The sequence below is a fragment of the Leptonotus elevatus genome, chromosome 2, assembly GCF_054856555.1.
Source record: "Leptonotus elevatus isolate MCC_2025b chromosome 2, RoL_Lele_1.0, whole genome shotgun sequence".
NCBI classification, from domain to species: Eukaryota; Metazoa; Chordata; class Actinopteri; order Syngnathiformes; family Syngnathidae; genus Leptonotus; species Leptonotus elevatus.
The window spans coordinates 11,956,175-12,199,967 of NC_141240.1; the positions used below are offsets into that span (position 1 = coordinate 11,956,175).

Consider the following 243,793-nt stretch of genomic DNA (forward strand, 5'->3'; position numbering starts at 1 on the left):
GTCTTGTGTACCCCGAACCTTTTTGTCATACCATGAGTACCCCCAACTCATGTGTGTTGATAAAGAGTAGAATGCAATACAACTGACTACTAAATAAAAGTCATTTTATTTTGTCTCCTTAGTTTGAATTAAGTTTGAATCTTCTTTTTAAGTCAAATTAATCATTGTTTTATCACAAATATAACATTTACCCCCCAAAAAGGAGGTCCTTTGAACAAGTGCCCTTTTAAACAGGCATTCAAACTTTAAATATCAGAAACAAAACACTTAAGACTAATATTAAGACCCATTATAGCAGTTTTACTCTTCTCTTGCTCTCTTTTTTTTTTAAGCAGTCATTTGAGCTTTAATGAGACACTTGAGCTGGCACGCGGCTGTGCCACAGGTTACTGTCTCCCCGGGGAAACAACTTGTAGCACACATATACCATTTTGTCGTTGTGCTTAATTGCTCAGGGTTGATTCAATGGGGAAGCAATCTCTAGAAAAGGAAAGGGGGTGACGTGGTAAGGCAAGCAGAGGATTTTAGCATGCATAATTACAACATAAGTTAATTACATCCGAATCATACAAAATTATGACTGCCATGAGAACGCTTTTCAAAATAACAGTTAATTTTGCATTAGGTATGGGTATCAGTGAATTATACCAGCAACATTGGTAGCCAGTCTAGCCACAGACTATCAAGACAACATACTGTACCTCTCTGTATGTTTTCAAAACTCCAGGTATCTCATAGTACACAGTAGCTGCCCCATTGTCTCTGGCTACAGCTGCACCAGTTTTGGAGTCTACCTGGAGCACAGCATTGGCTGAGGAGCTCCAAATACCATGGCCTCCTGCAGAGAGGAGTGGCTTCAAAAACTTGCACAAGATGACCAACTAAAACGGCTTTCATTATTTTTACATATTCCAAGTCTCTCACCATCTTGACTGGCCAGCTGAGCAGAAAAGCAAACGACGTCTCCCACCACCAGCGCCTGGGCCTCTCCTGGCTGGATGGCATGATCCACAGGAAGTGGAATGTAGTCTGCCATAACAGTGTTATCGCTGTCGTGCACAGACAGCAATGTGAGGCCTGCGTTGACCGTCCTCACTGTCAAAGTATGGTTACCAGGCCCAGAAATGACCTGCACCAGATCATCCCTGACACAAAGAAACAATACAATTATAAAATGTACTGGGACAACAAAAAACAAAGAACCCTGAAAGGTATATTTGTGAATGTGATGGCTTGTCCAGATTTGTCCTTTTTGCAATAACCTAACCACTAATTGAAATTGTTGGTCTGATTTGATATGAAGTAAAAAAACAAACAAGAAATAGTTAACTTATGAAACATAACAAAGCTAAAATATATATATATAGAAAGCTGTAGTCAGACTGTATTATAGGCATATACATGTTCCAGTGGAAATCTTAAACAGAACAGTTGACCAAATGCTGTCTCCTGTAAAATAAGAACATTACACAAGCAGTGTAATGTTTCAATTTTAGAGATATCCTTCGACTAAAAGTGTCTTGCTGTCTGCCTCCAACTAACGAGCATCTGCTATGGACAAACTACTCCCAGCTGAAATACCTGTCAAACCCAATTGCCTCTTTGGAAATTTTAAAAGAATTTAATCACAGCCTATTCTTTTTGTCTCAAGAGTATCAGCCTTGTATGACTCTGATTTTGATTGCTTTCCCCTAAAAGCGAATGTCAACACCTTGAGTGCACAGTAATAGAATCAATTTATCGTGAAGACTGATGAGGAAGCCCTCACAGACTTCACTTTGCTGCCAAACACTCCCATTCATTTAACTCACTCACTCCATAGCCGAGGTGGAAACAACTCCTTGTGAAACCATGTAGAAGGAACAGCCTAGTCAATTAACGTAGTGAATTACAAGGAGTGTCTGCCTCATGATCCCAAACCATACTTGCAGTGTTGAGATATTAATGTGCTGTCTTCACAAAGCACAGAGCAATGCTATGCAATGTAAGAATTTTATAACAGTTCTGGCATTGAATTGTAAAAAATAAAAATAAAAAGTGGTTTCGTGGTGTTCTGGGAATACTACATGTATACAATATGTAGATTAGCAGTGTAATGATTAATCAACAACTAATCCATTATCACGGAGTTAAAATTTGGAACAAGCATTTGAAACCATGCTTAATTTAAAATTGTCCAAATCCTCAGAATTTGAGCCACTCAACAGTCTGTAGTCTTCCATAAATGAAAAGTGATCATCTTTATGTTGAAGCAGAATAAAATGTTTGCAAATACATGCTTTAAATTGGGAGAAAAATTGTCATCATTTTTGACTATTTTCTAACATTTCACAGAAACCAGCAAACTGAATTAATCATTTATTTGTTGGTGCATTTTATTGATTATAAAAATAATTGTTTGTTGCAGCTCTAATGTAGATTAAAACAAGCAAGTTGTTTTCGACAATAAAAAGTTCATAGCTGCCATACCTAAAATCTGGACACCAAATAGTGTTTTGATTAAGGGGCTTTCAACAGGCTGTTAGATGCTACAGTTACATCCATCTAAAATCATTGATGATCAGTAGCAGCATACCGTTATTACTCAGGACTTGCGCCTTTGGGACTGGCGGCTCAAGATTTAATAACTGAATAAATAAATGAAACGAGGTGTTTGAGAGACTATTGTCGAGGTGCTTGGTCTTGGTGATGTGGTAAATGGCATTCAAGTTAAAGAGTGACAATTCAACTGAATTTACAAAATTAATTAAGAATTTAACATCAACTAAATTTTGACCTATGCATCAATCACATTAAGTCATTATTAAGCAAAATTACACTTGTAAAGTCATCATGAAACAATTATGTTAATTATCTAAGGTTGTTGGCAGTTGGCCTGTCAAACACGTTTCAGTGGCTTGTCGCTTTGGCACCACACTCGTCAGTGAATACCACAATGATATTTACGAGTGGAGACTGACCTGTTAGTGGAGAAGGTGAGATGACTGTTGGAGCTGTGCAGGAGCTCTCCAGTGCTGGTGTGAAAATGAACAGCGAAGGTGAGGACTATGCCCAAAGGGAGGACTTTCAGGCTCTCCCTGGTGGACGTATGTAACGCTGGACTGGTGCTGAAGCGCACATAGGACACAGGCACCACCTGAGGGATGAGGAGGGGAGTGTTGCCTTCAGGGACAATATCACCTCAAGACTTTGTACAACTGTTAATCACACAGCAGACAGTATAGAGGATGTAACAACGTAGAGGTTGTGCCATTGTGAGTGGATGTTGAAGGTGGGGGAAGAACATACATACATATGATGTTATGTATTTCTTTGTATGCGTTAAGGGATGTACAGAATTTTTTTTATACCGAAAATGGTCCAAAAGTGTTTTTTTGTTTTGGACCTAAGGACTTTTCTCACAGAAACACCACGGCTGAAACAGGATATCATGATGACTGGAAAAAAAATGTCCCCCAATCATAGGAGATCTCCGTTTGGCCATTGACCCACAGTGAGAAGGCCGAGGACTGCCTCTTTGGTAATGGAGATGTCATGCGTTCTGCTATTACAGATAAGTAGAAAATAAATGTTCCAGAGATGATGAGATGAAATGTCCAAGAGATTAACTTCTGAGTTTGAAAATTATTCTGTTAAGTACCATTGCATGTGTTAGGCTGACTGCGGGCATTAAGTTTGTAGTCTACCAACCAATTGCCATAATGTTTGTTGATGTCAGTACATCTCACAAATGTAGCTTTGCAGCTCCGCGGCTGCAACTGGCAAGCGTGGTGGCTAAGCAGCAGTCACACCTCTGAAAGTCACTAATCAGGGCCTCCACATCGGCAAATAAGCTACAATTCTGACAAGTAATGTTACTATAAGAAGAGAACAAGTAGAAGACGTTCAAAGGCAAAGCTATTGTTAAATGAAGTCATGAAACACCGAAATGTTCTAAATGATTGGTGCTAATTTTCATCCAGGTCTTGCCCAAATCCTGCATATAACATTCAGAATATTTGTTTATGTCAAAATATTGGGGCCATTTCTTTTTTTCATTTTAAATTGTGCAAGTAATTAACTGATTAGAAACAGGGGAGGATGAGAGTGTGCAGTGAATCAATGTTTGACGTTGTCATAACATTAAATGTAGAAAGAATAAACACATAACAGGTGTTCTTCAAATTTGGCGGGCAAAGGAGGTTGATAAAATGCCTTTTTAATTACAGGTAGTCCTACATTTACGAACACAATGGGTTCTGAGAGGTTGTTTGTAAGTCACATTTTTTTGTAAGTCGAATGACATTACATTTTGTTTAAAAAGAAAATGTTATGAAACTGTTCTTAAAAAATAAAATAAAAAAATGAAAAAAAAATTTTAATTAAACAAATTGAATTATATACTTTCTATACAGTACATAAATGATTTTTTTTTTTAAATACATTAAATTACATCATCCATCCATCCATTATCTGAACCACTTTTCCTCACAGTAAATTTAATTGAATTTTTACACAGTACATCCATCCAGCCATCCATCCATCCATTTACTTAACCGCTTGTCCTCACAAGGGTTGCGGGGGGCGCTGGAGCCTATCCCAGCTGGTTTCAGGCAGTAGGCGGGGTACACCCTGAACTGGTTGCCAGCCAATCGTAAGGCACACAGAGACGAACGACCATCCACACTCACAATCACACCTATGGAGAATTTGGAGTGTACAATTAACCTGACATGCATGTCTTTGGAATGTGGGAGGAAACCAGATTACCCGGAGAAAACCCACGCAAGCACGGGGAGAACATGCAAATGCCACCCAGGAAGACCGAAGCCTGGACTCGATCTCACGTCCTCTGCACTGGGAGGCGGACGTGCTAACCAGTCAGTCACCGTGGCGCCCTACACAGTACAATGCAATAAAAACTAAATAAAATGCTTACTGTACATAGATGGTGGAGGAGTTATTGAGTTGAGTTCATGTGATGCTGTTGAAGTGGAAGGCATTGTGCTAAACATTCTCAGGAAAGTATGTTTTCCGACTGGCCATGAAGTGCACGTGAATGTGATTGGCACTTATGACGAGTCAAGATGGCGACTGCCGTGTCAGATTCAAGTGATTTTGAAGCTGAAGAGATATTGTATGTTTTGCTAATATGCCGATAAAGATGACGACTGAGGGCTGCTTTTCATGAATATCCTCCAGGAGAGCCTCTGAAATGTACTCACACTCTTCACAGTGTGGCGCCAATATTGGGTGAATGAAGAATGCGTGCGCCGTGGCCACTGGCTCCTGTGTCGTGCATCGCCGGACAGAGAGATAGTTTAAATGCGCAAATGGCGCGTTTCTGCTCGGCGGGGTTATGGCAGAGAGGGGAATTATAGTACAATACTGTACCGTAATGTATGATGTGATGCGCACTTAAAAATATTAACTTGCGAGCGAAATATGGCATTTGTAGACATCAGTAGGTATGTCCATAACTAGAGGACTACCTGTAAATGATTAATCAAAATTCTAAGGTGTGATTAATTGATGTAATCGTTTGACAGCTCTATAATTAATATGTTATTGCATACGTCAGCCAAGAGAAGGGGCCTCTGAGATAGGGAAGACGTCGCTCGGAAGGAACCAGAATGCTTGCACTTATATTTAGTAAAGTGGAGAAAAAGATCCAGTTGAGGTTTTATTTTTTTTATAAACGTTATTATAATTTCTTTCTGTGTTTCGGTTTTCGGTTCTTCATTTTTTGGTTTTGAGTTTCGGCCAAAATAAAAGCCAATTTAGCTGTTAAAAATGACAGGATAAAAATACATCAATGTGTCTCATCTGAAGCAAAAAGGCACATAATAAGCAAACGTTCTTTAATAGATAGATTTTAAAATCTCTACTACTCTTTGCTAAGGAACTTTTTTATCATCTTAATGCAATGTTCCATATCTACCAGTCATATACTGCTGCAATGTAATCAATGTCATAATTTAGATATTTTGAAACAAAAGCAGATTGACAGGATATTTGATGACGACATGCAAATGAATCAAACTGACCTTCACTGCAATGATGAGAGTTTGATTGACACCAAAGGACTCTTGCGAAGTAACTAGCAGTGATGAAATGCCAGTGAATGAGCCAGAGAAGAGGAAGCCACTATCATCAACTTGCGCGACAGTAACCTGGTCAGTGTAATTCAGCATCTGGTATAATAGTGCACCCACACCATCCCTAGTACACATCAACAAAAATAAAGTTACAGATGAGTTCCTCAGTATTTAATTGAGGAACAAGACAAACACGCAAGATGAACTCACCAGTTCGTTTGGAGTTTGAGGACTGAGTTTGGACTCATGACTATTTCGCCAGCCTCGACTTTGGGATTAAGCATGTGTAGTTTGTCATAGACCTTGATTAAAGCAAATGTCATGACACCACTATTAGGGCACATGTGACAAATCACAATCTGATGCACTGTGCAGATGGATGCTTTTAGCCTTAATGTGTAGTCTTATCAATCCACAAAGATAACAACTCTAGATATTCCAAAGATCAATAACTTCACTGCTCTGTAGCTTCTGACATTTGAATGCGGTTGGTTCACTGTGATAATTTGCTCACATTGTAGCCAAATCTAGACAAGTCCACTTTTAGAGTTGTACCTGGATTTGGATCTCCTCGATGATCTCTGAAAGATTACCAGCAAGTTGACCAAAAGCAGGGTCGACAGCTGTGAGGACAACCTTGAGCCCAGTCCGCCCTCTTGTCCGACCGGTCACAGTCATGCCGAAATTGTGCTCAGAGTTGAGCTCCACATTAGCCTGAAAGTTTAGAAAGGCAAATCAAGTCAAAAGGGAACAGCAAATAACAGTGAAGCAGGGACAACAGGTAGCTATTACAGTACATGAAGCGACAGCATTGTGCAAGTCAGCCTGATGAAAGGAACCATCAATATATGGATATTAAGAATTAGAGAGAAGCATACCATAGAGTGTCTTGACTGGACATCCAGGATGTCCCTTTTGGTAGTGGACCAATGGAACGTAAGACTTGGCAAAGAATTGCCAAATGTGAAGGGTGTTTGACTATTGGTCAAACCCATCACATACACAGGCATCTGCAGAAGGAAAGGAGTTACAACAAGCAGCAATGCCAACCATTTTCTAAAACGTTTGTTCGACTGGAAACGGTATTATTTTTGGGATAATATGGCCGAAAGGAAAAATGAATGAAAAAAAGAAGAAAAAAAAGAAAAAGGTACATTCACAAGACTGTACCTGCGTTCCCGTCTTTATTCGTGTAATGGGTGCTCTAATTCGAATGGCAGTCAAATGCACGACCTCAACTTCTACTTGGTCCTAAAGACACAGAAAAATAGCCATGTGCAATTTCATCTGTTTAAACCAAACTCACCTGCATCACATTCATCCCATCGCGTTATCTACCTTCGACACGACAACCAGCTTTCCAGTTTCAGCATCGACAGCTTGGACAAGTCCTGTCACAGTAACGTTGCCAATGGTCATACCCTTGACATGACCGATGCTGTTTACAGAAGCGATGTCTTCATTGGAAATAGAAAACAGAATGTTGGATTGAGGCTGAGGGCCACCTTCAGATGTGATCTAGAAACAAGGGTATTTTTGACAGAAAAATTAGTTCCTCACAAAAGCAATTTAGCAATGTAACACTAGCGCCCAAGTATTTCCAAAAAGTTATGGCCCTTGATTTTACTATGACATAATTAGAGGCAAAACTCATTAGATGAACCTTCTACATTATCTTTCTCAAGTGCTAGATCACTTGGGAATATTACCCTATGTCATGTTGGGCAATTAGATGGCGTTCTGATTAGATAACCGTGCTTTTTAATGAGCACAACAGTGCACTCAAACAGCAACTGAAAAGGACAGTGCTGCTTTCCAGAGAAAGCCTGGCAAAGGTCCCTTTTGGAAGACTGACTGTGGACAAAATGAACTCTTCTGGCAAGTTAAACTGAGGCTGCCTGCTGTCAGCATAAGCATCAGCACTGCACACACAAACATACCTGCATCATTGCTCCAATCAGCAGAGTCATTTTCCGGGGGATGAGTTTGAATGGTGGAAAGACCTATTAAGAAACAGTTACCATAGAGTTTGTATGTGATAGCAGTGAGTTGTGATAAAGACTTGAGTAACGTCAATGAACAAAGTACCTCAATTTGTTGAGGAGCAGATGAAATTTTCTTTTTTTTATCCACTACGACAGCAGACAAAGTTGTCTGGCCAATAGAAACACCTTTTACTAGGTAAACTGCAGTGTCATGTTCTGTGGACTCTGCTACTAATCTGTAAAAGGAACATTAAGATATGTCCATTAAGGTTAAGATAGTTTTAACAACAACACATCAAAAGTTTCACAAAACTTACATTAATGAGACTACTGAAGAGGCAGCCTTGACTTTCAGTTTCATGAATTGGAAATAGCTGGCTGGGAAAGGCTTCTTATTATCATCCAACACTCTGACATAACATCTTACTGATTTACCAATTTCCACCTATAAATGAGACAAATGAGGCCAGTCATTAGGGAAATCACCAGTTCGGTTCACAGGAAGGGCAATCCAAAGGACGTTAAGACCAAGTGAGCTCCGCAAATATTAGAAGAATGATCATTCATACAGAACAAACATTTTTGAGTGCCACTGAGGTATGTATGGAATGTGCGCTACTGTTACCGTAATAAAGATCATCATGTCAAGCAGTTCCAGTATTAATCACATTGAGGAATTAGCAGACTGGAAACTGACCTTGTCGACCACTCTCAAATTCACCTCCAGGATGTCCGAAACATACACTGTGGCTTTGGCTGCAGATGGGAATGCCAAACAAAGGTCATGAACCATCACTTGCACCTTACCTGGCTGGATGGGGACAACCTGGGGCGACATAAAATGCAGGAATGCAGAAGAGAAATTAAAATTGGCAAGAGAATCGTTTTTTTTATCCCTTGTGCAAATTAAACTGCAAATCTCTATTTCCATTCCCCCATCCACTCCAATAGAATTCCAGATGCCACCACATACCTGAGCTGTTTCTTTGGTGTCATGCAATACCACTTCTGCAATGTCTTTAACACTGGTATTGACAAAAAAGTGGCCTGACCCTTCTCGGAGTACAAGGCTACCCTATAAGGAAAACCACATGCACAGCTTTTCAGTTAACTCAAACCTGGTATGGGATCATAAGACTACAAATATCATCACACAATTCAAGCTCACTTGCACACTTGAGCTAGTCACATCAAAAGGAACCTGGCCACAATTGTACACTAAAACCATTTTATATAGTTCATTAGCATATATCTATTCCCTACACATTGACATGTCTTCGGCAAGTAGGGCCCCATTGAGAAGTGAGCAGGTTCAAACATGCTTGGATGAAGTCATTTGCAAAAATAAATCATGCTTGATACCACTGTATGAACTAAGCAGTAAATGAGAGGTTAAAAAAAAAGATATCTTACCCTCACATCTGGGTGGTTGTATATGGTCAATGTGTCAGGAAAAACATTCATATCTTCAACTAATTTGAGTTCCAATGTCGCTGAGACAGGGGCAAACGTGTCGACCTAACCAGAAGAACAGTTGAAACTGAATAAACATAAATAAAGAAATAAATGCTAAGTAAGTGGACAGAGTCCACACATTTGACAATTTATCTAAAGAAAAATGTCGTGTATTACTTTCCTCTTAATTAGTTGTATAAAAAGAACACATTAATGGACCAGTAGATGATCACAATGTATCCGGAATGAACCTGCAGGATGATCGTATGCATTGCAGCCACAAAGACTGCAATTGCTCCACAACCACAAAGATGGGAAGCTGCTAAATCCAAGTTGCCAAAAAAAAAAAACGGCAAAAGAAATTCTGATATAATTTTTTCGTCAGACATTGAACACGACACAATGTATGTAAAACAGAAATGTAAGCAAAGCTGCTGACAACCCACAATACAGTTCCTGCCCAAGGTAATCACTGCGTATTTACAACCAACATTAACATGCGCCTTTCCTTGTACAGATTACCTTGCGGTAGAAAACATTAAATGGAGCCTTGAGGAAAAAAAGGCTGCTCTAAAAGTGAAAATGCACTGCAGCTTTGACAATTTGTTAGTTATAAAAGAGATATGTACTGAAGAGGGCTCCAATATCTTTCATCCCCCCGCATGGGCCAGTAGGTCACAGTCACAGAAAGGCGAGAAAACAGACTGCTCAATGATCAGATGAACTCTAAAATTCAACACTTACTCGACTCTGGACTTTAGCTGCTTTGATATGTGAATGCTGGTAATCCAGCGCTGTCACTGTAATGGCAGCAATCCCTGATTGACGATGAACAACAACGGTCTGCCGGCCTGTTACAGATGACAAAGAAAAGGAATAGGTAGACCAAAAGCAATTCATAATCTTAGACATCAAAGAACTACAGCAATGAAAGTAGAGGACTTCAATTCAGCTAAATGTCCTCTCCAGAAAGCTCACCAAGAGATATCCAAGCTTAGTTCTAATATATAACAAATCACCAACTTTTAAGAGCAGACAGCTTTACCATGTAGTTTCATCTGTTTGTTTTCATCTTCAAAAAGTTGAAGCATCGTGGGTAGGGTAGGCTCGATACTGGCCAGGGACACTTGGGTTGTTTCCCATCCTATGTTCAGTGAGCTGAAATTGTCAAACTTCCGCCCTTCTTGATCAAAAGCTGCAAGGTCCAAAACTGAATTGTGATAATTTGAAACTGGCACCTTAAAAACAACACACATATAATCAGTTATTAAAACATTTGTATAGTTTAGAAAAATACAATCAACACAATAAAGAGGGTTTTATTTTTTTTTAATGAAGGAGAGGAGGAATAACATTCGTACCACGTATTTGTTCTGCTGCAACAGAGGGCACGATTGTTCCAGCTGTGGAATGGCGTACACTGGGACCAAGGTGAAGCGTGATGGAGGAGTGCAAACCAACTTTACAGATGCCCGCTCTTCAGCAGGATAAGGGTTGGTCACACTGGCCTTGTTACTCACACTCACTTCCAGCATCTGCACAAATGATGACAGATCACTACAAAGTTCTGACAGTGGGTCACCATGGATAATAATACCGGTACATTTCTTCTCTGGGATCAGAATAGTATTGGATAATCTAACTTTCTGCTGGATGAGAGTGTGTCAAATCAATGCTGTGGCCAAAGTCATATACAAATAATAAGATTTTAAAGCTAGAACATTAAGCACTTAATTTGTGTTGTTAAAAAAGAAAATGACATGCCTATTTAGTGTCAACATAACATTATACAGTACAATTTTATTTAATGTGCATGGAGAAGTTACCTGTTCTCCCAACGCCCTGCAGGTTGCTCTGACCAAGTGCTGGTCATAATTATGGGACAGTGGGCTAGTCAGAGTAAGGACCACACTTTTTTCATCATCTGCTTTTAGGTCACAGAAGAATTTAGAGGGCTCCAGAACCCAAGGCCGAGGCCCACCATCGAACAGCATGTCTTTAGAGGAACCCAGTGTCACGACTGCCACAGACGCAGGGTCAATAGCCTGTCAAATGACACAATTAAGACAATTACTGGAACTAAAACACATGATGATTTTTCTTTGATTTGTTTTTTAAGATGATTTATTTAGACTATTAATTAACAATTGAAATACTAATTCCAAGTTAAACAAAACTGAAATGATACAGTATCGGAGAGGGGGGAAAAAAGTAAAGTGGGTCAATCTCTGCAGAACTAAGCAGAGAAACATCACCGAACGTCTGCAATACTTAAAAGAACAATGCCTCAAAACAAGTGTAGAATCAAAATGTATGTTGTAAACGGGATATAACATTCAGCAAGAGCAAATCTGAGAGTACTTCAGGAGTATTGAATTGTTCCACATTGGGGTATTTGTCACATCATCAAAACATGTCATAGTGTTGAATTTTGTATTCTACTACAACTGTTTGAGCCAAACTCATTCCTATGCAGCAGAGAAGCGTACTTGTATAAATCAGACTAGCAAGCGTATAATGCATAATTAAAATGCATAGAGCCTGGAAGAAACCCAAGAGGGGAGCATTTGAAGAGTCACTGATCATCCCATTTCTGCCTTGATTGTAAGGGCAGGCTGTGTATCAATGTGCAGGTGGGTGAGGACAAAAAGGTTAATTGGCCTTGGAGGCAAGAGTAAGAGAGAATCACAACAATGGCTTGAGGGAACGTTTGTGATCCATATAGACCCACACAGATGCCCTGGACCATTCAAGGGGAAAGAGTCAAAGTAGCTTGTTAGATGAACAAAGGAAATTTGTGGTTTTGAGAATCATCAAGATGCATTCGTATATATATTTTTTAAACTCACAGTCAGGGGAAGATAAGCTGCGATGGTGATCTTTGCACTGAGGTGAACGTTGCCGTGGGTGTAGCTGACAGAGAGTGTGGTGTAGCCCGGGGCCAAGGCTTTGGCTCTCACTCCACTGCAGTGGTCCTGGCCTGGAGCCAGTCGATCTGCAAGACAGAAATATATACGGTCGGTGTTGGGGAAGGGATGGAAACATACAAATGCCCACAATCATTTACCTCTCAAAAACAAAAAGTGCACATTTCATCCAGCTTACTTTTTCATTTACTAATTGGAGAGCCAAATGAAGAAATCTTTGTCATTAAAAAAAAAGGACAATTTGAAATGAAAAGATTAAATGCTTCAGTGTTAAGTTCGATAAACATGTGCTATCAAAAACACACAGATCAATGATGTATTCAATGTATTGTTGTTCTTACCGCTACAGCCATAGAATTAATCAAATAAGAAAAAGCACACACACACACACACAAAAGTACATTTACCTTCAAACACATAATATACTTTAAGAAAAAGCACACACACACTAAAAAAAGTACATTTACCTTCAAACACATAATATACTTAAGTGGTCTGTTTCAGCTGGAATACTTGTGACCAGTTGTAGCTCGCACTGACAGACTGTACTTAATAGGATGATCAATGAATGACACCATGAATGAGCATCTATTAGTTAGTGACCTTCACTTGGCAAGTCTCCTGTGAGTGAGGCAACTGGTAAAAACGAGGACGAATGTATCTTTTGTATGCGCGTAAGCAGCTGCGGCACATCAGAATGCATTTTCAGACTCGCCTTCAAGCTGCTCAAAGACGCCTTGGCTTTCCTCATCAACCTGCAGGTCAAAGTGGGAGCAGTCACTCAACATGACACGCTCCATCCCATTTTCTTCCAATAGGCCATATATAGTGAGGGGTAGCTCTAGAATCATGCCCACTCGGGCCTCCACTTGACAGGGAGCAAAGTCCATTGCCACAGGTTCAACGACGTAGACCTATAGGAATGCATTTATTCAAAATCATCTGTGTCAAATTTGGGTATGAGATTAGTAATTGTAGTAACAACTTTGACAGCCAAAATAATCCATTGACAAAATCTTAAACAACTTAGAAAATGTAATTTTATTTTTTTGAAGATTGACTTTGTTATCTCAGAGTAATCGGGTGCCACATTAAGTGACTTAAAATTTGCAAACTGAAGGTAGCATCAGAATCTGTCACGTCAAACTCCGTGTGATCCAGATCTGGTCCTGACTATGGATTTAAAATGCATTGTACTGTATATTTGTAATACATTTACACCTGTAAAATTGGCATCATATCAAATTTTACTGAGCGGCGAAACAATAAGCATATATCAAGAGGATAATAGGTAATGTGCTGATCGATTTAATAAAGACAACTGATGCCAGCAAAACTGGAAAATTGTCATTTTAAAGGGTGATTTTAAGCCTAAGCAGAGGCAGGCGCTCTGATTACCACCACACTGTGTTTTTAAACAATACAATCAGTTGTATATTCAAGTTGGGCAATAGCATATAATTTCTAATATGGTTCAATCATTGTAATGTATCTCAATAATGTAGCATTAAGAGTAAGCGGTTCAGATAATGAATGGATGGATGGAATGACGCTGCAGAGTCACTTTACCTCCATCTCTCCAAAGTGGAGTGGATTGCGCATATCACGTGCATTAATTATGCTGAGACCTATGTCACTGGCTGTCTTCATCACACCTTTGACAGTCACTGTGGCCACACTTGTGTTGGAGGAAGACCAGCTGAAATTTCCACTGCCGCCTGTTGCCTATGCAAAGCATTGAGCAAAAACTGTCACATATGCCTTTCAACTACATCAACATTGATTAGTAATGAAACAAAACTTTTGCTATCAACACGGTCATCATCTTGCTCATAATATTAGATTCTACCTTAATTGTGTACTGATAAGCACCGACATTGGGTTGCCATGGGAATATAAGAATACTAGGACTAAGAACTATAGGGTAATAGATTGCCACATCCTGTTCATCGTGGCTTGGGTTGGCGAGTGGGTGGACCTCACCATTCTAAAAGCAGAACAGAGGACACAGGAAATCATCAGGCTTGCCACTGAGTTTTTATGGATGAACAAAAGGTTAACAACATGCTTGTCATTTTTCAGTTACATCTTTATTTATTTTTATGATAATTTGTTTAGTTAGTTAAAATGTGAACAAGTATAAACCAAACTTACGTCATCTTCAACAGTTAATAAAGTAGCATCAATGACACTACGGCCACCTTTTACAGCTTTGATCCTGTGATAAGATCCATTCAGAGAGGAGTGCAAAATGTTGAAGTAATCCAGAGGAAAAACAGTGTCAATACGAATATTCTGCCAAAAAAAGAGGGAGAAAAGCAATATCAATAACCGTGCTTTAATAAACATTTTAAAAACATGACTACAGTAGCTGTGAACTGTATCCGATCTCGCTCGTGAATCGCAAATAAGCTTTCGGTTAAATTCCTGCTCCCTTCGCAACAGAAGGAAGACGAACGGATAGGGGGAAAAAGTCGTGCGCTTTGATGTGCGGCATGTCGACTAAAATCCATACATAACAGTACTAATCTGCTCCGCTGCGTCACCTGCGTAACAAGAAACAACCAAACAGCCTCTTCATGTTGTTCCACTACGCGGTGTGCGTAGGGCGGGGCTACGTTGGACGCTAATTTCCCTGTTAAAGCTAATCGAACTTGAAACGTAGTCTCACGTTGTATTTACTAAATTTCCGTCCGTTATTTTTTCCGCTGTTATTACTGGAGCAGGAAAGTTCACCGGCAACTAATTGGCCAATCACTGGCGAGATCGGAAGTATGCCTGTTGCACGTATCGTATACTTCATTGCCGGGATTCATTTTAATCTACATATGTTAAATACTCACATGTGTAAAGATAGAATATATTTTCATCGCTACGTAAATATTTAATATAATAACTTCGGAGAAATTCACATCTTGTGTGATGAAAATGATTCTAATAAGCTTTACTTACATCAGAAAGGTAGAGTTTGTTGCCTGATTTATCAAATACTTCAATATGGATATCATAGTCTCGACCAGTTTCCAGAACCCAACTGTCACCAGGATGAATTTTAAAACCTAAATCAAAAACACAGGTTTGAAAAGCCCTTCATCAAAAAAATAAAAATAAAAAGGTAAACGGGAGTGGCTGAATTAACCTACCTAGGTAGCCAGGTTCCACCACAAACAAAGTGCTGTTTGGAAGCCGAAATGCGCCTTGCATTTGAAGACCTAAATAATACTTGTCAGGAAAATTACACCAGGCACTGTACAGCAGGTGTGTGCAAAGAGTGTTGTAGTAGGGAGAAGCTGCTTAAAGTTAAAAGGGGGCACGTGGAAGAAGAGCTTGAAACACCTTACAGAAACATACTTTATTACTAATATACAACTCACTACACTATGTTTTTTGTATGCAGACCCTTTCAAAAAAAGATAGAATATCAAGGAAAAGTGTATTCAGTTTTCATAATTCCATAAAAATGTTTTAACTTCAATAGATTATAAATTCACAGCCCATAATCTAAAATATAAATTTGTTTATTTTTACATTATTCGGGATTCGAGCTCGTAAAACCCAGGAAAAAAGCTGAAATCAAAATGTGAAAATATTGTGAAGAAATCGCTATGTGTACTTCTGAGTTTTTGCAGGAGGAAAAAAGGATGACATCAAATGAATCAAACTAATGGTATTTTCAAAACGATATGTTAATCTTCAATACTTGGTTGGGTCGATGCGCTGTGGCATTGATGCAATCAGCCTGCCACATGTGACATTGCCTGGGAGTTATGGAAGCGCATGTTTCCTTGATGCTTGCTATCAGCTCTTCTTTGCTTTTGGGTCTGGTGGCTCATTTTCCTCTTGATACTACGCCACAGATCCTCAATGGGGTTTATGTCTCGTGAGTTGGCTGGCCAGTCAAAGCACTGTGATGGCATGGGCATTGAACCAGGTTTTGATGCATCTGGCAGGATGAAATCTGCATCTCCATACACATCTTCAGCAGAAGGAAACAAAGCCCTCTAAAACATTCTGGTAGACTGTTGCGGTGACCTTGTATTTCAGAAAGCAAAGTTGTGCACTGAACAGTGCACCCCAAATTATAACTGATTTGGGATATTTCACACTGGACCTTAAGCAATGTGGACTTTTATATTTTGTATCCTCACCTGTCTTCTGGTGAGAATACAAATGAGGAAATCTGGGCTTCCTTAAATTAGCATTTCTTCACAGTATCACTTATGACCTTGCTATTCAAGTACCATGAAAAGCATTTTCCTTTATTTACATATATAGATTAATTAACCAATCCGGTAAATCTATTTATATTGTCCAAAAGCTTTTCACGATAATCAAAATGATTTTCATAGGATACCCGTAAAAAAAAGAAAAAAAGAAGGGAAGTAGAGCTTATGAATTCCACATTCAACAAGTGAAATTACACATTAGCAGTGGAAGGAATCATGGCCCAACACAGCCTATCAATGCGGGATGAAGCCTCCAACAGAGAGCAAATGAGAATATTTCAGAAGGATACTTTTATGGTCAAGCACGACATTGATGTGCCCCAGCTGAATGGCTGTAACTTTGGAGGTTCTCTGATCCAGACGTGCTACGGCCACCTCTGGGTTCCCGTTTACATCGACCATGATGTTCTGAAGGTGCAGCTCATATTGATCACATGGCATCGAAAGCTCTTGAAAAAATGTAGGAAAACAGAGACATACCATCTCAGATTTACCCCGACACTGACACGCAAGCTCCACTCGACAGTCTTACCTGTTATCGAGCCCTGTCTTATTTCCAGGACTTGGTATCGGATCGACGTTCCGACCAGCAGGTAGACGTCATGTGCAGGGCTCAGCAAGATGTTCTCTAAAATCAGTAGTTTCACCTCAGCTGCATGGACACCCTGCAGCACAGACACCACAACAACATAGTAACAAGCTTCATCTTCAGGAGTCGCGATTTTTAAACAAACGGCAGAAGTGAGTTTGCGTAAAAAGATGACTTGTATAATTGAGTCCACACAAATTTTTGGGTCTCTGGACTGCCTGCCCACCCATCAGTGTGAAATCAAACAACCATGTTGATTTAGTTATCTGCCTATTTCTGAAAATGTGTTTGTGAGCAAGCCAGCTAGAATTAAATCCACCTGGATACCCATTTTATTGGATGGGGGGGGGGTCCAATTATGACTTGTGGCCTCTCTCTTTTGGGGTTGCTACAGTGAGTCATTAGCATTACAGTACTTGTTTGTCACGCCCTGATTGATGCAATACACCCCCCACTAAAAGTTTTTAAGACTAGATGCTCGCCCCTTTTGTGACAAGTAGCCAGTCGCTTGCAAGGTCAGAAAAGTTGATAAATAACAAAGAGGTTAAACTGCCTCCCGCACAACAAAACTAAGTGATTTCAACAAGATTGTAAAATGTAGATGTAAGTGTGCTGTAGTTTAGTATATTTTGACAAAAGAATGCCAAAGCCCTTTTATTAACACTGTACACCTGGCGTGGGGAGTGGGTGGGCTAATTGTTGTCTCTTTTATTCCACTGTTAAATTTGATTTTAGAGCAGGCAAATCAAAATAAACTGTACTTAATTTAATACTTTAAAAATGAATGCATGACTATCGAAAAAGGCATGTTTTCTCACACCATCCCTCCATTTCCACTGTTTGTCATCTTTAATTGCATCTTCTCCCATCCTTATGGAGAGGCTTTAACTCAAACGTAACTTTTATTTTATGATTGTCATATAGCGGCCATAAATTTGTGAAATTACAATTCAGGTAGGGATGAATGATTATCCAATCTTGCTATATTTAGATCCCTACACCAGTGGAGGTTTGCGGTCACACAGAGGCCACAATTTAAATTCTGCTCGTCTTCTAACTAGGAAATCCTGGATGCTGTCTGACACTCAGGCAATACATTTGAATATTTGAGCTAGAAAAGTACTTTTATCTTACGTGATACAGTGATTCTTGGATTTTGGCCTTCACTTTAGCATGTCCTGTTTTCAGGCCTGACACCAAAATCATATTGCCCTGTTTTCCAACACGTTCCATTTCAGATATGTATCCAGGAGGCGTGTACGTGGAATCGGAAAACTTCAGAAACCTTGAGAAGAGACAAGACACATCAATGTTAACTTAGCAGTCATTTGCGTTTTACCCAAAAGCATATGGCAAAACACCTGATCTAGCCTTGTGGCGCCTCCGTTCCATGACCACACTCATATCTCAAATCTTCCTTCCCCATTGAAATGGATGATAATGCAGTTAATCTAGCCTCACAAAACACCCACAATAAATTTTTTAAACATGTTTTTTCTAAAGAAAATTTGCACTCAACAGTATAGCACTACATAGAAACACACAGTAAATATACAGTAACTTTTGATCTTCATATAAACTGCAAAGGCGGAAAATGTGTGCACAAAACGTAACTCTAACTAATATACTATTCTTCTTTGAGCTTTACTGACAGTTGTCAAACCAGCTTTATGCCGCATTACTGCTACCAACTGATACTGTCCTTCCACTGCAAGGAAACCAATGTGAATTGCTGTTGGCTGGATGTTGTGAAGTGTGTTGCTGCCATCTAATGGTGGGGCTCTGAAGGGCACTCGTATCTCAAATTGTTATCGTGTATTGAAACAAAAACTGGTCAAACCGATGACTTGAATCTAAGAAAAACATATCAAGACCCTCATATCTCAAGGCTCCACTGTCTTCTGCATCGTATATAAATAATAATAAATAGATCAACTGTGTAACTCCATTGTTGTTAAATCATGCAGATAATAAAGGAAGACCTACCGTAATGAATTATAAGAATCAGAGAATCCATTTACACCCACATCTTTTACTAAACTCCAGTCAAACACCAGACCTGCAAGAGTGCTGAAGGTATTTCCTGTGAAGGAAGGGAAAGCACAAAAGTCATGCATGGCTTCTCCTTATATACTCAAACAAGATTACCAAAGATTAAACAAGTGGGTATGTAACAGTTGGAATGGAGGATATTTGCATATATTTGTTGCTCAATGGCTGCATATTAAAGATGTTGAGCACATCCATCTGACAACTTCTAATTCGTACTGAATTAACGAGCATAAAACCAAGAGGTATTTGATTACAGGATCCTCCACATTCTTCTACAGTCTACTTAAAATAACGAATCCAAAGGCCAAAGTCAATGAAACATAAAACATGATAGGCCCACCCTAGAGGAGGGGGTCACCAACTGTTTTAAAACTGAAAGCTACTTCTCAGGTATTGATTTATGCAAAGGGCTATGAGATTGCTACACACTTCTGAAACAAATTTGATCAAATTGCCTTCCATGTTCATCAATCATGTTATTATTATTAATACGTTCATCTATGTGAAGACATGTTAATAATTTCAGACAATAGCCTAATTGTCAACTTTGATTTAACAAGGTAGGAAATGGCTAAAGATCAGCATGTAACACTTGCCGTTTATACATTTCTGCATGTGTTAATTTTTTCAAATTATCCCGTCGACAATACTCCAAGGAAGTCACAATGTCCCATTAGTTGTGAACTATTTTTAGAACGGACCAGTGGGCAGCTCATGTGGTCCTTGAGGTCTACTTGGTGCAAGCAGGCACCATATTGGTAATTCCTGCCCGAGAGTCTTCAACAGAAAGCACCAAACTGTAGCCACATTTCATTTCGTTAAATGACTTAATCTTTAACAGAACCAGAGAATGAAAACAAACGCGACCATGTCATAGGCACCGCCCGAGGGGGGGTCGATCAAACATTGTTATTGATAAATCAATATTGACATTGAAATAAAAAAAATCTTTACAACAGCAAATAAGCATTAAATAAGTGATATCTAAACAGACATGACAACTGAATATGAATCAAGACCAGCCTGGATGTGCTAATTAGCTTGTTTAAGGGAGTACTTAAAGCACCAGCAGGCGATAATGTGAGGTAACTTATCTCATGGGTACCTTCAGAGTCCAATGCATTAATTTCGAGTGCAAGGGGTGAATCTTCCAGGTGTAGCTCTCTGGTGGTGGACACAATGGTGACATCATAAATCACGTCGACGATTGCATCACAGCGTAGTACCTGTCCTGTTACTGTGGATGAAAGAGGGCAACACACTTAACTCATTTGCTCCCAAAAACATAAAAATATGTTCTACTTTAAATATTGCAAGTGTCCCAAAGACGTATTTATACGTTTTTATGGAGGGGTTTTATGCTCGGGCATACAGAAGGGCTTTGATGCAGCCTCTCAACTGCAAAGAACGGTTGAAACAATAGTAGCACAAACGGCCAGCAGGTGGCAGCAGAGCAAAAGAGCTCGACTAGGGCCATGTTGAAAAAAAAAACTAATTTACTCATAGATTTGTGAATGATGAAGCTTAGCTATCTTCTAATGCTAATTGCTGCAAAATGGAAACAGATAAAAATGTACTCTTTTTTTTTTTCTCCGAATGAAAGAAGAGACTGTAATCTTTCTTTTGGCAAACAGTCGGCCGGGAGTGAAGGGGATCGCTTCAGTGAAAATGGCTGTGAGTGAATGAGTTAAAGAGCATAACTACTAAAGAAACTCAAATGGATTTGAGCTAATAAAAAACTTTGAAATGTACTTGAATCATGTACTTTATGTACTGTAGCCATGATTTTGTACCTGGCCGTCGATTGAGGAAGACTTTTGAAATGGATGTAATAGGACCACTATGAATTTGTCATTTTTATCCCAATGCACATGCCAAGCTGTCATTATAGCGGAACAACACTTCTGGGTGAACAAAAATAAATAAATGCAGAAACAATTGCACAATAACAAAGAGGGAAGGAAGGACAGGGCGTTATGCAAATGTAATATAAGAATAAATTGATTGTGTAGATTTTCTCCTTTACATACAGTACAATTGATTAGAGATTATCTATTGATATTTACCAATATCTTCAGCCAGAATGATGCTGGTCAATCTGGATGATTGCGCGGATAGAGCTTGAAGAAGTGCTCTCCTGGAGCAGCCTCGGCTAGTCTCTTCATCGATGGGCTGGACGTTAACTACTTCTGGTCGAGTTGATGTCCTGAAAGAACATGAATACACTGAATATACGGGTCAAGCACAGTTTAGTTAAGTAGCTTTGCTTACCAGCCTTGAAAGATAATTTCAAATATTCACGAAGAAAAATGACAGTGAAAGCCTCAAAGGTAATTGGACTTCCAAAAGGCACTTGGCGCTTACCTCTCAATCTCTACCGTTTCATTCACGTATTTTAAAAATTAAGAATTTTTGCTGTTTCATTGTTTTGAATGTTTTTGCTTCCAGGACAGCAGCATCTTAGATATGGCAACAACAAAAAAACATGATTCTGTATTTTGACATGCTTTCATTTCCATATTCTGTTTTCTGTTCATACTTTAAATTAGGTATGGGAACCTACAACCCATGGAAAATCATTTGATCTGATTGATGATGCTCTTTTGAAAACAAAACAAAAAAACTGAGGGGAACTGTTTAAAAAGGTTTAAATCTTAAAAAGGTTTAAAAGGGTATTTGTCTGATCATAGCATTACACTTACAGTAAGTCAGAAGATCGTATAAAAATTTAAATGGTCCCTGTGTGAAACCAAATTTCCAAGGTGGTTAAGTAAGAACAACAAATTACAACTAAAAGGTCAGTCTTTTAGAACTAGGTATGCAAAATGGGCAGATAAAGACAGACCATGGATTGAAGACTGTGACGTTTGGCCTATCCCTGACAGCGGGCGCCAAAGCAAGTCACTCATATGTATGGTACAGCTTTTACACCGGATACGCTTCCTGTCGCTACCCACACCTTTTAATCTTGACTCCGACTGGCATTGTACGGCATCTTGGCTAGTAGGGACACAAACTGATATCAGCATTGACCTGGATTTGAACTCCCGTCCCCATTTCCAAAATTATCACTGTTATCCACCGAGCCATCCAGCCGCCAAGACATGCGATCAACGAAGTATGGAAATTGAAACTGCATGTTTGCTCAAAAGGTTAGAGTTGCCAAAAATTGTACTGAAGTATAATGACAAGACAAAGTAATCCTCTGACTGGTGAAAAACGTCTGATTATTATTATTCTTTTCTTCTTCTTTTTTCTTTAGAGCATAAAATAGATCAAATACAAATGTGCAACTTCCGATGGTGCCCACTGCCCAGCAATATAAAACTACAACAATCATGAAATAACATTTATATAATAGCATAAATTAAGGCAAATTCAGCCACAAGAAACGGCCTTAAATTAGGTTTACCAGGTTATGATTACAGGAACAAGGCAGCTCAGCATATGAAATAGATGTTCGTTTTTATTTCATTTAACATTTGTTCTTTAAACTCAGTTTTAAATCATTTTTAGAACGGGTTTCTTAGTGTTCAGTTTTTACTTTTTTGGAAAATGCTTCGTTTTAGTTATTGGTTTTAGCATTAGCTTTTTTTCTTCTTCTTCTTTTTTTTTTTTATAAATATGGATTTTGGATAGTATTTGTTGAATGCAACCTTAAAAAAAGTTATACGTATTATGTAATAAAGTACCATTCACAAACAAAAAATAAACCACTCATGTATAAAATTAACTGACAAAGATGAAAACGTAGGACATTTTCACAAACCTTATAGTTGTAGTTAGTTTCTTAAATGTAAACTGCAGTTTCACTTTATTGTGCTTGCTTTTAAAAGCACGTTTGTTTTATTTTATTCCGTTATCGATTTTGTTTTGTTTTTAGGGTTAGTTTAAAAATGTGTTGATTTCTGTTAACTATAACCTTGCAGAGCTCAAGCCTCTCTGACAAACCAAAACAGCTTGGGCCAGCAATAATAGGTATACACTGTAGTTTATTCTTAACAAAAATATTCATGTAAAAATGAAAAGTTAAAAATAAAACTACTCTAACCAGTACAATTACTTGAGCCATTGTAAATAAATAAAGCTCTTTTACTACCCACCTGTGCATGACAACAACCCTAACTGTCTACTCAAGGTAAATGCTTGTTTGCTCCTGCTTCTTCTTTTTTTGTTGTTGCATTTTTTGCATCTTAAGCCTCCTTAAATCCCCAAGCCTTAAATTATGAATGCAAATCCGTTATTACTGTTATTTATGTATCCTAGGCTCTGAAGGACTAAACAAAGGTTCTTTCAATGAGGAAGAGAGTGCTCACCATTTATGTACAAGGTTATTTCCTGTGAGGAGGCAGTAGCTGCCCACATAAAGTCTAATGTACACGAACAAAAGCGACAGACTGGCTGTTCAGATGCACTTTGGAGGGAGATGTTTTTTCGGCTATTTCGGTCACAGGAGCTCTCACACGCACGCACTAATGACAACCCGCAGATGCTGCGTGCACGTGCACGGGGTGTAATATGACACTCCAGTGAGCATGGCCACCTTTTTCTCTAGACTCACCATCTGTAGCAACCCTCAGTGGTTTCCAGTGTGAAGTTAATTCGTGTACCTCTGGCAAGCGGCAGCAACACTTTGGGCATATTAAGCTTGGAGCAGCCAATGTTTTGAAAAACGCCAATTAATGACAGGAAAACGAACGCGAAACGCATTTCGTTCAATGTGACTTATTGGTAGCGAAACTAGAATACTGTAAATAAAAACCGCAACAAACTTCGCTCGCCTCATTCAAATACTGTTATCGGTACAATCGTTGCGGGGTTGTGGAATTCCGTAAGAGAACAAACCTACTGTATTTCTCAACTCAAAAACAAGTCACATTCACCGAAGCTAATACAAGACGAGAGCCCGCCATTAGCAACTATTGGATTTGAGCTCATGCGGGGAGTGCGGAAACGTCACTCCACCAAGAATGACGCGTTTTCTTAAAGGTACACGCACGTTGCTTTCGCTCTCGATAACGCAGTGGGCCTGGAGACATGCATCTACTGTACTAACTCAGGTTACAAATTTTCTACTTCATTTTTACAGTACTTTGAAATATGTAAGACCCTAGTCAATTAATCTTATTAAGTTTTTATCTTTTACAAACAAACTCGTGTCAAAGTCAAAGGGCGTAAGGTCCAGGTCTACAGGTCCATTTACACTCCCCCTCCTCAAGCAACTGTCAGTACTGAGCTTATTCTAAAGGGAATTAGTTAACTTCAGCACATCACCAGCACATTTGGACAATGCTAGCATGAAGATTCAATGTCGACTGCTCAAGTGATGGTCTAACTCTAAACCCAGCTCAGGTCCTTGATTAGTGGGCAAACATTCAAAAACATTTTTTTTAAGACTGGTATAGGACTTTTAAATGTATTTTCTCCCACAAGGGAGGCACACGACCAGTAAGCCTAACTGGTAATGGAGATGGTAAACTTCCTCACATTCATTTTCACCAGCCTTTTACCGCTTACTATTGAGCAATAAGTACCTTCATATGTAATTCAAGCTATATATTTAAAAAAAAAAATTAGAGCTCAATGTTGACCATGCATCATATCCTTAAGAGTAGGCCTTAGATGAAATTCCATTGTGTTGCCAAATTCTAAATATCCATCCTGAGTTCAGTGTTGTGTACTATTTGCTCATCTACTTTAAATTCACTACAGTTGTGCACCTCTCATGTTGCGGTTTTTGCTTCTTAAGAGAGATGCATGCCTTAATTAGCAGATGCACCGTCAATGTGAAGTGTTTCACATAACTTCTTTGCCAATTGTGACATAAGCTTTTGTATGAGTCTTATTACAATTAGCAAAAAGCAGCCCATTACCGTCAGACGTAGAGTTCCAATAAATTGCACAATTATTGTTAATAATTAAGCAATCTACACATACAAGACATGTTGACTCTATGGGATGAATGTGCTTAGATTTAAACGTCTGAAATCCTTCACCAGCAAAAGGATGACAACAAGAGTTTAGTTCAGAAAGAGTTTCATATATTTTGACAAGACAACTGTATTTGAGTTTCACATTTCATTACTGCACAGCCCAAGAAGTGATGTAAGGATAGAATGACATAACGTCTGAGGTTAAAAAAAATAAAAAATAAAAACTACCTGAATGTGGCATTGTATCATCACTTTACACGGACACTCCAATGGATTGTAAGGAAGAACTGCCTGTTGAGCAGCCTGCACCTTAGATTGATCTTCATGTCAGTTTCTGCATTTGAACCACTCACAGTGGTGCATGGGAACCATTGATGAGAGATATTTGTCAGTTGCCACAGTTAATAAACTAACAAAACGGTATCTTACTTTGAAGTTTAAACCATCACTATTTTGACATGCATGAACAGCACCGTTCTTCCAGAAAATGTATTTACTAGACTGCCTTACTTGACTCACTGCACACAAATGGGCGCACTAGGCCATTGCACTAAATACTCACTCAATAGGGTATAGGCCACGGAGGAGGCGGGACTTCAAACTACCTGGTTTCCACACATCAGCTTTGTTTCCGTTTCCTGTTTGTGACGTGTGGGCCGCGTCCCAGTTCTTGCGCTGCCGCGGTTGGAGGGCGCGGGGGTGGGGGTGCGAGTGTTGGAACGCGGCCATCAGTGGCCGGAAACGACGCTGATGTGTGAAACCCGGAAGTCGAAAGTCCGTGGCATCTACCCCATATGTAACTGCAGGATCAATTTCTGCCTGAAATGTAATAGCCTTTAGTTTGGCAAGCGCGTAACTCAAGGGTCAGCCAGGTCAGAGGCGAGGTAAAACCAGAAATATTAAAGCCTGTTACAATCCAGTGAAACCCGCCTTGACGTCTGGGACAGATTGTGTGTGTTCTGACTGTAATAAAAATGAAAGGAAGTGAAGCTGTCTGAAATGATCACCATGGTACAACCTGATGTTAATTTAATGTTGACAGTGAAGAGTTTAATCCTATTTCATAATACGCTGGTTTCCTGAAATAAAACGTTGAGAAGCAAATGTTCTGAGCTGTGTCATTAGCATTAAAATAATGACAAATCACCTGCAGCTTTTGTTAGCATTCAGTCAGTATAGTCACTTCCAAACAAAAAACAAAACAATTAACATCAATACGATAATTTCTAATAGTCACTTAACACAAGCCTTTGGTATTTATTGAGCTTGCATCTGATAGCACTTTGGCAGGCTTGCCATTTAATTGCAACTTGAAGAACACTTTACAAGACACAGCTGGGGTGTCTTTTTATTATTTATTTATTTATTTATTTACCTCTTACATATGGGTCTTAATTTCCTGCGGTGATGAATAAGCACGCGGAGGACTTTTTTTGCTAACGTGTGGGTGCCTATGCCACTCTAGTTGATTGACAGGTCGCTCCGTCTCCTGCGTGCTGATTGTAAATATGAGTGAGACAGGAATAAATAAACGTCTTTCCAGTGAGTGACGGCATGCAGGCTATCCAAACATACTGTACATACAATTAAAACTTCATTCACAGGTAAGTTTTAAAGTTATTTCCAAATAAATCATTGTTAACTTTTAGAGAGGAGGTTTTTGTTGCGACTACATTATAGTTAAACTGTGCGTTTCGGCGAGGCTAATACTGTAAAATATAACGCTATCCTTAAATTAGCAATTTAGCCCTAAACTAGCTAGATTAGGATCATGTAGGGCAGTGTTTCTCAACCTTTTTTCAGTGACGTATACCCTGCAAAAAAAAATAAAAATCTTAGTACCCCCAACCAGCGCAAAGCATTTTGGATGAACAAAACAAAACAGTGCTGTGCCATCTTGTGTTTGGTTTTAATTTAGGAACTGGTTTTAACTTTGGCCACAGTCCCACTATGTATCGGTCAAAAAGAAAGAAAGAAAGAAAGAAAGAAAGAAAGAAAGAAAGAAAGAAAGAAAGAAAGAAAGAAAGAAAGAAAGAAAGAAAGAAAAGTAGTAATGGTCTTAATGGGAAATAAATAATTGTGCAATAATTAGCAACATAACAAGTCTCCCTTTGGGATCATGGTTAAGTTGTTTTTCAAAACAAATAATTCAGTTAACTTTAAGTAAAAGCAGAAACTGAAAAAAATAAAATAAAAACCAAGATGATGTCAGTAATTCTATAATTAACCCCACCTTGCAAAGACTGCTATGCCAGACTGCAATGTAAAATGAATGAAACTGTAATAAATGTCTTGACCAGAGATTATCTCAGTGTCTATGAAGCCCCCCCCCCCCTTTACCTTATTTTTAGGTCTAAGACAAGTAACGTTAACCAAGTTATTGTATACTGTATTGTATACAATAACTTAAAGTAATATAGCCCTAACTAACTTGTATGATGTAGTTTGAATTTATAGTATATAACATATTATTCATGTTTACCTCACAATAAATACATTTTACATTACAAACTGCTCCTAATCCTTTCATGATCATTTTATTATTGTGCGTAATTAAAAATGATGGGTTTTCCCTCACATGTCACCGTTTCTAGAACACGGCGTTTTTCTAGAAGCAAAAAAAAAAAAAAGTAAGTAAAATTTAGGGTATAGAGTACCTACTTCTCCAGAGACCACTACACCACTGCTCGACAGGGTCCTGGAGGGTGCATGGGAGTTTGCTCAACCAGTCTACGTGTGCTTTGCGGATTTGGAGAAGGCGTTCCTCGTCCGTGTCCCTCTGGGAGTCCTGTGGGGGGTGCTGCAGGAGTACGGGGTGCTGAGCCCCCTGATACGGGCTGTTTGGTCCCTGTACGATCGGTGTCAGAGATTGGTCCGCATTGCCGGCACTAAGCCTGATTTGTTCCCAGTGAGGGTTGCACTCCGCCAAGGCTGCCCTTTGTCACCGATTCTATTCATAACTTTTATGGACAGAATTTCTAGGCACAGCCGAAGCGTTGAGGGGGATCTGGTTGGGTGGCCTTTTCAGCATTGCATTTCTGCTTTTTGCAGATGATGTGGTGCTGTTGGCTTCTCCAAGCAGTGACCCTGCAACTCTCACTGGAAGCGATTCGCAGCCGAGTGTGAAGCGGTTGGGATGAAGATCAGCACATCCAAATCCGAGACCATGGTCCTCAGTTGGAAAAGGGTGGCGTGTCCTCTCTGGGTCGGGGATAAGATCCTGCCCCAAGTGGAGGAGTTCAAGTATCTTGGGGTCTTGTTCACGAGTGAGGGCAGAAGGGAGCGAGAGATCGACAGGCGGCATTGAGGTGGACTCTGCATCGGTCCGTTGTGGTGAAGAAGGAGTTCGAAAGGCAAAGCTCTCGATTTACCGGTCGATCTACGTTCCTACCCTCACCTATGGTCACGAGCTGTGGGTCATGACCGAAAGAACAAGATCCAAGATACAAGAGGCCAAAATGAGTTTCCCCCGCAGGGTGTCCGGGCTCACCCTTAGAGATAGGGTGAGAAGCTCGGTCTTCCGGGAGGGACTCAGGGTCAAGCCGCTACTCCTCCGCGTGGAGAGGAGTCAGTTGAGGAGGCTTGGGCATCTGGTTCAGATGCCTCCTGGACGCCTCCCTGGAGAGGTGTTCCGGGCATGTGCCACCGGTGGGAGGCCCCGGGGACGACCCAGGACATGCTGGAGAGACTATGTCTCTCGTCTGGGATCCCGCCGGAGTAGCTGGTAGAAGTGGCTTGGAAAAGGAAATCTGGACTTCCCTCCTAAAGCTGCTGCCCCCGCGACCCGACCCCATATAAGCGGTAGTAAGTGGAAAAATGGCATTAATTTTGTCCACCAACTGCCAATTCATATTAGCCATTTCTAAAATTCTAAACATTTATTTAAGTGGGAAGTATAATATTATTGAAAATGATGTATAATGACATAGTGATGGCTTATGATACATCCAATACATATATGAAACTGTAGATTTGCGTACAGTATTATCAGGCTAAATATTCTTGGCCTGTTAGCAATTTCCTCCCCCGTCTCCTTCACTGAGTCCAGGGCACACCCCAAGTCAAAGCTGTATATTACATAATTTGCAAATACAGACATTTTTTGGGGATGAGCGTGGAATGATCAGGTAACAAATTAGAATGGAGCGTATCACTTTAGATGACCTCACACAAACCAACGTGGCCATTTCAACAAGAAGCGATGCACCTGTTTAAACAAAGACCAAAGCTCAGGACAGTGTACCTAACAATGGACAGATAACATCCACCACGACTGCAACATTATGGGGGAGGACTGGTGGAGGATGGGTAGTGGGAGGTCTATGATGTCACTACAACTGACATCAGCTTTAACAAAAAACGTACAGACTTTTAAGGCTTTGCTATTGTCAGAAGAACAGGTCAGCTTGTTGACTTTTTGAACGAGAACAAAAAAAATATGTCAAATTTGAATTCAATATACAATGCAGAAACAGAGCCCATTAGTGGGATTATTACGAGGAGGAGTTACTCAATTAGAAGTGGCGTAAGTCACCATTCAAGCATGCATGAATGAGAAATTACAACAGTGTGGGGTGAAATTACGCCTCCCAAATCAGAGTGTGTCAGATGAGGTTATCTCATGGGCTGAGAGCCACCACAACACTGGGGGTTTCTTTCCCCGGCTTAGAAAGGGGAGGTCAACTACTGTGGGAAAGACAATTAGTTTGGTTACCACCTACAGCACAATGACATCCCTCCTATCAGAAAGCTGCAAATGTTGTTAACCTTCACTTCAAATGTTCACAGTCACTGAATTTGAACCATATGGAATTGAATTCTTGATATGCAATTTGGCTGCTTGCATGGTTGCTCGAATTTCACACGATATAATTAATTTGACTGTGAACCCCCAAGTGTGTTGCAACATCGGTGTTATTGCGGGTGGCCTTAGTTCATAGGTGTTATGTCATTTTTGTCAATTGTGATATATTTGTGCAACATCCCCGCCTATGTTTATGTTTATGTTTTTCTTTCCTTTCTTTTCTTTTTGAGGCGGTGGGTGTCGGCTGGTTACATTTCGCAACGAAAACAACTTCCCGAGAGATTAAATGCCTGTGCTAGAGCTTTTTTAGGTCTTATTACTGATAATTGTATGAATCTGTAAACTTGTGCTCAGTAGACCTACGTCATACACCTGCGCCCAATTGTGAAACAACCAGTGGTATTTTATATGGAAAATATTATATAAATAATGGAACTTTTTTTCTTTTTAGGTAAGCTACATAATGTATCAGGAAAACTACTCCCTTGCTGGCTAATGTGTGTTTGTTTTTTGTTTTTGCTAAAACACAACATAGGCTACACCTGAAAGTAACAATAAGAGTTTCTTTATTTCTGCTGTAGACATGACATGTGACAACATTTGGGTTTGACAAAATGACGAGTAAGATGCAAGATGCATTTCAGATTTTATGTTCTGGTAGATGATCTGATAGTCATCCTGTTTGAATCAATTGATTTGCTTCTAACGGCACAGTGTATGAGTGGTTAGCACATCTGGGGTTTTTAAATCCATTGCGTGTGGTGTTTGCATGTTCTCTTCTTGCTTTTGGGAGTTTTCTCTGGGTACTTAAAGGGGAAGTCAACCCTTTTTTTCATTTTTTTTTTTTTAAACAATATGTTCTATGCAGTCCCACTAGTCTAAATACTGTATTCTGGTTAATATTGCGTTATTGGAATATGAGTTAAGCAGCAAAATCCAGCCATTTGTATCCATCTCAGATGTCATCTTCAGTCGACAGGAAGTGGCAAAATGGCCGCTCCCTGAGATGTATAAAAATGGCTGGATTTTGGCTTCATAACTCTTATTCCACAAATGTAATATTCATCAGAATGTCATATTTAGACTAGTGAGGTTACATATAACATATTATTGTCAAGAAATGTTTACGGTTGACTTCCACTTTAAGCTTCTTGCCACATTCCAAAAGCATGTTCCTAGGTTAACTGAAGATTCTAAATTGGGTATAAATATGAGTGTGAATGGTTGTTTGTCTATACTGTATGTGCCCTGCGATTGGTTGGCGTCCAGTCCAGGGTGTAGCTAGCTATACCGCCTCTTGTCCAAAGTCAGCTGGGATAGGAAAGCGGTACAGAACAGAAAATAGTTGGATGATTTAGTTGCAAATTCTTGCAATAACTGCATCAAGCCTGTGACCCATCATCATCAAATCTGTCTTTCTTTGTAATGCTTTTCCAGGCTTTTACTACAGCCTCTTTGGGTTATTTTCTCTTTTAGTAACTTAGTCCCTCTGGTATCCTCTTAAGCAGGTGAAATGCATGCTTTAAAGCACTAACTTGGCCAGTCAAAACCCTAAAACCTCTTTTCCCCTGATGAACTCACATAATGAATGTTGTTGTTTTGACAATGTGTTTTGGATCATAATCTTGTTGCATAATGAAAGACCTCCCAGTCAGTTTGGTTGCATATTTCTTTCTTTGTAGAATCCTGAGTTGCTATGCAAGACCAAACCATGACATGACCTTCCACTGTGCTTTACATATGAGCTTGGTAGTATGAATACCTATTAACCAATTGAATAATGAATTCGACATTAAATAATGAGCGACCTACACTAAAGCTTGTATGTTTGGGATCGATAAACAGCTCCTTTCTTTTCGCTACTTTGGGAAAGGTTTATCTTTCTGTCAACATTCATAAAATATCCGTGAATTTGGGAACAATTCTAACCAGGCCATCCGAATTTTCTTGCTAATGAGTAGTTGGTTTGTACATCCACCAAGTATACCATCTGTACTTTTGGTCATGCTCATGAACTTCTCTCACAGTTGTTTTAGGGTCTTTCTTCAAAGGCGTCTGTTTCAACAGCTGTTGTTTCCTTGATGTCTCTTACTTAGTACATAAGGAGTTTATTGCTTCTTTAGGCCGTTCCAAATGGTTGCAATGGCTATGGCCAATGTTAGTGCAACAGCGCTGATTGATTTCCCATTTTCTCTCAGTTTAGCAGTGGATTGTTTCTCCGCCCATGCACAACTCTCTGCTTTTCATGTTGGTTACACCTACAACCAGTATAAATTTAGTCTTCGGGAGAAAAAGCTCAAATTTGAGTTTCAAATTTGGCTCTAACAATTTTTTGAATAACCAATGTAATTTTGGGAAACACACCTATCATTCATATGTTCCATTGCATTTGCTCCCATAAAAAAATGGTGCAAAAGATGCTATTTTCTATGATTCAGATTCAAACACCTGGGGATGAAAGCTGAAATGTCAATGAAATATTTGGAAGGGAGTGTATCGGCTATTGTATGTGTATAGTCTTGGCATACATCACAGCACACGATAATTTCTGGTATATAAAACATTAATTTTTCAGTTCAGTCTGTCAACTATGAACACAGTGCCATCTGCTGGAGTTTGCCACTTTTCCACAGTGACAATAAAATTAATATACGGTACTAACAATAGCTACCATATATATTTATAGAAGAGATTGCGCAGGTGATAGGCTACCAGAAACCCCGGCGAGGATTACAGGTTCAATCTCCCCTCATTATGCATTTGAAGATAAATACTCATACTATACAAAAATAAAGTTAAGTAGTTAAATCAAAAAGCATGAAAAAGGTGCATGTGTGAGTGAGGTTTATTACATTTGGTATGTCAAACATGTTCTGAGATTAAATTGAAAACTATGACGTGAAATTGACTGAGTTGTCATTTAAATATATGTGTTCCATATGAGTTCTTATAGAGAAATGGAAAACTTGTAGTTGAAGTTAAGAACAGATTTGAACTCTTGAAGAAGACCCTACAGGGGAGAGAAACCTTAGATGCTAGTTGTGGAGTGTACATCTGATTACAGATATCTAATTAATTCTGGATATGCTTTTAAATGAAGCCGTGTGTGTATTTATTCGCAATGAACAATGAACACTGTGTAAAGGGGCCACTATGATTAGTATGGGGCCTCTGGGTTGCTTCTACCTCAGATCTGACCGTCGATCCACTGAGGAGGCTTTTGTCTTAAGTCACTTCAATTACCCTGAAGATCAAAGCAAAAGACAACACAAGGCCTATTCCAATCCAATTTTAAAATGCATGAAGAATAACCAATTTGGAACATTTTTCATCTCAATTTTGTCTGTAAATATAAATAGATTTAGAGTGAAAGTAGGCCTACTGCATGGTTATGCATATAGCTGTGTATAGCCTATATATATTTTTAATTTCGACATCTTCATTAGGATGGTTCAGTAGCACAAATGTTGTGTTGCAGAGACAGTATTGGCATAAACTATTGCACAGCGTTGCCAGTAGTAAAATTGTTGGTCGGGCTGTGTCCCTCCCTCCCTCCCTCCCTCTCCTGTCCTCTCCTCTCTTCTCCTCCCTTAATAAAAAAAAGGCGAGGGCGCTCCCAGTCTACTCGGAAGTTGAGTTCGCTCACATTTTTACGCACAAGTTTCTTTCAGAAGCACGCAGCACTGCAGGATCGGGATCAAGGTAGGACGAAGCAGACAGTGTATCGTGCAGTATATGTAGCGTTTTGCGACGGGACTCCAGCAACAACGCGGGGAATTAGCTTACTGTATTGATATTTGCCGCTCTGTTAGTTCCATGCAGATACTGCTTGCATGCATTTATGAACTCGTAAATAGCGCTCAATTGTTATCTTCTCTACCCAGTACGCTAATGTTTGCTTTAATAATTGTGTTTAAAACCCTCCTGCCCCCACGTTGCGTGCAGCGTTTTATAATTAACAGTACAGTATCTGTGCAATTGAAAAATCAAAACAAGTTTTGCACGTGTGGTTGTGCGCGTGCATGCGCGGCATCTATTGGGGTTAAAGTTGCTTTTGGCCCTGGGACGGCCGAAAAACACGCGCAACCCACAATTTAACGCTCATTCCACCTGATTATTCAATGAAATTCAGAGCTTTGAATACTCTTGCATTTGTTTTTAGATCTTCCTTCACCACAGTAAGGCGCCACAGCAAAGAGCCACGTGCCTTTTAAAGGCAGGAGATCTGGTAAAATAATTTCGTACCCTCTGCACACAAAGACATCATTGATTCCCTAAATGGTACTACAGCAGGGCGCTTTTGTGTTCCACAGTGATTTAACGCAGTGAAACAGATGTTACATATATTTTAATGACATGAAAATCACTTTGATGACCTCCAGAAATGAATACTTTTGAAATGGATGCAATACTGTAATTGGGGGAAAGAACTTTTAGTCTTCGTTAAATTAACCACATTACCACCTGTAGTTAAAAAATAAATAAATAAATACAATGTATGCATGTGTCTGGGCATTTAAAAACTTGCACCATACCAAGATCAATAGACAAAGTTGTTTCTGACATTTGTTACAACTATCTGCTACCCTTTACAGGCCTGGTTTCCATGAGAATCAAAAACGTGTGAAATAAGAGTGCCTAAAACATTTGAGGCAGGAATATCAGCGATTTAGTCACTCTATAATGTATGTTTTATGATCCACATCTATTCCGTTGAAATGCCACAGTTGTCTTTTGTAGCCCAAGACATATAAAGGAAAATCCAAATAGAAAACACCTGGTCTTCAGAAAGCACTCTGATTTGTAGTCACATCACATGCTCTCACATTCTAAACTTTGTGCTGCCGGCCTACCTGTCGACAGTTCCCCATATGAGGAAAACATCTTTGATAGCCATCAAATGCATATATGGCTAAATGAGAGTTCATGTCTTACAACATGACATACCGTGTGCGTGCTGGCCATATAAACTCTTATTGAAACAGTTTAACACGTGAGCTGTTCAGGGTAGAAAGAAGTTTAGTGATTTGTTGCGTCGTAACTTTTGATGTTTTTGTACTGTTTTATAAGCAACTGATGAATGTTGCTGTTTTATTGTTGTACATATTCCACTGTGAGCCTTATACCTTTATTGTCAATTTCACATGTGTTTAATTATAAACCGTGGCTTTTAACTCCTTTGGTACAAAAAGATAGGCTTAGAGAAAACAATATCTGGCAGGCTATCAAAGTTAATGATTATGTCAAAATCAAGGTTTTTGGGACTACTTATATGTCACATTTTTTTCATTTCCACAGGCTAATAGTAACACTTTGTTTTTGTCTGGAATCCATCTGGAAAAGCAATCTTGTCTCCTACCTCTACACACAACATGAATGCACAGAGAGTTGTTTTGTGTTTGTGTTGGGTGCTGCTGTGCATGCACACATGCCTTAGCCAGAAGGACTGCACAGGTGTGGACTGCCCAGTTCTGGACAACTGCATTGAGACCGTCCTCGACACTGGCGCCTGCTGTCCCACCTGTACACAAAAAGGCTGCTCCTGTGAAGGTTACCAGTACTACGACTGTGTCCAAGTAGGCTTCCGCAACGGGAAGGTCCCAGAGGGCGAATCGTACTTTGTAGATTTTGGAAGCACTGAATGTGCTTGCCCTCAGGGAGGAGGGACGATAAATTGCCATTTTATGGAGTGTCCTGAAATTTCCCCGAACTGCATTGAAATTTTGCAGCCTGCAGATGGATGCCCGCAATGTGGGCAAATTGGTTGTGCCCACGGCAACAAAAAGTTTGAAGCAGGACACACCTTTCAACTAGACCCGTGTCAGTTTTGCCACTGTCCAGATGAGGGGGGTAAGATAATGTGCTCGCTTATTCCCGGCTGTGACCTCCAAAGTGTTATTCAGCCCACACAGGTTGCAACCACTGAGAACACCAAAGATACTTACAGCCATGCCTCTGAAACCAAGTTAGTGCTGGGAAACACTCTCCCACTATATAAGCCAGATCCACCCAGTTTTGGCACAGAGGATTATGACTACTCACAGCCTGAGCCGACATCATCCCCTATCCAAAATCTGGCTCAACCAACTACTGTTCCACTCGCTGACCCTGAATCAAGCTCCACCTCAAATGATGACAGAAGAAGCACGCTGAGGGATCCACAAAAAGGATTTGAACCAGAAATGAGCACGGAAGATGATGACATACGTAACCAGGATCCAACAAGCACGACGGCTCAAAAAGAAACATCAACACTTCAAACAACAACACAGAAAGTGACTTTGCAGAACCACCGACCACAGCAGGAAAGTGAAGAAAACAGCAATACAAGAACCGTAGTGCAGGAGATGGCGCACAACACTAATCGGAGGCGATTTAGTCACCACAAACAAAGTCAAGTTAGTCATGTTAGCAACCATGACCTTAATGGACAAGGACAAGCCTCAGTGGAGCACTTGCAAACTCCTGATGAGGAGGATCGGGGCTCGCAGCCCACCAGGATGACTCCTGTCAGGATGAAGGAGGATGGACAACCTCAAAACCACTCCAACTACCAACCTCATCATGTAGACCGAGATGTAGAAGGTAAGTGTTTTTTCCTTTCTCCTTGTCTGTTAAAGGCGTCGATAAATTACCACTTGTATGCAAAATACAATGTGCACATTGTGAGCCCCAGCAAGGACAATGTGGGGTTGCAACTATTGTGACATATTCATGTGACGCATGCATTATCTCACATCCTGGCTCTTGAGGAGGAATTCATAATCACGCTACTCCAACTGGCAGTGGTCCAAGAAAAGCAATACAATTGTGCATGAAAGGTGTGTTTTCCTCAGATAGCATTGATCTACTGCTGGCGAAAGTGGAAAAAAGTTAGGTGTGGAGAAGATGATTTACATCCATGAGTAGGGGCAAGAATCGAAAACTGGTTCTTTTGGGGACCAGTTCTAGTACAGTGGACCCCTCTGCATAAAATTGATGCTCAGTGAAATGCAATCGGGCGTTAAATCCCAAATACACAGTAAACTCTGTAGAGTAAATTTGACTATATAGATTAAATTTGACTCTATTTAGAGTGGGACCAAATAGACTCAGTTTTAGAGTAGGCTAATATTTACACTTGGAAAAGAGTAAAATAAAGAAGAGAAAAAAATAGTAGTCACTCAAGGGTTGAGGAACGAACACACGACCTTCAGCTTGGGAGACTGCCACGCTACCACCCGAGCTATGCCCCTCCTACTTTTTGCTTATGTCCAAGAGAGAACTCTTTTTGGTCTCTTGGAGTTAGGAAAATTCCAGCTGACACAAGCCATATACTAACATACAGCAGGAGCTGCGTAGCTTAGGGAGTAGATCGGCTGTCTCCCAAGTTGAATTTTGTGAGTTTGTTCCTAAACCCTTGAGTGACTTTTTCTTTCTTTCTATTCTTTATTTTACTCTCTTCCAAGTGTAAATATTACTCTAAAACTGAGTCTATTCGGCCCTACTCCAAAGAGAGACAAATATACTCTACAGAATTTACTGTGTACTTTTTAAAAAACATATGCATTGTCCAAGAAAAACAGCGGGAATGGGGAACTGCCCCCCCCCCCCCCATAAATAAATTAATAATAATAATAATAATAATAATAATAATCTGCAAACATGCTGGTGACAAACCGAGAGTATGCACATTTCCATTGAAATTTGATTATAGAAATGTTCGTCTGATGGTTCCGGTTATCAATTCTTCTTGTTAGTGATGCACAATGATAAACGATAATTTCTCCCTTCTCCAAACAAATACTGATAACTGATAACAGTATCTTAATTTTCTTCTCGATATGCATACAAACTCAGCAAAATAAGTCGTTGAACACCTTGTTCTTCAATTTTAAATAATACGTCTTTTATAAATAGTAAATGCCATATACAGTACCAGAATAAAGCTTGGACATTTGCTGAGCTAAATGGGGGAAGTAACAAAGACGCATGCCTTGCATTTGTCGAGTTGAAGGCTAACAAACAAGGGAGGGGTTAAAATCCAAATTCGCAAAGTTACATTGAGACATTGTCAATATAAAAATGCTAATGAACTGAAACAACTGTACTAACAAACAGTAGTGATAACAAAAATAACAGCTGACTGAGACTAATTAGTTACCAGACAGTATTTGGTTCGCGGGCCACTTGAAAGTGGAGTTCAAGTATGTGCAGTGTTGCTTGTAAAACAGATGCCAGTTCACGCTATACAAATGACCTGTCAAGCCTCACACCGTGAGAGGCTTTAGAGTAGCACTAGCCGGCCGGTTGGCAGACTGGGCTCTTAAACTGTTAAATAGCACATTCAACTCTCAACCCAGGGGACGATGGTAATATGGGTTAGACCCTCGGGCGGGCAGGGTCTCACCACTGGCCGCTGTCACGCGTTCGCGGCGAGATAGAATGATTTTTTGAGTGACTGTAGACATCTTCGCCTGATAGACTAACTGCAGCAACTTACTACATCATCAGAGAAAATTGTCATTACTTTCATGTAGTTAAGGAAAAATACTATATCAGGATATAAAGTTAACTATAGTGTGATATAAATCCATCGTCCATCCATCCGTCCGTCCACCCACTTTCGACCTCTTATCTGGGGTCGGGCAGCAGCTGTAGCAGGGAAACCCAGACTTCCCTCTGCCCAGCCAAATCTTCCGAGGGGATCACAAGGCGTTCCCAGGCCAGCCATGAGACATACTGGTAGTCTCTCCAGAGTGTCCTGGGTCGTCATATGTATAATGATATGAATTATATCACATATCAATGGTATTATTTCATTCCCTCACCAAATGTGAATCGATAAGAGAATAGATGAGAGAATCAAGAAGGAATCGGCTTGATAAGCAGTAACGATAATGTATTCGGAATCATTCAAATTTGTCATCGTCAATTCATCAATTCACATTCCTATTCATGAATATGGGGGAGGCGTAGAGGGGGACATTGGGTGGTGGCAGCCGTCGTGCACCAAAATTTATTCGACAATGTTGGGGGAGGTGACCGGTCCTGATCGCAGCAATTTCAGCTGGGAATTGACCAGGAATTCCCAATGGCCTCCATGCCCCTGGCAGTATTTGCTATACTATTCCTGGGTATTTAATCCCTACCATGTGATCACATCCTGTCTAATGGTGCATAACAGACAACTATATCATTCTTTATTTTAATTGTGTAAAACTGAATTGCTCGATATTTATAGGAAGTTTTTTCTATTTTCTACTTAACCTACTTTAAAAGGGTGTGATTTTTGCCTGGGCCTGTCAGACCCACTTCTTTCATCACCTAGCCTCCGTACAAGGTATGTATATGTTGAATGCATCGCAGATGTGTTTGTGTGGCGGTGAACTTGCAGAGCTGTGTCGAGTTGGTTCTGAAGTGTTGATGAATGAAAAGTCAGAAATGTTCATTTTTATTTGCGCTCTCTCTTCGGGAATGCTACAGGCCATATCACGCCCGACTCAAGTGCGAGCTTTCCATATTACACGACTAGTGCATGAGGATGGAATTCAGGTTTTACAAGGATATGGATTTTAAAAAAAAAAATCATTCTGGCATTTCAAGGGGGTTTTCATTCACATCTGCTGTTAGAGTTTCAAGATGTCCGTGTTCCTTATCTTTACATTATGTACAGTGTATCTTGGTATCATGGCAATACGTGATACATTTTTTAAAGTCTTGAGCTAAAGTTGACCATGCTCTGAATTTGATGACCTTTTCAATCAGCCTACCTATGCTGTGGCCCATGTTCCAAAAATAAATGTGTTGCACTCTCAGCCGGTGACTTAATGCAGCTCATTTGTTCTCTCTGTCCAAAGAGATGCAGAATGTGCTCAGGAGCAAAGGGGGTTGGGATTGTTCATGCCTTCTGATGCTGGGCTGGACTTAGTATAGGATTTCTTGGGGGCTGTACCTGCAAGTGGCATAAGACTGGTGTGATGAATGAGGCCACTGTAGTGACTTGATTGCCAGACGCAACTCACTGTTCTCTCCAGAGCTTGTGTGATTACTTGTCTCCCGTGAGGCTGCTACTTTCCCAATCTTGCCAGCAATCAGCTCATCTGAAGTTTACCTCCACATATGCTCACTTCCTTATTACCTTTTCACTTGGATACCCACCATCACCTTAAACGTGACCAGATCATTCTTTGACACCTGGCTGAGGCTCAAATCTCAGGAGTGAGATTAAATAAAAAAGCAAATAGGTTATTAGCATTGTCACAACATGCAGCATGTGAGCGTGAGATCAACGGGCATATTTTCCGAAACGCAAGCTAAATTCCAGAGTTGACCTTTGCCAGTGTGTCACAGACGGGAACATGAATGAGGTCGATCTCGGGTTGAGCTAGCGTGTCTTCCAGATCAATTACAAGAATTTCCGTCAATCTGCCATCCACAGAATTTCTTCATTCACTTGTCATGTGCTGCATGATACTGCTAACATGGCCGAAACAGAAAAGCTTTCATTAACTCGACACACAATGGAAAAGCAGCTGTATGCAGATATTCGCAGACTCAAAATACTCAAATATTATTTGTTGCATGAATAAAATAATCAATAACGTACTTCCATTGGGCTCCACGCATACCTACATCAAGGCATCTGGTGCTTTGAATGCTGCTTTCTGGTTTGGAAACAGACCTTGGAATAGATCAAGCGCAGAGAGGAAATGACAAGCAAGGTAAGAATATTTTATTTTAAGTTGTACACACTAAACCGTTTGAATAGTTATATTCTAAGCAGATGTTGAGCTGCCTAAAATGAATCCATCCCGTGTTTTTGTTTGAGAAATAACCAAGTGCACGCTACAAGAATTCAGCGCACCATTAGCCTTGACAGCATGTAACAGGTTTTCATCCAGCCTTAACAGGCGCTTGTGTCAGAGTGTTGGCTCCTGTGGAAACGTGCAAGCATCTGTTTGCAGTTTGCTCACCTTTTTATCTGGACAGCAACTACTGAAGTGTAGCAATTCAATTAACATTGTGCTGTTGTTATGGCATAAAAAGAATTGTTGGAATTGTACTAGTGTGAGCGTTTTAGCATTTTTGACGTTGGGACTGTAAACGAGCGTTACTTGATATGCAATGATTTTATGCCCAAATGGCAAAGTATATATATTGTTAAAGTTAAAGCATTAACTAATTAATTAATCACAAAAAAATATTAATAAATGTTTTAATACATTAATCATGTATTAACGCGGATTAACCGCACTATTAATTTTGACCACAGATGATTCTTTATCTTGACAGATGGCCACGTTAAAGGTAGCACAGGTTGTGTTTGAGCAATAAACATAACTACATGCATTAAAGTAAAGCGATTCATAAGTGTGTATGTGTATGACATTCAGAATATTTGTTCATATTGAGGTCTTTTTTTTTTTCATTTTAAATTATGCAAGTAACTAACTGATTAGAAAAAGAGTAGGATGTGAGTGTGCAGCGGATCAAAAATGTTGAAGGCGTCCTCATTAAATGTCGAAAAAATTAACATATAACAGGTGCTCTTCAAATTTGGCGGGCAACATTTTTTGATAAAAAGCCTTTTTAAAGGCACTGTCTGAGTTTTGACCATTTCTGTTTGTAATCAAACCATTTCTGTTTGTAAACGAACAATTCAAAACCACCCCATATTAACATAAGCCCAAGAGGTGTCGATTGAGATGGAGTTCATGTTTAAACATCCTGTATTTAAAAACGAGTCAAAACGTTGGACAGTGCCGTTAAGTACGTGATTAATCGTGATTAATCGTGATTACTCAAAATTCTAAAATGTGATTAAAAAAATAAATCATTTGACAGCTCTAATATATATATATCTAGGTCCAGAAAGTAGCAAACCCTGCCACAGATTGACTTTAGCAACAGGTGCTTCTACTTAACTGGCAGGTAAACAAGCTCATAGAAGCACCTGTTGAGTAGACGCACCTGTGGCTAAAGTCAAACGGTTTCAGGGTTTGTTCTCTCTGGACCTGGATTCCCAACCCTGTGTATATATACACACACTTATATATAAGTTTGTCCACACAACCTACTGGAAATACACAGTCAGAAGTAAACACAAATGGCGAAATATGGCAACTCAGCACAGAACCAAAGAACACATATTAGGAAACGACAGTATTTAAAGTATTTTATTAGTGTGATGAGTGACATGAATGTACGAGCCGGTTCTCAATATATATAAAGTCTTAGTGATACACACGACACAAAAATAGTTATAGTGAACAAATAAAATAATGCAAATGTTTATTTTTAGAGACATGCGCCTCAAATGGGGGTGTGGAACCATTTTGGTGGCCCGCCCGTGCAACGGGTGTGTAATTATTAGTATGTATAGAATTTTCTATCACACTGCTTTTTTTCTTCTTCCATTTTTTAAGCTTGATCCCAGCATATCCCATTCCAAAATCTCATCAACACTCCTCTCCACTCATCAACATATTTGAACACTATCGCTAAAAAAAAAAGATGAATGACATGACTGTTGGCTAAGAGTCTCAAGGAAATTAAGACAAAATCTGTCAATCAAAATAGAAACTGGCTTTAGTGGAAATGAAGTCATCTTAGCTGCAGAGGAGTCCTCCCTGTTATGTCAGAGCCAGCTGTTGTCGGACAGTGATCATGTCACAGCGCTACCCAAGTAGAGATGTTGAAGGTGAGAAGAACTTTTTGTCACCCTCAATTGTTCAACTATAATGAGTTAACAAAAATATCTAGATACACAAATGCAAAGCAAACACCCACCTGGAAACATAAGATGTCATAGGCCCTCTTGTTAAAATGTTTGGTTTGTTTGACATACTCACAACTGCATGCTAACTCATCCCTAATTCTGCAAAACACAAGCCTTGATTATTGGCAGCATGCGGCTGGCTTTATGACATTTCAGACATGTTGAGAGCTGTACCTGTTGTTTGTTTTTCTACCTACATATTTTCCTAGACCAATGTGACTGGTTTGGATTTGGACAAGAGGCAAGTATGTGGTGTACTTTCCACTAATAGACAAATATGATGACAGGCTTGGAGAGGAAAGATGCTCCCCATTCTCCCCTCAAAGACAAAGTCGTTGTACCCTTTTGTTAAAGAATAAAGCACCACAATCATCACTGAAATAACTTGAAACTGATGAGAGTTGAAATGAATAACGACAAGCCACATTGCCTTTGAGAAAATGTCCTTGTGGGTTTTTCATTCTTCGCCAAGGAGTAGCAAACAAATTCTGCCTGTGCCGTGTGAACAAGCTCAGTTCAGGGGCTGTTTTGTTGAAGCCGGCACAGGGCGTCTTGAATCTGTACTGGGTGCAATGAAATCTCAAAACTGTCAGGACATTCTGGAGCCAAATGTGCTTCCCAATGTTAGTAACCTTGGTCACAGTTGCAGCCTTGCAGATCATAGGTCTTTCCAGGATAAAGACAAATACTAATACATAACTACAAAGGACTAAAAACAAAATATCGCACTAGTCTTGAGTCCTATAAATATACTTTTGGACTTCTGTGGAATAAGTATAAAATGGTCAGGAGAAGGCACTCTTTAAACCTGAGAAGGTTGGAGCAATTCTCTCATGAATAGTGGGCCAAAACAGTTGTCGAGACATACAAAATACTGGACTCTTGTTTTCATGGCCAGTGTAATTCTGGCATGAAGTTTGGTCTAAATATGCGCAGGGACGGGCTAGACTAAGTTTTGGTATTTTCACAGAACCCGGCAAGCAGGCACAGCGTGGTGCATTTAAAAAGAGCGTTATGCACTTTTGTCGGCGTGAATAGAGATGACTTGAGTTGCAGCTCCTCTCCCATTAAATGCGGCACATGAGGGCGCGCTGATAGCTCTTCGCATGGCGGAAGAATAAACTGATTTGCTCATGTCCTATGGCGGGTTGAGGCATACAAAGTTTGTTCATAAGGAACTGCAAGCAGACGTGCACGGACGGCTGTTGTAAAGTTGGCCAGGTGCGATCACAGATCATGAAGTGGGCACTTGGAGACCGCCTTTCACCCCGGTAGTGCGTGTCTGTGAAAAAGTACAACCCAAATTTGTTTCCCTCGAGCTTGCGTTGCCTTGACATGGAAGACGTTCTTCTTCTGCCGCTATCTCCTTGGCCACTGTTGCTACAGTAGAGAAGAAGCAACAGCAGAAGAATAACCTCTTCCTGTCAAGGCAACACAAGCTGAAACAAATTACGGTCGTATTTTTTTCAACAACTTGTGATAAATAAACACATGATAGAAGATCAGAGAAGATCAGTTTTTTTTCAATTTCCAATTTTTTAAACAAAAAACAGGAGATGACTCGTTCCCATTCACTGGAGACAGCAAAACTGTCTCCTAGCGGATGGAGGAGGGACGCCTTTGTCAATGTTTAGAACGTGTGTCTGTAAATATGGTAAACATTGCGTGACATTTGTCTAAAAATTAAGTGTGCGTATATTAGGGCTGGGAATCTTTGACTGTCTCACGATTCGATTAAATTCCGATTTTTGGGTCTGCGATTCGATTCAGAACAATTTTGAATTCAAAATGACTTGATTGACAATGATTTCTGCTTCAATTTATAGATATGCAAAGAATTGTCATGATCTACTCTAGTCTGACTCGCTAATGCTAATTAGCGCGCTACTCATGGCACTTTTATCACTCAAAAGAGCGACTATTCATACAAAACGCTTCAGGAATGTATACAGAGAAGCATCTTAACATCAGTGATTGACATATGCTCTTCCTACACTGCGAAAAAAAAAAACTTTTATTGGAATAACTTGATCATGACTTTTTGCTTCTATGTGGCTACAACTTAACAGTGTATCAGAACACGTGGAATCACACTGCCCCTAAGTGGCCAAATCATGTACAACAGGAACAGTGCTCCCAATAAAGGCAAGGCACACACAAACAAGTGCAAGACAGTTTAAAATAATTGAAATAAAATCACTTTTGGGACATTTAAAATCGATTCTGAATCATAAGAAATGAGAATCGCGATTCTTATGATTGATTTTTTGGCACACCCCTAGCGTATATATATAGTACCAATTCACAAACAGAATTATTATTTTTTTTTTAGAAATGACAAGTCACAACAAATGTGCAAAAGAAAATACAGTACACAATAATAATAATAATAATAAAAATAATAATTTAATCACCCCTACTACTACTACTACTACTACTAATAATAATAACAATAGTAATATTAGTAGTAGTAGTAGTAGTAGTAGCAGTATTTCAAGATGTTAAAATTTTGGATTCCCTTTGGATTGTGATTCAGCACCCCTAAAAATGGGTCTAGACACACCTAGGAGACCCCAGACGGTTGAGAAACTGAAGTTGTATATCGACAAAGAATTCCATCTTCAAAGCTTTAACCATTAGTATCCTCATACTTCAGCTGTCACTTCAGTCGCTTCATTTGTGAGTGATTGCCTGGCTTTTATTTTGTAAACAAACTAGTCAAAGAAATGCATTCTTACAAAAAGTGGGTGTAGACGTTTAAACCTCTAGAATAGCCCCAGGCAGTCTGAGATGATGGAGTTCTTTTTCTTAAGTGATTTCAATGAGTTTTTTTCCCCCAACAGATATTGGAGTGCAATTCCGCCCCCCACCACACCACCCCCTCTAGTCTCTCTTTGATGTTTCCTCTAAAGAGTCTCTTAATCATAAGCACATTAATTTGAGAATAAAAATGTTTTTTATTGTTACACGGGCCTTTGATAGTCCTGTATTGTGGTTCATTTTGCAGACTTTGGTGCAGTTGATGTGGGCTCAATTTCCACATTCATAATCGCCCAGTGAATGACTGGCAATCAGTCAGAGGAGGCGTACACTGTGCAAGTTCAGATGGTTTCAACTTTTCAACCAATTCCTAGTTGGTCAAATCAGTTGGCTGATTCAAATCTGGTCGGGTATCATCATCGTGGGTATGGGTAAGCAGAGCATAGCCACAAATGTAGTCGTACAACCTGTCGTCAAAAGTAGACGTTATACTGTATTTTAGCCTTGGAGGATGAAGTGTATGTACAAATCATGTTATAGGAAGGGTGTTGTTGCACGTACAGGATACTAAAAGTGCCTGTGTCTTCTGGATGTATGTTACATACCAAGTCACAAGTGTTTATTTTATCAGCCATTTTTAAATTTAGTCAGAGTTTTAGTCCAGTTTCAACCTGATCCCGTTTTTATTTAGTCCATTTTTAGTCAACTATGAATCTAGCATTTTAGTTTGTATTTTAGTCCAAGAAAACATAATTTTTTCGTCTAGTTTTAGCCAACAAAAACGGTCAACGTTTTAGTCTAGTTTTAGTCAGGTTGTTGTATATTTTTTGTCAGCACATAAAGTTGAACTATTTCACACAAAATGTGTATACAGTATATCAACAAGTGGCTACTATGGCTCCATGCTACGAGCTCGTAAATTATCTAGCATTAGTTAGTGGTCGGATTACCATTATTGTTGGAACGTTACAGCCGTTGGATTAGTGTGACATTACAACTATAATTTACTTTTTTTTTTTTTTACTGTTCATCGTGAATTCACCTCCTGTTCGTCCCATGTGTTTGTGCATGTTGCACTCGCTAGCTGCAGATTTGAAAGAGGGTGTGTCACATGACAGTGCCACATTGACAGATTAGAAGACAACATTTTATAAAATCATATAATTTTCGTCTCGTTTTTGTCCATGAACTAAAATGTCCCATCGATTTTAGTCCAGTTTTTATTAAGTGAAGTACATTTTTGTCTCGTCTTCTTTAGTCGACGAAAATACATACTGATTTAGTCCCAGTTATTGTTTATTGAGGGTTTTAGTCCGGTGAAAAATGTGTGTTGACGAAATTATTTCTATTTAGTTATCGTTGACGAAATCAACATTACAAGTCACACGTAAAAGGGTCAGCATGTTTTATTGTCAGTGTTGTTTTAACCATTGGCAGTCCACACCCACAGTGAAAAGGCCTTCCTCGTCCTGATTTGTTTTGACAGTTGACAACAGTTTGTCGAACAGCACCAACCCAAACATATAGTGTGAGAAGTCAGTTTGTTGCTCTCCATCGCTCTGTTATGTGTGAACACCTCAATAGTTATCTTTGGCTTTCCACTGCACAAAACAGCACACTGCTCGGCATAAAACGCAGGCTCCAGGCCCCTCCATGGCCCTGAAACGGGATGTGTGCGTGATCATCAGTTTCGCTCAAGCAGTTTACTGGACTGCAAACACACCATCAGCCATGTCTGTTCCTACAAATGTTCATGTTTTCTTATTGTAATTGCCTCAACACCTATTCAAATGCCTCTCAGGACGATGACTGGCTATTAGTTCATGGTTGCAGTTCACACTTGGATGTCAGAAATTCTTGCTTTTATGAGGTGACTGTGTAGAGTAGTATGACTTCAAAGAAAAAAAATTGTTGATAGAACGCATACCTCCACCAAAGCCTTACAACCAATGGTTCTAAACATAACATTTGTTGGTGAATAGTTACTATAGGAGGCATCCATCTATTTTATTTACAGTTTGTCATGAGTGGCATCAGGGTATGCCCTCAATTGGTTGGCATTCAATTTCCTGGCACCAGTCAGCAGTGGCCCATATGTAGTGACTTGGGCTTAGGACCAAGGTTCAAGTCATGCTGTGGACAAAAATGTGGAAATGGCAAGTATGCAGAGAACATGCAAACTCCACAAAGGAGGGTCCTGGCTGAGGTTTAAACCAACAAACTCTTGACTTTTACACAGACGTGCTAACCACTACTTCACAGAGCTGCCCTAAGAGAGGCAAAAAAGTTGAAAACTAGCATTTGGAACTATCAATATGATTTATTTTAGTGTTATCAATTAATATATGAATGCATGTCTTTACATGTTCATCAATCTCAGTTTAGCCTAAACATGTTGTGTTTTTCCAAACTGAAAATATTCACTGGTAGCTGACTGCAGTTAGTCAACCTTAAACATTTCTTGACAATATGTTGTATGTGACCTCACTACTCTAAACATGACATACTGCTCAATAATATGAACCAGAAGGTCAGCTGTTCAATCCCCACTCTCCCCAAGTCATGTGTCGTTGTGTCCTTGGGCAAGACACTTCACACACATTGCCTCCAGTGCTACTCACACTGGTGTATGAAAGGTGCGAATGTTTGGTGGCGGTCGGAGGGGCCGCAGGCGTTCACTGGCAGCCACACTTCCACCACCAGAGTGTGAATGTGTGAGTGAGTGCATGAATAATGTTACCATTATGAAGGATCTTTCTTTGAGTGTCCAACAAAAGCGTTATATAAATCTGGTGCATTATTATTATTATTATATTACATTTGTGGAATATGAGTTATGAAGCAAAATCCAGTCATTTTTATCCATCTCAGGGGGCGGCCATTTTGCAACTTGCTGTCGACTGAAGATGACATCACAGTTGCTCGGGGCTCAGGCAGCGACCAATCACAGCGCACCTATTTCCTGAAGCTGGGCTGTGATTGGTTCTTACCTGAGACCTGAGCAACATTGATGTCATCTTCAGTCGACAGCAAGTGGCAAAATGGCCGCCCTCTGATATTGATCAAAACTGCAGAATTTTGCTGCTTAACTTGTATTCCACCAACACAATATTAACCAGAATGCCATATTTAGACTAGTGGGGCTGCATAGAACATATTATTGTCACAAAAAAACTTGACTTCCTCTTTAAGAAACCAAAAACCATTTTAAAGACCATCCATAGTGTAGTTTTAATCTTTGTCATTTTTAATATATTGTATCTGCATGGGCAAAAATGTGAGAAAAGTATGAATGAAGGACTTTTACTTTAGTAACCATTTTAAAACTCTGGACATCCTACTCTGACATCGCCCAATCTTATCTGATCACTGAAGCTTAGCAGGGTCAGCCATGGTTATTGCTTGGATGGAAGAACAGGTGGCGTAACGTTACCTAGCCTCTTGGGGGCAAGCCAGTCCAACTCAGTGCCGGTCCAAAGCCCAGATAAATAAGGAGGGTTGGAGTCAGGAAGGGCATTCGTCCATGAAAAGAACGGCACTGAAACTTTATCCAAAATATGACCCTGAATAGGGAAAAATAATAAGTAATCATTTTTAATCAATGCATTTTAGGTTACTGACTCATAAGGTTTAAATACGGATAATTACTGTGTCATTGTATATGAAAATATTTTATACTATGTTGCCTGAGAAAGGCACCAGGGCAGCTCAGCTCATTTCTGGAATGCACTTACTTCCATGTTCAAGCATATTTTCCCGGTAAACTGGATAATGTGTTTTTGCTCCGTCTGCTCCTTGACCCAGTTTGAAAGGAAGTGCTAATGTGTCACGGCAGTTACGCTTTCCTCTGCTCCTGCGCTGATTAGCCCAGATGTTGCAAATAAGTACAATTTTGCTCTGAAAGTAATTTCAACAGGTTTCATGCTTCTTCCTGCCAAGCGAATGTGAGGTTAGGAAATCTGAGAACAAAATGTGCCTGCTAGTCTCAGTGTACCATCGCCAAATACGTATCTGTCTGCAAGCATGACATTTACTGCCGTATCAAAAGTATCGGATGAATTTGACTGAAGCCATTCAAATGTACTGGGCACCACCTAAACTCCAATTTGTAGCCAATGAGTCCAAAAAACGTGAAACTGTGTTTTTGTGTTTCACAGTGTCAGCCATGGAGCTGGTGGAAGCCTGCTGTGAGACGGGGGCAAAATGGGCTTCGGTTAATGGTCACTGCGACAACATGGACCCGCCCACCAAAGACAGACAGTCCATCTGCTGGTGAGACCGTAATTGGAATACTCGTACATGTTATCACTTACTCTGTATTACTTTCGATACTTAAAAATCTTAATGGGGTTACATCCAGGGTTACTTTTAAAATGTAATCCATTACAGTTACAAGTTACCTGCTAAAAAAGTACCATCATATTAAAGTAATGTAACTGGATTACTTTTGGATTACTCCAATATTGAGTATGCTCATGAAGATAAAATAAAAATAAATATAACAATATATATTCTATACAATGTGCCCCTGCTATTTGCGGGTGAGAGGGACCCGGGCAGCCTACAAATAGCAAAAATCCTAGTGAAATTAAAAAGCATGTAGGCTATTGATTGATTGATTGATTGATTGAAGGCCATATGCTGTTTTCAAACTGTCACTGAAAGCAACCACACCTCATAGATAGATAGATAGATAGATAGATAGATAGATAGATAGATAGATAGATAGATAGATAGATAGATAGATAGATAGATAGATAGATAGATAGATAGATAGATAGATAGATAGATAGATAGATAGATAGATAGTCATCCAATGAGGAAGTCGATGTGTGGCATCAACTGCAAAATCAACTTTTATCCCAGTCACAAGTTTAGCCGTGTATATGTTGTGTTTGATATTTAAATAGTGAATTGGTGGGAGGAAGATTTGTTTGGAAGGTGTAACTCGCATTATGGTTGTAGGCTAGCGTGCTAGCTAGCAAGAAGCTACAGCGCGTAGCATGGCGCTGGACTCTCAGCTCAAACTTTCGCTCCGTGTAAGTTCCAGTGAATACCGATTGCCATTTCCTACTCCCATCCGTGAAGCTTTTTCAAACTGCCGCGTGTGGAGGACACGACCAGTCAGTTCGTTCCTTCGTTCCCACCTCCCCAACATGTAGCAACGGTCCCACACTCTCTCTCTCTCTCTCTCTCTCTCTCTCTCTCTCTCTCTCTCTCTCTCTCTCTCTCTCTCTCTCTCTCTCTCTCTCTCTCTCTCTCTCTCTCTCTCTCTCTCTCTCTCTCTCTCTCTCTCTCATCGGAGAAATTGTAATCCCTCGAAGTAATCCCAATTTTTAATAAATGTACCTGCAATCTGATTACATGTTTTTTCCCGTAACTGTAATGGTATACAGTAAAAAAAAAAGTGCAATCTGATTACGTAACGGTGGTACAAGTATTCCGTTACTCCCCAAGCCTGGTTACATCACATTATGTGCCAACAGGAATAGAAATGGGCAAGTTTTTGCAAGGTCGTTGCCAACTGACAAATGTATAACTTCATTTTCATTTGTATTTTTCTGCTACGAGCAAAGCAAAATTTGAATAAAATCCAGTTCAATCATGGTAATTATTTGGATTATTGTTGTTTTTTTTGGTAACAAACTAAATTCCCCATAACTCAAAGTTGGTGTAAATTTGGTATGACTCAAAGTGAAATCAATAGATCATTTTGCAACATAATGTTTTTATGAAATTTGGTGTATGATCCAAGATTGAAGTGATTACAGGTAACTTTTGATCAGGATCTTGATCTACATTCCGCCTAGTCATTCATTCAATTCACTGCAGGTACACTTTCCTTAAAAAGCTCTTAAGCTCCACAGTCGACTGTATTTGAGCAGTGCCTGTGGAAAGAATGGGCAGCCCACCCATTGCTGCAGGGCCTTCAGTCTCACTTTTTATTTCCCACCAGTCCTTTTCTCTGATGCGTTTTTTTTTCTCCCTGCCAGGACGTCTCAGCAGCAGTGCTGCCTCGGCTCCCTGAGAGAAAGCCGATGTCTGGCTGGAATCAGCGCAGCCAGAGACGCAGATATGTGTGTGGAGGATGCCAGCGATACGTGTGGGCTCACTTCCTACAAGGCAAGTGTTTGTGGCCTGATGCAGCAGCAGAGGGCAAACGCAGTTCACTGGGTTCAAAGTCAAAATGTAAATTTACAAGTTAGGGTCAATTCTGTCCAAATTAGCAGCTGACAATTGCATTAGTCACATGCTATAGAGTCCGCTGTCTAAAGCCAGCCTCTCCTCTGATGATTATGGCAGTAGTTCAAGTACTTGGCCAATTGCCTTATTTAATTTAGACAAATGACTGAGAGTCCATTTCTGCTGAAGATTCCCGCTGCCCCACAAGCTTTACTATCTTCAAAGCAGACCTCGGGAACAATTGTTTGACCTCTTTGTAATTGCAGAAACATGTTCAGCAAATGGATGGAATCATTTAGTAGGAGAATTTATACATTTAGGCTTGATGTGACTTTATTATTCCCTCATTTAACAGTGTACCAGCAGAGCCATGACTACTCTCTCATGTATTGCTTTCAAATCACCATTGGCCACCTTTGTCAGAATCCTGTCAATGTGGTCCTTTTAATGTTTCAATGCAGTCAAGGATTTCTTTTATTTAGCTTACAAGGCAGGAAGTGAGTGTGATTCTATACTGGCGTACACAGTAAATTCTGTACAGTAAAAAAAGAAAAAGAAAAAAATTAATAAATAAAGAAGTAAATTCTGTACAGTAAATTTGACTCTATTTAGAGTGAGACCAAATAGACTCAGTTTTAGAGTAATATTTACACTTGGAAGAGACTGAGTAAAATAAAGAATTGAAAAAATAAAAGTTACTCAAGAGTTGAGGAACAAACTCATGACTTTCAGCTTGGGAGAGAGCCGATCTACTCCCTGAGCCACGCAGCTCCTGCTATGCGTTAGTATATCGCTCGTGTCAGCTGGGATCTTCGTAACCCCAAGAGACCAAAAATGATGTTTTTGGTCTCTTGAATATAAGCAATCGGTACGAGTTAGTGTGGCAGTCACCCAAGGTGAAGGTTGTGAGTTTGTTCATCAACCCTTGAGTGACTTTTTTTCTTCAATTTTTTATTTGACTCTCTTTCAAGTGTAAATATTACTCTAAAACTAAATCCAGCCACAAAACATTTTCAATATGTATCCAACATGACTGATTATGACCTCCAGGAATGCTGTGACTGCTGCTCTCTGGGGCTGAAGTTCCGCAGTGAGGGTCATGAATGCAAAGCCCACCGACACATGGGCCTCCCCTGCAGACGCGTTTTCTTCTTATGCTGCGAGGGGGCAGAGACGTGGGACGAGAGTCATGACAGCTGGCATGCCGTTAAGGCGAAGCCCACTCTCGGTGCCACTTCACCACCAAAAAAAGGTATGGACAGGAAATGCAGACATTCAAACCACAAACAGAATAACGAAGGCATTGTTTGCCTCATGCCAAGAGGTGAAATCGTTCAATCGATGCACTGCTGGGAAAAAATACTGCTTGGGAGCAAAGGTAATCCGTTTTCTTGGCATTTAAAAGAAGCGGGTCCCCCAGCATGGCTGAAAAATGGTGTAATGGCCTCCAAGAACAAAGTGCAATCGTCCCGTCCAGCCTGCGTGTTTAATTCTAAGAGATCGAGTAGTGAACTGACTTTATTTCTCTGCTTTCTTGTTCCAAGTTTTGCTTTTGTTTATTGCTTCAAGTTTGAAAACTCACTTAGTTGGAAATCCAAATAGTTGCTAAGGATTGTTCTGCCTGTTAAAGGATGATGGCCTAGAGCATACGTCTCAAACTCAACTTATGTGGGGGCCGCTGGAGATCAAATCCGGGTGTGTCTGGGCTGCATCAAGTTCATCCATCCATTTTCTTAACCGCTTGTCCTCACAAGGGTCGCGGGGTTGCTGGAGCCTATCCCAGCTGGCTTCAGGCAGTAGGCGGGGTACACCCTGAACTGGCTGTCAGCCAATCGCAGGAACGAACAACCATCCACGCTCACAATCACACCTACGGACAATTTGGAGTGTTCAATTAACCTGCCATGCATGTCTTTGATTGCAGTCACTAAAAAAGGGATTCAAATATTCGAAAAAGTGCAGCTCGTCCAGCCTTCTCAATCTTTATTATTAAGAGTTCAGAACATGATCGTCTCTTCAGAACGTCTCTAGTTTTACACTTTGTAAATAGACACACAGAATTTACAGGAAATAACTGGCAAAAAAAAGTTGCCGGCTAATTCTTGTAAATCTCAGTACAGTACTTAATGTATACAAATTACAGTTACTTACTGTGTTTACTTTTACAGCATTCTACGTATTTTACATAATACAAATACATACAAATACATAATATAGTATGTCAATGTAAAATCCATCCATCTATTTTCTTAACTGCTTATTTCTCAAAAGAGTTGCTGGAGCCTATCCCAACTATTGTGTGTAAATGGATGTCAATATAGCATTTTTTTTTCATGAAAGGGACTGCGCACATTGATGAATAGCTGAATAGAAAACACAAATGTGTGTGTTAGCAGGACTTTTACACCGTGTTCTTCAGAAATACAGTAAATGTGTGTGTAAGTTATTATGCCGCAATTTGAGTGTCAAAACCGTGTGCTACAGTGTCCGACAGCATTTATCCCAACGAGGCCTTTTCTATCGGAGAAGAGAGACACGGGGAGAATGCGGTGGAGGAGCCTATTGAGGTGGAGGACATGGACGAGTGCCTGATCTATGAGGGCAACATCTGCCATCACAGATGCGTAAACACGCCGGGCTCTTTCCGCTGCGAGTGCTTCCCGGGCTACGTGCTGCAAGAGGATGCTTCCACTTGCGCACAAGGTAACACTTTATGTGGTGCTAGCAGACATTTCGTAGTGAAGCACATGAGCAGGAAAAGTGTCTGTCCTATCAACTATGATTTACATTTTAAGTAATTAGTCTGCATGTTGGCAGTGTATTATTTTCTCGGTCTCTTTCGAGTTCCTTCCTGTCTTGCAAGCCCCGATACCGCCTAATAATAGCCATTCCAATCACATGCAAACATCCCTTTCCTGGACTGACAGCACTTTTTCACAAATCATTGGCTGATGAAAATCTTTGCTGAAAAATATTTTCACTGGTTGGAAAAAATGTGCACAAACTGAAAACAGGAGGCCCGCTCACATGTCCAGCATGAGAGTTATTTGCAGATAACGTCGTATGGCTTCGCTTGAGCGTACCAGACTTGATCAACAACACTTTCGCCAACACAAACCTGTCTCAACAGGATGCAAAATTACAGACAGGGATGGAGCTCGCCAATAAATGCAAATGTTTGTCTGTAGGCAATCCTTTTTCCTGCCGCACCTTCACTATTATTACATATTTTCCGACAGCTGCCAGCATCATGTCCGCAAATAGAAAAGCCGAAATAGGTGTAAGCCTTTAACTAAAGCAGTTGCAGGCAAGGCAGACCTCTTGAGTATAGTGTAATCCCTTGCGCCTGTGATGAGATTATTCATGTTTCCGCAGAGACGGTGGATGAGGAGAACACACTGAAGGAGGATGACAGGCAGGGGGTGGAGCCCACCACTTCTTTTACGCCACCCACCCAGCCTTTGGTGCCACTCAACCCCTGTGAAGGTTAGACAGCTTCACGAGGGGAAATACTGAGCACTTTCAGTCACCCTTACGTCTATAATTGTGAATCGTGATGTCATTTAAAATGATGGGAAGAGAACTTGGAAATTAGACATGCTTATTTGATTGCAAAGATCATGGTTGGATGTTCTAGGGCAGGATTTGCACAAATCCACTACTTCCTGAAAAGGGGCAGTTTTTTTTCATTGTTTTTTTTTTCCTGAAACCCAACAAATTCTCCAGAAAACGCTAATAAATACGGAAAATGTGGATACATATAATAAAATAAAACTTCCTGAAAAAAATGGTTAGAAGCAAGATGTTAAAAACATATAGGGGGGAAAATCCAGCGAATATGGAAATTTGCAGATGCTGAACTGCAAATATGCTTTGACTGTAGTTTTATGTTGTAATATCACCATTTACCACTAGATGGCAGACATGGCTTAGTTGCTCTTATCCTGGCTTATGCATGAGTATTATGTGCGTAGGAATTTTTGGAGGATTTGGAATAATATGCAGGACAAACATAGTATCTCAATAATATTAACATTTTGAGTGAGTTGATTTTTGTGAAAAAAAATGCACAAAATGAATTCTTGCACTTAATGTTTGCTGTTCAGCAGTTTTGTGTCACCTTCAATGATAATTTTTATATGAGAGCCCTTTGCACTGGAATAAAAAAGATCACAGTATGTGGTTATTTTGTTTGTTGCTGGGTTAGAGTAATTGCTCTTTTATTAAATGAAATGAGAACATTTGCACATATTTTGTCCATATTTAAACTAGCATTTTTGTCAAGAAAGTGTGTGGTCCTATTTGGCCCCGAGTAGCACTGATAAAAAATTGTGGCCCCCTCCAGCATTTAAATTGCTCATCCCTGTTCGAGGGGCTCCTATAACTTTGCCATGCATTAACTAGTACAATGTGTTTCTCTTGAACCAAGATTATTATATTCAACAAAAACTAACAAAATAACTTCAACTAAAATATAATTATTATTTTTTTATTGTCAATGAAATAGAATAAAAAATGAAAACGCTTTTAAAAAAAACTAAAACTAGCAGAAACTATATTTTGCATATAAACCTAACTCCAACTAACTATAGTTATAGCAAAAAATTTCCTTCATTTTTGTCTTTGTCAATTCATATCACACTTGAGCTTTCAGGGTTCATTTTAAAAGTATTTATTTTGATATTGGTTAGCCTATACGTCCGTAAAGAGGAAGGAATGTCAAACAGTAGTTTACGAGAATTTTTATTATATTATATTTAGTGACCTTTTCTTTTTAAATTATCCACTTGACATATTCAAAAAAAATCTAAAACTAATACTAAAACGTAATAAAAACTCAATTAAAATGAAGCGTTTTCAACCAAATAACAGCTACCGGTAATTTAAAAAAAAAAAGACCAAACCTACTCAAAAAATGTACGAACTGAATGTAAAAAAAACAAAAGTCAAACCATAAATCCAAAACTAGCTATAATCCAAAACCATTATAACCCGGTCTTAAACATGACAATATTTAGGGCAATGCAATATGACCTATATTGGTTTAAAGAGAAAAACATGAGAATGGAAATGCAAAGACAGTTCTGCCTGCCGCAGAGGCGTACAATGTTGTTCCGTGTTCCAAGGTACATTTCATGTGATCTGGCTCTAATATTTGCAGGCAACGGACCTTGTGACCAACATTGCACCCCGGAGGACGGAAGGCCACGCTGCTCTTGTTTCCCAGGCTTCTCCCTCATGGCTGATGGACAATCCTGTCAAGGCAAGGCACAGATAACATTGGAAACATTTTCTGACAGCTAACCAGGGCCCAATATGGAGGTTGGATACAATGACAGTACAATGTGGTGTGTAATTTCACCTCTCAATTTAGGAACAGTTTGGCTCCAGTCGAGGCAAGATTCTTGGAATGCCTCTTGCTGAATTATCTCTTTATCTCATCAGCACCTGAAGATGTGCAGAGGAGATACAGTTTTGTCTCTTTTACTCCTGGCACCATACTGTGAAATAGACCAATAATACTGATTCAATGATATGTTTGTTTTTGTTATATATCCTCCCTAAAATAAGTTTCCATTACGGGGATGCTATCATTGCATACATCTGATCAACTACATTCATGGAAACTTTTTCTCTTCAATTTGCCAGACCATCACTGAGTTAATCATTTTTCTAGCCCTTTCTTCACAGTGACATATTTCTCCTCTGTTGTTTTTCTTCTGTTGCAGATATTAATGAGTGTATGTCAGCGCATGCCTGCCAGTTGAGTGAACGCTGCATGAATACTGCAGGGAGCTACGTCTGCCAAAGACTGATCGCCTGTCCCCCGGGATACCAAATCAATGGAGACATTTGTAAAGGTGTGCCGCACTTTTATTAGCGCCAAGCAGCAAAATAGTATCGAGTGAGGCACTTTTGGAATTCAGGGTGAAGAGAGAGAACACACACACACTCCCACAGATTTTGCTCCCAGTTTCTTCTCAGCATGAAACGCTGCTGCGCATATCCATGTAGGGGAAGCGGGCCAGTGTTGAGGCGCAGCAATATGTCTCATTACTTCCATGCTCCATAAATTTGTCCTGTGCCGAGGTCTCCTTCATAAAGCAGCAGCAGTGCTCTTGTAGATGATTATTAGACGTGCTGGAAGTGCTGCTTGCCACCGCAGGCTCGCTGTAGAGTCAATCAAGGAGACTCGTCTAATCTTCTGCTCCTTGTAAATGTAAAGAATGTCCAATCAAGCTATATTCAATAGCGAGGATCGACGCAGCAGCCAGTCAGGCCATTAACTCTTTTTTTTTCTCTTCCTGTTGGTGGTTCGCTAAGAAAATTTAACTGATTGCCTCTGCACGATGCTTATTACCAGTGGCGGTCCGAGATTGAATGGGGCCCTGTGTGAGAACCCCAGCCCCACCCCAAATTTTAAACACACTAGAGTAGACCTTATTTTTTTCTTTAAAATATATTGTGTTATAAACAAATAATACAATTTATTAATTTGCAACATTTACGACAAAAACTTTATAGAGTAAAATGATTTAGAAACAAAAATAACACAAAATTGTAAAAGAAAAGCTAAATTAAAAAGGTGGATCTTGAGCCTAGTTTTAAAAACAAGAACATTCTCGTCGCTGGTTAGCTTACAATTTTAGTCAAGCACTCGACAAAGCAAGAAAATACATGCAGGCATGACACTCAGGCAATTTCTACCATCAATGAGCAAAACTAAGCACTTTTTCCAAATGCAGAGATCTTCCAACATCGAAGACGTCCTACTTCCTTGACATCAATAATATTTCACTTCAATGCTTATATTCGCAAAATGCTTGAAAACACTTTTTAAAGTCTCCACAAGGGGCAGAAACTCCCCATATAAACGCTGATGATTTGCGTCATGATGCCAACAGAAAAACATTTAAAAAAATATACAAAAATAAAAGCCACCCCTGTGCGATTGCACACGTACATACCAGAAACTGCCACAGCTTGTTACTATTGAATAATATATTTATTTCTGAATAACTAAATTTGTTTCTAACCATTACCATTCAGAATGCAGGATTTATTTCATTTTCAGGTTTATGCATGATCCCTTTCTTGGTGCAGAAAAAAAAAGAAAAAAGGTTTAGTGTCTGAATTTCGAAATGGGCTCTTGCACAGGTCAACTACTTCCCGAACTTAACACCATTCCTTTGTTTCCTGTCTTTCACGATTGGATAAATTGATTAATCCAAGTGTGCCTGGCCATTGTCGTCGTGGTTACGGAGGTCAGGCACACCTGAATTAATCAGCTTGTCCACTCATGAAAGACAGGAAATGAAGAAGTGGTATTGAGTTCAGGAAGTAGTGGATTTGTGCAAAGAGCCCTTTAGATATGTTAGCCAGATGAAGTAAATTTTCTGCCTGTCACTAATACAGGAGAATGTGTAGAATGAATGCATACCATAGGGACACATAAAAAAAAAAACGGAACAATATCATCCATTTCTCCCTTGTTTTCTTTAATTAAGCCTTTATCGCCTGTGCCAGTTAATTGCTAGTTCCTCAGACATAAACTCACTCTCTCACCGCCATTGTAAGGAATGGATCTGCATTACAGTGGGCTACAATCAGTATTTGGGCTTTCCATGGCACAATTGTTGTCTACATTTTAATACGAGCAGGGTCACACGTTTTTCTACCCCAGCTCAGTCAGCATCAGATTCCCAGGTTTGTGTATATTGTGTGGAGGAGACCTTCCAACTTCATCTCACAAGCCTACCGTAACTGCTTTAGTCTCAGTGCTGCAATTAGAGTGGCGAACTCCATCTGGCGTTGCTTGAAACTACTCGACACCGATGCATTATTCACTCTTGCACATATGCACCTTGATTTGTAATTCTTTGAGATAGCGATTCCCCTCGAGCGTCGGTTGACTTACTGTGGGAACAGATGCCGTTTGATTGACACGGGGTAATCCCTTGCAAGGCAGGTGTGAAGAAGACTCTTGAGGAATAAACCACCGGTTTCTGCCAAAGTCGACAGATGTGTATTCAAAAAGTTCGCAGAAGGCCGGGGTAATTTCTATAGTTAAAATGAGAAATGCATCATTTGGTCAATTATGGATGATAAGCACAAGATTCATATATGTTATAGACTGCAATAACCTGGCAGCGATAACAATTTAACAGGCACGAAGAGCCTGCTTGACAGGAGACAACTTCACCATTAAACCATAGTGTCATCTAGTGGTAGCACGCGGCGTTACATGTATTATGTTTTAGCGCGATACACCGCATTTGATATATTCATTGGAAGCTATTTTCTCACCTTTACTGAGCCAAGGCAGAACATTTAAAAAAATCTCCTGCACACATCTAAATAAAAATGTCTCAAAAAGCATATTGGGTGTAGATAAATAATGATTGATACACAGGTTAATTTTTCCTTTTGCCAAGAATAGAATAGCATTTTCTGTCTGTCACTGCATGTCGCTGGCATAGCTATATGAACAAATCTACATTATTTGTAGCAAATAAATGATAATTTTCAGGCTATTTAAATTAAGATGGATAATTTCACGCAGCACACCTGATTATCGCTCCCGACACACGAATTACCATGCCGCCGTGGTTGGGATTCAGCAGCTACATTGGATTACTTGACTGAAACTAATTGTTTGATCTGTGCTCCTTTTTGCAGTTAATCATGGACACGCTTTAATCCGCCCTTGTGCTTTACTCTCTTTCACAGATATTAATGAGTGTATGGAAGGGAGTCATGACTGCATGCCCGCATATGAGTGTGTTAATACAGAAGGCTCGTTCAGGTGCAACCTCAAACCTCGCTGTCCTGTTGGATTTGAACGGGACGCACAAAGCAACTGTATAGGTAGGAGGAATTTTTCTTATTGACCATCCGGTTTTTGTTGACGCAGACTGATTCTAGAAAGTCAAAGATAGTTGATTGGCTGAAAATTGGAATTTACCTCCTTTCTCATGGTCATTCCTAAAGAATGACGCACAAAGACCAGGAAATACTGTGGAAGTGAAAGTCCATAAAAGTCCCTGCGGCCATTTTCACAAGGATTTTCTAGTTGGACATTTAAACTATCACAACAAGAGATCTGCCACTGAGATGATTCATTTAGCATTTTCTGATTCACTAAAAGTATTTAAACTACTAAAAATGAAAAACAAAGGCAAGGATGACGGAGGGGGCTCTGGAGATGATAACATTTGGATTTAAGGGTTGTGTTTTTGAACAAGAGAATGGCAACATACAAGGCTTGCAACTCAAACAGCGAAGCGACACGACAACTTCAACATCTAGCATCATCCGTCACTATAAAACCCACAAGACTGGAAAGCTACGTTAATGCTACAGCTGAGCTCACCGACCTGTTTGAAACTTGAAGGTTAAAACGTGAGACTTGTGACTTGCGCATGCGACTTCCTCCAAGCTCAGGAAAATAGACCTTCCTTGTGATAGGCATGGGCCGATTACCGATTTGCCATGGTTTAATTATTATTTTTTAAATCAAGGTTTCAATAAGCACTAATGCTGTCTCTTTTTTGAGGGGACGTCAAAGCAGCTCACAATATGATTTTTCTGCTTGCAGAGTTGAGTAAACGCCTCCGCCAATTAACTTTCCCCCCCCCCTTCTCTGTGCATAACGGAGGAGGAGGAGGAGGGTGGGAGCAAGATACAAGATACTGCAAACACAGATAACATTTAATGTGCCAGTTCCTTTTTTTTCCATCTTTTTTTTAAAGTGCCAACCGGTTCTAGTTAGCCCCAAGGACAACATAAGTAGCCCAGTGATGGGACACTGTGATTTACTAAGAATAATTAAACAAAGGAAAAAGTTAACATTTATTTATTTATTTATATATATATATATATATATTTATTTAACATGATATACTGTATGTTTGTTCTATACTAAATATTCTTTATTTAGATTAAAAAAAGAGTGCGTTCAAATGAATTTTTTTTTACTTTCCCAAATATATATATATATATATATATATATATATATATATATATATATATATATATATATATATATATATATATTTATAAAGATAATTTTAATACCATGACACTGCGATATTTTTGCTCAGGGTTATCATTCTGTCAGAATCTAATGTCAACCCATGCCTAATTGTGATTGATATGTGACTATGTTGCTTATTCCAAGAATAAGTCATAAAAAAAAACAACAACCTCAAACTATATTGAATGACTATTAGCGAAAGGAAAGTTGTACATTTAAAAGCCAGATGAGTCTAGTCATGCGCGGCGTTTGCCAGCAGGTGACTCCCATGCAGCCCTTGATGACGTTGTGGCGTGTCACACAGGTGAATGAGTTGCAGGCTGCAGGGACAAGAGGGGTTAAATGCCACACAGGCAGGAGATCAGAGAGGCTGCAGTTGGGTGCTGCAGGGGGGGCGGATAAAAGGCAATCCTGTGTCCTACCCGAGTACAAACTGATGCTGTGGAATTAGCCCCCAGGGGCAGGAACTGGGGCAAGTCGAGGCAGCCGACGCCACTGTAAAAGAAGTTGAAGAAATGCTCTGAAATATGGAGAAAATTTCTCCACAGCGTTTCCACCGTGTGATGTGTTTGCCTTGATATCCGATTGTGCTTCAAGTGATGTCGTCCCGCTGCCTCTGTGGCCACGTCTGCTCACCTCTATCGCTTTGCGTCTTTCTGCACTAGACACGGACGAGTGTCAAGCTGAGCCGTGTAGTTCAGGCTTCAACTGCATCAACACAGTGGGGTCCTACGTGTGCCAGAGGAAGATGATATGCAGCCGTGGCTACCACGCCAGTCCTGATGGAAACAGTTGTATTGGTAAGATTTGGTGCCGAAGCACTACTTTAGTATCACACATCCAGAAGGATTAACATCAATTAATGAAATTAAAAAAAGACTATCACGTAACTACTAACAGAATACGTCAAGGGAATGTTTTACCTTTTAATACACAACAGACAGGACACGCACTCTGAGAATGAGTTACAATTAAAAAAAAATATGTGCACGCATGAGATACAAATATACCTAACGGCTCTAAGATATGCCCGCCTATTTCTCCATAGGCGAGGTTATATGTACAGTACACACATGAACAGGCAGCTAACACATGCCTCATGTCATTGGTTACATCTTGCCTTGTTTCACAGCAAAGTGAAACGACGGTATCACAGAGAGTGAGGAAAAAGATCGACCTTCTTCTCCTCACAAAAGAAAAAAAAAATATGACGTTAGAATGAACAGAATACAGTTTATAAGTGCAAAGCCATATATTTTAATTTATTAATGCATAATAAAAAATAATGACTACAAACGTGTGAAAAATTATAATGGTTAAAATAAATAAATACATTTAAAAAAAATAAAATGTATTTATTTAAGTGCCACCCAGTTAAACCTGAAGACCATTGTAGACAACTGGGCAGTAAACAATTTTGAAAACTTTAATTAATCGCACACCAATAATTTTGTGGGATTTTGTTGTTGTTTGCAAACTGTTCTTGTTCTGACATGAAGTAATATTGTCTGAATATTTGAAGACTAGAATTTTAAGTGGGGAATTTGACATGGAACACGCAAGGCATGCTTTTAACATGAAAAGTGATATTCAATGAAAAGTTACAGCTAACACATATTGTGTGCATTACCTTTTAAGATGAAAAGTATTCTTGCTTTGAAAAAAGAAAACAAAAACTAGAGCTGCGAGCAGCTATAAAGGGCCCTCGCAACCCTGGTCACGTTGGGGTACTTGCACGTTGGGGTACTTTTACATAGGACAAGGACCGCCTAAAATGTAAATATTTTTGCCAAGCCTTGTGTTTCATTAAAAGGCCAAAAATGATGCGCAATTCCCCCCAAAAAATCTAATTGGGGGACTTCCTGTTAGGTTTAGCATATGGCATCAAAATACTTTTTTTGTGGGCTGTTTCATATGCCTTAAAATTTTCGTGCCTCTAGCTGATTCGTACAAACTGAGATGCTTCATTAAGTAGGAATTTTGAAACTCAAAATGTGATGCCCCGCCCCCGTCATAGAGTAACCTTTAGATATATATTTTTTACCTTGATGTTGTCCCAGGTGTTGAGATGGTAGAGGCCAAGTTTGAAGGCAATCGGATTAACTGTGTAGGAGAAGGGGGCAAAAGTAAAAATGGGCCAAAATTGGACATTCAAAAACTCATAGGTCACTTCCTGTTCATTTTCAGGTACAGCTATCGAAATATTTTTTGTTTTTCCGGATGTGCTACACGTGCCACCCAATTTTTGTAGCCGTAGGTCAAACGTAGTGGGACAGGGCTCCGTTAAACCCATGTAGGGAGTGATACAGACCCATTTTTTTGTATGGCGACTTTAAAGTAGCAAATTTTTCACCAGGCCCGATGTGTGTGTAAAGTTTGGTACGTTTTCGTACATGTTTAGAGTCTCAAAAACGCAATCGTTTGCGGAGAAGAAGAATAACGAATAATAATAATAATAATTCCTACAGAAACAATAGGGCCTCGCAGCGGCACCGCTGCCACCGCTTCTCGGGCCCTAAAAAAATGAAAATTGGATGCGATGGTCCACTTGGTTCACAAGGAACCTATACCAGTTGGACCTTTCAACTTAGCATTTGAGCTATGGAAACAAATGACTTGTTTGACGTTTAGTATATTATTTTATATTATTAAAAAATATATATTATGCACTTCTATATAGTTCTTTGTTTTTTCTTTTTTAAGACAAAAAAGGTTTTTCGTTTTACCTTGACTAGTTTCGGCGTCGACTGCCTGACTATAAAGAATTAAAGAAGACAAGATGAACTTTTTTTTTTTTTTTTTACTATTATGCACTTTATTTCACAATTAAAAACAGTTACCCTACCAGTTATTTTAATAACATGTCTGAGATGCTTGATCCAAAATTGATCACCTTTCACCATCTGGTGGCCCTGTTTCGTGCAAATGAACTTTCATCCATCCTGCCCTGTTGCTAGGCCAATGACGGGTAGAAATATGCCTAATGTGATGGCTGCAGTACATCAGCTAAAAAAGTGAGCGCACGTGACTACTAAAAGAAAGCACCAATTTTTGCAATTAAATATGAGCCGCATATCGGAAGCAAACGTTTTTAGCCAACACCAATCTGTGCATCCGGCAAAACTCATTGATGTAGTGTTTGAGTCAACATAGTGGCTTGAAAGTGACTCTGGATCTTCACACATCCTGATTACTAAGTCATGGGTGGATAACTTTTGTGTGGGGAGGTTATTATGTAAAATATACTCAACAAAAACATAAATGTGACACTTTGGTTTTTGCTCCCATTTTTTTTTTATGAGATGAACTCAATATCACCATTTCTGTCAAGTAATGTTCACAAACTAGTCTAAATCTATGATAGTGAGAACTTCTCCTTTGCCGAGATAATCATCCCACCTCACAGGTGTGCCATATCAAAACGCTGATTAGACACCATGATTAGTGCACAGGTGTGCCTTAGACTGCCCACAATAAAAGGCCACTCTGAACAATATTTGAGAGAAATGGTTATATTGTGTTTGTAGAAGAAGTTTTAGTTTTAGTTTTAGTGTTACATTTATATTTTTGTTAAGTATATATGCATGCTGCTTCTTAGCTTCTCTAATAGCTTTTTAACGGAGAAGTCCCTCCCTTGAACCCTTGTGTGTCTTTTAGACGTGGATGAGTGTCAGAGCGGCGCCCACCGATGCGGAGAGGGCCAGCTTTGCCACAACCTTGCTGGATCCTATCGCTGTGAATGTCAGACTGGTTATCAGTACGACTCCTTCAGACGCACGTGTGTCGGTACGTTGCATCAGGGTTCATTCACACATTCACAAAGACTGCGCTGTGCTGTTTGACCCGCCGCATCCGCCGCGTGGTTGGTCCCGAGTATCCGTTGGCAACAGTCTGGCCCTCCTTGTGTCACATAAGCATCTTCTTCTTCTCAGATGTAAATGAGTGCTGGCACTACCCGGGCCGTCTGTGTGCCCAGACCTGCGAGAACACTCCGGGGTCCTATCAGTGCTCGTGCACCACCGGCTTCCGCTTATCCAGCGATGGCAATAGCTGCGAAGGTGTGTGCATTAATGGCTGCTAAAGTAGGCGTGTGTGCATGTTGGTGCATGTCAGCGTCATTTTTTATTTTTTTTTGTGGGTTTTAACTGTGCAAGCATGTCTGTGTGTGTGTTTGGGGCTGGACCGTTCATATTCATACTTTGAGTCCAGCGAACAGTGCATTATTGCCAATAGTGTTCGAGTTGACTGCATCAGGTTATGCCTTGGAGCAGACGAAGATAATTAGCTTAATAGCAACACTACTCCTTTACGTTTGGATAAAAACACCGAAAAGGCTTTGATCAGACGGATAGTGACAGTAATGAGCTCGAACCTTTCATCTCCAGATGTGAACGAGTGTTTGTCTAGCCCGTGCAGTCAGGAGTGTGCCGACATTTACGGCTCCTACCAGTGCTACTGCAGACAGGGCTACTTCCTGCAGGAGGATGGGCACACCTGTGAAGGTGCACGCGCAAAACTCATCTTCATAAATAGCATGTTCATACCATGCCAGGGTAAGCTAATAATCATTTTGACATGATTCATCTCCACTCCGCTTGCCAGATATCGATGAGTGTTCCCAAAGCGTCGGCCATCTGTGCACTTATAAGTGCGTGAACGTCCCTGGCAGTTATGAGTGCACGTGTCCGGAATATGGATACACGATGTCGCCAAATGGACGCTCATGCAGAGGTAAATAAATCAATAAATATTATTATCTCATTTTTGTCATTTGACTTCTTCACATCCGCGTTGATGCCACGTTTGCCGTCAACGTTGTCTTATAGATATTGATGAGTGCACCACAGGGGCGCATAACTGCTCTCTAGCCGAAACCTGCTACAACATCCAGGGAGGCTTCCGCTGCCTTTCGCTCAGCTGCCCGCCAAACTACCGCAAAGTGTCCGACACGTGAGTATTCCTAAAAGGGCTAAATTCTCACAGGCCAGCTTTAACCTTACAATGGGGGAACTGTTTAAAAACGATCTGATTGAGTTCGATTTTTAGCTAAAGCTAAAATTGGCATGCTGAACTATTTTTTTTTTCACACACACATACAAACATGGTTTCCCAGGCGGGGAAGCAAACCCACGCCAACCTGCATCGTAGGCAAGTGACGGTACGCCACCTGGAGCCCAGCTACATGGTGACTTCTTGTATGTGTTAACTGAAAGTTAGCATAGGAATTAAGAGGACTTGCGCTGGCTTTTCTCTTAACCTTTTAACCATGGGCATACTATTCGATTTCATTTGAATGCTGTTTTTTTTTTTCAAACCTTGTAACTATTCCATCTCAGTGTTTTATTTATATGCATACACTTTTTTTTTTTTTTAACAATACCTAAAGCTGAAAACCCTGGCATAATAGAGGGAAAAAATGAGATCAGTTTTGGATTCCGCACCCAAAAATGAGCTAACGGCAGTTGCTTGTATACAGTACAGTGAGAGTTGTCTTGTTTTCATTATTGCGGCTGCAGTTTGCTGTGGTGTAGAATTGCAGTACATTATACTGAGTCATCAAATGTCATCAAATGTAATTGAGCAACCAATATATTCTCTTTCATTATGATGCAGTACAGTGCAGTTCCATACCACAGCAAAGTACAACCACAATTAGCACTTTGCTAAAGTAATACTTCCCTGGCCGTGTCAAAAAAATTACCTTTATTGTGTGAAGGCTATCTACTTCCACATAATTCATCCGATTCTCGTCATTCCAATTTTAACATATTTCAAATATTTAGGCCATTCTTGCTTCCATTTTTCTTATTCCAAATATTCACGCCTTACCCACAATTCTCGATTTTGTACCCTAATTTTCCCCATTCATTCTTAATGGCAGATTCAACATTACACATTTACATCATTTCAAAAATATATTCAAATCATTTAACTCATTCATTTCACTTTAGGGTTGATTATTAGTCCATTCCCTACTTGATTCTTCAAACCTTTCTTCATACCCTATTTGATTTCTAACCCCTTTCTGCTTTTTCCACTACAATTTCTACATTTATTCACCAATTCAAACCGTTCCAACTTTCAACTGTTCAGTGTTTACCTGTCGACTACTTGAACATTCCTTGATTGATTCAAACCATTTCAACTTCAACATGCTCAGCTATTTCCAGCTCATTGTATTCCATGTCACTTATTATACTTCACATCATTCCAGATCATTCTTGTTTTTCATTCATCCTCACAGCCTTCACATGCAATTTCTCTCGTTGACTTTGTAATGAATATTTGTTACAACGTTGTACTTTATATTAAAAACAAGCAAACAAACAAACGAGGGCCATATCCAACAGTTTTTGTGTCAATTATACATGAATTCTGGACTCTGGTGTCATTTATAGGCGCTGTGAGCGTATCAGCTGTCCCAACTACCTGGAGTGTCAAAAGTCGCCTCTGAGAATCACCTACTACTACCTCAGCTTCCAGTCCAATATCGTCATCCCCGCTCAGATCTTCCGCATCGGACCGTCGCCCGCCTACTCCGGAGACAACGTCATCGTCAGCATCACGGAGGGAAACGAGGAAAGCTACTTCAGCACCCGCAAGCTCAATGCCTACACGGGCGCCGTGTACTTACACAGACAGGTTGAGGGCCCCAGGGACTTCCTGATTAATGTGGAGATGAAGCTTTGGAGACAGGGGACCTTCACCACCTTCCACGCCAAGATTTACGTCTTCATCACAGCCAACTCACTGTAACAGATTCTCTGCAGGCCAACATGGACCTTAACGTACAGCAGCGTCATTCCATAAACAAGCCACTATATGTCAATAGTGTACTTTCTACCCAATTAAAAAGGTATTTTCATCACTGAACATTACTTTTAATACTCAGATTTTTTTTTTTTAATACAAAGTACTATTTCCTACTGTTACAACATGACGCCTCCTCAAGACCGCTCAACAACACTAAAATTATATTTTCAAATCCAAAGATTTGCATAATGCCACCATTATGGAAATGTTTTGAATTGGTTTAATTATCTAATCGATCTAAACTCTTTCTATTTACTCCAATGTCTTCTGTACATACTGTAGCAGTAATTCTTTTTCCTATAATTTTCCTTTGAAGTATTTTTCTAAATTCTAAATACATAGTGATTTTTTTTTTTTTATCCCTGTAGGCCTATTATGTATTCTGTTGTATGTAAAATAATGGATGTATTATAATTTTATACTAAATACATAAACTGGCAAATATTAAAGTGGACACCAATGTAGATGATTGAGTTCTAAAATGTATTTTGTAGGGTAAAGTATTAGTGGAGAATTTTCTTTGTGTGTGTGTGGGGGGGGGGGGGATTCTTGTATGGTAGGCGTGTTTTGTAATTTTAATTCAATTTATACATCCATCCAACCATTTTTTCTAGTGCTTATACTCATTAGGGTGGCAGGTGTGTTGGGGCCTTTCTTATCTGGTTTTGGGCAAGGAGTTTATAAAAATAATACATTGTATACAGTAAATCAGTTATTCACTCAATCTTCTTATAATAGGTTTCGATATAAAAAGCGTTACACTACCATCTACAGGCCAATTGTAGTGCACCCTAACTCAGTATTTTTTAAACTTGTTGGTGGTACGGAACCCCAACAGTTTCCTATGTGCACCGAACCCTTCTTTATTTAAAAAATAAACCCATGATTTATTTTTTCTATTCAAGACATGGCTGGTTTAGTAGCCTTTTCATCGAATCTGGTTTTTTTGAATTCAGAAATGGTTGTGTTCTTGTATTCCGCATCTCCAAGCAGCTTAAGGGAGTGTTCCTTTAGTTTTACTAGATTGCGAGTTGTGCTGGACTAGAATTGCTCAAATTGGCATTGCAAACCATGCAGTTAGGACGTTGACTACCATCATCACTCAACTCAACTGGATGTTTATAGAGCACTTTAAAACACCCACCGCTGTTTTCTTAAGATGAAACCCAGAGGTAGCAGATACAATGAAAACAGCAAAGGCCCCAGAATTGAACCCTGTGGAACACCATACGTTCCGTTATACATGTGAATTCATATTGCACATATTAGTCTGACCACATCCTTTTTTTTCACCGTCATAAAATTTGTGTGAGGCATTACAATAATAAAGAAATCAAACGACGTACCATCACAAGTCAAAAGTCGACTACTGAGTGCATCAAATTCCCTGCAGCAGAGATAGACGAAGCAATGTAGCGTGATAACCTGCAGCAAATGATGGCCGAGCCCCTGAGATTGACTCACCGAATCCCTGGGGTTCATTCGAACCCAGGTTAAGAACCACTGCTCTAACTTAATATCTCGTGTACTACATTATTTAAAGCTATTCTGTGTCAGTAAATACACTTTCAAAGGCTATTGGATCCAATACAAAATATGTATCAAGTATTCTACTAATAACCAAAGCTAATAATACTCATATGTCTATAAGATGCAAGTGGTGTAAGTATACTAAAACATATAATAAAAGTTTACATACTGTAGTACAGTGGTGCCCAAGTCCGGTCCTCGAGAGCCCCTATCCAGCCTGTTTTCCGTATTTCCCTCCTGCAGTGCAGCTGTGTCTAATGTTCAGCTAATCAGCAAGCTTTGCAGAAGCCTGATAACGATCCTGATCATAAATCAGGTGTGTTAGTGCAGAGAAACACGGAGAACAGGATGGATAGGGGCACCCCTGCTGTAGTATATACTTAGAAGGCACTCGCTAAGGAACCAAAATTATAGGTTAGATTTATTTACAAAGCCCTAGAGATCATGTGGCTGGATAACCTAGAGGTTAAAGTCCCTACCTTTAGTACCCATGTTTGATGGTTTAATCCCTGTCTGTTCATCGGTGGGCTTTTTGCTGTAAACTAAACTGTGGACATAAGTGTATCACAAAGTATACTTTCAATACTTAATAGTGTACTTAAATATACAAGAAAGTATACTTATTAATATACTTAAGTGTACTAAAATGTTCCAATTTAGTCCCAAGGAGTTTACTTAAAGTTTACTTTTAGTACAAGAATAAGTACACTCGAAAAATAAACTTAGTATAATACTTTTTGGTAAGGGTTGACAGTGTCAGTAAAAAAAAAAGGGGATATTTATAATTGTGACTGCATAATTTTGGACACAGTTGTGCAGATGTTCCTACTGTTTTGGCTGTGAGAGCCTTGAGAGTATTTTTTTCAACGTCTGATATGCATCATACACAAAAGTGATCAAGAAAGGGGAAGTACGTCTGGTCGGTGCTGGATTTCACTTTCCTTTCTTTTCTTTGATCCTTCCTCGGGTCTCCTGACAACCTCACGACTCTAGCTGGATTCTGAAGTATTCGATTTAGGTGAACGGTATGGGATTTTTAATGGGTTTTAGGTGAACTAATGAGTACACACTCACACACATGCACACATGCACGCACATGCACATACTCACGCACATACAAATGTTATATTTTTTATTAAAAAAAGAAGAAACAAAATCTGTAAAATTACCGAATGAACAATACTGAGCTCTCTCAAGAAAAGAAAAAAAAGAAAGGTGAAGTACATTCACAACAGTTTTCTTCCCTCACTGCTACAAGCTAGCGTGTCATCTACCACCTAAACCCCACCAACTCCCGAGTTCACTGAACTCCCCAGACCTCCTGTAATCATCGGAAAGGGTGTGTGTCTCTGTGACAGCAGCATTGATGCATGCTAGACATTCTAACAGAGCTGCTTGCCAGTTTTCTGTTACCTCGGATGAATTATAACGCCGAAGGTCATTCACACAAAAGATACTGATTTGTGTCATTTTGGCACTAATTTTAGTTTTGGGAAGTGTAACAGCTGCTAGGTTTCACAGCTAGCAGAGAAGCAATCAATGCAACGCTTGACTTTGACACGTTCCCCCGGCATAACTCACACTAATAGCTATATGTGCACTTTTGAGTGTAGCTTTGACTGAGATTCTATTGTTGGTATGTAGAACGTGTACCCAGCTTGACTTGTGATGACTGACATCTCTTTCCCCTAATTAGCTTTATCTGCTCTCCAAGATTAGGTGGAGCAATGTTCCAGGGACAGTGAATCATACATCTCTGACAGGAAGATACATGCATCCATTAAGGTTTGAGGACACCGACAGGAAATTTGGAAATGACCCACAAAGATTGAGAGGCACTGTTGTTGACCCACCGAGTGTGTCTGAATAGCTACAGTACATCAATAATTTAGGTAACGTGCACTACAACCAGTAGCGGGTATAGTGAGGATATCCTTCCAGCCATCCGTTGTCTGTGCTGCTTATCCTCACCAGGGTCACATATATACACGCATGCATACATACACACACATACAGTCTATAAATATTAGGCGTGTAACAAAAATTATTCTAATTGGCAGTTTTGATTTGATGAATAAAATGTCTTTTGTCGAGAAATGCACACCCCAAATGTATAATGTATCGTCAACGATACACACAATTCACGGTTTGGTTCAATTCCATCATGGTTCAATATAAAAACACCGGTACGTCCAGCCAGTCAGCCAGCAGTTTTTCAAACTTCTAAACAATTACTCAGCAGAAAAAACATTACCATCATTTTACACTTAATCCTGTTTAAACAAGGAGCGACAAGTGACTTTTTCACTGTAGCTAATATATGCTTGTAATATTATTGAGAAACCTATGATTGAATCCATAAATCCACCAAACATGTTCTCATTTATGGCCCAAGATTCTAGAAGTATGTTCAGTGAGTTGAATATCAAGACAAGAATGGATACGCTGTAGAAACCTGGCTGAGCTACATGGCAGCCATATTGGATGGGGCAAGTTCCTATCAACGGCAGGAGCCACTTAGTTTGGCTAGAGATGGACCAGAAATGATGTCGGCTGACGAGAATCCGCATTTACTGTAGCATGCAAATGAATGGAATATTGGAAAAGCATGATAAAGACAATTATACGCGTTGCTTTTGTCTCGGAGCAGATTGTGAGTGGAGTACAGATCAAAGGCTCAAAAAGTGAGTTTAAAAAGTCTTTAGTGGCTGGCGGACTGCGAAGCTCACGTTTGGGTGGAGGCGGGATTGAAGTGGTGTGAGCATGGAGTGTGGTGATGAGAGTAAGGAGGCGGCGGCGTCATAGGCACACTTTATTTGATAGCTCAGGTGGCCGCTACCTGAGGGAGTAAAGAGCGTTAATGGCCATTCTGAGCAGCAGACAAGCACAGGCTAGAGCTTCATCTGTCACAAGCGGTGGGAAGTATGAATCAGTACTTTGGGCCGGGTCCCATTATCAACAATCTGTGCTTCTAACGGCACCGTGTCGGCCTCCATTTCTCAAACAATAAAATTTCAATTATCTACTGTATGTACAGTACTGTACGCTACAGGGCAAAAGTCACAACCAACCGACCATTTAAACAAAAGTCATTCTGAAACAGTGAAACATGAATAATAATAATAATAATAATAATTATTATTATTATTCATATATAATGATAATTATTATTATTATTATTCATGTTTCACTGTTTCAGAATGAATGTTGTTTAAAGGGTCAGTTTATTTATTTATTTATTTATTATTAATAATAATAATAATAATAATAATAATAATTCTTATTATTATTAGTATTCATGTTTCACTGTTTCAGAATGACTTGTTTAAAGGGTCAGTTTATTTATTTATTTATTATTAATAATAATAATTATTATAATTATTATTATTATTATTCATGTTTCACTGTTTCAGAATGACTGTTGTCCAATTATAATATAATAATAATAATAATAATGATTATTATTATTATTGTTATTATTATTTTATTGTGTGTGTTGCTTTTGAGCACAAGTCTGAAGGTTTTGTGAAGGCTCTTTGTGGACGATGGCCTGTGTTGTAAAACATAAACTTTTATTGGGTTAATCAGAGTTACATTAAATTGTGGCAGGTGTGTGCAGACACTCATTTAACATGAGTTTGAATTTAGCTGGTTAATTAAAACAGTTGTGCACCCTCGTGGTATTTTTTTTTGAGTGAAAATATATTTTGTTGTTGAGAAGTGCAAGTTATAGGTCTGCTAGTGCTGGTTGAAGTGGCGTGGCTCACTGGTAGAGTGGCTGCTTTGCTATCCTGAGGTTGTGGGTTTGATCCTGGGCCACTATGACCATGTAGAAGTATCTTTGAGCAAGATACGGAGTCCCCTTTTGTGTAAGGTGAAAAAGTGCTATATACTGTTAATCAAGTACCATTTAATTGATTGATCATTTGAACAGAGGTATGTATTTTATTTATTTATATATATCCTTTGTTAATACATAACCAGTGAAATTTTAATGAGGCCTTTAAAAGTTTGGTGGTCACTACCTCACCTTTAAATGTTTTTTTTTTTTAATCATTATAGCTCTGCTCCATGAAAAATATTTGTCACTAATAAACCCTTTGGAAAACTGCAGCTTGGCTGGAATGGACTTGCCCGTGAAAAACAATTATTCCTGCCTTCTTTGAAACACAGACCCATTGACTTCAGTCACTCAGAAAATTGAGATCTGTTTGGCCAGGAAAGTTGTGTAACATATTCGCTTACTCTCATAGTCAGAGAGAAATGAGCATGATAGTCTTGAATGAAAACAAAAAAATAGAAGAAGCACAGAAAGTGAGATAGTGAGTGAGGAATTTGCCTGAGAGGAAAATGAAAAAAAGGTATGCAAGTTTTGCCTGTCACATTTATTTATCATATTTCAGCACATATTGCAACATACTACCGTTCCCTTTTTGCGAATGAAATGAATCCTGCTGTGTATACTCGGAGGTCAGGGAGAACGTGTAAAAAAACAACAACTAAAAAAAACTTTTTGCTTCTGGTGTGACCTGCAAGAAGGGCAGGTGGACGAGATCCAGGTCAAGGCATGAGATTTCTCCACAGGGGCAGACAAGGAGGAAAGGGAGTGCATTGACCTGGGGGGGGGGGGGGGGGGGGGGCTCCTCCCCAAGGCTCAATGGGTGGGAAGATTTACTGGAGTCCTAATCACAGGTCCACACCTTGCCTGCGTGTTCTCTGACCAATAGGAGCGCAGCCACAGTCCACGCGTTGTCTCGTTAACTTCCATTTTGACAGCATGTAATGTCAGACATTTTTGGCTGCGGGACTTCTTCACACCACAATCGTTGTTTGCTTCTTTCAAGATCTCAAAATTAGGATCATATTTGCAAAACTGTGGCATAAAATGTCTCAAATGTATGGAGCTTGCTGTATATTGACTCAAAGAGCAGTCATTCTGTATTGTGCACAATAATATACAGTACAGTAAATATTATAATGTCATTAGACCATTACCATGTAGAGTGCAATTACTATATTCGTTCTTCATTTTTCTGCAATAGTCGATACATTAAAAAAAATATTATAATCATAAGATAGTAAGGTAGCAATGAACAGCAAACATTTTAGGCATTCTGAAATATGAGTATAAAATGTTGTTAGTACATTTCAAATAAAAAAACAACACAAACTTTATTTGTTAATTGGGGGCAATTTGATATAAATAAATAAATAAGTAAGTAATTAAGTAAAAAAATAAAAAAATAAAAATAGCACTACTAGAAGTATTTATTTTGAGTACTGTGGACCAGTATCATGGTTCAGTTTGGCTTAAGGTAAAACGAATAACCGATAGGCAGGTGCAAATTAGCATGATGTAGATTCAGTGTGAAATTCTTCATTTCTGCTCATAATGGTTAAAAAGTTCATCTCCCTCCTCTGGTGAGAAGTCAAGAGCGGTCTCTGCCCAAAATTGACAAGGAAACACTTTGCATTATGCTTTTGAGTATGAATTCATTTTAACACATTTCTTTTGAAATAGAACTGAGGTAAAAAAAATAAATAAAAAAAAGTCAGATAAGAGTGAACTACTATTGAACGTTTTAGAGTATTTTGGTTTCTTGTTAAGAATTCCAATTGAGAGTAATCAATGTGGCGTCTGATGAACCGCATCAGTCCATGTTAGAGTCATGTCACTGTTTGGGGCCAGGCTAAAATATGGATCTCAGCAACAGGAAGATAAATTGCCATTCAGTTGGGTTTTGACATGCACGGGGCATGTCAAGAGGTTGCGTCCCAGAGGTGTTCCTACCCTCTTGACCTTTGCACTAGGCCATCTGCAGTTAAGTTAAACTCAGGACATCCAGCAATGTTTTTATTTGATCAAAGCTTAGAGAATTTGCAACAGGTTAGGATATTTCATATGTTACATATGAAAGGGACAGTGATTATTATTTAGCGCCATCTCGTGGTGATTTCAAAATTCATTGTTATTTTCAATGATATGTTAAAAAAACTTCTATCTAAAACTTCTATCAAATCAACGTATATTTTTAAAATCGTAGGTTAAGTAATCGCTAATTATATGACACAGATCGCACCGCCCCTTTCAGCAGGCCGATATGTTTCACCACCATCTTTCTACCGCGGATACCCGAAGGAGAAGAACTTTGCGAGCGTAGTGACGGTGCTTGCAGCTCGTGTTGGACCCATTGGGTCGACCGTTGCTTACCTTCCCCAGCTGGGGGCTGCAAGCGGTTGTTGCTGACTCCCGTTATTCGGACTCGTCTCTCTTTGCCTTCGCTAGCTTTTGCTAGCTTTTCCCCGCTAGCCACTCTTGCTAGCCGCTCATGCTTGCCACTCCTGCTGCTCCCGCTCACCGGGCTCCTCACTCACTCGCTCACTACACTCCAAATAATAATCGGTTGTACATAGTTGTTGCCAACTTTCCTGATTCACGTGGGAGACTCCCGAATTTCAACCCTATCTCCCGCGTGGCTCCCGATCTGTCCTTTCTCCCGCTGATCTTCCAATTTCACAGAGAAGTAGAAGTTTACATTGTGGGGAATATTTGACGCACTATCTGGCAACCCTGGCCTGCTTGCACGATAAGCGGCCAGTTACAAGACTCCCGCTAGAAGAAGGGATAGTCAAGAAGCCTTGATTCTACACATAATACATCCAAGATTCTACCGGAAAAGCATATGGCCACCATCGGGAATTTTCGTTTCCTGAATGGCTGGCATATCGCCGCTGACCAGCCACCGTGCATTCCCTTCCCGACAACTAATACTAATTACTGGATGTCAGTGGCTTGTGTCGACAAAATAATAATTTGTTACTAAATGTGTCTTTACACTATACAATGTGGCAGACAAAATGACAGTAAAAATGATTTATTAGGTCTGCACATTTATCGCTTTGCTGTTAAATCTTTTATGGTTGTGCTTTTATTGCCTTGTGTTTTCTCTGATTGAGTAGAGGGGCGTGTCCTCCTGCGCCGCACCTGTTTCTCATTCACAAATCAACGCTTTATAAGGACTGGAACCGCCGACACTCCTCGTCGGAGTATTGACATTGCTATGTCCTCGCCCAAGAGCTTTATTCTGACTTTGTGTTCCAAATTCCGATCGCTGGCTTCGTTTTCAGTTTCTCATGTGAGTCTTTTGACACGTCGTTTTATGTTGTTGTTTCCTCGGCTTATTGCCTGAGTGCTTGTTAAGCACGCATTGAGCCTTTTTTGCGCCGTAGTTTTGTGTTTCCTCAGCTTTACGCTTGAGTGATTGGTATCCACGTGTTGTTTTTCCCACGTCGCTTTTAGTTTATCCGCTTTGTATAGCTCGTTTTGGATTTAGTTTTTTCGTATTCGCGTTGTGCGATTCTACAGCCCTCTGGTGCATTTTGTTACTTTATTTTCCTTGCATACTTTGCAAGCGACTTTTGTTAACTGTTTTTCTCCTGGCGTTTGTCCATCCACACCCTTTGTGTCTCTGCGTTTGTGGGATCCACTATCCGGCTATTCCGGAAATCATTATAAAATCATTCATTGTCATGCAATATCATTTCTTACTTCGTTGTAGTGGTACATAATTAATAATTAACATAAGATGTTTTATCCATAGTGACCAGTTGGGAACAAATATTAACTGATGCATAATTTAAATAACATTCATACTGTATATAGGAGATTGGGAAAATGATCTGTATTGATTTGATGGCCCATGTGTATAGTTTGGGATAAAGTGAAGAACAGAATCATGCACAATTGATATTGGACCTCCCAGTTTCGTTACCCCAAATGCACCAAGAACTTTTGTGGATTGCACATCTCAAATCATCTTCTTGTCTTGCCAGCAATGGAATGTTTATTCAGGTGTAAACGACGCCTCTTTGATCGTGACTGATTGGAGGTAATTCTGGGGTTAGCATCATCTCAGGGTTCATTTTCAAGGTCACCCATGCCACCAACGTTTCTTGGTTTGTCAGCGCTGACTGTTATAACAAGAGCCATAAAAGTTGAGTCACCCAGGTGTGAGTCAATGGCGTGTTGAGTTGCTTTAAGTCCATTGTGAACGGCTGTTTCATCTCCTTGGAAGGGCATCAAGTGCAGTATGCTGCTCTGAATTCAAACTACTTTGGATTCATATGATTGTCCGAACACGCCTTAAAAATGCTTTTGTAATAATAGACACAATTCCACAGAGATCAAACCTTTGTTCAAACATGGGTTTGCCACTTGTAATTGATGTCACTTTAAAGATCCAGTCAAAATGATCATTTCACATCTTTTCCTTTTTTGTTGCTGCCTTTCACGCATATTTGTTGCTGATCCCTGAAGCTGTGATTAAAAAGAAAAAAAGGGTGGCTTCACAATTTAAGCTGTGAAATTTCACAATATTCAGCAAATGAATTTGCAAGATGCAACAGGTACTGCTTTGCTTTCATGACTGTCTGCATACCAATGTGACCGCAGTCTAACTATTACTCTCTTTATCTTTGCGCCCTGCGGCACCAGTTTAGAACACGCTCTGTTCTCCTTCCAAAAGAAGGGGGAAAAATCCCTACTCTGGAAAAACTTTGTTGGAATATGTATATGTTGTGTGCGTGTTTGTCTCTACGGCCAAGACCCATAATGAGTTATTTTTTCATAGACAGTAAAAAAAACAAAACCTTACGCTAATGCTCTCTGTTTGTTAGTGAGTAATACCACAAGTGCACACTCTGGTCTGTTGGTTGGCTTTTGTCATAAATTCCGATACATGTGGTAAGCGGGTTCACTCTGACTGGCATCTGCGCAATATTCTTATCCCCAAAACAAAAGCAGCAATCAGCATAAATCATGTATTCGAGAGATTATTATTTTTTAACGACAGGTTGGTTTGCTGTTATTTCTGTCTAATTGTCTAACTTGTCACTGATGCACACACGTATGACTCACAAGCAACACACCCAGATAGATAATGGTCTCTCCAACCAGCGGGAAATTTCCCCGGCTCTTCACAACACCTCACAAGTAGCCTTGGGAAGTGTTCGGGTGACCGTTTGCACTCAGGTATTTCCTTATGCATTCTCCAAAACAACTTCACCTGACATGTAGTCATTTTTCTGGCTGACAACGTGAACCGTCACGGCACCGGGGGAAATTCTCATCATGTTGAAACAATGTCATTGCAAAGCTTTCGACGGGGAATGCACGGTGAGTCCTGTCAGATTTGCGGTCAGGTGATACTGTACTCGACTAATAAATATTTTCAGGAGTATTTTCTTTCAGTTGGAACCATTTCTCAGGTCAAGTAGATCAGTTCGGTTTGACATAAATCTGATCAGCTTAATTGGGATCAGACCGATATTTTGCATTTTAATGCAAAATGAGTGATCAACTGTAATGTCTTAATTTCGATCATTAACGTCATTGATTGGCTCAGCAAAATAACACATGTTTATTAGCGTGTTTTTGAGATTTTTAATTTGTTATTATTTATTTTTGCATGCATTTCAATAGGCTACAATTTACGTTGGTTTTCGCTATTCATGGGTTGGGCCAGTCCCAATCCCCTGCAAATGGCGGCATTTGACTGTAGAGTTAAAGTTAAAAGTAAAAAAAAAATATTACAATTAAAAATATTTATTTATTTATTTATTTAAAAAAAAAAGGCTATGTTGCTCTGTCATCTGATGGAATTGGTGATTGGTTGGCGTTTCTTTCAAACTCTTTAATCGCTGGTCGGCCGTAAAATCCTGATCGTGTATATATATCTATATCTATCTATCCCTCTCTCTCTCTATATGTGAATGTCTCACGATTCAATTCCGATTTTTGGGTCTGCGATTCGATTCAGATTTTTTTCCGATTAAGAGCGATTTTTGATTCAAAATGATTTGATTGACAATGATTTTTGCTTCAATCTATAGATGTGCAAGGAATTGTAATGATCAACTCCAGTCTGACTCGCTAATGCTAATTAGCGCGCTACTCGCGGCACTTTTATGACTTAAAAGAACGACTCCACACTGATTTTTTTTTTTTTTACTTTTATTGGAATAACTTGATCGTGACTTTTTCCTTCTACTCTCTAATGTGGCTACAACTTAACAGTGTATTATACCGCGTGGAACCACACTGCCCCTCAGTGGCCAAACCGGGAACAACATGAACAGCGCTCCAAATAAAGGCACACACAGACAAAGGCAAGAGAGTATAAAATAATTTAAATAAAATCGATTTGGGGACATTTAAAATCGATTCTGAATTGTATTAAATGAAAAGCGCGATTCTTATGAAAATCTATTTTTGGGCACCCCCCCAATATATATATATATGACTGCTAAGACTAACGTTGCATCCATTGGTGTCTTCAAACAATCTGTTATGAGATCCTCCAGCAAAGAGACTTGTTGGAGTATTTAAATATGGTCAAACAATAAACCACAATTAATGTAAATAACTGCTTCTGGGCAAGAACCTTTTCTCTTTTAGTACGACTGAGATCCCTGTTCAAAATCAAGGTCTAAATAAAGGCAAGCTTGGATGAGTTTTATGTGGATGAACTTGAAACCCCTATCAAAGATTTTTGGCATAAGCTTAGACGGAGATGTTTGAATGAAGAATTGGACGTAGACACACTGCAAAATATTGTAAAGCTTTTACAGCCACAATAAGCCATCGCTCAATTTTCTTCTGAGTTCAGTTCCTGCAATGGCCACATGTCACACTACTTTTGGATACACTGCATTCTGTCGTCTCGACGGTGCGTTTAATGAGGGATGTAACTGTGGGGAGCAACTGACCTGGATACTATTAGTAAGACCCTACTTTCAAGGCCCTCTTTGAACAAGGTGCACACATTACGTTATGGAAACAGGAGGAATACTCAACAAATTCCTCAGATAAAAGTTGAAGAAAATGACATCCTATGAATGCCATCATTGTTTCCCTTCCTTTGGTGTTTCACATCATAAAGCTCCCGGAATGCAGCGTCATCGCCGCTTGAGCCTTGACTCAAATCCATTCGGACTCTTTGTTGTGCACTCATTCACATCGCACACGCACACACTTGATTATCAGTCATCTGCCGTGGCACTCTGCATCGCGATCAACACGCGACAGATGTGTGCAAAAGTTACACTCGCTTTCACTGAATCGGCTCCTTCTGGTTTCTCTTTTATATCCTACAATGCACGGAGAACACTATCAGTTACAATCAATGTCCATACACGCTATCAGATGCCTTCACGCTTGCATTTCACACCCTTGCTGGAAAATATTGTCACGACTGTGAAATACACAACAGGCGAAACAACAGCGGTATTTGTTGAGCCTTCTGAAAAAGAAAAAAGAAAAAGTCGAGCATCCGAGCTCAAAGGAGTAATTCAGCTGCGTTAGTGAAAAGAGCCCGGAGTGGGTTGGAGACTTGTTCTCCTTTGAATCCGAACAGAACTTTTAGATCAGACCTGCAGCTATGCTGTGACTGCTAGTTTGATCAAACAGCTGCCAATATGAAAAGAAGTGCTGTATCCTCTCAGCACCTGGGGGCAGTGTGAAATGAATACAGCCTGCCTGGTCCTCCTCTCACATGCACCTCTTAGGCTTGCAGACATTTTTTCATAATTGCATATAATTCCATGTTAGGTGTCCCCACTCCGCCACTTTTAAGCCAGAGAAGCCCTGCTTTCTGACTTTGTCATTGATCTGGTTTCACAGAATTTCAATTAACTCATTCACTGCCATTGACGGCTATAGACGTGAAAAATTCATTTGAACTATTTCTATTAGTTTAACATTTTTTCCGCTTTTGTTAACAAGAGTATAAAAACCTAGATTTTTTCTAAATTGTATCTTCAAAAGAGATATAAAATGGTGAGTTAACTAGTGAAGTCAGGCGATTAATTACAATGACAAATTTTAATCGCCTGACGGCCCTAATTTTTTATATTTTTTTTTCTTTTTTAAATATTTTTTTGAAGAAAAGGTTATTAAAAAATTTGGAGTGTCGGGTGATAAAATGTTCTTATTATAATTAATTGCATGACTTTACTAGTTAACTCACGATTAAAAAAATAAAAGATTATTAAAAATTAGGGGCGTCGGGTGATAGTGGAAACAAATTGAAACTAATTGAAATTGTTAAAACAAATTTTTTACATCTATAGGCGTCAATGGCAGTTAATGAGTTAATGAGAACAATGATTTTAGGAGTCGGTTGAACATATATTATTCAAAAAGAATATTGCATTTTAAAACTGCACTCTCATGTATTCTTTCTTTTTCTTCTTTTTAATGGACGTTGCACACATTCATTGAGCGCAATAATAATTTTAAATAATTTTTTTAGCTTTTAGCCATGTTAAAATGCTAATTCCTCACCAAAAACATGACCAAAGTTGTGTTTTCCTCCATTTGCCCCTGTATGAGAAATTCTAGATTACTCTGCTCTCCAAGCACCAGCCCCTCCCAACCTGAGAAAACGAGCTGTTGGCACGGTTTGACGTCATTGCGTGCGGCCCCACCCCCGCACCGCCTCTGCGGACTAAACGCACGCCCACTTTCTCTGAGACCTCCCTCCATGGGATAATGACAAAAGTAGCCTTTTATTAACATTCTGTCCAAATGAATTCCAAGCAATCAATTATTCTTCACATTTGATTTAAAATCCAGTAAAACATTTGCGCTGATGAATTTTAATGAATGGATGGTGTAGTAGATAGTGCGCTCGTCCCCTTAGCAACAAATCACGGGTTGGCGACCCGCCGTGGTGCTTTTTTCCCCCCTCCTCCTTCATTCCTCTAACCTCTCTGCTTCCCCTCATCTTCCACGATTTCTTGCGGCAAGGACCCGTTTTGTTTCAAAATAATTTAAAAAATCGGCTTAAAACCTATCTGTATGTATGCGGCAGCCACAGGGGGAGAGGCGGGGTTTTACTGAATCGAGCGTTTGACTTCCGGGTGCGAAAAATAGCCACTGAAATAACTCGTTTTTCATAAGAAATTACATCGCGATTGTGTCAAAAGTTAGATTTCATCATTATATGCCTATTGTTAACTGTGTAAGGGCTTAAAATACCATGGTGCAGTCCCTTTAAGGATGCTTGGGCAAGAGTATATCCCTGGTTTATGTTGTTCTGTCATCTTGATAGGTCCGGATTTTGGCTGGATTTTGACTGACAGGTTCATGAAAGTGTGCAGACACACTCATGTCTCCACTTGCACACATGTATTCTCATATACACAAAAAGGGGAGGACAGTAGTGTTCTCTTCAGAATTGGGTCTATTATGGGATTTTAAAAAGTCCACTCTGGCATAGGAGGATCACCATTGTGCAAAGATCAAATAAGAGTAATCATGGGCGATTCATGAAAATAACAAAGCTTTTTTCCTGAGATATTTTTAAATCTAAAATAGGTGCGCAACTATTTTATGTTCAAGGGCCTATTCATTTCAAGCCATTACTCATCATGAAAACAGAAACATACTCTTATGAAATGGGAATTATGCCATAATAGTTGTTTATGATCCAGCCCAAGCCCACTGAGTGCTGCACTGCTGCTCACCGCTCCAAAAAAAACATGTTTGGTGCAGGCTGAGGCCCTAAGGCGAGCTGAGAGTCAATGTGCATTCCTTTCTGCCTGATTTGAAAGAGTCTAATCAAAAGGTTGCATCTTTTTTCCTCGTGCATTATAGTTGATCAGAGATGAGCATGTGTCTTCATTATATTAATATAGAAGATCATTGCGCAACTAGATGAAGCAATTTCTAGATAAATTGTGTTTGAATGCTGAAATGCTGAATGCGAAAATATAGAAACGTGGAATCATATTAAATGATGTGGAATGTTGAAAGTTATGAAATTATGTTGAATGGTATTGAATGATTTGAAATGATATGATGTTGAATGACAGAGAAATGATACTGAATGGCAGTGGTAAAAATGTATGTATAAAACGATGTGGAATGATATTGAATAATATTTCATGATGTGGAATTTGGTGATATTGGTGAAAGTGTGCAATATGTGAGTGAATTTTTTATTTATTTTTGGTTTGTGCCAATTGAATGTAATTGTATAGAATTAGGTGAACTAATATTAAATTGAGTGACTTTTGAATAGGAACGATGTAAACTCTAACCCTCAATCCTAACCCTAAACCAGTCCCTGCAAAATGAGTGAGGAATTTTGTTGGTCAAAAATATGCAATATTTAGTGACAATTTGGGATTTTTTTTGCTGTGACGGAATTGAGGGAATGTTGAAAATTGATCCGAAGGTGAATTGAAAGTGCTGAAGATTGAGAATTTCAAATGGGAGTGAATTGTTGAATAGCTCGTAGAAATGGGGATTTTTGGGATGAAAAATGTTGAATTATAGGAATGAGGATAATAAAGCATACATTTTTGGAACATGTTGAAGTTGTAATGGTATGAAATAGTTGAGAAATATAGCCGTAGTTGAACAGCACAAAATGGCAAAATAAATATATAATTAAAAACGGTAGAATAACGTGTTTCAGCATTCACACAATGACAAAAATACATGTAGGCTACAGTCGATTGACAATACGTGCGCATAACAGTAACAGACTTGTGTTAGTCTGTTGTGTTAGAAATGATTTTTATTTATTTATATATATACACAGAGCAGTCACAACAGTAAGACCACTTGCCCAATATCAAATCATGCAAGAAGAAAAAAATGTGTTTGAAATAATCTTTTGATTGACACAATGTATTAATTGAACAAAATGGACACTATTGTATTTGTAGATGGTGTAATGTGATAATTGTACTTGCATCATATAGATGTGTCTAAAATAAAATAAAATAATAATAATAATAGATTTTATTCATAACACACTTTACCTGTATAACATAAATCTCAGGGAACAAAAATAAATAAACAATACAAGCACATGAGATAGATGGATAGATAGATAGATAGATAGATAGATAGATAGATAGATAGATAGATAGATAGATAGATAGATAGATAGATAGATAGATAGATAGATAGATAGATAGATAGACAGACTTACTTCCTGGAGTCCTGTACTGTACGCTGAAGTTACAACCATCTGATGTAATTAGCTGTTGGGTGCAGTTAAATAAATATAAAATCTATACTATCTATTTAGGTGGTAGTTACATGTCGAATCAGCATCAACAGGCAGGCACGAACTTTGCGATCAGTATCCTTTCATGGAGATGCGAGTCTTGTTTTGATGACTCATCATGAGGTAAGAGGAAACAGCTCCCCCTAGTGGAAAATCAGTGAGCTCGATGGCGAGAGGGCTGTTGAATTATGTTTGTATTGTCATGATTCTTTGTTTACTCAGCGCTCATCTTTGGTTGTGTGGCAAAGAAAGGAAAGTGGCTACACAGATGTGGCTACCTCCTGTGTGTCAAGCTGAATACGCTCATTATAATTCATGACTCATGTCCCAGGTGCAATGGCTTCTCTCAATTAACTGAGCATTTGCAATTTCCGCCTCTTCCATTTAATGACGGCGCATTTTCCTTTTTGCATGGCCGACTCATCCAGGACCAATTTGGATTTTTACCTGCAGGTTTTCTCTGTTTTTCTTCCCCTCTGCCTCATTGACTCTAACATGGGCTTCCTGGAAGGGTTATCTTCAGACTTGTTCCCACAAGAGCTGATGACTTCAAATCATTTCAAAGGTGATCATGATGAGAATGTTGATCTTTATGGTCTCAAACAGCTGCATTCGATTTGATTTTCCTGCAGACACAAGTGTTGCGAATATGGACAATAAAAGCCCCTCCCTCACCATCGCCCAATTCACCTCTTTTACTCAGGTTCAGGTGCCTTCTCAACTATCCATGGCATAACATTTTTTTTAATGTAATTATTAGATTAATACAATACAAACAACATAAACTGATTTCAATTACAGCTCTGTGCTAATAAACAAAATGTTCATCTCATATAGCCAAAATGTACTGAAGGGAGAGCACAGCAGCAGTACAAAATGTGACTTACATATTACAGCTTTAAAGTTATAAAGGGAAATGGTTCCCAAATTTACCCTTCGATTGGAAAAAATGTCACTTCTGAAATGATGGCTATGCCCCTGTGTATAGACATTAATGGTAACCACAGCATTCATTTCTTTCTTGCGGGCACATATCTACTTAATTTTTGTTAATTTATGGCTCAAGACCTCCACATGTAACGACACGCCCATAGCTATATGTTGTACTGGGTGTCCCGTGCCAACTGGCAAATGCTAAACTGCTGCTTTTAATTAAACAGCAAACATTCAAGTCTCCATTTTGATATATGACTTCACCAGGAATGGGTCAGGATGTTCATCGCAGCAGCTGATGTCATAATGGATCAATTTGAGCAAATAATTTGGAGTAAAGTATAAACATCACATATTATGTTACCACATTGTTATTGCTCATGGTACAGTATAGGGCACTTCACGTAATGATGTTCCAGTAGCCAATTTCAGGGAACTTGGTGACCCAGGCGACATCTCCAGCTAATATGACTCTATCGCTCATCCGAGGTCTTGTCTCGGGACCCACCAAGATGAAGTCAGAGATGTTACTTATTGAGAGATGCACAAATGTCTGAAGAAAGGATTGATTTCCAATATCCAATATCAAAATGTTTATTACTGCTGATCTGAATATGAACCACATAGGGTTAAAAGTATATTATGCTTCACAACTATAATGAAAAAAGTATTCTTCTTAGTGCTGCTTTAAACATGCTGATGCAGCATTTTGGCAATTGTGAGTCTGTTAATGTCGCGGTTTTGTGGTAGAGTCTGAGATGTGGACCCAATTACAAGGAGGCCGAGGTAAAAGTCCAAAACAAAAGGGTTTTATTAATTAAACAAAAACAAGGTGGTGCACAACGTGCCGACAGGAAACAAAAAAAACAACAAAGTTCTAAATGGAAGCAAACTCAAGTGGCATGACGAAGAACTGGCAAGACATGGGAGAAACGACAAAATGCGGAAATAACAATGGACCGACACAGACTGGGCAAACAACAACAATGGCGGTTAGCCGCGTCGTAGTCGTTTTGCGCAGCCTCCTTAGCTTGCTTATGCTTTTGTGGCAAAATATTTTGCTTCTTTATTCCCACGTTCAACAAGCGGTGTTGTACTTGAATCACTCGCCATTGTCACTTCTCCTGTGTTTGTCTTTTTCATGTTATTTTGATACAATATTGATTGCAATAAAGTTAGGAAAAAAAGTGTTCGTCTTCTTCGCTGATTCTTCTTCTACGCTTTCCGTTAACTCCCTGTGGCTGCGCTACAGCGCCACTCCAGACTTGGCATATACATTACAGCCGTTAAACAACCTCAGCGTCTTCTTTTGGACACAAGCAAGTCTTGAAATGCTTCTGTGTGTACGTGTATTTGTTTGAGGAATGAAGCCGGCTTTACATCCGTCTGGACGGGGCCTAAATACACCAACACTAATGAGACACACCAATAGGCTGAGGGCACCGATTGGTCAGACACACTGGGAAGGGAAGAAACACACAGGTGGACGTGATCAGACATAACGAGACAAGGGGAGAAATCATGAACACATGACAAACACCAACCACAGACAAAAACAACAAACACACCCATCATAAACCAAATCCAACCGTTACAAAACCGAAACACAACGGTTAAAGTGCTATTAATAGCATTTAGCTTAGGTTTTAGTAGCATCGTAGTTGTTTCATGCTGTTGAAGGCTGCACTTGTTAAGCTACTGTACTTGCGATCAGAAGTATTTGGCGTGCTTCTGCAATGACATTTCCTCAGCTGGTGCAATGCATTCCACACAAACGGCTTGCCTCAAACCAGCGATGCACTAAGTGGATATAAGAGAGGGCAATAAATGTTCTGTGGGAGGGCAATAAATGTTCTGTGGGTGAGCAATGAGTTGTAGGATGAAAAGTTGAGGCTTTCTGTGGAAGAAACAATGTCATGCAGGTAATGAGTTGGCTTCAAGTGTTTGTTATTTCAAAACACATTTTTCCCCTTCACGGTGTGATCGTGAAATGGCTTGAGACTTTGCTGTGGCATGTTTGGGATTTGTCTCGGGATTCCCACAAGGCTGCCAGTCTACGAGAAGCACAACAATCCTTAAATAGAGTAAGTGGCCATACATCTTTATTTGCACTTCATTTAATGACAGTAGAATGTCCAGCAGGCAGCACGATGTAGTGTGTAGCAGACCTGCCTCACAGTTCAGGTTAGGGGTTCGAATTTCAGCTGTGGCCTTCCTGTGTATGGTTTGCATGTTCTCTGTGCTTCATTGGGTTTTCTCAGATACTTAATTAAGCTTCCTCCCACATTCCAAAAACTTGCCTGTTAGCTGATACCAAATTTACGGGTGTGAATGTTATTTATTCATTTGTTGTTGTTTTTTTGTCTATGTTCCATTCAATTGACTGACATTCATAATAGTGTAAATACAGGTTAGAAGATGATTTGTCAAAATCAGTGATTCTCAAAGTGTGGTACTTGAAAGAATCACTGCCCAAGTAAAGTTCTGTTGTATTGAACCATTTTTTTGGGTACAATTTTCCTTTATTTAGTCACAGTGTTAATGTTTAAACTGCATAATGTTACATGCAATATTGTTATTTTTCGTGAACACTTGGACATACTACGCAATTGTATTTTTAATGCCGGTCATTATGGTAGTACTGGAACTTAAAACAAGTTATCACCTGTCCCAAATAGACACTTCACTTTTTTTCCTTAAAGAATAAAATGTAAAGTAACTGTAATGAACTCAGTGTATAGGCCCTAGTGTTCACATATTCACATTGACAACCTAACCCTATATTGCTAACCAAATCAGTAGCACCTCCAAATAGAAAGTGTACTGTTTTACTTCCAATTTTGAAGATCAAGTATGGAATTGTGAGTGAGTTTTCACATGCTGACTGATCTGTCATGACAGCGGTATGTTTGTATTTTTTGTTGTTTTATCTCTTTGTGAGATTTTGAAACGTATTTACTTGTAGAATGACTGTAAACTAGAAAGTTGGATGCTTTTGTTTTTTACATGTCATTTTAAATACCATTTCATAAGACATTATCGTGTGTTCTCAAGTTTATTTATTTCAATGTGTATTTTCTTTTAATGATTGAATTGAATATTCACTCAGTGAGTTCAAGCGTGGCTTTTCACTGGCTGCCACGAACAGATTACAGATATTGTAAACGATTTCCCTGTGGTTCCTATTGTGTCTGTATTTTCTTCAGAATAATTATTTTAATTGCCTGGTGGCTTTTCTCCGGGTACTCCGATTTACTCCCACACTCCAAAAACAAACAGGTTAATTTACTTGTACACTTGCCCATAAGCACGAGTGTGAATGGTTGTATGTCTATATTTGCCCTTGGACTGGCTGGAGACCTGTCCAGAGTCCACCAGCGGGGATAGGTCCATCTCACCTACAACTTTATGAGGACAAGCACAACGGAAAATGGATGGCATATGATTTTAACACGAAAGGTCATTTACTTGTAAAAATGACTTTAAAAAATAAATATTATTTTTGCTTATTTTGAAAATGAATTTGTACAATAAAGACATGATTCTTTTAAACGCCTTACCCTATTAGAGTCCAACAACATATATATATATATAATTTTTTTTTAAACATCACCAAATATCATGCATTCCCTCTTTCTGTCTACTCTTTAGCTGCCCTGTCCATGAAAGGCAAAATGCCCCCAAAATAATAATAACAATAACAAAACAAAAAAAACATAAGAAAGTATTATGGTCTTTCTTGTAACTGTGCATAGCCCAAATATCTCTGAAATGCTACCCCCTACTGTTGTGGAGTGTTATAAATATTGTCAAATGTAATGTAAAATTGCAACTTTTTTTTTTTCATTCGGCAGACAAGTAAAATTTGTCATAATCATCACGTGAGGTGAGGTTGAGACATGCTCATAACAACAGGTATGCCTGTGCAAACGATATGGAATAGGAAAGTAAAGACGTTTACCACAATTTTAATTAGCAGGTCTAGTCATAATTAACATTTTTAGTCTAGCCTAGCTAATATGAGGGCACTTATACTTACCCAAACAAAAATTAAAAGACAACATAAGACTATTTAAAAAAAAGTTGTCTTTAAGCACTTGATTAGACGATTCAACTCTCGACTGTTCTTGACATATTTAATCAGAATGGACTTTTGTTTACCTAAGCCAGCCAGTGAATGAACATTTGCAGTTTTGATGTTAAATTATCACCTTGCTGGTTGTTAATGTGCTGTAGGAGGTACAGTAGCATCACGGACCGTGGCAATTTACCCTCCCCATGAATCTTGTGTGTGCAAATACGGTTACGCAGGTTGGCACACAGCTGTGAAGGAATGTGCTGCTTGCCTTTTAAGTCCGGCGTACCCGAGTGAAATCTGTTAAGAAAGTGCATGCTACCAAAATCTAAGCATGTGCACTCAGTCAGTCAATCGCACTCATCCATGCTGGGAAGATACTTTTCTGTCAGTGTGGCCCTCTCAGATTGAATTACTGTCATAGCTGCCTTGATGACTCTCTTCAGGTGATAAAAGAGGTGTTGATACAGCCGCATCTGGCAGGCCCCTGGGATCTCGACAGATTGCGCTCTCACCCAAGTCTATCAAAGCCCCGACAGCATCAGCGCACGCCCCGATGAGTCGATTTGGCGCATATTGCGGGATTCAATTAGATTGTTGAATGGGCGGGACGAACTCTTGATGTTGTTGACTACATTTGGATCCATTCAGAGAGGGAAGGATCGGTCTATAGAACATCTGCTCCTAGCAGGGTTTTTCCTGAGTGTGTCGCCCAGGGCTTGTTTTTGAAAGCCTTTGATTGATCACAAGGATTTAGGGTAAAATCCCGCACAATTTAAAACTAATCATGAAAGACTTATACAATGTGCTGCGAAAATGCTCACCGCTGAGCAAAGACGCCTTGGAGGTAGCACGGCAGCTGTTCCCATTCACAATGTTGACACTTCAAAATAATTAACTGTTGATCGTGTTCCAGTATACGAAGTAATCTTGACTGTGTGTGCACAAACCCAATTTTCTTTTCGTGTGGCTAAGACCCCTGAGCGAAGCCATTTTTCACGTAACTACCGAAAACCTGCCCGACTGGCTCTGACAAAGCCTTTGAAAGGAGGGGCGAGTCTTTCCTATAATGTACAGTACAACTCACTAGAACCTGTGAGCATATATATTTCTTAGTATGTATGTTCCTAATTTTATTTTTGTTCACATGCATTCACTTTGCTGCTATTGCAACTACAAACGAAGACCCAACACTGACAACTACAGTCTGCTCAGAGAGGGACATTAGTAGAAAGGAATTACCCCGAGGACAAATCAGTACAGACTTGGTGAGCTGACACTGTCTTTGGGGTGTACAGCAAGTCTGCTGAAGCTCTGAGGTAATGTTTGTCTCTGTCTCCCTTCAAGATAAACCTGTCATTAGGCTACTGACAACCCTGTCACATTCTCACTCTGTTTTGCCGTTTTATTTCTCAATCAGCAAGGCAGTCCATCACGAACGTCATATTCAGGAGAAATAATGCATATTCTTAATGTCCAGTGTTGAAAGCTACAAGATGGACTCTTATTACTCGTACCGCTTACTAACTGTAGGTGGAGATGGTTGAGTTACCTGATGCTGTTTTGACATCATTCTGTCTTCTCGTGTTAACTACTGTTGCGTTACATTTGAGTTACTTTCACCAAAACAACCATTCACACTCACATTCCCACCGAAGGACAATTCTAGAGTTGATGAACACGCATTGTTTTTGGAATGGAGGAGGAAGTCGGTAACGTATTGGGCGTTGACGCAGTGTATCAACACATGGAAAGGTTAACATTTTTAGTTAAAAATAACTCACTATGTTTTTTTCTCTTTTGTGTCATCTTAAAATCATCTACATTGCTACTAGCTTCATGCTAGCTAGCGCTAAGCTAGTTTGTTTCTCAGGTCCGGCGGTCAAGTAGAAAAACTCCCTTTCATTTATTGCTAGCACAGTGTTAGCTGGCTAAAAGCGAGGTGTTAGCCTGCCAAATATTCCCATCACTACTTCCGGGCATCCACTCAAATGTAGCGTGTACATAGCTTTCAAGCATGTACATACAGCAGGCATACTGTAGGGAGACGGGACGTGTCATCCAAACATTCTTCTCTGTTGACAATATGCTATGACGCGTTCTGACTCGAATGGGAAAATTTTGATTCGGCGTTCATTTTCAAAGGCTAATTTGCTACTTAATTCGAGTCATTGCCCTAGAATACAGCCCTACAGCCCTGCGAGAACCTTGTACATAATGTTTGAAAAAAAAAAAAGTCAAATATTGTCATGTCATATCCTCGTAAAAGCAAATTAAAAAAAATATGTCTGCCCTACACTCCATTTAAAAAATGTAGTTAACCTTCCAATGTTAAAGAATCAAGATTCAGCCAATAATACATCAAGATGAGAAATTAGGATTGTCCCTTTCAAACATAATTCACAGATGCAGGGCATAGTCCTGTCCAGGTGGGTGTTCCCAAAGCCAATACGGCTACAAACGTAGATATGTGGTCTGAGTTTCGGGCGTTAAACTTCTCACGCTCCGACACACTAGAGAAGAGAGTGACACAGGAGTGGATTTTCTCTCTCATCTCATCCAACTCCCACAGAAAAAAATCACACCCCGTCCCATGATTCCCATCCTGCTGTGTCCCACCATCAATGTATCAAGAATCCGAATCACCATCGCTTTGTGGGTTGTGCAGTTCTTTTGCCGAACGTTAATGTTTGCGCTCACGGGAGGAAAATACAAAAGGCTGTGCATCTGTCTGTTTTTTTTTCCTTCGGATAATCCTACTTCCATCAGTCCCTGTGAATTTTTTATTCTGTACCACCCCAATCCTGTGAATTAAGGTCAACTCTTCATCTGTGGGAACCCTGGATTCCTGCAAAAATGTCAACCTATACACACACATGGCCCCCATCCCACATGGGTACCTTAGGACACCGTGCTGGTAAAAAGGCAGAAAAGAGCTTAGACGGCCAATGTGTATGATGGTACGATTTCACCCAGATGAGAGGACAGAAGCTCATTGTTGGTCCTTATATAGTCTTGACTTCAGTCTTTAGAGGGTGAAAGGTATCGATAATCCTATTACCTTTGTTGCCTCTCAGAGAGAAATGCACTTTGCTGCTTCCAAAATCAAATAACTTTCCAACTTTCTCTTAAGAATGAAGACGTTGATGAAAGAAGACGCTTGTTAATGAATGGGTGCCATAATGTCATTTGTCTGTCTTCACGGCAATATAACAAACAATAACCATAAATCAACATACTGTAGGTGTAGAGACTCTTTAAAATCATTAAAGACTTAGTGAAAGTGAGCGTCTCCTGATTGTGTTGCTTTCTTTATGCCGTTTCCCTTTTGTGCTATTCTATATCTCATTACCATCACTGAAGCTGACCTCAGAGCTGAGCATCCAGCTGTGCGTCCCTGCCCTACAGACAAACCTTTGCCCCAGTGCTGAACTGCAGGATCATCTAGCACTGTCACGGCCTCATCTGCAACTGTCACCGAATGACCTCAGTGACTCGGAGGCCTTTCAGGGCACGGTACATGAAGAATCCTCAGCGGAAATTACTTTAGGAATGACCTGAGATATCACCTGTCCAGTATCTTTGTTTACAGCCAACACTGACTGTTATTTACTGGCATTCAGAAAACTTAAGTTCAGACAACATTTCAATCATTCACGTTACAGGGCCTCAGTTTTAAGTCCCCAGGTGCTTGGTCAGAGCGCACGTTCTGTGTGTTGCCTCTTGATTCAGCGTCGGGAAATGAAAGGGTGATAACATGCTTGAAAAGGTTTGTGGCGCTCACTTCAAAACACTTTGGTCACCAGCATTGCGGGATACATATCAAAAGGAGCACTTTCAGGTATCTCTTTACGTCTTTGGGTTGAAAGTGAGGGTGTTCCCACATCTTGGCAAGGCATGAGTGGTGCAAAGGCAGAAGATTAATGATATAATAGCCCTGACCACATGGTTTAGTTATTTAAACTGGCAGCACCAGCTCAAATTGTTTCATGGGTTTTTGCAATGATACATTTGGAGCATGTCTGGACAGGTTGTAAGATGCTAGAGGAGAGAATTCATTGCAACTCCCTCTGAACTGCTCAGCCAAAAGACTGCAGCCTGGAAGCTATGACACCATCAGGAAAGTACACGTATGTCGAGTGTTTTCTCTCCCTGCAACTTGTTTGTGCACCTTTTCATTGTTGACTCTTGCCTCCTGCATCACTGCAAAAGCACCGTATTGTACTGTAAATAACTACAATGTTTTTTTTTGTTTTTTGTTAATGGTGCCAGTTTGACCCTGGAACAGAGTTTTATCTACTTCCAATTGTTCCGGAGGTCAACCAGCGTAACTTCATTCATTATAGTTCGACACCGGAGATCTGCTATATTAAAATGATTTTTGTAAGAATCCACAATTACTGAGGGTCTCCCGATAAAAGCGACCTTCGTCCTGTGGTTTTTCTTTTTTAAGACAAAAACGAATGTGGCAGTCAAGGTAAAGCACAACCTTTTTTTGTCTTAAAAAAGAAAAGCCACAGGACGATATAGATTTGTAGACAGGATGATTTATTTGTTTAGCCAAAAACGACCTTTCTTGAGCAACCAACGATGAAAGAGGATCACTAAATCCTTGGAAGGCAACAAGAACTGGCCATTGAGCATAGGAATGTGGGTGTCTGGCTGCTACGACGTCTGATGACGGTCAGCGATGTTGCCTATAAGCATCTGCAGAGGTCTGTAGTGAGTTTGGTGTTTTTATTCTAAACATCCCGTGTCATGACGCCGGAAACATTGGAGGATTACTGTAAGCTTAGCTCAGGTGACGTCCTGCGGAGGGGGGCAGGTATGAAGGCCCTCTTTACTTAACCCTGCTAAATGAATGAATTAAAGGGAACAGTATAACATATCGTGTGAAGATGCGCCACCAAATGGGGATTTGAACACAGTCCAAGTTCTCATTTCATTTCTGAAATGATGCTTGTTTTCAGAGCTTTCAAAGGCTGCACAACAGGACTGGTATGTTGCTTCAAATCATTATGAAAAGCTCCTACACAATCCCCCCACAGAGCTCTTTGTAGGTGCCTTAATGCCACTGACAATACCTTGAAGCTATTTGACCACTGTGTTTACATGCAAAAAATCAGATAGAGCATGGGAAGTCAGATAGACCTCGCAAGGCCTTGTGCATCTCTCTTGTTGGGAGTGCAGATTGTCGACTATCTCTGGCTTCCATCTCCGAGCCTCAAACACCGTGCTGTTAAGAGAGTGCATGAATGAGCTCCTGCAGCTCCTCACAGTATCTCTGGAATCACATAAAGACAACTTTGTGCTCTGCAATTTACTGTGCCGTGCTCAGGTGCTTGTGCATGTCTCAACCAGAGGAGAGACAAAAGTATGACTGACATAATCATGTGTCACGAGATTTATGGCCAGAGAGAGCGAAGTGGAGAAAGAAATGTGAGCGCACGGTTCTGGCTCCGCCTCCATCTCCTTCAAATGATTGTCTTTAATGCCTTCCACTTGTTTGATTGAAGAGTTGGCGGATGTTGACACGTGAGCGGTCAATTAAATCAGATCACAGATGCATCCTCATAATGTCAGGGCAGCTTTGTGTGTTTTAATATTTAGCATCTGGGAGATCATGGCTAAACCAAGCATAACTCTGCTCACCACTTCCAAAAGTGAGCGTGTTTTGACAAACGCAACTCCAAAGGGGAACGTAACCAAACCTCAAAGCAACATACATATTACACACCCTTGAGCATCTTGGCATGGACGCGATCCTGTTTTTGGAAAAACAGTGTTCACGGTATAATTAGCATGTCAGTGATTGCGCAGGGCCTGTAATATCAAAAGAGGTGGTATTTTGTGGGGATCAAGCCTCTGCGGCCTTTATGTGGTTTCTATTTTGTGCAGCTGGAATACACAGCAGGTGCATCGTTGGTAGTTAACCACAGGGTTTTTATTTATGGCAGATTAGTATTGATGGTTTGACAGTGGAAATCATTAGAATTATTAAGGATTAGAAGAATTTTAAAAGGTACAAAAGTGCTCTGTAACTTCAGAACACCACATTCAAGATAATGTAAGCAGTGAGATATAATTCATCAAAAAGTATATTTGTTGAAACGCTAACCCAAATGTAGTTAGTTCAATTAATTGGCTAGCGCATTTGGAAATCATTTCTAAACAGCACTGAATGCAACTCTGAAATGTACCAGTTACTCTAGACTGGTGCTTGCTTCTAACACAACTCGAGGACTACAGTACCTAGCAAGCAGTGCACCATCAGTACATTAAGTGATTCTAATTTATAACAACAACAAAGAGTTTCTTTAAACAAGCTACCTGATGTGTAGTTAGTTAGATAATGTAGGCCTGCTAGGTATCACTTTTGGCACCGTTTTCAAGAGAACTCCAGACAGTATATCGATCTCTCAAATGTGTTAGCAGTGCAAGGTATGATGCTGGGTCGCTCACGAGATGCTGTGACTATCGCGAGACCTACAGCGAGACCAGAAACCCTAACATGGCGGCGTCCTGCTGCTAAGATAGAACTAGCTCTAATATACTAAACTAATCCAAATTTAACCATCATATATCTTGCATTTTCTCTTCTCTCTTTTTCATCCGGCAGATCTGAAATACCACCCAACGTGGAGGACCTTGAACGTTTCATCGACGGATATTTTTACAGCTGCGCGATGGAGGATCCTGCCGTCGAGAAACCATCAAAGAAACCCTCTTCGAAGAAGAGGAAAAACGATTCAGCGACGGACACGGACGACCTAACCACCACCACTACGGACGTTTCGGTCAGTGTGCTGGAGTCCATAAATAAAAAACTTGACGTCCTCGGCCTCATCCTCGAGGACGTCAAAGAATTAAAAGTAAGTATGGAATTTATCAGTCAGCAGGTAAGTGTCCTTAAACAGGAAAATGCCGAGTTACATTCTACACTCACGACTGTTTCAGCCGAGCTGGAAACTATGAAAAAAGAAAATAAAACGCTAAAAGAAACAGTTTTAGATGTACAATCCCGCAGTATGCGGGAGAATTTAATATTCTCAGGTATATCTGAGAATACCTCTGATAACCCAGAGGTTGAGATAAAAAAATTTATGACGAATTCATTAAAAATTCCTCAGGAAACGGTAAATAACATCTCTTTTGACCGGGTACATCGGCTTGGAGCCCGTAGAGGCAACAAACCCCGTCCTATTATTGCAAAGTTTGAACATTTTAAACAGAAATTATTTGTTAAAAGTAAAGGACGGGAGCTTAAAGGGACCTCATTTGGAATGAATGATCAATTCCCGAGAGAGATCAATGAGCGGCGAAAGGTACTGTTTCCTATAATGAAACAAAATAGGCAGGAGGGTAAGCGGACTACGATAGCCGTTGATAAGTTATATATCGATGGCCAACTATTCCGGAACCCCAATTCCACTCCCTGGCTGTTCTAATTAGCATTGGTGGAACTAAACTTAGTTTGATTACTAGGTGTATACATATACTGTATATGTGGTTATAAAACCAAAAACATGAATACTTATTATGTTTAGGCTATATTATAAATATAATATTAATACACAACTATATCTAAAGTATATTTATAAAAAATAAAATAAAAAAAAATCTCGCTGGGGTTACTGGTGTATTGTTATGTTTAATCCCCTGTTAATTTCCCTCACTTTCACCGCCCTACTCGTTTTTGCACGGTTTTATTTACTTACACGTTACCTTACACGTTACCTTACACGTTACCTTACACGTTACCTTACACGTTACCTTACACGTTACCTTACACGTTACCTTACACATTACCTTACATGTTGCCTTATACGTTACCTCATATTTTATACAAACTATATAAATCACCTAACCACTTTGATTCTATCCTATAACATGCCAGTGGTGGCAAATGGCCTATACAGATATATACATAGGACTGTGTTTATATTATTTGTATGCATAAATTAGTTTTGGTTTCCTGGAATGTTTGTGGCGCTCGCTCACAGGCAAAAAGAATAAAAACTTTAGACCATCTCTTAAAATTAAAAGCAGATATTTGCCTCCTACAAGAAACCCACCTACAAAAATCTGAAGAAAAATTACTTATTGATAAAAATTTTAGCCAAGCGTACTCTGCCCCTTATAACAGTAGACAAAGGGGAGTCTGTATACTCATACATAATAATTTACTCTTTACTCTAAATAATACAATAACAGACCCAGAGGGCCGATACATTATTATTCAGGTGACTATATTTAATAAAATATATACATTCGGTAATTTATATGCCCCTAATAATGATGATCCGGCCTTTTTCCATGAATTTTTCTCTAAACTGTTTGAATTAGCAGCGAACTCTACTATTATTATTGGAGGAGACTTTAACACAACCTTAAATCCATTAATAGATCGTTCTAATAAAACAACATGTATAAGGCGATCACAATCCACAAAAGTAATAGGGGAATATATGGATGACTTTGGCCTCGTCGACAGCTGGAGACTTAAAAACCCAAATAAGAAGGAATTTACCTTCTTTTCCGCTGTGCACCGGTCCTTTTCAAGAATTGATTTTTTTCTTACAAATAATTCTATTGCTGATAAAACCGTTACAAAAATACATCCTATTATTATTAGCGACCATGCACCAGTCTCCCTTTCCCTACAAGTTGATTATACCTTTAAACCACCACCTACATGGCGTTTTAACATCTCACTACTAAACGACGCAGAATTTGACAAAATTATAAGAAAAGAATGGGCGGACTTTTTGGAAATAAATGACTCTCCAGACCTATCTCCAGCTCTTCTCTGGGAAACCGGGAAAGCAGTAATTAGAGGTAAAATTATATCATATTCATCTTATAAAAAGAAACAGGATCAAAAATTAGAAAAAGACTTGGAAGATAAAATTAAACAACTGACGGATGAGTACGCAATAAACCCAAATAACCAAATATGGACTGACTTACAAAATACAAAAATACAGTTAGACGATATGTTAACTAAAAAGACAGAGTTTATAATACAACAATTGAGATACAACAACTTTGAATATAATAACAAATCAGGTAAATTTCTTGCAAACCAACTTCAACGTAATCGGGAAAAATCGCTTATAACGGCTATTAAAGGTACAACTGGTGAATGTACACAATCACCAGAAGAAATTAATCAAATTTTTTATAATTATTATCACAATTTATACTCAGAAACTAATAAACCTAACCCAGAGCATATTGAGGCATTCCTCAGTAGCTTAAGTATACCTCAGGTAACTACTGAATATAAAGATATGTTAGATGCACCACTTACTATAAACGAGTTGTACAGTGCTCTAGATAGTATGCCAAATGGCAAAGCACCCGGCCCTGATGGTTATCCGGCTATATTTCTAAAGCACTTCTGGTCAATGCTTGCTCCACTATTCTTAAGAGTAGTAACAGAAATTAAAACTAATGGTCACATACGCCCACACATGAATACAGCAGCAATTAAACTTTTATTAAAGCCAGAAAAAGACCCCACCCTTCCATCAAGTTACCGTCCGATTTCACTAATTAACACTGATATTAAAATTATCACTAAGGCTTTTACATCTAGATTAGAAACAGTAATCCCGACAATCATTCATAGCGACCAAACAGGCTTTATTAAAGAGCGTCACTCTACTAATAATATTAGAAGGCTCTTTAACCTTATTAGTATGTCACAGCGGCATGATAAAAAGGCAGTTATTATATCATTGGATGCAGAAAAAGCTTTTGATAAAGTTAACTGGTCCTTCCTCTTTGCTGTTTTAAATAAATTTGGCTTTGGGAAGTCATTTATTCACTGGGTGTCAGTATTATATGATTCTCCTAAAGCTACTGTTACTACTAATGGGATTATATCTAAGAGTTTTACTCTACAGAGAGGCACAAGACAGGGATGCCCACTGTCGCCTTTATTATTTGCAATATTTATTGAACCGCTTGCATTAGCCATACGCCAGGAAAGAATGATTCAAGGAATTCACTCTGGGGTAACAGAACATAAAATTAATCTATATGCCGATGATATTTTACTTTATTTAGAAAAGCCTGCTATTTCATTAGGGGAAGTATTTAACTTAATAACTAAATTCTCACAGTTATCAGACTATTCTATTAACTGGACAAAATCAACACTTCTACCTATTACAGAAAATTCATGGAACCCTGCAAGCCAGGACCCATACTACTCATTTCCTATAGGTAATTTAAAATACTTAGGCATAAAAATCTCACCTAAATTAACTGATTTAGTTCATTTAAATTTCACTCCACTTCTGGATAGCATTTATAGTGACTTGGAGCGCTGGAATAATCTTCCTATTTCTCTAATAGGACGAATAGCCACTATTAAAATGAAAGTTTTACCCAAAATAAACTATTTTTTCTCAATGATTCCATTTAAACCTACGGCTAACTGGTTCCAGTTGTTGGACTCAGCCGTTACAAAATTTTACTGGAAAAAAAAAAAAGCAAAGATTAGTCTATCTACTCTTCAGAAAAATAAATCCAAAGGAGGTCTAGAGGCACCAAATTTTATGCACTATTATATAGCCAACCAGCTACAATATATTATTTTATGGGCACAACCCAATAGAGATACTAACTGTTGGCTGGAACTAGAACAGAAGGATTGTAATAACCTCAGACTCCTAGATTTACTCTTTATTACAACATCGATTAAGCGCCATAACTGCTTTAAAAATCCAATGATTTCCGCCACCCTGACTGCCTGGTGGAAGGCACTAGAAATGACAAAAGCCAAAGTGGAGCCCAGCGGGCTTTCTCCCCTATGGCATAACCCCGACTTTCAAATTAACAACCAATCGTTTTATTTGAATGTGTGGGAGCAGAAAGGAATTACACATCTCCACCATCTCTTCTCAGATAATATGTTTATATCATATACATCCTTGCTCCAAAAATATAAAATAAAAAACGGAAACTTTTTACATTATTTGCAAGTTAAAAGTATGATAAAGAAACAAATTCCAACACTCCAGGGTACGCTCCAACCGCCTGTTTTAGCTAAAGATATTACCAAGCTTTCTCCAACAACAACAAAAAAACTCTCAAAAATATATAAGTTACTTTCATATACTGATAAAACGTCTTTACCCATCTCAAAATGGGAAACAGACTTGTCTATAGCTCCGGAATCTGTCTTTTGGATTCAAGTTTCTGAAAATGTTTTTAAAATGACAAAACACACAAATTTACAACTTATCCAATATAAAATTATTCACAGAACATACATTACTCAATATATGATGAAGAAAATGGGACTCTCAGACTCCGACATTTGTCTCCAGTGTTTACAAAACACTACAGACACTTATTTTCATGCTTTATGGTTATGTACTCCGGTTATGTGTTTCTGGACTAAAGTCTTAGAAAAACTTTCCGCTGTCTTGGACTGTAGGATACCGTTCTCTCCAAACCTGTGTTTGCTAGGTGACTTAACAACAATTGACTTACCACATAAACAATTTCAATCTATACTTGTAGCCCTTACTATCGCAAAAAAAACAATTCTTGTTAACTGGAAAAATAAACAAACTTTGAATATCGACCAATGGTCTAACCTCCTCATAAATCATATTTTAATGGAAAAAATATCTGCCTCAAATAAAAACCAAATGTCAAAATTTAAAGAAACATGGTCTACGTATATAGAATTTTTTAACCTAAACTTGGATTTTAATTCTGCCTGTTAGCGAGAGCCACAGCAGCGTTATAACTGGCATTGATGTTTCTGTATTAGGCAATTTGTAACTAATGGTTGTGTTTCCATAGTCAGGAACCCGGCTGCTGCCAGCGGGATCGAGCGGATTCACCTCCGATGGGCACCAGGGGTTGATATTCGGATTCACGGCATGCCAGTGGGTTAATTCTGTGGGTGCTGTCCCCCCTGGCGGGGAGTGGGCGGGTCTCCCCCTCTGTTGGCTGCTGGGTGGCGGCTGCGTCTTGGCCGTTCCCTGGGTCTCTTGGGGGGTGCTGCGTTGCGGGGCTTTCCCTGGTGTCGGGGGCGGCGCCGTTCCGGCGCGGTCCGTCGCTCTGGGCCCGGCGACGCGGTTCGGGGCCTGTGGGCCGCCGGGGTGCCCGGTGGTTCCCTCTCCCCTCCCCCTTCCTCCCCCTTGCTGCCTCTCCCTCCTCGCCTCTCCCCGCCCGTCCTCCGCCTCCCTGTCCCCTCTCCCTCGTCGCCCTTCCTCCTCCTCTCCCCCTCTCCTTGCGTCCCTGCCGCTGCCCCCTGCCCTTCTTGTCGTCCCCTTCCCTCCTCCCTTCCCCTTCCCCGGTACGCCTTCCTTCCCCTCCCCTGGGCCGGGGGCTCCATCCATGGCCCGGGTCTCGGTGCTATGGGGGCCGGCGGGGGTGGCTGGGGTTTGGTGTCGTGCCCGCCCCGCTCCGGTGGGCGTCCTGACACCTCGGGCGGGACCCAGTATCCGGGGGGCGAGCCCTATCGCCCCGCCGGACGGGTCCCATATGCCCGCCGGGGTCCTGGTGGGGTGGGTGGGGGCTTGGTGGGCCGGTGCGCCTCCTGCCCCCGCCCGGTTGGGGGGGGCCCCGCTGGTCACACCTCTTAACTCACTACACTAGGTTTGCACAATACACTTTTATAGACATATAGGGCACATAACACACTTTGGGGGGTGGGGTAGGGTGGAAACACCGTCTTCACCCTACAACTCCCCTCCAATTTTAATACACCACACAACTTGTGGGTGGGGGGGGGGCTTGGGGGCTTGTGGGGGTGCCATCGGTTGGGGGCCGCAGTATAGAGCAGTGCTGCGGTCCCCTGTCCGTGTCGCCACCCCCCCCCCCCCCCCCCCCCCCGCCCTATCTATTTTTTTTAATGCACCACATACACTCAGCAACATGCTTGGGTGGCGGGTGGATCGGAGCGTGGGAATATCATTTCCATCGGCTCCGGTTCACCTGCTCCTAATTTTAATGCACCACACACACACACTTGTATATACACTGGGTGGGGTCACATTCACGGTTTAGGGGTAGAGTTCGCCAGTCCGCGAGCTGGCGGACTCAGTAACAGGGGTTAATTTTCACAAAGAACGCTGGGGTGACGACCGGGGCCTTCCCCCGCTGGGCCTGGGGTTCGGGGGTGTCGGCCGCCCTCCGGTGCCCCCATCTCCCCCTTCTGCCCCCGGTGTTCCGTCCTTCCACACGGCGGGGGGTGGGGTGGGCGCGGCTGCCCTCTCCGCTCCGCTGTCCGGCCCCTCTTCGGCGCCGGTGCCTGGGTGCGGGTGGTCCCCGGGGGCTGGGGGTCGGGGGTTGGGGGGCTGCCGGTTGGTCGGGGTGGGGTCGGGGGGGGGGCGGCTTTGTTGGGGGGGGGCGGTGGTGGGGGTTGCGGGGTGGGGGGGTGCTGGGGGTGGGGGGTGTCTGGGGGATTGGGGGCATGGGGGCGGCTGGGGCTGGGTTGGGGTGGGTGGCGGGGGGTGGATGGGGGGCGGGGGGTGGTGGGGGGGCGGGGGTTGGGGGCCGGTGGGGTGCCTGGTGGGCCTGCAGTGCCCCGTCCTGCTGCGTTGGGCCGGGGGCGCGGGCCGTGTTGGGGCGGGGGGCGCTCCTGCTCCTGGGTTTGCTCTCCGGCCGGTGGCCCTGGTGGGGCCCGGGGGTCGTCCTTTGGCGCTGCCGCGGCCTGGGGGGCCCTGAGGTGTTGCGCTTGCTCTGTTCCGGCGGGGGTCGACGGCTCCCCTCTTTGGTGGAGATTTTCATGCATGCCAGATCCACCACACCAGCATCTACCGAAACTCAGACACAATCTGTTTCCTCCTCAGGTTATTGAATCGGTGGAGGCTGGTGTCTCGGATCTCACGCGGCTTCGTCTGTCCTTCCTTCCTTTTCTCGGTCTCTCCGTTGGTCTCTTGAGGCCTCCCTGACTTTATGTTTTTTGGATTTGTTGGGGTCTGGATGTTTCTTGGGCTGGGGAGGAGTTCTGGTGGGGGGTGTCTGGTCGGTGCTGGATTTCACCTTCCTTGGTTTTCTTCGGTCCCCTCGGGTCTCCTGGTGTTCGATTTAGGTGAACGGTATAAGATTTTTTTTTCTAATAGGTTTTCTGGTGAGCTAACAAACACACGCACGCACGCACGCACGCACGCACACACACATACTCACCCACACACACAAAAAAAAAAAAAAAAAAAAGTATGTATGTATGTATGTATATATGTATATATGTATGTATATATGTGTATATATATATATATATATATTTAAAAAAAAAAAAGAGCAATGATGATGACATTTCCGAATGAACAATACTGAGCTCTTAAAGAAAAGAAAAAAAAAAAAAAAAAAAAAAAAAAAAAAAAAAAAAAAAAAAAAGATATTACTTGGTTTGCAGAGACAGATACACAATATTGCTGCGATTCGACTGCTTGATGAAAAAGTGAGGAAGGAATGCAGACATAACGTGTGAGAGGATAAAAGATAAAAGTGTGAGGGTACAAAATACTGAAAATAGAAAAGATGTATAAAAAAAAAAAAAAAAAAAAAAAAAAAAAAAAAAAAAAAAAAAGCAGTGCAAGGTATGCTGCTAGCACATGAGAGCCAGTACCAAACGTGTCCCAATTCAATCCTTTCCAAGTTAGATATAGTTATAACAGTTGCTGTTATTGTGATTGTTGAAATTACAGAAGTGTGTTGTCCTCTATTGAACTCAAGGAACACAATGGATAACAATGTAGCTTGCGCTCTAACACCAAATGAGTGTAAAATCTTTTGAAGGCTGTTATTTTGAGGGTATTATAACAACACCCTTCTGGAATAAACACTCTTAATGCTCACATTCCTACATTTTGAACACTGCAAGTAAGTGAGCGCTTACAAAAGATCCAGATATGAATGTGTATGTTCATGGGGTAATGTGATGCATGCGAGGAAATCGTTAGCTTCGGTTCAACCTGAGCTTTTTGAGCGGCTTCCTGCTCCTACATGAGCCTTTTGTGTGAACATCATGAAAGGCTTTTGTCAAAAGTGACAAGCCTTCGTTATTGTTTCCATCTTTCTTTCTCCTGGGCAGATTAGCACTGACACATGATATGGCTAAAATACTGTAAATTAACCTGAGGAAATTGCAAAGAAATGAAACAAAAGTCTGGCTGTCCTAGAAAATGTCCGGGAGCAGGGTTTCCATCAAGACCTTAAGTCCGTCTCTGTTCCACTCCCATGCCGATGAGAGTGGAATCCGTAATGACCGTGGGCTCCGGCATCGTTAACATTTCCCTGAAGCGTCGGCCGGCCTCTCTTGGAGACTGCCCCGCATTTTCTGAGCAGCGCTCAGGTTGTTGTAGCAACGAGTCGCCCAGAAGTGAATGAAGCAGATGTGCTAGTCATCTATCACTTGACAGCTCCCACTCCCCCAACTGAGCAAGCCGTCACTGTGACAGTCGGTCCAACTAGTCTCATCAATTACGCTGGTACCCTGCTATTAGAGCACAAACACTTCTTCTCCTCCAACACGTTCAACCACTTCCCAGTCTGCAAAATGGGCCCTCAATTAAGACTGAATAACTTTCCCCTCTCACAGGACAACTCTTTCTTCCGTCCCCATTGTACACAATAGACATAGCCAGATACGATGATTTATCATTTTGGTGATATCAGAGTGACCGAGGAGGATTAATAATTAACTTCTGCCTTCAAATGAAAGCTAAACTAATTATTAAAGCTCAATTGATCACTATTTAATGAGTAATTGGTCATGTTTGTAATGGAAGTTGAATTATTAGATAGAGATTATCACTAATGCTGCTCTTAATGTAGGGTGCAGGATGACTTTTTTGTTGCTCTTGATAAAGAATTTGAAGGGGAGAAAAGTGATTATATTGTGCTGCATAGTTTATACAAGTACTGTGCATAACTCAGAGTATAAGTATAGTAATGATGCTATAACACAATATGAGACTGTCCTGGCTACTCTACCAACCAACATGATACGTAGATTGCGTACCCTATGAAACCTGAAGCTAACATTTTACGGTGAGATTGTTACATTGCTTTAAAGGTGAAGTCAACCTTAAACATTTCTTGACAATAATATGTTATATGTGACCTCACTAGTCTAAACATGACATTCTGATTAATATTGCATTTGGGAAATATGAGTTATGTAGCAAAATCCAGCCGTTTTTATCCATCTCAGGGGTCGGCCATGTTGCCACTTGCTGTCTGCCACTGACCAATCACAGCTCAGCTGTTATCTGAAGCTGAGTTGTGATTGGTTGTTACCCGAGACCTGAGTAACTGTGATGTTATTTTCACTAAACAGCAAGTGGCAAAATGGCCGCCGTCTGATTTGGTAAAAACTGCTGGATTTGGCTGCTTAACTCATATTCCACTAACGCAATATTAACCAGAATTCTGTATTATCAACAAAATGAAGTCATGCATTGTTGGTGTTATTCTGTTCCTGTATTCCATCAGTAGTAGTCATGAAACGCAGTAAACAACAGACAGACAGAAACAGCTTCTATAACTCACACTACACAACCATGGCAGTGACAACAGGGGCAAACTTACATAGATCAGCTTTTTACAGACAGGTGTCCGAGCTTAATGTTGAATATTATGCAACAGATATAAATAAGACATCCATACAAAAATAGGCTCTTACAAAATATACTCTATGAACCAATATTTAGCAAAAGTGGAAAATGTGCCCGTGTTCTTGAAGCTCTGATCTAAAAAAAAGAAAAAAAAGAAGGGGGATTCTCGGGACTAGCAGCAAACAGAGGGAAGACACAAGTGGGTCACAAGTTAATATGACCAGGTGGACTCAAATCCAGTGTGTTAACAATTTCTGTTCCCTTAATAAACTAAGCCCTCCCAACATTGAGTTATTTGTGACCCATAAAATCAGTAGTTCTTATCCAATAAATTAATATTAATTATCTCCATTCTATAAAACACAGTATGTTAAATATTCCACATGGCTGAGTTATCCCATGTGTGAAAGACAGCAGTGTGCACAGCTCAGCCATCACGTGCGCCGTATTCCATTTCGGAGTCTTTGTCGCAAGTCTTTGTGCTTCACTTGCGCACAACGTGTGCACGCAATGTGCAGTTTTTCCCTTGACAGTGTCTGGCCCAACAAACCCAATGTCCCACAGCGTCAGTGGCACTTCCCGCACATTCACTACCACGCGCACGTTTAGCACCGTCCAATAAATATTCTCATTTGCACGTGTACACCTCTGTCCTCTCACTGCACGTGTTGCACTTCACGTAGCAGCACCACAAGAACTTGCAGTTGCACTGCCACACTCTGGAGTACTGGTGCGTGTTGTAGCCGCGGCCGCAGCACATCAAGTCGCAACCGCTGATGTGCTGCATCATAGTCTTGTTGCACACCCGCCCTTGTGTCCCCAGGCTGCCCGTCACCGTGTCCGCCTCGCAGTAGTTAGGTGACTTGTCAATGTACACCAAGTCTGTATCCATGGGCTTCCGGTAAGAATATGGCTTCTTGATCTTCAAGAATTTGGGGCGCTTGTTGCGGCTGGCTTTGACCGGTTCCACGTGCACTGCGTGGGCATATTTCTCTTTGAGAATGTAGCCAAGCTCGCGGAACTTGGGAAGTGTAGTCCAGCAGGTTTTGGTGGTGCAGGAGCCCGACACTCCGTGGCACTTGCATTCCAGTCGCATGTTCTTCTCCAGGATCTAGAAAGACAAAAAAATGCTTAGCAACCATGACAATACCCCCATAAAGCGCCCGCTTAGCAGCCAAAAAACCCCACCAAAATGACAGATTGTCGATAATACACAGCAACTCGTGTTCGGTGTTAAATATCCACTGTTCGATCAAAAATGCACTAACACTGTTAGGATAAAAAGTTACACTATCAGAGTAAATTTCCTTGAGTGTTGGGGTGGATGTTGGGTTTAACTTAAATTGACCACACCCTCATTTCCAGTGAAGGAGAAACTTTCCGATTTTGCAGCTCGCTGTCGACATTTCAATAACGATACGTACTGAACCCCCACTTTCTCCTGATGCTATGTCATCAGCAGTCAAGATGTGTAGTGTTGTGATGGCCTTGTTAGTAGGGATGTCCCGATCTGATGCTGACTCGATTGGAATCGGACGTTGTCTTCCGATCAGGACTCTGAATAAATATATGAGGTTATTTGTTTATAATTTTTTATCAAATCTGGAGTTGTGCGGTGGCACAGAGTGAGACTTCATTTTTCCACACAGCTTAGCGTGAGGCATGGCACCTCTTTGCTCTAGTGACACTATTTGCATAATGACATAGAGCGGTGGGACTAAACAAGTAAATGGCGCCGAGGTATTTGGAAGTAGATGGTAATAAGTTATTCCGGCTGCGGACGTGTTTTGTTTCGTCCTTGCGGATCCAGCTGAGGCGCCCAGCCTAGCTTAGCCTAGCCTAGTGCGAATCCGGAGGGTGCGACGTACTTCGCAGGGTCGCCAAATCCCAACCGGACTGATTGTGCGAGTGCAGACCAGTCAGGATATGGTAAGATTAAAAACATTTTGTTTGCTTGCTCTTCAAATGCAGCCTTTTGTTTGTTGTGAAGTTGGCTTGTTTCGCGCTTTAAAACGGCTACAGGAGGTTGTCAAACATAAGGCTCTTGTGAAAAATTTAAAAAGGGGGTTTTCAATGTTTTACTTAGTTTAACCACTGCTCCACTCACCAGTTAAAAGGTGTTGGGGTAGTTTTGGTAAAAATAAAAATACATTTTTTTTTAAGTGTTTTCTTGCTGAGGTATCGGATCGGAATTCGGAATCGGCCAATCTCAAAATGAGTTGACTCGGACTTGGGTCCAAAAAAGTGTGATCAAGAAATCCCTATTTGTTAGTAAAGTGTAGTATGAGTTGAATTTTTAACACTGACACTAGTGCAATACACTTATAAGTGTTTACCAGTGTCGATTTTTAACACTATGCAGTGTTGGAGTAACACTGGTTAAGTGTCAGATTTACACTCATTAATCTAACACTGATTTTGCTGTGTATGCAAATCCGTGACAACATGACAAGCGAGCAGCCTGCAGTTGGGGATTAAATGGAAGCCCATCACATTGCTGCGTTATAGCGTACACACAGAAGCCAAAATAAAGTATCAGATGTCAGCCCCTGTGTGTGTAGTCACCACACAACACACAAATGTCAAGAGTGAGCATTGGAGGCGTAGAGTGACTGGGATTACTGCTAAAGCCCGGCCTGATGACAATGAGGAGCGCTATTGGCTGAAAGAGGAATTTTGTTAACAAGCTGAAATGTGAGTGAGTTTCCTCGTGTAATGTCGGGAGTTTTGTATTTGATATGGCAAGTGCTCGCTAGCATTAAAACTCCAATTACTTCATAAAGTTGCTGGCTTCGGCGGCCCTAATCCATCAGTTGTTGTGTGACCAACACTTGTGACAGCCTTTGTCTGGATGATTGGACCAGGGGAGCTCCTGCTCAGCATCACTGTGTTTGATTAGCATAAATAAAGGAGGGGGGCTTGCTATCAAAACAGAGAGCCCCTTTATTAGCAAAAAGAACAAAAACCGCTGCTCAACGTTTCCTGGAAGACAAATTTGCTGTCCAGAAAAGCCAATTTGGATTCACGGCTCTGACGCGCACATAGAAAATGATCCGCTTGGCGCGATTGTGTGCCAGCTCTTTCAGGCGGCGAGGCGATGGACGTGTCGCTTGTGGGAATCAGGCTTTTCTGGCACAGGGAAAGGAAGAGGGGATATGAGTTAACTTGGCCCAAGCTGCTTTTTATTCCTCACCAGGTCCTCTTTGGCTGTTTGGCACGTCACTCCACTTGGTCTTTAACCTCTTAGACCGAATGGAGTCTCATTGTCACCCTGCGCCGGCCTGCTGAAAAGAGCAGGAGAAGGCTACGTTTGTCCTCTTTGTATCCTGTGGCACAATTGTTGTCTGTCTCGGCGCTCTTTTTGCTGCAAATTCTGTTTGCTTCTTGCAGAAAATGTAAGTGTATCATTATTTTAGTCATGTCTCCGAACGGCGCTGAATCAAATTACTGCCAATATTTGAAAGTGAATTGAAAGAGGCCATTGAATAGCACTCATCGCTGCTGTCCTGCAGTGCACAAACAAGCACAAAGCTTCTGATTTATCATCGTAGAGGGACATTAGAAATGAAGGTAATTGTATAATGCCCAACTGGTGAAGCAAACAACGGACAGGGATAATGTCTTTTTGAACAGTGCCCATGTGTCTTCTGTGCAGTCATCTGGGTTGAAATCAATCCGTCCCACTTTGACAGTTCTTCCCCCTGAAAGCCACCTTCATTCCACTGCTTGTTTGAGCCGGGCAGATCCTTGGCAGACCTCACCTCCGCCACTATTTGACCGAGGTTTCCAGGTCACTGCGATTATCAGCGCGCACAAAAAAAAGAGCGACCACTCTGGAGATGTGTGCAGCTTACCTTGCGTCCCACCTCATTATTATGGAGGTTCATGAGCGTCCTTGCGTTCTGCTTGACCTCCCGGGCATCAATAAAGACTTTGGAAAAGCCCAGGCCGTAGCTGATGTCCGCAGAGCAGCCTCCCCACTTCCATCCTTGGTCCCTGCTGTAGAAACCCTGCTTCTCTTTGTCACAGCTGCAGTCACTCAGGTTGCCCTGCGTGCAGGCGGCGGTGATGGCGTGGGCCACGCCGGCTGCGATGATGGCGTATGTGAAGGCCGCTTCTTTGCTCCCTTAAAAAGCACAGAAGAAAATGCATCAGAGTGAGGAATTGTGTTCCTTTCGTTTTGATTTTGCTCCTGGTCGCCCCCTAGTTATATATTGTTATGTATATTACATATAATGTCTCAGCATTAAAACAGCATGACCAAACTCAGAAAACAGGTGAGCCATGATTAGTTGTTACTTGACCCCGGCGGCACATAAACATTTTTATCGTAAAGAAAATGTTGTCCTTTTAATGCATTATAGTCTTGGACAATATGTTTTAAATGTCCAATCAACTTTGATCTGAAGGAAATGGAAGGGACACAAAAAGGTCAGAAATGAAAAATTCAAGCCAATGAATGTACAAGATCAACTAAATTAGGTTTTGTTTAGTTGATTTGTACTTGTTTGTGTTGTATTTTATTATTTTAACCACTGAATTCAATCCAGATGAACATAACAATACAACATAAATTTCCATCATGTGCGCATCAATATTTGTACCACTGATATACGGACCACTAAGGCTACTACACAGTAAATTCTGTAGAGTAAATTTGACTCTTAGAGTGGGGCCAAATAGATTCCGTTTTAGAGTCGAAGAATGTACTCACAACCTTCAGCTTGGGAAACAGCTGATATCGCTCACGTCAGCTAGAATCTTGGTAACTCCAAGACCAAAAATGATTGTTTTCGTCTCCTCTTGGATGTAAGCAAACAGTGGGAGGGGCATAGCTCAGGTGGCAGTGTGGCAGTCTCCCAAGCTGAAGGTCGTGAGTTTATTTCTCAACCCTTGAGTGACTTTTACTTTTTGCTTTTTCAGTTCTTTATTTTACTCTCTTCCAAGTGTAAATATTACTCTAAAACTGAGTCTTTTTGGTCCCACTCTAAAGAGAGTCAAATTTACTCCAAATAGCGTCAGATTTGCGCTACATGTCAGATTTACGCACTGTGTACTCCAATTATTCTAACATCACAATCTCTTCAATGTCAAACTACCATACGTATGTTGTTAGTTTTAAAGGAGTGATAAGAGATTATCAATTAACAGTATGTGGGTTGACATCATCGTCTCAGTGACATATTACTGAAGGGCTACAGTGTTTTGAAATCTGACCTGGAAACTGTCCTACCCGTGAACCAAAATGGCAGCTGGCAGTTTGGTCAACAAAGCAGCATGAATACGAGGGCTGTCAGGAAGGGAACAGCTATTGATCCATTCAGAAATGACACATTCTGTGCAAACTCATAAGACGCGAGCATCTCCATCCTGGCGTTATCTCCACCAAGTCTAGTGAACAAATCATTTACACACGCGGAAATATTGACAATTAACTAAAGGTTAATCTGGCAGGTTGCGACGAACAGTTTTGGGGTGAAATATGAAATGGTGCAAAGAGAAGGGACCTTATTTTTTATTCTAAATGCTTCAATGGGAAATTAAAAATATGAGCTTGAATGTCTGAAATGCTAACTGGAAGCAGAAGATTATATCCGTCAATATTTGTACAAACAAGCTCCTTTTGTCGCTGTTTGTCCTCCTTCCACCGAGCTCGCCACATACAGCTGGCATGTCTTGGCTTTGTGCCACCTTTTTATCTTTGAAAAAAAAGATAGAAAGGGGGTGAAAAAAAACTCATATCGAGTCATAAATTATGTTGACATTTTTACAGACTAAATGGGCCCCGGGCCAAAAAACAAGGTGTGTCGGTGCACTCAGTCACATCTGAGTGCAGTGCTATTCCTTTTCTCTGCAATTCTTGTGCCTTCGTCCTCTTAAAGACACAGTAGGAGCATTTATAAGATTGTACTGAGGGATGTAAGATATTTAGAAGGCTGAACTGAAATTTTGTAGTGAAAATGTCCCTTTTCTTTCTCCATAAGCTTCCCTCAATAAGGTTATTCTTCAGCCTTTAGGGGCCAATCATGGCAAAGCGATGCACCTCTCAGTATCCACACTCCTTAAGAGAACAATTGCAAGCCACACAGCCCAGCTCAGCTTTGCACCAACAATGGCATCCATTGGAAACCACTTGGCTTCTAGGCTAATCTGATCGGTGAAACAAATCTATTTGATATGCCTGTCCAAGCCGAGGACGCGGTGCCGGCTTTCATGCCAACACCGACACTCTTGATGGGCCAAAACAACTCATTCATAAAAGGACAGCTTGTCAAACGCCAGCGACAGCATGACCGGGATTAGTTTTTTCTTTCCACCAGTAGCGGGCAAGATGGCGGTAAAAATTTATTTGGCATTTTTGTGAACTGAGTATTTTTCCCCCCTGAAATATTTCTTATGTTACATTTCTATAGTGACACCAATAACTGTGGAGATCTCTAGCGATAATAAATGAGTCATCTGGTTTTGCTGTCTGTCTCAAATAAAACAAAAAAACAGTAATTATCCAATCTGTGTTGGACAATGGACAATTTCATCGGAGTGAACTACTTTTTCCCCAATATGGTACTTTCCTCACTGTAACTTATACCCGTGGTAACATCTACGTCCCTTACAGTGGGAGCTGCAGCACCCATCAGCAGACGGGATAAAGACCACTGAAACGGTGTCTCAAGAGACTCGGCCTGGGATGAAAAGAAAGGCTGCAACTATTCACAAGAGCTTTGTTACAGTGTTGGCTCCAGATACACGCTAGCTAAAAAGCCTGGAGTGCAGCTGACACTTCCAAAAAAAAACTTTACTATCTAAGCAAGCATAAATTGAATTAACATAATAAATAAATACAAATAAATCCATCCATAAATTCAATTCTAAATTTTGGTTGCACAGATGAAGTGCACTAGCTACTCATTGCATTTGGATGCTGTTTGCTTCAATTGGCTACAGCCTATACAATTCTTCACTTTCATTGAGCAATGTTATAACCAGAATTTGTTTGTTTATACAGCTCAATGCGGTGCTGCACTGCGCATGCACACACACACACACAAACACACACACACACACGTGGAAAAGAAACAACTTTACGCAAGGCGCGCACAATTGCGCACCGAGGAAACGGATTCTATTTTCTTATTGTTAACAAACATGAACAGATAGCAACATACCCACTTTCAACTCTTTTCCGAAGACGGTCCTCTCGCCCAGGGCCGAGCAGTTCCAGCGGCCGTTTTTGAACTGGAACTGACACTCGTTGATGCCCATTTGCGCGCCCTCTCCGATGACGATAATGGCATCGGGGCGACTCTGGCAGATAATCCGCTGTCTCGGGGCCAAACCGGGGATTTTGTTACAGATTATGCTCGCTCCAAGGGCCACCACTGACGAAAAGCCCCTGTGGAGGAAAAAAAGAAAAAGAAAAAGGTGTACTCAGATGTTTCACCTTGAAGGGGCAGGTGCAATTCAACTTCCAAACTTTTCCCTAATTAATTACCATAACCAGAACAAATTCACAAAACTCATGCATAAGATATTATTGAAACCAACATTACTATAGTTTGAAAAACTACGACTTTTGCTGCTAAACAATTTTAACACGTGAAAGGAATGCCATTATTGGCTACTTCTTCAATATCGTGCAAAACAAATGGTAAAAGGATCCCGATTGCAGTTAATTGCAAATCAGTTGCACAAAGTAAGATTTTCAACACGTAATAACACTCGGGTATTAACCAACAGCGTGACGCATATTTAAAAAAACAAAAACAAAACAAGCGCAGCTCACCCAATTTTCAGGTAAACAATTCCCAGACAAAGTAAAACTCTTAAAATCCAGCGTCGAGTTCTCCGACTCATTGCGGCCTCACTGTCATGCAATGAGTGCTGGAGCTGAGGTTGAACTCGATTCGCTTAGTCTCCGTTCGATCACAGCACAGGTAACTCCACAGGGAAGTCCACAAGCGGGTAAAACATTGAAGAAGAAAACACTTAAATTGCCAAGTCGAGCCAAAATCCCTTTAGGTGGCCCCCTTGTCGCCCGGGCCTGTTGTCATTGCGATGATGATGTCAACACAGGTAAGCCTCAGGTGGGGAACAAGTGCGATGGTGTAGTTCTCACAGTTCTTGTGCTACCAGCAGGTCTCTTCTTTATATCTCGCTCATCTTCGTGGGCGTGGCTGCGGGAGACTTGCATGGGGCCCCACGGAAGAATCCTCTCTCTCTCTCTCTCTCTCTCTCTCTCTCTCTCTCTCTCTCTCTCTCTCTCTCTCTCTCTCTCTCTCTCTCTCTCTCTCAAAACAGGACGCTCAGGTGTTGGATTCATGTTCAGGGGCCTGATAATAACACATTTGAAATTTGAATGTTGTTGCATGATGAGGGGAAAACACTGTGATGACTAACGTTTAATTAACAGTAGGTTAGTTGGCTCAAGTGTTCATCAAAAGAGGCAGCTGCTTCTAGAGCACAGGTGTCAAACTCAAGGCCCGGGGGGCCAGATCCAAATAATTTTATGTGGCCTGCCCAAGCAAATTATCGGTTTATGTAAAATTGCAAATTGTCTGCACTTTTAAAAACGTTGCGATATTGCAAGCATGTTTTGTTCCCAATTCCGCTTTTATAATAAATGTCATGAAATTAAAGAAACAGGCCTGGCTTCTTGGTCCTGGTCTCTTATTTAAAAAATAGTTATTCGTCAATGTACTGAACAGGATAAGTGGTATGGCATTTGTAATACGAGGCAATCATACATTGATTTGGGTTCACAGTCAGAAAGACCATCTGAAGGAAACCCTAACTACGATGTGGCTCATGACAAAAATGAGTATGACAGCCCTGCTCTAGAGGTTCTTCCTTAAAAGTATACAGTATTATTGTATTATTGTATGCCTGTAACATTATGTGTGTGCTATGTACAGTTGGAACATTAACACGGCGCTCTAATAAAAGCAAAGAAAATTATGGTTCAATTAAAATGTACAGTAATGCACATAAAAGTTAAATAGCAATTCTATTTAAATACAGTACAGTAGATTAAATGCCAATATATTGTACTTAATAGCTGAACTGTCCTTAACAAAAGTTGAACCCAGTGTAAAATTATGCACAGTTTAAATGTTTAATTCAGTGACTTTTTTCTCCCTTCTGATCCCGCAGGGGTCACCAACTTTTTTTTAAATGAGAGCTATACTTGGGGACTGATTATTGCAAAGGGCAACCGGAGTCATACACACTTCTGAAATAACAAATATGCTGCAATTACCAGACACTGACCTAGTTAATTATTTCTCACAACAATTATCAACAATAAATACGCAACACTTAATTTCTATAAATCCCTGTAAGTATTAACAGATGATCACTTTGCTGGTGATCTATTTGTATTTCCTCTTTGCGAATCGTGAGGTCTTTGTGGGCTATATGGTGCCCGCGGTCTCCATGTTGGTGACCCTTGGACCATGGAGGGAGCCTGCCTATGCCACAATTGGTACATGTACCAAACAAACTTGGCAAGTCACCAGTCTAGAGCAGTGATTCCTAACCAGGATGCCTTGGCGCACTAGTGTACCATGAGAGATCATCGGGTGTCATAGGAAATTACCCATCCATCCATCAATTCACCCACCCAATCCATCCATTATCTGAACCTGAAATGAAAAAATGACAATAACTTGTGTTTGGGATTGTGCCAACAGATATTCCCCAGAAGGTTTAGATACAACAAATAATAAACTCACTAAAAAAACTAAAACTTTTTTTTAATTCATAAAAATAAAACTTGTATTTGTATATTTAGATTTTTGTTCTGTTCAAAGCAATTCAATACTCTGGGTTAAATGTTGAGGGTTCGAATGCTGGCTTCGGCCTTCCTGTGTGGCATTTACATGTTCCCCCATTGTGTTTCTGTGGCTTTTCATCGGGTAAATCCGTTTTCCTCTCACATACCAAAAAAATGAAGGCCCAAAATGGTTTACAGGTGCGGATGTGAGTTTGGATGATTGACTGGCAACCCATTCAAGATGCTGCAGCTCACCCGTGGCCCTATTGTGGTATATAAATGCCACCAAGAATTTTGGGCTGCATTGGGAAAAAAAACCCATTGCTTTGGGCCCCACTACTTCAATGCTGCAAAGGGAAAATGGCACAGCATTTTATAGCATATATCAGTCACGAGCCTTTAGAGTCGTCATCATTTTTCTCCACCTAACACCGGCCCTCCTTCCTGGGAATTAGGCGGCCTTCCGAAAACAGAAACCAGGTTCATGAAAAAGGAAAGATGTATCCTTTATACGACACATAAAATGAATAACAAACACATTAACAACCAACAAGGCTGGTAGAAGGGGGGTCCATTAGGAAGCCGTCCGAATTTAGACATGTACTTTTAGCCAGGGGAGTAGCTAGCAATTTCTCATTTGGGGTGGCCATGGTGACACAACACCTCAGCAAAGGGTGGCCGTGCGTGCATGTGTGAGTCATTCTCTATCATAGGCAGTGAAATTAAATTCACACATATCCAGAATAATGCTCATCGCACTCATAAGCAGGAACAAGTCTAAGTAAACGGCAACATTTTACTGAGCTTAATTTAGTAGATTTTCTTTTTTTTACACTGCTAGGCTTTTGTGTAGTATCTCATAGTTTACTTCTATCTCGGCATTGATTTGCTAGCTAACAGCCAATCAGAGTGAGTGAGTGATTACTGACACATTCATTGAAATGTCAAGCAGGACCAGTTATGTATGAGCCCATGTCAGCAGTATTTCGGGGCCTCCTTACAGCATTAATTTTCCCAAACAGAATTAGCAGGGCACCATCATTTGTGCCAACAAGCCTAATCACACAGAACACATAATACTGTACACCAGTACCACCAGTGGCCCACCGTGTAGAGCAGGGAAATGAAGATAGAGAGATAACGTCAGTATCTAAGTCAGATAAGGACAGACAAACATTTGTCAAGTCGGGCTTATTCATACACAACGATTTCCCAATTGCATCACGGCTGAGAAAAAGTAACAAGCTCTTTTTTTCACCACAGCACCTCACGAGGAATGAAGATCTTCATAATGTTGTATTTATGGTCAAATGTTTGGTTACAGAACATCATAATTTGATGATGATAACAAATCTTCACAATTTTGGTCGGTATGAAGATGTTTGCAAAACACTACTACTCCAACTCGCTAAGGAGGTGTGTACAAGACTGAGCCGGTGGGTGGCAGAGCAACTATGTCATATTCGTGACGTAGTAAATCACTTCTGGTCGAATTAGAAGACAGCAAAATTGTGTTTATACCAGTGTTTAACCTGTAGATGACGCCAAACAGACGCGTTTTGCCCCAAATTCAAGCTTTCATCAATATTATTATTATTTATTTTTTTTTAATGACAGAGAAACCATTTACTCCTTTATTCCTCTATATGTATGCTTCAACAGTGTGATATTCAGGTCGCTTGCTAATCGGATATATTTCCGTTTTAGACCACACCAAAGAGTTTGTGGCTGGGCTGACCTCCGTGTTGACCACACCCATAAGGACTGTTTTGAACATGCTTAACATTCAAGCTTGTTGGCTTGGCTGCTTTCCAAACAGAATCAGGGGAAATCACTCCTAACACACCGCACACCACAGGATAATCACTCAGGATCTTCTTTGTTAAAATTGTCTCAATGGTCGATATGTACATAGTTAAATAGTCTCATACACTTCTCTTTTCAAATGTTCTTCTCAGTTTTACTTGCAAATTCTGTTGTTGTTGTTCGACACTTTGTCTTTATTGTACTTTGAGCATTCAGCAATTAAAGCACTACCTTTTATTATTTATTTATTTATTTTAAAAGACTTCCCCCTAACACACACGCTAACTACTGTACCATTGGTTATTGAGTGGGATTTTTATTTTTTGGGGCTTTGAGATGAATCCCACCTAGTTTGTTTATTCACTTTCTCAAACCCACAAAAGCAGCAGTTAAACATTGCATCTATCAAAAATAACCAGATTTTCCCCAAACCTGCTCAGACTATTTCACCATTTCTAATCTCATGAAGAAAACTCACATTTGGTATGTTTAATCTGGTTCATCTTTTATTTGCAAGTGTATTTATAATTGTGTCCACGGTATGTCTCCTTTGTATGGCCTTCCCTTTGTATCCCTTTATGATGGCGACACCTAGTGGCGGGATATCTATCATGCAGGCTGCGCGCCACCTCCCTGAACTAATTTCTTCCTGTTTTTCCTTCACATGAAAAAGTAGATCGTCAATATGGACCCTCAACACTTGATAGGCGACTGTCTCATTCATATATTTACATTTTTAAACGAGGAAGATCTGATAAGGGCCTCGATCGTGTGTACGGTAAGGAGTGTCCAATATGCGGAAGTAGCTTTGACGACCAAAACACTCAAGTCAATTGTGTTTTCCAGGACTGGCACAATGCTGCCGAGACCCCGTGGTTATGGAGGTAAGTTTCTGTGTGGGTAAATATATTTGTAGTGACCACAGAAGCGTTAAACGTTTCCTCTTACCAGGAGGATGTGCTTGCAGCGATGGGGCTTTTGTAGCCAGGCAGTGTTGGGGAGCCCCCACGTCAAACACTCATGGAAGAGATACTTCGTGCGACGATCCCATTTGGAGACGAAGATGAAGGAAGGTCGAACTGGGGGCTACACTTGCAAAAGTCTCCGTGGCCACACAGGTCTGTGAAGTCTAAAGCCGGTTTATTTTGGAGGTGGTAAAATGATACTCAGACTCTGCCGAAGTAGAAGTGCAGGAAAAAAAAGTATATCCGGTAAAAGTAGAAGTTGTCGGCATCATGGGGGAGCCACCTTGACAACCTACACAACTCCAGTTTGTCTTCCATTAGGGCAAATAGTGGGCTTGGTCTACCTGCAGGGGAGCTCTCCTGTGGGTCCTGACCTCTGGGACACCCCGACCACAATCTGCAGTGCTTCTACTGATGGTACAGTCCGGGCATGGAACATCCAGAATGTCAGTGGACAATCTCCAGAACTCATCACATAAATATCACTAATAATGACATGCGTAGTATTTATTTTCCGCTTGGCAGATTGAAATAGACATATTGCACTTATTTACTTACTCGAGGATGTCAGATTGAGGGGAATGTTCTACAGTGTTGTTTCAGGAGGCTGTCTCTTACTAAACGGCTCCTTGTGTGGCCCAGTTTCCTTTTGTAGTTTGTAATTGGTATTAAAACATGATACACTGGTCCTACACGCCTAGTCCTTATGGACAAAGTAGGCTTATGACGGAGTTCTGTTCCTCCAACAGCTTCACAATCTGAAATTGTAAGTCAGGACATGCTGCCGACTATCTATTTTAATTTAAAAAAATAAATAAAAACACTTCTAGGTGATAAATATAAAGCAGCAAATGAAAAACTATTAATTGCAGCAATAAATGAACATGTCTTCCCTTCCCCATAACCCTGTAATGTTGCATGTATGCTCTTGCTCTATAATACCAGGCCTTATTTCAAGGTATCTGTACTTGCGACGGCCACCTTCTTGTGGCTGTTTTATGATCAGGAATTAAAAATTAGAATAGAAAATTGCCATTAAATGTATGCAATTTTACGGAAAATTATTCGGATATGTAGGCTTTTCTTTTACTCTTTCACTGCCATTGACGGCTTTAGACGTCAAAAATTTATTTGAACTATTAGTTTAACGTTTTTTCCACTTTTGTTAAAAGTATGAAAACCTAGAAAAAAGTTTTTAATGTACATTTAGAACAGATAACAGTTAACTATTGAAGTCATGCGATTAATTACAATTAAAACTAAACTAATACATTGTAATTAATCGCATGACTTCAATAGTTAACTCACGATTAATCACAAATTTAGATCTGGTCTAAAAGTACTTTTTTCCCCCTATGTTTTCAGACTCTTGTTAACAAAAGTGGAAAAAAAATGTTAAACTAATAGAAATAGTTACAATGAATTTTTGACGTCTATAGCCGTCAATGGCAGTGAATGAGTTAAAATGATTTGTTATTGTTTTTTGGCAGGGAAATTTTATGTATCAAAAGTGCTAGTGGAATCTGTATCATTGGCTACTACTTGTGCTGGTATTGGTCTGAAAGAAAAACAAATGGTATGGAACATCCCTATCCTCTCAGGGTCAACTCCTGTGGTGCACTGTGAAGCAGAGCCCTTTAACGAGCATCGTAAATGACGAGCAGCGCGAGTTTGTCATCACAGCAGACTCTGCCGGCCAGATTAAAGTCTGGCAAAGTCAGACTGGCCAGGAGGTGGCGTCCCATTCTGCAGCATCCACACAATGTACATTGCTACAGTATCATAAGGACAATGATTGGTTTTTATCTGTAAGTAGCCTCCTTTTTTTTTTGGCATGTTTGAACACTCCAATTGTAATTTACACACTAATAGTTAGTGTATCTCTGCTCATGTTTTTTATAAAGGTTGGAACAAGTCAGGGGTCACTGTGCACACTAGCTGGAACAGCTTTGACTGAAAAATCCAGAATAATGGTATGTGACAGCTTTAATGTCAACATACTCCTGGTTTCACCTGACAAGAACTGGATCACAGCTGGCTCCAAGGATAACGTAGATTTAAGTCTAAAGGTATGTCTTGTTTTGTTGGAAAGTGACTTAATTGTGTTTGAGAAATTACTGTGAGGAAATACTAATAATGATTTTTTTCATTTCTGGGTCACTGGCAGGTGATTTATGCCGATAGTTTGACCTCGCCATGTGAGGACGAAGACCCACTGTGCCAGTTAGTGCCGGTCACTGGGTGCCAGGCTGCCGTCTTTATCCCCACGCATTCTGCCAGACTGGCCATGGTCCACTGCAAGCAGCGCACTAACAACAAAGCACTCACTGTCTTCGATGTCAGCATTAAAAAGTCAAAGTACAAGTCCCAGATCCAAGGTGAGAAAGGACAAATTGGGTAAAACAAGTACCTGCATTAGGGGTCACGCATTAGGGGTCACATTCGGTGTGTGTCATACATGAAGATTAGGGGCATTTCTTAACTCATTCACTGCCATTGACGGCTATAGACGACAAAAATTCGTTTGAACTAGTTCTATTAGTTTAACATGTTTTTCCACTTTTGTTAACAAGAGTATGACAACCTATAATTGTTTTATTGTACATTTAGAACATATATAAAATGTGTGATTAATTGTGAGTTCACTATTGAAGTCATGCGATTAATGACAATTAAAAATTGTAATCGCCTGACACGATTTAAAAAAAGAATTAGGGGCGTCATGCGATTAAAATTTCTAATTGTAATTAATCACATGACTTCACTAGTTAATTCACGATGAATCACAAATTTTACATGCTCTAAATGTACAATAAAAAAAATTCTAGGTTTTCATACTCTTGTTTACAAAAGTGGAAACGTTAAAACTAATGGAAATAGTTCAAATGAATTTTTGACGTCTAAAGCCGTCAATGGCAGTAAATTAGTTAATAGCAATTATTCAGTAAAATTATCTTTGATAAGAATATGTTTAAATTTAAGTATGTCTAGAAATAGAGAAAATAAAATAAAAAATAAGAAAAGCTTTTCCTTTTAGTCCAACAGGTCGAGTCCTTTCCCTTGACACTGAATCGCACGTCCTCCAACATTCTTCTTGAGGCGAAGGACAGCAACTCCATTGTGATGGCAGCTGATCACCATCTCTGGGTGTATTCTCTGAAAGGCGCCTTGCTCGCAAGCTTTAACGAGCACACGATGCCAATTACTTCTATATGTGTGGTAAAAAAAAATAATATTTTTTTTTTCAATAACTAAAGCTTTTATTTGCACTATTGCACTAAATACAGATTTTAGAATATCCATTGTCCAGTATTGAGCTAACTTCAAACTGAAGGAAATGTTGGCAATGACAATCATGATCAAAAAGTTTGAATGAAAACAATAACGGAAGGTCGCAATATAGTGAGTTTGAATTAACTCATTCACTGCCATTGACGGCTATAGACGTCAAAAAATCATTTGAACTATTTCTAGTTTAATATTTTTCCCACTTATGTTAACAAAAGTATAAAAACCTAGATTTTTTTTGTATTAGAACAGATATCAAATTTGTGATTTATCGTGAGTTAACTAGTGAAGTCATGCGATTAATTACGTTTAAAAATTGTAATCTCCAGACGCCCCTAATTTTCTGTTGTAAATGAACAAAAAAAAAAATCTAGGTTTCCATACTCTTGTTAACAAAAATGGAAAAAAAATGTTAAACAAATAAAAATAGTTTAAAATGATTTTTTGACATCTATAGCTGTCAATGGCAGTGAATGAGTTCAATACTGTATTTAAAATGGTCACTGATGATGTGTCATCGTACAGGACAGCTTTCGTGTGGTGACAGCATCTCGGGACCTTTCCTTGCGTGTGCTGACCTGGAAGCATGACAGGGAACTCGGGTTGACCTTGGAGAGCCGATACCACTTATTGGGAGGTTCTCACACTATGTCCAGGTGCGTTCCGACATTTCGATACCCATGTGCCATGAAAAATTTGCCAGATTTGTTTGCTTTGTTTCCTGTGCTTGTAGAGGGTTCAGCCTCGTCTCCTGTGACTACTCCAGCATTGTTGGTTCGGTTGAAGGGAAGGATGGCAAAGATGTTTTAAAAGCTTATACCTTCACCTCCTGACTGCACCAACAAGACTTTTGAACAGACTCCGAAAAAAGAGGAATATTTGTTCATCATTCACTGTAAATTATGCATGGTTTTATTATGACATATTTTCGTTATTTACAAAAGGATAACATTGTTACCCTAAAGGCATTGATATACTCTAATGTGCACTACAACAAACCTGTGCAGGTATATTGATACACGACTAGTTGTGGAGCTGAATGTGATCAGTCTTAAGGCATAATATTGCATAAAAAAACAAAACTGTTCTTCATTGAGTTCCCTCAGTTTGGAGCTGAAGGAATGCTAGGACAGTACATTATCACTATTTGCACTCATCTCACAACATCACATAAGAATGAAAGAATAAATATGTTCATCATAAGGCACAAAGTGTCCCGTCCATATGTAATATATTATCTACACTGAAGATAAAGGAGACTTTGACTGTTCTTCTGCTTTGGTGGCAACACATCTCATGTCCTCAAGGGCACACCGCAGGGCTCCAGTCATGGACTCGTACACTTGGCTTCCATTGTTGGAATTGCTTTCCATCTGTTAGAAGGTGAACCTCATATGACATTGTTGACAAAGAATTGAGACGATATTGTGGAAAGGACAGATATTCTTACCCAGGTAAAAGCCTTGATAGTACGATTTAAAAATGCATGTTGGACCTCTTCTGGTACTGTCAGTAACTGAGCCATACAGTCCAGTATGCACATTAATGTTTCTTTGGGTGCCTGTGTACACGTGGGGCAAATACCGTATGAGTGGCTGATAATAACCAAATGCGAGCAGATTCCCCGCCCCCCCAATTGTGGTTGAATAGCAAGATTTTTACCTGGCCAAGTGTGTTGAGGACAGTTTGAGCATCCGTGTTTTCAGGCTTCAGGGCCATGGCATCCTGGAGACAGATGACCGGCTCCTTCAGCTGCTCCAACCACGCCCACATCAGACCCGTGAGGATGAAGGGATCTCGCTCCATGCACAGCCTTTCCCATGCGCCGCCTTGATTCAGCTCAGCCTGCAAGCACACATATTGATGCGCACGTGTTGCGTAATGCTAATTTGTTTCAGTGCTCAGATGAGCAGTGGGCATTCCTGACAATGCCATTGAGGATTGAGTATGTTAGGGGTCAGCATCCTTTCCTGTAAGAAGAGCCATTTTAGGGCAAATAACACGAGAATCTGTCTGGCGCTGCAAAACCTTTGAACATTGCTATGAACGAAACAGCATGGACATATTATGGTCTTTTTTTTTTTTCCTCTTCCTTTTCATGGCTATTTTTTTCTACCTGTTTAGCTATAATTTTTCTGACATGGCAATTTTGTGGACATTTTATAGTAATTTTTGGAATTCCTTTTGTTTTTGGACATTTTAAAGTTTTTGTTTTCTGACTTTAAAAATACACTTTTTGGGCAATTGTGTGCGCATTATGATAATTTGGGGGATTTCTTCTTTTCTTTTTGCATCTTAATCTTATAGTTACTTTTTGAATGCTTTTTCTGCCTATGTTAATTTTCTGCCTTTCACCTTTTGCTTTTGGACATTTTATGGTTACTTTATGAACATTTTCTCTTATGCCTTTAAAAAATTAAAAAATGTCTGACTTTTTGGGTAGTTTTGTGTACATTACATGGTAATTTCTGCTCTTTTTGGACATTTTAGTTTTTAAAGTCTTTTTTTTCTGACTTCTTAAAAATAATTTTCCTGACTTTTCTTGTTTCTTATTTTTACAATTTTGTGTACATTATGATAATTTTCGGAATTTCTAATTTTGTTTTTTGACATTTTATAGTTAGTTTTTGAATGCCTATGGTAATTTTCTTTTTTTTTAGTGGACATTTTACAGTAACTTTTTGAAAGTTTTATTTTCTGCCTTATTTTGTGTGCAAGTTTTTGTACATTACATGGCAATTTTCTGCTCTTTTTGGACATTTTATGGTCACTTTTTAGGTGTTTTAAAAAAAACTTGTTCATCTACCTTAATCTTTTGTCTCTTTCTGACAATTTACAAATTTGGGCTATGACATAAAAATAAATATATCAATCATTATTCATTTTTAATCTAAATCCTTAAATTCAGTTGAATCATATTTTATCAAACAAATGTAAAAAAATATGTTTTAAAAAATGATACTAATTTTTTTTTAGCGATTCACAGGGAGCCACACAAGAGGGACTAAAGAGCCACATGTGGCTCCAGGGCTGCAGGTTGCAGACCCCCGGATTATAGGATGCAAAACCAGCTAATGCATGCCATTGTTGTATATAAATCTTATCAAAGTAGACTGGTTGGGTCACTCACCTGCCATGTCAACACTTTGCGCTTGTGCTCTTCCGCCCCATCCCGAAAAAGGTCCACAGCTAGAGCCTGTGCCACCAGCAGCCTCCTGGCCTCCAGTGACAACTCAGACTGCAGGGTGATGTACGGAACCTCCGACTGTTCCTCATCTCGACGCTGAGACGTCCTCCCGTTTTCTGCCAACTCTTCCCTCTGCTCAGCCTTCAATCTGGAGAGCATGCTCCCTTTTTGGAGTGGACCATCGTGTCCGACGGACTCACTGCGTTGGATGGGTGCCTGCTTTACTTTCTTCAACAAAATGGACCCATCCCTTTTGTCATTTTTGACTTGCCAGAGTGATCCTGTGGAGCTTTGGGAGATGTCAGATGTGTTACTATTCCAACTCTTCCAATGGGTTGCAGGTTGACCGGATTCAGATGGGGAAACGGGCCGGGCCACATTACCCTGCGAGAGAGAGCCCAAGGGTTGCGTAAGGAGGTTGAGCTGCGATCCCAGACGTCTTAGATCGGACTCACTGTAACTAAGACTCTTGCGATGGTAGAAGATGGGTGGTTCATGAAAATGTCTTGGTATGGTGAGGGAACCAGGCAAGCGGGGCTCCTTTGTGCAAAGTTGAGGTCCGAGTTTTTCAATGATGCTCAGGGTCATCTCAATATCATGGATGTCCGGCGCCTCCAAAATGTCCTCCTCGATCACTTGTCGATTCTCCGCAATATCCAACAGCAGCCGGGACACAAGTTGGACAATCTTTGGCAGGTATCTCAGTTCTTTACGCTCAAGGCCATGTAGGATGTGTCTCTGGCGATTGAGGTACTGGGTCAAGTTGACAGGTTGTGATCGGGGCTCAGTGCAAGAAAACACACTCCGTAGAGGGACGAGGAACTGGACAAACTCACGGACGCAGCTCAGCTGACTGCGCGTTTGGATGGAACCAGGGCGTTTTGCCCTAACATACAAGATCGCTTGATTGGCTGTCATCCTGGTGGCGTAGGCCAAAAAACATGCCATTAACACACCTAAGAAATGGAGACAAACTTTGTTGTGACCTTGCGCCATGGTGAAAGGTCAGATACTTTAGTGAACACGTCAGGTGCAGATCTTACCTGTTCTGCCAAGACCCGCATGACAGTGCACAGCTATCTTCCCCTCCTGCAGTGCAAAGGCCATAACTTTCACAATGTCCAGAACCGAAGTAAGGTTGGCCACTCCATAGTCACTCCAACCAAAGTTGTAGAAATAAACTGAAATCATATGCGGTGACATTTGAGTGGCATTATAGACTCACCAAAATTAATTAAGCACCTACTGTTATTTTCCATAAAGGCCTCTGGATGGTAGGAGAAACCGCTCTCTGGCTCTAGAGGGTTTCCACAGCTTGCATGCTCACCGGGTATCTGGAGATTGATCACCGTTTTAATGCTATTCCTTCAAATGAACACAAGACTCCGGGTCAGCAAGAAGTGTGAGCTCATACTGCCTGCTGAGAGACCTTGGAACAAATTTGTAAATACCTTCGGAATTGCTCAATAATGTTATACTTTTCAATGACTTCAGTCGAGGGTCTGGACGTCGCAAGAAGATGATCAGTCACCCTAAAAGAATATGCAGACATTAAATACCATGACAACCAAACAAAGCCATTTTGCTTACTAAGATGGAAGGTAGACGTATACCATGATGAGTAGAGGCCTTTAATCGCCTGTTGGTCATCACGCCAGAAATTCGGGCTGTCATACTTGCAGTTTTGACCTCCACAGCCGATAGAACATTGCATATGTGCTGGGATGACATAGCGAATCGCCTCTCCAATGATAGTGTAATTCGCCCTGGGAGCTCGAACTACAAAGGATTCACAACAGAGAAGAAGGCACTACAGTAGTTAATTATTAGTACTCGTTAAACTATACATCATTTCCAGAAATAGAGCAGAAGAGTTTAATCTCAAACACCTGAATGATTAAGCTCATAAGCAGCAAATGCTCACTCAGTGGTGTCTAATCTTTGGCATTACACGCCTATTAGTAAAAATAGCTATCCCTATGGCACATTATAATTAATACATTACAATTTAGCCTTTAGTGAAAATACAATTGCCCCGTAGTAAATACAACAACTTACTGAATTCCATCAGAGCCCCCCCATGGGACCTTTCATGGAGCGCCATATGAACCTCCCGTTAGGGTGATGTCCAAAGTCATAGCAGAGCCTGAACACACAAATCTACAAGTTTGAGCCAAAATGAAATTACAGGATCCATGCAACATATTTAACGGTTGTTTGTGCATAAAATCAGTTTTCAAGACAATTACATTCAACATGAATCCATAAACAATTAAATAGGAATGGGGGGGAAATATTTACCTGTAAGTGACTCTCAGGTGAGTACCATCTCAGGGCTCAAATGCCCCACAGCTGCCACAATTTGTGACATCAACCTCCCCAGCTCTGACGTTATCGCTCTCTCTTTGGATCCGTGGAAAGTCAATCCTTTGGCCTCGCTTGATTTGATTCGCCTCAGATTATCTCTGTGTGTCAAGGCGGGGCCGTCCACTCGGATATTGTGGTCTCTCACAACCTCTACCTCGTCAGGATGGCAAGTCCAGCGCAGAAATAAGGGAAATTAAAAACAGGTTGGGAAAGTAGGAAACATGCATGCTGTGGAAAGACACAGGTTGCTCAGGTTCTTCCTCTTATTCTGAGACTAGAGTGGGATAGAGTTGGGCTATTCCTGTCTCCCCTGGGATTAGCCTACTAATCTTATTACTGTACCAGTATAAAATAAAGCACCCACTACTCAACAAAAATCATACTGTCTATGATGACATCAGCTTTTTCTTCTACTGCAATGTTTGGTTCTGCAGTTGTCTTATAATAATATATTATAATATAATATAATATAATATATTATTTTGTGAAATTAATAATGGTACATCGTTTATAAAAATAGAGCCAAATTATATGTCCAGAATATGTCCATGTTATGCGTTTGTTATGGAAGGGGTTGGGAAACTTCTGCTACCAATATACAGTGATGTTCTACAAATTAGTGGCACGTTAGTGACACGCCCAGAAGATAGGATCTGATTTGTTTACCCAACGTCTTACAAAAGCTGGTTATGTTTAGTTTAGCCCAAAGAGATCGGTTTATGATGTTTACCATTTGGGTTCCCCCCCCCCCCCCCCCCAAAGCCTTTAAGCTCGATGCAAAGTAAAAGCTGCCCGCCATCTCATTTAGACCATAATCTACAAAGGTTTGCTGCACATCATAAATTACATACTCCATATTAACATCAGGCCACAAAAGGAAACTTACTCTTTAACATGATGGCATACATCACATTAGATAGGCAAATGCTAGCATTTCTCTAACCTGCATTATAGCCAAGAAAGCGTGAAATACTTAAGTTCTAATGAATGAATTAGTAAACAGACCTTTTTGAAACGGTCCGGGAGATGGAGCTCAAAGATCTATATCTATCACCATCTATACTACCTACCTAGACACAGTACGCGCTGAATCGTACGTCAACCTCACCGCCATATTGCATGTGGCAATGTGGAGCGAACGAAGATAAATGCTAAATCCCATTTCTTGATTTGCAAACTCCTCAGTCCCCTGTCCTCGGTCCTCGCTGATCGGTTTGCATGTTAGATCCTCCATTCAAAGATCCCATCAAGGGATCGACGAAAACAACAGGAGTCAGGAGCGCAAAGAGAGTAGCGTTTCGAGGAGTAATCAGACGTTCGCTCCTCGATGTTGTCATTTGATGGAGACGTCGATTAAAGATGACGTCACGCCTCTTGAAAAAAAAAAAACCACTCGTCTCCATAGCTGAACCATAACGCAGCGCAGCACAAGTCCACTCTATGGGGGTTTACATTTAAAGTCAAGTATGAGTCATCGTTACTCTTCACATCTATGCATATGTAGCGCCAATCGTGTATGGCCTATATTAGCCTTTCACCACTCCGCAGCTCATATTTGTGGGGGACTCGTAAATACTGTATGTACACATGTGCAGACACTTTTGGGGGCAAATGCTCAAGCCCAATGTGTAGACACTTTTGGGGGCAAATGCTCAAGCCCAAAAAAAGCACTTATCACAAAATTATTCATAAAATTAAGAAAGAAAAACATATATATATATATATATATATATATATATATATATATATTAAACTGTTAGTATATTTAGTTAAACACAAATCTAATCAAACACAGTTACTCAAATGATCAAATTAAATAAATAAATATATGACATTAAAAAAATCATAAAAACGTAAAGAGCTCCATCACTTGGTTAATAATAATAATAATAATAATAATAATAATAAATCTGACATCTGACCTTACTCTGTTCTGTCTTGATCAATGGCAAGCAGGAGAAGATCAGAGGGCCCTAAGAAACCAGGACCTTATTTTAAATGCGAATAATGGCAGCTAAAAAACGTTTTTTCCATTTATTAAGCCTTTTTGTATGTTGATTTGAATGAGCATTATATTTAGCCTTCTACATATGTTCGTTTGTAATGTTAATTACTCAGTTGTAAACCTAAACAGTTCAAATATGCTTGAATGAAAATATCTCCTTGACACACAGGACATAGTTTAGGACAGTCTGCTGTATAGGGTTATGGTTGATCTTACTGTAAGAGCTACCGTACTTGATATTGTACTGTAAAGTGATTTTAGTCATGATTTATTTACTTCAGGGTTTCACATCAAAATAATGAAGATTTGTATTTAAAATAAAACAAGTGACTCCTCTTGTATGTATTCATGTGTTACAATGATCCAAGGAGCTCAACTGTTGGGGGCTTTATGGCCGTGGCAGGGTGACCCAGGGCAAATAGGTCCTCTGTGAGGGACCAGACAAAACATGGCTCTGAACCCCCAATGAAGAATAAAATATTTGTAATATGTCATGTTCATCAGACCTCACCCAGAACATGGGTCAACAGCCTGACACGCCTGCACCCATGAGTCCCAGCCGGGCACAGCCTGAAACAGATGATAGGTCTCCCTCCCCATGGGCTCACCATCTGTAGGAGGCCGGTGCACTGTCAGCTGGGCGGCGGTGAGTGGGCGTAAAATGTTCTGACTAGATACAACAATCGACATAGTTTGGACTCATGATTATCCTCCACTTTGACTTAGAATCCAGCCAAAAAATAACAACCCCAACACAAGCACAAGTTTTTAAACATAAGGCTTCTATCTTGTCACCCTACACGATAGCCCAGATACTGTTCATGCTTATATGAGGTTGGGAGATTGCATGGCTTCTTGGGAGTGTTATAGTGTTGGTAGCAGTAAATAATCATGAAAACCTTACATACATTGGTTGGTGCGAACCCATATCTTAAACAGGATATATTAGGTGTAAACATGTAAATATGTATTATCCGTTTAAAAGTGGCATACGTGTTTTTTGTGTCTATTAGTTCAGCAAACATATAAGTGTGCGTCTGAGTGGGAGAATGAGGCGCATTAACTTATATACACTGCACATATACTTGCATTAGTTTATGAGCAGATTTGCCACATCCAATATGGCGTACACACTGACGTATGTTCAAGGATCCTCTTTAATCTCTCCCTTAGGAGAAACGTTTCTTGCAGCAAGGGACAGCTGCATACATCAACATCGCATATAAACACCACAAAGACCACATACAGATTTTTACATTATTGCAAAACGCCGTCCTCACCCACCCATGCAGTGACAGTCACACCTCATTGTTCATGTTGATTAACAGAGGAACAAATATATTTCGTATCTGTTGTTTACCTAATATCGTAGCAACGGACCAACCCCATCAAGGCGACGCCTTATGAACATGTGTTCAATATTTCATTAACGTCATATCGTATTTAACGGGTTCAAGTAATTTCCAACAGATGGCAGCAGGAAGCCATATGTCTGTCTAGAGCCGTTAATCCCCTGTTGCTTGACAACAACCAGCGCTGACAGATATTTCCGGGTTCCACATAAGCAAACGCGTATAGCGTAGCGGGAAATGTTGTCTTTTCATTGTGTCGCTTGCCTTCTTTTACTCACAATAGTACTACGTTTCCCAAAATGCACCGCATTTGTTGTAGGGCCTGCCCAACCGGCTGCGCAGTACTCTAAACAGTGCGCTCAGCTGTTTCATTGAATATGCTACGACTTGTATGAAAGAACCAGAAGTTGATTGACTACGCCTTCAAAATAAAACTACTCTTGTTTTTATTTTGGTGAGACGTGATACAGTTTCGCTTTATACAATTTATTTCTGTTTAGATAACTTTTATTACACCGAAATAATAAAATATGGCCACAACTACGTGGTGTTGTGTTATAGTATGTTTGTCTTAATTTTATGCAGAAAGTCGAAAATATAATTAGTCCATCCGTTCCCTCGTCGTCACAATGAGTACACTCCCACTTCTGCGGTAGAGCTGGGACAAGTCGATGGAGGGGCGAGAAAAGCCGAGGGCTACAACGATGAAGCTTTCCTTAGGGGGTTACAGCGTATAACCTTAAGGGTGCCGACCGGAATCAGCTCCATGACCAAAGACGCTACACCAGCAACGAACACCGCAATCATGCAATTCAAATACAGACGAATTTGAGCAACCACCTACCGTTCTTCAAGGTTACATCGCCTGAACACGTACCGAATCCTTCTTGTCTGAGACCAGCTGTTTGACCCGTCGTCATCCGCTACGAAAATGTCTGTGGAAGAGCAGTGCTACCCCGACCCTTTGCTGTTGCTCCAGGCCGCTCCGGAGTGGATGCGGGCCGAGATCCAGCGCCTGTCCCGGGAACTGGGCGAAACCACCAACGAGAAGATCCAGGCGGCTGAGTACGGGTTGGCGGTACTGGAGGAGAAACAGCAGCTCAAACAGCAGTACGACGAGCTGGAGATTGAGTACGAAGGTGTAAGGCAGGAGCTCGATTTGCTGAAAGAGGTAAAATGCTGAAGAAATCGTGTGTGCTAAGTATTTAATTGGCCTTGAATTCGGTTATGTCAGCTGAGCTCATGCTTCATTTCATTAATTATGTTTTTTAAATGTGGGTTTTGGACATGTTAAATAAACAGTGTGTTATTTGAAGTTATTTTTGACCATAAAATAGTTGTCTTTCATTCTGCAAGGTCAAGATGAGGATGGGCATGGGCTGCTGTACAGTGTACACCCAACCCCCTCTTTGCTCAGGGTATCCCTGTTGCACTTCAACCTTTATTAATTCATGATTCTTCTTCAAAATGTCTGTCATGACTATGCAATACATTGGTTGTGTGTTTTGTGCCTTGTTTTTGTCATGTGCTTATCTTATGAAAGTTGGTTAAGACTTGTCTTTTACCCCCTACCAAATTGTACTTAAAAAATCAGCACATTAAGTCAAATTTGTTGTATCAAAATTATCATTTTCAAATCACATTCAAAATTACCTAATTTGCATTGCTTCTCTGGTCTAAAAAAATCTGTTAACAAGAATGACCAGTGTCCGTTGCAAGGGGCGGTGTAGGTTTGAATTTTGAAACCTTCCCGCGCAGAAGAGAGGAGGATGAGCAACCGACAGCGGAAAGCAGACTTGTTGCAATCCTTGGGGAATGGAAAGAATGTGGCAGTTGAAGTTTAGTTAGAGAGTCGTATAAAGGGGGTGCCTGTTTCTCAACAGTGGCTGGCCGGAGTCACTCCTTCCCTTCTCCCATACTGTGTCCAACTGTTTACTCTAGTAGACATGCATTTTATTAAATTGTGGACAGCGAGGAATGCTACTAAGCATTACATGCTCCCACAGAGGGGGGAAAAAACAGATTCCTGTCCTGACAGGCTACTTTTGTGGTTGCTCATATCCTGTTGTCAGATACTGTAGGATCAGGTCACTGCAGCCAGCCAGGCCAGATAAGAGTCAAGTGGTTAAATGGTAAAGAACTCTTGTTTCTGACCGTTCTTCATTATTTTATTTTATTTTTTGTGTGGTGATTGAAGCATTGAATTAGCTTTTGAGTTTTCCAGTTTTTTGGTGGCCAACCTTCTTCGCATGTTCAGGCAACAAGGCCTCTGTTTTTCCATGCAATTTTCTCAATTTCTTCAATCATTGTTGAATGATGACAGTAAAAGAACAAAATACTGTAGGTTATGATTTGTTTGTGATCACCTTGATCTGCCACTCTTAATGATGTGTTAAAGCCAGTTTTGATGGGAGAAATGAGTCGTTGAGGACAACAAAATCTGACTTTTTGACCCCTGGTAGCCCGCCATTCATTTATGTCCTCAACTGGGGTGAGTTTACTCGTTTCAACACCATTATTAAATGTTTAACAAATGCTTTAAACTCCACGTTTCAGTAAAATTCAGTCAAAATATCACACAACAAAGAAAACTGCGTTCCATTGAATATCCTTCCTCCTCAATGTGATACAAACAAAGTCTGTTGGTTATCGCACACAAGTGGAGCCATTTTGCTTTATCGCTTAAACCCCCATCCAACAGCAGTCAGAATGAAGAACGAAGGTGATGTTATCTTAAATGAAATACAAAACACATTCCTCTCATGTCCAACTTGACTTCCTCCTAAGAAAATGAAATGATAGATGATTAATTTGGTTGTTTTTTGCCATGTGCACACAAAATGTGTCCCCTGCATTTGACTCATCACAGCAAACGCACACTGTTTGTGGCACCCACTAGAGCAGGGGGCTGCTAAAGCAACCGGGGGAGCATTTCCGGGTAATGACAATTCCAAATAGTGATAGACCGATATGTTTTTTTCAAGGCTAATGCCAATACCGATTATTAGTAGTCAATTAGACCGATAACCAATATTTCAAGCCAATATTTATTTGCAGTAAAAGAGAAAATCATACCATCAGAATAAAACAAAACAAAAACATTTCTCTTTTAATTTTGAACATATAAAAAATGTACAGCTTTGTTTAAAAAAAATATAACAAAAATTGCAGGAAGCTTCCAGGGTTATCAGCATGTGTTAAACTAGATTAAATATAAATACTTAACAATAGTTCTCTAAAGTTTTCTACTAGGGATGCACCAAAATGAAAATGGTTGGCCGAAAATGAAAAATGCTTGGCCAAAAACCGAAACGCCCCCAAAAAATTATACCAATTTTTAATATCATTGCATTTAATATAATTAATTACAATTATAATATTATTTAAAAAATATTTATTTAGCACTGGCATTTTAAACAAGCACAATATACATTAAAATGTGCCCACACCGCAGACATGTTGGCTAAAGGTACATTAAACAGCAAATGAGGGTTGAATGTAGTTCATTGAATGTAGTTCGCACAGGCGGTGACGGATGCGTGCGGCGGGACAAGGTGTGGCGCACTTAAAATCGGCACATTTACATAGTCAAATAAATAAATAAGTACATTTGTTCGCACCAGCTAATCGGCTTCGGGAACGGACTGCAAAGTCACACACAGCGTCCTCTACAGGTCTGCCGCCACCCGGAGATAGCGTTTAGTGTTTCTGTGTTTAAAACTGTTGATAGCAATAGTGCTAACATTAGCTAAAGTTTTTAGCACGGCCACCGGGATGCCGGTGAAAAAGTGCAAGTGTTCGGGGCTCTTATACAGGAATGGCTCACCTGTACTGCAGTACACGGCAGTTCTGTCTTTTTTTGACCCACTTAAATGTTGTACACCAAGCGACGCCCCTCTCCTCCGGTGTGCACAATGACCCCGGGAGCTGCTGCGACCGACCGGTGCAAACTCACACGGTGAAAAGCCAGCGAGAAGAAAAGGCAGACAGGCATTCGCTGTTTAATTCAAACAGACGCTTGTTTGCAGCGTTTTTTTTGCTTGCGTCACCACAACCTATTTCGGCCATATTCTTTCGGTTTTAATTTAATTTCGGCAAATCCCGTAAATGGCAAAAATTGCCATTTTCTGCCGAAAATTTTCGGTGGCCGAATATTCGGCGCGTCACTATTTTCTACTGTTAATAAAGTTTTACAAAATGTGAATATTTTTCTTTTTCTTTAATCTTTAAAAATCAAAAGTGTAGGGAGTTCACAGTGTCAGCATTATTTTTTTTATACCGTGGACAGTTAAATAAATCCATAAATGAAAAGTGTTCTTTATCTCACTGAGCGACAAATGCATGCGAATGTAGCTAATTTGGGGTTTTCGTCAGGGTTTCAAAAGATCTTTGCAGACAGAGAAAACTTGTCTGAATAGAAGAAATTAAATGAATATGTTTGAAAAGTCTTTGGACAAGTAAAAAGTGTCTGCGAACATCTCACAAATCCTGAAACCCTAAATTTGCTCAGTGAGATACCAGCTTTATTCATTTATTATTATATAATTCGAGGAGGGTTTGAAGTTGGCTTTGTCCCACTCAAAGTGTCCCAGTTCCGCCCACTTTCCCTGAATGCAGCATGCATCCTTGGCGAAAGGATGCTCTCCGCTCATTGAAAAGCATTGGACTTTGGATCGTTGTAATTTGATTTGTGAGGATTATTTTGATTCGATAAAATGTTGTTTGACTGTTATAACCATATGCCTTGTTTGTATGCTAGTCACAGGCAAAAGCAATACAATATGCCGAGCAAAATGAAGCGTCACATTGATTGTAGAAATATAAGGAATGTTCGGAATTTTCAATTAGTGCCTTTCTCAAGGACACCACAGCCGTGTGTCTGGGCATAGTGCTCAAATGGGGTCCCCACGGTGGCAAGTGACAATCTTAACTGCTTGGCAATGGCTACCTGTATACTGCTTGTTGAAGAACGACAATAATGAAACTCGATTACCCTGTAAGTTGAGAAATATGTATAGTGTCATTTTCCTAGAATTTTTTAAGTCTTTGAAGATTTTGAATCACTTCTTTCATCTTTCACGACGTATATAGGAGTGGAGACTACTATTTTGTTGGTTTGTTATGGTTGTATGATTGTATCATTGTTAATGTTTCATGTCGTGCTGTGTAAAATGCTTTGTTCCAGCTGCAGCTGTTGTGGAAGTGCTATATCAAGTTGAGTGTCTTTGTTAGGCAGCCTGAAGTAGAATGTCTTGTCTTTGAGATTTTACTGATAAACTACACTTTTCTCACTTTGCATAAATACAACTAAAATGTATTTGTATTGATTTTATATGTACATATGTAGTGCTGCACAACTAGCAAGATTTGCCTCTTGTTCAATCGTGGACAGAAACCACTGACAAATGACAATGTGTAAATTCCCATTTCCATAATGTCTGCTTTCGCATTCTTGTCTTGTGTAGGGTAGGCTACTAATATTTCCACCCACACATTCACACTACTCTCCAGGCAGTGTGATGGAGGAATTTTGTGCCGTGGCGTTGCTTAGTAACAACACACTTCTATTCCCGAATGTAAGCGGCCACGCTGCTACCACAGTAGCTGTTGATTGGTATGTGCCGAGGGATCCTCTCATAGCTGGATGGACTTGTTCCTGATATTGGATAGATGGTTACTTCCTTATTGGTTAATATGTATCAATTGGTAGGTATTATTGTATATACATATATTTGTCTTTGCATTGTCAATGAATTGCATTTCCAACCAGCTGGCTCCCATGTCAGCCAGCTGGGTTTTCCAATCTCTCATTAACTTTGGACAATGTCATTCCCTCTCCCATTATTTTCATCTCCCCTGGGACACAGTGCAATCCATTATGTTTATTTCCTCTTAGGTTGACATCTCTAACTAAACAAAACGTGTAGACTGCCATTTTCTTGTATTTCACTGAGAACGCTATGGTGCTAAAGGCCATCTGCTGCCACGTTTTGGTATTGTGAACTTGATGGATCAATTCAAAGACAGTACTTCCCGTACCAACAATGCAAAAGGCATGTGCCGTATTGACCTAAGACAAACTGTTGTGCATGGTGGAAACAAGGCCAAAGCTACTTACTATTTGCATAGTGTTGAGAAAAACTGCATGCCCCGGCCTGATAATGAAGTTGAGTGGGGTTTACTGTTGCAGTCATGTGAAGGCACTTAAAGACATACTGTATGTATAGGTAGGCACAAGGCTTATGCTCCCTCAGCTGTTGTTGTCTTACCCTAAGCCAATCACAGATGACATCATGTGGCACACCTTCAACTGTTAATGCACGTGTGAGGCAAGCTATATCTCCTGTCAATGTGTAGTCAAATATGGAGTTTCTGTGTTACTTTGGTAACACACATGCTAAAATTAGAATGATACAGAAAAGGATCACATGCGCAATTGTGTAGTGTTGCCAATAAAAAAAATTGTAGTTTTTCTGCGTACTTAAGTTATCAATTTCTCAAGTCCTGATTTTGTCTGGTCACAAACGGACTCTGGTTGACACCATGTGCCATTCATGTGGCAACAGCTGTGCACTGTGGAATTTAACCATTCACAGCCCTAAATACTGTTCGGCTCTTTAAAACCAACCGTGTTGGCTGTGTGGTCAGCCCTGTGGCCTTTGTGATGTGTGACTGTGTGTGAGTATGAGGGCCTGTTGGGGTCAACAGGTCATTGGTGTCACAGATGAAGAGTGGGTTAGAAGACAAAAGAATACTGTTGAAATCAGTTGCCTGTTGTGTATCATTTTAAAAGGATTGGTTGTTTTGGTCCTGCAAAGCCCTGCGTTCTTAAGCAAAGATATCAGGAGTTTGTCTAAGGAATCCCCGAAGTGATTCTGAATGGACGTGTAAACAAAGTTCAAACTGTGTTTTCCTGTACACATAAAGCATTCCTTTTCAACTCAAAAGTGATGCGTATGATTAGATTAATATTCTCTGACCTTGTAAAAAACATCCCCTCACTTTTTTTTTTTAAACTGTGCTTTCAATTGAATAGATCTAAGAAGTGCTAGAACTTTGAGCATTGTTGAGTTAGTTTGATCATCCCTTTTATCCATTCTGGTCTGCAGTTGAGGGGTAATCTTTTCTAAATGGCCCTAAATAAAGACCCAAATCCCCTTCCCTCGGGCCATAAGAGGATGAATACCAACTACTATGCAGGGTTTAGAGGGGACTGGGCATCTGCCAGGCCCACCCATTCTCAACAGAGTCCAGCCAGTCTGACAGGCAGATGTCTTTTTAAGGTAGTACCCAATAACCCTTGACAAGAACTCTTAAGAAACTAACCTTTTTGCTAGCCCAGACATTGTCCTACTCCATCAGAAGCCAAGCCAATATTGTTTGTGGAATATGAGTTAATTAGCTAAATCCACCCACTGTAGTCATCTCAGAGGACGACCATTTTGCCACTTCCTGTCAACTGAAAATGACATCACAGTTGCTCGGCTCAGGCAACGACCAATCACAGCTCACCTGTTTACTGAAGCTGAGCTGTGCTTGGTCGTTACCTGAGGCCTGAGCAACGGTGATGTCATTTTCGGTCGACAGCATGTGGCAAAATGTCCGCCCCCTAAAATGGCTAAAAATGGGTGGATTTTGCTGCTTAACTCATATTCCACAAAATGCAATACTGATCAGAATACAGTACCGTGTTGAGACAAGTGGGGGCACATACGACAAACATATTGTGAAGAAAATCTTTGGGTTGACTTCCCTTTTGTGTGGGTAATGCCAACCCCCTATTGATTTCTTTCACTTCATTCATTTTCAAACATACTTTCAGGCATCAAGAAATGATTAAGAATGGCAACAGAGCAGTCTTGCATGGTTCAACCAGTATGTAATCCAGTACTTCATCTCTCTTCTGTCATACATGTGACCACAGAAACAAATGTCCCCTGTCTCCAATTGGTCTTAGTTAGCTATTAAAACTTGCACAGAATATTTGGTTATTGCGTAAGAACGCGTTCCAAGAATCAATATTTTCCTGTATACTTATACGCAAGTTTGTTTTAGATCATGTTAAGTCATATACTGTATCAGTACTGACGGACACAGTGGCATTTTACACACAAATCAGCCTGGCGGGTGGTGATAACATTAGTTTGCAACACTGTGTGTTTTGTACCTCATTCAATTCACACCTTTTTTTTAAAGCGACAATAGAAGAAACTTCTGAGTTAGATGTCTTTGCCTGAAAGTATCCTCGTCTTCTTTACCACAATGTTTAAGCAACATGATCATTGTCGAAACTTTCTGATCAATGAATTCATTTAATTACATGGACTCCCCCCCCCCCCTCCTTATTATTCCTCCCCAACAATGGTTTTGACGAGTTAGTACTGCAAATATTCCTACCTAATGTTGAAGTAAGCATTGTTGTTGGCAGTTTGCTGTATTACAGTTGGTAGAGAGAATTAAATTCCGGTGCTATGCAAAATCAAATAGAAATGTGCATAGCCAAATAAATATTGTTGTCTGGCAAAGCATCCACATATATTGAAATATAGTCAGCACGTTCCTCCTTTGCTGCTTAATCTACAGTACATCCTGTTTATGTGAAAGATATCTTTTTTGTTTGTTTTTTGTGTGTGGGGGGGGGGGGGGAGCATGTGAGTTATGGCTCACAATAGGCCGGATATCTTGAAATGGATCAGAGGAAATGATCACATGTGGCCCAGCAGTGAAGTCACCTCAGCCAAAAACAGGGAGGAAGTCAACACCCATTTTGCTGCATGTCCATGTCATTACCTCTGTTTACAGCATCAGTGTAATGCCACTGTGATAAAGAAAAAAGAAGAAGCAGAAACTGAAAGGGAACTCCTTATTTTAATTGGACACTTGTAAAAACGTATGTAAATCCAATTTAAAAGGGTTGCCGCTTCACTTTGGGGCTTGGGGGTTCTTTTTTTCTTTACACTGCAATACAATCAGACCGGCAGAATCTACATTCTCTCCACACACCATGACCACTCCTCACCGATCCCCTTCCCAGAGTCCTTTTATAAATAGGCTAGTTGGTCTGATTCCGTTATCACAGTGTGTTGTTCTCAAGACAAAAAAAAAAAAAAGACGACAGCAAAAAAGACAGTGTGTCTTTGTTTTTGTTTTGTTGTGTTAAGACCCCGGCATGATGAAGAATGGTAAAAAAATGACAAGTAAAAATAACTTAACTGATACGAGCATATCTCTTGGGGGCTCTGAGAAATGGGGATTGCGGACAGAAAGGATGGCATTTGTAATAGGAGGGATATCCGCAAATGCAAGTGTCTTCTGTGGACTGGGAATCAGCGATAAGTAGAATTGAACAATGATGTCATGTCCTAGCTTCACAAGTGCTTTAAAGGGCAACTTTTAATATATCCAGCTCAAACACATCTGACTATTCTCATCTGACTATCCTTCACCGAGTTACGCAAAGGAACTGATTTTGGGTGATAGGTGGACTGATCACTAGTCAGTCATGTCACTAAAAGACAAGGAACCATTCATACTGTCATTCACACCTATGGGAAATGTTGTGCCTCCATAGAAATTCATATTTTTATTCAAATTAACATACAATTTCAAAAAAAAATATATCAAGATGAATAGTACGGCAACCAGTGCGGTGTGTACAGTCGGCTGGGATATGCTACAGCTAACCCACAATCCTAATGAGGACAAGCCATATAAAATGGATGAATGGATATGTCAGCAGTAGAAAAATATTCTCTAACCAAACCCCATTTGAAATGGTGGAAACTTTTGTTTGAAATGATGAAATATGTTTTCAGCACTGTATGTCTACCTTTTTTTGTGAAGTTTGTTGTAACATGACTCATTTCTTTTAGGTTGTGTTACTGCAGGGTTCTGGGAGATTTCCAGCACAAAAGTCTACATGAATGAAACATACCACATTTGTACAATTTTCTTGTGAAAAATGTTGATCTCTTTGAAAGATGACATGCAGAATTTGTCAGCTCTATCTTTAGGGTTTACCTTAATGGTCTGTTAATATTTTTTCACCAACACTGACCTATTTCTAGTTGTTACATTTAGAAAGATTTTGTACAAACTGCCACATATAGAATTAAATTGATGTAAAGGAGTAAGGCAGGGAGGTCATTAGTCTATTCATGCTTTGGAGCAAGGGCAGGCCAGACCCAAGAGAACGTAAATAGAGAGGAGGACTTAGTGACAGAACCTAGCTTCTTTACTTGTACTGTATTCTTCATAATAGTGTAAACTAGAGTGTAAATGATAAATGTTGATTATTTACATTCAGACCTCAATAGGCATGTATAAATGACACGGTGAAGTTTAACATAGCTATTAAGCAAATGGACAAATAAATCCGCTCTTACTTCATCATATCCTATACTTTGATCATGGGTCAATGTGCATGCATGTGTGCATGTTTGTACATGTCTGGCCCCAGCTGCTGCTCACCTCCGCTGTTAAAAAACACACAAGTCGTCCAGGAAATTTGAGGAGAATAACATGAAATAGATATTGCTATGATGGCTTGGCCAGATACAAAAGAAAGCAATAAATATTTTTTGGACAAGGCAAAGTTGCTGCCCACTACTCTGCTTTTGAGGGAGGGATTAAATGCAAAGAGCAAAATTCATATACTACATCCTTATGAAGATAAAATGGATACATGGATGTACAGTATATGTGACAAATAAAGTACCCTTTTAAGCAAATCTTAGCTTGGAGAGGCACAAGGTTTGGGTAGTGATGGTTGACAGCGCAGTATTGAGGAGGACAAGCTGTGTGAGCTGAGCCCTAAAACAACCATCTGCGCAGTCTTAACCCCGTGTCTTGCCAATATTGACCGACCAACTCTTGCTCAGTCACAGTAATTAGTGTAGCATCTGCACCATTTGCCTGGGGTGTGGGTGCGTGGACCTGGGCCTTCCAATCAAGCAGCATGAGCTAGGAGAGATGAAGGAGTTTTTGCATTGCAAATTTAGACAGCCCGAACCTGTATGGGACATTAAACACGATAAAGACTGTAAAGAGATGATAAAAAGATTCTGGTCTCGCTCAAGTTACCGTGTCTTCTGTTTGTTGAAATGCTGCTTTACGCGCAGAAAATGTGGCGGCCGTGGCTCAGGAGGTAGAGCCGGTCGTCCAGTACCTGGAAGGGTTGGCTGTTCGATCCCCGCTCTCCCCAAGTCATGTGTCATTCTGTCCTTGGGCAAGACACTTCACACGCATTGCCTCCAGTGCCACTCCCACTGGAAAAGTGTGAATGTTTGGTGGCGGTCGCCAATCGGAGGGGCCGGCACGCTGGCAACCACGCTTCCGTCAGCCTGCCCCAGGGCAGCTCTGGCTACTTAAGTAGCTTACCGTCACGAGTATTTGAATGTGTGAGCGCACGAATAATGTATTGTATCCATTGGGAAGCGTCTTTGAGTGTCCAGAAAAGTGCTATATAAATCTGATGCTTTATTTTGATTAATTGATTATTAAGGTTAAAAAGGCGGTGGCTAATTATCTCAAGTCACTAAAAATGTACACAAGCACTGTTTATCTTCCGGGTCTAACTTTTATTTCTCTCACAAGTATTTCAAAATGTAACTTCTCTCATTACATTATACTTATCACACACCTTAAAGGTCACATCATCCTTCGGCTGAGCTACATACCCCAATTCCATTGAAGTTGGGAAAACGTAAATAAAAACAGAATACAATGATTTGGTAATCCTTTTCAACCGATATTCAGATTAGAGCTGTCAAACTGTAAAACATTTTTATCAGATTAATCATATTTTAGAATTTTGATTAATCACAATTAATTTTTTCCCCGCCAAATTTGAAGAGCACTGGTTATGTGTTAATTCTTTTGACATTTAATGTTAGGACATCTTAAAAAAAAATTGACCCACTGCACACGCTCATCTTCCTCTTTTTCTTATCAGTTAATTACTTGCATAATTTAAAATGGGGAAAAATGACCCCAATATTTTGACATGAACAAATATTCTAAATGTGATACACAAACATTTATTAAATGCTTTACTTTAATCCACGTAAATTATGTTTATTGCTAAAACCAACCTGTGCTACCTTAAACGTAGTCATCCGCTGTCACGCTAAAGGATAATCTATGGTCAAAATTAATAGTGCGATTAATCTGCGTTAATTCATGATTAATGCTATATTTTTTGGTGATTAATTAATCAATTAATGCTTTAACTTTGACAGCACTTCAAGTCAGCCAATCACCAATTTTGGTGAATGCAAAATATCGGATCTATGCTCATAAAATATTGATCATAAGGGGTGTCTTCGGAGCGTGCTCTACTTATCTCCTAATCTGCGTTAATTCGTTATTAATGCGATTTTTTTTTTTGTGATTAAATAATTAGTTAACGCTATAATTTTGACAGCACTAATATATTAGTTTTTATTTTTGAAATGTTATATCCGTTTTTATTTTCACTTTTATTTATTTTGTTTTTATTTTGTTATTTTTAGTCCTCAACGGATGGAATTGTTTGAAAAATACTACTTGCGTCATTCAGTGAAATAGAAGCTGTCTAAGTCTTCGAGTGTGAGGGATCCAATGAAACCAAACTTAATCCTAACAGCAAATCTGTCCGAGCTACTATAACTAACTTTTGCTGTATGTATGTATACATATTGCACTAGCTTCTCAAGATAACAGCTTCAAATATTAGCAGCTTTTGCATTATATTTTTCATGCAAATAAGAATTTTCGATATTTATCGTGACCATTCTGCAAGATATTAAGGTTACAAAAGACGAGCTTCTTACGAAGCTCTTACGGGGCTTTTTACGAGGCAAATATAATATCAAATAGAATCAACTGTGAGGATGTTCAGTATTTTTCAGGCAGGCATGATAGCACTTGGCTTGTTTTTGTACAGCCACTCCAAACCATTCCATTGCTTCAGGCCTTTGCGCTTTCTCTGCCAAGAGATCCTCTCGTGATAGACAAACTGTTAGGATAGATGTTTTTTTTCAAGTGGCATACCTCCTGGAGAACAGCTTTTGTACTCGAGGCAAGAGTATGCATTTTTAAGGAAGTATGAATTCCCTTAACATTTCCTTGTGTGTTCTCTTGTGCTTGCCCTGCTTCACCTTGATGCGTTTTCACCATGATTTACTAGCATCTAGAATCTAGAACCCCCCCCCGAGCAGGATTTTGCCCCACTCCTCCATTACAAAGGCGAGATTCCACAAGGGCTAAGCACCAGGTGCTGCGGTATTGTTGACTGGTGGGCAGACTTTCAAAATTCATATCCCCCCGTTTCTGATGTCTATAATAATTCACAGTGGTGCAGTGCCACGGAGCAGATAATATTTCAACCTGCCTCCCTGCTATTCCCCTTCTATTCACTTGCATTCATTTTTCTCTGTGAATGTTCTAGGATTACTTTGCACAAAAGATCCAAAGTTCAAATCCAGAATTAATGATGAAACTGTGAGTCAATCGAGATGGGGGGAGAATTCAAACCATTTGGGAGTTAATTTCTGCAGATGGTCACTGAAGACTAAAATGTAAAGCAATCATTAGCTTCTCAGTTACTCATTCGAGCAGTGCCATTGATGTTGACATAATCAGTAACTGGCTGTAAATTGAGTTAACTCCCGCCGGCACACAGTGGCACGTGACATGGTGCGAATTCCCCACAGAACCATGTTGTTACAAAAAGAATATTGTTCTGTGCACAGTACTGGCTCGGCCTGCAGTGTCGGATCATGGATGTGTTTTCATACTACGGCAGTTCTCAAGAAGCCTTCAGCCACATGCCCCCAAAAGAACTGTATTGTGAAGAGTTGATAGACTTGACTTTAATAAAGAAATGCAAAACATCTGGGAGCAATGCAGCTGACTGCTCAGTGGCCCGTGAGTGAATATGGAGATACAAGAAGGAGGGAGGATGACATTCCGGTTTATCATGGCAAACTCTTACTCCCCGTGAGCTGTGATTCACGAGGCTGGAGTTTCCATTCACTGTGTTGGACTGATTTTCCTCTTCCTGTTCCACTGTTCTTCATCTGCAGCCACATTCAGTGTCGCACTTTCTGAAAAACCACTGCAGCACCCAGTGGTCTCTGCATCTGAATGTCTAAACTACTTTTAGAAAGTTACATTCTTCCACACTACTCGCATGCCTTGCAAAAGAATGAGAGAAAGCCTAAACATCATCAGCAGCACATGTCTGGTCATGTGGAGTGCAATATCGCATTTGAACATCTCAAGGGACTGCTCTTTCGTTTTGCCCTTATGACATCATCTCACCAACATTTTGCCTCAATGATGTTTCAATAGGGGTTGTCATATATGGAAATGTTCATCATCCATGTTGTTTTCTCTTAGTTATTAAGAAAGGTTTTAATAGAAATGCTCTGTGTGTGTCAGCAATTTTTGTCACACATGTAATCATTTGTTTATCTTTTGAATAGAGACTGAAAATTCATGTTTTTAGTTAGTTTTCAACCATGAGTATTGATCTAGTGTTGTGAGAGAACCAAATTCTATTTCCCATTGCTCTTTATAGGCAGTGGATAACAAAATCCCGTGCGGCTGCATTGACAGTGGAATCTATGACCCATATTTTCTCAGCCTTGTCCTCCATCTTTCACCAAGTAACAATTGTTTTTTTTATTCTATGTGAGCAGGTGGCCATGGCACTAAAATTGGAACAAAAACCAAAAAATAAAAAATAAAATAACATTTTCGTTAATGAAAAGAAAAAAAGCTTAAAAAATAACTAACTAAAAATTCATTTTATGTTTATAAAACTAACTAAAGCTAACTACAATTATTGCAAAAATGTCCTTAGTTAAATTTATTTATATCAGTATTGTATGTCTGTACAGAAGAAGGAAGGGCGGGCAAACAGTCTTGTTTGAGTTTGTGGTCTTTGGTCTTTTCACTTTTATAGCGCTTATCCACCTGCAGTATACTATACTTTATTAGTTTTAGTCATTTCTTAGTGACCTTTTTTTATTCTTGTACTCGACAAATACTTCATACTGTATATTTAAACAACAAAAAAGACTGAATTGCAGCATTTTTGTGAAAATTAAAACTACTAAAAACTATCATAACTACTCTTAAACCAATTAAAACTAACTGAATAAGTGAATAAATAAATTAATTGAAAAAAAGAAGAAAAATCCCAAACTATTATAACGCTGGGTAGGGCTGGGCAATAAATCAAATTAATTCGATACATCATCATTTTAAAAATCTAATCGCTGAAAATTTTCTATATTGTGAAATCAAATTTTGTCTTTTGGATTATTAAAAGCTGTTGTTCTTATGTTATGTTACATTCAAATGTTTTTGTGCCAGAATGCTGGATGGGTGCTTTACAAGATATTGTTTACTACTTAATTGTGGCATTTAAGAAAAAACTATGAATGTTAAGTTGATGTCAAAACTAATTTAGAATCAATATACATTATTGTTGTCTGAACATTTTGCACAGGAATTATTTTTGAACAAATAAAACCTTTGAATAAATGTTTGTTGGGTTTATTAGATTAAGATCGTAATCGTGCTGAATGTCTGTAAAAATCTAGATTTTATTTTTTGGGCCATATTGCCTAGCCCTATCGCTGGGTGTTACATGAGCAGGTGAAGTCTAAAACGCTGGATCTCAAATTACAGCCACATTCACAACCTGTTCTGACATGTTTTCAACAATAAGCATTGTTTTTAATCAACGATTTGGCCATCAAGAGAGTAGCAACTAGCAACCTTTAGAGTCGCTGAACAATCAAGTCACAATTGGCAGTGTATAATTGATCACATTCTACTAACAATGCAGAACATAGCAACCTGCGCTTTCATATGCACTCAACTACAATCAGACAACAGAGGTTGTGTCGAAGGGTATGACCGTATGTTCCGTAGTGCCATAATGAGTGATGCTTTATTCAATGAGGAAAATCTCTCTGGCAATCCAGATTCCATACTGTAATAACGACTAAAGACCATCTTTTGATTAGCTTCACAGGAGATTAATAATTCATGCTCTGATGTCCAATGTAAAACTGCAGCATATGGCAAACTAAAGATGAATATTAAATTGAGTAGGCACTGGCAGCTCACCCTGAGATTAGAGGCTTGGTGGCGTGTGTCCCAAAATTGCACTCCCTAAATCCATGCTTGGGCATTCGAGATTAGAGGCCTTCAGTCAGTAGGCTTTTGTCTTGGGGTGCGCATGCTTTAAAGGACAGACCTTCTGATTGGCGCTGTCTTATCAGAATCCAACATACGCCAAAAATAAAATAATGGTGTTCCCCTGATTTGTGATTTGATTAATCGTATTTACTTTGAAGTCCACTGCAAAAAAAAAGTTCCTTTATTCTCTTGAAACAGGATGGGAAGGTATGAGGTTGATGATTAAGGAAAATACAGAATGATTCACCATAGTTATTGGCATTTTCTTTCCATAAACAAATGTTTTTGTTTTGAAATACTGAAACATGCCAGTTGTGCTATGAATGATGCCAAAGTGCAATGATCCCAGTAGTGTCCATTGACTGCCTGACTGGTTGATAGGCACTTCACTGGCCAGGTAGACGACCCGTGTTAGTTACTTAAGGAGGAAATCTCTTCCTCTCAATAGCCTTCTCAGACTAATCCATTATTTTCATTGGTGGAAGGAGGTTGTTTTTGCCAACGTTGATTTGTCTGTCTGCGAGTAGGATTAGACAAAAACCTCATGGCCTATTTCGTTAAAATTTTGGTACAGGAGTGTCGAATGGCATGAAGAAAATATTTAAATTAATTTAATATGGTGCAGCGGTGCACTTCCTTTGGCGACACATGAGACTGGTTTTACCTTTTGGGGACTAAAATGATCCTCTTAGCACTTCACATTACCTACATACTGTATTTCACAAAATATACTGTGGTATTATTTTTCTTTGGAAATCATATTCGTCTGCAAAAGTCCCCAAAATAGGTCAATTCGACTTGATACAAATGTCACTTTTTTTCCTAGCGCTTAATCTAATGCAGTGTTAAATGTAGACAATCCGGCAGCAATCGTACACGTGCAAGTCTGCATTCCCAGATGAGAGCACTATGCCACTGCAAACAAGGTCAGATTAATCCCGCAGGTGATTCTAGATTACGTGCTGCACTTCACTGTGAAGCAAGATGAGAATCTGCATTTGTCAGTGGAACGCTGCTGATTACAGAGTGGAGAATTAAATCTGAGACGTGATTATGATGGGAGGGAATTGCCTAACCTAGATTCGACTGTGTGCGACTGTATGTATTTCCCAACTGGCTGGGCTTCCATACCTACACTTTTTTCCCTCTTAATTAAAGGCCATAAACAAGTTAAGTGTAAAATGTTACCCTGCTGACGAGAGGATGAAATCCCTGCAGAAGGTAGAATTATCTTCATATGTGCCCTCTTTATTTACTTAATCTGTATAAAATTCAAATAGCCAGTGACCTTCCTAAACTCTGTGATGATCTCCCTCTACAGCATTAAGAGTATTAGAAAACAGGCCTCTCATGATCGCCCACTCTTTCGACCCATTGCTCTACTTTTCCTGTGTGCTTTCCCATCAGTTCAGTCACTGCAGTGCACGTGCAGGGGTGAGGATTGGGGGGGATGGGATGGAATTTATGAAGCGGTCCAGATGGAGCTAAACTGATTATTTTTCCAGGGTGATGCGAGCCCCAGTCCATAGCTAAGCCTCACTGATAAACCAGTTACTGAATATTAAGTCATGCTTAGATTGAATAATAGTTTTTTTGCGTTCTATATTTTCTAACTCAGTTTGTCTTCCTGTGTTCCAGGCATTTGGACAAGCCTACTCCAACCACCGGAAAGTGGCAGCGGATGGGGAGAGCCGAGAGGAGTCTCTTATCCAGGAGTCGGCCTGTAAGGAGGCCTACTACGAGCAGAGGGTCCTTGAACTGCAGAATGAGCTCCGCCAAACTCGCAACATTCTTACCAACACCCAGTCTGAGAATGAACGCCTGAGCACAATCGGCCAAGAGATAAGAGAGGTAAGAAATTACCTAAAATGATTTTGTCTAATAATCATGGTTATGTATTGTGATGTTTTCCTACAGCTATTTAGAAATGTTAGCTTTTTATTTATTGATTTTTATTGCTCGCATCCGCTGTGCTAATCATAGCAAATACTAAGCGCTTATCTAACTCAAACGATGTGCAGTGGAGCATGTTCATCTGTATCAACTTTGTATTCATTTCATAATGTGCAAGGATCAGTTTCTCATTGAAATGCACGCGAGTGCACGAGTGTGGTGTTTGGTCATCTCGGATTCTTTCAGTGTTGTCCAAGCCCAGAGGAGTTGGTGTTAGATTGCAGCTTCCATAACTTGGTCTGTTTTTACCTGCCTGCTAGTTATTCTTGGAGATTGATCTGAATTGAAGGCATATTTGCCTTTGGGCTCTTAGTGACGTTCTCTACCTCTAGTCTATTTGAGCATCTTGGATGTTAGTTAACATTACATATTCAGGGGAAACACGAAGCCATGGGAAATACATTTGAATGCCCATGAAGCCATAATATTTGGAATACAGTCTCATTTTAACAACTGTGTTTTGCTTTTTCTTTGACTTTCTTTTTACAATTACACTACAGGAACCTACCCGTTATGGCTTAAAGGAAAAGAGTGATTTTTACTACAGGCCCAAAAATGGGAAAAGTAGAATATGTCTAAAGCCAAAACATCCTAATGAAACTGCTTTTTACACATTCTATCCAACACATTCTATTCCTGTCGGCTTCCCAAACGTTACTAATGCACACCCGTATTGTCTATGCCCCACTTTGGACAATGTCTGACCCCGTCCTCGCATCCATCACTTGCACTCACAACTGACCTCATTAGGAGAGACAAGAGAGCTGTGCAGAGGCAGAGTGTGCCTTGCGTGTCTTGGGTCATGTGATGTGTGATGGAGCTAGTGATGAGGAGAGTAGCAGTCAAGCTTGAAGATCTTTGAAGAGGCCCTGTTTGACTGACAGGGGAGACACCCAAAGGGATGAACAAATTGATCGGAGAGCACAATTTGCGGTTCATCTGCAGAGCCTTTATTTGATGTGTTCATATAGACCAAATGTTAGGATGCTGGGTTAGAAGCCTTTTTGGGCTTTAAAACTATGCCCTCATCCAGCTTTCACTTTGACACTTAAATCTATCAATAGCTATGATCAAAGCAGAACCTTAAGGTCAAACGTAGAACTACAGCACAGGCTAGTGATAAAATAGTTATTAAAAAAACATAGTATAGCTGAAAGGGATCACCGCTGTTTTCTATGACCCATTGCATGAGACAGATGCCAGCAATGTTTCTTTACTGAGATTAGTGAAATACTTAAAAATGGCATGTCAGTCACGACGACTTAAGTTTGGAAAGTCTCTGAGTCCGTCGTTTTAATTGGGTCAACTGCTGCTGAGCACTGCATCCAAGTTGGTGTATGTCGGGTGTCACGGAAAACAGATGTGCCTCACCAGATTTGTTTCAATAGAGCATTGGTATTTTCAAATATGTTATAAAATTATGTATCTAGTTCATGTTTAATAGTAATAATAACTTAACGCACCATCCATTATCCACTTTTCAAAACAAGTTACAACACATGTGTCAAGATCCGGTCCTCGAAGGCCTGAGTCCTGCATGTTTTCGAGGTTTCTCTACTCCAACACACCTGATTCAATGATCAAGATAATTATCAGGCTCCTGCAGAGGTGGCTGATGAGCTTAAATATGAATCAGCTGTGTTGAACGTGGCAAACCTCTAGAACATGCAGGAGTCAGGCCCTCGAGGACCGGACTTTGACACCACTGAGTTACAAAGTGCTTAACAACAAAGCAGATACCGGTGAGTTTTTTGGGACCTTAGGAAGTGGGAGTATCTCAGGCAACATCTCAGGCTCATAGAAAATAAGCAGGCCACCGTATAAGCAGGAGCCCGACCATTTGATTCTTTACATATATATATTTTTTTAGTATTTGTAAGTATGACATGAAATGCAAGCCATTCAAACACAGCATGTTTAAGTTCCGTCCTTAGCCTTGACATGAAGGGATTTCCTTGTCTCCACTGTACACTTGCCAATGAATTACAGTTACAGAGCACAAGCAGGCCACCAAGTGTTTTTCTGGTGGCCCGCATTACTGTATTGTCCACACCTATCCATCACTATGGGCCTCAGCCAATTCCAATTGGTTTCATGTAACTGTCTGAATCCCCATCTATTGCAGATAATGACCCCTCTAATGGTGCTTCTGCGGGTGCTTGGCAGAATTTGTGTGGCAGGCAAATGGAGGCCGCATGGGCGCCGACGTTGGCATTGTGGCCAGATCTGAAAGAGCCTTTTGTCTCTTGAATTTAAATTAGCCCGGAAGCTTAAACTGGGAAAGAAAGGGGGGTTGCAGAAGGAGATCAAAATGATGGAATAAGAAGGAAAGGAGCCTCAAGTTTTTAAGCAAAGGAGACAAGCTTATTGAGAGTAAATTTGGTTTAATGGGGGACAGTAGTCCGTTCCTGAACCTGACAGAATTTGTCTGAATAATTCAAATTGTAGAATAAAAGCAGTAATTGGGCTTTTTGTGTTTCCTCAAAGGGGAAGAGCTTTCATGGCATCAGCAGAGCTTGAACAGATCCACTAGGCACATCACAGTTAAATCTCACAGGCTGTATCTCACGCCAACATGTCTAAATATGACACATTTCACACAAGACACATTTTATCGCTGCGGTTCAGTCAACAGGATTAAGCCTACACAAAGAGTGGGAAAGATTGTAGGGAGGTGCGCGCTAATAGGCATAACATCATTAAATCCATTTGCATGTCATAAGAGGAATATGCCTCCAGTGATGGCTTTCATTATGTGCACAAAATGGGGATTCACATAGCTAACATTTTATTGCGAGTGCTACACTGAAGATAGAAACGCTTAGTTTATTATCAGCATAATCTCCATTTGCTGTTAGCAGTCAGATCATTTTGGTATCGTCCTTCAATGCTTCCTTTCCACTGGGGCCTCACTCCATCTGGTGCACTCTTCACATGTTCACTCCTTCCAATCAGCATAATGATAACTTGAGGGCAGCCATTTATATGTCAAACACGATTGATTAGACACGGAGTATGCATTAGGCTCTTTCCATGTGGATTTGTTGGGATGGATGGATGGATTCATCCATCCATCCATCCATCCATCGAACCGAGTGATGTGACGTAAATGGATTTTCACACCGCATGCAAGCTTGAGGTTGATTGTGGAAAGGTCAGAGTCGAGTTGCAAAATGAGCTATCTTTTGTTCCGTCTTATTCTCTGGCATAAGGAAAATGTAACAGGACTCCTCGAGGGCTTCAGGCTTTAATTCTTGTAACCATGAAGTCAGTCAAGACCGGTCACCCCTTGTCTTTTGGGAACATGAGTGCCTTCAGCAGAATAAGTCAACACAGCAATACATTGAAAATTATTTTTAGGTGTGATTTGGAAGATTGGATAGGCGCTAGGTGTCTTGTACCATACTGTTTAGCCAAATCCAATTTTAATATCAGGTGGTCCTATTTACCATTCTACTTCAAATCCCTGAATTTGTCATTTGTCAAAACATTTTCCTCAAACTGCTTCCACATTTTGTTATTTCTTAGCCAATGCCAAGAACATGCATTTGGAATATTGTTGACTATACACAATGCTGGCGACTAGAAATGACGATGAAAACTGAGTTGTTGAAATTGGGTTCATAGTGGCTGACAGTTTTACATTTTGAGCAGTACAACAAAAGCAACAAATGGAAACTCTTTTGCAGAAAACTCTTCATTGACAGATGAATTGGCAAAATATTGGACCACCTCAATTACCAGGCTCACTATTTATTCAGTGAGAAACTGTTAAGCTAAGCAAAAAACATTCTGAATTGTTATTGAACTACTGTGTTTCTGACCGCTGTGAGCCTTGACAGCTCTACTGCTGTACTCTAAATCCTCCAGATGTTATGTAGGTTAGCTGGTCACAGCAACTAGCACCATTTAATCCAACTCTGCTAAATCTGTCAATGTGTCTATTTGTAGCCTTTAAAGTCACTAGACCATATCAGACAGAATTGCCTTTCCATTAACACTAGAAGATGTCTCATCTTTTGTCTGCTTTCAGGAAGCAAACAAAGTGCCAGTCTTGATTTAACCCCAAGGCTCTAATGACAAGAGGATGTTTCTGTGCTGGATCAATTGACTTGACTAAATCAACAGCACATTGACTATAGTCTGACACATTCACTTCACTAATGGGGACATGTTTCTCCACCTTTGTGCAAATGGCCTCAAAAAACTTTATGCACACTTTTACCCTGGCCAATCAGCAGAAATGTACAATCAAGTGCACACTTGCAAATCTTCCAGTTCAACTCAAAAGCTTTTATTTTGAAAGTATATCTTCCTGACTGGAGTCGAATAACAATACCTGATGGTGGAGAGACATAAATACAGATCTCCTTTCACTTCCCAAAATTGTGTGTCATCCTAGAGCCAGGGCAATGCTCATTTTCTCTTTTTCATAATCCAATTTTTCATAATGATAAATGATCTATATGAACAAGCAAGATGCTGAGCACTTGTGGGGTTCATTTTAAGTATACTTATTACTAGATAATATAAATACAGTCGGCAAATGCTATACTAAATGCAGTTACAACCTGTAAGTGTCTGCCTGAATCTGGACAGCACCCGCTTCCATTCATCCAGCCATCCGCTTAAATACTGACTGTAGAATGGCAAGTGAGATTCTCTAGTGTTAAGAAAATAGCCTTTAACAAAGCACGAAAATCCTAATCTACAGTTGGCGTAATCCCGATACTTTGCCACTATGACTGAGCTATTTCCCATTGAAGTTTTGACTGTAGCAGCTTAAACAAATTGGGAAATAACTCCACGCTTTGGGGTGACTTAAGCAGGCTCAGCATCAGCATGCTGTTAAGCTTTTATTGCTGCACTTGACAGCCCTGTAGGTCCATCAGATGTTTTGAGCTGGGACTTTTAAAAGCCTTCCCTAGTAATGGGCTTTTGTGACATTCTGCAGCACTCTGTGGCCTAGAAATAGTCTGAAAAACGACCCATCTGCTTTATCATGCATACATATTCACTGTACTCTGGATTCATACTTCAAACATGACTGCCTTAGAGCATTTATTGAAAAAAGTGCTCACCCACTTTCAATGGATGTGGCACATTTGTTGGTCCATGGGTGGTACGTGAGCAGCTGTCAAGGCATCGCCTGCTATGGTTGGGGGAAGGAGCGAGCTCTTTTTTTTTGTGACCCTTCAGATGGCTGTAAATCACACCTCACTATCTAATCAGCCACACACATTTTGCCACCTACCCAGGAGATGTTAATGTCATTTGCCTGTTTAGTTCACAAGGTCGGACAGCCGGGCCATTTGAGCCAACCTCCAGTGTGGAAAGAGAGACTGTGTAGCGCAAGATGTGGAGGTGAAAGGTCACAGCTCTGGCATGCCATGTAATCGGATGCAGGGGGGCTTTTAATCAAGTTTTCTTGTGGCCTGTATTCATTTTAAATCAACAACACAGACCCTCCAGCTGGGATAAATGACATTTGACCGAGAAAATACTTAAGCAACCAGCTGGCACAAATCTTCAGAATTTCTGATTTTGTGAAGGTGTTAGAAGAACTCAGAACTCACGTTCTACTTAGTGCTGTATTTGGTTTAAGTATCAACATTGACTACATGTCTGATTAAGTTGAAAACAAACCACCCATTAATTGTTCTGTTTTAAATATTATTTTAATGGGATGGGAGAATCTGTTGCTGAGTATTTTTTAACTCCTTTACCGCACCAGTGTCATGCATTATGTTAACATGCCGTCAATGTTCGGGTCAAGGTCAAAATTCTAGTTTCTGAGAATTTGAGAACACAAACCAATTTTCCGTTCAAAAGAGGTAGCCCCATGCGTTCATATGACCAAATATCCAAGTTAGAAAAGAGGTAACAAGGAGCACAAAGCGGAATAAGGAATCTTTGGGCTCATTTGTGTGTTTGAACATTTACATGGCGTTTCAAAAACCTGAATGAATAAAGAATTAATTTGTGTCATGAATGTGTTAAAGCTGAACTTCCAATGGCAGATGTCATGTTTTTATTTTAACTAGCAAACAACAACTCCAAATATTGAATAATATATATTGAAAAGAAAGAATGTGTTGATTTTATCACATTTATGAAATTTGTACTGCTGGCCCGGTTGGGTACAAATCAGTGAACTCCAGGATGCCCCCGACACAGTCACGTGGTGGCCTCGGTCCATCGCACCACCGTTAAAGTCGGACCCTGCTGTGTAATATGCTGTACTGTATATATCTCGCTCTCGCCATATACAGTCATTTCTGGACTACAAGCCGCTACTTTTTTTCACTTGAATTCAACCCTGCGGCTAATACAAAGGTGCGGCTTATCCATCAGATCAAAAGGGGGCGCACTGTAGAGGAAGCGCAAAAGCGTCAGGCAGAGCAAAACAAAACAAGTGAGCCAAATACAGTAGGAGAGACAGAACGAGAGCGAGACAATTTGCACCCTCATTATGGAAAACAAAGTAGCGGGAACCCGGTGCGGTAACATCAAAATCACCTGCGGCTTACAGTCGGGTGCGGCTTATATGTGTAGTATTCCCCAAATTTAGCTGGCGCGTCTTACATTCAAGTGCAGATATTACTGTACATCTATATGTATATGAATCGATATATAATGTTTTAATATAAAGTATGGATCGCTTTCAGTGTTTACACAATTATAGCCATCCCTAATTTAGACTGAACAGTTTGTGAAAATCAGCAACACTGCTGCTCAGCAAACACCCCCCACTCATTGGACATGCGCAACCCCTCCCGAAAATGAATTCGACTTCAAACATCTGCCGAAGCTCAGCTCTGCATGTGGTGATTATTAATCATTTCATGCGGCAAACATAAAAGGCGTTGTCGTCACTAGCAAAAAAACACTTCCAATTAGACAGAGGTTGTGTTGTATAATGTATAGATTAAATGTCTCTTGAGGCACAGATGTGATGTTGTTGGTGCTGTGAAAAAAAAGCAATTTGAATGGAAATCAACTTCAGAAATCACTGATGCTGTGGTCATTGAAAGAAACCTCCTACTATCAGGTCACCCATTCAGTACAAATTATCACCTAGTACCGTTACTGATGCAATCATGCAGTCAGTCAGCCTGTCAGGTCTGATTTCATAGAATAATCTTGCTTGCACCGGCTAATGTGGTTGGTGCTGTCGGCATGAGTGGTAGTGGCCACCTGGCAACGGCATTGGTAAGCTAATTATGCCTCTATTAGGTTACCTTTGCCAACTATGCTGAGAATGACACACACAGTCCCACGTGCTCCCCACTCGGGTCAGGCTATGACACGATCCTCGGTGTGTGAGTGCATGTTCTTTACTTCCTTTTTCTCACGTCATCTGATCACACGATTGTTTTTGCCGCCCAGTGTTGCATCTTGGCTACTGAGGTGTCCTGTGTTGTGTGTGCTATTTATCAAATGGATGCAGCCATCTAAAAGTGGAGGATGGTTTGTTATCAAGAGTAGTAGATGAATTTGTAAAAAAAACAGGTGGCTTAGTAGAACTGATGGCATCCTTACAGATTCAGGTTTGTGGGTAAAATTGGGGGAGGGCGATTTCTCTTGGCTTTCTTACCTTTTTATAATTAATGAAGGGTTTTCTGCACCGCACGACAGTGTGCACAGCACACTTGCCACTGTTGCCAGCATGTATTCTCTGAAATGTACATTCATTCAGTTAGATGTCTTCAATTGTGCCATCGAATACTTGTCATCAAGAAGGCTTAAGTGTACTTTTGTGGCATCACAGCCGGAAGACACCTGGCATCTCATGTCTTTATAGAGCACACGCAGCAAGCACATGTTGCTAATGACCAGATGGAGATTTAGATTTAGTTAATGAGACAATCTGACACAAACAGTTATGCTAAAGCAACATTCTGTCATTCGCCATTTCCTCTTTTGCTGTGTTAAAAAAAAAAGTTTGGAAAGGTGTTCGCTGACAACTGTTTTCTCTTTCCCTATGTCTTGGCTGGGCCGTCCATCACTTTGATACTACAGAACAGCCAGATGGTGGAGCTCCAGAGGAATCAGTTGCGCGATGACATCAAGGAGTACAAGTTCCGGGAGGCTCGTCTGCTGCAGGACTACACCGAGCTGGAGGAGGAAAACATCTCGTTGCAGAAGCAGGTCTCAGGGCTCAAGCAGAGCCAGGTGAGGTCGTGCTTGTTCATGTATGGAAAATTTCAGATGCAGTTTTTTCAGGCTTTATTGTGCAAATAACGTCCTATAGGATTGCATAATACACCAAACCTTTGTTATCTCTGCTTCTTATTTTTTTTGCCTACCTAGGTTGAGTTTGAGGGTTTGAAGCATGAAATCCGTCGTCTGGAGGAGGATATGCAATTCCTGAACAGCCAACTGGAGGATGCCATCCGCCTAAAAGAGATTGCTGAGCGTCAGCTGGGTGAAGCCCTTGAAACCATCAAGACTGAGCGTGAGCTGAAAGCTTCTCTGAGGAAAGAGCTGTCCCACTACATGAACATTGGCGACACACTTTACAACAGGTAAGTGATGAACAGTGCCAGAATGTCTGGATCATCTTTAAATACCATTAGATGTTCTCAGACCACCCTCACTTTCCCCCTTGCAGTCCTCTCAGTATCTCTCTGGACGGCCTGAAATTCTCTGACGATGCTACCACTGAGCCCAACAATGACGATGCTCTTCATGGTTACGAGAATGGCTTCAGCAAGCTGCTCACCGATGACAACCGCATGTCCAAAGAGGAAGAGCTCTTCCACCCAGCACCCAGTCTTGTGGATGATCTACTGAGTGAGCTGAACATCTCCGAGATCCAGAAGCTTAAGCAGCAACTGATTCAGGTTTGCATTTTGGACAAGACCGTATTGAAGGCATCTCCATTTTATTTTGTGTAACTTATAACACAGCCTAAGAGACAGGACTTACTGTGGGTTGTAAGCTAAGATAGGTGGTGGGATGTTGTTGGGTTACACATTGAAGCACACACTCTTCAGATCCTGCAGTTGCACAGTGAGTGTTGGCACCAGTTGACCTGCCATCTGCTTCATTGCCACTCCATCAATTCAACTCTTATCTCTCTGACTGGCTACCATGGTTACGAGAAAGAATCTGGATATTTTTTACAAATATTAGTTTTTCTACTCTGCCTCTTGTTAAACATAAACATCAACAACTCATTGCAATCTTGGTGTGGTCATCTCTCCTCAGATGGAGCGTGAGAAGGTCAACCTGCTGTCCACTCTGCAGGACTCGCAGAAACAACTTGAGCAGGCCAATGGTGCTCTGTCAGAGCACCAGGAGAAGGTAAACCGTCTGACAGAGAACCTCAATGCCATCCGCAAGCTGCAGGCCAGCAAGGAGCGCCAGTCTGCCCTGGACAACGAGAAAGAACGCGACAGCAACGAAGACGGAGACTACTACGAGGTGGACATCAATGGGCCAGAGATCCTGGAGTGCAAGTACAAGGTGAGGAGGTTTCTTGGACTTCAGTAGAGTAGAAATAACAACTTGTGCGGTATTTGTACAAAAATTTGACATTTTATGATTAATAATAATATCATAGATAAAACTTCTTTCTTTTTTTTTAAATCACTGAGGGGACTGAAATTTCACTCATATTGCCCAAACATGTTGAAATTCAAAATGGCTCCAACCATCATTTATTTTTAATTATTATTATTGTCATGACTCATTAATATATGTGGGAGCCAAATATTTATAGTGTGAAAGGAGTATTTGTACAACATTTTGACCCATTGACTCCCATTGAAAATCATTATTTTGCATGTTTTTTGATGCACTATACACCTGATGTGTTTTAGTGCATTTCCCATGATTACCCAATTTATCCCTTCAGTGTGACCTCAACTAAAGGTGGAAAATAAAAAATGTGAGTTGAGTCTTGAAAATCATAATGTACCAGGTGGCGCTAGAGAGCTATTTATAATTTTTGCTTGAGATGATTGTATGTCTTTGCCACGTGGCCATAGTTGCACTAAAACAAGCCAGTATGGTCAGGATTGATAGAACGTGCGTGCGTGCGTGGATTTAGTAACTCTCAAGTGCACACACGTGCAAGGTCAAAGTGACAATTCTGGACAAAATGTGTTTATATACATTATAGTTAGTTTTGCTGTTTGCACACTATTGCTTTTATTGTCCATAGATAACATAAAAAATAAATAAATACATAAAAACTATTTGTATGGAATAGATATGATGCCACTGAATATTTTAAGTGGTCGAAAGTAAAAAAAAATATTCATAAATTAATTAGTTATCACAATTACAAGGAGTGTCTACATTTTGGACCATATGGGGTAAAAGTGTTTTTTTCGCCCCATGTTAAGGAAAGGTTCAGTTACTGTCATCTTTGCTCTTCTAGGTTGCAGTTTCAGAAGCTGGCGAGCTGAAGGAGGAACTCAAGACTTTAAAGGCAGAATATCAGGCGTGTCAGTCCCGTTATGAAGATGAGCGCACCCGGCTGGAGAACGATGTCAGTACACTCGGAGAGAAGCTGTCCACTCTGGAGAAGACAAGAGGTTTAGAGAAAGACGAGAAGGCCAAGATGGAGAAGGAGTTGCGCAAGGTAAATTTAATCTGACATCCTACTTGAAAGTCATCATAATGTCCGTTTACGCTAATTTACGCATTTCTGTCCCTTTGCTATCAGCTGAGTGATGTGGCGGGCGAATCTCAGGGCAGTCTGAGTGTGGCTCAAGACGAGCTGGTCACGTTCAGCGAAGAACTGGCGACCCTCTACAACCACGTGTGCATGTGCAACAATGAGACCCCCAACCGCGTTATGCTCGACTTCTACAAGGAGGGCAAGGGTGGGCGTAGCAGCCCCGAAGGCCGTGGCCGCCGCTCTCCCATCCTGCTCACCAAGGGCCTCTTCCCCGAGCCCGCTAAGACCGAGCTCAATGATGGCTCCTCCCTGCCTTCTCCTGTGTCCGACCACCGCCGCGAGCCCATGAACATCTACAATCTGGTGGCCATCATCAGGGACCAGATCAAGCACTTGCAGCTGGCCGTTGACCGCACCACAGAGCTGTCGCGCCAGAGGGTGGCCTCTCTGGAGCTCGGCACCGTGGCCGACAAGGACAAAGAGGCCTGCATGGAGGAGATCCTCAAGCTGAAATCCCTTCTCAGCACAAAGAGGGAACAGATTGCGACTCTGAGGACTGTTCTGAAGGCTAACAAGCAGGTCAGTTTGTCTTGCAGATAATCGAGTATCCCAAATGTGTCCGTTTGCCTTGCTTGAAGGAGAGAAAAAGAAGAGGTGTGGGGTAGAAGCTATTTCAAGGCGTTTCAGCTGTTGAGCAAATGTGAATGTGGTCTATAGCTAACATGGGTGGGGACAGCTGTCCTTTGGTGTCAGCTGCACAAAGAAGTGGAGCCGATTCGTATACTGTATGCAGTTGTCTCTTTGAAGTTTGTGTGGTTAAATCACAACAGAGACCTGAAAGCCCTTCATTTATGAACAACAATGGAAGCAAAAGAGCTTGCCACCAAGCTATCTGTATGATTTACTGTACTTATGGCAGAATTAAGTAGATCTATCATAAAAGTGAATTGTTGTCTTTGGCTTCCAACTTGACTTACGTTATTCTATTTTGTTGCTGCCTACAGACTGCTGAAGTTGCTCTTGCCAACCTGAAGAGCAAGTACGAAAACGAGAAGGCTATGGTGACTGAGACCATGATGAAATTGAGGAATGAGCTCAAAACCCTGAAGGAGGACGCGGCCACCTTTTCCTCCCTCCGAGCTATGTTTGCCACACGGTAAGACACTTGGCAGACTTCTTCCCAGTTCATGTCATAGGTTGTACAAACATTTAAGATAGTCAGCTACTCTTTGGTATCATTGTGATGTTGCGTGATTGAGAATGTAGTTTCCTATGTTAATACACAGTTGTTTAACGACATTTCTTTAAGGTACTAACAGCAACACATGGTAGATAATCTGTTGATCACGTATCAGTTTATGTACACTCGAGTACCCCGTGGGTGTGTTTGTTGTGTGAAAGACCTTGTTTTTGATCTGTGTGTGTGTCTCAGTAAGATGTTTTGATCTGCGTATGTCAAAAGGAGGGGCACCATGGTCCAATGCACTCACTAATCTTTTGGTATTGCAAAGAGAAGCCGGTCAAAGGTTCTGTGTGTAATCCCACTTTAGTTTGGTCCGGATTACACATCGACCCCTTGACTCAAATGCATCCCTGACGACGTGTTTACTTTTGAGTTTGCTGAAACTTTCACCATCTCAGGTGTGTGTTAGATCGATGACTGGCTGCAAGAGGTGTGTTTTCCCTGCCAAGCCGTGCTTAGTTGTCATCGCACTTACGGTCCTGTGAACATCATCTCTGACCCAAATGGCTGCATTAAGACAGCTCTCTGTTCCACATTTATGACCACACTTTAATCCACAGCCCGACTCAGGTAGTGGTCCAAGGAGAGATGGGGGTATTAGAGTGTTGGTTTTCTTTCAGTGCATAGGGATTGAACATGAACAACTCCCTAGACTGCACATTTAAAAGGCCACTGCTGAACCAAATGGCCGCAGGTTGTGTATGGAATCCTGTAAGGGCTCACTAATCACGCTTTTGTTGCTCTTCATCATGTGTTTTCTCCTCCAAAACACCTCCCTTGATGACAATATCTGTCAGGCTCTAGTTCTGTTTCCTCCGCATGAATTACACTCTGTTTATGGGATCCTTATATTGGTATGTAAATTCTGTCCTATACAGCAGAAGGTTAGGTTGGGGGACTGTGAGGGACTGGAGTTTTCCCACACTCTTTCCTTTGTGTATCCACCCCTTCATCCTTCCTCACCACCACCAAGCGCTGCTTCTCACCTCCTGAAGAAGAAAGGGAGGAAAGAGCCCATCACGTGCTGTTTTTTTCTCTCTCTCTGTGTTCACCACCATGGTAATGCCAGTCGATGGTGGAGAAATGTTAGTGTTTTGAAACCAAAAGGAGAAATGTGTGGTTTTTGTGTTTGAGTTCATAGTTTGAATTATCGAGTAGGGGTCTGTATGTTGTTTTTATATCTGGACTGCTGTCTTTCCAGCTGCAGCTTCCGGTGTCAAGTTTAGCTCTTGCCTCTTCACATTCCCAAAACATGTTCTCATTGCAGGCCACCTCTGATTAACAGCCGAGCCATTCGCCTGAGTCACTTTTGCTCCTCACCCTTGTCGGACCTGCTGCCCCTTTGTTAGTTGTTGTCTCCCGTCATCATTCAATTAAACCTCCTCCAGCCTTCTCTTTGCGGGATAGCCAACCCAGCATGACCAATCAGGTTCCAGACAACACAGCAGCTGTGTGCTTCTTAGTCATTCCGAATTACGTCTGCATGAATGATGCAATAGTTGAGAGATCATGTGACAAGTGATTTTCGTCACATGGTGCCGAAAAGTTGCTGTTTGTTAAATTTGCGAATGTGATATCTATTCAGCAGCCTTCCCTGCCATTGTGCCTCTCACCCTATCACCAGCACAGAAACACTCCTATTGTGTCCAAGCAGTCCCAAGAATAGACTCCTCAGTTGTTTCCCGGGAAAATCCCTCTTAGGCCCCACCCACCCTTAAGTCGACCCACCCGCCCTACCTCCTGTATCGTGGTGGGTTTAATGAAGCAGGACTGATCCCTTTTGTCTGTGTGTGTGGCCCACTGGGAATCGAACTGCACACACAAGGGAGGGGCTATGGACATGTTTGTCCGGCGGTCAGTCGGGTTCACATTCTGCAAGCACGTGTAACCCGCGCGCAGCAAAACATCTGCACATGGTCTCACTGTTTTGAGAATCTGCCCACCAAATATTTAAAACAACAGTATCCTTATTACACGTGAACACATTAGTTTGTTTGTTTTTCTGTGTCTTGTAACTAGAAAGGAATATAACTCCAAATTACATTTAAAAAGCATTTTTTAAATTGATTTGGCCTGGGAAGTAAACAAAAGGTGTGACCTAATGATAAAATAAACTGGGCATCAGCATTATACTATAACTGGAGGCCACAGCATCAGAACATTTAGGGAAATAAACACAGACACACAGTGCACTGTGAATATTGTAACCGACAGAGAAATAGGAGAAGGGTGATGTAACCATTGGAGAACATATGAAATAAAATACTCCTCCCTCAGTGGAGGGGAGTTGTCATCCAAGGAATGTCACTTTGATGTCTTTGTGAGGGACTTTGTGAGTGAGTCTCTGTCACTTTTTTACCTGTTCAGTGACACGCATCAAAGTGATGGATGACATCGTCATAGTGCAGCATGCATGCAGTAGTCATGTGTGACAGTGCGCTGTTGTGCACTATTTTGCTCATATGGTAAAAGAATAACAGCAATATGATCTGACTTTTGTTTGAAAAGTCAATATGAGGTGTGAGGTGTGCCACAGAATGAGCAACAATGTTGAGTGTGAAGCTAGATTTTAATTTCTTTGTCTTCCTTATGTGTAATGGGTTCTTGCATGTGGCTCTTGGTTTTCAAGTGGAGAGAGTTTTTAAAAGGTAATTAATTATTATAATGGAACCAGTTTAGTGACAAACGTATGAGAACAGAACTGGTTAATGTCGCAGACGTCTGTATAGACCTGGGGGCGCAATAGCTCCACCTGGTGGCGGCAAAGAAGAACAATCTGAAAAGAGTGTGTTTGTACGCGCGTGTATGCAACGCGGTACATACAGGTGCTCGTCAAAAAATGTGAATATCTTCGAAATGTTGAATCATTTCCTTAATTCCATTCAAAAAGTCAAACTTTTATAGATTATAGATTCAGGGGCCACAATTGAACTGATTTCAAGTATTTATTTGCTTATTTTTAGATTATTTGGGCTTCCAGTTCATAAGACCCATGAAAACAGGATTTCAGAAAATTTGAATATTGTGAAGAAATCACCATGCATGGATGACTGGATGGATGGTATTAATGTTCAAAACGATATATCAATCTTCAGTAGTTGGTTGGGAATCTCTTTGCCTTAATCACTGCCTTGATGCGCCATGATTGCTGTCAGCTCTTTGTTTTTGGGTCTGGTGGCCTTCATTTTCCTCTTGTAATACAGTACAGCCCTGAATCTATAATCTATGAAAGTTTGCCTTTTTGAATGGAATTATGGAAATTATTATTATAACTTTTCGAGGATTTTCAAATTTTTGGACAAGCACCTGCATTTATGAGTGGATGTATCCACTTTTACAACTTTATATTAGTCCATGTAAAACAAGTACAGTAAAAAAAAACATGTTTTTATGCAACATAACGGTGGTGTTGGATTTACAATACTGTAACTGTCATAATGGTAGAATGTTTAAGTGACTATCATGCCATCCTCACCCAGTAAAAGTTTTCCATGCTTTGTTTCACTTCCAGTTGTGACGAGTATGTCACTCAGTTGGAGGCCATGCAGAGACAACTGGCTGCGGCAGAGGATGAAAAGAAGACCCTCAACTCTCTGCTGCGGATGGCCATCCAGCAGAAGCTGGCCCTGACACAGCGGCTGGAGGACCTGGAGTTCGACCACGAGCAGACGCGCCGCACAGGCACCGGCATGCGATCTAAAACCCGCAGCAAGGCTTCGGCCAGCGCCGCCGGCAACCCCAACGCGAGCCAGGGCATCATCTGCCAAGCCGAGCGCGGCAACGCCATGCCCAGCGGCCTCCTGGGCGGGCCCGCCGTCTTCTGCAGCGAGAAGTACAAGATCTACTGCGACTGAAGCGGCTGCAGAGTGTGTGCAAGTGTACAGAGGGGAGGGGGCCTGACGGGTCAGCCCCTCCCTGCCATAGTGTTAAAGAGCCCCACTCGCTCGCTTTGCTCCCTGGTTGGCCTGTGCTCCTCTAGGGACTACTGTGTGACTAACCATCTGCTTGTGTGTGATAGTGTCGAGGCTTGGTGATGCACAGGTGTGTGTACAGTGTGCGCAAGACTTTTGGACTGTAGTAGACAAATAAGGCATGTGGATTGCATTGCCCTGATTATGTTCAGGGGACTTAGCGGCTATACTGGAGTGTCTATTCTTTCCATAGTCTTTGTGCTGTACATAGCAAGTACAAGGTGGCATTTGTGCTTTTTCGCCTCCTGACCGTGTCTGTTGCCCGGCAACAGGAACACATCATGGAGCTGTGTTAAACAGGATGATGTCCAAAGATGACATCTGGTGGCACGGGTGCTCCTTGCAACAATAAATACAAATAAAAAAAAGCTCAGCTGAGCACTGTTAAATGTTTACAAGATTGAAGAGAAATATGCAAGCTCGCCCTGCAGTCGGACCAGGGGCGTGTGCCGTTTGAATCGATACATGAAAATCAGGAACTTTTTACAGTAAAAGGAGCACCTGTGACCGCGGCTGTTTGTTATTTCAGGATTGCTTTCGAGTTGAAGCTGTGACGCTAATGCAGCAATACGGCTCATGCACAATAGAAACGCATGGCTTTTTGCAGCTGTATGAGCTTTTTAAGTGCTTTTCTTTTGTCGAGGTACTCGTGTACTGCATTGTCGGTTGAACGTAGGGGGTCTTTCCAGTAGAACCTATTCATGTTGCAATGGATTATTTCAGAGCCATATGAGGAGGGAGACGGGATATTTGACAAATCGATCCTCAAACTTAAAATAAGTGCGCTTCAGCATCGGTGCCTCAGGTTCAACCTTCTGGCAAAAAATATATATTTCTTGATTACTGTGAACAGAGCTACGATCTAGTTTTGAACAAAATGCTTATTTTCAATCCTAAAAGAGCACAAATTGGATGATGAATCTCCAGACGGACAAACCACGCGGCGAAAGTGCCTGACAAAGCAAACACTGGATAGATTTATCCGGTGATCTTGTGTTCTACTCTCCCTTACTCCATCTACGTGTTTCTCTTGTCTCCAATTGGCCAAGAGGAGCATGAGCTTGCCAGCATCCCTACAATTGAGGATTTGTGTGGGTTCAGGACAGGTAACGTCCTCATTCTTGTGACGAACCCCTTTAGAAGTCGTGTGTGTGTGTTACTGATGTGTGTTCAAATGGAACCTCATCCTCCCTTTTTTTACTTTGTGTGCGAGGACAAAGCAAAGTACTGTCTTAGTAGCCAGAATAACTTTAACCCTTTGCCGAACTTGTTGTTACGCAAATAGTTAAAAATTGAGTGGGGCTTGTGTTTATACTCAAATGTATTTCTTGTGGATCATAGAAACATTAGCTTTATGATTCTAAAAGCAGGGTTGATGCGAGGGATCCCTGCAAGATGGAGCAAATTTTGCAAAAAAATTTCTACCAGTATATATATATGAATCTCTATATTTTTAACATGACCTTGTTCAGGTGAAGGATCTTGCAGGATCCTGCTCTCGTGTTTGTTCCTCACGGCACAATATCAGCGTCGCGTCAACCCTGCTTGAGTGAGCGCCACTAAAGCGAGCGCTCGCAGCATGGAGATGGAGGAGGAGATGAACAACCTCCTCACAAGTCCATCGCTCTTCTTCTCATATCGCACGTATACGACAGTGGAGGACAGAGAGTTGTCGACATTTCCGAGGGAGAAGCTTGTTTCGTTTTTGGAGGAGAAAACTGAGGGCTTGGCTGTTCAAGCTCAGTAAAAGATGAGCGTTAAATAGACCCCAGCATATGCGCGGTCTTTACTTTGATTCCTACCTGCCTAAATCTGCGTCCATTTGATGCGGTGTCACCCGATCGGCTCCTCCTACCTCCTATCGCCCCATCTTTCCGTCGCTCTCCACATGATACTATCATATAAAACATCCTGCATGTCAAAAGCATTACTCACAAATTTGTGTACACGAAAGAATCATCATCTCTGGGTTAAATCCTGCTAATTGATTATGATTGGCTAATCTCAACCATCTGTGAGAAAGCAGAGATGTTTTTTTAATTATTATTACTATTGGTCCATGTTTGTTTTATTTTTGTTTTAGTTTGTTTTTAATCTGTGCACTTTCATTATATAGAACTTTTAACAGATTATGATTAACCTTTAGGAAAGTGTGGTAGTGCTACGGTTTGTGAGATATTCAGTATAGGATATTATAAGTGGAAGTTATTACTATATGTGTGTCCCACAAAATATGTACTCGACTCAAGTTTACTCCACAAACCACAGAGCTACAACTTTTGCCTAATCCTAAAGGAATTATACATCAGTTACTCATTCTTTGATATGTTTCATCATATGTTGTGCTGTTATTTATCTGTTATGTTTGTTCTACTGCCATATTCGCTACAAAAATCCAGGGTGATCTAATTCTGGGGTTTTTCATGTATTTATTATTCCTAGGAATAGTTGAAAATAACGCAATGAAACTTGACAACGCTCTCACTTGAATCGGTAAGTTGTGTCTTGGGAAACTTTGAGCGATGCGACTTTTCCTAGCTTCTTACCGAGGGCGTTCCACTGAAATGGGATCACTGACCTTCAGAATTCTCTGCAATTGCGACCATTAAATTCCAAATTGGAATTGTTTCATTCTCTCTTGGTTTAACGTGCCAAATCTTGGTACACCGTTTAAGGTCTGACAGACAAGCACCAACTGCAAAAGGTGTCCGTTGGGCTGGAGAGCTTTTTGTTTGGTTTAGTTCATTGTTTCTGACCAGTAGTGCCTTTCATTGTTTCAAGGGAGAATTTTAGTCTAGCATTTTATGTTTTTGTCTCGCCGGGTGAGGGCTTGAGACTCGAAATGACTATGAGCAGCAATAAGCGCAAAGGGAATTGTGCCCCTTTCTGCATGACTCAGAAGTTAGTTTTAGAATTAGCTCAGTAAATCTAAGATTGTATTGAATTCTGCTGGTCAGTGATCCTCTCAAAAAATTCAGGGGTATTAACAAAATGTTTTGTTTTTAAATCAAACGTTGAGAACCAAAAGTCCCTTTGGCCTCCTGTTGTTGAACAAACGGCTCCAAGCATCTTTAGTGTGTTTGTGGAGCTGAGTGTTGTTGGAAACTACAAGCTTTGTTTGGTGAAGGTCATTGGTATGGATAGTATTATTGGAAAAAATGTGCAGAGAGCGCATTTTATCTTATGTTTGTCTTTTTTCATTTTTTATTTTTCAAATCTGTTTTTTTTTCTACATTATTAAGCAATTTGTTTTCAGGAAACAGAAAACTAAATTAGCATCAACCAACGTGAATAGTGCCATGATAGCCAGTGCTCGTTTGTTGAGGCATCAAAGTTAACAATATGGAAGTGAAGATAAGAAGAATAAAAAAGTGCAATTCTGATAGTTGAAGATAAAAAAATAAAAATGGTTTTCTGTTTGCTGGAAGCGGCAGCATTGTGATAATTAAACTAGCTGTGCGAACTTTATATTGTCATATTGTGTTTTCAGTATTGATCCATAAGAGTTTGATATCTTTATATGAAATAATGACTTCACCTGTACGTTAATATTTATTTGACTTGTCATGCAGTACTGTATTCTTATCAATAATGTGCATTATGATTAGTGGTCTTGATTACAACTAAATGTCATATGCATGTTCATCAGTTATGGGACCTTTACACAGCGGTGAAAACAAACAGGTAAACTTTTTAGGGTGTTGGAAAATTAGGACATAAACGACGTGAGATGAATCTGATGTATTACTGCTGAACTAACCCGGTTAAAGTGTGTGGTTTGTTTTCCAGCTGGGACGTGGTCGAAACTGTGTAAAGGTAGTCATGCTGGCTAAAATCAATAAACGTGACTTAAGTCGCAGAGCGTCTCCGTGTTTTTTTTTGTGTGTGTATACAGTAGCTCCTCCACAGCAGCAGATGCAGGGTTAACTCGGGAAGTGTGTGGCGAAACGTAGCAGCTTGAGCACTCCCAGATGGACGCCATGCATGGGAGAGCTTCCCAGCTGTGGAGGGCTTCAAGATCACATTTCACACAATGCACAACAACACTCCCGCTGCCTCTTCCCGGCCGGCCTTCAGGCCCAACTGCCATCTCTCTTGTTTTCCTCCCATTCTCCTGCTTCCCTCCTTCCTCACTTCCCTCTGGGGACACACCCACGCATCTCATCGCAGCGAATTTCCTCTGACCTTTGGTGCCCCCAGTGTTTCCTGTCCAGGCCCTGGAGACCAGCAGTTGTTGGGCTCGTACAGCCTGCTTTCTGATTAAGTGCAAAGAAAATCACTTTCACTTGATTTACATAAAGTGTGTGGGACATCACCAGAATACAAAAATATGAACAACGCACTATAGATAAAAATGTATGGATATTAAGGCATAAGGAAAATGGTTCCCTTTCATTTGCTTGATTTACATTATAACTCTTGAACCTTTAATAACCACGCCAAAAATATTTTTAAAATGCAATAATAAGCAATGGCTCACAAGGCATCACTTGTAGCATAAAGTCTGTCATCACTTTTGTAAAAGCGGAGCCTCTGTTGGTACCCCTGCATGGCCTTCTCACTAGGCTGGACTGGCAGACAAAATGTGGGTCAGTAGGACTGCTCCCATGACTCCATGCAGTAATGTTTAGGGCGGAGTCCCACAGCAGAACAGCTGTTTCACATCTGAGACGTTGCAACGAAGCATTATTAAAAAGCACCACTTGGTGTCGCTCTAAGACAGAGTTGAGCTTCAGCACAGCGCTGACGTCAAGTTAAGATTTGGTCTGTGAGTTTGTGCCGACAAAGAGCCCTCTTTCTGAGCATCTGCCATGTGATCAATCCATGTGGAGCCTGAAGAAGCAGTGAGCCACGATCAGCTGGTCTGAAGGAGGATACACTCTCACGTGGCTCTCCTTAGTACACGCGCGCGCACACAATCGCAGTTTCAGGAGAGAACCACTGGAGCAGGAATAAGACCATTGATGGTGGAAACAAATGCATGACCAGTAGAGCTGTGAGCTCGGCCTCATGATGTGATTCAACACGAAGTCACTTGAGTTTTATCTCCACTGCACATATTTGACCGCAGAGTCACTTTGAAGATGATGACTACACAGTTAACACGCCACAAAAGTTACACAATGTTATATACAGGACTGTATACAGCACATATACTAGCTATATTGACAATTCCGAGCAGCCCGGCATTTCTTGTATTTCCACAATGCAATACTTCATTCCCACGGCGTATTGTATTGCTTTTGCCTTTTACCAACATACAAACCAGGTATATAGTAGTCAAACAACATGTTATCACTTTTTCAAATCCAAACAATCCTCACAAATCAAATTACAATGATCCAAATTCCAACGCTTTTCAATGAGCGGAGAGTGTCCTTTTAGGATAAATGATGCATTCGAGGAAAGTGTGAAATCCGGCTTGTCACACTCGGACTGTGTCAGTTCAGACATCAAAGCTTTCGAGGCAATACAAGACATGTTCACATGACACAACATGACAGAATTGATCGAAATCACTCATCCTTGTTGTTTATATTTGTCTCAATCGCTTTGAGGGCGGAATGGGACTCTCCGAGTGGGATAAGCCTGACTTCAAGCCCCTCCTTTTCAAACGCAGCATAAAACTGCCATTTTGACTTGTGACCTAACTCGGAATGGTAAATACAGTAGTCTATCAACCTATATGGATGGTAAAGGGTATCAGACTACTTTAATGTCTTAACCGTAAACATACTACAGTATTTTCATGTTTTATAATGTACTTACTACTGAGCTACAGTATTTGCCATAACGTCTGGGCTTCGTTGCAGATCACCCTACATCCCGTGACCCCCACAGTACTGTTAATTCAAACAGTAGGAGGCTTATTTACCCCACCAAGACAAACAATGCTGACAAAGCATCTCAAGTGTGTGTGGTGATTAGCATAGCACCAGAGAAGATTTAAAAAATGGAAAAACAACCAGGTAGCTCATGTCACACTCATCAGTGGTAGGCAATGCATGAGGGCTGATCAGCTAATTCGTTGAGTAAGTGTCATGGCAGATGCTCCAAAAATTAATTTATCAGACTTCAAGTATCCTCTTTTTGATGGAACCAGAGAAAAGACAACATAAGAAAAAATAAGAGACACAAGCTCTCTGTGTTTACCTTCATCTGCCAGATGTAGGTAAACTAGCTGTGCGAGACGTGAAGGTAAGCTAGCTAGGTTAGCTTCAACCTTGTAGTAAACCAAACTAAACATTGCTCTTTGCTTGCATTTGTTTCTCTCACTTTATTTTAAGTGTGGCTGTGATGTCTTTAAAGTCGACGGCGCCAAGTAACATGCAGATGAAAGGGTAGAGGAACCTTTACGCTTGAAGGTTAGCTTAAATGAGGCACAGTGTTTGAGTGACTGGATGTGAGTTAATTGTGGCCGATAGCAGCACTTGATTGAGCGTGAATTCTGTTACCGCTTGTGGGAATAAAGCGAAGTGAAAAGCCTTGGCGATTGTGTTATCCTTTAACCACATATGAGGGAATTACATTACATATAGGCTCCATTTTGAGATGTTTTTTTTCTGGTCATAAGTGTGTCCGCCATATTGGATGGCAGGGTCCCTGTAAACTAAAAAACGTAAACTTGACTACTTGATTAACGCGACATATCCTACACAATGGCAAAGTGAATGCTTCTCTTTCAGCCATTTACACACACTAGTGGATTTAGGGAAACAGCTTGGCACCAACAACAACATATAGTAGCTCTATGTAGTTTTTAAACCATGATTGCGTTTACTTTCCAGCATATTTTAATATTCATCATCACAGCAACTGTTAGCTCAGCTCAAGCAAACATTAGCAAAAAAACAAACAAACATGCATTTATGTGAATAACATAATTCATTTTGTTCTCTAAAGATGTTTTATTTGCCAAGTACTTTTATGTGTGTACTTTCAGACATCCCAGAGATACAAATAGAGTCAATTTATAACTGTACACTTGAGTCATGCGTTGCCAATTAGAGTACCGGAGTCAGTGAATGGCTGCCACTGGGCCTTGACGCTATACACAACATTTTCTTGGAGAAAACCCGAGATGCTGTCGAAAGATGTCTGCTGTAGTATGTAGTCAATAAGGTTCTTGCTCAGCCTTTGAAAATAAAATGTCAAAGTTCAAAGAAGATTGCCTTATAGTTGGGGAGCTCGTCTAGCCTTTGATCAAGATAGCCTTCATTTGTCCCACAAAGGGACATTTAAAATGTCCACATTTTTCCATATTCAATTATCACTTATGACATTAATGGTATTGGAACACCATATATAGTGACGTAGTAAAGAATGCCTGTAACAAAATCAGATTGCTCGTGAATATTTTTGTTTGTCTGACCAAGACGAGCTTGCTTGTTTTCTTCTGCCATTCTGATTTCCCTTCACGTTTAAAAAGCTGCGCCCTTTATGCTATTCAATGATCAGCTCGATTTGAATACAGCTGCTGGGGGCGAGTGTCGTCGTGTATTTGTCTTACGGGCACATACATTAGCAACCTAATAATTCCAACGGCTTTGCATTTATCTTATGATGTGCATGGCTTACTGTCACTCGTTTATGACTCATAAAGGCAGTGACTCGTTCATCTGATTGGAAAGCAGCTCAAAGCATATGCATGGAGCAAGTAGTTACTATTCACGGGTTTCTTTACGAATAGGTGGCCCAGAAGCTATTAAGGCAGATATGTTATTGACGGTCATCTTATTAAGTTTTTCCAAAATACAGTGCTCAATATATACATTAGTACTGTATACTCTTGTGATTAAAAAAATAATAATTTATAATTTAGCTTTGCTAGACTTTTATGGCTAGTATTTTTTTTTTGTAACAACATAAAATAAATTTTGTGTACATGTGCATATTGACAAATTGCCCACATTTGTGGGGGTATTTTTACTTATTTAAATTTGTTTATCTTTAGTATAGTGTGCAATTTTTTGAAACAAATCTGTTGGGGTGTAATTATTTGTGCTGTGCACTACATAACAGCCTTTGAGGTAAGATATAAAGGGTTTTTTTCAAGTTAATATGTGAATATGTGTATTCACTATTTGATCATTCTTCCGATACCCGATTAGCTTTGAATTATAATACAATCTTTAAACTTAAAGCACTTGGGAGTTCAGTAAGAAACATTTCTGTACTATTTATAGGTTCAATTCCAATTTGGTGCCATTGTTTAACATATACTTATTATTTTACAAAGTTGATTCATTAATATAATTTGTATAAAGTCAAAAGTCTATAGTGGAGTGCTTATTCAAAAGTACATTCAGATACTTTTCAGTTTGTATATTCTGCGTAGGCCTATTGTCAGTATACTGTTAGTATAATTGTATAGCATACTTGTAAATGTACAGTATCCTTATCAGGGTGTTCAAAGTAAACAGCTATCACCATTTTAGTATAAAATAAATACCCAAATGCCACACTTGGTTGAGCTAAACCAAACTTTAAAAACACAAAATGACTTTTTATTGAGTACTGTATGTAGGCTAGTAGTTTTAAAGGACACTAGAGGATCCAAGTGTTTTTTGTTTTTTTTATACTTGATAAGTCACTTCCAAGTCGAACTCAATGAATGGGGTTTTGGCGTGAGCGCGCTTGGCACCGGTAGCGCGCATTTTCATTTTTCCAGCAGTAGGGAGGACAGGACAGAGTTCTTTATGTGTGGAGAGGGAGGAGGAAGGAGCCACGCAGGACCACGGCGATTTTACAAGAAAAAAACAACTCCACAATGACTCGGTTAAAATCTGTTTTATCCACTAGCGAAGCCATGACGAGTCCATAGCGTGTGGGCCGGTTGTTTTCTCGTTTTAAATTAATATTTATTGTGAAGGGGTCCGTGAAGAGGAGACGCTTGTCCAAGCTGGATGCTCCACTTTCTCCTGGGAAAGGATAGGACTGCTGAGCAACTTTGTGCAAGATGCAGGGACTTTCAGCAACTGGTAAGTTACCGAGTCTGTGAACGCGCATTGCTGTTAAAAAGTCGTTTTTCCAAAGTTTTGATTCCGGGTCGTCTCGCGGCTTCTGTTACGTCTTGAAACGGTTCTTTTGAGAAAGGGGGGAGGAGGGAGATGTTTGTGTTGTTGCCAGCTGTCAGCGGGACAGCTGCGGGCTTTTATCGGCTCCACGTCGACCTCGATCGTGTTTCTGCCAGAGCTGGCATGACAAAATATTGGAGCACATTTTGGCCGAACTCTTTAGTTCCGAGTTCCGACCTCACCATTAACACTGCTGAGAGATTTCATAGACATTCTAAATCAGAATTACTGATAGCGTGATAAAGACGTGATCATTCATGCCTTTACTCTGCATGGGTGACTGTGATGGGCGAGGAGGATGCCTAGAGGAAGAGAGTGTGTGTGTTTGCGCGCGCGCGCGTGTGGTTGTGTGACACAAAAGCAGAGGTCACTACTTCCGGTCCAAATGTAGTGTAGTTGAGGTCTTGACTTGGGTTATTCGATAGTTGTAAGCAATGCGGTGAGGTATAGGTTAACACGTCTTCCTCACAGTTCTAAGGTTCGGGTTTCGAATTTCAGCTCAGGTCCTAATGTGTGGCGTTTGAATGTTCTTTTCACGCTTGCATGAATTTTCTCCGGCTACTCCATAATGTTAAACTGATATACATGAGCCAAGTTGAGCTGGTAATTTGTGGTGGGAAAGTACCATTAGGTAGGTTACAATACATTTAAAGAAAACTACAGTACTGTACTATTTTACTATCTAGTGGACATACTGTAGTAACATAGACCAACACAGAATTGCTCCCCCCACACACACTTTTTATGGCTACTTGCAGAGTTCATTAAGGCTCAATCATCTATTATGTCAGCCACGTTCACTTGGCTCTTTGAATCACAAAGTTGATTCTGCTGTCACTTTTTCCTTGTACAGAGAAGCTAACATGAACTGGAATGTAGCCAGACACGAATTAAGGAAATTACAGTAAATATTTATTATTCATATTAACAATCATCCCTGCTCTGTATTTATACATGACATAGGGAAAAGATTAAAACACTGCCATCTGGTGGTCATAATACATCCCAGCTGTTTTCTCTCACTTTCATTCAATCAAGGCCTTTTGTTATTCTTTGGTAATTTGCCTCTTGTCCCAGATCAAACTACAGTACCCAACCCAACCCCTCTCTACACACGCACACATTTTTATTTATTTTTTGCCACTGTTCTCTCAGGTTGCTTACAGTATTCCTTCCACATGGGAACCAAAGCAGCCTGTGTATGCACGTTTTGTCCTATTTTCATTTTGGCCACTGCAGGGTTCAAGTAAGTTGACGAAGACTTATCGTTTGCATATCTGTTATCACAAATATATTATCCCCCCCAGGTTATATAGCACAATGCTGGTTCTCACTAAACAGTGAGATGCTCCAGCATAGACGTCCTGGCTCGCTGTTTAAGTTATTTATTATTAACAAAAGCTATGCGAGCCTGTCTGTGTTTAACCAAGCCAATGTAAACATCTCCTCTCGTTGTCAGATAAACACTGAGCGAGAGGAAAATGAACAGGACGGTGAGAATATTATCTACTCGGCTTCCTTTGTTCCATCTTCTTTTTTTCAGACTTTGGCTTACATTTTACACACTGGCCATATAAGATGACTTTTTGCACGTTTTTGTCAGCGACCTGTGCCATGCTGGAACTCTGCCAGCGATTTTGGGTTCTGTGAAAAATAATTACTTTGGGCCCCACCACTTCATTGTAACACTGTAATATTGTTTGAAGTATTTAAAGTCATCATCACTTTTTTTCCCCTTTACAGAGCCACCATTCCTGTGTTTAATGTACAGCTGGGGGTGGGTGGAAAATAGCCGATTTCCAAGGTAGAAACAGAGGCGGAACTTCACAAGTGTGAGGTTTAACACCAGAGAATCACTGCACATGGCCGAGTGGACCATGTTCCGCGCCTCTCGTTGATGAGGCGGCTGATCGGAGCTGTGGCCATAAGGTGGTTGTGGCGGCAATCGTCGAACCCACTGGGACATGGGAGGAGTTCGGTGAGGCCATGGAAAACGACTTTTGGACGGCTTCGAAGAAATTCTGGTCCACCATCCGGCGTCTGAGGAGAGAAAAGCAGTTCACCTTTAACACTTGTGTATAGTGGAGATGGGGTGCTGCTGACCTCGACTCGGACGTCGTGAATCGGTGTGGAGAATACTTCGAAGACCTCAATCGCGTCTTCCTTTGAGGAAGCAGGGTATGGCGACTCTGAGGTGGGCTCCCCTATCTCTGGGGTCGAAGTCACTGAGGTGGTTGGAAAGCTCCTCGGTTGCAAGGCCCCAGGGCTGGATGAGATCCGTCCAGAGTTCCTAAAGGCTCTGGATGTTCTGGGGCTGTCGTGGTTGACACGCCTCTACAACATCGAGTGGACATCGGGGACAGTGCCTCTGGATTGGCAGACCTAGGTGGTGGTCCCCCTTTTTAAGAAGGGGGACCTGAGGGTGTGGCCTTTATTTCATTAAAAAAACAACCTTAAATAATATTGTTAAAACTCACTTCCGATTAAGTGGCAAAACTGGGTGTTACTTTTATGTTAAGCAATCTGTATTTACTCAATGTAACTATTAATAAAGTAACTTGTAATTGAATTTCAAGTTACAACTACGGCTGGTTTGAAAGCACTGTATAAATAAAAATGACTTGACCTTTAAATCAAGTAATCAGTAAAGTAACTAAGTTACTCTCTACTTTACAATTTTTTATCTAATTTTTTAAAGTTAAAGCTATTTACTTACTTACAAATGGTTGAACAGATACCACTACAAATGGAGTACCGAAGTTTAATAAACCAGACACTCTCACTCACACCAGTCTCTCTTTTTTGGTTAGGGCTGGTTAGGGGGTACTTGGCTGAAAAAATATTTTACAGACAGTACATCATTGAAAAACGTTTGAGAACCACTGGATTATTCCATTACAGTACTTGGATAATCACCCCTACCCAGCACCCTTCCACCACACACATACACGGCGCCCAATTGCCTATTTAAAAAAATAATAATTTAATGACAGTGATAATTTACACTACTTTGACTGGTATCGTTCTCTTGCCGGGTCAAGTGCCTCACGGCCAAAATGGCTGCTCCGCTGGCAGTAGATGTGAGGACTTAATATAAAACAAACAAAACAAAACATCTAGCTGCGGCTGTCATGATTGCCTGCTCTTTATTTATTTTTCGTTCATATTTCCCACAAGAATCCTGTCACTTTACACTCGGACTCGATCGTTGCTTAGTGACGTGTTGATAGAGTAAGCTATGCTAAGCTAAGCTAGCGGGAGAAGCTTTAATATGCACCGAGACACACTTTAGTGGAAGCTCACGTAAAATGGTGATGGTCATGCGACGGACATACAATGACGAGGTGTAAGCTTGTTCATTGCTAGTTTACTTAAAAAGCATCATCACACGTATATACGTGCCCGTGTTCCCATTGCTGACAGATCGAGAATTTCAATGAAAACTCTACTGTATACACATTTTGTGTCACACATCACTTATAGAACCAAATCACACACAAGCAGGCATGATGTTTGAGTGAAAGGGTAGTGCTAGCCTGCTAACCTCTTGGGCTGCGGTGTCGGGGACAATGCCTTGCTCAAGGGCACTTAGGCAGTAGCTAGTCCGATACTCAGATAGTTGCCATTTTCATATTTTGTCCACAGCTGGACTTGAACCATGACCTTGTGGTTCTAAAGCACAAGTTCTCATGGATGAGCAACTGCACTTAAACCTGTTGATCTGATGGGTCATATTGGATATAATGGACAAAGCGCTTTGCCCGTGAAGGTTGATCTAAATTACAGAGGGGCAGTAATGCTATCTGGAGAACATTGAACCTAAAGTGCTGCACTGCAGTTTGGTTTCAAACATTATTTCTCCAACCCCTGGCAGGTTCATGGAGCCTGAATTGAATTGTGTAGATGTAAAAAGTCCGTTATTATGGCATGATATGCTGCCCGAATACACTTAGAACAGCTCATAAATCTTTTTATTGCAGGATGATGATGCTGTTACCAGTCAATGTACAGCTTTGATCACATTTTGAACCCCAAAAATAATGATAAAGTAGAAAACTCACAGAGGAAGAGCAAAATGGACTGAAGCTTTTGTGCCACCACACTCCCTCCAATTTTTTTTTGTCACTGTACAGAGATTACTTTCCTAAAATGGAATGATATTTTAGACAGATTTTCTTACTGTTAACTATGGCCTGCTAATGTTCTAGTTGTCATTTCACTTATATTAGCTAATCAAAAGATTGTATTCAGATGCTTGATGACATCTTGATATCTCTCTCCACATAACATGAGACTCTGATCATGTACTTTGGTTTTCCGCCGCTGAATGGCTGAACACGACAGCAGTCACTCGTGAACATTGTTTATTCCTGGAAATACCAGTTTTGAACATTACTCTGCCCCCCAATAGCACACGCGCACACACGCCACTCCGCTATCTTCCTGTCAATCACGTTACACGAGTGAGACAGCGTGAGTCACTTAAGGCTCTTTCCACGCTCGCCTGAGTGTCACATTGATTCTCCTAATGATGGTCATGTGTGGATGCTGCTGCTACTGCACAGTCAAGACGCCACTGTAGCTCTTGCAAGTGTGTATGTGGAAAAAGCGCCCTACATTCTGATGGCTCACTTCTCTGACTGGACATTTTTCTTTATCTTTCTGATTGGCCTAAATGTGGTCCCATCTGAGGCTCTTGACCCAATTTTGTGAATCGTAAAAGTGTTCAAAGTTGTTCAAGTGGTAAATGACTTGGATTCGACCTTTAGCCAATCATCAATCAGATTTGCTGGTTATTAGACTTGAAGCTTAGATGTAGTAGGACTAAAACGACTCGAGTTTTAAGAATTATTAATAAACAAAAAAAGCCTTTTATTTGTTGTAGATGTTTTAAGGACTCTCAAGTTTACGCATAAGAAAAAATATCAGACTGTAAATTTATGCAACAAAAGCTATATGAATACATCTATGCACACGGTGTAATCACAATTGAAGTTTGCAATATGAACTCATTGACTGCCATAAATTCATTTGAACTATTTCTACTAGTTAAACATTTTTTTCCACTTTTGTTAACAAGAGTATGAAAACCTAGATTTGTATTTATTTATTTAGAACAGATATAAAATTTGTGATTAATTGCGAGTTAATTAGTGGAGTCACGCGATTAATTACAATTTTAAAAAAAATCGCCTGACGCCCCTAATTTTTAATAATCTTTTCTCTTAAAAAAAACGTTTCTTAAAAAAAAAAACTAGTGAAGTCAGATTCAGATTCAGAATATTTATTGTCATTGTCACAAGGGAACAACGAAACTTCGTTTGAAGCATCCATACAGCAGAGTGGGTTAAGTGCAAAATCCCACTAAATAAATACCCATAAAATAAACAAGTCATGCGATTAATTACAATTAAAAAGTTTAATCGCCTGGCGCCATTAATTTTTAATGATCTTTTCTTTTTTGTAATCTCTAAAAAAGAAAAGATTATTAAAAATTAGGGGCGTTAGGTGATAATTTTTTTAAAATTGTAATTAATCGCATGATTTCACTAGTTAACTCAGGATTAATCTAAATGTACAATCATTTTTTTCTAGGTTTTCATACAAAAAATGCTAAACTAATAAAAATAGTTCAAATGAATTTTTGACGTCTATAGCCATCAATGGCAGTGAATTAATTAAGAGGAAAATATATACCAGTAAGCCCCATAAATGCATTTTGATATGAATAATGGAAAGTGTATCAGGTACTGCAGTTCAAACCGAACTTGAGCATCAAGTCAATCGCATAGCTGAGCTGTCAGGAGAGATGAAGTGTTAATATTGAAGAAAAAAAAAACCCACACCTGTTGGACTGGTTCTTGACTTACTGGCAGACACACAGTTTTGACAGGTGTGTTTTCATTTGTTTTGCACAGTAACAGCAAAGCAAAAAACATGGCTTTACCTGACTGATTATCTAGTCACGTTTTAAATAACGTTTGATACCAGGAGAGGCGTTTAGTTAGGAGGTTAACCGTTTTTTTGCCTCCTAATGAAGAGTGATGGCCTCCAGTCACACTCTTGTCATGGAATAACGATGAGCCCGGCTTGTGCCATTAAAAAGCAAATATGATATTCATTTTTTTTTAAATGGTTTCCAGTAGTAACCCATGAAAAATGTCAACAGACCACATTTTTAGTTGACAAGAATCATCAATCAACTTCATTTGATTCATTCAGCATCATTTGATACTGGCTGACTAAGATGGGCAGTGTTTCTCAGTATAGCACACAAAAGAGTGATATTTACTCATTCACTGCCATTGACGGCTATAGACGTCAACAATTCATTTTAACTATTTCTAGTTTAACTTTTTTCCCACTTTTGTTAACAAAAGTATAAAAAAACTAGAATTTTGGGGGGATTAGAACAGATATAAATTTTTTGATTAATCGGGAGTTAAATAGTGAAGTCATGCGATTAATTACGTTTAAAAATTGTAGTCTCCCGACGCCCCTAATTTTTAATAAATTTTTCTTTAAAAAACATGAAAAATTAAAAAGTTTTTTTTTTTTTTTTTTAAGAAAAGGTTATTTAAAAAAATTGGGGCATCAGGTGATTAAAATTTGTAATTAATCGCATGACTTCACTAGTTAACTCACGATTAATCACAAATTTTATATCTGTTCTAAATGTACACAATTTTTTTGGGGGGGGGTTCATTCTCTTGTTAACAAAAATGGAAAAAAAATGTTAAACTAATACAAAATAGTTCAAACGAATTTTTGACGTCTATAGCTGTAAATGGCAGCGAACGAGTTAAAACAGGAGTAGAAGTAGCAACATGATACAGTACGTGTATGTTGTTCCTCCTGTTTTACGGGGACACAAGTAACCTGGAGTGTGAACGTAACTATCACATTTGAGCAGCTTTCACCTCCCCTTTCCACACGTCTTAACAAAACGTTCCAAAGTTTATAGAGCTGAAGCTGCAGTATTCGAAAGCAATCACGTGTGACATGTGATATTGCGGCTTGAGTGGCGCTCCAGCGCCCACAGAACCTTGAGAAGGCTGCATAGTTTGAGCACTTGAGGAGAGGAGACATGTTTGGTTTGAGGATGTTTCTGCACAATGTGTTTATACTGGAGCTCTCTCGGCTTATTGGAGGGTCTAGCAGAGGAGGAAGTGACCTAGTTTTCTTAAATGGTACCAACTGTTGAAGTCAGACGGACTGTGCCACCCAGTTAAGGGCTCACGTGCAAGTGTCTTATCAATATCATACAGATTGTGCACTTTGGTCACAATATCAGTGTGCTTTGGCAAGCACAAGTCTGAAGGTTTTGGGTGGAAATCTGGCTGGAAAAAAAAAAAAAAAAATAGCAGCTCACTGCAAAAGTCTTGAAAGAAGTCCGTCTTTGTGTCTTGGTCATGGGACTAAGGCATCCATTTGTCTTCATTTCACATAATTTGTATCTGTCCCCTGTCTGTCTGGATTGAACCTTTCCCAGATGAGGGGGATTTTCCTGGGAAAGTCAAATGGAAACAAAACGACCCTAATAGTAAAAGCATGTTCCATTCCTATTTCTCTGCCGCGTGCGTGCGCATTTTACGAGTGCAGCTCCTTTAAGCACACTGAAGGCATTGTGTTGTCCCTCTGATCATCAGAAGACTCGGCTTCCTGTATACTGCGGGGTGGGGCATGTGGGATTTGGGGCGTGGGGGGGTGGACGTGCTCAGGTCGAGGTCACTTGTAGGTAGCAGATGGCAAGCAGTTGTTAGTTTTGTATCACTCTTGCTTAATTTTGGACTGCGTTTGTTTGTTCAGGCGGAGGAGTCTTTTGCGCGTGTGCCTGAAGTTCTTATTGTTGTCTAACTGAGTTCAAAGCGGCCTCACGGGATTTGGACTGATAGTCATCAAACTTGAAAGTTTCTTTTTATATGACAAGACAGTAATTAGGCACATTTTCTAGAACATGTCAGAGGCTGGGGTTATTGCAATATGTTTTCTGTCTGGGTTGAATTTCGTCTTTCCACTGATTTTCTTGAAAGTGTGAAGGATTGAGAGAACCTTGATTTGAAAAAGAAACACGTTATAGGCATGAGGAAACAGTTCTTATTGTTCTTTGTCAAAGCAAGAACGCCACATATCTTTGGTGATATACAAGGTGTTCCTGTTTTTGATGCTCTTTTATGTGTGTAGTTAAATAAATATCACAATGAATAGGGAGATTAGCCTATTCTGTAAATCTGACTCCCTTCAATTCAGAAAGTGTTGTTTTCTTGTATTCCCCATCTCCATATCTAAACTAAAGTGTTCCTTTAGTTTTGTAGGTAGCTAGTTGTGCTTGACTAGAAATGCTTAACTTTGCATTGCAAATCATGCATACATTAAAAACAGCAGAGGCCCCAAAATTGAACCCTGTGGAACACCAAAGTAACCAAAGTTACAAGTGTGTAACAAGAATCCACAAATGTGTAACTGAAGTGACTCATTTGTAGATACAAATTATTCTTATATATTTGTGGATCAAAATACGCATTTGTAAAGAGTTTTGGTACGATAATGACCCCATAGGATTACAACAATAAAGAATTCACATGATGTACCATCACAAGAGTCACAAGTCGACTACTGAGCGCACCAAATTCTCTGCAACACAGATAAGGCCAACCGGCGCGTATCATCATGAATTATGTGTCGGCTGTGTGTCCCGACCTCTGCCGAGACTGACTCACCGAACCTCTTGGGTTCGAACCCAGGTTAAGAACCACTGTTTTAGAGGCAGGCTGTTGCAACTTTGCATTGTTGTGCAAGTTGTTGTTTATTTTTGTGCTAATTGTAGTTTTTGCTATATATATCAAATCTGTGGTGCGTGTCCACTGTTGTAATTTTACCCTTTTATTTTCATCATATGTCATCATTTTTGAAAATCAGGCATCAAATGAACGCAGAAAGATTAAAATTAATGAGGTTGTTATGATACTGTGACGGAAATTAAATTTCTAGGGGTAATAATCGACAGTAAATTATCTTGGAAATCTCATATAAACTATGTTAAAATGGAAATGTCAAAATCGATTGCTCTTTTATACAATGCACAATATTTTATAAACCAAAACTCTGAAAACACGAAATTTTAACCAAAAACCAGTAACTAATTGTTTGTCATGCTTTAAAAATTCAACAAAAAACTGTGAGGGTAACATTTTGGGGAGACACATCTTGAGCCACAACCACAACAAATGGACCAACGCGGCAAGTCTATTATTATCGGCGGATTTCTTTATTATCTGGTTTATCTGTTTGACGTCAAATTGGTCGATAGTTGCCGATAATTATCGGCCACCGATATTATCGTGCATCCCTAGTTTCTTCCTACAATTAAAAATGAAGTCGGAAGTTTTTCCTTACCACTGTTGCTGTTGTGCTTGCTCAGAGTCAGAGGGTACGTGCAAGGTTCGACCTTGCTGTGGAGCGCCTTGTGGCGACTTGTTTTGATCTGGTGCTATATAAAATGTACAATTACTGAATTATTGATTATTTCTTATTTTCTTCTATTTTGTATATTTATGTATGGAATTCGTTTTTGTTTGTTTTTTTTAGTTTTTGTTTTTAACCATGTTGAATTTCTAATTTGCCAATGAACCGAATACATTTTCATTTATTCATTTGTTTAATGATTAAGAAAAGAGCGGCAGAGAAATTATTGTAAAGCTAAGCAAAATGAAATTGAAATACAGTACTTGTCTCAAATGTTTATTTTCCTGCTTGGAATGTAGGAAGTCCATCTACTGTAAAAGTCAATTGGACTCACTGTGGAAAGCTGAATTTAGAAGCCCCTCCTCCCACCCCAGCTTGTTTCGTGTGTCCAAATCATCACACACGCCCCCATTCACTCACCTGATGTGACCATGTTGTAAATGTTGGCCCAGTGTGGCTGATTGTGGCCAACAAAGGTAGCCTGTGTTGAGTCCTCCCTGCGTTTTCCCCCGGGTGCCCTTCAACCCTCCACCACCGTCTGCTTTCTCCTGCTTTCTCTATGGATTTTCGACATAATGTCCATGTTATTGGTTGTGTATACATACTTGTGTTGGGCAGCTTTGTTATACTGAGATCAAACTGATATAGTTCTCCTATGCCATATGTTGTGTCAGTCAGGCAAATCTGCTTTTATCACTTCCTTTACAGCCCCAATACTTGATTTTATGTGTGATTTTTACAGGTTAGCTTTGAGGAAAAAAAGAACCACTTTGTGTGGGAACGCTGTTTGACCAGTAGAGGGCAGTAAGGTTTTATATTTTCCCCTCCACTCTAAAGGATAAAAGCTGACAGCCAACAATGCTTCATTTACATTAGCCGTGTATCATTCTATATGATTCTGCTTTGTTCCTGTCCAAACTCTCCGAAACAAGCTTCTGTCCGAATGATAAATCACCTTTCCCACTACTATCATCTCATCATTGATCAAATTGCTTCTCCATCCTGTATGTAGTATTCATTTTGACATGAGGTGCCCCCCTCGCCCCTCTCCACACCATATTGCACCCGCCACAGCTCTCATCACTGGACAGTCATAAGACCCTGAGCCTAATGAGGAGATGAGAGCTACATCCACACAGATGGATCCTGTTCCTCTGCCCCACTCTGGATTATCTTCTTCCGTTATTTCAGGCTTTTTCCTTTTTCTTATAAACTCACAAGCACCTCACGTGATTCTATTGGGGCTGCGCATCTCTTCACAAAAGATGATTCGATCCGCTTTTCGATGTGTGGGGTGCGAATTGAAAGTGGAACGATTTGATATGGTACGGCTTAGTTTGAGAGGGTAATGAGGCAATCACTTTTTTGTTGTCATTTTACATACAATGAATTTGGCAGTACTGTAAATGTGCCATTCATTTCCTTTTTAAGATATATCGCTCCGATAAAAGACAATTCAATATGTATCTCGATCTATTTCAAAGTGGAACTTGCATCTTTTTAAAGAAAAAAAAAATGATTTTGATTTTTCTTGCATCCCTAGATTATATGATTGTGGAAGAAGGTTAAAATAGATTGGCACGTTTGTACTTTTCAACGTGTTTACAAGCTGTGCGTGTCCACGTCAGCAGATTTTCCTAACATGCCCAAAGCAAGATAGTGATTCATTTCCTCCTCAAACATCTTTTAAAATATACAGTAATACGTATATATTTGCGCTGTAACTCTTGTAACTTTCTATTTCAAAGCTGAATGAGTTCCATTAGGTAATGTGTTTCACACGCACACGGTGTGCTAACACATTTGGTAAAATGAAAACAAATAGTGTCTGGCTCGATTGCTTTCTAATCTGCGTGGTGGCTGGAAGCGCGTGCCAGCAAAATACACTTACAGGTAAAGCTCTCATAACCCCAAACAAGCATCCTCCCTGCAGCTAGAAGAAGCTTGTTGACTTGCTTCACCACATCACTATCTGCATCTTGATCTTAAGGGATGAATTAGCATTGAAGTCTCAGGTAGGATGTGTTTATTCATGCGGAGCTCCAGCCTCTACTTTGTTAGTTTGCTGTAGTTCTTACAATCTTTGTTTTTCACAGTAGATAGTTTGGGTCTACAGAGAACACAAACATTTGCTAAATTTGATTGTGTTTATGTACAGTGCGCTACCAGCTATAATTTCCAATACTTTGATCCTTGACGTTTCAGATATTATTATTAGGGATAGAGCGATTATCTTTGCCGATATTTGGCATTTCGACAAATAATGGCATGGGCCTTTTTAGGAATCTGAAGGCCGATATAGCTGGTATCTCCCTGAGCGGTGAATGCTTGGAACGTAGCGAGTTCTGGGTTTTCATCAGGATTTGTAACATGTTCACAGACAGTTTTTACTTGTCGAAAATAATTTTTTAACATGTTCAATAGGGGGGTGCCAAAAAATCGATTCTCATAAGAATCACGATTCTCATTTAATCCAATTCCGAATCAATTTTAAATATCCCAAAAATCGATTTTGTTTAAATTATTTCATACTGTCTTCTCTTTGTTTGTATGTGCCTTTATTGGGAGCACTGTTTAATTTTTGCAGCGTGGAGCCGTTCTTTTGAGTGATAAAAATCTGTGTGTAGAGCACTATTTAGCATTAGCGAGTTAGACTGGAGTAGATCATTACGATTCCTTGAACATCTATAAATTGAAGGAAAAATCATTGTCAATCAAATCATTTTGAATCAAAAATTGTTCTTAATCGAAAATGGATTCTGAATCGAATCAGACACCCAAAAATCGGAATCGAATCGAATCGTGAGACATTCATAGATTCCCACCCCTAATGTTCAGACAACGTTTGACCGTATGTGTAGATCTTTTGAAACTGATTACGAACTCTGACGAAAACCTAAAATTTGCTACATTCGCATGCATTTGGCGCTCAGTGAGATACTGGTAATGTTCCATTTACGGTATGTATTTATTTAAATTTCCACTTCATAAAAGATGATGCTGACACTTCCAACACTTTTTTTTAAAAATTGTATTTAAAAAAAGGTTGAAATTTTGGAAAACTTTATTTACAGTCGAAAACTTAAGAGATGAACCTGGAAGCTTCCTGAAGTTTTTGTTATAACTTTTAAACAAAGCTGTCTATTCCTTATATATTGTTTAAAAAGAAAAGAAAAACCTTCAGAGTTGAACATTTTAAAAGTCGTTTTAAAAAACAAGCTTAATAGTATTTCAACAAAGTTTTTTTTTTTAAATTTTGACACAAATATTTGCTCTTTTACTGCAAATGAATATCGGCTTGAAATATCGGTTATTGACTACTAATTGGTATCGCTATCGGCCCTGGGAAAACCATATCAGTCTATCACTAATTATTAGACCACACCATTGCAGAATTTAAAGGATATTTATGAATGCAGAAGTAGCCAACACCAAATTTGAACAGCTTCAAACACGTTTCTTGGTTTGAATCTTATTTTTGCGAGGCAGCGGTGCCAACCGCGTGCGCCACTGTGCTTACCTCCAGTCTAAACGCTCACATGCGAGAGTCAACCGTGCATCGAGACTGCTTGCCAATTTGGATGCAGGTGTTGCAGAATGAGGCGTAACCTCCGCTCAAGGGTTTGTCTTGCGAAGATGTAGAAATCGGTTGCGAGTTTGGACAAAGCAACCCGACCTCGTTGTGTATCTTCGACCTTGAACACGCCCCTGTTTTCATTTAACATCGTCCTAACTTTCACCTCATCGGAACTATTTATTTCTACTCTCTGCGCTTCTATTTCCCTCTGCTGCGGCCTAATCTCCGCTGATCCGTACGTAATCGCGGGCCATCTGGGCGCTGCAGGCGGAGATGAGCCTGCAGCTCATCAGATGACCAAATTCGCTGTTCGTTGGTGGACGCCTGCTCATGTGCACGCACGTGCTCTCTCTCACACACACATGGTCACACCTTCATTGGAGACAAACCTTCACAGTTATGATATTGTATGTAGTGATGATGAAATGTAGGGAACTTTCATGAATGTCGTTTTTTCTCGCAGTCACTCCCTGAATGCACCGCAGTATCTTATTACTTTCTCTTTCTCACCACATTGCCTCAGCAGGCCCCAACCGCTGGTCAGCATGGGGCTGATTTAGGAATATTGTAAACCTCTCCAGTTCTCACCACAAAAAAAAAAAAAAAAAAAAAAACAGTGATGGACTGAAGATTGCTCATGCAAGGTTCCAACCTTTTTGTAATGCAGAAAAGAACTTGCCCCTGCTGCACGTTATTAATAATGAATTGAAGGATTCTCTTGTGGGTGAAATATTAATGGCTTCTTCTTTAAAGAGGAGCTTTGACTCCCATGGGATGGAGGGAGGATAGCGTGCTTGTTAATATTATTGAAGACGTCTGTGATTTTTCAGCTACTGAATATATATACTTTAATGTTGAAGGGCGATTAAAATAGACATTTACAATCACACGTCCACTCATGAGGGAATTTTGAAGGACTTTAATGCTTTAATCACCCTTTAGTGTCAGAATGAATGTTACCAACCGTTGCGACGGTCGTTTGCTTGACCTCTTGTCTGCTCAGATTGAAGGGCAAGACACAACATCCCGAGAGATTTGAATGAAAACAAGCGCGTTAGCCCGGGCACTACTGTGCACGCTAATCCACAAGCACCGGTTCTGTTTTTGAAGTGTCCTTTGCCAACATCCTCATTCAACAATCGTGTTGATATAGTGCAGTGGAAGATGCCATGCCAGCGCTTATTAGCGCTTATTGTTATTCATATGTTGGCTCTCTTATCCTCAAGTTGCCGCCATGTAAAAATGGGCTGAGTTGTCAGTGGCCATCGAGCTCAGCAAATTAAAGTTTGACAGTACTTTAAACAATCGCGGCCACCATGATTTGAATACAGATTATGATCCTTTCCGTGAAACGTACACATTGTGAAAAAAATAACTAGGATGGTTATTGGCTGAACATTGTGTTGGTGAACAAATGTCAGCGGCTAATTTGTTTTAATTTTTAATTTTTTTCTGAAGTCAATAAAAGGAAAAGTGAAAACATCACAAACACAAGTCTTCAATCAATGTTGTTCTTTGCTCTTGTATGGAGTAGATGCCACGGACTTCCGCAAGTCACACACACCTAACATGTTTCCGGTTACTGTTGCGACGTAATAGACTGTGTCCCAATACTCGCACTGCCACCCTTGTACCCCTCAATTGCGCGTTCCCGTTGATGGGTGTGAGTGTGTAGCAGGGGTGTGAATTGCCTCGTACCTGGCGATTCGATTCGTATCACGATTCATAGGTCACGATTCGATTCGATGCCGATTAATCCCGATACGAATCTATAGATTGATTATTGCGATTTTTTTTTAAACTCAAATTTAGAAAATACAGTAAACTTGTACATGTACACTGTAAGATAATATATATATATATTTATATATATATAACAGGTTGCAGTCTGTTTCATGTTTAAACTGAAATAAAATATTAAGGCTTAATGTTCCATTGATACAACATTCTTCCATGCTTAATGTGTGAATCCTGACCCTTAGTAAGACGTTTTGGTGAATATTTCCATAAAAATGTGATGTTTAAAAATCGATTTCGGCCGCATATTGAATCGATTCGAGAATTGCGTGATGTAATATCGCGATATATTGCCGAATCGATTTTTTTTCTAACACCCCGAGTGTGTAGGGTGTCTCAGTTCTCCGAAGCACTGCACCCGGAGAACTGAAACAACCTACACACTCGTACCCATTAACGGGAACGCAACAGTAACCGGAAACAGCGTACGTGTGTGACTTACGGAAGTCGGAAGTCCCGCCTCCTCCGTGCCATATATCCCATTAAGGAAGAGATGATACCCAGTTCTGATAAACGTGATGCTATGGCAACTTCCAGGCTAACATCACTGGAGGGAGGCTAAGGCTATTGCTTGCAGTGATTCTCACATTAATCACATTTGAATCACGGCAATATCCGCTGCCTCTATTTGCTCAAAGTCTATGGAGTGTTTTTTTTTTAACTCTCACAGTCGTATCAGTTGATCACAAAAGATGTTTTGTGATAGGGTGACCAGATTTTCCAAATTAACTGAAAATCAAATGTACTTTACATTTTCCCCAGGAACTATTTATAAAGAATATATTTACTTGTGAATCTGGTTGTGTTACTATTACTTTAGCTAGTGCTAAGTACTATTTTGGCTGTGAGTTCAACAGCTGTTGAACTCACCAATGTCCAACCTTTTTTTGCCTGGTAACGGTAGCTGTTGAAAGTTGGCTGTCCTATTTACGCTGTCCCGACAGAAAAGCTCCGCTTGCATTGGGTCAGACCGACGACCACAGCGTTAAGCTAATAGCACTACATTTCCCATGATTCTTAGACACGGAAGCAAGTAGTAATACAAGTTGGACAAAACTCTGGCGAATCCGCCGGGATTCGGGACACAAGGCTCAACACCTGAGGACTTTTTCACCAATCCAGTTGTCTCACAACACATGCTTGTACAGTATGTTCTGGGGGGAAATGGGCCAAACTTGTGTTTTACTTGGACAGTTGGCAGTCCAATAAAAAAGAAAATAAATATATATATATATTTTTTTACAGAGTAAGATTTACTTGTAAAAAAACTTTTTTTCACTTAGACATTCAAAGTAATTTACAAGGAGAGTTTTCAGTACATTTTACAAGTTTATTTAAAAACGAAACAAAAAAACAACAAACCCATGTCCTTCAGCCTGGGTGACAATCACTTTACCACCTGAGCTATGCCACTCGCTGGAGTCAGGTAGAATCCTCATACCTCCGAGAGACCGGTTTTGGTCTCTTATTTTGGACACACCAGTAATGCAGTATAGTGGCAAACAGCAGCAGCAGCTCAGGTGGTAGCATGTCAAGCTGAAGGTCATGAGTTCATTCCTCAACGCTTACGTAGCTTTAAAAAAATAAAATAAACGAGTCAAATGTACTCAGCACTGTATTTGTAATTTTTTTTTTGTGTACTATGAGTGGAAACGGTTTCTGTGGCATAAGGTTCTACTGCCCCCCTAATTGAATCTATTTGGACAGCAAATGTTTACTCTTGTGATTGATTACTCAGTGTTAAAGGATTGACCCTTGTACCATAATGGAGAAGACTTTCTTCTCGACAAGTCATTGAGTTCATTGTTCTTATTCCGGCCTCTATAATGTCTGGTACGGAAGAGTTCAATGTACGGCAACTGCAGCCTTACATAAGAAGTAACACGGTGGTGAGAGGTTCGACATTCCTCTCTAAAGCACTGCTCGCATTCCTCTCTTCAGTGTAAAGAAGGGCTATGAGCACCATGCCTCATTAACCACACAGACTAGGGTTCGCTTATTTAAGGAGGGTAAACCAGAGAAGCTATGGCACACATTTTCATCTTTCCTTCATGTGAAAATATTTCACCTCACTGCAGGTGTTTGGGAAGCAGCTACCATCGCCATGGTGAGCAGCACCTGTCCCCCCCGCCCCCCACCCCCCGGCTCAAGTGATGCATAATTCACCGTGTTCACGATAAGGTTGTTCAGCTAAGAGATGGCATGATGGGTGAGTAGCCATCAGGGCATAAACTTGAGGATCAACGGGGTCTTTACAAGCTCCCAGGCAGACTTTCTTCATAGTCGCACCGCCAACTTTACCTCACGTCCGCTGTTGCTATGGTTATCAGTGGCATTCGCCTATAGTTCAACCCAGGTTTCAGGCAATGTCACCCGCTCTTTTCACCCGACATTACCCCGGCTATTGAGTTAGATGGGGTGGAGGTTTGAGGGGGTGGGCACATTGGGATGTGGAGCAAACAGGCTGCTTGTAATTATATGTGCATAAGAAGCGGGTCGGGGCAGCTTGGGCGCGTCGATCCGACAGCATTGCTGATCTCTGTTAGTGGGGGAAGACACACGGATGCACTCCCCAGAGACTCCTGTGACACTGGGACCCCGCAAACCTTGATTATTTATCCCCCTTTTCAAATGAGAAACAAGACAACAGACACACAAAATCTGACATTCATGAGTAATTGATGACGCATTCCATTAATGCGGCCATGTTTCTGTATTATATGAATGGTCACATACAGAAAGAAAAAAGCTACATATACTATACTACAATAGTTAATTGTGATGACTGTGCACCTTTATGTCCTATAATCCTTATACAGTAGTATAAAAAAGTTTTGATTATTGATAGTTATCAGTAAATTATATAGTTATATTCTTTTAAAATGGTAAATAATTGTCATTTTTGTTTACACTAATTTGTGCATGGGTTGAAACGTGTTTCCGATGAATGGTTCGACTTTCCTTCCATCCTGACAGCCCCATGCGATAAATGCGCAGGCACCTTCGCCGATGCAAACACACACTTCCCCCATCCTTCATTCAGCCACTTCTCTCACTTCACTCTCCCCTCCATCGCCATCTCCCCCTTCTCAAGCTCCCTCCTCCCGCCAGCCTGGGCCCGTCATTTGTTTCCATGGAGACAGTTGGGAGGCATTATTGCCGGTTGAGAACTGCTTCTGGGTTCCTTTCAGAGCGGTGGCGGCACAGGCATTGTTCGATCCTTTGCTCTGAATGGTGCTGGGATCAGCAAGGGGAGAGCGGACCAGAGGACAGGAGTGCAATTTTTCCTGGGCTGGCTCGGTGCATTTGTAGAGGGTGCTGCTCGGAGGAGGGGAAAGAGGAGGAGGAGACATAGGAAGAGGGAAGAGAGAGAGAGAGAGAGAGAGAGAGAGGCAGGAAGTGTAGTGCTTTCGGTGAGTCAATGAGGGCACAGGAGAAGTGGCAGTAGCACACTCATGCTCTCTTAGCGAGAAGGCTACACAAGCATCCAGGCTCCTCGTGGCACCGGATTGGCATTTTAGTCGGCACCGGACGACTTCTGGATCTGAACAAACAGCCAAGGCGGATTTCTAATTGAGTTTAAGTGGTGAGCTTCTCTCTCCGTTTTGTATTTGTATGCATTTGCATGTGAGCACAAGCTGTTGTGAGCGTTTGGTTCGGCACAGACGCTTGATCTCTATTTCTGTCTGCATGCGAGTGTTTATGGCAGGTGGTTATACACTATGCATGTCTCGGAGTGTCTGGGTTTGGATGTGCGGGCTCCACACCGTCTGCTGAATGCAGAATAACTCCCACTGCCCTCTGAAATATACATGCCAGTCTGCATGTTTTATTAAGGATGCACGTTGTGGGGCTATTTTCTGAGTTTCCTGCACTGTTTTTTTCCCCCTCCCAGATATATCTAGGTGGCAGAGTTTGTTGGATTTCCTCTTTCGTCTGTGCCACGCTGAGTAATTGGGAGTGAGCGTTGAGCCCTCTGGCTACTTAGGCAAGCGAAGTGTGCAGCGAATTGTAGTGAAAGGTGATTGGTGTTTTCTTTCTTTGCCTCTTCATGCCTTGTCACGATAAAACAGGAAGAAGACCATTTTCCTTAGGCAATTACCGGTAGATAGACAACGTTTGTTTAACACCTGCGGTCGTATTATGACCACCAGTAGCGTCACATCACTTCATCGCTGCAACTGTGCCATAGTCACATTGTGCATGATCATTTCAGTGGGATTTTGCTTAAGGAGTGTCGAGTGTGGATGTTTCCATGACGACCGGCAGCAGCTGTGCGAGCTCTGCTCGAGGCGGTGTGTGTGGCAGACACTGTGGCATTGCCTAGAGACGATGCGGCTCGGTCTAATCGCTGACCTTTTGACCCAGATCAATAGGATGATGCTGAGCCAAGCATACATGGGGGCCCGCTTGACATATATTGTGAAGTCGGGCCCCGGTGTTGAGCAGCTGTGGCCGCTTACATGATCGCTGAATGATCCTCTAAGATGGGTGCTATCATCAGTGTAGCACTAGGCCTCTCGTGTATCAACATAATCAAGTCCATTAGATTGATTTATTTTGGTGTAATTAAAGTGTGACCTTGGAATATCCAAGTAATTGCCGATACTGGGTTTCTTGTTCTTTGAAGTGGGATGATTTTACGTCCGCAGTCAACATGGAAAATCAGAACATTCCACAGAATTAGCTGGAGCATGGGTTCCAAACCTTTTCCGCTGCGCATCATTAGAATTTTTTTTAAATTGTAGTATTTCATTTGAAAAATAGTAAGTTGACATGCGTCCTCAAATAATATTGTACATCCAATTAGGAGACCTTTGGAGCATCTCCCAACATGAATGCACCTAAACTACTGAAACTAGCATTAGTACATCCAGCACTGAAAGGCCACTTATTCATCATTGAAGTCAGTCTGTAGCTTTTAAACAAATAAATGTTGATCATTAGGCTAATCAAGTCAATCCCTCCATAAACACCATACGCATGTATTTATGCGGGGATGACATTTGTTGTCAAGGTGACGGACAAAGACTCTCACAGTAGCTGTATGTGAAAAGCAAAGTCTGCGAGTCTGTGAACCGCTGGGAAATGGAAAAAAGTATTGCGTCATGTATCACCTCACTCCTTTCGGAGACTGGACAGGTTGACTTTTAGAGAGAGCCAAATGAAGGGATGTGTACAACCCGCAACTACATAAATACATGGTGTGAAACAGTGAGGGTCGCTCGTCTGTGGAATTGGCAGCAATATATGAAATAGTTAGCGTCACTTAAACAAAAAAGAAGTACTTATACCATTGTGAAGGTCTTTATTTTTATTATTTGGCCACTCCCTGTAATTTTGAGCTCATGAACATCATTCCAGTGGTTTTTTTCCCCTCCATTCCTTGGCCAAATCAAGAGGAAGAAGTCATTTTGGTCAGAGTTGCTGGTGGTGATGGGTGCCGAGCTGCACACACAGTGAAGAACCCTCGCTAACATGCAGGCTTGAAAGCAAACAACACTGACGTGGGATGTAGCCGTACAGCTTCTATAGCATTGGGGTGGCACGTTGGCTTGTTGCCATGGTGACCCTGGATCAACTGAATTCATGGTCTATAATTCTGGTGGCCCAGCCAGGACACCTCTCATGTTGCTAGCATAAATGCTAATGCTACTGTTCACAATTGTTTCAGCCTGTCAGTTACTTGACAGGCTTATTTTGTCGACAAATGTATGTTTGTGTTTATAACAAAAGTTATAAAACTGTTGAAGTCATGTGAAACAGACGGCTTCCCCGCAAATATAGTTACCTTGGCATTTACTTGATTCAGTCATCATTATGATTTCCTCCATATCCTCAGCACCTGGGTCCTCCTTTTAGAGTTGTTGATGACATTTCCTGAGGTGTTGAGAATGATAAGAATCAGCATTAAAATGAAGTCAAGCGATTGGATAATAATAGAGCTGCATCCTTTGCAGCCATCTTCTATCTTCACCAAGCTCCATTAAGCTTGTCCTAACGTGTTGATCGAACGGTAATAAGACGCAAGTGCTGCGTTTCCCAGCTTTGTGTGTCCTTTGCGTGCATGCGCCCTTTACTTTCTCATCTGTTGTGGGCAGTCAGTCAGAAAGTGTTAGGAGCCCTCTTGTCTCCATTGAAGCATATGTGTTGTCTTTGAATGGGACTTTGGCATCCGACTGAAGTAGCTGCAAGGAATCACACGCAAACACACGATCCCAAACATAACAAACCTCCTGTCAAACAAAATCATATTTAGCATCTGAGCTGTGCGTCCTCACAAATAGAGGCCTCTAATTGTGTCCCATTTTTAAACCCGCTGCTCCCATTTCAGTCTTTGTAGTTGTGTCCTGCTCATAAAGGAGGACATAAACTGGCTTCCCGAAGGTAGTAACCAGATAGTCAATGAGTTTCTCCTGCAGGACGAAGTGTGAGTACACGTGTGTAATGTTTTTTTTGTTTTTTGTTTTTTTAATGGATGCTATGGTACTGTTATGTGGATAATCTTCCAGACTGTCTCAAAACATGTATCCTGCTTTGGGGATGTTTTACCGGAGAAGTCCGTTCCTGCTATATTCCCATCAGGGGGAACTTTATTACATCCTTGTAAAATGCAATCTTAGTACCTGTGCACACACATGGAGCAGCTCACAACAGCCTGAACGACTTCCTTACATGGTGAATAGCAAGACAGAAAACGTTCCTTCTGATCTCTCTTTTGTACTTTAGCCAGTTGCCGTTTTTATTCTTATCTTTTTCTGTGTGCTTGAATTGAATGTGTTCTACAACTCAATCACACATGGCAGAACACTTGTCTGCCAGGTCAGCGTCAGCATTGCAGAAGATAATCTGTTCTCACATACCTTGCCTGGATTAATACAAGTATTGAAGAACTGTCGATTTTGACTCTTCATAGTGATGAAGTACTTGGTTTGAGGGGGAACGACACCATACTCATCTTGTGTCGTATCATTTGAATTTAGACAGTGGTTCAAATCCCTTAAAATGCAGTTAACATTGTGTCTAAAGTTTGTTGAGAATTGTGCACTTGATTCATTTGTAGCCGTGTCACACGAGGACACCAATAAGAAAGCTTTGTTAGCCTCCCTCTCGACATTGTATAATAGGTGCAAAACTCAACTCTGCACAGTTACAGTCGTTCTTCCAGACAAACTTCCACTGTGCGAGTACACTAGCTTGGCTCCGCGGGTTACAGTGGGGTGCTGCTGAAAGGGGAAATACTCCTCCCTAATGGCTCGAGCCATTAGGGAGGAAATTGAAGCCTTTATTAGTCTGTCTCGTGTACACCTGGATTTTATAAAAGTTTTTTCCTTGTGTAATAATTGGCCTGGCCACCTGGATCTTGTAGCATTTGGCAATTTAAGGCTCCATGCAAGAATATTATTCTTGCAATTTTTTGTGCTTGAATGCCTCATTTAAGAAATTTTAACCACCTGAACTAGCCTTGTTCATTAGTAGAGATTGCTGACGCAGCGTTTAGCAGCCGAGTGACATTTTGAAAACGATTGTGACGTCAAAAGAGACCCAACAAGTACACAGTGATCTTTTGTCCCATCAGCACAGATGAACAGCAACAAGGGGCTGATACTCACCACTTTCCAGTTCCTCACCCTTATCTCATCTTTCTTCGCCGCCCAGTCCCGGTCACGACGACACCCTTTTGGGGTCATATGGACACAACACAATGACCTGTGCTGGGCTGGGCTCATGTGCACTGGGACACTTTGGCTGTCAGCGGGCTCACGGACGCTCCCGTCCACATGCTGACATCCATCCTGCCTGGAACAGATGCTAGGTGGTGCAGTGGGCATTTCCTCACAGTCGAGTGCCAGCACACGGCATGAGTACAGTGCTCGGGATAGATATTTAAAAATGATTGGTTTATATTTGGAAGACCAGTGGTTAGTACAGGTGTTTTAATACAAGGTCCAAAAACACGTGTTAGATTTGTTGAAGACTGTTGTAACATTGGTTGTCTGTCAATTGGATTGTCCCTTAATGAACAGAAGTTGGATACATGAACATTCCAAGTTTTTCATAAAAACACCTACCCTTTTCCAAACATTTTTCATCCTTCCCAGATTGATTAATAACAACAAAAAAAAACAATTTGAAACAAACCATCTTGACATGTCAGCTGAAAAGCCACCCTCAGCCCAGAATGAAAGCCTTACAGTATTTTAATGGACTGGACAATGTCAACTTAATAATTTGAATACAAAATGTGCTAAAGCAGCAGGAATTGCTCCACACTCTTCCACTTCCTGCTGGTCTTGTGTCTGGTAGACTGGATTCAGTAGCGATGAGAGGTGTGTTTTGGTTGTCAGCGCTTATGCTAGCTGCTGTGGTCCGGCTTGTGTAGAAATGCACACTTTGCTGGGTTTTGTCTAGAACAGTACCGTATATTTACGTGTGAATGCTTGTATGCGTGTTTAATGCGCACTCATGTATGTTAGGTTGCTGCCTTCAGTGTCCTTTAACATGCATGGTCAATTTATTGATTGTGCCATCGAATGCATGTTTAGCCTTTGACTGTTTTTCTCCACTGCAGTGATAGTTCAGTCCTTTCAATCGAAATGTGGTAAATGCTCGACCTTACTTAGGCTTCAGGGATCTTCAAGAGATTACTATCATCCACATTATAATACAGCCTTTTTAGGAGAGTGGATGATTGTAATTTGTTTTGAAAATGCTATTTCAGGATTTGGATGTTGATGACTCATGAAGAAGACCTCACCCCTAATGGCGATAGAAATAGCAAGCGTATATATATATTTTTTTATTTTTATTTTTTTCCCCAGCAGGGAGTTAGTAGAATAGAGGTGTGTTGTTAAATAAAACGCTGTGACAGGACTTCAACTGCACAGCTTCAGGCCTGAATTCTGTGCTAAACGACCAGTTGGGTTTCAACATTGCACAGTGAAAGCCTCCATTGACAGTCGCTCACATTAGGCTTCAGTAGTTTCTGGGACGGTTGAGCAGTCTCTTCCATGGGCACGTCTGTAAACCCCCTTGTTCTCTTGTGTGTCTGCCCTAATTGCTAATATGTGGCTGCCTCCTTTACAGTAGTGCTCTGGGCGACTACCGTTCACTGCAGACAGAATAAAACTGAGCATTGCTTCTCGTCTAAATCTCTTGATGCTGTGGCTATGGAGGAAAGCTTTGAATCCGAGGTGAAATGTGCACAATCTTGTGTTGTTGTTGTTGTCTTGTCTACCATTGTCCTTGTTACTGTAAAGTCTGACTGGTCCTCGTGACATCTGCTGCATGTGGCTGCTGAGTCGTAGGGGCCTTGAGTCATGCTGCTGGAAAAAGGTCTCAGGTCAGTGAGTGTGTCACAACCCATTCCGTCTCTTTTCTATGCAGGCAGCAAGGACACAAGAGGTAAATAAAGACTACTTCTTGCCCTGATTCTTAAGTGGCTGTTGCCGCTCTCTCTGCTTTGTAAAGGGCAGCAGCCAAGAGACTCTGTCTGGGATTTATGCTCTGCCACTGAGAAGTTTTTCTTCAACTCTTTCTTCAACTCTTTCAGCATGGCCTACCTACTATATTAACAATGTAGATCATCAGTGTTGCCAGGGTAGGAAACTAATTTGCTGATTTTTTTTTTCCCAGGGCATATTTTGAGACTCATTATTTGAGCTGTATCAGCAGTTGCATCTGAAGACAGACTGGGGGGTGGCTGTCCCATTACAAAGGCTAATTTGCATGCACATGAGAATAGCATATCCTTAATTTGGTTCATTCAATGGATGGATCTGGATTCATGAATGTTTTTAAAAGAAAAGGAATGTGATTGCGTCTTCATATTAAACGGTGAGAAATAAGGATACATGAACATTCTAACTACCAGATACAAATAAAGTCTTAGACATTCATTTCTGTCAGAAAATGAGCAAGAAATCCGTATCCTCTGAGGGGACAGAGGAGAGGGCTATGAGTGTAGTTTATATCCGCTGACTGTCAGCTTTGGTGCGTTTCTATTCATGTGGATGTTGCTATAGCATTAGTTCTGTCAGAAACAGGCACATTATCCACACCACCGTTATTAAAATGATTACATTCAACTGACGTTATATGGTATCCCTGTTGCACACCACACAGATAACCAGATCCTAGAGATGTCAGAGTTAGGACTTCCATGTGTTTTATGGAAAGTGAAAATAAAGTTAATGCATTTATTTTACGTACTGACTTCTCATACAAATTCAGTATTAATATTGACAGCATTCTATAGACAGACGTTGCATCTTAAGCTAGCTTTATTGGAAGTGAAAGCAGACAGAGCTATTACTTCCCCTGTCAGTTCATCTGCTGCTTCAGCACCACTTGACAATGTGCCGTGATTTTTCTCACAGCATCTCCGGTAAACATCTACTGTGCCACGCTGTGTTGTTTCTGCTCTCTTCTCAGCCATCCGATGCATCCACATCCATCGTACGCTGCTCGAGTTGAATGCTTTGAATCCTCCCACGTACACTTTTTAGTTACTGACTGGCTTCAAGCCTTTTTTTTTTTGTTGCTATTATCTCATGTCTTTCCTTTCATCATCTTGACCATCTTTACATCAATGTTCAGTCTTGCCTGTGGCAAACGCTCATTATGAAATGTCTTTAAGACTAAATGACTGTAGATAGAAGATCAATATGAGCCAATCCAGAGAAAGGCAATATGTCCCGTGAAGAATGAACCAGCACAGAAGTTGTAATGCATCCAGCACCACTGGGAAATTCGATATAGTCCTGTGGGAATAATGAGATGTCACACACAGAAAAGAGGTCTCGTTTGGTAGTCAGCAAATGGCGTAGGGTTGGGTTGCTCTGCAGGAGCTGCGTCGAGCTGATTGACTGACTGTCTGTCTGTCTGTCTGCAGAAACGCTGCTGAATGTCCCTGATCGGTCTACTATACAGGACTGGGGCGGGATGATGGGTGATAAATGACACTGAGGGGGTTGCCTAAGGGTTGACAGTGACTGACAAACCAGCGAGGTTTGTTTATCACCTCGAGCTGTTCGTGGCACTGGGCCTTGTTCAGAAATAAAGACTCTACCATAAAAAAAGGAAAGTGTAGCTAATATGGTGCAAATATAGGTCAGCATCAAGGCTGCTTCAGAGATTTATATATTTGAATAATAATGTCAATTTGAATAATAGTTGAAATAACGTCTTATGTATTTTGCATATTCATCGTTATGACAGCAGAATGTCAGCGGCAGAATATAATTAACTGTAAACTTTAAGAATAATTCTGAAAAACGGCACTTTTAAGGTTCAGAAAATGGAGCTAAATCAGCCAACATAAAAAAGAAATCTGAAAGAATTATCTCGGAATTCGGCATACCTAAAAATATGAGCAATTTGTTTCATAAAAAAGCAGACATCCATGCAAGCTTTTATTTGTTTGTGGCTGTGCAGTAGTCTAATCGTTTTAATTCGCCGAACAATGAAAGAAACAAATATTTAATTGTAGAAATTATCAGAGCGTGTTATGGAGGAAATGCATAGTACATGTAGGGTGTGACCTCAAAATTCTTGCCAGAGGTTGTGCACGGTGCGCAAGATACGTGCTTTCAACCTTATTTAGGTGCAAGGTGTCTGTTTAACATTTAATGTGCGTATTATAGTCATAATTTCAATTTAGCAAATTTTCAGTCTATTTCTGTTAATTCCTCTATATTGTCATTGGTTCCTCATGTCGGAACAAAAATATTAGTGATGATCTCTTGACTATAAGGTTGCTTAGTGGGGAAGTCGTTCCTGTCGTGATAGCTTGAGGTCATTTAAGCTTTCTCTCAACATTTAAATGTATGGTCTCGTATTGGACCTCATACGGTGATGATAGGAAATTGTTATCCTGGGGACATTCTTAACTCTTTTAATATATTGTATGCTGGTCAAATAGCTAAATATTTCTGGGTCGCATAAACCGCTGTCAGTCATACACCATAATCCAGTCTTTCGGGTTTCTCTCCGTTACAGTGACAGAGGCGCGTATATTACAACCATAAGACGAAACTTGTGACATGACAGCTTTAATGTTGTTTGTTACCTGTTTTTTTTCAACCCAATTAATATGCGGTGAGGAAACGTGGCTTAGATATTTGGAGCAGCGGCTGGTTGTCATGGGGATGGGCAGCCAGTAGAGCTTAGTGCCAATGATGGTTCTCAGATGTGTAATTCCTGCCTAATTGTCCCATTCATCCCTCTCTCAATAACGGGCTGAGCTGAGTAAATTAATGAGCCTTTATCCTTGTGTGTCTTCTATTGTGTGTTTTGGGAAAATCCCTCTTAAAATAACACACATGCCGTGTCAGTCACAGCAGCCGTTTCCCAACGTGAGCATCGATAGTCTAGATGTCGACTGTAACTTGACTGAGGCGGCGTAGAGGTGTCTTTGTTTTGTCTGGGCACTCTCACACGTCACTTCTACCCCGGGAGGAGGAACTTGGATCGGGTTTGGCAGGAGAATAGAATGCTCCATCCCGCATACACGTGCCTGAGAAAGGACAGGTACATGTTTATTAATGCAGGAATGAGCGGTGAAGGACGTCTGGCTGTGAGCTCATTTTCATCAAACTATTTTATAATACATTTCATGGCATGCTTTTATTATTTTATTATATGGTTAACTATTGTCTATATTTTTAATTTATTTTTTGTTATTTACCTCCATTCCTGCTCTTTGAACTCCATGGATATGTGAAACTAAAAGAATGGATTTGTCTCCAATCTGAGCAAATAATAGGAATGATTTTGTTTATACTGTTCATAGTCTACCTTGTGAAACAATAACTTATATGTATTTATTTCAAATGCAATTCTGTCAATCCATTTTCTGAAGCACTTTGCGCCATTCCATTCTCAGGTGAGTTGTAACCTACCCCAGCAGTCTTGGAGTGAGTTGCAGTGTAGGATACACCCCAGGCTGGTTGCCCCTTGCCAGCCAATCACAAGGCACATATAGGCAACTACTGGCTCAGGACAATTTATAGTCTTCAATGGACTTTTTGGGGGGGAATGTGGGAGGATGTACCCTAAGAAAACATATGGGAGCACAGGGAGAACATGCACGCTCCATACAGGAAGCCCGGATTTTAAATTCCAACCTTCGAAATTGAGGCAAATGTGCTAACCACTTGAGCACTGCGCCATCTGAAATCCACTTCATTAGGGAAAACAATCTGCTACTTCACTACTCTCAAGTTTCTTTTTAGTGCTTTGATATGTGGGCCAAATCTTTTTCTCTCTCGTTGCTCAGCTACGCAGAGTTGCCATAGGTACCAGCCCCGAGCCCCTATGCCACCATCTTCCATGCTTGTTTGTTTTTCCCAGCCACGACCCTTGAACATCCCTGGTCACAAAGTTCTTGGCTGGACAGTTATTTCAAGGAAAAACATGCACGTTGACTTGGTTAAAGGTCTCCTCTTCTCCTTTGACTCAATTCTGGCGCCATGCAATAATAGTCCACGAATGATTAACGATAACATTTTTCTATCCTGGCATCTTATTATGCCACGGAGCAAAAATGGTGTGAAGCCTGCAGCGTTCCGCATGGGGGCGAAGGCCTAACGGGACTCATTACTGAGAGAATTCTCTCCTTCTGTTGCCTGGAGCTACACAAAATGAGATGGTTCTGTGGAGGCTTCGTGCCATTTTGGATTTGTTTCTAGTTGGGAAAGTTTGTATTGACTATATTCTACTTCAGCCTGTAGTCAATTACTTTTTGCAGATCAACTACATACTCTACGTACATACAAACCCCAGGTCCAATGAAGTTGTGTAAAACAGAAACAAAACAAAAATAGAATACAGTACAATTAACAAATATCTTTTAGCCTCTGTTCAATGGAATACAACACAAAGACAAGATATTTAATGTTCAAACTGATGAATATTGTGTTTTCTCACTGTGAATTTTGATACCTGCAACATGTTCCATAGAAGCTGGCAAATGGGCAACAAAAGACTGGTAAAGTTGAGGAATGCTCAACAACACCTCTTTGGAACAATTCACATGTGTACAGGTTAATTAGAGAATAGACACAGGTAAGTGTCATAATAATATGGTATAAAAGGAGCATCTCCAAAAGCAGGCCAGGCCCTGGGCATTGGCGAACTAGGCGGTCGCCTAGGGCGCCATCAAGTGTATGGGGCGCTAAATTGCAGGGCAAAAGAAATAATTTTTATTTATTTCGCCCCCAATAACATTTACAATGAAAAGGTCCAAGCCCTCAGGTGCTGCGTTAAGAAAGTGATGACAGGAGATAGAGGAAAAATGGGCCCACAGTTGTCAATAATCATTGTCTATGAAAATTAACACGAAAATAGCGTTAGCTTTTTAGCTTGCTTGTAACTTGTTTAAAGCTTGCTGGCTTTCCAGTCCAGTCTAGATACCTGCAAATAGATTTGCATAGATCATTGTTTCACATAACCACATTCATTTATACAAGATAAGAATTGCGTGCTGGTTTAATGTTAACAAATATATAGTAAAGGCATACTTTATTTTTTTATTTCTAGTTGTCTGTGAAATTCGGTATTTATTTTGTGGTGTGTTATTAACTCATTCACTGCCATTGACGGCTCTAGACGTCAAAAATTCGTTTGAACTATTTCTATTAGTTTAACCTTTTTTTCCACTTTTGTTAAGAGTATGAAAACCTAGAATTTTTTTATTGTGCATTTAGAACAGATATAAAATTTGTGATTAATTGTGAGTTAACTATTAAAGTCATGCGATTAATTACGATTAAAATTTTAATTTTTCGCCTGATGCTCCAAATTTTTTATCTTTTCTTTTTCTTTTTAATTCATTCACATTTTTAATTATCTTTTTAAAAATATTTTTTTTAAACAAAAAAAAGAAGAAAATATTTTTTTAAATTAGGGGCGTCAGGTGATTAAAATTAATTGTAATTAATTGCGTGACTTCACTTGTTAACTCATAATTAAAAAACAAAACAAAAGATTATTAAAAATTAGGCGTCAATGGCAGTGAATGAGTTAAATATTATATATCTATATATCTATATATTTTTATTTATTTATTTATTGCCGGGGGGAGAAGCTACACGTTTGCCTGTGGCACCAAATCATTTAGGGCAAAAGGCTCAATTGTTCAAAGCAATGTTGGGGCCTGTTCACTACTGTGTGAACACCTGAATGAGCAAACAGTTGAAGAACGTTTTCTACACAGAATTTTAAGGAATTTAGGGATTTCATCATGTGCAGTCTTTGTGGTGTATTCAATTGAATTGAGGTTGGTTTTGCAAATCATGGATATACAGTATGGATGTGTTCTGTTTTTGATGTTAGCCAATGTCCCAACTTCATTGGAAATTACAATTTTTAGTTGCAATGTTAACATTAGTTATACTGTGGTAACCCTACATCATCATTACATATTTTTACTAGATTGTTGCCAAAGCGCATTCTCATCCATTGTGTCTCCTTAGTGTATGTATACTGAGGATAATACTGCATGCTGGCTCCATAAGGTCACGGCTGAGCAGAGTTCGAGCTTATATGACAAGTAGTTTGGCAATCAAGTACAGGACACTTAAGCAAAACGCACAACCTTTCACACCTATGGGAATTTAGGGTACAGTACTCAATTCATGCAGGTTTTTGGAGTGTGGGAGGAGGCAGGTGTCCGCAGTGAAAACCCACACAAGCAACATGGAAGCTCCACACAATAAGACCTTAGTCGACTTCTACTTCAATTCTCAAACCGATATGATAAAAACATCATAGGTCATACAAAACCTTGTTTTTGTTAAAAGAATGTAATTTATTCTCTTTTTACTCATCTCTGTTCAATGCAGAGCCTTGTAGAATGTGTTGATCCCAACTATAATTTGACCTAGTTATTTTCCACCCCCATTCGGTTCATTTTGGAAAAAAACAGGCATGAACATTATATAATGTAGGACAGAAAACATTTGTAGTTGTTGGGTTTTCTGATTGCTTTTTACTTCTTGTAATTGCAATGTCATTTCCTCTGTTACTCACAGGTGGAATTTGCAAAATAACCTTTGGACGCCTCATCTTTTCAAAAATGCCTGTTTTAGATTCTCAGTCGTCCAGTTTATGGAAAGACGCTTAACTCATTCACTGCCATAATTTCATTAAAAAAAAAGATTATTAAAAATTAGGGGCAAGAGGTGATTACATTTTGAATTAGTTAACTCACAATTAATCACAAATTTGATATCGGTTCTAAATGTACAATAAAAAATTCTAGGTTTTCATACTCTTGTTAACAAAAGTGTGGGGGGGAATGTTAAACTAATAGAAATAGTTAAAATGATTTTCTGACGTTTGGAGCCGTCAATGGCAGTGAATGAATAAAATAAAAAAAAGAAGAAAAGATAAAAAATTTGGGGTGTCAGGCAATTAAAGTTTTTAATCTGAATTAATCGCATGCTTATAACCGCCAATGGCAGTAAATGAGTTAATAGCTGCCAGGCAAAAGCAAGTCATCCTCCCATCAAACCTCTTTGGAGTTGAAAATCTAAATTTGTCAGCCAAACACTCTCACGCACACCCATTTTGGACATTCCCGAGAAGATTAAATATCGTCAATCAGATACCAATCTGCAGTTCAGTCCGCTGCCTCAGGCCGCTAGGGCCGATCAATATGGTGACTGCCTCCCCAGTCAACATAATCCTGAGAACACACAGTGAGCTCAAGGTCACCTGCCTTCACTACTACACCCAAGCTCCTGTGTTTCTTCATGAATACCGTGTGTGTCTGTTAAGATCAATCTCATCATAGCCGCCTTTTTTCATGTTTGTTTGTTCTCCTCAGACCTCCCTGCTGCTCCCGTCCAGTACCAGTATGGGTCAGCGGATTCCCTGTCCTCTCCACGGCTGCTAAAAAAAGGATCATGTCACGAGAAGCCCGCCATCAAGCCGCGGCCCCAGCCATCCACATCTCCCAGACCGCCAGTTGCACAGAAACCTCAAGGTAAAGCACTGCCAGAAGAACAGCCACCGCTGCTGTCGCCATTACGATGTCTGACTAGCTCTAAAAAATAAAAAATAAAAGGCAAAGAAAAATGCGTAGGTGTCTGTTCACTGGCCTCATGCCGTTACTCACTCTGCTCACTAGGTCACTTCCACGCAAGCTGCTGCTTTAAAGCAGGCCAGAGGCTCCCGTGAGATTTTGCTGTGACATCTTTGATGAATGCTAATTATCAACATGTGTTGTGTTTGGGGAGTTTTGGAAAATCACAGTACAACACTACGCTCGCCTCAAATTTCAAGTGGCCTATATTCATCCACGCTTTACTGCTGTATTATAATAACAGTTATATTCCCTTATTTCCATTTTTGGTATGTTAGTTGGTCTGCTCTTTTTTTTTTTGACAGGATGCAACAATTGTATCAGTTTGAAGACGGAAATTATGGTTTTGTGTTTCAGTCACCATTAGCAACCAGTGTAGCAAAATTGAAAAGTGAATCTGAATTATTTATTCAAATCATGCATTTAAAGTGTTTCATGATGTATTTTTCAATAAATGAGTTATTTGGAAGTACAGAATAGAATTTTAGATTGTACTATATTATATTTGGCATACAATATACTTTTATACTTCATTTGTGTTGTTTTGACAGGCAGTTCCATTTATCTGTAGAGATGAATAAGACAGACATACACAGAGGAAGCCGACTATCGGCATTAACATGTCAGCCATTTATGAAAATATGAACACTTGTCAAATGACAGTGAGCGGGGGGAAGCATGAGCACTGTGTGCATACTTATGATAATCCACTGTCTGTGTCTGCGCATCTTTTCTAAATGTACAGGAACTGTTGTGGCTCACGTGCACACACATCTCAGTATCCTGTTTGAAATAAGGAAGTCATCAGAAAGCTGAAGTAGTTCGAAATCAGCACTGCTATTTTTTGTTAGGAGCGGGCAGGCGCAATTCTCAGAAACAACCATGGAGGTTTTCTCCCTTGGATTTTTACACGATACACGATCGGTGCCCGCAGCCTCACGTTTGTCTCTCTCGTTCTGCTTTTCTTGCCTTTTCTGGACGTGTCCCTCTAGTGCCCCCTAAACCGGCGCACCTGCTCGCTCTCGGGCAAGACAAGAAACCCAAGAGGATCCCGCCGGCGCCCTGCAGGCCTCTCCCTGCGCCTCCGCCCAAACCCAAACCCGGTCTTGTGCCTCCTGTCGTGGGAGCACAGCCACAGAGGGAAATCCAGAAAGTGGGTCTGCTCATCGAGAGGTTTGAAAATTCAAGGTAAGAATATTGTCGGGAATTTATTTCATGATTGATGTGCTTTACACCTCCTTTCCTTTCTTCCTAGGGTCCCCATCTTGGGGGCGCTCCCCCGCTCCCAGCTGCACCTGTGTCTTAGAATGGACACGGCGAGTGACATCGCTTCCTCCTGCGACCAGGACACCACAGCAAAGATTGCGGGAGACTCCTCCCCTTTGAGCAAACTCGCACCCTGCACCTCTGAAGGAACTGACGATGTATCCGAACTGTCTTGTCTGGCGTCCATGCACCTGGACGGCTCCGACGACACCCCGTTGGACGTGGAAGTGGACATAACCCACGGCGATGGTTGCCTTGACGACGGGGAGCGGGATGAAGGCTCCTCCCACGATTTTCTAGATAATCCAGACTCCTCAGAGCAGATAAAGATTCCGAACCGGGACAGCGGCATCGACAGTCCGTCGTGCGCCGCCGAAGGGGAGGCCTTCCCCAACGAGGACGCCATTGACGAGGAGGATCATTACGACAGTGTGACGGAAACGGAGAGTGTGTCTTGTTGCGTTACCCTGAGCAACAAGCGGGATTCCACTCAGGATGAGGACAGTGACTTGGATGAGGGGAGCGGTGGCGAGGTCAACTCTCTAACAGACGCACAAACCGGGTACCTGACAGATGTGCATACAGAGGCACAAAAAGTGAGTAGCATACTTCCGTCTCATTGGTTCGCAAATTGAAAAATCGTAACAGTGCGTAACATTTCCCTTCCCCCCCTATGAGAACAACATTGTGGTAGGAAGGTTTCATGTTCAATCCCCCAGGTCACCCGCAAAGTCACGTTCAGCAAAATTGTGACTCCTGATGCTGTGTCATGTTTTTGCAATGGAACAGTTTATAAAATCCTGTGTCATCATTATGCGAATGAGACACTTTAGAAGGTCAGGAGTCCTTATATAAATGTCAGTTTATAAGAATTTTCATGGCACATTTGACTCATCCGGCCTTCCTCCGAGAGTGGGCAAAAGCAGCCGGTCTCTATTATTATCTCCGCCTGGTTGAGCCTCTTCAAAGAATACTCTTGATGAAATGCTATACGCTGTGACAACCTCACACTGGCGGCCACAAGTGATCGACTTGACTCTAAAAGCGGCTCTGCAGTTACATAAAGAGATGAATACCTGCCCGTAAGCGGTAATAGGAGCTTGCGTTGGACTCCCCACATTTAAGCTAGTTTCGCTTTTCTCTTGTCCTTCAGCTCCTCTATTGATTGTCAACAGCACCGCCTATGCATGTCCCTCTACTGTATGTGCTGCTGATATCTTGGCACTTAAAGGGGCAACAGAGGCCAAACCTTTATTTTTGTTGACTGAAAATACTGTATGTGTTTGACGTCAAAAGATGAATATTTCCATTGGCACCTGAAACACAGCTTAGAAACTTGCTTATGTGAATTGGTGCAGATCGATTTAATATACAGTAGTTTAGTGATGAATAAGACTTAATATTAAGTTGCAAAATCCATCGCTTGCAGTGACGTTGGCATTCTTCTTAAATGAGACTTTTACAAGTTTTCACTACAGCTTCTTTCAGCTGTTACATTGTTTTGGGGCATTACTCCCTTCAATCTCCTCTAGAGTTTAAGCTTGGTTATTTGACCGATCCAAGACCTTCCCCCTGTCTTGGTGTGGTGTCTTTTGGGTCATTTTTCTTGCTGCATGATCAATCAGTTTATCATGCTGTTGTCATCATGTGTTACATCATCAATAAAGATGAATGAGCCATTCCCAGAAGAAGCCGTGAAAGCCCAATTATGACATTGCCGCCACCATGAATCACAGTTGGGCTTTTTTCTTTGAGATCTGGTGAAGATGATTTCTTTCTCTCAGCTGTCACTTCCCCTCACCATCTTTTTAGGAAAGGTTCATCTTTGTCTTATCAGAACATTACGCTTCTTGACAAGTATTTTTTTGGGGGCCATTTTGACAAATTCCAGCATGGCCTTCCTATTCTATTCTTCTTGCTTGTGAGCTAGCAAGCTAGCTTGCTAGCTTCTGGTGAAGTCTCTGTACTTTTTGAATTTGGTTACTCAGACAACCAGTGGTTCCTTTCTTCTTAAGGACAGTCCAAATGATTGTAAAATGGCATCTCTCTGAGAATACGCATTCAGTGCTTTGCACAGTTTCAATATTCAATGCAGTGAGATACAACAGGGGCAACAAACACGTGTTTATCACATAAACATATTCAAATGTTTTTGCTGAAACAAAAGGTGGTACACTATCTACTAAATTGTGTCAGATCCAGATGTTAGCAAATGAAAGCTAAATTGATCAAGTCTAGGAAGTTTTCAGTCTTAGTTAAGTTATATGTGACCTCACTAGTCTCAAAATTATATTCTGATTACTATTACATGTATAGAATATGAGTTAGGTAGCTAAATTTAGCCATTTTTATCCATCTCAGAGGGCGGCCATTTTACCATTTGCTGTCGCCTGAAGATGACATCACAGTTCCTCAGGGCTCAGGCAACGACCAATCACAGCTCACCTGTTTTCTGAAGCTGAGCTATGATTGGTTGTTTCCTGAGACCTGAGCAAGCTGAGCTGTGATTGGTCGTTGCCTGAGCCCTGAGGAACTGTGACGTCATCTTCAGGCGACAGCATATGGCAAAATGGCTGCCTTCTAGGGCTCCCGGTGGGGGAGTGGTTACCGTCACTTGCCTTCGGTGCCGGTTGGCATGAGTTTGCTTCCCCGCCTGGGAGACCATATATGTGTGTGTGCACAAAATTAAAAAAAAATTAAAATGGCAGCCTTCTGATATTGATCAAAACTGCTGGATTTTGTTGCTTAACTCGAATTCCACTAACGTAATATTAACCATATTTAGAGTAGTGAGGCTGCATGCATATATATATATATATTATTTTATTTTTGTCAATATTTTTGGGGTGTGTTGACATACCCTTTAAACAAACTGGTTGCAACATTACTCCTCCAGTGAAAGATGCGTATGTTTCTGTGACATGAGAACTTTGCATGTTGGCACTACATTTTAGAGGATGTGGGTTTGATAAGTGATGCACTTTGCAAAATGGTAAAGGGAAAAATTAGAATTGACTGTACTCACAATGTGAGTTTTTAAAATAATAGAACTATTGAAAAACAAGAAACGTGTTGTTTGTTCAGCTGTTAGCAAAGCGACTCTCAAGGTTTGATTGAAGACTTGTTTACATTCAGTTGTCGCACGAAATGTAGCTGCTCATAAGGTCAAAGATATCACAGGAGGCCAATTGCTGAATTTTTTTGAAATGATGCTACAAGAAGATCATAGCTTTTCAATGCGTTTGATGTTTAGAGGTCATTTTGATGCCTTTGTTGTAATCCTTGGTGCATGTGTGATTTGTGCCCATCAGTGCTCAGAGGTGCACAGGTTGCTGAACATTGCCAAAGAACTTCTCCAGACTGAAGAGGCCTACGTCAAGAGGCTCAACCTCCTCGACCAGGTAAACTATGGAAGTCACCTTCTCCCAAATGGCACTTTGGGTGCCTCTGGTCCAAATTCCAATATCCAGTGTGAGTGTGCCAGCGGTTTTAGTGATTGAGATCAGGGCTGAGCCGGATTAAATAAGTGTTCTGTGATCCAGGGGACACCAGCGTTCCTTTGCGGGCCGAATTAATCTGTGTAAGCACGAATGTGGGAGACAGTCACTCTGTGTTACATGCATGAGATTTATACTACATGCATTGGTTACCTCAAAGCAGTTACACCTCTGGATGGCTGCAGAGTAGCACATGAACAAATGTGTGTAAATCCCTGGATTAATCATGGATTAATGGTGTCTCCAAAATTTTAGCAGGGTTTCTCATTGGAAAGCTTGTTAAAAAAAAGTCTTAAATGGAAGATATGACTTATTTGTGTGCAGAGCACAAGTTGTCATTTTATTAACTCATTCACTGCCATTGACGTCTATAAACGTCAAAAAAATATTTAAACTATTTCTATTAGTTTGAAAAAAGATTCCACTTTTGTTAACTAGAGTATGAAAACCTAGATTTTTTTTTTAAATAATCTTTAAAAAAAAAAAGAAAAAAAGATTATCAAAAATTACGGGCGTCAGGCAATTATTTTTTTTTAATTGTAATTAATTGCATAACTTAACTCACGATTAATCACAAATTTCTGTTCTAAATGTAAAATATTTTTTTCTAGGTTTTCATACTCTTGTTAACAAAAGTGGAAAACAAATGTTAAACTAATAGAAATAGTTCAAATGATTTTTTTACATCTATAATTTTACATTCTGACAAATGTAAGACACACATATTAAATTAACTCATCTCTATATTTATCCCAGCCAAGCATTTCCAGTTAAGTCCGTCTTCCCCACCGAACATGTTTGCATGCACTGATAGCCGTTTTTGACGAGAGTGTGCGGTGCTCTCACGTCACATGAAATAGTTCATCTCCTGTTGATGTCACGCCACAGTCATGTGACATTGATTGGTTTTCATGGAAATGTTTCATGACTTTGCCTCTGGCTACAGTAACAAAAGGTTCCGCATGTAATGAATTACCACAGACAAATTCTTCCGCATGTAATGAATTACTGCAGACAAATTCCAAATCTGAGCCTTATTGCAGTAAGTAAACCGCATTTGCATACACTGACATGATATACCTTTGCTGAATATATTGGTATAACATGTTTTTTAAATGTTTGCTCATTTAAATATTGCTACCATTTATCGGTTCGATTCAAATACAGTAAGGCACTGGCTTGACATGGCAACCATAGCTCATCTTAATTTTTTCCCTACAATATTGGTAAACCAATCAGGTTCAAGGATTTTGTATAGCTCATGTATACTTTGCTGCACACATTTTTATGTTAATATATTTTATGATAATAGCGATTTACTTCCTGCTTTAAGTCCTTCCCTTAGATGACGCGCATTGTAATGAAGTGAAATGTCTCCGGGCGTTAAATTAATGGAATTGAGTAAAAGATTTTTGGGATGTGTCCCAACCTCTTCTTCCTCGCCCTCATTTGTTTTTGACACATATGTTTCCTCTGCAGGTATTTTGCACTAAACTCACAGAGGCCGGAATCCCTCAGGATGTCATTACAGGGATCTTCTCCAACATCTCCTCCATCTACTGCTTCCACGACAAGTTCCTGCTTCCAGAGCTCAAGACGCGCATCATTGGAGAATGGTGAGGAAGGATCGACAACTATACAGACTACTGAGGTGCTCAGTTAGCAATCATTTCTATTGGACTCTCAGTGTTGAAACTGGAACTAAGTTCATACAATTTCCTTACTAGGTATAACAACTATACACTTTATGTTTTGATACCGAACTTGTCTTTGGGGACTTGGGGAGAAAAGCAGGATACACCCTGGACTTCTCACGTGGTTTTAATCAACATGCATGCTGTTTCTGTTTTTCCCCGCAGGAATTCCAACCCTCGTATTGGGGACATCCTCCAGAAACTGGCACCTTTCATGAAGATGTATGGCGAGTATGTGAAAAACTTTGACCGAGCGATGGACTTGGTCAACACCTGGACGCAACGATCTTCACAGTTCAAGAGCGTCGTCCAAAATATTCAGGTGTGTGTGTGTTTTGTGGGTATGGTGCCGTTTTTCATGTCACTTTATTGTTAAATTTTTGTACAGAGATACAAAAAAAAATTCCCTTTCACTCTCAGAATCTCAGTCATTTGTTATCAATGCTCGGTGTTATATTTAAACTACCCGTACACTTCATTAGGGACACCTGCATATCTATTACTGGAGGCGTTTGTAAAGAAATGACGCTGTTACAAAATTGTTACAAAGTTGTAGAAAGAACAGCGGAATTTCACTACAATATTAACTCATTCACTGCCATTGACGGCTATAGACGTCAAAAATTCATTTAAACTATTTCTATTAGTTTAACATTTTTCCCACTTTTGTTAACAACAGTATGAAAACCTAAATTTTTTAAAATTGTATTAGAACAGATATACAATTTGTGATTAATCGAGAGTTAACTAGTGAAGTCATGCGATTAATTACGATTAAAAATTTTAATCGCCTGGCGCCCCTAACTTTAAATAATATTTTCTTTAAAAAATTCATAAAAATAAAATATTAAAAATTAAAAATACATTTTGTTTGTTTTTTAAGAAAAGATTATTAAAAATGAGGGGCATCAATCGATTAAAATTTTTAATCATAATTAATCGCATTACTTCAATAGTTAAAATTGTATATCTGTTCTAAATGTACCCAAAAAATATCTAGGTTTTCATACTCTTGTTAACAAAAATGAAAAAAAATAATTAACTAATAGAAATAGTTAAAATGATTTTTTTAAAGTCTATAGCTGCCAATGGCAGTGAATGAGTTAAAATAAATTGTTACCTTTCTCTCAATGTCACTTAAAACTGAGCTTTTCTTAAAATTTGAATATTCTGCAAGTTTCCCAAAGGTGTGTCTGTTGAATGTTTGCTTCTGTTTGTTTTTCATGTTTAAATGATCAGAAACAGGACGTTTGCGGCAACTTGACGTTGCAGCACCACATGCTGGAACCCGTCCAGAGGATTCCCCGCTATGAACTCTTGCTCAAAGACTACCTGAAGAAACTGCCCGATGACGCTCTCGACCGAAAGGATGCAGAAAGTGAGGCCAACGATAAACTCGCCAACGTTTCTGTCTGCCCTCAACTCAAGTCACATGATCACATTGTAGTGTAGCTGGTGTTTCTATGAGATTGGGCGTAGCCCTCTGGGTCTGGAAAGGTCAGATCATACTTTATATGCTCCAGCATCCCAGTGTCCAATTACAAAAGCCTAAGTTCAACCCTTTGTTTAGTTTATAGGGTTTCACTCATCCACTCCACATTCCACAGTAGTTTATCACAGTGGTGTTGCTTGCAAACCTTCAACTGGCTTTCCCACACAGTTAAGAGTGACCATGTACATATTTTCCTGTCTTAAAGGGGAAGTCAACACCCCTCCAAAGTTCTTGGCAATAATATGTTTTATGCGGCCCCCCTACTCGAAATACAGCATACTGGTTAATATTGTGTTAGTGGAGTATGAGTTAAGCAGTAAAATCCATCATTTATTATCAATATTGGACGGCGGCCATTTTGCCACTTGCTGTTGAGTGAAAATGACATCACAGTTGCTCAGGGCTCAGGTAACAACTAATCACAGCTCAGCTTCAGAAATCAAATGAGCTGTGATTGGTCGTTGCCGGAACCCCGAGCAACTGTGATGTCATCTTCAGTCGACAGCAAGTGACAAAATGGCGGAAGCTTGGATTTTGCTGCATCACTCTTAATCCACAAATGTAATATTAATCAGAATGTCATGCTTAGACTAGTGAGGTCACATATAACATATTATGGTCAAGAAATGTTTAAGGTTGGCTTCCCCTTTAACAGTTTAATACTATTTGTGTATTTTGGATTTGATCCTAACATATTTACGTTATTTCTACAGAGGCACTGGAGTTAATATCTACTGCAGCTAATCACTCCAACGCAGCAATCAAGAAAATGGTGAGACTCAACAAAATGTGTCACCAATCCCCATCTGCTTGAACTCTGTGCTGAGAACACTCATCTGACGCATTGCTGATGCTGAACTGTTGCTGCAAGTGTTGGTCTGAGGGAGTGAACGCGCTGAGTCGGTTCAGACAGGAAGTTGCTGTTTCCTGCCTCAAGTTTCACAGCTTGCGGATGTCTGACGGGCGTTCTGTAACACCCATCCTCTGCATCACTTTCCTCGGTCTGACTTGTATTTCTTACCTCCCTGAAACCTCCAAATGTGGTCGAATGATCGATAAAGAAATGTAATACCTGCTCTTTCCGTTGGGATGACTGTTTTGGCAAAACAGCGCACTCTGGTGGCGTTCGTCTCATTCACGTTAGCGCTGTCTTATGTTTACAGGAGAAGATGCACAAACTGCTTGAGGTTTATGAGAGGTTGGGAGGGGAGGAGGATATTGTGAACCCAGCCAATGAGCTTATCAAGGAAGGACATATCAAGAAGATGTCAGCCAAAAATGGAACAGCACAAGACAGATACCTCTACTTGGTGAGAGGAAATGTCAGACAGAGAGATTGGATGTCCACAGAGACGAACTCCGTCATGATTGTTTTTCTTGTCTCTCAGTTTAACAACATGGTGCTCTACTGTGTGCCTAAACTCAGACTGATGGGGCAGAAGTTCAGCGTCAGGGAGAGAATTGACATTGCTGGCATGGAGGTACTTTCTTACAGGATTTTCTTCTTCTTTTTTTTATGCCAGATAACCTTTATAGGTTTTATGAATATGAATCATTATGCTTCTTTGTTGCCTCAGGTGCAGGAGAACGTGAAGCAGAATCTTCCTCACACATTTGCCATTATTGGCAAACAACGGTCACTTGAACTTCAAGCCAGGTTAAAAAAAAACATTTAAACTGTCACTATAGAAGCATTCCGAAGTTTTATTTTCATTTATATTGATTGCTGTCAAACAATAAAACATCACATATTACATAACTGAAAAAACATGCCGTTAATGCCACATGATATAAAATAGTAAGCAATATGTGGAAAATCTTCCTTCCAATAACTCATTCACTGCCATTGACGGCTATAGACGTAAAAAATTCATTTGAACTATTTCTATTAGTTTCACATTTTTTCTACTTTTGTTAACGAGTATGAAAACCTAAAAAAAAAAAATATCGTACATTTAGAACATATACAATTTGTGATTAATCTTGAGTTAACTAGTGAAATCATGTGATTAATTACAATTTAAAAAATTAATCACCTGATGAGCCTAATTTAAAAAAAAAAAGAAGAAAAGATTATTAAACATTAGGGGTGTCAGACAATTAAATATTTTTATTGTAATTAATTGCATGACTTCAATAGTTAACTCACGATTAATTACAAATTTTATATCTGTTCTTAATGTACAATTATTTATTTTTTTAGGTTTGTGTACTCTTTTTAACAAAAGTGGAGAAAAATGTAAAACTTATAGAAATAGTTCGAATGAATTTTTTACATCTATAGCCGTCAATGGCAGTGAATGAGATCATATATTTGATGCAGCCCCACTAGTCTAAACACGTTGCTCTGATTAATGTTGTGTTATGCAATATGTTTTTTCTCTTATCTCCATTTTGCCACTTGCTGTCAACTGAAAATGACATCACAGTTGCTCAGGTAACAACCAATCACGGTTCCGCTTGCAAACGTCACATCCCCAAACTCAGGAAACAGGTGAGCCGTGATTGGTCATTACCCGAGCAACTGTGATATCATTTTCAATCGACGCGCAAGTGGCAAAATGGTGCTTTTTGCTACGTAGTAACACAATATTAATCAGAATGGGGCACTATTTACACGAGTGGAGGCACATATACGACATATTAGTGTAAAGAAAATGTGGGGTTTGACTTCCCCTTTTTTGTGTGCCCTGCGATTGGTTGGCGTTTACCCCAGGCTCTAGCTCACCTGTGGCCCTAATAAGGACAACTGGTATCGAAAATTTATTTGAAAAAAATTATGAATTGAACACATCATAACATGAGATATAAGTAAAACAATATTACAAAAAGTAAAAGGTTTATGGTACTGAAAAACACGTATATGATGATTGTTTTTTCTCTTATAGGACAGCTGAGGAGAAAGAAGATTGGATTCAGGTAAGGATGACATGCCTTAACACATATTTTTAGACCAAAAAAAGGCTTTAATAGCACTTAACTCATTCACTGCCATTGACGCCTATAAACGTCAAAACTTTATTTGAACTATTTCTATTAGTAAAAAAAAATTCTCCACTTTTGTTAACAAGAGTATGAAAACCTAGACATTTTATTAATAATCTTTTTTTTGGGGGGGTGTTAAAAATTAGGGGCGTCGGGCGATTATTTTTTTTTATTGTTATTAATCGCATGACTTCAATAGTTAGCTCACGATTAATCGCAAATTTTATATCTGTTCTAAATGTACAATAAAAAAAATTCTAGGTTTTCATACTCTTGTTAACAGAAGTGGAAAAAAATGTTAAACTCATAGAAATAGTTCAAATGATTTTTTTACGTCTATAGCCGTCATTGGCAGTGAATGAGTTAAATGATGCCGCTGGAATATGGCGGTGGGAACTTTTTGATGGAACGCTGGCAAAAGAGTTAATGGAAACATTGTGTGTAAACAAACAAAGCAACATTATGGTGAATGGTGTTGCGCAATCTCTGTGTGAGGGGCGGCGGCGGGTTAGTGAATGATTTTGCCGGGAAATTGGGGGTCGAACCTGACCCGTTTGTTAGTTTAGCTGAATTAGAGAACGCAATTAGAAAAGATTTCCTGCCCACCCACATTGTGTTGGGGACTTACATTCTTCACTGAAGCCCCTCTTTAATGGCTCATTTAGCTCATTACAGCAGAGAAAAGCTGATTAGGAGTTTTGCAGGCTTGACGAGGAGGTGGTCTCATGGCAACGAGGGTTGAGGGTGAAAGCTTGGAGGCTGACAAGACAGTTGAACATACACTCAAAAGACAAACAATACTTACTACCTCATGTAGTCGGACATGATACGTAAACAACAAAATGATGAGAAACCACTCATTATTAGAAACTCCTCTATTTAAACTCCACCCACAAGAAGCATTATTATTTTTGTAAAGGCATCATTTTTGGGATACAGCTCTTGCGGTTGCTTTCATTAAACTACATCTGTGTATATCATTAGAGTCTTATATCATTTATCCGCATCATCATCTACTCCAAATGTCTGTTCACACTCAGGTCATCCAAGCCACTATCGATCGGCACAAGCAAAACAGCGAGACTTTCAATAAAGCCTTCAACAGCTCCTTCTCGCGGGAGGATGACCACGCCCCGGAATCACCGGTAAGCCCGCCTCGTCCAATACATTGATCGGCTCAGTGATGAAGTATGAGACGGGAGAGGCGCCAAGCACGTTTGCCATCAACTGGTCTGCGTCTGCTTGAACAATTCTCCATGTATGGATGTGAATCGTACACAATTTAAGACGTTCGCTCGACATAGCGTCTCGTGTCCCACGACTCGCTCATGACCTTATATAGAAAGCTCAAGTCAAAGTTTATTCCTATGGATCTGCTTTGACCCACTTTAAGCTGCTGGGCCTGGCGCACAGCCAAACACAACTGGCTTCTTCTGTGAATTTAGACTGACACCTAGTGGAAGAGATGCATAACTGCAGGAAGAAGCCTGTGACGCTCAGATGTTTTCTTATTCTCAGGGTCCCTGGTCCAACACATCCATCGACTCGGATGGCGAGAGACTGCATGAAAGGGTGAGATATATTAGTATTCATATTCCACTCTTATGTTGTGCTGAATCTTGACGTTTTCTTTTTTTTGTTGTTTTTGTTTTACAGAAGAGTTCAAGAAAGAAAGACAAAGAGAAGCAGACGTGTAAAGGATGCAACGAGAGTTTCAATTTCACAAAGCGCAAACACCACTGCAAGTCGTGCGGAGGGGTGAGCGCTCACAGAATCACGTTGGAATTGCGCACACATTTGAGAAGGGATGGACTGATTCGGCCTTTTCACAGTGGAGCGACGACATCAATGCTGTCTCTCTCTCCGTGTCATCCTGCAGGCCATATGTGCAAAGTGTTCCAAAACCTTGGACAACAAAACAAGTCGAGTGTGCCCAGAGTGTTTTGAGGCCAGCCTGAGTCTGGAGAATCTTGCTGGTGGCGAACAGAAGAGGAAAGCACCACCTGAGGTCAGACACGCACCGAGACAGAAAGCTGTAAAACGCGAGAGAGAGGAAAAATGGCACTTAAAATATGTGTACATTGACATTTCTAACATACTCACTAGCCGATACTGATGCATAACTAAGTCATAATAACAGTGAATATTTGTAGAAAAACACTACTAAGCGCCGTCAAAATGTTTGTAAATGATTTAGACAAAATACAGGCATTAAATCGTAAACGGACATGTCATGGACTTTGATAGTGGCTTTCTGGTGTACAACAATTCTCAAGTAAAAAAAAGCTGTCTATGTAGTATAAAGCAATCAATTAACTCATTCACTGCCATTGACGGCTATAAACGTAAAAAATTCATTTGAACTATTTCTATTAGTTTTTTCCCCACTTTTGTTAACAAGAGTATGAAAACCTAGAAAAATGTTTTATTGTACATTTGGAACAGATATAACATTTGTGATTAATCGTGAGTTAGCTATTGAAGTCAAGCGATTAATTAATATTAAAAATTTTAATCGCCTGACGGGATTTTAAAAAGAAAAAATTATAAAAAATGAGGGCCGAAAAATCAGGCGATTACAATTTGTAATCGTAATTGATCGCATGACTTCAGTAGTTAACTCACGATTAATCACAAATGTTATATCTGTTTTAAATGGACAATAAAAAAATTCTAGGTTTTTATACACTAGTTGACAAAAGTGGGAAAAAAATGTTAAACTAATAGAAATAGTTCAAATGAATTTTTGACGTCTATAGCCGTCATTGGCAGTGAATGAGTTAAAATCGGAAAAAATAGATGAATAAAAATGAGCGAATCTATTTAAAAATCTTAGTTTTTTTTTTTTTCTTCATTACAGCCAGCTAGCAAGCAGTGAATACAAATACATGCACATCGGTAGATCAACTCATTCGTCTCTGGTGATTAATATTATAATAAGATCATAGCCTGCTTATGAGGACGATCTGCTCTGCTAACTCAGCTGTCCGCCTGCGATCGTGTGCGTAGACATGCAGGCTTATCCCTTCACCAACTTACTGACCTCCAGACTGTCATGACATAATAATGCAGGTAAACAATTCTGATTTGGCTTCATTCAGTCTCGAGCACACCGAGATCAAAACGTGAAATTTCATAGGATTTGACCTCAATTGTACATATTGGTGAACAATAAAAAAATATGCTGTGGAATTTGCTATCCAAGTACAACACACAAGGATGTTCAAAATTAGATGTTATGAAGTCATACTTGCTTAAGTTACTAACATTAGGAACAATTGTTGTCATTTCTAGTTCACTCTCATTACTTCGGTAATGGAAAAATTCTCCAAGAGCTGCTATATCAGCAATTTTACACGATCATCTGTCATAATTTATTAGACTTGTATCAGTCTGGTTTTAGAAACAATCACAGCACAGAAACTGATTTTGTCCGGTTTGTCAACAATCTCGAAATTAATTCAGATAATGGTAAAGTCTCTATCCTGGTTCTACTTGATCTCTGTGCAGTTTTTGATACGGTTGACGACACTATTTTGCTTCATTGCATTGAACGCTATATAGGCCTCAGGAGGGCTGCTTTTAACTAGTGATGGGAAAATGAAGCTTCATGAAGCACTTGCGATTAGTGATACCGATTATTAATAGTCAAGGAGGCCGATAACCCATATTTCAAGCCGATATTCATTTGCAGTAAAAGAGAAAATATTAATGTCCAAAAATAATAATAATTTACTTTGTTGAAATGCTATTAAGAATGTTTGTTAAAATAACTTTTCAAATTGTAAACCCTTTTGAAGGTTTTTCTTTTAATTTTAAACAAATTAGGAATAGCGAAAAGCTTTGTTTAAGAATTATAACAGAAATTGCTGGGAGATTCCAAGGTTATCAGCATGTATAAAGCTAAATTAAAAACTAAGCAATTAAATAGCTCCCTAAAGTTGTCTTATATAATAATTTAAAAAATCCAAAATTTCAACATAATTTCCTTTCTTTTTTCCCCTCTTTAAAAAAAACAATTTTACAAAATAAAAAGTGTAGAGAGTTCCCCGTCTAAGCATCATCTTTTATAAAGTAAAGTGGAAATTTAAATAAATACATAAATGGAAAGTTACCTGTATCTCTCTGAGCGACAAATGCATGCAAACGTAGCTAATTTGCATTTTTTGTTAGGGTTCATAAAAGGTTTCAAAAGATCTTCGCAGAGAGTGAAAAATTAAACATGTTCAAAATTACTTTTCAACAAGTAAAAACTGGTCAATGCCTACTTGTGATTTTTTTTTTTTACACCTTGAGATGGTCCTCTTGGTTTAAAGATGTAGTGGAAATGAAAAATAAAAAAATCGCAAGTGATTCATGAAGCTTCATTTTCCCATTACTACTTTTAACAGGGTTTCCTCTAGGACCGATACTGCCAATATTGATTTTTGGCAGAATTTTTTTTCACTGATTACCGATTATTTTAAAAATATATAATACATAAAATTACCCCCCTCCCCAATTCCTTTTCAATGGGTGTCACTTACGCACAAACTTTTACTATTATTAAGATTCTCTGCTTTGAATGACACGTCCTTGTATGACCTTATCAACAAATTTCATGGAGTAAAAAGGTTATTGTATAGATTTATGTGTCAATAATAAAACCATTCTTACTTGTTTACAACTGCTGTAAAGAATTAACCTTTTCTTTTATATATTTTTATCTTTTATTATTTTCACTATTTTATTCAAATAACTTGTTTTTCACACATTGGGAAGAATTTGTGCCTTTGCGTAGTGTTATCTCATCTGTGGGTATGTGTTCCCACAAGATTTGTATGTGGATATTCGTTCATTTGAAGGAAAAACTCCCCAAATCGATGCTAACTTCCTTTTAGCATTTGAATGGGATCCTCCCTTCGCTTTTAGCATTAGCGCTAGGCTAGCCACGATTAAAAAACGAAGCATGTTTTGTATTTAAATATACAGTGGATGTCATTTTTAATGTCGTGTGTTTAGTTTTACAGTTAACTCCAACTGAGGTGTCAAACATTTTAAAAGATGCTTAGGGACAACAGAATAATATACGCTACAGACTTGCTAGTTGCTAATGCTACACAAGCAAAATGGTGCATTCAGGGTACTTTCATAGCGTCGGAAAATTCGGTTTCCACAAATCGACAGTTACGTATGTAACTACAGTTCTATTTCGTCCCTCCCGAAACAGCACGGAAAGAAAAACTCGAGAAATAATTCATAAAAGGACATTTCCTCACTGGATGCCAGAGACTTTTCTCCACAATTGAATGAGGACAAAATTGAAATTGTGTCTTTTGACTTGAAAGCTCTGAGGCGTTGGGCTTTGATGTAGTTGACTCTCTTTTCTGTAAAACCCAGTGACCATGTCCGAAACCTCAGTGTCGTTCTTCCAGGCCTGCGTTTTGCCATTGTACTGAAGCGGGTGTTGTGTCATCTGTTTAGAGACAAGCATCATTAACCGGGGAGAACTGCCTCGTGTGTGGCCACCTCCACGTGCAGGAGAAAGGAAAGGGCTGGACCAAGATGTGGGTGGCTGTCACCAAGTCTGAGCCGCTGGTGTTGTACCTGCAGAGTAGTGGACAGGTATGGCCCAATGCACACTCACATGGAAATACATTTTTTTTTTTTTAAGAAGCAGTACAAATGATCTTATAACTGATGATGAATGTGTTTTCCTGTAGGACCTAAAGGGGGCGAGAGCCGTGCCTCTGGCAGGGTTTGAGGTGACTACGCCGTCGCCGTCGGCTAGTGAAAAGTCAGACGCCAAACACGCAATCCGGCTCAGTCACAACCAGCAAACTGTGCTCCTAAGTGCCCAAGATGGCGACCTCCAAGCCAAGTGGGTGGAGCTCCTTTCGAAAGCGTCTCGCGGGGAAAGCGCCGTGGACGCTTCGACGAACGTGGCTGAACACAGGAAGAGCCAGTAGTGGACACGCCCTCTTTCCCCTCCCTTAACTCCTCCCACCCTGTGTGCCCCGTGTAAAGAGCACACCTTACTTGAATTTGCTTACCTTGGCACTTTTTGTTTAGTGGAGGAGCCGGTGCTGTCCTTCGTGTACGCCACTTCAGCCTCATCCTCACTCACACCTCTTCCTCGCCGCCAAGCCATCAACAGCCTCTGCGTGCGGCGGACGTCGTTGCAAGCCAGGCAGACCTTTTGATGGACTCGTGTTTTATTTGTATTATAGCTAAAGATTCCCACATGATTTTAATGAATAGCTTACTTGTACATTGTCATATTATTGACTGTTAAAAACCATTAAGGCTTTGTGGGTTTTTTTCCATGATGTGAAAGTGCGTGTGCGTGTGCGTATATATGAAGCATTTGGATGTTTGTGTCATAAACCTGCACCACCTCTCTGTTTGTTGCTGAGGCACAGTGGCAGTTCAGTAGCTATTGTTGTATAGTGTGTATACGATAGTGTGATGTAAGAAAAAGAAACAAAAGTACATTTTAAGTTAAAAGACACCGAAGTGTGTACACTTGTGGCTGGCCACCCGACGCTCCCGCTGGCAGCTCCCGTTTAACGAAATTTCTGTCTCCAATACAGTATTTAATTCCCGTTGTTTGTCTTCATGCTTAAGATCATCTCCTCTCAGACGGAAATGAGTCAATATCTCGTGCTAAATATTTCATTTTCATGTTTTGTTTTTTTCTCTTCACCCTTTGGTGATGTGATGGAGATGCACTGTCACTTCCTTCTGCCTTTCCCTCTGTACCCTGCTCCTATAAGCACCAGCCTTTAACAAAAAGTAGCAACAAAAAAAAATGTTGGATGTCATCTTGCATGTTAAGTCACCCATAAAGCAGTAAAGCATATCATCAATAAACAGACAATGTGGTAAATGAAGTATACCACGCTGTCCAACAAGCTGTGCACATCTCACTAATAATATGTGTGTCCACACCACAATTGAGACGGACAATCCAATTGTATTTGCTTCTTTTTTATTTTCTTGTGTTTTTCTAGCTAAGCAATAATCAGAAGAAAATTTTCCATTGTTCATTCACTGCCTTTGACGGCTATAAACGTCCAAAATTCATTTGAACTATTTCTATTAAAAATCCCACTTTTGTTAAGTATGAAAACTTTTTATATTGTACATTTAGAACAGATATGAAATTTGTGGTTAATTGCGACTTAACTAGTGAAGTTATGCGATTAATTATCATTTTAAAAATTATCGCCTCTTGCCCCTAATTTTTAATAATCTTTTATTTTTTTATTTATGAATTTATGGCTGTGAATGAGTTAAAAGTCTAGCCGCGGCGGCGTTGCCTGTAATCATAGGAAAGTTTGGGAACGTACAGTAAACTGTGCTTCACCTTTGGGCTCAGTTCTAAACTACACCAGTCTGCCTTTTTCATTCTTCTCTCACTGATGAGCAAGACCCCAAAATATTTCATTCCTTCCCGGCTTTGAGGTATGCTGATCATGTAGACACTCCCCCCTTTTCTGACTCAGGAACGTGTTCATAGATTTGGAGGTGCTGATTCACAGGAGCCTACAGAAGCGCATTATCTACAAAAAAAAAACTTAGCTCCCATATTTATTTATCCAAACTAGTTTCATTACTAATAATTCTGTTTGACGACAATTTAAAACCAACTTCTGAATTTCATTCATTTTCAGTGCTGGCACATTTGTATTATTACTAGTCAGGTTTCCATCCAAATGTTTCGACATTTTTATGCGAATTTTGTGAAAATGCGCAAAACGGACATGCGACTTATGCCCGTTTCTATCCGCTCTTTTGCGAATATGCGCCACGAGATGACGTTGTAGTGACGGAACTTTGGGACAATGGGGAGTTCCAGGTGGGAATGTTGGTTTTAACGGACTGAACGGAAGTAGTTTGTCTTGTTGGCCTCTGTCCCGCATGTAAGTGAAGTGTGTCGTTACATTGAGAGCTGATGTTAATAAAGCCATCTAAAATTGCATTAATGTTTTTTTTTCTTAAATTATAAAAAAAAAAAAGAATCCTGTTTCGTCGTCTCCCTAAAACATATCTAACTTTATCGGCCGCCATTTATTGTGACTACAAACGTGCGTGTGACGTATTTCGGTCAAAACGTGCGACGTATATCCGGTCTTGTAGTCGCTTATTCGCAAAACCTGTTTCCATCGCCAAAATTTTCCTTTTTTCCCATACGCTTCAAAAACCACTCCCTCCCAGCGTAAAAAAACTTTGTAGCGAATTTTGGGCCTTTTTTCAAATTTCTGGCGTTTCCATTCGGTTTCTTTTTCGCAATTCTTGAACATTCGAAAAAAAATAGGTGGATGGAAACCCACCTATTGTTAGATCCAAGTTATGCTCGTGATCATTGTCCATTTTCTTTCAGAGAGCCTTCCAAACCATTTTTTTTTGTATACTGTATTCGTTTGGGGTTTCAAGACTGAGAGATTCAATGCTCTCAAACCACAGCTGAAGAGAATGGCTGTAATGGGAAAGCTGTCAATTGCCATTGAAGCGTACGCCTATTACCAGATGTAGGCTTTTAGTGTGCGTGCACGTGTGTGTACACATCTGTGTGGCCCAGAAACATTTGCATTTCCAAAATAACACCCCAGATGACCTATATCTTTGCTAAAGTGAGATTTAGGGGATTTTGTAGGACATTACAACATGCAAACTAGCCATTTTTCTCTCACACTGTAATCACAAAAACAGCAATGAAAAATCCCCTAAAGTTTGATTTTTGTACCTAACGTTGAAATTCCTCTTGGCGAGACCATGTTTGTATGTGTGCGTGTTTGTATGAGTGAGTGCAAAAAAATAAATATATATATATATTTTAACAATGTTCATTTTAAACGTTTCACGTAACTTGCCTTCATGTGACGAGAATTCCAAAACACTGGATAATGTCCTCATTGCCAAACTACACTTCAAAACAACACACTGTCAAACAACAGTAGGCAATATCACGTCATGATGTCACATGCAGACTAGGCAAGATAGTGCACATGATGACATTTTTGGCACAAATGGAATTTATTGTTGTCCCCCCCCCCCCCAAAAAAAAAATTGTTAAAACGTTCAATAGACAAAGAGAGACAAATGTGATTTCACATGCACAGTAGACAAAGATATTGCGCATGACGCATCTTCATAATCAGTTACTTTCACACAAAGTAAATGATGCATCATGTTTCCTCCACCATCACATTTACAGAAAAGGCATTAGAAATGTAGACTGAGGTGCTTTACTGGTGAAGTGAGTTCTTCATTTGTGTGGTTGCACCTGTTTCCTGTTTAGTGAGAATGACACCAGATGAAACTTCTCAACGCCTTGTTTCATTGCTCTGTTCGTTCTTGTGATGCCCCAAAAAGAGAAAAGTACTTGCTACGTTTGAAAACAGAACAAATAGGTTTCTTAACTTAACTCTTAACACAACATAAAAAATAATAATAATACATTTTGGGGGGAAAAGCCGTAAATAAAGTGAGTTAAAGTCAACCAAGGTTGAGATCTTGGTTGATTGAGACCCGAGGATGGTGAAATACAGGAACAAGAAGAAAAAAGAAAACAAGAACTGTGTTGAAATTAATAAAAGGGAAATTATTTTGTGTGATATCATTGATATACTGTAGTTAAAAAAAAGTAAATGTTGTACTTTAGTACTTAAGCCTACATTTGGAAGGTTTTGTTATTGTATCTTATTTAGCTAAATGAGCACTTATATGTGTAGCTAGGCTATGTGTACAGCTACTTTAGTACAAAGTGTCCCATTTTTTCTGCCTGTATAGGCTTCAAGAACCAGAACTCTATGGAGGTAAATTTGGTGCAAAACTAACTTGTGCAAAAAATTTGTACCTGTAGAAAAAAGTCTAAATTTGTATCTGTAAAAGTCGTGATTTGTATCTGTAAAAAAAATGTGTGCCTGTAAAAAAAAAATTTGTGTCTGTAAAATAAATTTGTACCTGTAAAAAAAAAATGTGTATGTGTAAAACAAATTTGTATCTGTAAAAACAAATTTGTACCTGTAAAAGTCATGATTTGTATCTGTACAAAAAAAAATTCGTACCTGTATTAAAAGTATAAATTTGTATCTGTAAAAGTTGCGATTTGTACCTGTAGAAATGACAACTTGTAGTCAAAGAAGTCGCCACTAGGAGTCACAAGTGGGTTTTCTGCTGCTGTACTGTGACGTGAGTTTTGCCCCAATTGTTGCGCTACAAATGTAGCAAAACTAATTTGTACTTGTAGAGCGCCTGATTTGTACTTGTAAAGAAGGGGGCGGGCTCTGGTGCAATGAAGGGTTGTTTTGACCAATCAAGTGAGAAGGATTTGAGCGGATTGGAGCGCAACCTCATTGGTTTAGCGAACGACGGTGGCGGGACTCGCGGAAGGATACAAGCAGGACACATCGTCGCCAACCAACATACATATTAAGAATACTTCTTAATATGTATGTTGAGGAAGAATACTTCAGTATTCTTAATATGTATGTTGAGGAAGAATACTTCAGTCGACTGAAGTATTCTTAATATGTATGTTGGTTGGCGACGATGTGTCCTGCTTGTATCCTTCCGCGAGTCCCGCCACCGTCGTTCGCTAAACCAATGAGGTTGCGCTCCAATCCGCTCAAATCCTTCTCACTTGATTGGTCAAAACAACCCTTCATTGCACCAGAGCCCGCCCCCTTCTTTACAAGTACAAATCAGGCGCTCTACAAGTACAAATTAGTTTTGCTACATTTGTAGCGCAACAATTGGGGCAAAACTCACGTCACAGTACAGCAGCAGAAAACCCACTTGTGACTCCTAGTGGCGACTTCTTTGACTACAAGTTGTCATTTCTACAGGTACAAATCACAACTTTTACAGATACAAATTTATAGTTTTTGTACAGGTACAAATTTTTTTTTGTACAGATACAAATCATGACTTTTACAGGTACAAATTTGTTTTTACAGATACAAATTTGTTTTACACATACACATTTTTTTTTTTACAGGTACAAATTTATTTTACAGACACAATTTTTTTTTTTACAGGTACAAATTTATTTTACAGACACAAATTTTTTTTTTACAGGTACACATTTCTTTTACAGACACAAATTTTTTTTTTACAGGCACACATTTTTTTTACAGATACAAATCACGACTTTTACAGATACAAATTTAGACTTTTTTCTACAGGTACACATTTTTTGCACAAGTTAGTTTTGCACCAAATTTACCTCCATAGAACTCGCAGTTGTTTCTGATTAGGATTTATATGATGCTGATCAAATTCGTCCATGTTACACCCACTTCTGCATTGTGAAAAAGCTGTATGCAACAACACGTCAGTCAGTGCAGAATGCCTGATCCGCCCTCCACAACTGGCGCGCCGACCCGACGGCGTCACGTGACAATGTTGCGCCTGCAGGTCGCGCTCCTTCTATCCACTTGCACCCTTGTGCAGGTGATGCGGGCGCAGAGACTCGCTTGGACCGCTGTCACTGTCACGCCTTTAGCTTCTAATGCACCTGAGTCCAAAATGGATTTTACGAATGGAACTGACCAGAACAAGCCGGGTAAGTTGATCGTTATGTAGTGAAAGTCCACAGCATGTTGTCCGTGTTCGGTGGCTTGTTTTGATACACGTGTCGTGACCATGAGTTAGAATGAAAAAGAAATGTCTTTAAAGTCCTAACTTTTTTCTTTTTTTTTAAACTACTGTAAAAGAATGAAGCAGAGGTAGCAAAATATAGCTAGAGGATACGGATACCTCTGACAAATAATGCTGGTAAAAGTAAAAGTAGTTGACTGATCAACGTTCCTGTACTGTCGGCCTTACTTAAAGTTCAGACTCTGAAAATTGCTCCTGCTACAAAAGTTGTTTACTTGTTTATTTATTTAGTTTATAAATTTCATAACAGCCCATCTGCACACTATTTTTTATTATTATTATTTATTTTTATTTGAATAGCAGCTGTAGAAAACGAAGATCGTCTTAGGTAATATTTAGCAAAATGAGACAAAAACATTTCCCATATTATTTTCCATAGCAAACAGAAAATATAATACTGTAATTGTGAGTATAAAATAAAGATTTAAAAAAATGCGTGAGATCAAACACAGTCAGATAATAAAAAATAAAAAAAGGATAGAAAAAATAAGATAAAGCATCATAATTTACTATGATCTTCAAGGTCAATTTCAAGATCAACTAAAACAAAAAGTCCAAAGGTTACAAAAAATGCACCAATATTCTAAATGATTACAGATTTGAAATCCTTGTTGAACTTCCTTTCCAACAATACATGTTTTGGTAAAATTGACCCAGTAGTTCCTGAGAGAGACCGGTTCAGACCACGCCCCCTTTCTTTGCCCAAAAATGTCAAAATTCGGCAGACAATAGCTCCCAAACACCCTGCTATGGTTCACCTAAAATGTGAGATTTAGTGTTGTGCCATCACTAGGTTATTTGGCATTGAACAACCCGTAAAGACAAAAAATGGACCTTAACCAGAGTGATGTAAAAGCAAAGGTTATTGTGAAACACAGTGGCGGCTCAATGTGTCATAATCTCATGGCTTGAACTCACTTGGCTTCTGGAACGGGCTCATTGCTGGAAAAAAAACAACCTTGCATGTCTTTTAGTGCATTTCCAGGCTCAGTGTCCACCTCTCCCCTCACCTCGCTTGGGTACCCACATCATCAACACGGGCAACGGCCGCAGCGTGGGCACAGCCATTTCCCTGCAGTGCCCAAGCGAACACCAGCTGGTAGGCGGTGAGCTCAAGTGTGTCATGGATGCCCTCGGCCCCCGCTGGGTGGGGGAACCCTCCTGCAAACGTAGGTTGGCAAACAGATATCGAGATGGAAACTCCAAAGTGGAAACGCGCACGTTGTTATTATGTCGCGTCCTATAAAATATGGGAAATTTCTCAGAAATGTGATTATTTTGTCACCATGAAATTACATTCCGATAATGCTCAGTGAGCAGAAGTAATGATGGTGAAAAGTCAAAATGACCTGCAAATGAGTAGTCCTCTCTTGTTTGTGCTTAAAATATACATGTACAGAACACTTACTGTCTAATGAAGCGCTTGATGAACATATTCAGATCGGAAGTATGGCTCCGGGCTCTAACTAACACTTACGGATGTGACTTGCTATAACGATTTTTTCTTTCTTTCTGTAAACCACTGAACTGAAACAAAATGTTCCCTGGGGATAAAACGTTCAAATTTGAAGCAGAGAAAGATCGTTTCAGCCAGATACTCGTCAATTCGTGTGCTTTGGGGAGAGAGACACAAGCACATCAATTAATTGTGTGTGGATTCCAGATTTGAACGTACTGTACTGTATGTCTGTTACTTTGTGTTCTTTTACTGCTGTCTGTCTTGGCCAGGTCTCTCTTGAAAAAAAAAGTGGTTAAATAAAGGTTAAATGAAAAAAAATATAATTAGAACAATCACATTATAGATATTTATAACTTCATATGATAGATTAATAATAATAATAATAATAATAAGTTACGACTTTTTCGTCAGTTTTAGTGAAACTGCAATTGACCAACTTCCCCACTAGGGGGAGGCCCTTATCTGCAATGAAACACTTATATTATACATTTATATTTGTGGACATTTTTCTCCCGGAGGTGATACAATAAATAAATGGCTGATGTGGGATAAATGTGAAGTGGACAGACATTTTGAAAACGAATTATTCAGTTTAATTATTCTTGCTGTGACTCAACTAACTAACACATACAGCTCTTAACATGCAATCTGCTCTTTTCTCACTCTCTAGCGTTGCCTCTCGACAAAGACGGTGGTTTCCGTGTGGCTGTTCTTGCATCCATTGTCAGCATGGGCATAATATTCATCATGTCCTCGGCGTTCATCACCTGCTGTATTTTGGACTGCGTCCAAAAAAACACCAGAAAAAGTAGTCAGCGCAGGTGAGTTTGTTCAAAGATCATCTCTCAGTGTTGTTCCTCTGAAAAGTGGAAAGCTTTCCTTCCCAGGGATTCATTCAAAAGGCACTTGGAGGATGGCATGTCCTACTTTAGCCTTGAAGGCAGCTCTGATGTCCAACCGGGAGAACGTTCCTCACCATGGGACACTGACATCCCAGAGAACATCGGTGGCAACAGGTGAGAACTTGAAAAAATGAAGGAACTCCAACTGTCCTCAAAGACCCACTCATTTAAACCTTCATTTCCCCACCCCAACAGTCCTCCTCAATGGTTCACGTATGGTCTCGGCCCAACAAAGTCCCCCACGCCTCCACGTCCCTCTGGATTCTACGAGAACCAACGTCCAATCGCACACAAATCTGATTGTGCGCAGGACTTCGGTCGGCCTCATTACGTCGCCATTTCGTCATGTTGCAAGTGTTCAAGCTCAGGTCTGGTTCAGATCCACAAACAAGAAACTGATTTGGTTTGGCAGCCTCACGGTCAGAAGAGAAGTTCGTCACAAATGAGTTCCAAAAAAGTCCCTAACAACAATGTGGGACCCTCGTCTTTTCATGGACCGAGCCCAAGAGTCATGGACGCCGCTCGCAAAAATGTTTACAATTGACGATATTAGGAGTTGAAAACCCAAACTGTGAAATCAAAAATATTTCATCTCACACAATTCTTAAGAATAAATGACTTAGTTTGAAAACATACCAAAAGTCTGATAACGCTTGCACATAATCTATGTTTCAATTGGTAATATCACATTTTTGAAATATTATTTGCTGCAAACAACTCCATCTTTCTTTTGACACTTACTGTGCCTTACATTGAGCAGCTAGCCATGACTAGCTAATCAGCTATGGACTTCCACCAGACCTTTCTCTCCATCATTTTGAGATGTTTACAACTGGTTGGCATCCTGGGGAGCCTTGCTTGCCTGTCGGACCTCTACTGGACTCTTCCATCACTGCTATTCACTGTTAAATTTTCCAGCTACGAGCTGGTGGCTAACGTGAGCTACTTCTCCTAACACAGTTGGTCCTATTAAATCGGGCCTATTGTACAATTTTAATATAGTGCCAAACGGCAGCTATTGGAAGTGCACTGTATATTTATATTAGTTTATTGTTCATATAAAATCATTGTCCATCAACTATTGTTGTGATTGTAGTTTGCATCGCAGTGGTGTGGACTGCACTGCATCATAAGCGAAGCGGTTACTAATACAGTATTACTGAACTAAACAGAATAATACAAAATATTACTCTTATTAGGACAGACAATAGCATGTGATGAGTTATTAACATTGTTTTTTCAGTTTTAAATGATATTTTAGCCGTTTTAGATTTAGTTAACTCAGTATGGCTGTATGAATAGACCTATATTCTTATCTGTGTTACTTTCATGAGAAAGAGCAACGGGTCTGTCTATTCATTCGTAATCTAAAGGGAGGTTCCGGGGATTTTGCTGTGTCGGAAGGGAGTCAGGCTTATTATTATTGTATTTTTTCTAATCTGATTTATACCCATGGGAACGGATTCTCTTGTATTCAGTTGTAACCAGGTGTGTTGTGGGCTGACCTTTTTATGAACCCTTTTTGTGAATAAATAACGATGTGAGCTGGAGAGATGATCACATTTGAACGGAGCACTGCTTGGGTGACTTTAAATGTGCGACCAGAAGCTTCTGGTAATTAAAACCTTTGCAAAGGAACTTCTTCAACAGAATCTCACCATTCAGTTAATTGAACACGCAAAGAGTACAATACTTAATATTGTCTACTCTAACACATGCCACGGCAAACTCAATAATTAGCATACTGTCAAACAAATACTTAATTTTTCAGATTCTTTATTTAAAAAAAAAAACATATTGAAAGCAAATTTAATACAGTTCTTGTATTGTGGGGGTCAGAGTGTATGTGATTGGATGATCGAGACTAGGTTAGTAATTATGGAGGACTAAAAGATTTTTGCCCCACTAAAAGATGGAGGACTCAGAACTTGCAGACCAGTGATGTTAGTTTTGCTTGGTTATGTAACTTCTTCCAAATAAGTAATCAGACTACACTTCCACTTCAAATGATTCTGATAGTTACTCTATAGAACATATACGCTTTTACAGGCAAGTAAAAGCAGCATTCCAAACAAGGCAGCACATGAGGTCGATGCCACGGACTTCTGACTTCCGGGTTTCACACATCAGCGTCGTTTCTGGCCACTGATGACGTGCGTGGAGGTGGAAAGCCAGTATTGGGACGCGGCCAACAGTAACCGGAAACATAATTCTGTGTGTCTGTGGCATCTAGTCAATTCCGAGTTTACGTCACAAAGTAAAAACTGTGGTCAACTAGGTGAAATGACCCTCTTTGCTTATTGAAAAACATTAGATCCTTGTCATCTGATTGGTGAGGAATATTTTGATTTGAAAATATGATTAAATGTCATTTGATTATTATAACTGCATGGTTTGTATGCCAGTAACAGGCAAAAGCAGTACAATACGCCTGTTTTCAGCGTATGAAGGAAGCATTTGCATTGCATTGGGGAAATATCAGAAATGCCCGGATGTATGGAATTGGCACTCGCCAGTTGAAGTTACTGCCTGTGGGATACAGTAGTGAGAAAGAATTGACACGACTTAAAGGGATACTTGACTCATATTAGACATTTTCAGCTATAATAAGATAGCATTTTGGATATAATTAATGTGATAACTTTTTAATTACACATTTTGTCATTTGTTGTCGACTGAAAATGACATCACAGGTGTTCATGAAAAAGGTAACGACCAACCCAATCACGGTTCGCCGGTTTGTGATTGTGATTGTGATTTTAGCAAACTTACATTCGACCAAAGCAGCGTGACTATGTAAACAGGGTCAATGTGGATTTAATGAATGCAGGTAAATTGCCTCATTGGGCACAAATGCTGGTCATAGTTTTCAACACCTAGATTCAAAATTAAGACTTGGTGGAAATTCACTTAACACATTAATTGAGCTGATTCATTGAATGTTGTTGCTGAAAATTGCATACACCTGCGCTTGTTGTGACAGTAACCGTAGTAGTTTGATAACTCAAAAAGTCCAAATATAACCCAACCAAACATTTGATACATACCTGTGAGAAAATGCCTTCCACAAAGCTGACAATGGAAGTTTGGCAGTACCGAGTCTGTCCCTTTAAAAGTGGCTACTCTACTACCAGACTTTGGGATGTCTGTACAACCATTTACGTTTACAATTTTGCGAAACTCTGTTGTGCCATTACAGAGCACTGTAAACCCGAACGTTCAAAAATAATCAAATTGATTAAGTACAATACTCAAAAGTTTTATAAATACTACTAACTTAACTTTTTTAAGTTAGTGTAACTTTGTATGCTTTTATGAGTAATTTTGTACTAATAATTTTTGATTAAATTGAACTATCTGGTTTTATGGTATGGATAACTTAAAAACATAAATTAGCTGTAACTTAATCAAAAATATTTGTTTAAAAAAAAAGTTACAAATAAAATTTTATATAGTACATACAAAAAATAAAAATGTATGTAATGTAATATTTTATTTTGGTTTATATATTTTTTTACTTTGTAATTTTATTTTACTCTTCAGTTGACATGGTAAATGATAATCTGTTCCGTTTCCTTACCTGGTTAAAATAAGCAAATTCATAATTTATGTTAGATTATAAAAACATGTTCATAGCAGGTAGCACAGTGGTCGACTGGTTAGCACGTCTGCCTCCCAGTGCAGAAGTTATGAGATTGAATCCGGCCTTCCTAGTTGGGTGGAGGTTGCATGTTCTCCACGTTCCTGCGTGGGTTTTCTCCGAGTACTCCAGTTTCCTCCCACATTCTCAAAAATATGCGCGGTATGTTAATTGAACACTAAATTGTCCCCAGGTTGTTTGTGTGTACCCTGCCATTGGCTGGCAACCGGTTCAGGGTGTACCCTGCCTGCATCCCATAGACAGCTGGGATGGGCTCCAGCATTCCCATGACCCTCGTGAGGACACACTGTACTTATGGTCTGGTAATCCATTGGTTTTAAAACTAACATTAATAAATGAGTAACTGAGAATAATTGAGTTGCTGTAACAGAAAGCTTTGAAGTAACTATGTATCAAAAAATTAAGATGGGTGTCATCAAATCATTCGAGTAACTTTTCAACTCCAAAATGGAGGCAACCTCTTTTTTTTTTTGTATTACTTTGCACATTTGTGTCTTTTTTTTTTATTGTTAAAAAAATACACCAAGATTCTGATGATTTGGATGAATTCGGAACCTACGTATCTTCTCCCATTCACCCCAAATAAATAAACTAGTTGATGAAGAAAATTTAGTCAGTTGCCATGAAAACATACAGTTGAACATTCAAGTTGAACAAGTGTGTCAGCGTGATGCAAGTTTGTCCGCATGAGCCCTTAGATGTTGTATATGAGCACAATCCTGTCTATATTTGCCCTGCAGATGGGACATTTCTTTGGCTCGGGCAGAGCCTCGTAGCATCTGGTGCATGTGCACACGTGACCGCACTCCAGGAAGACGCAGGAGCGCTCCTGGTACAAGCACACGGTGCACCTGCTGGCCTGCATGCCGCTCTCCTCCGCATTCTGCTCCTCCTTACTTCTCCTCTCTTGCTCCTCGAACTCCTGCAGCATGCGCTTCACGCGCTTCTTCTGTCTGTGGCACACGTACTGCTTCCACAGAAGGTAGAAGAAGGTGGAACAGGCAGCCAGGCCGAAGACCGCGGTCAGAATCCTCCACAGTCGGACTCCTCGCTCCTGCTTCCTCAGGAGAGCGTCGTAGTCCAGCCGAGTGAGGAAATAAGGGAAGCCTTGCTTGGGGGGCTGCAGCTTGATGACGTTGTTGTCCAGCACCAGCTCGCCAACGCCCGTCACGCTGTCGCCCACGCGCAACATCTCCTCCGTCTCGTGAACGCCTTTGGGTCGCTCGCCGCTAATGAAGTTGCCGATGGCGCTGGACAGGGACTGAACTGCTGGGTGGAAGTTCTCGTACGTGGTCTCCAGGTTCAACTCGGCAGCGTCGAGCGGCCGCATGATGCGCACGGCGGCGGCCACGTCGTCGTCGTGGGGGCCGAGTGCAAATGGGACGGTGTTGGTGCGCTGGTGGATGACTTTCTGAGTGTTGTTCCTGAATGAAAGCATATCATGGTTACAGTTAGGGGTGTAATATTTATTCTATATACTAGTAAAGTCAGTCCATTTTGTAAAGATTTATTATATTATTTATTAGGGATGTTCCATGTGGCTTTCTTTTAGACCGATAGCGGTACAAGTAGTCATCAATACCACCAAGTACTTTTGAAACAAAAAATTTCCCAAAAATACAATTACATATTATACTGGTTACTGCTACTGGTTAGCACGTCCGCCTCCCAGTGCAGAGGACGTGAGATCGAGTTCGGGCTTCGGCCTTCCTGGGAGGCGTTTGCATGTTCTCCCCGTGCTTGCGTGGGTTTTCTCCGGGTAATCCGGTTTCCTCCCACATCCCAAAGACATGCATGGCAGGTTAATTGAACACTCCAAATTCTCCATAGGTGTGATTGTGAGTGTGGATGGTCGTTCGTCTCTGTGTGCCTTGCGATTGGCTGACAACCAGTTCAGGATGTACCCCGCCTACTGCCCGAAGCCAGCTGGGATAGGCTCCAGCGCCCCCCGCGACCCTTGTGAGGACTAGCGGTTAAGAAAATGGATGGATGGACAATTACATATTAAACAAAGACCTTTATATCCCAGTATAAAGTTGTATTTTTCCTTATAAGTGCATGATATTAACTCATTTACTGCCATAAATTCATTTTTAAAAAGATTCTTAAAAATTAGGGGCAAGAGGAGATAATTTTTTTTTAATTGTAATTAATCACATGACTTCACTAGTTAACTCACGATTAATCACAAATTTTACATCTGTTCTAAATGTACAATAAAAAAATGATAGGTTTTCATAGTCTTGTTAACAAAAGTAGAAAAAAAATGTTTAACTAATAGAAATAGTTAAAATGATTTTTTGACGTTTATAGCCGTCAATGGCAGTGAATCAACAAAAAAGAAAAGAAAAATTATTACAAAATTCGGGGCGTCAGGCGATTAAAGTTTTTAATCGTAATTAATCGCATGACTTAACTAGTTAACTCGCAAATAATCACAAATTTCATATCTGTTCTAAATGTACAGTAAAAAATGTCTAGGTTTTCATACTATTGTTAACAAAAGTGGACACAAATTTGAACTAATAGAAATAGTTAAATGAATTTTTTACGTTTATAGCCGTCAATGGCTGTGAATGAGTTAATGGATTTTTTCTATTTCTATGCATATACTTTCAAAAATGGCATCTTAATGGCAATCTGTAAGACATGTATGCCTCTATTCCCAGTCATAAAATGGCCGCAAGAGGGCGACCAATATCGGCAGCTACCATGAGTAGCCATACCTTAAAATAAGGCTGGTATCGGCACAGCTGGTATTGCTATGTAAGCTCAGTCCGTTTACCATTACCATTTTATACTATTAATTATATCCATAGTGTATTTTAAAAAATTCCCTAAAGGAATCTATGAAACTTTACCTGCACTGTCAAGTATCCAGATATTTGTTTCAGTCACACTGGTCAGACTGCCCTAAATTAACCTATATGGTCCTTAAATCCAATTGGCGACCACGGATCCTTGTTAAATGGAATCATTACACCCCTACTTACATTTGACACGCTTGTTTGCCGACTTACCACAGTTGAGTGGTGCGGTTCCACACCATTTTCTCCTCCTTCAAAGTCAGTCTCTCAATGACACCTTTGCAGTTGTCCAGAAACTGGCTGTTTAGAGTTTCCTTCACAGACCTCACCACTCCTGCAAAGAATGGCAGATGGTACCGCAGCAGTAATTTGGCATGTTGAATTGAATGTTTACTCAGTTACTTGTGGTGTTGTGTGTTAAGTTCTGAAGGTCCGTGAGGACACCAAATGCATAGTGGTATCAAAGAAGCTATCAATGAATGAAGAGAAGATATGTTTAGCTTTAGAGTATTCGTGTGGGATGAATACACAAAAAAAAAAGCTTGTTTTTGTTGCCGGCATAGGTTATGGTCAACCAAAATGAACGAGGAAGAAGGAAGAACCTGCTACTGCTTTGTGTGATTGTCAGCAACCCAGCCGTGTGTGAGCAAACTAAGGGTAACGTGGAAAAACGTGTAACAAAAGGGAAGGAAATGGCTTCAATAGATGTACTTTTACACCAATGAACAAAGTTGTGCAGTAAATAAATGTTTGGACCAATTAAGTGAAATCGGAACTTTTCTCATGTAGTTGGGAATCACCAGTATACTCACCCTCAATGACAGCATAAGGGAAACATCTTCCAGGTGTTTCAGAGAGGATAATTTTCAAATCCTGGTCAATAGAAACGTTCTTGGCTTCCTGTGCACAGGAGAGAATTCTGCTGTGTTAAACCATACTTCTATTATTGTGACCCTGTAGTGGAGGGAACGTGTTTGGAATGCGGCAGACCTTTAATTTGGTTACCGTCGCTGCTCTGTTCCTGTACACATTGAAGAAGACGGCTGTGAGGGCCGAGCTGGTAGCCAAGAGGCCGACCTGTATAGCTGAGGGATTCCAGTCCATGATGCTGCCATGAGAGTCGAGAACACACATTAATCTGAAAATGTTCTACTTTGAGATACATGATTATTGAGGATGACATGCTGCCTGCTTCGAAGCTTATTTCCATAAAATATAGCTAAAAATGAGGGTCAGCACAACCAATGTATGCATGTAGAAGACACATTTATTTAACAAGGAGATTCTTTAAAAGCGGTCTTAAATTCGGGCTTTCATTTTTATAATTATACTCTCCTCGATCCTCCAATGCGATCTTGAAATGAAAATGAGGGCGCTAATATGATGGCAACAACTTTTGTAACGACGGAACGATCAGAGAGTAAGTTCGGTGTTAAAACAAGCTGCACAGGACACATCGCTGACTAATGACATCCGATACGAACTTTTACTACGGTTGACTCTGATTATTTATCGTGTTTAATAATAACGTCGCTGCGCCAACGCAATATATGACAACCAAGAGACGACCTTACCTTTTCTTCCCAATAGAAACTGAGGAAAGTTTACACTTTAATAAAACAAGCGATAGTCTTGTGTGGAAACTCCGTTTATGAACGCTTTCGTTTCGCGAGACAGTTTCATTTGAGATGCTTGCTAGCATATATGCTAGCTCTCAGATTTAAGTTCGCTAGCGTCACTTCAGCCAACTAGACAACACGTTTCAAACGGTTTCATAAATTCACGTTGCTGAGACATTTTCCAGTTATCGGCATACCAGTAAAGATCATATGTGCGTCCAAGATGAGGTCACGGCGGCCAGCAGTCAGAGAAGCTTTGTCAACAAACCTTCAACAACTGACGTCATTGCGTTGCCAGATGATATGACGTTATCCGGTCATTATTGTACAAAGAAAGAAAAATGGTCAGTTATTTAAAAATATACCAAAATTCTGGAGAGAAAAAAAGTTACAATATTACAGTATATTAAATATATTTATGCTTGGTGACACGCATTTGTTGAAAAAAAACGGCATCAAGACTTAAATACGAAAAAATACCTGGCAACCCTGCACATGCACTTCGTCTTTTTCACCAGCAGACGTCAGTGTAGTTTTTTGGAACTGTGTAAGTGCTGAGTGTTGGCTATCCACATTTGTTTGTTGTGTGCAAAAATATTTGTTTCGTCCTATACCCGGAGTTACTTAATCAAACTCCGTACTTACTCTACTACTAGTTACTTAATCTACTTGTGGAAAAAAAAACTCTAGTAGAAGTAAAACAAACAAAATAAGTATAGGGTAGACGGTGTACAATGTAGCCTCATGTAATTTTTACAGCCAACTGATAAGCAAAAGATCATGTTGCATATTGCATGTAGCCTAAGCAGCGTGCTTTTGCTAACATTGTGAACTGACTGAATAGCAAAAAAATTTAACAATTAAAAAAAAAAAGTTAAATTAGCTAATAATAACAACTAAAATAAATAAATAAAATAGACCACACGTTACTATTGTGTTTTTCCAGACTACAGAATATTTGAATGCTAAAAGCTTGTGTTCTTGGAGGATTGAACGTGAATTAGCCATAAATCATTCTTGTAGGCAAAATCATCAATCAACTTTCTAATATAATAAGGCCATGAATGTAGAATATCTTACATCTCTGAATAAATCTGTTGCTGTCTGTTGATGCTGTCCCTATTTTTACCACCTTATTAAAGACCCCTAATCTAGAAAAGAAAACTGTTTACAATCATCATCATCTTTTTTTTTTTTTTTTACATTGTGTCATCAGCAGTGGAAGTTGAAAAATTAACAAACATATTTTGACAAACTGGAGAGAGTACATATATAAAAAGTCTTCAGAAAAATACTCTAGTAAAGAATGGATCAAAGTATGTGATCTTCCAATTCATGGTTGTTCCTGGTTAATGTGTATTGCACTGCTTCAAGCATAATCAAAGATTCTGAATGGTGTACACCCTGTTATTAATAAACAAGCTTAAAATAAACTTTATTTTAATGGTTAAGGCACATAAAACAGAATTGGCTGTCACTGCAATACAAATAGTTATTATTATTATTATTATTATTATTATACAAATAAAGCACAGAGAAGATTCTGCAGTGATGTCATCGCCTCATCGCTTCTCCATTCTGCTAACAGCACATCAAAAGCATTTCTTTGCATCCACACTGCATTTAAAAGGGAATTTAAAATGTCCACATATGTATATAAACCAAATACAGAGTCAGTTTCATGAATAACAGTGTTATGACAATGCAAAGACTGCATACTCTGTTTGATCCACAGCTCTTGCATCTCCCCTGGCTAAATGCGTGTGACATGATCAACCTGACATGTAAATATTAGACCTTTGAGAATCCTTCTGACAGGAAGAGGTGTGAACTTCTTTGTGACCTCAAAAACATCTGTAGGCCTTTTGCTGTTTTTGTGTGATTAGGACAGCAAATCAATGTTGTATTATAGCTCCAATTGTGGGTGACAGAAACCGGAAACAACTATAATGTTCTATGTTTAATGATAAAAACACAACCCAATAATTATTATTAACCACTTTTTACAACATTTTTCAACAATTTTTATCATGAAATATTACTGTTTGTAGTTATTTACCTTGGAATGGGTCAGTTTGACCCGGATATGTTTAATGTCTTAAAAGCATTCCGATAAACATTAGTAACCATGCATTTTAGCTCATTCACTGCCATTGACGGCTAAAGACGTAAAAAAAAAAAATTGAACTATTTCTATTAGTTTAACATTTTTTTCCACTTTTGTTAACAAGAGTATGGAAATCTAGAAAAAAAAATATTGTACATCTAGAGCAGATATAAAATGTGTGATTAATCATGAGTCAACTATTGAAGTCATGCAATTAATTACAATTTAAAATTTTAATCGCATGACGCGACGTAAAAATTATAAAAAATTCGGGGCGTTAGGCGATTAAATTTTTAAATCGTAATTAATCGCATGACTTCACTAGTTAACTCACAATTAATCACAAATGTTATATCTGTTCTAAATGTACAATAAAAAAATATAGGTTTTCATACTCTTGTTAACAAAAGTAGATATTTTTTTTTAACTAATGGAAATAGTTAAAATAATTTTTTGACGTCTATAGCCGTCTATGGCAGTGAATGAGTTAATAGAAAATATGTCCAAATTTGGGAATCATGTGTTTTTTTTTTTTTATGAAATGAAAATAATTGCCTTAAATCACCAATAAGTATCAATGTGAGTATAGCATGCTTCCCAAAGTGTCGAACTTGCTTTTCATCTCTTTCATGTCATGTGAAATTTCCTCTTTGATCAGTAGTCACTCGATCCTCATTACTGTTGGCTAATTAATTGGTGGATCATCTTTTTATTTGACCTTACAAGCTCACTTAATCCCTGAATGTGGTGCAGCACTTTCCTGATAATACTGACAAACCCACTGATAAAAAAGTGAGTTGTCTCCTCATTACATCATGAACAAAATGAGTAAATTTATTTTGGTTTCCTTCCACTGTTGCTCATAATTCTTTCTTCCTCATAACAAAGCTCAGCAAAAAATGTCCTGGACCTTTTTGTGGGTAAACGAGCACCTTTCATTATGGAATGCATTTGTTTTCTTATCATCTTCTCTCTCGCGCTTGCTGGGCACTTCGCTGTCGCACCAACGCCCTCGCACCAGACATTAATCAGCCTTCCCAGAGGTGGGGCACTCTCACAAGGCACTTTTCATTTCATTGATTACTTCGCACTGTTGTGTGATGAAGAGTCTGACTCAGTGATGCCCGCCCTTGCTTGAAAGTAAAACTAACAACCAGTGCTCCAAAATTCCCAAAGTAATCTCATGGAAAAAACAAATTGGGTGTCACGATGATTAAAAAGGATGAAGCATCGCTATATATGTATATATATATATATATATATATATATATATATATATATATATATATATATATATATATATATATATATCACTATACTATTTATGAACTAAGAGGAAATTATGAGGGGCATCCAAACTACGGTTTAGGGGCCATTTGTGGCCTAACATCTTTTTTTCAACAGCCTGCGGACAATACTAAAAATGACATTCGACACGCCCATCAGGGCTATTTTGAAAAGAATGGATGGGAGTGGGAATATTGAGAATGGAAGGTGTCACAAAAATAAGTACCATCACTAATAATAATTTGGTTTATGTAGTGTACACCGCAAAAAAACAACAACAACCCTGTAACATAACACAATTTTACTTTTAATTGTACAGTTTTTTCCCCTGTATTTTAAACATATAATTTAATTTACAAAAATAAACTGATTTTACATGCCAAATGTAAAATAACATGAAATCTCTGTAACTGTAAAAACACAATATTTCTGTTCTTTTACAAAAACAACTCAATTTCACAAATATTTGTCTGTTATTTAATGGAATAAAATGTAAAATTCAACTTTAAAGCCCTAAAAACAAAACAAAAAAAAAAACCATTTATATTTACTGAGAAATTGACAGTAAAAATTCGTAATTTTACCATACCGGGTAATTTCTTTGTGAATTGACACATTTTTTTTAAGTGAAGATAACTACAATTTCTCCAATATCCTACAGATGATAGCCTTCATTGTATTATACACTGTCAAAAATAAAAAATTAATTAATTAAAAAAAAGAAAAAAAAAAGGTAATTTTCCGGCAGCTGGGGCGCCAGAAAAGTACTGTGAAATAACAGAAAATTACTTTCTTAAAAAAACACACCTTTTTT

The 243,793-nt window shown here is 40.1% G+C and overlaps 9 protein-coding genes and 1 non-coding gene across 15 annotated transcripts in view; 5 read left to right on the forward strand and 5 right to left on the reverse strand.

The window, feature by feature from the left end:
- The window catches only part of nup210 (nucleoporin 210), a 35,828-nt gene extending 11,579 nt beyond the window's left edge, over positions 1-24,249 (reverse strand). For both annotated transcript variants that reach the window (XM_086068759.1, XM_086068758.1), the window contains exons 1-33: positions 23,873-24,249; positions 21,378-21,517; positions 20,417-20,548; positions 19,246-19,342; positions 18,394-18,544; positions 17,203-17,335; positions 16,961-17,119; positions 15,588-15,656; positions 15,397-15,503; positions 14,599-14,739; positions 14,294-14,431; positions 14,014-14,169; positions 13,160-13,358; positions 12,367-12,512; positions 11,344-11,562; positions 10,879-11,052; positions 10,563-10,755; positions 10,262-10,368; positions 9,476-9,580; positions 9,036-9,137; positions 8,760-8,888; positions 8,380-8,507; positions 8,166-8,298; positions 8,018-8,080; positions 7,416-7,595; positions 7,248-7,328; positions 6,956-7,087; positions 6,633-6,791; positions 6,288-6,379; positions 6,027-6,201; positions 2,961-3,136; positions 925-1,145; positions 702-838 (exon numbers count right to left, since the gene is read on the reverse strand). In XM_086068759.1, coding sequence (XP_085924885.1) covers positions 702-838; positions 925-1,145; positions 2,961-3,136; positions 6,027-6,201; positions 6,288-6,379; positions 6,633-6,791; positions 6,956-7,087; positions 7,248-7,328; positions 7,416-7,595; positions 8,018-8,080; positions 8,166-8,298; positions 8,380-8,507; positions 8,760-8,888; positions 9,036-9,137; positions 9,476-9,580; positions 10,262-10,368; positions 10,563-10,755; positions 10,879-11,052; positions 11,344-11,562; positions 12,367-12,512; positions 13,160-13,358; positions 14,014-14,169; positions 14,294-14,431; positions 14,599-14,739; positions 15,397-15,503; positions 15,588-15,656; positions 16,961-17,119; positions 17,203-17,335; positions 18,394-18,544; positions 19,246-19,342; positions 20,417-20,548; positions 21,378-21,517; positions 23,873-24,021 — 4,623 coding nt within the window. In that variant the 5' untranslated portion in view covers positions 24,022-24,249. The remainder of the gene's footprint in view (positions 1-701; positions 839-924; positions 1,146-2,960; positions 3,137-6,026; positions 6,202-6,287; positions 6,380-6,632; positions 6,792-6,955; positions 7,088-7,247; positions 7,329-7,415; positions 7,596-8,017; positions 8,081-8,165; positions 8,299-8,379; positions 8,508-8,759; positions 8,889-9,035; positions 9,138-9,475; positions 9,581-10,261; positions 10,369-10,562; positions 10,756-10,878; positions 11,053-11,343; positions 11,563-12,366; positions 12,513-13,159; positions 13,359-14,013; positions 14,170-14,293; positions 14,432-14,598; positions 14,740-15,396; positions 15,504-15,587; positions 15,657-16,960; positions 17,120-17,202; positions 17,336-18,393; positions 18,545-19,245; positions 19,343-20,416; positions 20,549-21,377; positions 21,518-23,872) is intronic.
- Positions 24,250-33,649: 9,400 nt separating this feature from the next.
- Positions 33,650-69,069, forward strand: fbln2 (fibulin 2). Of its 2 annotated transcripts, XM_086070038.1 has the most exons (18): positions 33,650-33,750; positions 34,211-34,276; positions 35,347-36,633; positions 49,726-49,840; positions 51,562-51,691; positions 52,802-53,003; positions 54,236-54,454; positions 55,127-55,237; positions 56,913-57,014; positions 57,481-57,612; positions 60,482-60,619; positions 62,453-62,587; positions 65,445-65,573; positions 65,720-65,845; positions 66,173-66,289; positions 66,390-66,518; positions 66,614-66,737; positions 68,186-69,069. In XM_086070038.1, the coding sequence occupies exons 3-18, from the start codon at positions 35,421-35,423 to the stop codon at positions 68,541-68,543; spliced, it is 3,480 nt and encodes a 1,159-aa protein (XP_085926164.1). In that variant the 5' UTR covers positions 33,650-33,750; positions 34,211-34,276; positions 35,347-35,420; the 3' UTR covers positions 68,544-69,069. The 2 variants fall into 2 exon arrangements, with proteins under 2 accessions (XP_085926164.1, XP_085926165.1); XM_086070039.1 differs by lacking the exon at positions 34,211-34,276 and having other exon boundaries at positions 33,713-33,750.
- Positions 69,070-106,460: 37,391 nt separating this feature from the next.
- Positions 106,461-119,627, reverse strand: LOC147178439 (protein Wnt-7a). 2 transcript variants are annotated; one of them, XM_086067416.1, is made up of 4 exons: positions 119,340-119,627; positions 113,980-114,206; positions 110,668-110,939; positions 106,461-107,924 (listed from the first exon to the last, which is right to left on the reverse strand). In XM_086067416.1, the coding sequence occupies exons 2-4, from the start codon at positions 114,074-114,076 to the stop codon at positions 107,442-107,444; spliced, it is 852 nt and encodes a 283-aa protein (XP_085923542.1). In that variant the 5' UTR covers positions 114,077-114,206; positions 119,340-119,627; the 3' UTR covers positions 106,461-107,441. The 2 variants fall into 2 exon arrangements, with proteins under 2 accessions (XP_085923542.1, XP_085923541.1); XM_086067415.1 differs by lacking the exon at positions 119,340-119,627 and adding an exon at positions 114,597-114,933 and having other exon boundaries at positions 106,464-107,924.
- fbxw12 (F-box and WD repeat domain containing 12) lies at positions 119,011-125,522 on the forward strand. Its single transcript, XM_086067414.1, has 10 exons — positions 119,011-119,169; positions 119,238-119,275; positions 119,343-119,509; positions 119,678-119,802; positions 120,958-121,164; positions 121,261-121,425; positions 121,524-121,734; positions 122,394-122,575; positions 123,170-123,300; positions 123,378-125,522. The coding sequence occupies exons 1-10, from the start codon at positions 119,077-119,079 to the stop codon at positions 123,475-123,477; spliced, it is 1,419 nt and encodes a 472-aa protein (XP_085923540.1). The 5' UTR covers positions 119,011-119,076; the 3' UTR covers positions 123,478-125,522.
- Positions 123,535-129,796, reverse strand: ptpdc1b (protein tyrosine phosphatase domain containing 1b). Its single transcript, XM_086067413.1, has 11 exons — positions 129,204-129,796; positions 128,133-128,348; positions 127,890-127,977; positions 127,445-127,610; positions 127,283-127,363; positions 127,078-127,196; positions 126,875-127,012; positions 125,775-126,787; positions 124,307-124,489; positions 124,095-124,205; positions 123,535-124,017 (listed from the first exon to the last, which is right to left on the reverse strand). Exons 3-11 carry the CDS (start codon positions 127,933-127,935, stop codon positions 123,883-123,885), a joined length of 1,992 nt encoding a protein of 663 aa, XP_085923539.1. The 5' UTR covers positions 127,936-127,977; positions 128,133-128,348; positions 129,204-129,796; the 3' UTR covers positions 123,535-123,882.
- A 2,388-nt stretch (positions 129,797-132,184) lies between these two features.
- On the forward strand, positions 132,185-169,411 carry bicd2a (BICD cargo adaptor 2a). The gene is made up of 10 exons (XM_086068380.1): positions 132,185-132,726; positions 149,391-149,603; positions 157,728-157,880; positions 158,019-158,233; positions 158,320-158,551; positions 158,919-159,176; positions 160,096-160,299; positions 160,384-160,917; positions 161,343-161,494; positions 165,093-169,411. Exons 1-10 carry the CDS (start codon positions 132,487-132,489, stop codon positions 165,433-165,435), a joined length of 2,544 nt encoding a protein of 847 aa, XP_085924506.1. The 5' UTR covers positions 132,185-132,486; the 3' UTR covers positions 165,436-169,411.
- Positions 154,068-154,172, reverse strand: LOC147178443 (U6 spliceosomal RNA). Its single transcript, XR_015094270.1, has one exon. It is a non-coding gene; the product is annotated as a U6 spliceosomal RNA (small nuclear RNA).
- Positions 169,412-173,241: 3,830 nt separating the features above from the next.
- LOC147178444 (FYVE, RhoGEF and PH domain-containing protein 3-like) lies at positions 173,242-224,384 on the forward strand. 2 transcript variants are annotated; one of them, XM_086069450.1, is made up of 20 exons: positions 173,242-173,582; positions 174,425-174,533; positions 206,300-206,458; positions 207,550-207,745; positions 207,813-208,419; positions 211,135-211,224; positions 212,800-212,936; positions 213,180-213,336; positions 214,254-214,392; positions 215,220-215,278; positions 215,670-215,816; positions 215,895-215,987; positions 216,084-216,163; positions 217,395-217,425; positions 218,532-218,636; positions 219,010-219,063; positions 219,148-219,249; positions 219,371-219,499; positions 222,955-223,095; positions 223,194-224,384. In XM_086069450.1, exons 2-20 carry the CDS (start codon positions 174,512-174,514, stop codon positions 223,437-223,439), a joined length of 2,694 nt encoding a protein of 897 aa, XP_085925576.1. In that variant the 5' UTR covers positions 173,242-173,582; positions 174,425-174,511; the 3' UTR covers positions 223,440-224,384. The 2 variants fall into 2 exon arrangements, with proteins under 2 accessions (XP_085925576.1, XP_085925575.1); XM_086069449.1 differs by lacking the exon at positions 173,242-173,582 and adding an exon at positions 173,656-174,330.
- Positions 224,385-228,915: 4,531 nt separating this feature from the next.
- Positions 228,916-232,983, forward strand: LOC147178445 (uncharacterized). Its single transcript, XM_086069489.1, has 5 exons — positions 228,916-229,042; positions 230,112-230,306; positions 231,267-231,417; positions 231,484-231,612; positions 231,694-232,983. Exons 1-5 carry the CDS (start codon positions 228,934-228,936, stop codon positions 232,040-232,042), a joined length of 933 nt encoding a protein of 310 aa, XP_085925615.1. The 5' UTR covers positions 228,916-228,933; the 3' UTR covers positions 232,043-232,983.
- Positions 232,984-235,646: 2,663 nt separating this feature from the next.
- Positions 235,647-239,893, reverse strand: mul1 (mitochondrial E3 ubiquitin protein ligase 1). Of its 2 annotated transcripts, none has more exons than XM_086066858.1 (5): positions 239,783-239,893; positions 238,957-239,074; positions 238,779-238,866; positions 238,180-238,300; positions 235,647-236,583 (listed from the first exon to the last, which is right to left on the reverse strand). In XM_086066858.1, the coding sequence occupies exons 2-5, from the start codon at positions 239,068-239,070 to the stop codon at positions 235,854-235,856; spliced, it is 1,053 nt and encodes a 350-aa protein (XP_085922984.1). In that variant the 5' UTR covers positions 239,071-239,074; positions 239,783-239,893; the 3' UTR covers positions 235,647-235,853. The 2 variants fall into 2 exon arrangements, with proteins under 2 accessions (XP_085922984.1, XP_085922983.1); XM_086066857.1 differs by lacking the exon at positions 239,783-239,893 and adding an exon at positions 239,541-239,772.
- Positions 239,894-243,793: the final 3,900 nt, after the last annotated feature.

Excerpts from the sequence above, each read along its gene's own strand:
- LOC147178444 (XM_086069450.1), top strand. The coding sequence starts at position 174,512 with ATGCAGGGACTTTCAGCAACTG. Across the intron at positions 215,279-215,669 it reads ACGCAGCAATCAAGAAAATG|GAGAAGATGCACAAACTGCT; the intron begins GTGAGACTCAAC and ends TTATGTTTACAG. Across the intron at positions 223,096-223,193 it reads ACCTGCAGAGTAGTGGACAG|GACCTAAAGGGGGCGAGAGC; the intron begins GTATGGCCCAAT and ends GTTTTCCTGTAG.
- mul1 (XM_086066857.1), bottom strand. The coding sequence starts at position 239,668 with ATGCTAGCAAGCATCTCAAATGAAACTGTCTCGCGAAACGAAAGCGTT. Across the intron at positions 239,075-239,540 it reads GTTTCTATTGGGAAGAAAAG|CATCATGGACTGGAATCCCT; the intron begins GTAAGGTCGTCT and ends CTCTCATGGCAG. Across the intron at positions 238,867-238,956 it reads CGACGGTAACCAAATTAAAG|GAAGCCAAGAACGTTTCTAT; the intron begins GTCTGCCGCATT and ends TCCTGTGCACAG.
- bicd2a (XM_086068380.1), top strand. The coding sequence starts at position 132,487 with ATGTCTGTGGAAGAGCAGTGCTACCCCGACCCTTTGCTGTTGCTCCAG. Across the intron at positions 149,604-157,727 it reads TCGGCCAAGAGATAAGAGAG|AACAGCCAGATGGTGGAGCT; the intron begins GTAAGAAATTAC and ends TTGATACTACAG. Across the intron at positions 158,552-158,918 it reads TTAAGCAGCAACTGATTCAG|ATGGAGCGTGAGAAGGTCAA; the intron begins GTTTGCATTTTG and ends ATCTCTCCTCAG.
- fbln2 (XM_086070038.1), top strand. The coding sequence starts at position 35,421 with ATGAATGCACAGAGAGTTGTTTTGTGTTTGTGTTGGGTGCTGCTGTGC. Across the intron at positions 62,588-65,444 it reads TGATGGAAACAGTTGTATTG|ACGTGGATGAGTGTCAGAGC; the intron begins GTAAGATTTGGT and ends TGTGTCTTTTAG. Across the intron at positions 65,574-65,719 it reads CTTCAGACGCACGTGTGTCG|ATGTAAATGAGTGCTGGCAC; the intron begins GTACGTTGCATC and ends TCTTCTTCTCAG.
- LOC147178439 (XM_086067415.1), bottom strand. The coding sequence starts at position 114,667 with ATGAGTCGGAGAACTCGACGCTGGATTTTAAGAGTTTTACTTTGTCTG. Across the intron at positions 114,207-114,596 it reads ATTGTTTACCTGAAAATTGG|GGGCTTTTCGTCAGTGGTGG; the intron begins GTGAGCTGCGCT and ends TTTCCTCCACAG. Across the intron at positions 110,940-113,979 it reads CGGAAAAGAGTTGAAAGTGG|GGAGCAAAGAAGCGGCCTTC; the intron begins GTATGTTGCTAT and ends GTGCTTTTTAAG.
- fbxw12 (XM_086067414.1), top strand. The coding sequence starts at position 119,077 with ATGGACCCTCAACACTTGATAGGCGACTGTCTCATTCATATATTTACA. Across the intron at positions 119,510-119,677 it reads AAGTCTCCGTGGCCACACAG|GGCAAATAGTGGGCTTGGTC; the intron begins GTCTGTGAAGTC and ends GTCTTCCATTAG. Across the intron at positions 121,426-121,523 it reads ACGTAGATTTAAGTCTAAAG|GTGATTTATGCCGATAGTTT; the intron begins GTATGTCTTGTT and ends GGTCACTGGCAG.
- LOC147178445 (XM_086069489.1), top strand. The coding sequence starts at position 228,934 with ATGCGGGCGCAGAGACTCGCTTGGACCGCTGTCACTGTCACGCCTTTA. Across the intron at positions 229,043-230,111 it reads AACTGACCAGAACAAGCCGG|TGCATTTCCAGGCTCAGTGT; the intron begins GTAAGTTGATCG and ends CATGTCTTTTAG. Across the intron at positions 230,307-231,266 it reads GGGGGAACCCTCCTGCAAAC|CGTTGCCTCTCGACAAAGAC; the intron begins GTAGGTTGGCAA and ends CTCACTCTCTAG.
- ptpdc1b (XM_086067413.1), bottom strand. The coding sequence starts at position 127,935 with ATGGCGCTCCATGAAAGGTCCCATGGGGGGGCTCTGATGGAATTCA. Across the intron at positions 126,788-126,874 it reads TGCGGGTCTTGGCAGAACAG|GTGTGTTAATGGCATGTTTT; the intron begins GTAAGATCTGCA and ends TCCATTTCTTAG. Across the intron at positions 124,018-124,094 it reads CTATCAAGGCTTTTACCTGG|ATGGAAAGCAATTCCAACAA; the intron begins GTAAGAATATCT and ends ACCTTCTAACAG.